This window comes from Manis pentadactyla, chromosome X (genome assembly GCF_030020395.1).
Source record: "Manis pentadactyla isolate mManPen7 chromosome X, mManPen7.hap1, whole genome shotgun sequence".
Lineage (NCBI taxonomy): Eukaryota > Metazoa > Chordata > Mammalia > Pholidota > Manidae > Manis > Manis pentadactyla.
The window spans coordinates 40,830,916-41,119,273 of NC_080038.1; the positions used below are offsets into that span (position 1 = coordinate 40,830,916).

The window sequence follows — 288,358 nt, forward strand, 5'->3', positions numbered from 1 at the left end:
GAATGTCAACCCCTTATCAGATGAGTAATTTACAAATATATTCTCCCATCTGTAGGATGCCTTTTTGTTCTGCTGATGGTGTCCTTTGCTGTACAGAAGCTTTTGAGTTTAATGTAGTCCCACTTGTTCATTGTTGATTTTGTTTCCTTTGCCAGAGATGTGTTCAGGAAAAACTTGCTCATGTTTATATTCGAGAGATTTTTGCCTATGTTTTCTTCTAAGTTTTATGGTTTCATGACTTACATTCAGGTCTTTGTTCTATTTTGGGTTTACTTTTCTGTATGGAGTTAGACAATAATCCAGTTTAATTCTTTTACATGTAGCTGTCCAATTTTCCCAACACCAGTTGTTGAAGAGGCTGTCATTTCCCCATTGTATGTCCATGGCTCCTTTATCATTTTTAATTGACTATATATGCATGGGAAAACCCTTACTCTCTTTTTATGAAACAAGTATAGCCTTGATACCTGAACCTTATAAAGACAGCACAAAAAAATTACAAACTAAATCACTTATGCATATTTGTGCAAAAATACTAAATAAAAAAATAAGGAAACAGAATCCAACAAGACATTAAGTAAATAATACTCCATGTCTAATTGGGATTTACTCCTGAAATGGAAGGTTGGTTCAATATTATGAAACTCATGAATATAATACACCATATTAATAAATCTGAGGAGAAAATTCATATGATTAGCTCCACTGATGCTAAAAAATGTCTTTGACAAAATGTAACTTTCTTTCATAATTTTAAAAACACCCAGAAAAATAGAAATTGGTGGATGCTTCCTTTGCATGATAACATGGGTGTGGGTGCAGGTGTGGATGTGAGTGTATACACCTTAGTCCTAAACCCAGCATCTTACTTAATGGGAAACATTAAGACTTTTCTGCAAAGATCAGGAACAAGGTAAGAATACCCATCATCTCCATAACTATTTAACAGTAAACTGAAGGTATTAGTCAATAGAATTAGAGAGAAATGAATTTGATGCATAAGAGTTTGAAACCAGAAGTAAAATAATTTCTACTTGTAGTTCACATGATAGTAAGTCTGGAGACCCCTACAGAGTCAATAACAACAACTACTCAAGTCTGAAAAAATTCAGTAAGTTAGCAGAATAAACAATCAGGACATAGGAATCAACTGAAAGACTAGAGAAGAAAGAATCATAAAATCTTAAGGGTTAAAACTACTTTTCCTTGTTGCTATTCATTTGGCATGAGATGGCAAGGCCTATGAAAGGCCTGAATATATGGCTCTTAATCTGCTGCTTAGTAGATGTAATCCCAGAGAAAAATCCATTTACAATAACAACAAAGCAGTTAAAATACTTAGGAAAAAACTGAACAAAAAATATGCTAATCTTCACAATGAAAAAATTTTTAACTCTCTGAAAAGACACAAAAGTAGTCTTGCACAAATGGAAAGCCATTCTTTTGTCTTGGATAGGACAAGTCAATATAAAGATATTTCTCCTTCCTAAGACATCTGTTTAATTTACCATACTCTCAATAAAACACCAATAAGCTTTTATTCTGGACCTAGACAAGTTGATACTAGAATTTATATGGAAAAAGAAATTTTCAAGAATAGCTAAATGGTCTAAGTTTTTTTAACTGGCCATGTTCTCTTCCACTACTCCATTCCTACCTTCTTTAATCAGATCCTTCTCTACATCCTGATCTTAGTCAGAGATGCCCTTCTGGGGAGCCTTTAACACACAAACACATACACACACACACACACACGCATGCACGCACGCACCCCTTTTTGTTATGCACTCTCACAGAACTGTTCCTCTCCTTCATGGCACTTGGAAGGGATCAGGGTTATTCACACCAGGATATTTCTTTGGTTAAAGCTGGTCTCCTCTCTTTGGCTGGAAAGGACATGAAAGCAGAGACAGGGCCTATTTTTCTCACCATGTATCTCCTCAGCCTAGCACAACCCCAGGCACATGATTGCATTTGATTGATATTTTTGAATAAATATCAAGATATGAAAAAAATACAAAAGTAATTTCCAGCCATTTTTTAGGAAGTTTGGTCTCTGGGTTCAGGGTTTCTGAAGTATTAAATGTGTGATTTTAGCACCCTTGTGTATAATGTTTGAAACCTCATGAAAAATAGAAAAGATGCCAGGATAATTGAATCTAAAGGAATAATTTATTTTCCCAGCCCAAACTCTCGGTCTCATTTTTTCCTCAGCCAGACCTATTGAAAGGAAAGGAGCGACACACAGCAGCAATTCACTGGAGAATTCCACTTTATTAGGGAAAGGTGCTAGGTTGTATAGGAAGGGGCATGGGGTGATTGTGGTGTTACTTCTATGGGGCTGGTGGCTATTGGCTAGGTGCTGGGATTGGGAGGGGGGCGAGGGGTGATTAGGCTTCAGGTGGTGCCGGCGGGAACCGAGGACCCGGAAGAGAAGCAGAAGGTTCACCATCTTATGGGTGGGGGCCCTTCATTCCCCCCTTTCTCCTCTATGGGGTTGTGGACGTTGCTTTCTCTCTGACTGCTTCCTGCTGAACGGGGGCGGAGAAGGGAGTGAGGGCTTGAGGACTGGGAAGAAAGTGTTGATAGGACTCCCCACAGTAAGGACGAGTAGATGTGGACTTCTTCAGGTTGGAAATCAATGAAGGTTCCCTGTAACCAAGGTCGAGGACTTGTTGATTCCAACGGTGCCAAGAGGATACGGGTGCCAGAAGCCAGGCGTCTGTGGCCATTGTTTCCAGGAACAGTTTCCAGCGGAGAGAGGGGTCCATCTCAGCGTGTGGTGAGGAGGTCACGTGAGGGTGAGGAATCTCCTGTGGCTAAAAGCTGGTAGTTCCTGAGTAAAAGCTGGTTGAAAGTTTGATTAGAGATTTTACCGACTTGGGATTTGATAAACTTTATTATGCAAGGCAAGAAGAGACAGGCAAGGAGAATGATTATTATGGGGCCTGCAATGGGCCACAGCCAGGTGAGGAAGGGGTTTGTTAGTATTGAAGAGAATGGGTTGGAATTGGAAGCAGAGTGGAGGCTGGAGGCAAGGTCGGTGAGTTTGGTAATGTCAGTTTCTACAATGCCGGATTCGTTGATGTAATAGCAGCACTCTTCCCGAAGGAAGATGCAGGTGCCGCCCTTCTCGGCTGTATGCAGATCTAAGGCCCGCCGGTTTTGAAGGGTGACCTTAGCTAGCGAAGTGACCTGTCTTTGGAGAGAGGCCAGGGAATCGGCAGTGGATGTCAGGGCTCCCTCAAGTTTGGCGTTGAGATCTTTAATTGCCCATAGAGAGTGACCCAAGGCTCCTCCCGAAAACCCTGCCTCAATGGCTAAGGTGGTCAAAGGGATACCGACTATGATGGGAAGGAAAGCAGCCCTTTTTGTGCACGAGGGCAAGGGAGGTTGGAGCTCAAGAAATTCTGCCATGCTGTAAAGTGTAAGCTGTGGGATTAGGGTGACAAGAATGCAGGGTATATTGGAGTTGGGAGGCAGTGAGTTAAAAAGACTGCCATTGCACCAAAAGAAGTGACCTGGTTGCATAAAAGTCTTAGAGCCGGAGGTAGGGGTGTAGATAGAGAGACAGTGAAGTGCGCTGGAGGGGGAGGGGTTGGGCCTACACAGTAGTGGATGGTGAGATTATCTGCGTATTCTGGTTCCCATAGGGGTATGTCTGCCAGGGGACGGAAGGGTTGTCCTTCTGCATGGAAGGAGTAGTTGGAAATATTAAGGGGAACGGCGGCCAGCAGTGGGTGCTGTAGTGATGCGCACAAGAAACAATTGGCGGTGTTGAGGGTGTGGTTGAGAAAGATGGTGGTGTCTTGGATGAGCTGTAATCAAGAGTAGGAGCGGGGGTAAGAAGATGAAGAGGCGCTGTCAAGAGTTTGGACAATAACTGTTTTGGAATGTCCGATGTCGGATGCAACTTGAGAGATCTGGGAATGAGAGGGAACGTACTCTCGAGAGATATGAAGGGTACCGTGGGGGGTCGAGGACCCCCCATAGTAAACTGAGGCTGTGACTCCGGTGGCCCATCGAGAGTTCCAGGGATCTGGGATTAATAAGGAGAATGAGCTGTTGGGATATTTTATGAAACGGTTGGAGGAGTAATACTGTGGGTACCAGGAGTTACCCATGTAGTGAATGATGCAAGACCTGTAGGGACATCCCCCGTAGGTGTCTGGCCATCACCTGCAATAGGCTTGTTTTTGGTCATAGAGGAAGCAGAGGTAGGGAGAATAAAGGTAGCTGCTAGTGAACACTTCGGTGGAGGGAGGAAAGTGGAGGTATAAAGGCTCGGAGCAGCCTTTCAGAGGGCAGTCTGATGTGGCAATGAGGGTAGTAACTTTTGTTTGATGCTGTGTGTAAGTCTGTCTGACTTTGAGTCGCCATACAAAGGAGGCTGGGGTGGCAGGGAAGACAATAGGAATGAGGAAAAAAAGCGAGAGAGCAGTAAAGGAGGAAAAAGTCATGATTCGGGTATGGATGGCAAAGGGGGTGAACGGGAGATGTGGAGTTTCAAGGGATCAGAGGGATGAGGCGTGGTAGAGTAGACAGCATCTTGGGCTGTATCCGAAGGGCTCTGGATTGTGACTGATGGGTCTTGAGTGTCCAGAGAAGGTGGGTCCTGGGTGTTTGGTTTCAACCTGGAGATATGAATCCAAGGGGTGACAGAGTTATCAGGCAGTAAGAGCTTGGCGGCCGAAGGGGTGCAGAGAATAACTGGGTGTGGACCTTCCCATTTTGGGGTGAGAGAGGGCCGATCCTCTGGCGGCTTATAAAACACTAGTTGGCCGGGCTGTAAGACAGGAGGATTTTGGGAGGCGGATGGATCAGGAAGGAGCCAATCTTGATATTTCCACAATTCTGTGCGGAGGAGAGAGAGTAGCAGAAGGGCCATATTGGGAGGAATCGGTCCTTTGTGGGAAGGGAGCCCTGGGGGTAGAATTGGGCGGCTGTACATGATCTCAAAGGGTGACAAGAAGGAAGGTTTCTTTGGGAGGGCCCGAATGCGGAGTAGAGCTAAGGGAAGTAGGCGAACCCAGTCAAGGTGTAGTTCTAGAGATAGTTTGGTCAGGATATCTTTTAGAGTCCTATTGGCTCTTTCTACTTTTCCTGAAGCCTGTGGTCGATAAGGACAGTGTAGATGCCAGGGGAGTGAGAGCAACTTGGAGAGGTTCTGAATAATGTGGGCAGTGAACTCAGAGCCATTATGTGATTGGAGGGAGGTGGGCATCCCGAACCTAGGAAAGATCTGGGTGAGGAGGATAGAGGCAACTGCGGATGCTCGTTTGTTAGTGGTGGGGAAAGCCTTGACCCATCCTGAAAATGTATCTACTAACACGAGTAGGTATCTGGTGCGCCGTACGGGGGGCATGTTAGTGAAGTCTATTTGCCAATCTGCGGTGGGGACATTACCCCGTGCTTGATGAGCCGGGAAGGGTCGGGCCTTGAGGGGGGTATTAGGGTTAGTGCGTTGGCAAATGGTGCACCTGCGGGTGATTTGGTCAAGTAGGGTTTTATTTTCAGGAGAGAGAGAAAAAAGGATTGTAAAAAATGGATTAAGGATTGGGGGCTAGGATGGAACAGCTCGTGTAAGAGGCGGAAGAGAGACTCTCTGTCCTGGGAACAGAGGGTGTCTTGTAATAAGGCTAAAACCGCAGGGGTAGATGGATCGCTGCCTGGTGCTTCTTCTCATAAGGCAATCGACCGGGCTACTCTGTCAGCTTTATTGTTACCTCTTGTAATGGGGGAGGGTCATCCTTTTGATGTGATTTGCAGTGGACTATGCCCAGTCGGTGTGGGAGTTGTGAAGCCTCTAGAAGTTTAGTAATCAAGGCTGAATTAGTGATGGAATTCCCTTTTGTGGTGAGGAGGCCTCGTTCTTTCCATACTGCCGCATGAGACAAGAGAATGTGGAATACGTATTTGGAGTCAGTGTACAGTGTGAGAGACGTGTCCCGGGCCAGAGTACAAGCTCTGGTGGCTGCAATGAGTTTGGCCTGTTGATTGGTTGTACTGGGGGGGTAGGGCTCGTGCCTCGATGATGTCTTCGAGGGAGACTACTGCGTATCCTGCGTAATGGGTGCCCTCATGTTTAAAGGAGGACCCATCAGTAAACCAGATGAGGTCGGAGTGTGAGAGGGCTCCTTCGGAGATCGTGGAGTGGCACGGAAGGAAGTTGTGAAGGGCTTCCAGACAATCATGCGAGGGAGTATGAGGAGAGTAGGGTAGAGGAAGAAGAGTGGCCGGATTCAGGGGTGGGCAGGGGAGGAAAGAAATGTCTGGATTTTGGAGGAAAGAGGACAGTAAGGTCAGGAGTCTGGAGGGAGGGAGAGTCTGTAAACTTTTGTAGGTTAAGAGATCCTTTAGGTGATATGGGGACAGAATGGTAAGGGGTGCCCCGAATGTCAGTTTATGAGCTTCCTTCTGTAAGAGCTGTCCAGCGGCTAATGCCCGTAGGCAGGGGGCCCATCCCCGAACTGTGGGGTCTAACTGCTTGGAAAGATAAGCTACTGGGGCAAAGGATTGGCCATAATATTGGCCTAGGACTCCTAGAGCTTGACTGGACCTTTCATGAATGTATAATGAGAAGGGCTTCGACAAATCAGGAAGATGGAGAGCTGGGGCTTCCACAAGGGCTTGACGGAGCTTAATGAAGGAGTGTCGGGGTGAGGAGGATAATGGTTCTTCAGGGGGTCCCTTGCTGAGGTCGTATAGGGGTCTTGCCAACAGGGAGAAGTTAGGGATCCACGCTCTAAAATACCCAGCCAGGCCTAGGAAGGAAAGGATTTCTGTCTTGATTTTGGGAACGGGCAGGTCAGAGAGGAGCCGTTTTCTGTCTAAGGTAATGGACTTTCTTTGTTGAGATAGAAGAAATCCGAGGTAAGTGACAGAAGGGGAAGAGATTTGAGCTTTGACAGGGGATACTCGGTAACCTCTGTAAGCTAGAAGGTTAAGTAGGGAGGCAGTGTCAAGTTGAGACTGTTCCCACGAGGGACTGCAGAGTAGAAGATCGTCCACATATTGTAATAAGGTGGACTCAGAGTGAGCATGATGAAACTGTTTGAGGTCTTGAGCTAGGACCTGTCAAAAAATATGGGGACTATCTCGGAAGCCTTGTGGCAAAACTGTCCAAGTGAGTTGTCCAGAATGTCTTGTGTATGGGTCCATCCAGGTAAAGGCGAAGAAATCTTGGGAGGAGGGGTCCAGAGGGATAGAAAAAAATGTGTCCTTGAGATCTAGGACTGAGAAGTGGGAGGCTGAGGCAGGGATCTGCGATAAAAGGGTGTATGGATTTGGGACTAAGGGATGGATAGGGACGATGGCCATGTTAATGAGGGGAAGGTCTTGGACAAGGCGGAAAGATCCATTGGTTTTTTTAACAGCTAATATGGGGGTATTAAACGGGGAGTGAGTGGGTCTGAGGTACTTTTTGTTTAAAAGATCTTGAATGATGGGTTGGAGGCCTATGAGGGCCGAAGTGGTTAGGGGCTATTGGGCCTGACAGATATACTGAGAGGGGTCACGTAATTTGATAGAGGCAGGAGCACATAGAGCCACGGAGGGGCTTGTAATGTCCCAAACTTTGGGATTTACAGAGTGTATGGGGGCGGAACTGGAACTTTCATTGAGTAGAGGGGGGTCGTCAGCTATAAGGGCCATTAGAAAGGGAGTACTGGGGGCTGTGGCAGTGGATATAGTTATGGAAACATGGAGGAGAGAAAGGATGTCTCATCCTAGTAAGGGGATGGCACACTGGGGCATAACCAGGAAGGAGTGGGAGAAAGGTATGGGATTGGCTTGGATTGTGCATAAAAGGGGGGGGTTTAATGGGAAAATCTGTTTACCTCCTACCCCGACTATAGGAGTAATGGCAGGTGTGGTAGGGCCCCGGTATTCCCGCAAGACTGAGAAGGTGGCTCCTGTGTCTAGGAGAAAGGAGATGGGGTGACCGTCTACTATTAAAGTAACCCTGGGCTCCTGTTTGGTGATGGAAATGGTTGGGCGAGAAGACCCCGGGCCCCGTCAATCTTCTTCTGTCAGCCCCACTACGGAGGGCTTAGGATGGGGGTTGTTCATCCAACCTCCCCTTCAGGTGGCTGGGCAATCAGACCCCCAGTGGCCCTTTTTGTGGCATCTGGGGCATGGGGCAGTAGGAGTTATGGGGGAGGGGCACGCCCTTGACCAATGTCCTTCTTGTCTGCACTTGAAACAAGCTCCTGGGGGGGGCTTGTTTGTAGAAGAGCGCCCAGGTTGTGGTTTTATCAGCTGGGCCAACATTTGGAAATTGGCCTGATCAGCCTTTTGTTTATGGCATTCTTTCTCCTCCTCCCGGTTATGGAAGACTTTAAAGGCCACTGTTAGGATCTCAGTCTGTGGGGTAGCAGGGCCCTGTTCTAACTTTTTGAGTTTAGCTTTAATGTTGGGGTAGCTTTGAGCCAGGAAGTATGTCATAAGGACATGTCTCCCATCAGGCGTTTCTGGGTCTAGGCTGGTATACTGTAATAGGGCTTGAGTGAGTCTAAGAACTCAGAGGGTGTCTCCTCCCTCCTTTGAATTATGTCTTGGAGCTTTTGAAAATTGACTACTTTACGAGCTGCCTTTTTCAGACCTGTTATTAAGCAGGAGGCAAAAATATCTCAAGAGCAGAGACCCACGGCGGTGTTATAATCCCAGTGTGGGTCTTGTTTGGGGACGGCAGTGGGGCCAGGGGGATAGGTGGGGTCAGTCCTGTGGGTTTCGGTGGCATGCATTTGGGCGAAGTCCCAAACTTATCTGCGCTCTTCAGGAAGGAGGGTATTGGCCAGGAGCATGAAAATGTCATGATGTGTGAGTCTGTATGACTGGAGGGTCCATTGAAACTCCTTAATATATGTCGTGGGATCAGTGGAAAAGGAACCTAGGCGTTTCTCCAGTTGGGCTAAATCTCGTAAGGAGAAAGGGACATGAACGCGCACGATGCCTTTGGATCCTGCTACTTCTTGGAGGGGGGCAATAATTTTGGGAGGCCCTCGGGCCAAGTCTGAGGAGGACTGAAGGGTTCTGGCTCAGTCTGTGGGGGAGAAATAGGTGATGGGGGCAAAGACGTGATAATTTTGGGAGGCTTTCGGGACCGAGTCTGAGGGGGACTGAAGGGTTCAGGCTCAGTCTGTGGGGGAGAAACAGGTGATGGGGGCAAAGACAGAGGAGGCTCCTGGAAATTAGTTGGAGGGGGGCTGAAAGGCTCAGGCTTGAACTGCAAGGGGGGTGAGGTGGGGGAGGAGATGGTGGTGGAGGAAGGGGGAGGGGTTGTTGTAGGAGAGGAGGGGGAAGGGAGTGAACGGGAGGCTTCTGTGGGGGTGGAGGCAGCGGCTACAGCAGCGGTGGTGGAGGAAGGGGGAGGGGCTGTTGTGGGAGAGGAGGGGGAGGCGGCGGTGACGGCGGAAGAGGGCAGAGGGGTTGTAGGAGGGGAAGGGGCTGAAGGGGGAAGCCTGTATGGTGGAGGTTCGTCGGCTGGGTCAAAGGTAATCAAGGAGGGACTGGGAGTGTGTGGAGGGGAGGGAGATGGCCGGCACGCTAGGAGAACTTGGGGTGGGGAACAGGTGGTGCAGAGGCTGGGATTTTGACCTAGGAGGCGAAAAGCTTCGATATAGGGAATCTCCTTCCATTTTTTCAGGCGCTGGCAGTAGTTAAAGAGATCGCGAGTGATGTTAGGATCAAGAGTTCCCCCTGCGGGCCATTGGTTGTTATTGTCTAAGGGGTATGTTGGCCAATCTTGGGAGCGGTATTTACGGAGAAGTTTTGGTTTTATATCAGGCGTCAGGGAGAGGGTAGTTAGATGCTTGAGCAGGCATTCAAGAGGTGAACTTTCAGGGAGGGATGAGGAGGCTCCCACGGCTAAAGGACAGAGAAGGAGACAAACAGGGGAAGACGAACGGAGATCCTCGGACTGGGAGCAGACCGTAAGGAGACAAAGGGCGTCCCCGATGATCCTTAGTGGTCTGCGGAAACTCGTATATGAGTCGGTTTCTTAGGAAGTGTGGGTCGTCACCCAGACTCCTCTAAGAAGGCAGAGTGCCGGAGTCCGAGGTACCTAGTACTAGGAGTTTTTGGCAGAAGGAATTTTCGGCGGAAGGAATGGAAGGAGGAGGTGGGTAGAAAGGAAGTGTTCTCATCCGCAAAGGAGTCACCTCGTTTATGGCTGTTGGAGGAGGGGCCTGAGGGTCCGCCGCAGCCGTGAAGGCCTAAGGCAGGGAGAGTTCCTTCCTCGTCCTCAAGCGTCAGGGCCTTGCCGGACGATCACGGTCAATGGGGCTGCGATAGCTCGGGGAAGAGTGGCCCACCTCGGGGGAAAACTTACCCAAATGCCAGAGAGGAGTGGTGAGTGTGACGAGCCAGCGCCAGAAAAAGAGGATGAGGGCAAGCTTCTGCTGGTGTCGGGGGGAAGGGGGAAGACGGGGCCCAGTTGGGGTGTCCCGTCTCCCGGGTTTTGGCACCAATGAAAGGAAAGGAGCGACACACGGCAGCAATTCACCGGAGAATTCCGCTTTATTAGGGAAAGGTGCTGGGTTATATAGGAAGGGGCATGGGGTGATTGTGGTGTTACTTCTATGGGGCTGGTGGCTATTGGCTAGGTGCTGGGAGTGGGAGGGGGGCGAGGGGTGATTGGGCTTCAGGTGGCGCTGGCGGGAACCGAGGACCCAGAAGAGAAGCAGGAGGTTTGCCATCTTATGGGTGGGGGCCCTTCACCTATAGATTATGCCTTTACAGCCTCTATCCATCCCTTCCTTCCCTACTGCCATCTACTTCACATTCTCCTCACCTTCTGTCCATTAGGTCTTCTATCCTCATTCTCAATCCACTGGACCCTGGTAAAACTACTTTTGGAAAATTATGTCTGCTAATCTTACTTTAAAAAAATAGTGGTTTGCTTTCAAAGACCAAATGTAAAAGTGCTTCCTCTCTGTGGGCAAAATTACAATTATTTCCAGAATCTCCTGCCTGGCCTTAGTGTTTCCAAGGGGTGAAGAGATATAGTCCATCTCCATATCAATAGATGATTACAAGGGGAAGCAAGGGCATATCTCCACCAGAGAGGTTGGGTGAGGTCCCTTTTTGCAGCTAGTTTGCAAGAGACACAGGCGAGCAGAAACGGACAACTGCTTGTAAGCAATAAATGAGTTTTTCCCAGTTTATTTCTGCCTTTGACTAATTTCAGTTTCAAAGGTTATTTGCCCCAGGCTGGGAATATATTTTCCCCCTGAAGTTACACTCCCACCAGTCAATCAGACAACAGGTACTTACTGAGTATCAGCTATGTGCCAGACACCATGATACGCTCTGATGGCCAAAGCTCTTGACAACACAATTTACAACTCTTAATGATTTGAGTCTTTATCCAAAGACTGATTGGAAGCCATGATGAGTTCCAAGCAGACGAATGACATGACTGGAATAAATTGCTAATTTAAAATCAGAGGAGGGCAGAATGGAAACAAATACCAGATAAGCAATTTTGACAGTGCTCCTGGGGACAGAGGGTGATCATCTGGCCTAGGGTGGTAGTAGGGCAATGAAGAGAAGTGAATGGATTGAAGGGCTATGATGAGATAAAACTAACCTGACTTGCCAATGGACTGGATTGACAGATGGGAGCTGAGGGAGAGGGAGGTGCCAAGACCAACTCCCAGATTCCTGATTACATAATAGAAGAGATGGTTTTCCCATTCACGTATTAAAATTAAGATAACCTTGAAGCAAACAAGAGGGACTGTCAAGTAGACAGCTGGATTTCCAGGTCTGGAGCTTCAAGGAGCAGTCTGGGCAGGAAATGTTAATCTGGGTTTATTGAAGAGTCCAGAGAGTGAGAAGAAAAAGGGGCTAGGGCTGAGCCTGAAGGAATTCTAACATTCTAACATTGAAGGACAAAAGGGAGGAGGATGAGATTCCCACAATAGCAACAATGACAGTAACTCGTAATACTTGAAGCTTACCCCTTGTCATGCAGTGTTATCATATCTACTTATGTATCATCATCATCATCATCATCTAAATACCTATCCATCTATCTGTGATCTATCATCTATCTGGATGATAAAATTTAATTCTTACAATAATCCTGCAGGGTACGTACTATTAGGATCACTGTTTTACAGAGCCTGGTCTCCAAATGCTGTGCTCTGAAGGTGCAGCTATGAAATGGGAGGAGAACCAGACAAGTGTGATATCATGGAAGTTGAAAGAAGAGAGAGTTTGAAGGTGGGAGTTGTCAATACTGTTAAATGCTATGGGAAGGTCAAATATGGTAAGACATGAAAATATGCTGTGGGTTCAATAAAACCGAAGCCATTGATAAGCTTAGAGAGCTGTTTATATAGCAACATGGGGCTAGAATCCAATCTCAAGTGTGCTGAGGAACGAGTAGGCAATGCGAACAGGGAGAACAAGTATATGTAACTCCACCAAGAAGCTGGACTGTGAGGGACAGGCAGAGAAAGCAGTGGTAGCCAGCAAGGGTGTGGTGATGCCCAATACCCAGCAGAAGGATGCAGGGGCACTCAGGCTTAAACTTTGGCTTGGGGTTGAGGCTTCAAGGAAGGAGTACTTTTTTCAATGTGATCTGCCCCCTTTTTACAATTCATCTTTCTGGAGGGGGCACCTTCTGATTGCCATAAAGGTGTATATCAGCAGTAGCTGCTTTAGAGGAGGATATGAATCACTGGGACTTTAAAAGAGAAAGAGTGAAAAAGAGAGGGAGAGGGACATTTAACAATGAATTCTCACATTGGTGAGGATAATCTGGTTGAGAGGGTGTGGTTGAATTAACAGGAGGGAGAAGTGGTGATGGACAGGGGAGATGGGGGCCTACCCTATTTTACTAGAAAAAAAGGGGGTAGCAGGTCCATAACCTAGGTGTGCTAGAAATCACTTTATTGAAAATAACTTTATTTCTGATTGAACTCTCTGCTGAAGTAACAGATAATTCACCTTGGTGATACCTAGGGTTTCTCTATTCCCAGGAGTGTACTGTTGATCTGGGGTCTTAGGATCATTGGGTTTGGGTCCACATAGTTGTCCCAAAGATGTTGCCATTCTGTTTCTGTGACCCTCTTGCAGCCTCCAAGCTGTGCCTGGGGTCCAGGAAGGTTTAGGACAGTACCACTGATAATCTGTTTCAGGCTGGACCAACCACACAGCCACTCCGCCTTGAGTCCTGCTCTTCCCTGACTCATTAGAGCTCAGGTGCCTTCTGCTGCAGGGCCATAGACTTCTCCCTTCACCTGCCCACAGCCCAGGGAAGGGACCAGTGGAGGTCTGCTCCGTCCCCTGCTTCTCCAGGAAATTGCATCTGAGCCTTCACACCCTCTCTATGTGAACTAGCTTTTGCTGCATAACAAACCCCCAAAACTTAGTATCTTGCAACACACATCCATTACTTCCCACAATTCTGTGGGTCAGCAAGGTGGCACTGGACTGGGTCAACTCTATTGCAGCTGGATGGTGTAATATCTTCCTATTCAAAGTGTGGCCCTCAGACCAGCAGCACCTAGGAGCTTATTAACAATGTAGACTCTCTGACCCCACCCAGACCTAATGAATCAGTTTCTGCATTTTGACAAGACCCCCAGGTAGTTTATGTATACATTAAAGTTTGAGAAGCACTGGTCTAGGATATCCTCTCTCATCTGTCTGGCTGTTGGCATGCTGGTTGGTCTGAGGTGGGGTGGGCCTCAGCTGGGACAGCTTAGTCTCTGATCCATGTGGCTAGCCCAAGCTTTTCACCTGGCTATCTCAGGATTCCCAAGAGCAGCAAAAGGGCAATCTGTACAGTGGAAGCATTTTTGAAGCCTCTGCTTGTGTCCTGTTTGCTACTGTCCCACTGACCAATTCATGCCACAAGTCCATCCCAGGGTGAGTGTGGGTAGGCATCGCCAAAGGACATGGAGAAAAGAGGGGAAAACTTTGTGGTTATTTTAAAAACTTAGCACACTCTTAACTACTGGAGTTTAGAAACACCAATGACCTTTTGCATTCTGCCTGGCTGCATCTCTCCCTAGGTGAATGCAGAGCCATCTAATTGCTTAAAAGAGGATAGGAGGGAAAAGTAAAAACATAGAGAAGGAAAAAGTTATAGCTGAATATTGGAAAAGAATATCCCTGCCATAAAGGAAAAGATGGCTACAGAGGTAACTAGATAGGTGGCTCTGGTAGTAGAAAAGCGAGAGATTGTCTAACACAGTTTCATTTTCTCTATAAAGTAGGAGGTAAGGTCATGTGTGGAAAAGGAGCAGGGAAAGAGTGGTATCAGGGTCTATACAAAAAATTGAGAATAAAGTCAAGGTTGTGGTCAATGAGGCTGGAGAATAGAGAGGATTGGAACAAGTGGCTGAAAGAAGAGAGGTCTGTGATGGATGCTGGAGCTAGTGACTTCCGAGGTGAAGTAGTTTCTTTGATGAAAGAGTCCAGAGAAGATCTCAGGAGATGTTCACATTTTTCCGATTTGAACACCATTAACCTCACATGGCCTTCGGGTGTTCATATCCTTGTTCAATATACTGCTGCAGCAGAGCACAAATTTTCCTTTGAAAGTTCTCTTTTGGATGTCATGATCTCTAAGCTTAATCTGCCTCTTGCACTTCCTTTCACTTTTCATTCATCCTTAACTACACGTCCCTTCTAATGGGTCCTTTCAAGCACTGAGCTCCTGAGGAACTCACCTTCGACATACACCTTAACAATGAAATGCACTGCGTGAATGCAGTAGTGCCTCATTCCTTTGGACTGCCCTGCAGTATGCAATCGTGTCTTTATCTTGGGGAAGTTCTCCCATCCAGAACTCAGTAACACTCATCCCAGGGTTGATGGGGGGCGCTAGCTGTCGATAGTGACCAGGGGCCCCGCTCTAAATACTGCACAGGCCAGTCTGCCTACGACAGATATGGCCAGGCAGGGGACATAAAACAGGAGCTGCACGGGTGTTCTCAGGGTGGGGGTCCACGTCCCGTCACTGGATACATTGCGTACATACCAGCCCCTCCCTTGCCTGAAAATTCACGAAGCCTTGACTTCATTAAGGAGGGGTTGGGGAAAGGTGGGGTCTGGCTCAGGGCTCCCCAGCCGGCGTCCCCAGCCCGCGACAACCCCGCCCGGATCTGGCAGCGCCTTGCGCGAACCCGGCAGGATAGAGAGGCGGGGAGAAGCTGTGGGGTTGAAGGCGGGGCGCGCGGCTGCCAAACCGGCCAATAGGCGGCTCTCCGGCGGCGCAGAGAAGAGTCTGCAAGGGCGCTGCCGCTAGAACCGCCGCCTCCCGTTTCCACTTGCTGATGCACAGCCCGGGTGGCTCCGCTCCTCCCGGCGCAGAGGGGCCCGAGGAGGCCGGAGGCGCGGACTCGGAACAGATTTTGGAGGAAGGGGAGAGGACAGGCGCCCCACCTGCTCTGGGAGGGTTGGTGAACGATGAAGGGCCGGTGGCGGCGGCGCCGGGAGTACTGCAAATTGGCGATGTTGCTGGTGCTGTACACGCTGGTGCTGCTGCTCGTCCCCTCCGTACTGGACGGCGGCCGTGACGGGGACAAGGGCACCGGGCACTGCCCGGGCCTGCGGCGCAGCCTGGGAATGTGGAGCCTGGAGGCGGCGGCGGCAGGCGAACGCGAGCAGGACGCAGAGGCGCTGCCGGCCGCAGAGTGGGGCGGGGGCTTGTCCCTGAGGTCCCCGGGCAACCTTAGCGGCGCCATTAGGGAGGCGGTGTCTCGCAAGAAGCAGCACATCTACGTGCATGCCACCTGGCGCACCGGTTCGTCGTTCCTGGGAGAGCTGTTCAACCAGCACCCGGACGTTTTCTACTTGTATGAACCCATGTGGCATCTGTGGCAGGCGCTGTATCCGGGCGACGCCGAGAGCCTGCAGGGCGCGCTGCGCGACATGCTGCGCTCGCTCTTCCGCTGCGACTTCTCGGTGCTGAGGATGTACGCGCCTCCTGGGGACACTGCCGCGCGGTTCCCAGACGCCACCAATCTTACCACAGCCGCCCTCTTCCGCTGGCGAACCAACAAGGTCATCTGCTCGCCGCCGCTGTGCCCGGGCGCACCCCGTGCCCGCGCCGAAGTCGGCCTCGTCGAAGATGCCGCCTGCGAGCGCAGCTGCCCACCCGTGGCTCTGCGCGCCCTGGAGGCCGAGTGCCGCAAATATCCTGTCGTGGTCATCAAGGACGTGCGCCTTCTCGACCTGGGCGTGCTGGTGCCTCTGCTGCGGGACCCCGGCCTCAACCTGAAGGTGGTGCAGCTTTTCCGCGACCCGCGGGCCGTGCACAACTCGCGCCTCAAATCCAGGCAGGGGCTGCTGCGCGAGAGCATCCAGGTGCTGCGCACCCGCCAGAGGGGCGACCGCTTCCACCGCGTGCTGCTGGCTCACGGCGTGGGCGCTCGGCCAGGGGACTCAGCCCGAGCGCTGCCTGCCGCGCCGCGCGCTGACTTCTTCCTCACCGGCGCGCTCGAGGTGATCTGCGAAGCCTGGCTGCGCGACCTGCTCTTCGCGCGCGGTGCGCCCGCCTGGCTGCGGCGCCGCTACCTGAGGCTGCGCTATGAGGACCTGGTGCGGCAGCCGCGCGACCAGCTGCGCCGCCTGCTGCGCTTTGCTGGGTTGCGCGCGCTTGCTGCGCTCGACGCCTTTGCGCTCAACATGACGCGCGGCGCAGCCTATGGCGCCGACCGGCCCTTCCACCTGTCGGCCCGCGACGCCCGCGAGGCGGTGCATGCCTGGCGTGAGCGCCTGAGCCGAGAACAGGTGCGTCAGGTGGAGGCCGCCTGCGCTCCAGCCATGCGTCTGCTGGCCTACCCTCGCAGCGGAGAGGAGGGCGATGCTGAGCCGCCCGGGAACCAGGAAACACTGCTGCTGGCAGAGGCCGACGGCGCCACATAGCCCCCCACCCGCCTCCCCGGGGCGGATCCGGGTAAGGCGGCTCTGGGTAGGGTCTTCCCGGGGAGCTTGGACCAGCTTGCAGCGGGAGGGGGATGCCGACCCGAATCTCACCTGTCTGAATAGATCCAAGCAGGTGGGAAAGTGCTGCTGGTAGCATTTGGCAGAGTCGTTGTGATCTCTAGCTTGGCCACCTGCCTCCTCAGAGGAGGACCCTGAGATGGGAGAGGTGAGGTATGGTTGGGGCGGACTCCAGGTCTCCGCACTCCCAGTTTCTCCCATGAAGTAGGAGGTAGGGTTGTTAGGAGTGGGGCGGAGAGGGAAGAGGGGCATCAGAGGTCTCAGGAGAGAGAGAAGGTTTGAAATAGTAACGGAACTTGAGACTGGAAAATGACATGAAAAGTATAGGATTTGGGAGACCATCTGAGGTTGATGATTATGACTTGATCTTGACGCCAGTCGTTCCCACGGGGAAAATTTTTGCAACAGTGTTTGCAGACATAGAGAAAGCCCCAAGCAGGGTTTGGTGGGAAATTATGGCTCTTAGCTGACCTACCTCTACCTACTTCATTTCATCTTTCTACTCTGCCTCTGTTTCTCTGAGTGCAGACCCCGGGCTTGCCTTTCTGAGTTACCAAGCATTCAGGCCCTCTCTTGCAACAGGTGCTGCACATGTGGTATAGGGACTTTGCTTTCCCCTGGCTTATGTGGCAACTCCCTGACCGCCCCCAGTGGCTGGCGTTGGCCGGATATTTGACCATATCCCGTTCACATCATGTCCCAATGCTGCCTCAGGTGCCTACAAGACCTCAGGGCTGGACTTCACCCCCACTCCTGCTCATCCGTTTCAGAGATTAGACCTGAGACTGTCAGTAAGAGCTTTGGCTAGGACTTCAGAAGGAACTTTCTAAAACAAAGACTCCCCTCCCCCATTTTTGTATTCTTTCTCTGTAAAGCACATATCCTAAGATGCCGCAGTGGGGTTTATATGGTCTCAGAATTCGTTCAGTGTCTGGGTCAGTGTACGGCCTGTACGTTTGACTGAGGGAAGAGTATGTTCCGCATGATGATGACCTTAGGAGCCTAGTTAGTGACCTGGGAATGGGTTTTCCTAAATTCTGTGTGAGTGGGAAGGGGTGAAGCCTTCGGCAACGTCTGGTCCAGAGGAGGAGGAAAAGCAGGGCTGGGTGGGTGGAAGTGACTTAAGTTTCCATCCATTATTTTGTAGTGTAATTCAGTATTCCCCTGGGGTAAAGCTCTAAGGACAAAGCTGAAGATGTTAATGAAGATAGATTTTGTTGTTGTTAACTGAGCCAGGGTTGCAGAGTGATTTCGGAAGCTGACTCTTTTTGCTTCCAGTCATTAAGTGGTTTTCTTGGTCAGTTTCTGTCACTGCTAGGAAGTCTGTGTGCTTTCCTGATTTCCAGAATGAAGGCAGGCAAGGCACAGAGTGATTTGTCACATCGTAACAAAAACATCCTTTCATCTGCTAGTCCTGGATTTTACAGACGTAAGTAACATAATGGTCCCTAACCCTCTTCCACAGGGCTGGGGGACCACCTCTCCAGAGCAAATGCTGCAGCGTTTTGTGGCTTTAAGAACTGATTATCCCCCATAAGTTTTTTTTTTCACTTTTTCACTTTATGGACGACTGACGGGGGTGAGGTAGGAAAGCAAATAGAGAGTCAGTTAGAAGACACAGTCTTTCTCTCCTAGGAAGTTAGAGTGTGTGTAGGGACAGTAACTATGCTGCTGTTTGGAAGGCCAGTGGGGCTTCCTGTTCAGGGCTGCAAGTACATCTGAGAGCAAGCTTTAGATTCGTTCACACTTTGGTGACTGAGCCCCTCTTCCCACATTTCTGCTGGCATTAGTGGGCACTTATCATGTCACCATTAACCAGTGGATTTATTAAAATGCTCGTATTCCAGGTTCCTAGAAAGATAATATTACTGGCCCACTGATTAGTTTCCAAAAGTCTGTGACACTACTAGGGAAGGCAAGGGAAGAGGACAGATCATCGTGTGCTGTGCATTGAATTAAGCCTTGTACCTGTATCATTATTTTGACACATTAACAATTTCACAGGTGAGGAATCTGAGGCTCAGAGAAGTCACGTAACTTGCTCAAAGTCACACCTGGGCTGAGGAGGGTGGAGCAGTGTTGGTGTTAGGGCCCAGAGCTCAAAGAATCTCTGCATAATAACACCGCCTTTCCTGGCCCCCTAAAGCACCCCCTGGCAGCACCTTACTGGGGGTGGGGAACACACTTAGCTTTATTACTAATGGGTTCCAACCAGCAACCAAATCAATCACACATCCCTGAGCTCCTGTGGCACCTACATAGGAAAGCTGGTGACTCTACAGCCATCCTGCTCACGGCTGTCCTTCCCATGTGGCATTTGAGCATGCCCTGGGCTCAGTGGTGAAGAGAGGTGTCTTGCCAGTGGGTTTCAGTCCCAGGAAAGTTCACTGTGGATTCAGTGTGACCAAAGAAATGACAGTATAACATTCTTGGGTGAAAGGGTTATACCCAACATTATTTCCACGGTGGGTCAATCACTAAAATCTTGTCCCACTCAGAATGAGTCTGCATGCAGCAAGCTGGTCTCTGCCTCTGGGCCCCTCTGCCCCCACAGCCATCCTCTGGGCCTCTATCCTCGGTGCTGCTACCACTCCAGCCTCTGTTCTGCTCTCATGCAGCCGTGCCACCATGTCGCCCAGAACACTGGGTGGAGCTCTTTATATAGTCAATAACGACACATTGCCCACACATGTGTAGTGAGCTAGCCGACTGGGGCCAGGTGAGAATCCTGACCATAGGAACCTTCACTTTATCCACAAGGGGCTACACATGAATTAACCTGGGTAACTCCTAGCTGGGGTGTACCTGACAGCCAGCCAGGGTGTGGCAGGGAGGGAGTAGTGTGCTTCTCCTCAGAGCTGGGTAGGAACCACAGTATCCAGAGCCAAGTCACCAAGAACCCAGGTCCTTTCCATCTTTTCTGTCCTCTCAGCTTTCCTTGCCCAGCTTATCTTCCCAAGGTCACAAGATAGGAGCCTCAGGTACAAGCATCATAACTCCACAGGGCTGTTCACAGGCAGAAAGGAAGGAAGCTGGTTAGCAAGTAAGGGCGAGGGAAGCTTGTCCTCACACATCTCCCATGCCTTCAGCCTGGTTATAAAGCCTTTCCAGAACCCCCTCACCCAGCCAACTTCCTCTTATGTCTCATTGGCCAGAACTGGGTCACATCCCCTGCCCTGGTAAAAGGATGGGATCATCATCATTGGCTTAGACCAGTGGTTCTCAGCCTGGCGGGACAGTACATTCACCTGAGGAGTTGTTTTTTTTTTTAACATTAATACCTGAGCTCCATGCCCCAGAAATTCTGATTTAATTGCTCTGGGGTGAGGTTCAGACACAGGGACATTTTAAGAAATCCCAGGTGATTGTACTTTGCAGCCAAAATTGAAAAGCACTGACTTGGACCAGTCATGATTCATCTCCAGGGCCATGCCGTGGCCAGTGGAACAGGCCAGGATGAGTACTAAGGGTCATTGATGAGCAGTGAACTGTCTGCCACAGTAATCTACATGAAAGAACTTGGAGCTCTGAAGTTCCAAGCAGAGGTAGGGTGTTAATATGGAAAGGGGAAAACGTCTTCAATTATTCATGGACCCACTTATCTCCCTCTCACATTCCTTCAAATGCTGTCTGTAGCTCCTTAAAGAACAATCCATCATCACAGACTGTCCATTTCTGTTCCAGGTGGACCCATGTGCTCTCCGGTCCTTTTCAGCATGTCTCCCTTTGACCTCTGCCCTTGGTAGGGCCCTTGATTGCATCTCTGTAGGCATTTAAGACACCTTGGTCTTTGTTCTTGACACAGAGGGGGCCCTTAGAATGAAATTAGGAAAGGAGGTAAGTGCACTTCAACCTAAGCCATGTCAGAAAGCTTGCTTGCTGAGAAATTCTTCCAAACACACAGAAAAAGAAATGACCAGCCACCACCACATCTCTAACAAAGCATTTTGAAAGCTATTCTATTTTAATCAGGTCACCATGTCCCAGATGGCTTATGTGTAAATAATCACTGAAAAGAGAACCTCTTTGTGGATAAAATGAGAGGTCCTGTGGCCAGGATTCTCACCAGGCCCTGTTTGACTAGCTCACTGCACACCTGTGGGCAGTACATGGCTGTTGACTCTATATAAAGAGCTCCGCCCAGTGCTCTGGGCGCGACACGGTGGCAGGGCTGCAAGGCTACAGGAGAGCAGAGCAGAGGCTGGAGTGGTGGCAGCACCGAGGACAGAAGCCAAGAGGATGGCTGTGCGGACAGAGGGGCCCAGAGGCAGAGACTGGCTTGCTGCATGCAGACTCACTCTCAGTGAATGGGATTCTAGTGACTGACCTGCCACTTGGAAATAAAGTTGGGTATAACCCTTTCACCCCCAAGAACATTTTGCTGTCATTTTCTTTAGTCACACTGAATCCATAGCGAACTTGCTTGGGGCTGAAACCCACTGGCAAGACAATTGATGTAGTAGGCAGGACTCATTGTAGACCAAGGAAAAAGACAGGCTGTGCTTATGGGAGGGGTGCTTCAGTGGGCTGCCCCTGTGAATGGGGAGACAGTGGATCATCCCCCAATGGGTATGTGGTCTGAGGTGGCTTGCCTCCTCGAGGACTGGGCCCCACCCCAGGACTGGAGACAAGTGGAGGTGACACCTAAGGCAGTAGGGGTAGCCCTTGGTATAGTAAGCAGATGATTTGAGAAGCAGAGTGCCTGTGAGGCAGTGGGGACTGTGGGTTGGCTGCTTCTCACAGTCTTAAAAAGGTCTACAGAGGAGACCCAAGAAATGGTGGCACAAGAACATGAGCTGCAGACTTCTGTGGATTCCCTGAGGAAGGAGATGGCATTGTGTGGGAGGAGGCAGCACGAGAGCACCTGCAGCAAGGTGCCATTAGAGACAAGATGGCAGTGCTGCCAGGTGTTCTGAAGGAGGTAGAGGCCATCAAGGAAAAAGACGAACTCCTGAGAGAAGCACAGGTGGAGGTGGCGCGAGAACGTCAGCTGCAAAGCATTGAGCTGAAGGTAAGAGAGCTTCTGAAGACTGATCTGGCACTGTTGTTAGGCACTGTAGCAGAGGAGGCACTCAGGGGAGTGGAGAGAAAGGTGCCATCAGCCCCAGAAATGGAGGAGCTGGGGAAGGATGAAGGGGTGGTGCTGGAGGCACTGGCCCCTCCTGTATTGAAAGCATGCCCAGTAGTTGTAAAGAAAATAAAGACCCAGCAGCTGAAAGTTCCCCAAGGAGAGGAGCAGACCCTCCCCAGTTCATGGAGCACTCTATGGTCTACCCCTATACTCAGGCTGAGCCGGTGGCTGTGGGACTTAGGGGTGGATGGAATTGTTCTGTCGGGATCAGAGATGGGAAAGCTGTCTTCCCTGACAGTGCAGCCTGCCTTGAGGCAGCGATTCCAAAATGCAAGGTGGCATGTACAGTAGCTGAAGCAACGAGAACCTGGAAAGAAATAAGACCTGTTACTCATAGGAGGAATTTGAGGGGCCTCGTGAGGGTTATGAGGATCCAGATGTGGGTTGATTTGATATGGGAAGGAGCAGATGGAAGGAAATTAGACAGGAAGCCAAATAGGATCTTACTGGAGCTATGGCAACAACTGAAACCAGAGCAGCAGTTCCAGCCATTAAAACCAAAGAGGCAGAGGTCAGAGGCAGAGCCATGAGTCTGGCCTGTGTGTCTGCAAGACTTTTTGTTGTAGAGGCTGGAGAACAATGTTTGAACTTCCTTGCACAGGGACCATTGCAGAGGACTAAGGGCACATAGATTGAGAGGAGAGAATCCTGGAGAGGTGGAGTGCGGATAAACTGAGAGTTCCTATGGCCAGGATTCTCACCTGGCCCTGGTTGACTAGCTCACTGCACACCTGTGGGCAATACATGGCTGTTGACTCTATATTAAGAGCTTCACCCAGTGCTCTGGGTGCGACATGGTGGCAGGGCTGCAAGGCTGCAGGAGAGCAGAGCAGAGGCTGGAGTGGTGGCAACACCGAGGACAGAGGCCCAGAGGATGGCTGTGCAGAACGGCTGTGCAGAGAGGCCCAGAGGATGGCTGTGTGGACAGAGGGGCCCAGAGGTAGAGACTGGCTTGCTGCATGCAGACTTGCTCTGAGTGAATGGGATTCTAGTGACTGACTGTCTTGCCAATGGGTTTCAGCCCTGGGCAGGTTCGCTATGGATTCAGTGTGACCAAAGGAATCGACAGCAAAATGTTCTTGGGGTGAAAGGGTTATACCCAGGTTTATTTCCAGGTGGCAAGTCAGTCACTAGAATCCCATTCACTTAGAGCAAGTCTGCAGGCAGCAAGCCAGTGTCTGCTTCTGGGCCCTTCTGTCCACGCAGCCATCCTCTGGGCCTCTCTGCACAGTTGTCCCGCACAGCCATCCTCTGGGCCTCTGTCCTCGGTGCTGCCACCACTCCAGCCTCTGCTCTGCTCTCCTGCAGCCTTGCAGCCCTGCCACCATGTCGTACCCAGAGCACTGGGCGGAAGTCTTTTTATAGAGTCAAATTGCCCACAGGTGTGCAGTGGGCTAGTCAACCAGGGCCTGGTGAGAATCCTGGCCACAGAAACTCTCATTTTATCCACACTGACCTACCACCTGGACATAAAGTTGGGTATAACCCTTGCACCCCCAAGAACATTTTGCTGTCATTTTCTTTAGTCATACTGAATCCATAGCGAACTTGCCTGGGGCTGAAACCCATTTGGCAAGACACTCTTGCTTAGACACAGGTTGCTGAAGAGCGGGCATTTGTTAAACATTGTCACTACACAGACTTTCTCATTCAATGAAATATGTTTAAATTCTTGATCCTAAATCAGTGCAGGTGCTGTGTTCAAGCCAGAGGGCTGGAAGTTAGGATGGTATGAGTGTGTGTGCATAGACAGGTACCTGAGTGGCAAGGCTGCAGTAAGGTGCAAACACTTTTTAAAAACACATCCTCACCCAAATCCTTATTGCCCCCTTGTCAGGTTAGTGTTGCCTTTGATCAAGACATTATTGGAGCTGTACCTTGGGAGCTCCTCCCCCAGGCAGGGTCCCCTCAGATGATGGTGGATTTGGTGTTCAGGAAAAATCAAGACGAAGGTGACATTTACCAAGTGCCTATTTTGTGTTACCTGCTTAATGCATGTTGTCTGAGTTATTCCTCATCTCAGCTTGATGAGGTAGATGGTGTCCCCATTTTATGGATGGGGTAATAAGCTCAGAAAGATTAATTGTCAAGGGTAACACAGCCAGAGGATTAAAATCAGGTGCTCACTCTCCGTTTTGAAACAAGTGTTTAAGAAATTTTTAGAAGGAACTAGAGCATGTGGTGAAAAATGAGTTCAACTGTTATGGAAGGATACAAAATACCTGCCAGGCTCACTTCCTAGAAGCATCCTCTACAGTTCTTGTGATAAATGTCTACCAATGTTTTATGCAAATTGAAACCAATATGTAGCCATTTTTGTAGCTAAATATTTCTAATTCCTTAAAATTTTTTTCTTGTAATGAGGACTTTCAAGGTCAACTCTCTTAGCAACTTTGACTTATACAATACAGTATTATTAACTACAGTCACCATGTTGTACATTCCAAATGATGAGGTAATCGCTACCTTGGACAAGTCCTTGAAGTCGGGGATGGAGAAAGCACACCCACGGAATGTGTTTGCTGCTTTTAGTTACCTATCCACCAGTTCCTGGCCAGCAGCTGAGGACACATATGTCACTGGTTTTGGAAAGTCCCAGTACTGACTACATTTAATATCTACAAGGGCATGCTTTTCTTTCCATAAAGCATTTAGCGAGATTTTTTAGGGAATACTTTTCAGTATCTCTGTGCTTGTTTAAAGAGGGAGAGGGTTCATTTCAATCTAAATGCTTAACATTTAAAAACTGACATTTTTTCTGGACTAAAATTGTGTATACTTCTGGTAATTGGAAGTCTGAAAATATTGGCTGCTGATAGTTGCCATCATGTTCTTAAAAAATTATTTTCTGTTTTTCTGTGGCATGTTCCAACAGCTATATCATAGAGTGCTGCTGAGTTCATCAATTTATCCTTTAGCAAAGGCTCAGTAATGTTTAGGGGAAGGTTTATGGACTTAAGAAACTTAGTCCCAGCTAATTGAAATAAAATTTTTTACCAATTAGAATTAAACTTAATAATTATTTACCTTTTGTTTAGGGATTTTTCTGATGGCCTTTCATGAATAAGTAATTGTTCCCTTCCCTACTTTGTGTCAGTGTTTCAGAAAATAGTGGATTTGACTCCTGTGCTTCTATTAAATCCAGTTGTGACAAAATCTGATTTGTGAGGTGTGATTTAAAGGTTACAGAAATAAAACTAATGAAACCTTTAAAAAAATTCCCATAACTTCTTCTTTTTAATGTATATTAGTATTTCATTATAAGTGTATTGTAATATGTGTAACTAGTTCCTATTCCCAATAGTTCAGTGCTACATTTTCAATAATATCCTTTGCAAACATGTTAAGCATATGAAAAATTTCTATCGTAGGGTGACCATATGTAGCAAAGGGCATGTGCTTTTTATATTTCAAGAGGTAAAGTTCTTCAAAGTTGTACCAAATTTCACCTCCACCAGCTGTTGCTTGGAGAGTCTTTTTCCAAGACTTTCAACAATGTGGATTTCATCTAATCTTTTCATTTTGGCTAGTCCGATGGGTGGACAATCCTTTCTTGTGGCCCTCTGGCTCTCTCTGACCCCACAATTCCTCTCAATGATGAAGACTGCGTCACACCTTGGTAACCAGACTGAGGAGATGAAATCAATTTCTTAACCCTTCTGCTGTCCACATGTACTTGGCAAGTAATTTCTGTAATTCCTTTGAAGGACTGGATACGTTTGGAAATAAAAACTCTCATTCCTTTATAACACCACACTTATAATGTCAGATTTTACCGAGCTTGTTAAGATGGCCTTCTTCTCAGACTGCTGCAGTGGGGTGTACCTATGAACTTGAACTTCAGCTGTTTTGGGACACTATCAGTGGGGAGATCAGGCTGATATTAAATGAGGTTCAACACTTCATACATTTTCTCTATGGCCCTGAGAGGCCTCTTGTAGTCACAGGGGCAGGGGAGGGCAAAAGGGCCCCTTTGCAGTTGGCGAGGCAGGATTCAGAGGGTGTTCAAAGAGATGTTTAGACTGGACAGAAATTTCCTTCCGGTGAATACAAATGTAATATAAATCATCAGGAGTGATGCTTTTAAAAAACATTTGTAAGTTGGCTTAAAATTCCTCAGTGTGCCTTTTTCTCAGCCTGTTCTCCGCATGAGCAGCACAGACCATAGTGAAACTAAAGCAGCTCAGCTGGCCTTACTTTTCCATGTCCAACGTTCCCCTCTAGCAGACTGACTCATAAGTGGGCCTCTCTCTCTGTGAGGTCACCTGGCCCCTCATCCCCTTGCTTTGTCGTGGAACCCAAGGAATGTGCTGGGTTGAAAGAAACCATGCTGCTTAGGTGCAGTATAGAATACGAACAGCAGGGACTAACAAACAGCTCTGGCCCAGGTTCAAGAACACAGGGAAGTGGAGAACTGTTTGGGAGCCGAACAGGAAGCAGTTTCAACTGGAGAAAAGCTGCTGAGCTCAGTGATGTGCTCCTGAGAACTGGAATTCATCAGCTTTGCTCCCTGCCCCCTCAGCCCACAGGCCTCAGGCCAGCGGGCCTGACATTTTTGCAACTGGCCTGGTTAGCATTCAGATCCGTTGTGCTGGATGCTGAGGAGAAGCGGGGAGCACCAGCTGCTACTGAACAGTTTTAAATTAGGGGGTTAAGAGGCTGGAAGGATGACCACCACGTTTGACCACAGTGATGACCCACGTTGGGAGTGAGCAGATTCTCCTCCCCTGAAACGGACACGGGCAGCAAGGAGCTGTGCTGTGGAATCACATTCTGAAAACAGCCAGTGACATAGATGTGTCGTTACTCACTGAGTGGAAGCCCCTTCTGTTAAGTCTTACCTTCAGGCAGGAGTGTCCAAAATAACCTCAGGAGGCACAGGGAGAGTTGTGAGGACACAGGGCAGTCTCTAGGCCCTGCCAGCAAGAAGCCTTGAATCTGGCCCGAGATCCAATTGCCTAGAGGGTCAGCTTGGAAATATTAATGTTGTGTGATTTAATATTGTTGGGTCATGATCACCAGCAGCCTGGAAGCAGAGAAACCAGCCCAACTGAAGGTCTGAAATAGCACATTGTGGAAACATTTGTAAGGTATAGAGAGCAGGCAGGGGTTCGAGACTGAGTTCTTTTGTAAAGATGATGAACTGAGGAAAGTTATGAGCAGACCCCAAGCGTGGACTGGGAGGCTCACCGAAGTGATCCTTACATGCAGATAGCTAAGGTGAGTTTTAGGGTAAAATATTGCAGAACTTTGAGGTCACTTTTCCCATGAGACCAGACTTACCGACAAGGACTCATTACTGCCTCAGAGAGATCGTGGGAACAGTAAGCCAAAAATACTAAAGCCAAGATGATGTTTTAAAAATAGGACTTCCTTTCAAGAAGCCTAGAGCTGGCATATGTTGAATATACAGATTTTATAAGCAATAAAAGTAGATGCTGTGTCTTGTTATAATAAAGGGTATCACCAATAGGGATGTAACAAAGGAGAACAATACATTTTTCAGGTTCTGCAAGCAAAGAAGTTACACTTTGTTGCCTTTCTGTGCACTCCCCACCCCTCCAGCTAGAGATCTCAAAGAGAACTGCTTTGCAAAAAGGAGCTGGTTGGCTAAAAGCAAATACACATACACCCACTCCCCAAGAACAACAAAACTCCTAGAATTTATTCAATGTTTTCTACATTTGTTGTATTTATTTTTATGTCTTAAAAGTTAAAGGAGGAAAGATAAATAGTTTCAAGCTCAGGAAAAATTCATGTCCTGCTCTGAAGTAGGGCCATCTTTGGCCCTGCTGTGGGCTGGACGCAGGACTGTTTTACATGCTCCAGTGTCCTGTGCCCATATCAGCCTGCCCGGGAACAGTGGGCCATTTTATCCCCGGCGGACTGTGGGCTAGGAGAGGGTGGAAGAGACACAATGCCTCGCTCTGTAGGGAGAGATACCTGAAGTGACAGGCCCAGATCCTGTACACTGAGTAGCCCTCTTGACTTGTGAGTCTTAAAGCTGATGAGAGGCAGTCCCAGTGCCCCCACCCCATCTTCACCACTCCATTGACTGATAGCCCCTATAGGGGTTGAAGGGCTGCCTGAATGGCAGGTCCAAGCTCTAGTCACAGCCCCGTGCCCTCTGTACCCCTGCCAACCACACTTGGTAGATGACAAACATCTGCAGGTGGGCAGTCAAATATACATTATAAAATGCTGACTCAGTTCCTCTATTTGAGCTGGGAACAACTTTACTCACAAAAGCAATTACGAATGTCATTTAAAATTATGCTCCGGAGCAGCTCAATGAAAGGAAAAAACAAAAGTCAACTAGGCAAACTCAGCTGTTTCCAAGTATTATTAATACTGGTTTGGAGTGCATTCATTTTGTTCTCAAGGGAGCTCAAACACTTGGGAAATTTTTAGCTGCGGGTGGGTATGATAAAATTGGAAATGTTATTATATTTTAGTCTACTGGGGAAAATAATGGCCATTTCATTGTTACACTGGCAGACTCTGGGGTTTCACTGAAGACTCGCATGGATTGAGGTTCTACTCTGACTTCTGGAGCAAAGTGGGTCGTCTTCTCCCACTGTGTACAGGGAGGGGTGGGAGAACAGCTCAGCTTGACGTGATCCAGGCAAGTGCTTGTCCCTAGTTCCTGCCCTTACTCCCCAGGCAAAAAGTCTGTGGGTTTTTTGGATTTTTTTTTTTTACTCAGTCCCTATTTGTTTCAGGTACTAAGTACAACTGAAAGTATTATTGACTAGGGCAAGTACACTGCCACCCTGTGCCACTGCTGCTTAATTTTTCAGATTGAAAGTCTGGAAATGATTTATAATGTTTGTGCTGCTTCAAGTACATTTCTAGGCTATTTGTGGGGTGCGGTTATTTTAGCAAACTAAATGTTTTCTATTACATTTTGCTGTGGAGTCGGAGTGAGAGAATGCTTGCACTTTGACATTTCTGTTATTTCAAGTCTTACTGTAACATTATCCCTAAGCAGCTCCCTTAAAAAAAAAACCTTAATGGCTCTATTGTCACAAACATTGTCATTCAATTCTGTTTTCCTTGGCACTGCATTTCATTGATTTGAGGTGAAAACAGGAAGGTTAAGAAAGCTTCACCCAGGTTAACAAATAAGCATTGATGGTAACAGCATCCACAAAGGGTGGTTCTAGGGTAGGATGTTGGGAGAAGACTCCACGTTGCCATTGGAAAGGAGGCTAATGGCTGGCCACAGCCCTTTTGGGCTGGAAAGGGTCCAGGAGGAAGGCTGTTACAATAGGCTGGAAAGTCATTCACCTGTGATAACAGGACTGCTGAATACCCGGAAATCTCAGTGCCCTCACCCCAAGTGCCAAACCCTGCCAACAACTTTGAGCATCTGTGATGTAGCTTTGGATGGTAAACCCAAGGCGCCTCAGCTGGCACAAGTGTGTGGGTAGGGACAGGCATGTACTTCCCGAGGTGAAACCCAGAAAAAATTGAAGGAAAGAAGGAAGGGGTGGTAAACATCTACCAGTGCAGTTCAAGGAGGGAAGTGAGGGGTCCATGCAAGTTCCCAGATCCATTCGGGGGCCCAGGGTTGGTACATGACTTGAAAAGGGCCAGGAACACCACTGACAGCAGCAGAGTTGCAAGTTCATTTGGTTGAACCTTCTGTTCTCAAACTTTTAAGCCAGCAGGAAGTTGATGCTTCCGCCTCCCCCATCCCAGCTTCCAAGGTTGAAACAAATACAATTAAAATGCTAAGACCGTGTCTTCCTGAGTTATTCCGCAGTAGCCTGGGGAGCCTCAGCCAGGCTAACAACATGCAATCACCATGCAGGCTGGCAGCCAGAAGGATGTTTCCCTTTGATGGCAATGAGGCTATCAGGTCGAGTTGCATGTAAGGGCCAAGCTGGTCATTTAAATACTCTGTAGCAAAGGAGATAAGGTCACCCTCCTCTTTGAAATATGAATTTGAATCTTTAAGTAAACAATCTATTTTTTAAAAGTGCAAGTGAATTTTGTGAATTATTTGAGTATTAAGGAATGACTTCACACTTAATGCCCCATATTAAAAAACTTATCCATGAGTAGGGGAGGAGCCAAGATGGCGGCGTGAGTAGGGCAGCGGAAATCTCCTCCCAAAACCATATATATTTTTGAAAATACAACAAATACAACTATACTTAAAAGAGAGACCGGAAGATACAGTACAACAGCCAGGCTACATCTACCAAGAACCCAGTGCCTCATTAAGGGGGTAAGATACAAGCCACGACCCGGCTGAACCCGAGTGCGCCCCCAACCCCAGCTCACCAGAGGGAGGAGAGGAGTTCAAGTGGGGAGGGAGTGGGAGCCCAGGACTGCTAAATACTCAGCCCTAGTCATCCGCACTGGGAGAGCAGACACACAGTGCGTGGTGTGCTGGATACTAGGGAAACGGAATAGTAAAACCTGTGAACAGGTTCCCACAGTTGGTGCCCTGTGACAAAAGAAAAGTGAGTGGTTTTGGAAAGTATTAAAGGGACAGGAGCCTCACAGCTGGACGGAAGCATCACAGCATACTCAGCCCAGCAGCTGGAAAGCCCGGGGAACTCCAGGCGCCCTAACCCTTGGGCAGCAGTGCAGCTCTGAGGCCCCTCACGGCAATAAACAGCCTCCTGCCAGTTCCCGCTCTGGTGCGGCCCTGCCATAGCGGAGCACCAGCCAGAGAACGGCTGAGCCCAGAGCAGCCATGCAGAATCTCTCCCTGCAGAAGCCTGGGACAGACCCAGAGACCCCATCAGCATGCAGCTGCCCAGCACAAGCCACTAGGGGTCGCTGTTCTTGCAGGATAGGAAGGTGACAAGCAAACAGGAAGGGACTTTGTTCTCCCAGCTAACACACATGCCAACTGTCCACGACTACCTCTATCACCAGGAAAAGGCAGAAGAATTTGATTCAGACCAGAATCACATAGAAATCCCTTGAGAGGGAAACTGGGGAGATAGATTTAACCAATCTTCCTGAAAAAGATTTCAAAATAAAGGTCATAACCATGCGGATGGATGGAGCTGCAGAGAAAAATGCAAGAGCTAACAGATAAAGTTGGGAGGAAGAATACAGAAATAAAACAATCTCTGCAAGGACTTAAAAGCAGAATGGATGAGGTGCAAGAGACTGTTAATGGAATAGAAATCAGAGAACAGGAATGCAGAGAACCTGACATAGAGACAAAAGGATCTCCAGGAATGAAAGAATATTAAGAGAACTGTGTGACCAATCCAAACAAGAACAATATCCGCATTACAGGGGTACCAGAAGAAGAAGAGAGAGGAAAAGGGATAGAAAGTGCATTTGAAGAAATAATTCCTGAAAACTTCCCCACACTGGGGGAGGAAATAGTCGCTCAGACCACAGAAGCACACAGACCTCCCAACAGAAGGGACCCAAGGAGGAAAACACCAAGACACATAATAATTAAAATGGCAAAGATCAAGGACAAGGACAGAGCATTAAAGGCAACTAAAGAGAGAAAAAAGGTCACCTACATACGAAAACCCATCAGGCTATCATTAGATTTCTCAACAGAAACCTTACAGGCCAGAAGAGAATGGCATGATATATTTAATGCAATGAAACAGAAGGGCCTTGAACCAAGAATACTGTATCCAGCACGATTATCATTTAGATATTAAGGAGGGATTAAAGAGTTCCCAGACAAGCAAAAGTTGAGGGAATTTTCCTGCCACAAACCACATCTACAGGGTATTTTAAAGGAACTGCTCTAGATGGAAGCACTCTGAAGGCTAAATAGATGTCAAAAGAGAAAATAAAATCACAGAAAAGAAAACAGACCAAACAAATACTAACTAAAGACAAAAAATGAAATCAAATACCCACAAAAGCAGTCAAAGGAAACACAAAAGAGCACACAATAAAACACCTAACATATAAAGAATGGAGGACGAGGAATAAGAAGGGAGAGAAATAAAGAATCATCAGAATGTGTTTACAATAGCTCAATAAGCAAGTTAAATTAGACAGTAAGATAGTAAAGAGGCTAACCTTGAACCTTTGGTAACCAAGAATCTAAAGCCTGCAATGGCAATAACTACATATCTTTAAATAATCACCCTAAATGTAAATGGACTGAATGTACCAATCAAAAGACACAGAGTAATAGAATGGATAAAAAAGGAAGACTCATCTATATTCTGCTTACAAGAGACTCACCTCAAACACAAAGACATGCACAGACTAAAAGTCAACAGATGGAAAAATATATTTCATGCAAACAACAAGGAGAAAAAACCAGGTGTTGCAGTACTAGTGTCACACAAAATAGACTTCCAAACAAAGAAAGTAACAAGAGATAAATAAGGACATTACATAATGATAAAGGGCTCAGTCCAACAAGAGGATATAACCATTATAAATATATATGCACCCAATACAGGAGCACCAAAATATGTGAAACTAATATTAACAGAATTAAAGGAGGAAATAGAGTGCAATGCATTCATTTTGGGAGACTTCAATACACCACTCACTCCAAAGGACAAATCCACCCGACAGAAAATAAGTAAGGACACAGAGGCACTGAACAACACACGAGAACAGATGGACCTAATAGACATCTATAGAACTCTACACCCAAAAGCAGCAGGATACACATTCCTCTCAAGTGCACATGGAACATTTTCCAGAATAGACCACATACTAGGCCACAAAAAGAGCCTCAGTAAATTCCAAAAGATTGAAATTCTACCAACCAACTTTTCAGACCACAAAGGTATAAAACTAGAAGCAAATTGTACAAAGAAAGCAAAAAGGCTCACAAACACATGGAGGCTTAACAGCATGCTCCTAAATAATCAATGGATCAATGGCCAAATTAAAATAGAGATCAAGCAATATATGGAAACAAATGACAACAACAACACGAAGTCCCAACTTCTGTGGGATGCAGCAAAAGGAAAGTGTATAGCAATCCAGGCATATTTAAAGAAGGAAAAAAAATCCCAAATGAATAGTCTAAAGTCAGAAGTATCTAAATTGGAAAAAGAAGAACAAATGAGGCCTAAGGTCAGCAGAAGGAGGGATATAATAAAGATCAAAGAAGAAATAAATAAAATTGAGAAGAATAAAACAATAGAAAAAAATCAATGAAACCAAGAGCTGGTTCTTTGAGAAAATAAACAAAGTAGATAAGCCTCTAGCCAGACTTATTAAGAGAAAAAGAGAATCAACACACATCAACAGAATCAGAAATGAGAAAGGAAAAATCACGACGGACCCCACAGAAACACAAATAATTATTAGAGAATACTATGAAAACCTATATGCTAACAACCTGGAAAATGTAGAAGAAATGGAGAACTTCCTAGAAAAATACAACCTTCCAAGACTGGCCAAGGAAGAAAAAGAAAATCTAAACAGACCAATTACGAGCAACGAAATTGAAGTGGTAATCAAAAAACTACCCAAGAGCAAAACGCCCTGGCCAGATGGATTTACCACGGAATTTTTTCAGACATACAGAGAAGACATAATACCCATTCTCCTTAAAGTCTTCCAAAAAATACAAGAGGAGGGTATACTCCCAAACTCATTCTATGAAGCCAACATCACCCTAATACCAAAACCAGGCAAAGACTCCACCAAAAAAGAAAATTACAGACCAATATCCCTGATGAACATAGATGCAAAAATACTCAACAAAATATTAGCAAACTGAATTCAAAAATACATCAAGAGGATCATACACCATGAACAAGTGGGATTCATCTCAGGGATGCAAGGATGGTACAACATTCGAAAATCCATCAACATCATTCACCACATCAACAGAAAGAAGGACAAAAACCACATGATCATCTCCATAGATGCTGAAAAAGCATTTGACAAAATTCAACATCCATTCATGATAAAAACTCTCAATAAAATGGATATAGAGGGCAAGTACCTCAACATAATACAGGCCATATATGATAAACCCACAGCCAACATCATACTGAACAGCGAGAAGCTGAAAGCTTTTCCTCTAGGATTGGGAACAAAACAGGGATGCCCACTATCCCCACTGTTATTCAACACAGTACTGGAGGTCCTACCCATGGCAATCAGACAAAACAGAGAAATACAAGGAATCCAGATTGGTAAAGAAAAAGTCAAACTGTCACTATTTGCAGATGACATGATATTGTACATAAAAAACCCTAAAGACTCCACTCCAAAACTACTAGAACTAATATCTGAATTCAGCAAAGTTGCAGGATACAAAATTAATACACAGAAATCTGTGGCTTTCCTATACACTAACAATGAACTAATAGAAAGAGAAATCAGGAAAACAATTCCATTCACAATTGCACCAAAAAGAATAAAATACCTAGGAATAAACCTAAACAAGGAAGTGAAAGACCTATACCCTGAAAACTACAAGACACTCTTAAGAGAAATTAAAGAGGACACTAACAAGTGGAAACTCATCACATGCTCTTAGCTAGGAAGAATTAATATTGTCAAAATGGCCATCCTGCCTAAAGCAATGTACAGATTCAATGCAATCCCTATCAAATTACCAACAGCATTCTTCAATGAACTGGAACAAATAGTTCAAAAATTCATATGGAACCACCAAAGACCCCAAATTGCCAAAGCAACACTGAGGAGTTAGAATAAAGTGGAGGGGATTTCACTCCCCAACTGCAAACTCTACTACAAAGCCACAGTAATCAAGACAGTTTGGTACTGGCACAAGAACAGACCCACAGACCAGTGGAACAGAATATAGACTCCAGACATTAACCCAAACATATATGGTCAATTAATATACGATAAAGGAGCCATAGACATACAATGGGGAAATAGCCTCTTTAACAGTTGGTGTTGCCAATACTGGACAGCTACATATAAGAGAATGAAACTGGATCACTGTCTAACCCCATACATGAAAGTAAATTCGAAGTGGATCAAAGACCTGAATGTAAGTCACGAAACCATAAAACTCTTAGAAAAAAACATAGGCAAAAATCTCTTGGACATAAACATGAGCAACTGCTTCATGAACATATCTCCCCAGGCAAGGGAAACAAAAACAAAAATGAACAAGTGAGACTATATCAAGCTGAAAAGCTTCTGTACAGCAAAGGACACCATCAATAGAACAAAATGGTATCCTACAGTATGGGAGAATGTATTCATAAATGACAGATCCGATAAAGGGTTGACATCCAAAATATATCAAGAGCTCACACACCTCAATGAACAAAAAGCAAATAATCCAATTAAAAAATGGTCAGAGGAGCTGAACAGACAGTTCTCCAAAGAAGAAATTCAGATGGCCAACAGACACATGAAAAGATGCTCCACATCGCTTGTCATCAGAGAAATGCAAATTAAAACCACAATGAGATATAACTTCACACCAGTAAGGATCGCCACCATCCAAAATGCAAACAACAACAAATGTTGGCGAGATTGTGGAGAAAGGGGAACCCTCCTCCACTGCTGGTGGGAATGTAAATTAGTTCAACCACTGTGGAAAGCAATATGGAGGTTCCTCAAATAGCTCAAAATAGAAATACCATTTGACCCAGGAATTCCACATCTAGGAATCTACCCTAAGAATGTAGCAGCCCAGTTTGGAAAAGACATATGCACCCCTATGTTTATCGCAGCACTATTTACAATAGCCAAGACATGGAAGCAACCTAAGCGTACATCAGTAGATGACTGGATAAAGAAGATGTGGTACATATACACAATGGAATATTATTCAGCCATAAGAAGAAAATAAATCCTACCTTTTGCAACAACATGGATGGAGCTAGAGGGTATTATGCTCAGTGAAATAAGCCAGGTGGAGAAAGACAAGTACCAAATGATTTCACTCATATGTGGAGTATTAGAACAAAGGAAAAGTGAAGGAACAAAACAGCAGCAGAATCACAGAACCCAAAAATGGACTAATAGTTACTAAAGGGAAACGGACTGGGAGGATGGGTGGGAAGGGAGGGATAGGGGGAGGGGAAAGAAAGGGGGCATTATGATTAGCATGTATAATGTTGGGGGGCACATGGAGGGTGGTGCAACACAGAGAAGACAAGTAGTGACTCTACAGCATCTTACTACACTTATGGACAGTGACTGTAATGGGGTTTGTTGGGGGGGACTTGGTGAATCGGGGAGCCTAGTAAACATAATGTTCCTCATGTAATTGTAGATTGATACCCCCAAAAAAAACTTATCCATGCTTCACAAAAACAAGGATTTGCAGAAATCTCTATAATTCTGGAAATTACTTGCACTAGGTTTTTAAAATCAATTTTCTATTATCATGTAGGTAGATCTTTAAATAGTTTTGTCTTTGGAACCACCAGAAGAGTCTTACACTCGTTTCAGTGGTGCTGGCAGCAGCAAACATTTTCATTCTCCCCAGACCCTGGGTAAACAAATAGTTTTAACCAAGCAGTTTATCAGCTTAAAACTTAATTATTATGGAAACAACCTAAATGTCCATTGATAAATGAATGGATAAAGAGGTGGTGCATTTGTACAATGGAATATTACTCAGCCATAAAAGGAACGGACTCTTACATTTGCGACAACATGGATAGACATAGAGCGTATTATGCTAAGTGAAATGAGATGGAGAGAGACAAATACTGTGTGATCTCACTTATATGTGGAATCTAAAAAAAACAAAAACAAATGAACAACAAACAAAACTGAAATAGGCTCATAAACACAGATAACCAGACTGGTGGTTGCAAATATGGGAAGGGAGAGGAGGGAAGGTGAAATAGGTGAAGGGGGAAAAAATTAGTGAAAATGTTTGATATCTTGATCTGGGTGATGGTTACATGAGTGTATACACATGTCAAAATTCATCAAGCTGTATACTAGGATTTGTGCATTTTAGTGTATGTTCCTCAATATAAAAAACTTTTTTAAGTAAATAGAATTTTATTCTTCATTGTCAAACACGAGGGCAAAGCTAGCTATTTGGTCACTGGAGATGGCGGAGAAACTGAGTGTTTGGTTATTGAATATGCATTTGAAGTTGAATAGTTCATATCTCCAAATGAATAGGGTTCTATAGTATTAAAAGAGTGGAGTCTGTAGTGAACTAAATTCCTAATCCTATCTCTAGGATATGGGGGCTTAAGTTTTGGGGAACATCACACTAAGACTTCATGGACATGTTTATGTTTTAAACACAACCAGGAATAATGAAAAATGGAAATTAATGACAGTTTTTTAGGGTCTACTTGGGGGCTGTAGGCTCCATGGAGGTATAAATCAGAACTGGAAGGTATGTGAACATCCCTATCCTGGTTCAGTGATATTCAGGAACCAGAGACCAAAATCAGAGGATGGGAGCCCATTTTTAATGCAAAGAAAAAGTCTTGTGAGGTCGCTGCCTGTCCACTGCGGGCTACCCCACCTAGATTAGCTGGACTTCCAAACAGTTCTTCACGTACCCTGGAGGCAATATAATAGATCCTGTCCTTCCTTTCCTCCCTCCTGTTCTGCCAGCGATTCGATTTTAAAAAATTCAAACTCAAATGAAAAGCAGCTTTTCAGGTGGATTTAAAAATTTTTAAAGATTTTTAATAAAAGGATTTAAAGAGTGATTATGGGTCCAGGGGTTGTGCTGGCAGTATCTTCATAAACATTTGTTGGAACATGGGATGTGACCAGCAACATCTAGCACGTGTTTAGTCATTGACAGAAAATCTCCCTGAGTTACTGCCAAGTTGTTTCCAGGTCTCTAAGACAACCCAAATGGAGAGCTGATCACATTGCACAAAGAAACAGTAACAGAGGAAATCTTTTCATTTTGAAATAATTATAGATTCATAGGAAGTTGCAAAAACAGTACAGGGAGGTCCAGTGAACCCTCCACCCAACTTTTCCCAAAGGTAGTGTCTCTTTTGTAGACCAGTATCAACACCAGGAAATTGACACTGGTACAATCTACAGACCTTATTCAGTTTTCAACAGTTTTTACATACACTCATTTTGTGTGTATGCATAGATCTGTATAATTTTATCCCATATGGATATGTGTAAACACCACTACCATCAAGATATGGAACTGTTCCAACAGCACCAAGAAGCTCTCTTGTGCTACCCCTTTATAGTCACATACCCCATCCCATCCAACCCCTTTCCTGGCAAATACTCATCTGTTCTCCATCTCTATAACTGTGTTATTTCAAGATTGTTATATAAACGGATTCATATGTTATGTAACCTTTTGAGATTGTCTATTTTCATTCAGCATAATTCTCTGGAGATTGATCAGGTTGTTGCAAATATCAATAGTTCATTCCTTTTCATTGCAGAGTGGTTTTCCATGATATGGATCTACTGCAATTTGTTTAACCATTAACCCATTGAAGGACATTTGGATTGTTGCCAGTTTTTGACTATTACATATAAAGCTACTCTGACTATTTCTGTGCAGATTTTTGTGTACACATTAAATTTCATTTCTCTGGGATGAATGCCCAGAAGTGCAACTGCTGGATCATGTGGTAAGTGTGTTTAGTTTTATAAGAAACTACAAATTCTTTTTCAGAGTGGCTATACCATTTTTACATTCCCACCAGCAATGTGTGAAAGATACCTGTGCAGCCTCACCAGCATTTGGTTTTGTTATTGTTTTGTATTTTAGCTGTTCTAATAGGTATGTAGTGGTATGTCATTGTAGTTTTCATTTGCATTTTCCTAATGGCTAGTAATGTTGAATATCTTTTCATGTGCTTATTTGCCATCCACATCACTTCTTTGGTGAAATGTAGGTTCATGTGTTTTGCCCATTTCCTAATTAGATTGTTTTTTACTATTGAATTTTGAGTTTTTTATATATTCTAGATAAATACATGGTTGCGAACATTTTCTTGCAGTCTGTATCTTGTCTTTTCATCCTCTTAACAAGATCTTTTGCAAAGCAAAAGTTTAAAAATTTTGATGAAGTCCAATTTACAAATGTTTTCTTTGGTAGATTTTACATTTGGTGTCATGTCTAAGCACTCTTTGTCTAGCCCTTGTCTTGAAGATTTTCTTCTATGCTTTCTTGTAAAAGTTTTATATAATTTTTATTTTGCCTTTCCTTATAAATTTTAGGACAAGCTTATCTATATCTACATTTAATACTATGATTCATTTTGAGTTGATTTTCTTAAAAAGCGTGAGGCTTAGGTCAAGGTTTATTTTTTGCCTTTGACTGTCTAAATGCTCTATCCTTTCTCCAATAAATTGCTTTTGCACTTTTTGTCAAAAATAAGTTAGCCACACACATATGTAGGGTCTATTTCTGGGCTTTGTTGCTCCATTGATCTATGAGTGTCCCTCTACCAGTATCACACTGTTTTGATTAATGTAGTTATATGTATCTTAACATTGAGTAGAATAATTATTTCTACTTTATTCTTTTCCAAATAGTTTTAGCTCTTTTAGTTTGTTTGGCTTGCCATGTAAATTTTAGAATAAGCTTGTCTGTATCTACAAGAAGCATTGATGGGATTTAATAGGAATTTTTTTCAACCTGTAGATTAATTTGGGGGAAATCGACATCTTTTCTATCATGTATTGAGCCATCCAATACATGAACATAGTTATGTCTTGCTATTGATTTAGGTCTTGTTTGATTTCTTTTATTGTTTTGTAGTTTTTAGCATACAAGTCCTTGTTTTATTAGATTTATACTTACTTATTTTGAGTGATTGTAAATAGTATAGTTTTAAAATTTAGTTTCAAGATGTTCATTTCTAGTATATATAAATAAAATTTGATTTTTTAATTTTGATCTTGTATACTGCAAACTTCCTGAATTCACTTTTCAGGAAATTTAATGCCTGTGGGGTCTTTAGTGAGATCCCCTATTTCATTGCTGATATTAATAATGCATCTTCTCTTTTTTATTGTTAGTCTTGTTATAGGTTTATCACATTTTTAATCTTTTCAGCTTTTTGTTTAATTGATTTTCTCTGTTTTTCTGTTTTCAGTTTTACTGATTTGTACTCTTATTTACTTCTGCTTGATTTGTGTTTACTTTTATCAACTAGTTTCTTCTAAGTAGGTGCTTAGATTATTGAGACCTTTTCCTCTTTTCTAATGTAAGCATCTAATAGTGTAAGTTTCCCTATCAGGACTGCTTTGGCTGTTTCTCACAAATTTGATGTTACATTTTCATTTTCTTTTAATATATTATATATAATAGTTGTTATTGTTTAATTTCCCATGGGTTATTTAGAAGTGTGTTAATTTCCAAGAATATGGACAATTTCCTGCTATCTTTCTGTTATAGATTCCTAGTTTGATTCCATAATGCAGTCTATACTATTGTTTCAATTATTTTAAATTTGGTCAAGTTTGTTTCATGAACTGAGATATGGTCTATGTTGCGAATGTTCTGTGTAAGCTTAAAAATAATGTGTTTCTATTGTTATTAGGTGAAGTGTTCAATAAGTGTCGTTAGTTCAGTCTTCTTGTTTGGATGCTAGTACTGTCTAGTTCATCTAGATCATTTTTTTATTTTCTATCTAGTAATTCTATCAATTGTTGAGAGGCTTTAAGTTTCCAGTTGTAGATGTGGACATGTCTATTTCTCCTTTCTGTTCTTTCACTTTTTGCTTCAAGAAATTTAAAGTTCTGTTGTTTGCTGCAGACATATACATTTAGGATTGCTGTTTTAATGGCCTTTTATCATTATATACTGTCCTTCATTGTCCTCGGTACTTTTCTTTGCTCCAAAGTCTATTGTATCTGATGTTAATATAACCACTCTTCCTTTCTTTTTTTCTGATTTTTTTTTTATTGAGGTACAATTCACACACCACAGAGTTAACCCTCTAAAGTGTTCAATTCCATGGCTTCTAGTACATTAATAAAGTTGTGCATCGATCACCACTAATTCCTGTTTGTTTTTTTTGTTACTAAACCAATGGAAAAATAAAAGCCTAATTTTCATCCAATAAATATCATTTGACCGTATGCAGTTTTGTTGCAGAATGTGAAGTCCATGATTTTAAAATGATAGCAGTTTATCAACCAAAGAATTAGTTCTGAAACAGTCTAAGTAATTGTAGCAATTTCAACCTGTCTATAGAAATTCTGAAATTGTAGAAATTTCTGAAACTGTCATTTTTAAAGGACTTTCTCTTTACTTGGCCTGAATGATCTGCCACTTTTAGCATCTCTGTAACATAAGGGTCTTAAGTGATCTGCAGCTCTTCAAGCACACAGCCATACCCATTTTCTACTGAGATCTATAAGCTGATTGATGATTTCTTAGTATCTAGCAGTGGCTCGCTAGACATGGCAAGTGTCGAAGGCTTGTACCACCAATTCCTCTTCTGATTAATGTTTACATGGTGAATCCTTTTCATCCTTTCCATGTTCACCTACCTATATCATATTTGAAATGAATTTCTTGTAGACAGCATATGTTGGGTCATGTTTTTAAAACCATTCTGCCAGTCTCTTTTTACATATTTAGATCATTTACATTTAATATAATTACTGATATTATAGGGCTTAAGTTTGCTATTTTTAAAACTTGACTTCTGTTTGTTGTTTGTTTTTGGTTCCCATTTTCTTTTCATGCCTTCTTGTGGGCTACTTGAACATTTTCTAGAATTTCATTTTTACTTATCTGCCATATTTTTAAGTATCTTTGTATGCTTATTTTAGTGGTTTTTTTAGATTATGCATATGTAACTAATCACAACCTACAGGTCTCAACATTTTACTACTTTAAGTGAAATGTAGAAATTTTATGTCTGCTTAGGTTCCTTTATTCTGCCCACTTTATAATTCTCTTAAAGTATTTTCTATGTATATATATATATACTGAGAACCACATCGTACAATGTTATCATTTTTGCCTCAACTATCACACATAATTTTTAAAACTCAAGAAAATAGTCTATTAAATTTACTCCTATTTTATTGTTTCTGTTGTTCTTTCTTCATTCATAATGTTCCAAGTTTCCCTCTTCTATCATTTCTTTTCTAGTAGAAGAACTTCCTTTTGCAGTTCTTTTACAGCTGTTCTTTTGGCAGCATATTTATTTATTTTCCTTCATCTGAGAATGTCCTTATTTCACCCTCATTCTTAAAGGAAATTATAATGGAATATAGAAGTCTGAGTTGACAGTTATTTTCTTTCAACACTTGAAAAATGTTGTGCTTCTCCCTTCTGGCCTCCATGATTTCAGGTATTAAAACCACTAACATTCAAATAATTGTTTCCATAAGTAATGCATCATTTCTCTCCAGTTGCTTTCCAGATGTTTTGTCTTTACTTTCCTGAAGTTGGACTACACTGTATCTTGGTTTAGATTTCTTTGATGTTTTGTGTAGGGTTCACCCAGTTTCTTGAATCTCTAGGTTTATGTCTTTTGCCAAGTTTGAGGAATTTTTAGCCACATTTATTCAAGTACTTTTTCAGCCTCAATCTCTCTTACCTCTCTTTCTGGAACTCTGATGAACAATGAATAGTAGATCACTTATTGTAGTACCACAAGTTCCTGAGGCTCTGTTCAACTTTTTTCAGTCTATTTTCTGTTGTTCAGATTGGGTAATTTCTATTTTTCTAGTTTCAGATTCACTAATTCTTTACTCTGTCATCTCTATTCTGCTGTTGAGCCCATCCAGGGAGCTTTTTAAATTTTGGTTATGTTTTACAGTTCTGAAATTTCCATTTGGTTCTTTTTTTATATTGTTTCTTTGCCAAGAATTTCTGTTGTTTGTTTTCAAGTGTGTTTCCAATTGCTAATTGAAACATTTTTATGACAGTGACTTGAAATTCTTTTCAGATGATTTCAGTATGTCATTTCAGTGTTGGCATCTGTCAGTTGTCTTTTCACATTCAGGCTGAAATTTCCCTGTTTCATGTTGTAACTAGCGATTTTTTAATTGTATTCTGACCATTTGGAATACATTTGAATATGTTAATCTCTGCATTTCATTTAAATCTTCTATTTTAGCAGGCCTTCACTGATACTGCCCAGGTGGAGGAAGGGGTGCGCCACCTGGTTACTGATAGGAGTGGTGGTAGTCCTGGTTTCCCATGAGGCTTCTGCTGATAGTGGGGGGACTTTTTCTGTGGTGGTTGGTTTCTGTCTTTCTAGGCTGACCCTTGCCCTGTCCTTTGGCTAGAGATAACAGGCTTTTCATGGGATTTTTAGGTGTGTGACCACTGGCATTTCTAGCTTGTCAGCTTCTTCAGTGCCCATTCCAGGTTATAGAGGAGGCAAAAAGAAAACCCAGGGAACTCACAGCTATGTTGTTCCTCATTTCCCAGAGTCTCTAGTCTGTCTTCTTTTCCCTACCCTTCAGAATCTTATCTTTGTTTTAGATATCGTGTTTGGGGATTTGAGTTATACTTTGTGAAAGGAGTAAGGAGAAATGCGCTTACTCTACCTTATCTGGAACTAGAGTCAGCCCATCTGGAAACTGGTTTTTATTAAACTAAATTACACTGAATTTTGATATAGTGGCTGTTTCTTTATGTAACCTGTCCTAACAGAATACTAAAGGCTCATAGAGAAGCCTTCAGGGCATTTATGAAATTAGCTTCTTAATGCTTCTTGTGCTTCATTGCATGTGCTTAATCATCTTGTAAGCATTTATTTCCCAAACTCTGCATCAGTAGTTTATTAAGCTGATGGACAGTTTCAGCACATTAGAAAATAATGGCAAATTTGGCACACATCCAGGATCAGAGGAAGGACCACAAGAAAGCAAGAAACTGGTGGCAAAACTAGTACGAACATACCCAGAGTGCCCCCCTCACTTCTCCCATACAGTGACACAAGCAATGTGTTTTAATGAAAGAAGAAAAAAGCTCAGATGCCACAAAGGTAGGAAGCTGGACACATTTTATACACAGCCTCAGTTTTACAGAACAGCTAGTGCCTAGAGGTACAGCTTCAATCCCAGCTCTTCCCCCCACTGTACCCAGCAGGTATCAGAAAGTTGTTTTCCTCAACAGGTGCCCTACATGGCAGCAGCTGCAGAAAGCACAGTCATACTGACAGAGGTGCCCCATCTTTATCCTGTCTTTATCCTCACCAAATGCCTCCCTCTTGGGTCACATTTTCTCCTGGCTTGTCTTCATAAAGTAGAAATGACAGATACTGATTCATTGTGGATTTCCAGCTTTGAGTACTGCACCTTAGATAAGGAAGATCATAGGTTTCAAATTTAAGAGGCCTTACATCATCAGGGTTCTTCTACAGGCTTTTTGTCCGTGTATTTCTGTGTTCTAAAGCTCAAACATCCTTTGTTCCTTCTTTTTCAGGTCAGTCACCATGAACCAGGGCACTCAGCATGTTGCCCCAGCTCTGGAGAAGCCACATTGTGGAGGCAATCTGTCACATTGTCAGAGACTGGGATTTGACTGGGTACCAACTGCTGTGCAATTCTGCAGAGCAGGAAAATCAGGAGCTGTTAAATAATGATTGACACATTGGTCGAAATGAAGTTTCCAGTAAAGAATTGACAGTGCAATGTGAATAATTATGGCCATAACTTACTTAGGAAGAGCGTTGGTTCCCAGCCTGAACTTGCCTCTGCTGGAGCCATTTCAATAAGGCATTCTCAGAACAAAGAAGAGATGTGATTTGGTACCATTTCCCATCAGCAGGTGTCTGGACAAAACATCAATGTGAATAAGGGCCAAGTGCAGCCCTGTGTATCTTGATTAAATTACTTAGCAGTAAATAAAAGATTTGAGGGTATTGTTTTAGACCTGACTTATCCAGTTTTTCTTCCAATAGCTCCCCCTGCCCCAACCCTGATTTTTTAAAAGTACATTTCTCTCCCTGGGGTGGGAGAACCCTAATGAACTAAAATAAGTTTTTGCTTTTAAATTGTTCTATCTGGTGTTTTTGTAATTAATTATTAAAAGACTCTGGAGTCATTGGTAATGACAAGATTTGTTTTGTTTTGTTAGAAAGACTTTATGAAGTAGTTTGATTGCATGGTTTAGGGAAAATCTAGCCTACATACAAAGGAATATGAAGACTATGAAGGAAACTATATTGAGTTCAAGAATCTCGGCAACTATCCAACACACAAAGCCTTTTAATGACTCTTGCAGGCTAGGAGAAGTCACAGGCAGAGACCAGGTTTGAAGTGTTTCTTTTAACCCTGAGGCACATTTAAAAACTCTCAAAAGTCTGTTGCCATGATTTTTAGAAGAGTTTAAAACTAAATTTTTTCAAGCATCTAAATCAAGAGTCTGTGAAAGCTTTCTCTGTAGAAAGCCAGATACCAGATAGTTCAGGCTTTATAAGCAAATTGCTGCTTGTTTATGTTGCAACTACTCTGCAGGACATCCAAACAGTAACAATGTGCAAGTGAATGAGTAGATTGTATGCCAACAAAACTTTACTTACAAAAATAGGCATGGAGGCCAGACTTGGTACAGAGGCCACGTGTAGTCTGTCAATCCCTAGTCTAAATAAACTGGAGAGGAATAGTTCCCAACCAGAAAAGAACCTCTCAGTGAGGGAAAGAAACAGACTAAGAACAGGATCCTACTGTGTTCTTCTATTAACAGACGATACTTATAAAATAGAGGACAAGATTAGCTCAGCCAGTTAATCTTTTATTCTAAGTTTTGTTTAAAAAAAAAGCTTTGAGAAAAATGTGTTAAATATCAGCAAAGTGCAGGAAAACGTGGTTAGCCTTACAATATCAATCTAAACATATACACAAAGGCAAACATTAAGTAAAATGGTAGGGAAAGGTAGCACTTTGGGGTCCTAACTGCAGTTTTCCTTATTGCACATAAAAGTTGTTGATAACTCCAAGTCTTCACTTTTTCACAGTTAAACACACTTGAATATTATTTTATATAACATTTATATAATGTACTGTGTTAGTTTTATAAAACCACCAGTTTTCTACTGTTAAATGGAAATAGAAGACAAAATTCTACCCAAATACAGTATGTAAGCTTTCTATAAAAAGATCCCCAGGAGGTTATAGCATCCCATGTTAAATTCATCCTATTTTTAAAAATTGCTTTTCAGCTATTAAATGAATATTGGTAGCCTTCCCATTTAATCATTTTAATAGACATAGTAAAACTTCTTAAGTATGAAGTAACAGATGTATTTTATGTAAAAAATGGAAAGACAACCTAGGAGGAAGTGACCTATGAATCCATACTTTGAATGAATGGTTTCAGTGATAAATTCCCAACCCATAGACTTAACATCCAAACAATTGAAAATCATTTCTCTGTTTCTCCAAACCCCACAACTGGAATAATCACAACACAAGTCAACCTTCAAAGTCCATGTAGTAGTCACCCAGTAACACTGGCATCTTAACTTTTCTTAAGTGATTTAAGCAAAAGATGCAGCATTCTTCATGCTGCTTACAAGCCCTTTCCTAAGTTCCTCCTACACAGGCCCAGAAAATTTTCCACTGGCCAAGAGTTAAGCTGACTGTGACATTTGGCAATTCTGTTAACCCTTTTTAAAAGGTAGCCATCAGAATGAGAAGGTGACCTCTCCCAAGTGCTCCTATACCTGTACCAGACCTTTTCAAAAGGCAGCAGACCAGGCTGACCTCCCTTTTCCTCTTCACCAAGGCTTGTGTAGCAGAATACTAGCTGCCTGTGTGTCCCAAGAGGGCTTACAAGTGGTTAAAATATACCCTGCTTACAAAAGCTAAAACTAACATTAGAAACTTTGGTTTCGCTCTTCACAATTTCTGCTAACACTGGGTGGTGACAAGATGTGTTTGTTAATTTTATACTTATTAAAAATGAAACTGAAAAAAATGTTTTTTTCTAGGTCTTATTTTGAAAGGATTGTCAAAGAGCCTACTTGCTTTTCCTAGTTGCATACTAGCATTGGCTTCAAGAGTATTTCACTGTATATTCTGAGGTTTTAGAAAAGGGGAAGGTATTTTCAGTATCAAAGCAAAAGCAGCATTCAGATGGTTGTTTTCTAACTCTTGCCCACTAGATTCCTTCAACTTACCATAGCAGAATGCAGCAACTGACACTGGCAAGCCAGATTCTCACTTAAAAAACAAAATAAGAGATCAGAACTCAATGAGACCTGTCTAATGTATTTGACAAGACTAGCTCCTACACTAACTCATCTACAGAATCAACATCAAAAGACAGGCATAAAACTTGCCAAGTTCCCCATTTCTGAAGTGGAATAAGAAGCTGACTTTCCAGCAGCCCTCATTTCCCGATCACATTTTACAGCAGATGGTAAAACTTGGTTTTCTGACCCACCTCTACAACTCACCATGGGTACCATGGTAGGCTTTCCAGTGGATAACTTTGCCCTCTGAGGATTTGCTCAGTTACCCTGCCACCAATGTCCCCCAGTGCATTAGTGGTGATCTTACATTTAGAAATCATTTTGCTCACATTAAATATTGACATGATTACATTAACTCCCACCACAGACAGAGAAAAGGAGAGAGATGATGGTACAGGTTGGGGGCTGTGAAATAGACCTCTATTTTGGAAGGCTGTATTATTCTTTGCCCTAGCCTGAAATGTTCATGGATAGCTGAGACAACCCTTTTCATGTTTCCTAAAGAGATTTCACTTGTCAGTCAAATCACAGAGGACATTTTCAGGTCTAGAGGACACAGCCTAAAAAGCTCCTTGTTGTTTGCTTGATGAAACATTTGATGTCACAGTGTGATGTTTGGCTACAGGGCACCAGTGCTTACTTGCTGGTCATTCCAGTAAGTACTCTGCATGGTCAGAGTCCTTTTAGTTACATATGCCCTTTCTATACTTGCTTCCTAGGAAGAAGTGCAGCTTTATGTAAGCTCCAAATTTCCTTCTCCAAGAGAGAAATGTCAGGCCTCCTGTAGTCCCCAAAAAAAGATAATTAAAAGGAATGGCATAAGCTTTTATATTCCCTCTGTCAGTGCTATACAGAAGTCTGCATATCCTTAATTACCTGCTAGCGACACCACCACCATGTGACAGCAGAGTGACAACCTTCCACTGAACTCTGGGCCCCTACTCTGGCAGTAAACGGACCCACCTTTATTCTGAGGAGCCCAGCCATGGCTTCAGGCATGGGGACAGGCAAAGTGTGAAGAGGAAGAAAGTTCACTTGACTCCAAAGGGGACTCCTGATTTAATCCCAGGTTAAAGTGAAAAGTGAGCCTCTTACAAACCTTCACATTCGGTTAGTCAGCAGCTCAGTTAAGACAAAACTTACCTTCCGCAAATCAAGGCAAAGATGACAGGTTTTTAATCTCCCCCATGAATACATTCAAGTCACCCTTCTTTCCCTTTTATGCTTTAAGGTTTTCAAACGTGACCTTTTCATCTGTACTCTGGGGAGTATGTTCTTGAGTTGTGCAAAAATTACTAGCATGAAACTTTTACGGCTGCCCAGTCTGTATTACTCTTAAACACTCAGTTTCTTCCACATAACTGACAATTAAAACACACTTAATTTGCTAGGGCATTCTTCAAGGTTTCCAAAAGGGTCCACTGCAACTTCTAGACTAAAGGCTCTCAACCCCAGCTGCACATTAGAATCCCTGAGGATCCGAAACAGAGCATGGAAGCAGGCCCCACTCCAAACTTACTGATGCTGCATCTCTGATTGGAGGGAGGGCCCTTGCATCTATTAAGAAAAAAAAAAACTGGCCAGCCAATGCTAATGTAGAGCTAGGGTTGAGAACCTCTGCTCTAGAACATCTGCCTCTGTGGAACTGTCAGCCCTGTAACCCAGAACCAATGTGTTTATAAGATGATTTGGGATTACTGTCTCCGAGGAACTTTTTAGCTGGATGTACCATTGCTCAGCAGTTTCCATCTGATTTCTGTCAGATGGGCAGCAGACAGTTGGCCTTAAGTTAGATGGTTTCAGGGGTACATGGCACCCAATTTTTCTCCACTCAGCATAGGCATAATGCTTCTAGAGGTGGAAGCATTTGATGAATGGACTCACTTCCCAGGGCCCCTGGTAAGGTCAGGATTATTCAGCTTCTGGCAGCTGCTCTCTGCAGCCTGGCCCCATGACATAATGGCCTCCCATGCAGGGTCTCCCTATGAAACCTATGACCTGGCTGTAGGTCATAGGTTTTAAGTCCTTCACTATCTTAGGTAATCCTCATGGGGTTAGGTATATTGGTTAGCTTTTGTTTCAAACTTACAAAACCCATGGATGACCATAAAATCAAAACAGATGTTAGTGTAGAAAGGAAGGAAAGAGGTGAATAAAAATCATTTGGTTATATTATACTGAATCATATGAAATTGCCATTTCTGTTTTTTAAAATCATTCAATATCAGCAACTTCATATGGTTCAACCTAGTAATAATTTTGTCCTGGTTTGTACAAACTATCCATTCAAAAACAAAATGTGAAGCAATGTCTTATTTAAAAATTAACCATTAAAAATGTGAGTTAAGATTACATGGCTGGTTTCATTACGGGTGTACTAGACTGGGCCACTATTTCATCTTCCATAATAAGAAAAAATGCCCACATCTTATGAAAGCATTTATTAAGAAATTGGGTTTTCAAATATACTAGCACTGAAGCATAGAGACATAGGGAGAATTGGCAAACTTGGTTTCCAGGACTTCTCTCAGTATTTGACCTAAGTGTGAGCAGGTAGAACAGCTCACCCACAAAGAACCCAAACCAAAAACCTAAATTTCAAACCACACTCACACATTAAGCTGGTATAAGCCTCCCCGATACCAAGAAAATGACCCTTCTCTAAGTGAAACTCAGTGTCAATTCATCTGGATTCTTAATTTCATAGTAGCTAGAATCTTCCACTGGGTTAGATAATGCTTGACTTTCCATTGATTTGCCTGATTCCTCATGTAGCCATGGAAATCTCATGCACTTGTTAGCTCAAAGTCTGGAATTCTATTCAGTCTTTAGAATTCACTCTTGTATTTTCTTTGTGGTTAATTTTTTTACAGTGAGTCCCTCTGAATACTAGCCTATTGTCTCTTAGGCTTCTTGTTGCCTTCCCTTCCCCAGTAAAAGCATCCCACAATTTTTGGTGTTATTTCTAAATGCACAGTACATAGCTCAGCCCTATTAATCACTCCCAGGCATCAGCTCATATGGTGGCCTCCAAGAACTGATTTTCGCAGTGATCTCATCCTCAGTTTCTAAAGTTTTTCCTGTCCTTAGATTAATAAACAACAGTGTAACACTATTTTGCCTTTGGTTTTAAACATTTCAGTAACTTCTTCATGGAAACTTCCAGAGATGGTTATTATCATTCTTTCCCCCATGTTGAAATGTTCATGGATATATTTTCCATTCTTTAGTCTAGAGGAAATACAGGTAGCAAAAAAGATCAGGAATCCTGATACAAGGCTGCCGTGACGCGGCCCTCATTGACAGAGCCTCCGCTCTCACGGCTTTTTCATGTTTGCTGTCCATTGAACACCAGCTTCCCATAATCCTTGGCAGTCTGATCGCAGTGGCCTTCCTTCACGGGAGGGCCCAGAAGCCTCTCCTGGGAGGAATCCCCAGTACCTGCCACACCTTGTTAAGACACTGCAGGTGAGTGAATTAAGAGACCATTAAAGCATGCTATTTTTTTGTTAACTCTGGACAGCCACTACTATACTACATGAAAAAGTGGGAATGGGTCTGCATTTGTCTTGATTTAGAGACACTTCAGCCCCACCATCTGCATCCTGGGTGAAATTTTAAATATTAAGATACCCTCAGACCTCCATAAACAGAAATGTTCATTCCACTCAGTGCCCCATGGCAAGTATAGGGGCTTGTGGCCACCCCTACTGCCCCCTGGGCCTGCCCCATCACTTCAGGTCGGGGGGCAAAGTCACATATTGTCTTCCAGGGGGAGCTCAAGGCGGGTGCCCCATCTTGAAACCTGGTCTCCCATTCCCAGGTCTCGGTCCAGCACCTCCTCAGAGCTGCTCTTTGTTCTGCGACCACCCTCGAGGCTCGTGGAGGCCGTGTGGGAGCCTGAGGAGCCGTTTGCAGTCACTGTGCCGTCCCCATAGGTCAAGGTGAGGTCACCCTCAGTCAGGATGAAATCTGAGTCTTCCTCTCTCAGCGGCTCTTGGTTCTGAAAAGTGCAACGAACAAAATGGGAGACTGGTATCTTCCAGGGCTGGAGCCAACCCCAATCTGAAAACTGGGGGGTTAGGAAACTTGCCTGCCTAGAGCCTCTAGTGTGAATACTGGATGTAAACTGTAGAGTGCTATTCAGTGTAAGGCACCATTGCCTGAACTAAGACTTCTGACACCAGAAAGCAGTTCTGATTTTAAATGCCTAATAGCTCAGGGTTAGTGACAAAAGAGAAGAAAGGGCAACCAGCCTGGACCTTTAGCTTCAACCCCACAGAGAAAGGAAGGGATAAGGTCTCCGGGAGACCTGCACACAGGTTTTGGTTCTTCTCTCCTCTGGATAGGACTAGGTTTCCACCCACTCCCCCACCAAGCCCCCAGTTTACATTTGAACTACTCTTTGTCCTCATCTGCAATTGAGGGAAAAGGACAAACCATAATTAGGATTTCCTTCCTGTCCCCACAGGAAAACCATGATGGGAAGCCCTCAGGTAGATGAAGTGAGAGATCAGAGGGAGGATACATTTTCTTGAGCATCTATTCTATGCCTGCCAGGACCTCACAGCAGCTCTCCTTTGATCCTTGTCCCTGCCCTGTGAAGGGCACAAACACTCATGTCACAGAGAAGAAAAGCAGAGCTAAGAAAATGTAATTTGCCTAGGGTGGTCCAGATGGTAGAAAGCTGGGTTGGGATGCATGCTGCCTCCAGACGGGATGTGCCACGAAGGATGTGGAAAGCATCTGTCAGGAAGAGAACTAGAATGGTATCTCATGCTAAGCTGCAGTTAGAGCAAAACAGACAAGGCTGAGCAAGGCAGGTGTTAACCAAGTGGCAGCCACTTTAAACTATAAGACAGTGGGAGTGTCAGGAAACAGCATGTGGTCAGACACAACCTTTCCCCCTCCAGTGGGTTTAACAGGCAAAACAAGATGTTTGTTCGCTGCCGTGCTGCACTCCCGTCAAACACTGTGAACTTCTTTCTTGAATGGCAACCACACTATTTCAAAATGCTCTGGGGAAACTGCTCTTTTCTATTTCCCACCTACCCTCCAAACTCTGTCTTAAAGTCCTGTATCCACTACCCAACAACAGGGTCTCCTTGGTGCAGGACACGGTGCTCAGGCACGCTGCCCAAGGCCATTGGCAGATTCTCCCGCGTCCTGCCTGGAGCCCCCAGCTTGATGGGAAAGCACCAAAGGGCAGTGCCTGCCTCCTCTTCTTGGCCTCCTTCCTTGAGGTGCTTCACTCATGGGTAGTGCTAGATAAGCGACTGTTAAATGCATCCACCCAGAGGACTCATGGGTTCTGCCTACCTCACTTCTGTCCCAGCCCATCTCTGTGTACTTAGTGGTAATAAGCACATGCTTGCTTCCCGCATTGCTTCTCAGTGATGTGAACTTATCCACACCCCAGTGTGACTCCATTTAACCAATGCCCAGCTTTTCTAAAGGGCAAGTATGCAACTCCTCTTGCTTGCTGCCTCAAATCCTTACTGGTGGCAGGGTGTGACTGTGCAAATAAGAATCCTCTGTACAGGCAGACTGTAATTTCTAAAACTCGCTCCACTCCACACTTACCAACTTCCTCTCCTCCATTCCTGTTTAACAAGTCTTGAACTCAATCTGCCCTATGATAGTTTTCTTAACAACAAATTACATCATGTTCCCTGTTTTAGCATGTTCCTATGTTTTTGTTCATCTGTGTCAAAATGCCTCTCCCAGGGCCCTGGGCTCACAATTTTCAAGGGGAGACCATCCTGGCACGTATTTTACTCTTTCAAGGTTTGGTGCCTTGGAGGGACAGAGAGGAATCCAAAACAACTGAATGTGAGTGTCATTCTGCAAATGGAGCTACCCCCACCCCGAGCCCAGGAGCACAGAGGAACAGGAGCCCCAGTGACAGGGCCACTCTGATCCCCTCACTGTGGGAAGCAGGGCCAAAATTCACCAGCAGGAAAAAGCAAGACTGGATGTTGACTTATTCCATTATGAAACTCATAAGCCCAGACAAATAGTCCCCAAGGGAAGGTCCCTGAGAAACAAGGACAAAGTAAAACCCACTGGAGAGGGATTTCCAAATCAGAGCTTAACGGATGTTATATGCAGATGATGAAAACAATCCTCTCCCTTGAATTCTAGATGACAGGGTCAACAGAAGTTTTGCGCAGCTAAAGGCTTGTATAACTAGATAACTAGCTGTCCACTGAAGGCTGCCAGGGAAATAACCCTGCAAACCCCTTCAAACAAGTGTGTTGTGGGAATGTGTGCATTTTAAATAACCAGGGGTCATTTTCAAAGAAAAGAGAACACAGTTTACTAGGTGGATATCAAACCAAAGTGGTTTAAAGTAGTGGAAATCATGAATAATGAACATTGTAGATATCTTGCAAATCAACCTGCTGAGGTCCAAAACACCCTCTAGGTGATGGGTGAGAACCACACAACAGTGTGTCATTCAGCGAAGAGTGCATTCCAGGCCCAGACCCCAGTCCAGCACTATACTCACTGCCCCCACTCTCAGCAGCAGGCCTCACCATGGCTGGAGCTGAGACCCTAAGCAGGACTGCAGCCCAGGCAGCAGCAGCACAGAGGGGGATTCTTGTAGCCCAAGTCTCCCCATCCCTGATGTGATTGCCCTTTAGCCCTCTGAACCACCTTCTTACCCACCCCAGAGCCCCCAGCCCAGCCATGCAGTCCGGGTGTCCACACCTGTTTGCCCTCTATACCACCCACAATCAAGTCTGAGCCTGCTGCCAGCCCTAGCAGAACTTACCTGGTTAGGGCCCTGCTCTCTCAGATCTGGGCTTTGTGTTCTGCTCTCTCATTGCTGATCAAGTAAGGGGCAGGTTATTTACTAGTTATCTGAAATCTGCATTAGGGTCTCTGTAAAGCTCTAAACAAATTTAAGAAGTTCTTTTCTCCTAGAGTAGAATGGGTGTTACTAACAATATGAATAGGATGGTGGAGGAAGAACCCCCAGTCCTTCTACATGGGTAGCCGCTGCTCTTGCCATCTCTCTGCCTGCAACCTAGATGAGAAGCTCAAGAGTCAGCCAGAAATCTAAGACATCCACAAGTGTGGATATTCTTTTCATACTGTACTGAGTCTATTTCTAGAATCTGCAAATAGAAAGGAAGGACCTGACCACATCAACATAAAGAAACTTTACAAAAATAATCCTTACATCTGCTAAACACTAGTTCACAGTGCATCTTTCCATACCTTATCCTTTAATTCTCTCAGCCAGCCCATTTTACAGATAAGAAAACTGAAGTAGAGTACAGTTAAATGGCCCAGGGCTTGGATTTGAATCCAGCTGGTCTGATTCCTTATCTAGTGTTTTCTGCCACACCACAGCTGCTGATGTTGGGGAGCCTTATAGCCCTGGTAAAAGATTTCTCTGTCACTGCAAAATATATAAACATACATAAGTTGGCCATTTCTAATCATCTTATAGAGAAGCAAAATCTATGCATTTGGAGACTTGAGTACAATAGGTTTCTTCTTTTTAGGCAAGAGACTACCCTGGCGTGGTGAGCAGGAATGCAACCCAGACATGCCACACTTACATCGTACACCTGAGGACTGGTCAGACAGCGAGCGAGCAAGCCACACCAGGCTGGGAGAGTGGAAGTTAAGGGGGGACCACTGTGCGTGAGGATGGGCTTCAAGTAACTTTAAAAAGAGAATTAAGGAAAAATGACTGCAAAGAAAACACACACCCAAAAAAATGTGTTTAAAATCCCAAACACTAAATCATCCAGCATTCTACCCGTGAAAGTGTCTTTCCCCCATTTTACCAGCATAATACAGAAAATACCTGTACTCTGCAAGTCTGGACCAAAGAGTAAACCATGTCCCATTAGTCTGAAGTGTTAACTGTTAACTCTCGAGTTGGTGACTCTCAATTTTCAGGCCAAGGGAATATTTGACTAATTAGAACACCCTTCTCCCTTTGTTGACTGAGAATTTTGGTTTCAATCAGCATTCAAGCTTTTGACACACACCCAGCTCACATCTTGGAAACAGGATAGTGTGCCTGGAGTGGAGATGTCACAGCCCTTGGGTCTGTGTAAGTATTCTTGTTAAAGCGCTCTATCCAGAGGTCACATGTTGGGTGGAAAGGCCAGAGGTGCGTGGGACCTGAGAGGTAACCTGGGGCTGCTACAAGGGAGGAGACTGAGGCTTGGTGAGGTGAAATGCTTTCACTAAGGTCACTCAGGCTTAAATCTCCCACCTTCCCATACAGGACTATTCTTCATTCTGCCTGCACCTCTCTCTCGACTCTCCAGCATTCCCTTTGGGGCCAGATCATTCTTTGGTGTGTGGCTCTCTTGAGCACTGCAGGACATGTAGCAGCCTCCTTGGCCTCTACCCACTAGATGCCAGTAGTGTCCCCTCCCACTTCCCCCTGGTGTGATGGCAAATATGCCTCCTGACATTGCCAAATGTCCCCTGAGAAGCAGACTTGCCCTCAGTTGAGATCCCTGTTGCTAACTTGGAGGCCAGCATGTGGAGAGTTCAGAGCTAGTCAGGTGGGTATCTGTGCTGCCAAATGCAGAGTCCTGGGTTCAGAGCACCATGAAGCTCGAATCACATTATGACAGAGTGGGACCACTTCTGACCCCCACAGCCTAAGCAGTATGGAAGAGGTGGAGATCATGGTTACCTCAAGTGTAGAAATGGCCAGGAGACTTTAAGGAAGGCGAGAATTTGTCACAGCCGTCTATACCCAAGAGGATGCCTGCTCTGGGCACCAAGACTTCCTGGCTTCATTTAGAGCAACATGAGAGAAAAAGCTTCTCTATAGGAGCTGAAAGGGAGATCCCGGATATACCTCTAGGAGGGAATTACTCCACAAAAGAACCTTTATAAACAGAACAATTTCAGAAGTCCCCCTTTGACCACTGTCCTCTAACTGTATTCCTGGGAACACCCCACAGGCCTATCAGTTAACTTGTGCCCTTGCTCAGAAGTTGGCAGCGGCTGGATTTGTAGAATGACTAATGCAAGAGTCATGGGGAAACCCAGAGGCTGCTTTTCAGTTCCCAGCTGGGGACAGTCCAAAGATGAGGTCCTTCTTCCCCAAATACAGAAGGCTCTCTGACAACTGCTTTAAAAGAGGGGAAAAAATGTTTACATACAGGTTTTTAAATATTCAAATTGCTAGAAGGAAAAAATGAAATATCAAGTCTTTCTCCTACCCAGTTGTTCTGGTAATTACAACTTTACAGAATGCTGCTTTTTTAATTGAAGTATAGTTGACATACAATATTATATTAGTTTCAGGTATACAACATAGTGATTCGACTTTTGTAAACATTGTGAACTAGTTGCCTCAATAAGCCTAGTTACCATCTACCACCATACAAAATTAATACAGTATTATTGTCTAGATTCCTGTGCTGTACATTACAGCCTCATGACTTACAACTACAAGTTTGTACTTTTAGATCACCTTCACCCATTTTTGTCTTCCCCCAACCCCCCTCCCCTTTGGCAACTACCAATCTGGTCTCTGTATCTATGAATCTAGATTTTGATTTGTTTCCTTTTTTTCAGATTCCACATATAAGTGAGATCAGGCAGTGTTTGTCTTTGTCTGACTCATTTCACTTAGCATGATTCCCTCTAGGTCCATCCACATTGTCGTAAATAGCAATATTTCATTCTTTTTATGGTTGAGTAGTACTCCATTGTACATATACACCACTAGAATACATTTTTTCCTTCTATTTCTTGATTTGTAAACTTTAGTCAGAGGCTTTTAATGCCCTCCTATGAAGGATGGTAAATTTAATATTTATACTCCTGCCTCTTCAAGTTTTCTCCTAATTTTTATTATAATTAATTTTATACTGTAGATACATTAAATTTGCATTCTATTTTATAATTCACAAGTAAATCTATGCTTCATCCATATATGGATTGAGTCTAAATGTTAAAAACCCTTAAGCAGCATTTGTAAAAATTATTATATATTATTCACTGTAACCAAGCAGTGGTTGGAACACTATTAAAGTAGATGTAATACAGTATCATTTAAACTTTCTCAGTTACAAGAAAACAATTGTCTTGCTAAATAATCAGCTTTTCATTTTTTCATCTTCTTCACTTCTTTTGGGTTGTACCAAATTGCTGCTTCTTCAGCATTGTCCCCTTAGTTGAATTTTGTTTTCTTTGATCTTTATGTTATTGTGTTTTTTCCCCTTTTTATACAGTCTACATAGTGCTAAACTTTCTGAATTCTTGAATGTCTGAAAGCTACCCTCCTTTTTTTCTTTTCATTTTTGATAAGCAGTTTGGATACAGAATTCTAGGCACAGACTTTTTCTTTTCATCCTACAGCTCTGGTAATGCTCGACAGTATTCTAACATTTCAATTTGTTGATGCAATGTCTGATCCTTCCCCTCTGGAGGCTGCTAGTTTTGCAATGAACCTGTAGATCACTTTGGGTAGTATGGACGTTTTACAATATTAACTCTTCCAATCCATGACCACAGTTACCTTTCCATTTACTTGTGTCTTTTTCAATCTTTTATTTTTTGATGTATGGGTTGTTGTTTTTTTTGGTGATTCTTTTTTAGGTATTAGCATACAGATCTTTACTTCCTTGGTTAAATTTATTCCTAAGAGACAGGGGATTAAAGATGGCAATGTGAGAGGTGAGACAGAGAACTCCTCCGAAAACCACATATAATACGAAAATATAGTTAATACAACTAATCCAAAAAGAACAACAGGAAAGAAGTCGGCACCAGAATGCATACACCTGGAGAAAAGAGAAGACCTCAGCAAACAGGGTAAAGCCTTGATCCGGCAGGACACAAGCCCTTCCCCGACCCCAGCTCACAGGCGGAGGAAGAGAAACTGAGCAGGGACGGGGGGAAGCCTAAGGCTGCTGAACACCCAGCCATGGAGATCTGCTTTGGGAGCACGAACCTACATTACATGGTGCTCTGGAGATTAGTGGGGTTGGAAAGCTAAGACAGGTGAAATACTTGGAGAGACTTGGATTCCAGCTGTTTGTGGAAAACAGGGATCCATATCTGGCTGCTCTGGGACAAAAGAAAGGCGGGCAGTCTGAGAGACTTCCAAACAGCTAGAGGGCTGCTAAAGAGGCAAGAATTGCACAGAGCATGCTGTTCAGGAGAAAGGATAGGTGGACAAAATAATCTGGGGGCACTCTGCCCAGCAGGTTGGGAACTTTCAGGAGCTTCAGGTGCTCCATCCCCCTGGCTGGCTACTTGGCTCTGAGGCCTGCCACCGTGATACACAGCCTGCTGGGCCTTTCTCCCATCCTGCCAGCACAGGCTCGCAAACCAGCAGACCCAGCCCTGGAGTTGGGCCAGCAAGAGGGAGGCCTAGCCTATGGTAGTTACAAACGCAAACCAAATCTCAGAGGCTGACACCTCTGTGCTCAGCCTACAGGTTCTGACAGTGGAGACAGGCACAGCAGCTGGGAAGCAGGAAACAGCTCTTTCCTCCCCCTCAGGTACCAGTGCCACATCCCTGCAACCCACGACATCACTCCAGGGGCTGAGCAGCTCCAGAGAGTAGACCTTCTGGGCACTAGATGGTGCCACATAGAAATATGAAATGTCAAAGGAACCTGTTTCAAACAGAAATCCCACAAACACTAGAAAAAGGGCAAAGTGAAACTGAACTCATGAATCTTCCTGAAAGAGAGTTCAAAATAAAAATCACAAACATGCTCATGGAGGTAAAGAAAAATATTCAAGAACTAAAGGACGAATTTAGGATGGAGACTCAATCTTTGAGAAATTCTACATCTGAAATGAAATATACAATGGAGGGATTTAAAAGCAAATTAGATGTAGTAGAAGAGACAGTAAATGGAATAGAAATTAGAAAAGAGGAATACAAAGAAGCGGAGGCAAAGAGAGAATAAAGGATCTCTAGGAATGAAAGAATATTGAGAAAACTGTGTGACCCATCCAAACGGAACAATATTCGCATTATAGAGATACCAGAAGAAGAAGAGAGAGAAAAAGGGATACAAAGTGTCTTTGAGGAGGTAATTGCCGAAAACTTCTAAAATCTGGGGAAGGAGACAGACTCTCAGGCCATGGAGGTGCACAGACCTCCCAACACAAGTGACCCAAAGAAGACAACACCAAGACATATAGTAATTAAAGTGGCAAAGATCAAGGATAAGGACAGACTTCTAAAAGCAGCTAGAGAGAGAGAAAAGATCACATACAAAGGAAAACCCATCAAGCTATCATGAGACACCACAACAAAAACCTTACAGACCAGAAGGGAGTGGCATGTTATATATTTAAGGCAATGAAACAGAAGGGCCTCGAACCAAGAATACTCTACATGGCAAAATTATCATTTCAATTTGCAGGAGGGATTAAACAATTTCCAGATAAGCAAAAGCTGAGAGAATTTACCTCCCACAAATGACATCTACAGTGTATTTTGGAGGGACTGCTCTAAATGGAAGTGTCCCTAACACTAAAGATCTGTCACCAGAGGAAATAAACTACAGCAAAGAAAGTAGAACAATTAATTACTAAGCAGATGTAAAATCAAATCAACTACCCCCAAAGTCAGTCAAGGGATAGACAAAGAGTACAGAATATGATACCTAATATATAAAGAATGGAGGAGAAAGAAAAAGGAGGGGAAAAAAAGAACCTTTAGGTTGTGTTTGTAAATAGCATACTAAGTGAATTAAATTAGATTATTAGATAGTAAGGGAATTACCCTTGAACCTTTGGAAACCAGGACTCTAAAGCATGCAATGGCAATAAGTACATACCTATCAATAATCACCCTAAATGTAAATGGTCTGAATGCACCAATCAAAAGACACAGAGTCACTGAATGGATATAAAATAAGGCCCATCTATATGCTGCCTACAAGAGACTAACTTCAAACCCAAAGACATACACAGACTAAAAGTGAAGGGATTGAAAAAGATATTTCATGCAACTAATAGGGAGAGAAAAGCAGGAGTTGCAGCACTTCTATCAGAGAAAATAGACTTCAAAACAAAGAAAGTCACAAGAGACAAAGAAAAGACATTACATAATGATACAGGGGTCAGTCCAACAAGAGGATATAACCATTATAAATACTTATACACCCAACACAGGAGCACCTACATGTGTGAAACAAATACTAACAGAATTGAAGGGGGAAATAGAATGCAATGCATTCATTTTAGGAGACATCAACACACCACTTACTCCAAGGACAGAACAACCAAACAGAATATAAGTAAGGAGACAGAGGCACTGAACAACACATTAGAACAGATGGACCTAATGGACATCTAAAGAACACTCCATCCAAAAGCACCAAGATACACATTCTTCTCAAGTGCACATGGAACATTTTCAATAGATCCTATACAAGGCCACAAAAAGAGTCTCAGTAAATTCAAAAATATTGAAATTGTACCAACCAGCTTCTCAGACCACAAAGGTATGAAACTAGAAATAAATTACACAAAGAAAATGAAAAATCCCACAAACACATGGAGGCTTAACAACATGCTTCTAAATAATGGATCAATGACCAAATAAAAACAGAGATCAAGCAGTCTATGCAGACAAATGACAACAATAATTCAACACCGCAAAATCTGTGGGAGGCAGGAAAGGCTGTGCTAAGAGGGAAGTATATTGCAATACAGGCCTACCTCAGGAAAGAAGAACAATCCCATATGAACAGTCTAAATTCACAATTAACAAAACAAGAACAAATGAGGCTCAAAATAAGTAGAAGGGGCAACATAATAAAGATTAGAGAATAAATAAATAAAATTGAGAAGAATAAAACAACAGAAAGAATCAATGAAAGCAGGAGCTAGTTCTTTGAGAAAATAAAGAAAATAGATAAAGCCTTACCCAGACTTATCAAGAAAAAAACAGTCTACACACATAAACAGAATCACAAATGAAAAAGGAAAAATGACTACAGACACCACAGAAATACAAAGAATTATTAGAGAATACTAAGAAAAACTGTAAGCTAACAAACTGGATAACCTAGAAGAAATGGACAATATTCTAGAAAAATACAACCTTCCAAGGCTGACCCAGAAAGATACAGAAAATCTGAACAGACCAATTAACCAGCAACAAAATTGAATTGGTAATCAAAAAACTACCTAAGAATAAAACTGCTGGACCACATGGTCTCACTGCTGAATTATCAAACATTTAGTGAAGACCTAATACACAACCTCCTTAAAGTTTTCCAAGAAATAGAAGAGGAGGGAATACTTCCAAACTCATTCTATGAAGCCAGCATCACTCTAATACTAAAACCAAGCAAAAACACGACAAAAAAAGAAAATTACAGACCAATATCACTGATGAACATAGATGCAAAAGTACTCAACAAAATATTAGCAAACCTTATTCAAAAATATGTCAAAAAGATCATCTATCATGATCAAGTATGATTTATTCCAGGGATGCAAGGATGGTAGAATATAAGAAAATTCATTAACATCAACCACCACATCAACAAAAAGGACAAAAACCACATGATCATCTCCATAGATGCTGAAAAAGCATTCGACAAAATTCAACATCCATTCATGATGAAAACTCTCAACAAAATGGGTATAGAGGGCAAGTACCTCAACATAATAAAGGCCATATATGACAAACCCACAGCCAACATTATACTTAACAGTGAGAAGCTGAAAGCCTTTCCTTTAAGATCGGAAACAAGACAAGGATGCCCACTCTCTACACTTTTATTCAACATAGGTTTGGAGGTCCTTGCCACGGCAATCAGACAACACAAAGAAATAAAAGGCATCAAGATTGGTAAGGAAGAAGTTAAACTATCACTGTTTGCAGATGACATGACATCATACATTAAAAACCCTAAAGAATCCACTCCAAAACTACTAGAACTAATACCTGAATTCAGCAAAGTTGCAGGATACAAAATACACAGAAGTCTGTTGCATTCCTATACACTAACAATGAACTAGCAGAAAAAGAAATCAGGAAAACAATTCCATTCACAATTGCATCAAAAAGAATAAAATACCTAGGAATAAACCTAACAAAGAAAGTGAAAGACCTATATTGTGGAAACTATAAGACAGTCATGAGAGAAATTAAAGAAGACACCAATAAATGAAAACACATCCTATGCTCATGGATAGGAAGAATTAATATTGTCAAAATGGCCATCCTGCCTAAAGCAATCTACAGATTCAATGTAATCTCTGAAAATACCAATGGCATTCTTCTATGAACTAGAACAAATAGTTCTAAAATTCATATGGAACCACAAAAGACCCCAAATAATGAAAGCAATCCTGAAAAGAAAGAATTAAGCTGGGAGGGTTATGCTCCCCGACATCAAGCTCTATTACAAAGCCATAGTAATCAAGACAATTTGGTATTGGCACAAGAACAGACCCATAGACCAATGGAACAGACTAGAGAGCCCTGATATAAACCCAACCATATATGGTCAATTAATATAAGATAAAGGAGCCATGGACATACAATGGAGAAATGACAGCATCTTCAACAACTCACGTTGGCAAAACTGGACAGCTACATGCAAGAGAATGAAACTGGATTATTGTATAACCCCATATACAAAAGTAAACCCAGAATGGATTAAAGACCTGAATGTAAGTCATGAAACCATAAAACTCTTAGAAGACAACATAGGCAAAAATCTCCTGAATGTAAACATGAGTAACTTTTTCCTGAACGCATCTCCTTGGGCAAGGGAAACAAAAGCAAAAATGAACACATTGGGCTACATCAAACTAAAAAGCTTCTGTACAGCAAAGGACACCTTCAACAGAACAAAAAGGCAACCTACAGTATGGGAGAATGTATTTGTAAATGACATATCTGACAAGGGGTTAATATCCAAAATATATAAAGAATTCACATGCATCAACACCCAAAAAGCAAATAACCCGATTAAAAAGTGGGCAGAGGATATGAACAGACAACTCTCCAAAGAAGAAATTCAGATGGCCAACAGGCACATGAAAAGATGCTCCACATCACTAATTATCAGGGAAATGCGAATAAAAACCACAATGAGATATCACCTCACACCAGTTAGGATGGCCAGTATCGAAAAGACTAAGAACAACAAGTGTTGGTGAGGATGCAGAGAAAGGGGAACCCTCCTACACTGCTGGTAGGGATGTAAGCTAGCTCAACCACTGTGGAAAGCAATATGGAGGTTCCTCAAAAAACTAAGTAGAAATACCATTTGACCCAGGAATTCCATTCCTAGGAATATACCCAAAGAATACAAGTTATCAGATTTAAAAAAGACATTTGCACCCCTATGTTTATCACAGCACTATTTACAATAGCCAAGATATGGAAGCAACCTAAGTGTCCATCAGTAGATGAATGGATAAAGATGTGGTATATACACACAATGGAATACTATTCAGTCATAAGAAAGAAACAAATCCTACCATTTGCAACAACATGGATGGAGCTGGAGGATATTATGCTCAGTGAAAATAAGCCAGATGGAGAAAGACAAGTACCAATTGATTTCCTTCATTTGTGGAGTATAACAGTGAAGCAGAACTGAACGAACAAAACAGCAGCAGACTCACAGACTCCAAGAAGGAACTAGCGGTTACCAAAGGGGAGCGGTTGGGGAAGGCAGATGGCGAGGGAGGGAGAAGGGGATTGAGGGGTATTATGATTGGCACACATGGTGTGGGGGGATCATGGGGAAGACAGTGTAGCACAGAGAAGACAATTAGTGACTTTGTGGCATCGTACTACACTGATGGATGGTGAGTGCCATGAGGTATGGAGAGAGCTCGATATTATGGGTGAATGCAGTAACCACATTGTTTTTCATGTGAAACCTTTATAAGAGTGTATATCAATAATACTTTAATAAAAAATTTAAAAAATAAACTCAAATCATTGCCCCTTGCTTCAAGACTATGAATAACTTGTCCTTTTTGTTTTTCCATAAATTGTCTAGATGCTCAAAACCATTCTTAATGTTGTTATAGTGACTATATTTTTTTAAAAATTAAATTATATTAAAAAAATTTATTCCTAAGTATCTTACTGTGTTTGAGCTATTGTAATGGGATTGTTTTCTTACTCTTTTTGGTACTTCATTATTAATATATGGATTCTACTTTCTCGTTTCTGATTTGGACACCTTTCTTCTTTTCTTGCCTAACTGCTCTTGCTAGAACTTCCAGTACCAAGTTTAATAGAAGTGGTAAGAGTGTATATCCTTGCCTTCTTCCAGTTTTCAGTACTAAATATGATGTTAGCTGTGAGCTTGTCATATGCAACCTTCATTCCATCTATACCTAATTTCTTGAGAGTTTTTATCATGAAAGAATGTTGGACTTTTATCAAATACTTTTTCTGTATCTACAGGGATGATCATTTTAGTTTTAATTTTCATTTTGTTACTGTTGTGTATCACATTTCTTGATTTGCATATGTTGCACCATCCTTGCATCCCAGGGATAAATCCCACTTCATCATGGTATATGATCCTTTTAATGTGTTGTGGAATTCAGTTAGTTAGTTGTGTTAAGGATTTTTTAAATCTCTGTTCCTCATAGATATTGACTTATTTTGTAGTGCAATTTTCTTTTCTTTTAGTGTCCTTATTGGGCTTTGATATCAGGGCAATACTGGCCTCATAAAATGAGTTTGGGAATATTCCATACTCTTCAATATTTTGGAAGAGTTTGAGAAGGGATTAATTCTTCTTTAAATGTTGGTAGAATTCACTGGTGAAGCCATCTCATTCTAGATTTCTATGTTCAGAGGTTTTTGATTACTGATTCAATCTCCTTACTTGTTATTGGTCTGTTCAGATTTTCTATTTACGTTTCAATCTTGATAAGTTATATGTTTCTAGGAATTTATCCATTTTTGCTAGGTTATCCAATTTTTGATGTGTAATTGTTCATAGCAGTCTATGACCCCTTGTATTTCTGTGGTATGAGTTGTAATATCTCCTCTTTCATTTCTGATTTTGAGTTAGTTTTCTCTCTTTTATTCTTAGTCTAACCAAAGGTTTGTCAATTTTGTATTTTCAAAAAACTAACTCATTTCATTTACCTTCCCTAATGTTTTTCTAGTCTCTATTTACCTATGTCTGCTTTGACTTTTGTTATTTCCTTCCTTATGCTAACTTTAGGCTTAGTTTGCTCCTCTTTGTCTAGTTCCTTGAGGTATAAACATATTGCTTATTTGAGATAATTCTTTTTTCTTAATTTAGGCATTATCACTATAAACTTCCCTCTTAAAACTGCTTTTCCTACATCCCACAAATTTTGGTATGTTGTGTTTCCATCTTCATTTGTTTCAAGATATTTTCTTTGATTTTCCTTCTGATTCCTTCATTGACCCATTGCTTGTTTAGGAGTATTGTTTAATGTTCACATGTTTGTGAATTTTCTAGTTTTACTCCTGTTACTGATTTCTAGTTGCAAACCACTGTGGTCAGAAAAGATACTTGATTATAATTTCAATCTTCTTAAATTTACTAGGACTTATTTTGTGACCTAACATATGATCTATCCTGGAGAATGTTCCATGTGCACTTGAGAAGAATGTGTATCTGCAGCTGTTAAATGGAATGCTCTATATATGTCTGTTAGGTCCACTGATCCAAAATGTTGTTGAAGCCCAATGTTTCCTTACTGATTTTCGGTCTGGATGATCTATCCATTGTTGAAAGTGGAGTACTGAATGCCAATAACAATCAATTTCTTATCAGTTTAGCATTTTATCACTCTCCTGTGAACTCGCTCCAATTTTCTCTCAGGGGAGGAGAAAGGAGTAGTACATACGTTATGTCATGAGGCAACTGTTAATTTTGTGTTTGTGTTTTTCAACCTGTTTGGTGTTAAATGAGTGTGTTTATTTTACTATATTTCACTGCATACTTATGATTTGTATACTTTTCTATATGTATCTTATACTTCAATTACATTTTTTTAACATTTTCTTAAGACCATATATAAATAAGCTACCTGCCCATTTGATCACTACGTCAGTATAAGACACCATGGATGTTTAATTCTGGGTTTTTAATTTTAACCTGAGACCAAGTGAATCTACTAGAACACAGGCTGCCCTTCACTTGCATCAGTTAGGGCCTGGATCAGACTTGGGTCAGCCAATAGAAATTATCCTCCTCACATACTCCACTTCCCTTCCTGACCACAGCATGGTTCATTGTGTACCATTAACTAATTTACCTACCCGTCATATTTTCCTTGGACACGAAACTCTGAAGAACCACATGAGTCTAGCAGGCTGTGAGTTAGCTACCCTAATGATGGGCAAACATTTCTGCTGGCCAGAGAAATGCTCACCAGGATTACCTGTGGTTGAATGATCATTGCATGTGTCCCAAGAGAAGACTGACTATGCTGTAGCAAGCACATATCTTTCCTTACTCATCAGAAGTCATTCATTGACAACTCAGCAAAAGGATTTCATCATTAATGTTTCACAAATATAGGGAAGCCACTTAAAAGGATACTTGTGGTCAAAGCTGTACCACAGCCTGAATAGCCACGCACTCTCCTGCTTTGTCCGGTTTCCTCTGGCAGAATCTGGACCGTCCTAGGAACAAACAAGAGAACAGATGCTTAGCTGCAGAAAAGGAATTAAAATAAGGGGGAAAAGGCTTCTTTTTATAACTTTTAAAGATTTTGAGCTCAGAATCAAACATTGTGCATCACCAAAGTTTCAAAGATAAATCTGGAGTTGATATTCTAAAAAAAATTGAATAAATCCAAAAGGCAGACAATCCCCAAAGTAAAAAGACTTGGTTATATCTGTGGGTAGATCAACTCAATAGCACTAATTTTCCTTTAGCACTCTTAATGCAATTTTCCTCAAACTTTCAGCAGATTAATTACCCTCAGGTCGTCTAGATCCTAACAGGCCAATATTCATTTATAGAGACTATTAAAGAAAGTCTGTAAAACCAACTTTCCAGGCCCCCAAAGCCCCTGGAGAAATCATGTTTGGTTGAGTTTCTGGGTCCTACCAGCTATGGGAAGATGGGGGTGATGGGCAGGGGAAATGGCACAAGAATAGCATTTCTGTTATTTTTTTTCTACCCTCAAGTAGCAAGTTCCTTTACTCCTCCTCTCATGCCTTTCCAACTTAAACATCCCCATCATTTAATTTGCAAGATAACCTGTGAATTCAAGTACTCGTTCAAGGTTGAGGAAATCTGTTTTGTGCAAGGATTGCAAGCAGCGTAACTAATATGGAGAAGTGAACTGACAGCCGCAATTTGAGGGTGCTGCTGGGATTCTATGTTGCTGGATGACAAGCTCTGAAGGCACAGATGCTTGTAAAGCACATCCATTTTTATCATCATCCTCTTGAACGTTATAGGGAGAGGCAACTCTACAAGTGACATACAATGACAATAACCAAAGAAAAAGTTGAGCCACGATTACAAGTAGTTCTAAATTGCAGTAGGTCTAAGTTCCACTGCAACAGAGATGCCAGGATTAGTCAGAGATCACTGAGAAAGTCAGAATCTAACCAAGGAGTAGAAGGGAAATTAGCAAGCATTATTTAAATTCCTAATATTTCCAGCACCAAAGATTACTTTTAAAAACAGAGTCTCCATGGTATTTGAGGAATGTGTAGTGACAGATATGGAAATAGCTTAGTTAAATGGGCCCTTCTGTGGATGAGGAAATAAAACGAAGAGATTCCAGAGACCAACTTTATTTCACATTTTTAGAAATCAAGTTGAAGAAATAGGGCACAGAAATGTCTCCATTTGCAGATACTAATCATTCCTTCAGGTAATTAATTGCTAGCCCAACAACAACTCTAAGGAGATTGCAAGATGCCACATAACTGAGTGAAGGGGTAGATGACCATCCTGAGAAGCAAATATCTTTACGGAAATATCAAATGGTTCTCTATAAAGTCACAGGCTCTAAGCAATCTGTTCTAAGTACCTGTAGAATCTTCCTAAAGAAAAAACAAGATGATAAATGTCATTAGGAAGGAAACTATATGCCATCCAGCACAAGTCCTCCTAAGTCAGTTTCACCTGCTTCTCCCCTAAAAACAATAAAGATGACAAACCCCTACTCTGTCACCCTAACCTCTGCAAAACCACAATGCATTGTCATCACTTAAGCCATCTTACCTCAAAGAAGCTACAGGACACTTCTATATGCCCCAAGAGGATCAAATGATGTGAGTAAAGCAAGGGAAATGCTTCTTTTTTAAGGCAAACTAACAAGAGGTCTTCTCAGGCTACAATGAAATACGCCTGCAGTCCACAAATAAGATAAAGTGATTGTAGAAATGTAAGAAACTAGAGACAACCCTGAGCAGTTACAAGGGATAAATTCAGGGTAAACAAAAAGTACAACTTTGAAACAGAGGTGTTAACTTCTTATTCCAAGAGAGGGTGCCAGAAGCATGATTAAATAAGGGTAGAATTTAACTAAATCCACATGTAGTAGCGTTGGGGCAATTAGAGAGGGTCTTCAGAACAGGATTAATTTCTTGAGCTTACTGGGAAGACAACCAACAACTGCTTCACACCATGATTGGGGCTGCTATCACAGACAAGCTAGTGGAGTCCTTCCTGTGGGCTCCAAGCAGTACAGGGCTGAACAGTGGTCAGTGTGGGCACAGGCTGATCCTACAATAGGCAGGTTGTCTTGCCTGAGGGTTTCAGCCCTAGGGAAGCTCACTATGGATTTGGAGAGACAAAGAAGTGACAACAGGATGTTCTTGGGGTAAAAGATTTATACCCAGCTTTACTCTCCAGGTGATAGGTCAAGCACTGGAATCAAGTCTGCATCCAGCAGTCTGCAGGTCTGTAATCCACCTCCATCTCTGTTTCCACCCAGAGCACTGGGCAAAGCTCTTTATATAGTGACTCAGTCAGTAATAGCTCATTGCCTACAGGTGTGGAAGCATTAGCCCAGCAGTAGGCCAATTATATCATCAAGTAGTTTAAAGTCAGGTGAGGATCCTGGCCAGAGGAACTTTTGTTTTCCACACACAGGCCCCCTTCCTGGGCTGTATAATCAGACCATTGGATTGCCATTCAAGTGCCACCCACAGAAAAAGTGGGGTCTTGATCTCTCAGAGTGTCCCTCCCCTAGGAGGGTTCACGAGCCCCTTCAGGCTGCTTCTAGAACCTGGAATACCATTTCATACTGCCACCTTCTCCCACCCACACACCTACCTGGTCAATACCTATTCATCTTTCAAGGCTGTGTACAAGATCAGCTTTTCTAAGAAATGTTTCAAAGGCAACAGAGCACTCTAAAAGCTGTAGGTGTAAACATTACAGGCTTTCTCAACAGAGTATGTGGGTGGAAATCCAAGCTCTATTCCTGACTGGCCCATTGCCTTGCTGTGTGACTCTGGGTAAGTTTAAATTGAGATATAATTGACATGTAACATTCAAGGTACAGTATGTGTTGGTTTGATACATTTACATATTACAATATGATTACCACCTTACCATTAGCTAACAACTAGTCTCTTAGCAACTGTGGAAAAAATGAGAGTTCCTGTGGCCAGGATTCTCACCTGGCGTTGGTTGACTAGCTCACTGCACACCTGTGGGCAATACATGGCTGTTGACTCTATATAAAGAGCTCCACCCAGTACTCCAGGCAGGACATGATGGCAGGGCTGCACAGCTGCAGGAGAGCAGAGCAGAGGCTGGAGTGGTGGCACCGCCAAGGACAGAGGCCCAGAGGACAGCTGTGAGGGATGACTGTGCAGAGAGACCCAGAGGACAGCTAGCAGGACAGCTGTGCAGAGAAGCCCAGAGGATGGCTGTGCAGACAGAGGGGCCCAGAGGCAGAGACTGGCTTGCTGCATGCAGACTTGTTCTGAGTGAACAGGATTCTAGTGACTGACCTGCCACCTGGAAATAAAGTTGGGTATAACCATTTCTCCCCCAAGAACATTTTGCTGTCGATTCCTTTGGTCACACTGAATCCATAGCGAACTTTCCCAGGACTGAAACCCAATGGCAAGACAATTGGCGTAGTCGGCAGGATTCATTGTTGATCAAGGAAAAAGACAGGCTTTCCTTATGGGACGGGTGCTTCAGCAGGCTGCCTCTGTGAATGGAGAGACAGTGGATCATCCCCAATGGGTGTGTGGTCTGAGGTGGCTTGCCTCCCAGAGGACTGGGCCCCACCCCAAGACTGGAGGCAAGTGGAGGTGACACCTGAGGCAGTAGGGGTGGCCCTTGGTATAGTAAGCACATGCTTTGAGAAGCAGAGTGCCCAGGAAGCAACAGGAACTATGGGTTGGCTGCTTCTCACAGCATTAAAACAGTGTACAGAGGAGACCCAAGAAATGGCAGCATGAGAACATGAGCTGCAAACTTCTGTGGATTCCCTGAGGAAGGAGATGGCATTGACGCAGAAGGAGGCAGTATGAGAGTGCCGGCAGCAAGGTGCCATTAGAGATGAGATGGCAGCGTGGCCATGTGTTCTGAAGGAGTAAGAGGCCAACAAGGAAAAAGATGAACTCTTGAGGGAAGCACAGGCGGAGGTGGCACGAGAACATCAGCTGTGAAGCATTGAGCTGAATGTAAGAGACAATCTGAAGACTGAGCTGGCACTGTTGCAAGGCACTGTAGCAGAGGAGGCACTTGGGGGAGGTGAGAGAAAGGTGCCATCAACCCCAGATAATGGAGGAGCTGGAGAAGGATGAAGGGGTGGTGCCAGAGGCACTGGCGCCTCCTGTATTGAAAGCACGCCCAGTGGTTGTAAAGAAAATAAAGACCTAGCAGCTGAAAGTTCCCCAAGGAGAGGAGCAGCCCCCTCCCCAGGTCATGGAGCATGCTACGGTCCGCCTCTATACTCAGGCTGAGCTGGTGGATTTGGGCTCCCAGTTTAGGCAGAAGCCCTCAGAGTCAATATCAGCTTAGCTCCTGTGTCTGTGGGACTTAGGGGTGGATGGAATTGTTCTGTCGGGATCAGAAATGGGAAAGCTGTATTCCCTGACAGTGCAGCCTGCCTTGAGGCAGCGATTACAAAATGCACATCAGACCCCAGGGGGCACTCCCTCCTTGATTGGCTTACGGCTGCACTTGGTGCTGTGTGGCCCAATCCAGGTGATCTGTCACCCTCTCCTGTTAGATGGTAGACATATGCTGAACTCCAACAGGTGCTACAAGAGCTAGGCATAAGACATGCCATCTATAGTTCAGAGAATTATAACCCAGATGAAAAGATTTCCACTACTGGGAAGAGAAATACTGTAGTTCAAACTGCTCCTACATCCCTCTTTGGGTCTCTAGTGGCCATTCTTTCCCCTCCCTTAGGGCCACCCATAAACAAGGTGACACATACAGAAGCAGACTTAAGAGAGGCAGAAGCAATGAGAATCCAGAAAGAAATAAGACCTGTTACAAGAAGAATTTACAGGGCCCTATGAAGGTTACAAGGACACAGATGTGGGTTGATTTGATATGGGCAGGAGTAGATGGAAGGAAATTAGGCAGGAAGCCAAATAGGATATTACTGGAGCTACGACAACAGCTGAAACCAGAGCAGCAGTTCCAGCCATTAAGACCAAAGAGGCAGGTGTCAGAGACAGAGCCACAAGTCCGGCCTGTGTCTCTACAAGACATTTTGCTGGAGAAGCTGGAGAACAATATTCCAACTTCCTTGCATAGGGATGATTGCAGAGGACTATGGGCACATAGATTGAGAGGAGAGAATCCTGGAGGGGCGGAGTGTGCTTCAAATGAGAGTTCCTGTGGCTAGGATTCTCACCTGGCCCTGGCTGACTAGCTCACTCACTGCACACCTGTGGGCAATACATGGATGTTGACTCTATATATAAAGAGCTCCACCCAGTGCTCTGGGGGTGACACGGTGGCAGGGCTGCAAGGCTGCAGGAGAGCAGAGCAGAGGCTGGAGTGGTGGCAGTGCTGAGGACAGAGGCCCAGAGGACAGCTGTGCAGAATGACTGTGAGAGACCCAGAGGATGGCTATGTGGGTCGACTGTGTGGGATGGCTGTGCAGGCAGAGAGGCCCAGAGGACGACTGTGCAGGACGGCTGCGCAGACAGAGGGGCCCAGAGGCAGACACTGGCTTGTTGCACGCAGACTCGCTCTGAGTGAATGGGATTCTAGTGACTGACCTGCCACCAACTGGAAATAAAGTTGGGTATAACCCTTTCACCCCCAAGAACGTTTTGCTGTCATTTCCTTTGGTCACACTGAATCCATAGCAAACTTGCCCGGGGCTGAAACCCTTTGGCAAGACAACTGGCAAAAGTCAGCAAGGTTCATTGTTGACCACGGAAAAAGACAGACTGCCCTTATTGGAGGGGTGCATCAGCGGGCTTCCCCTGTGAATGGGGAAACAGTGCATTGTCCTCCAATGGGTATGTGGTCTGAGATGGCTTGCCTCCCAGCGGACTGGTGCCCACTCCAGGACTGGAGGCAAGTGGAGGTGACACCTGAGGCAGTAGGGGTGGCCCTTGGTAGAGTAAGTAAATCCTTTGAGAAAAAGAGTGCCCATGAGGCAGCGGGGACTGTGGGTTGGCTGCTTCTCACAGTCTTAAAAAGGTCTACAGAGGAGACCCAAGAAATGGTGGCACAAGAACATGAGCTGCAGACTTCTGTGGATTCCCTGAGGAAGGAGATGGCATTGTGTGGGAGGAGGCAGCACGAGAGCACCTGCAGCAAGGTGCCATTAGAGACAAGATGGCAGTGCTGCCAGGTGTTCTGAAGGAGGTAGAGGCCATCAAGGAAAAAGACGAACTCCTGAGAGAAGCACAGGCGGAGGTGGCACGAGAACGTCAGCTGTGAAGCATTGAGATGAAGCTAAGAGAGCTTCTGAAGACTGAGCTAGAATTGTTGCGAGGCACTTGGGGGAGTGGAGAGAAAGGTGCCATCAGCTCCAGAAATGGAGGAGCTGGGGAAGGATGAACGGGTGGTGCTGGAGGCACTGGCACCTCCTGTATTGGAAGCACGCCCAGTGGTTGTAAAGAAAATAAAGACCTAGCAGCTGAAAGTTCCCCAAGGAGAGGAGCACTCTATGGTCCACCCCTATACTCAGGCTGAGCTGGTGGATTTGGGCTCCCAGTTTAGGCAGAAGCCCTCCCAGTCAATATCAGCTTGGCTCCTGCATCTGTGGACTTAGGGGTGGATGGAATTGTTCTGTCGAGATCAGAGATGGGAAAGCTGTATTCCCTGACAGTGCAGCCTGCCTTGAGGCAGCAATTACAAAATGCGAGGTGACTCACAAGAAGAATTTAAGGGGCCCCATGAAGGTTACAAGGACTCAGATGTGGGTTGATTTAGTCTGGGCAGGAGTAGATGGAAGGAAATTAGATGGGAAGCCAAATAGGATCTTACTGGAGCTATGGCAACAACTGAAACCAGTATAGCAGTTTAAGCCATTAAGACTAAAGAGGCAGAGGTCAGAGACAGAGCCACAGTCCAGCCTGTGTGTCTGCAAGACATTTTGCTGGAGAGGCTGGAGAACAATGTTTGAGCTTCCTTGCACAGGGACCATTGCAGAGCACTAAGGGTACATAGATTGAGAGGAGAGAATCCTGGAGGGGTGGAGTGTGGATAAATTGAGTGTTCCTGTGGACAGGATTCTCACCTGGCCCTGGTTGACTAGCTCACTGCACACCTGTGGGCAATACATGGCTGTTGACTCTATATAAAGAGCTCCACCCAGTGCTCTGGGCATGACACAGTGGCACAGCTGCAAGGCTGCAGGAGAGCAGAGCAGAGGCTGGAGTGGTGGCAGTGCCGAGGACAGAGGCCCAGAGGATGGCTGTGTGGGATGGCTGTGCAGGCAGAGGCCCAGAGGATGGTGTGTGGGATGACTGTGAGGACAGAGAGGCCCAGAGGATGGCTGTGCGGGTAGAGGGGCCCAGAGGATGGCTGTGCAGGCAGAAGGGCCCAGAGGCAGAGACTGGCTTGCTGCATGCAGACTCGCTCTGAGTGAACAGGATTTTAGTGACTGACCTGCCACCTGGGAATAAAGTTGGGTATAACCCTTTCACCCAAAAATGTTTGCTGTCAATTTCTTTGGTCACATTGCATCCATAGCAAACTTGCCCAGGGCTGAAACCCATTGGCAAGATAGCAACTTTGTAGTTTATAATACAGTACTGTTGACTATAATCACTAGGCTGAGCATTACATCTCCAGGGCTTATTTATCTACTAGTTGCAAGTTTGTATCCTTAAAACATCTTCCTAATTCCCCTACCTCTCAGCCCCCATAACCACCATTCTGCTCTCTGTTAGTATGAGTTATACCAGGGAGTTTTAAACTTTTTACTATACTTTCTTAAATATTGTGGTACTGTGGATAAAATGAAAGTTCCTATGGCCAGGATTCTCACTAGCTCACTACACACGTGTGGGCAATATGTCATTACTGACTCTATATAAAGAGCTCTGCCCAGTGCTCTGGGTGACACAGTGGCATGGCTGCAAGGCTACAGGAGAGCAGCACAGAGGCTGGAGTGGTGGCAGCACCGAGGACAGAGGCCCAGAGGATGGCTGTGTGGGCTGAGACACCCAGAGGCAGAGACCGACTTGCTGCATGCAGATTCGCTATGAGTGGATGCGATTTTAGTGATTGACCTGCCACCATGGAAGTAAAGTTGGGTATAACCCTTTCACCCCAGGAACGTACTACTGTCATTTCTTTGGTCACACTGAATCCATAGTGAACTTGCCTGGGGCTGAAACCAATTGGCAGGACAATTGGCATAGTTGGCAGGATTCATTGGTGAACAAGGAAAAAGAACAGGTTGCTCTCATGGAAGGAGTGTTTCAGCAGGCTGCACCTATGGATGGGGAGACATTTGAGTGTGCCCTGTGGACATGTGGTACTGTGAAGGAGTGGAGGACTGGGGTCCACCACAAGAGAAAGATGACTGAAACGGCATTACTATGAAGTGCTGTGGCCTGAGTGGAAGCAGCATGAGAAGGAGCAGCGGCCCAAGAAGCAGCAGTATGGGAGTACAGGCTGCCAGGTGCCGTGGGGCAAGAGAAGAATGTAGTGGAGCCATCAGCCCCAGAAATGGAGGAGTGGAGGTTTGATGAACAGGTGGGGAATGGAGACCCTGCTGGTGCCAGAGGCATTGGCCCCTCCTTGGTTGAGACCTCACCTGGTTGAAAGCTGGTGTAAAGCCAGAAGGATCTGGCAACTGTGGGTTCTTTCAGGAGAGGTGCAGCCCCCTCCTCAGGTTGTGGAGCATTCCATGCTTTGCTTCTATCCTCAGGCTCAAGCACAAAAGGAAATATGGTCTGCTTCTCGAAGGAAGAATTTAAAGGGCCCCGTGAAGGTCACGAGGACCCAGATGTTGGTTGGTTCAAAAAGGCAGGGGCAGACAGGAAGAAATTGGACTGGAGCTGTGGTGATTGAGACCAGAGCAGTGGTTCTGCCTGCTGAGGAAGACGCAGAAGACAGAGATAAAGCAACAAGATTGGCCTGTGTGTCTGCAAGACTTTTTGCTGGAGAGGCTGGAGAAGATGGGTATTGTAAAGCCCACCCATGGTCCTTTTGGTTAACTTGTTTGAGTAGCAATGGATCTCCTCAGGCTTGAGGGTTATTATAATTTGTTGTAATTTTTGTTATTTTTATAGTGTTGTAGATTATGGAATTTGGTTACAATGTTCCAGCTTCCTTGCACAGGGACCATTACAGAGTATTGAGGGCACATAGACTGAGAGGCGAGAATCTTGGAGGGGTGAAATGTGGGTAAAATAAAGGTTTCTGAGGCCAGGGTTCTCACCTGGCTCTGGTTGGCTAGCTCACTACACACATGTGGGCAATATGTCATTACTGACTCTATATAAGGATCCCTGCCCAGTGCTCCTGGCAACATGGTGGCACAGCTGCAAGGCTGCAGGAGAGCAGAGCAGAGGCTACAGTGGTAGCAGCACCAAGGACAGAGGTCCAGAGGACACCTGTGAGGGTAAAGTGACCCAGAGGATGGCTGTGCAGGCCGAGAGGCCCAGAGGACAGCTGTGCAGGCCAAGAGGCTCAGAGGCAGAGACCATCTTGCTGTGTGCAGATTCACTCTGAGTGAATGAGATTTTAGTGATTGACCTGCCACTGTGGAAATAAAGTTGGGTATAAAACTTTCACCCCAAGAACATTTTACTATCATTTATTTGGTCACACTGAATCCATAGTGAACTTGCATGGGCTGAAACCCATTGGCAAGACAGGTGCATACAGTAAGATGCACAAATATTAGTGTACAGTTTGATAAATTTTGACTTCTGTATATACTCATGTAACCATCTCCCAGATCAAGATAGCAAACATTATTTGTATTATGTATTAACAACATTATTAATAGAGATACCCCTTCAAGAAAATAATTATCAATAACTCTGTTTATCATCATTTTTTGAGCATATAACAATCAATATCTACTTCTTCTGTATTCATTAAGCACCTACTATGTGCTACACACCATACTGGGTGCTGGAAACACAAAGAGGAATGAGACCCAGCACCTGTCCCTCAATAAGCACATTTCCAGAGTGGGTAACAGACAAGATACATATATGGTACACAGGTGATGAAGAAAAAGCAAACTAAAGAACTGAGAGTGGCTATTTGAATTAACTTTTCTAGAATTAATGAATAATGATTTTGGGGGAGAGTTATATTTCATCCTGTTCTTATTACTGAAAGATATATTTTTTAAAGTTAAGGCCATTACAATAATGAGAACAGCTTGTTTTTTTTTTCAGAGATAGAACAGACTACTGCTCCCCCTTCCCCCTAAAAAATCTACATCCAAATCCCTGGAGCCTGTGAGTATATTATGGTTATATGGCAAAAGGGGCTTTGCAGATGGACTTCAGGTTTTCCAGGTGGGCCCAATGTAATCACATGGGCCCCTAAAAGTGGACGAGCAGGGCACAAAAGTCAGAGAGATGCAGTGTAAGAGACAGGGACTAGCCCCACTGCTGCTGGCTTTGAAGACGGGAGGGGGCCAAGGGCCAGGAAATGTGGATGCTCCTAGTTGTTGAGCTTGATCCTGGGACAATAGCCAGCAAGGAAATGGGGCCTCAGTCCTACAACCACATGGCACTGAATTCTACCAACAACCTGAATGAGCATGGAAGGCTTCTTCCCTAGAGCCCCATCTCACAGACACTTTGATTTTAGCCTTGAGAGATCTGAAACAGAAACCAGCAGAGCCCACTACACTTTCCACCTACAGAACTCTAAGACTGTGTTGTTCTAAACCACTACGTTTGCTGTAATTCCTTATAGCAACCATAGAAAACTAATGTGGAGAAAAGAGTAAGTAAGAGATGCCACCCAATTTGGGCCTTTTTCATGTCCCTGGGATGATGGGGCTAAAATTCTCAGAAGCGGGTAATAACAGGGTTTAAAAACAGGGAATCAAGGGCTCTACATTGCCTACCCAGGGCTTCTCAAATTATAAGGTGCACACAACCCTCCCAGGAACCCTGTTAAAAGGAAATTCTGATTCAGTGGGTCTAGGTGAGGCTTGAGAGTCTACATTTCTACAGAGCTCTTTGGTGATGTCCAGATTGCTGGTCCACGGGACACACAGAACAGCAAGGAGAGCCCCTTCCCTTGTGGAAAGGCAGACAAGGCCCTCCACGATCTTGCCTCTCTCACTCTCTACCTCACTCTTCATCACATTGTCACCCAGCCCTTAAGGATGAAGCTCCATCTGTCTTATTTGCAGATGTATTCCCAGAGCCTGAAAGAATGTCTGAAATATAGCAGGTGCTCAATTAATACTTGCTAAATGAATGGATAAATTAATGTTAATTTTGAACTGTTAAGAGGAATAAAAGAATAGCAGAAAGAGAAATCAGGAGCCAAGGGAAGTCATCAGAAGAACAAAAAGAAAACCATGGTGGGGAGAGGGTCAGAGAGCAGTAATTCCAGGACAGGCACTTCAACTGTTGAAAGTAAAGATTACTTGAACCTTTCACCTTTACCTGGGTATCAGCCTGGAGGAAAACTAGAGGAGGAGCGAGAAATGAACAAATCCAACTTGTACAGAAAGTTACATGTCAGTGCAACTGTAAACACCCGATTCTCTGCAGTCTTCACATATGTGTGCATGCACATACACACACACACACAAGCAGGCACTGCAAGCACAGTGGTTTCCTTTCCTCCACATTCCACTAATATCCTGCTTGTGACTTTGTCCTGCGGAGATAAGACAGCCAGGATAACCTCAGACTCGTGCTCCTAGCTCCTCCAGAGCACTCTCATTAATGAGCGCTCCTCTGTAGACTCAGGGAAGGAAGGGAATGATGTGTCTGCATGTCTGGCCAACATAAATCTCAGCTGTGTCTGGCATCAGAAGTCCTCCCTTGAATGGGGTAGGAGGCCAACCCCAGGCTCAGGTGGCTTGTCTCCAGCTGGGCTTGTTTTTGTTGCAAAGTCACCAAGACCTCTGGAGAAACAAAGCAACTGAGTTTTTTTGTTTTGTTTTGTTCTAATGAGTCAGACCTGCCAGGGACATGAAGCTGAAGTCTGCCCACAATATTCTTATGCTTCCCTCACTTAAAGCCAAAAGTTCGGCCAACAGCTCCTTCCCTTCTCCCACATGAACTAATATTCTATGGCTCTGTAGCCATGACTCTTGGACTTCTAGAAACAGTGAGGAAAATTGTGCTCATTATAAGAAATGCTTTCCTGTCAAATATCACTTTTTTGTTTGTTTTTAGGAAGATCATCTAGAAAACGAGGTAAAGAAAACTGCCTTTTTTTTTCTAATGGGGAACAAACATCTGGACTTTCCCAACCTAGGATTTCAGTTTCATGACATCACCGAGCATGTGACCTGGATCCATTTCAGGGGAAACAGCAAGAACCCAGAGTTTCACCCAAAACAAGCAGCCCATTTATTTCTCCATTTTACTGTTTCTCATGACCACTGAGTATTCCCAGACCTGCTGATAGTGGCTCACTGGATCAAGAAGGTCAGGTCAGGAGGACTTAGAGAAATAAGGCCCTTTATGCACAAGGGCATGAGTCATTCTGAAGCTGTCCTGGAGAACCACACTTAAAATTTGCCCTTTTTTCCCAGTCTGACAGCAGTCATGAAAGACTTTCAAAATGCCAGTGGAACCGACTTTGAGGGCCTTCTGCATGACAGTGTAAGGTTGCCACCTGCCCGGTCACAACTGGCCCAAAGGGCCTTCTTGGGTTGGCCCCGCAGGACCCATCTATCCAGGGTGGTTTCTGAGGCTCACCCCACCTGGGGCAGAGGGCGCATATTAGCTGTCACTGCATGGACTAAATGCACTGCCGGAGCCCTTAGCACTCAGGACCCACTGCTTCCTCAAACATTTCCATGGAAAAGTGATGGCAAGTTTGCGAAGTCCAGTTACAAGCCTGTGTGTCCACAGACAGTCCTTACGAGCTGTGTAGTGAGGTCAGCTATGTGAAACCAACCAAACAGTTCCGTGCATTTCCTTCTACAGGTGCTTCAGGCCTGAGGCAGAGGCAGGAACAGTAGAAAACAGCAAAAGGGCTGGAATTAGCCAGTTTTTCTTACATCATCTTGGTGGCAGTCCTGTGGAGGATGCTTTGGGATAGGGTGCTCATAACCTACCAGAATCATTATTTTCCTTTAAGTGAAACAAAGGTATCTGTTACACTTTTCACCCAGGTTTTCTCAGGGTGTATTCAAGATCTCCCCAACTGTTATATGCTAAGTTAGCTTCCAGGTGTACAATTCCTGAACCCTTGTTTTCTAAAGTCCTTAATCAAAGCTAGAGCCAAATGGCAACTTTTCTAAGAGAACTTCTCATTGAAACCACATGTTCCCAACTGGCACAATGACCAATTCTGACACAACCTCAAAAGTCTTCTGGAGCACTGTTAAAGTGAGCACCATTATCATCTCCAACAAAGCTCATGGAAAACTTCTGAAAATGTCCAGAACTTTCAGAGGTCATGGCTTTGTGTCCCTTATGGGAAAGCAACACCAAGAATGCCTTACCAGGCTCTGACCCTCCAAGAAAAATCATAAAAGCTGTACTGGCCCACCTTGGGCACTTCCCAGCACCACAGTTTGTGAGACTAGTAAAATCTGATTTGGTAGATGGAATCATTTAGAAGAGCCCACAGAATTTGAAATAAGTAGACTGCATTTAGGATTAAGTGCACTGATGAGTGCAATAAAGCTGACTGGAGGAAAAAGAAGCACCTGACACTGTTTCACAGACAACACATGCATGTGGTCAGCAAAACTTCCACTGCACTGTTGAGTCTCTTGCTCCACCATCTACTCATCAAAGCCCTGTTGAGTGCCAGGCACTGGGCTCAGCATTGGGTAGTCAGTGCTAACAAAATAGCTCTTGACTCCCAAGGCCAAATAACAACACTTTGCTAACACATTTCTGCTCCATCCTAACTCAGCTTGCCTGCCCAGGCAATGCCAGTCTGGGGAAGGGGCAGAGCCTAGAGACAGAATCATTCCACCAGCCCCACAACAAGGGTGATATGGCAACTTTAAAAAGCATCTGCCGCTTCGCTGACACTCTACCCATCCAGAGGTGATGGTCTCTATCCCCTGCCATTGAATCTGAGCTGACCTGAGCAACTCACTGTAACCAAACAAAGTCACAGAAGTGACACTGTGAGAACACCAACGAGAGGTCAGAAAAGGCAAGGTAGCTTCCACCTCGCTTGCAGGGATGCTGCCTTTAGGAACTTTGAGTCATCATCTAAGCAGTGCAATACCCTGAGGCCCAGAGGGAAGCCATGTGTGGGCCCTGAGTTGGCTGTCCTAGTCTTGGAGAATCCCAACCCAGGTGCCAGACACATGAGTGCATGAGCCTTTGGATGACTCCAGCCCCTCTGCTGTCGGGTTACCTGCAGCTTTCTACATGTAGCAAAGGCAGGCTTTCCCTGATATGCCCTTTCAATTCCTGACCCAGAGGATCCATTGGTATGAAAAACTGTTGTTCACCTTCCTATGTTTAGGGCAAGCTGTTATACAGCAACAGTACCTGGGGCAGATGGCAAAAGCACAGGCCAGCCCGTGCCTCCCCCATAAGTTCCTCCTATCACACTAGACACTGCCAGAGGGCTCTTCACTCATGGTCTCTACAGCTCCCCTCCCTAGCACTCTGTAGCAGGCTGTCTGTCATCGCTGCCACCACCCTGCCCAAGCCCTGACTGTCAGCCTTGTGGTGACCTTCAGCTCCTATGGGGGTGAGGGCTGCTGCTCTGCCACAGCTGGGCTGGAGGGTAACTCCCAGAGTTGTAGTGTCCCAGGCCCTGCGAGCCCCCAGTAACCCTCCTCTCTTCCTCAAATTCCCTGGGCTGGAGAGTTGGATTACATCCTTCTCCTTCCCCTGTACCACTGAGAGACTCCAAACCATTTCCAGTGACCCAATCATCATTGTATCCAATTTAGCCATTCTTGGAAAGTAGGGAGTCGGGGACTTAGTTTAAACACTCTTTCTGGCTGACCCACCCACTTAATATGTTGTTCAAGAACTTAGACTCTACGGTCAAATCATAGCTCCACCACTTTCTAATCCTCCAACCTTAGATGGCTCACTTAAGCTCTCAAATTTTAGCTTCTAATCTGTAAAATGGAGATAACTGTACCTACCTCATAAGGCTGTTGTCATGATCACAATGAGGCAATTCATATTAAGGGCTTGGCATATAGTAAATGCTTGATAAATTTTAGCTATTTTTAATAATGTCTTCCCTGGAAAGAAGCATCTCTTGTGACTTACCCCTTGTAAGACTTGAAAGCTGTCATTGTTGGGTGGTGGGTCTTGATCTGGATCAACACCAACTCTGTAAATTACCAGGGAGAAAGACAAGGAGAAACACAGAGGATTAGCTTAGACCATGGCAGCCATGCTGACTGGAAGTAGCCAAGAGGCTGATCATCTTCCCAAAGCTGAAGGAGTAGTTAACTAAAAGAAGAGGAAGACTGTCATGCAAAAGACATGAGAAAGAGCTTGTATACCACGCCAGGTCCCTGGGAGTAGGAGGGACAATAAATCCTGTGTGCTTATATCCTAAGCAAGGCCTCTAGGCAACAGCATGAGCTGGCAACTGTCCATCTTCCTCCCGCACCAGATGGTCCCAGTTATCAAGAGGTGGGTCCCACTGCACCAGGCCTTTTCCTCTCTGTTGCTTCCTCACTTTTGCCCTGACCTGATTTTATTTCCCTAAATTTTTGTTATGAAATTTTGTCATCTATCCAGAGAAGTGTTGAAAGAATTTATAGTGAACCCCTGTATACCCACCAACTAGATTCTACCACTAACATTTTGGTGTATCTTCTTTATTACATATCTCTCCATCTCTCTATCATACATCTTACTTTTTAGATGAGTTCAAATAAAATTGCAGACAGCAGTACACTTCCCCTAAATATTTCAGCATACATAGCATTAACTTTTTATGCTCGTGCTCCCACATCCTCCCACGGCAGAGATGACCTGAAAACTGACACATCTGAGATCAACTGAACACCAAAAGAAAAAGCAAGGCGGCAAAACCCACTTATAACAAATTCCATGAAAGCCCTAGGTAGTTGTCTTGGCTTAGTAACGTGCCAAGTCAGACACCTCCTCTCCCTCCCTTGTCCCCACCTATGATGCCCAGGCTATTCCTTGAGAAGAGACCAGTGGAAAAGGGGAATAGAAGACAACACAGATGTACCCACCCTCTCAAAGCCAACCTCTACCCTGTCTCCACACAGAAGAGGCCTGATGTTGGATTCCGACCTGGCTTGTCAAGCACTAACCCAATGTGTCCATAGAAAGAGGGGCTTATAGAAGGAAAGGAAACAGTTACCCCCACCATTTTGCCAAAGGCAAAGTTTAAAACCATAAGGTGAATTCATGCATTCAGCAAATTTTGCTGAGTGCCTACTATGCCACACACTGTTCTGAGCACTTAGTTAAAACCTGTGGTGTACCTAATACCAGATTTCCTCCCAACAGGCCTGCGGTTTTATGGGATCTTTGTAGAGAATGAGACAGACTTTGCTATGTGTCTAGAGGCTGCTTCCAGGCAGGAGTTTCTGAGGGCTGGAGTCTTGTCCTCATAACTGGACATTATCTGGGGCCCTCCAAGCAACAAATCTCAGAGATCTTTGGACATGAAATCCATCAAATTCAGGGGTCCCAGGGCTGACAAAAGGTTACACCAGAGCCTCAGTGCACCCGGTGTTCCCAAACATACCTGTGTTAGAAGAGTAGTCACATATTGAATTCCTAGCTGTTGATCTTGACCCCCCCACCTGTTTCAGAGTCTCCTAATGTACATCACATAGAGAAAAGTCCTCTATATGGAGACTTTGTCAGCCAGGTCGGAATCCAACATCAGGCCTTGCTCTGTGGATTCTACAGCAGCACAAAGCCACTTCATGGCAGACAGATTTGCTTTGATGAGATCCCTAGTGCAGACTCAGAAAGGCAGAATGACAGTCACCCCAGTATCTCTCAGACAGCCTACCAGAATGCCAGGTGACATGACAGCCCTTAGCCAAACCAGAGAGGGCTACTGTGGGGACAGGAGCAACGACCTTATGTGATCTGAAGGGCATGGACTGCAGTATGGCCAAGAATGTGACAGTTCCAGTCTGCCACTACTGCTCTCTCCTTTCTGTTCCACCATTTTTGAACTAGGTGTATGAATCTTTGTAAATGGCTTCCATATCAATAAAGACAAAACAAATTTACTTTATCAGCCTAGATAAAATAGGAAGCCTACAGGTAGGAGAAAAGGCTTAAGTATGTCCCCTTTTATGATGAAGAAAATAGTTATAAATGGTAAAAGCTGCCAAATGAAATTTAGTTTCTTCTCCCTCTGTTTTCTTAACTAATCTCTACCAGGAGGAAAAAAAATACTGTTTATAAAGAATAAAATTAATCCTGTGTAACCAGAACTGCTTATAAAGACTATGTGTTGACTATTTTCATCCAAGTTCTGACATCATCAGTGGAGCTAATCTATTTACCCTGAGCCCCTGTGGCCAGAATTCAAAACACTGAAATGCAAAATGTTGGACTAACTTGATAAAATCATGAAATTAGGGCCACCCAACCTCATCCCAAACTCATGATGCTCACCATTTTGTTTGGGAAAACTTGAGAGTGATTCTAGATTCACACTGTCAAACAGAACTTTCTACAGTGATGGCAGTGTTCTATATCAGCCCTGTCCAATGTGGTAGCCACTAGCCACATGTGGCCCCTGAGCACCTGAAATGGGGCTAGTGTGACTGAGGAGCTGCATTTCAAATTTTATTTAGTTTAAATCAATTAATTTAAATGGCCACATGTGGCTAGCAGCTACCAAATTGGACAGATTCTAAAAAGTACTAATTCTACCCAAGTCTCTCTAACATCATCTTTTCCTCTACTAAAAAATGACAATTTTCTGCTACCTTTTGCCTTTGCAATGATAACACCCAAGATTCCAGGGGGATCCTATGGACACACAACCCAAGTACCATAAATATTAAGTAAAACTTTGCTTGAACTGCTTGCTTAAAACAATGGAGAGAGAGGTGGACCCAAGATGGCAGCATGAGTAGAGCAGAAGAAATCTCCTCCCAAAACCACATATATTTTTGAAAATACAACAAATACAACTCTCCCTAAAAGAGAGACCAGAAGACACAGGACAACAGCCAGACTACATCCACACCTGCGAGAACCCAGTGCCTCACAAAGGGGGTAAGATACAAGCCGCGGCCTGGCAGGACCCAGGAGCCCCTCACCCCAGCTCCAGGCAGGAGGAAAGGAGTTGGAGCAGGGAGGGAGAGGGAGCCCAGGACTGCTAAACACCCAGCCCTAGCCATCCGCACCAGAGCGCAGACACACAGTGCGTGCGTGGGGTGCTAGAAACTAGGGAAACAGGACAGTAAGACCTATGAGTGGGTCCCCGCAGCCGGTGCCCAGCAGACAAAGAAAAGCGAGAGATTTTTGAAAGTCTTAAAGGGACAGGGACCCCACAGCTGGACTGAAGCATACCGGGACACTAAGCCCAGCAGCTGGGAATCCTGGGGAAATCTAGGCACCCTAACCCCCTGTGCAGCAGGACGGCTCAGAAGTCCCTCACGGAGATAAACAGCCTCCCGGCCATTTCCCCTCCGACACAGCTCCACCATATTGGAGCAGCAGCCCAAGGCAGGCCACGCCCAAAGCAACTGCGGAGCTAAACTCCATAGCGGCCAGGCAGGAATCAGAGGCCCTGTCTGCGTGCAGCTACCCAGCACAAGCCATTAGAGGTCACTGTTCTCCCAGGAGAAGGCCACAAATGAGCAAGAAGGGACGTTCTCCCAGCCGTCACTCACCCCAGCTCCGCAAACTATCTCTATCGCCATGAAAAGGCAGAATCTAAGACAGACAAAAATTACAGAGACAACACCTGAGGAGATAGACCTAACCAGTCTTCCTGAAAAAGAATTCAAAATAAAAATCATAAACATGCTGACGGAGATGCAGATAAATATACAAGAGCGAAGGGATGACTTCTGGAGGGAGATTACATAAGTGAAGCAATCTCTGGAGGCATTTATAAGCAGAATGGATAACATGCAAGAGGCCAATGATGGAACAGAAACCAGAGAACAGGAATGCATAGAAGCTGATGCAGAGAGAGATAAAAGGATCTCCAGGAATGAAACAATATTAAGAGAACTGTGTGACCAATCCAAAAGGAACAATATCTGCATTATAGGGGTACCAGAAGAAGAAGAAGAGAGAAAAAGAGATAGAAACTGCCTTTGAAGAAATAATTGCTGAGAACATCTCCAAACTGGGGGAGGAAATAGTTGCTCAGACTACGGAAGTACACAGAACTCCCAACAGAAAGGACCCAAAGAGGACAACACCAAGACACATAATAATTAAAACGGCAAAGATCAAGGACAAGGACAGAGTATTAAAGGCAGCCAGAGAGAGAAAAAACGTCACCTACAAAGGAAAACCCATCAGGCTATCACCAGACTTCTCAACAGAAACCTTACAGGCCAGAAGAGAATGGCATGATATATTTAATGCAATGAAACAGAAGGGCCTTGAACAAAGGACACTGTACCCAGCACAATTATAATTTAAATATGAAGGAAGGATTAAACAATTCCCAGACAAGCAAAAGTTGAGGGAATTTGCCTCCCACAAACCACCTCTACAGGGTATTTTAGAGGGACTGCTCTAGTTGGGAGCACTCCTAAAAAGAGCACCAAACAAAACACCTAACATATGAAGAATGGAGGAGAAGGAATAAAAAGGGAGAGAAATAATTACCAGGTTGCGTTTATAATAGCTCAATAAGTGAGTTAAGTTAGACAGTAAGGTAGTAAAGAAGGTAACCCTGAACCTTTGGTAACCACGAATCTAAAGCCTGCAATGGCAATAAGTACATATCTTTCAATAATTACCCTAAATGAAAATGGACTGAATGCACCAATCAAAAGACACAGAGTAAGATAATGGATAAAAAAGGAAGACCCACCTATATGCTGCTTACAAGACACTCACCTCAAACACAAAGACATGCACAGACTAAAAGTCAAGGGATGAAAAAAAAGATACTTCATGCAAACAACAAGGAGAAAAAAGCAGGTGTTGCAGTACTAGTATCAGACAAAATAGACTTCAAAACAAAGAAAGTAACAAGAGATAAAGAAAGACATTACATAACGATAAAGGGGTCAGTCCAACAAAAGGATATAACCATTATAAATACATATGCACCCAATGTAGGACCACTAGCATATGTGAAACAAACACAGAATTAAAGGAGGAAATAGAATACAATGCATTCATTTTAGGATACTTCAACACACCACTCACTCAAAGAATAGATCCACCACACAGAAAATGAGTAAGGACACAGAGGCACTGAACAACACACAAGAACAGATGGACCTAACAGACACCTATACAACTCTACATCCAAAAGCAAGAGGATACACATTCTTCTCAAGTGCACGTGGAACATTCTCCAGAATATACCACATACTAGGCCACAAAAAGAGCCTCAGTAAATTCCAAATGACTGAAATTCTACCAACCAACTTTTCCGACCACAAAGGTACAAAACTAGTAATAAATTGTACAAAGAAAGCAAAAAGGCTCACAAACACATGGAGGCTTAACAACATGCTCCTAAATAATCAGAGGATCAATGACCAAATTAAAATAGAGATCAAGAAATATACGGAAACAAATGACAACAACACAAAGCCCCAACGTCTGTGGGACGCAGTGAAAGCAGTCTTAAGAGGAAAGTATACAACAATCCAGGCATATTTAAAGAAGGAGGAACAATCCCAAATGAATAGTATAAAGTCACAATTATCTAAATTGGAAAAAGAAGAACAAATGAGGCCTACAGTCAGCAGAAGGAAGGACATAATAAAGATAAGACAAGAAATAAATAAAATTCAGAAGAATAAAACAACAGAAAAAATCAGTAAAACCAAGAGCTGGTTCTTTGAGAAAATAAACAAAATAGATAAGCCTCTAGCCAGACTTATTAAGAGAAAAAGAGAATCAACACACATAAACAGAATCAGAAACGAGAAAGGAAAAATCACGACGGACTCCATAGAAATACCAAGAATTATTAGAGACTTCTATGAAAACCTATATGCTAACAAGCTGGAAAACTTAGAAGAAATGGACAACTTCCTAGAAAAATACAACCTTCCGAGACTGACCAAGGAAGAAACAGAAAATCTAAACAGACCAATTACCAGCAACAAAATTGAAGCGGTAATCAAAAAACTACCCAAGAACAAAACTCTGGGCTAGATGGATTTACCTCAGAATTTTATCAGACATACAGAGAAGACATAATACCCATACTCCTTAAAGTTTTCCAAAAAATAGAAGAGGAGGGAATACTCCCAAACTCACTCTATGAAGACAACATCACCCTAATACCAAAACCAGGCAAAGACCCAACCAAAAAAGAAAACTACAGACCAATATCCCTGATGAACATAGATGCAAAAATACTCAACAAAATATTAGCAAATCGAATTCAAAAATACATCAAGAGGATCATACACCACAACCAAGTGGGATTCACCCCAGGAATGCAAGGATGGTACAACATTCGAAAATCCATCAACATCATCCACCACATCAACAAACAGAAGGACAAAAGCCACATGATCATCTCCATAGATGCGGAAAAAGCAGTCGACAAAATTCAAAATCCATTCATGATAAAAACTCTCAATAAAATGGGTATAGAGGGCAAGTACCTCAACATAATAAAGGCCATATATGATAAACCCATAGCCAACATCATACTAAACAGCAAGAAGCTGATAGCTTTTCCTCTAAGATTGGGAAAAAGACAGGGATGCCCACTCTCCCCACTTTTATTCAACATAGTACTGGACGTCCTAGCCACAGTAATTAGACAAGACAAAGAAATAAATGGAATCTAGATTGGTAAAGAAGAAGTCAAACTGTCACTATTTGCAGATGACATGATATTATACATAAAAAACCCTAAAGACTCCACTCCAAAACTACTAGAACTTATACTGGAATACAGCAAAGTTGCAGGATACAAAATTAACACCCAGAAATCTGTGGCTTTCCTGTACACTAACAATGAACTAATAGAAAGAAATATCAGGAAAACAATTCCATTTACAATTGCAGCAAAAAGAATAAAATACCTAGGAAAAAACCTAACCACGGAACTGAAAGACCTATACCCTGAGAACTATAAGACACCCTTAAGAGAAATTAAAGAGGACACTAACAAATGGAAACTCATCCCATGCTCTTGGCTAGGAAGAATTAATATCGTCAAAATGGCCATCCTGCCCAAAGCAATATACAGATTGGATGCAATCCCTATCAAATTACCAACAGCATTCTTCAACAAACTGGAACAAATAGTTCAAAAATTCATGTGGAAACACCAAAGACCCCGAATAGCTAAAGCAACCCTGAGAAGGAAGAATAAAGTGGGAGGGGATCTCACTCCCCAACTTCAAGCTCTACTACAATGCCACAGTAATCAAGACAATTTGGTACTGGCACAAGAACAGAGCCACAGACCAGTGGAACAGAATAGAGACTCCAGACATTAACCCAGACATATATGGTCAATTAATATATGATAAAGGAGCCATGGACATACAATGGGGAAATGACAGCCTCTTCAACAGTTGGTGCTGGCAAAACTGGACAGCTACATGTAAGAGAATGAAACTGGACCACTGTCTCTCCCCATACACAAAAATAAATTCAAAATGGATCAAAGACCTGAATGTAAGTCATGAAACTATAAAACTCTTAGAAAAAAACATAGGCAAAAATATCTTGGACATAAACATGAGCGACTTCTTCATGAACATATCTCCCCGGGCAAGGGAAACAAAAGCATAAATGAACAAGTGGGACTATATCAAGCTGAAAAGCTTCTGTACAGCAAAAGACAACATCAATAGAACAAAAAGGCATCCTACAGTATGGGAGAATATATTCATGAATGACAGATCTGATAAAGGGTTGCCATCCAAAATATATAAAGAGCTCATGCACCTCAACAAACAAAAAGCAAAAATTCCAATTAAAAAATGGTCAGAGGAGCTGAACAGACAGTTCTCTAAAGAAGAAATTCAGATGGCCAACAGACACATGAAAAGATACTCCACATCGCTTGTCATCAGAGAAATGCAAATTAAAACCACAATGAGATATCACCTCACACCAGTAAGGATCCACACCATCCAAAAGACAAACAACAACAAATGTTGGCGAGGTTGTGGAGAAAGGGGAACGCTCCTACACTGCTGGTGGGAATGTAAATTAGTTCAACCCTTGTGGAAAGCAATATGGAGGTTCCTCAAATAGCTCAAAATAGAAATACTATTTGACCCAGGAATTCCACTTCTAGGAATTTACCCTAAGAATGCAGCAGCCCAGTTTGAAAAAGACAGATGCACCCCTATGTTTATCACAGCACTGTTTACAATAGCCAAGATATGGAAGCAACCTAAGTGTCCATCAGTAGATGAATGGATAAAGAAGATGTGGTACATATACACAATGGAATATTATTCAGCCATCAGAAGAAAACAAATCCTACCTTTTGCAACAACATGGATGGAGCTAGAGGGTATTATGCTCAGTGAAATAAGGCAGGCAGAGAAAGACAAGTACCAAATGATTTCACTCATATGTGGAGTATAAGAACAAAGAAAAACTGAAGGAACAAAACAGCAGCAGAATCACAGAACCCATGAATGGACTAACAGTTACCAAAGGGAAAGGGACTGGGGAGGATGCGTGGGAAGGGAGGGATAAGGGTGGGGAAAAAGAAAGGGGGGCATTACGATTAGCATGTATAATGTGGGGGGGTACAGGGAGGGCTGTGCAACACAGAGAAGACAAGTAGTGATTCTACAGCATCTTACTACGCTGATGGACAGTGACTGTAATGGGGTTTGTGGGGGGGGTACTTGGTAATGGTGGAAGTCTAGTAAACATAATGTTCCTCAAAAAAAAAAGAAGGCATCAATTACCTGGAATACTGAGAAGCATATAAAATTGTAATTAATTCAATTAAAACAAAAGAAAAGAACGACCAGGTACAGTATTTTAAGTATAATGCCTCAGAAGACTCGGGGTCCCCTTAATTTCTGAAATTCCTAGTTTCAGGCAACTGTCCACAATATGTATTTCTCTTCTGATCTGCTATAATGCTTTTGATCTAGTATAAAGCTGCAAGTTTTTACACAGTTTTGATACATCACATTTTAGCATTCCCCTGATGCCTTAGGGTTCTGCTCATCAGAGCACATAGAACAGTCTTTTCTTCCAGAATGAACTAAATTATCCTTATTTTCATTAGGAATGAGATAAATGTGGAAATACCACACTAAATGAGAAAATATAGTGATCAGATTGATGTGCCCATTCTGGAATGAATAAATACAGAAGGAAAATGACTGATTTCCCTTTTGGTATATGTACGTTTTGATTAACCACCATATAAAGTGCCAGGAAATCTCACAAATTTTGGAACTGTTCTACTATAATCATCAAGTTTTTAAAAATTTGAGTACCTGAGTCCTAAATAATTTGAGGAATATGAGACACACACCTGCATATAAAACCTTGAACACTAGTTCAGAATCTGAATTTTCTCATGTCCCAAGTGTGATAATTTACACTTTGCCTGAAGGACCTTCCTTCCTGAAGGGAGGATACTTCAAAGGAAAGGGTATCCTCTGCAACTTCACTTGTACTTAAATTTGGGTCTCCAAAAATGAACTAATGTAATAAGCCTGTGTGTGTTTTAAACAGTAGAAGAAAAAAGTGTGAACCTGACAACTCAAATGCTTCAATTAATCACATGCATGGCATTACAGTATATATCCAGAGCCTGGTGATATCTCAAGATCCATGCCTCATGACAGGTTGCACTGTTTTTACCACTGTCCTCAGAGAGTGAATATGTTCACAATGCCAAGAAGAGAGTCAAGCCTATTTTGCATTTGATTTATCTCCCAGCACTGAGAATCAGATCAGGAAGAAAGTTTGCCAATTAGAAATACAGAAAGGAAAGAAGAAACATTAAAGTCTTTACTCTGATTGCCCAACATTGCCACTCAGAGGCATAATCAAATCATAAACTTGGATGGATACTGAGAAACAAATTGCATTAGAAAAGTCTTTAATACCTTCTAGTTTTAAAAGAATCTGATTTTTATATCTTCTGATACACCACGATAAGGTACACATATACAAATACGTACAAAAAAACTAAAACAGCATGGATGCTTAATTAATGGTGTGAGCTATACCCCATCATGGCTGAAATGTAAAATTGTAGTTCTTTTTATGAGTTAAAAGCTTTGTTTACTAGATCATAAGCACAATTTTGTGGAAAAAATATCTGTGGCTCTGGAAATGGGTTGCTTTTAACACTAAGCTTAGCTGTACAAGAAGGGAGACACTTGCCAACTCCGGCTTTGGTGCTGACACAGTGTCCAAGATGCGAGGAATTGGGACAGAAATTCAGGAACACTGACATGTCCATCAGCCCAGAAAGTGGCTGGAAAATGCTTAGACTTGACCCTGACCTCTCGCTCCTTTGCCAGAAGGGGTAGAGGATTGGTGCACATAGGAAGGCAGAAAGAGACAAACAGCACAAAGAGAAACATCTCAGGTTAGAAAGAGGAGAAAAGCCAGGCCTGGTTAATTGGTTTCTGAGGATGGCCTCGTGTCACCTGAAGTACAGCCAGCGGTGTTCGTTCAGGTCCTCTTCAGAGGGCTCCCCGACTCCAACTCTGAGCAGTAGAAGAAGGGAACGTGAGTGTGACGGGGACAACAGGAGAGCCAGGAGCTCTGGACCACGTCCATCAAAGAATAGGCCATCTCACTTCGAATCTAAGTCTGTACCATCTCTTAAACTGTCCCCATTCGCTAATACCCAGAGAGGCAGAGAGGCTGCTAACTCTCAATTTAAAGCAACAATGTTAGGAGCCAGGTCAAATGAGGATCAATTAGGAATGAAAATAAGCCTCCCAAAATATAATGTAATGAAATCAGAGGAATAAATGCAACTCACAGAAAATGAATTTTTACAGTTTTTCAGGAATTTATCTGTTTCATAAAAGCAAGATATATCCAGCCAAAAAAAACAGAAAACAGAAAGTTGTCACTAGACACATATTTGAAGTGTTTACACATTTGACAGAGCAAGAAGCACTACATTATTGAAAACAGCAACAATAGTTATGAAGATAAATATGGCCTTTTTTTCTAGACAAGAAAAACATTGTCCATAGGTTCAACCTGAAGGTCAGTAACCCAACTTGTGCTATTTTTTTTACCTTGTGGCCTTAGAGTTGACACGGTCCATTTTTGCCTTCCTTAATAGTTGCTGGGTTTTTCAGAGTGCATTTGAACTTCACCATCATACCAAGAACAGGGTTTCACAACCTTGGCACTATTGGTATCTGGGGCTTTGGCCTCTACCTACAAGATACCAGTAGCACTCCCTGACCCAGTTGAGGCAACCAAAAATGTCTCCAGACATTGCCAAATGTCCCCTGGGGGGGCGGAACTGCCCTAGGTTGAGAACCACAGCACTAGATCATGTATTCTCACTGGGGTATGATATTGCCCCCATGGGTGTGAAAATTGGTTCTTGTGGGTCAGAAAAAGTTTAGATATGACAATGGTTTGTGGCCCTCTAAAGCACCATAGTACATAAACATATAGTAGATCTGTGGTATTAAAATTTCACTGGGAGAGATAATTGGGGAAAAAAACATTTTTAAAGGCTCCTTAGTGGGGTAAAAATGAAAAACAGGTTGACAAATACTATGCTAGATAATGCCTAAATTCTGATGCTAATAATATCCCCCAAAATGAGTGAGAATATGATGTTTCTTAATATGGCACTTTTAATTAGTCACACATTCAGAATATGACTTAAACCAGACTCTATATGTTACTATAGTATTGAAAAATTATAACAAATTCCAGGAAAGCAAGCAGGATACCATTAATGTAAGATTCACTAGTAATAATAATAATTCTGTAGTAGTAGCAGTAGTAATGCTATGATTAGTAATGATAATACAATAGCTAAAATACACTAAATGCTTACCATATGCCAGATGGCACATTTAACGAGATAATCCTTTCTCATGTTTATTTATTGCCACATTTTTGCCTCCCACTACTCTTGTTCCCATCTAACCGGTGAGGAAACCGGGAGTTAGAGAAGCTAAATAAGTTGCCCACGGTCACAAAGGAAGAAGAATGGTAGAACCAAGGTTGTAACTGAGGCTATTAGACCCCAGAGCCCCAGCTCTTCACCTTACAGGATGCTGCCTTTGATTACACAGGGGCATCCTTAAACTCTTTTAAAATATCCAGTAACAAATGCTATTATATAAAGGACTCAGGACTTCTCCATGCCTTTATTCCTTAAGTAATCTTATAAAAAGCTTTATCATGAAGTCTCAGTCTAACAGGATTATACCAACTGTCCTTATTTGTCCTTGAGTGATTATATTACCAGGCTCTGGGGTGTGGACATTTCCCACTCAGCTGGCTACCTGGTGTGTGCCATTCCACCCCCTACCATCACCACCAACCATGTCCTGTGTGGGTCACTTGAAGCTGGGGCCTCCAAAAGGACAACCACCTTGCTGCCAAAATGTGCTCAGGTCACGTACAAGGCTCATCTGCTGAAATAATCCTGTGATCATTTTTTTTAAGTTGCCAAAACTCTATTCTGTGAATAACATTTGCTTGAGAGACTAAGAAAAATATTATGTACTTTGTGCATTAACAGAAAACAATTTGAGCATTTTGCCACTATGTTTTAAATATCAATCATAAAATACCAACTTAAAAAGATAAGTTGGATTTCTGGAAAGCAGTGACCTGGCTTTGGAGTTCGGGTTATATTCAGTTTTATTTTATACACAATTATAAATTAGCTATGGTTAAACATCAGTTAACTCCTAATTATTTATGGTGGAAATCCAAGTCCTACTCCGAGCTTCTGACTTCTGAGCAGCCACGGTCAGCAGTCTGCAGAAGTAAGGAACAAGTAGGTATTGGTGTTACTGAGGTCACAGAGATCAAAACACCACACTGAATTTCAGGGGGTTTCTGAATCAATTTAGAATAAGAACCTGGTTCAAATGAATGATTTGTGGCCATTAAATAACAACACAAGCCACAGACCAGAAAAACTAATCAGTCTCTTGTTGCTGAGGGAATTTCTTTTGATGTAATCTCTGTAAATGTCAGTTTGTATGCTTACCTAATCACTATTTATACACATTGGGAAAATGCAAAGAACTGACACCATATGTATTTTTCACCAGTGGCACACTTGGCTTCATTATGCTGTCTGGGTAGACTTGGACGGAAAGAAAGGAATAGTAAAGGTAGGAACAGAAATCAGTGAAACCAAAAACAGAAAAACAGTACAGAAAATCAATGAAATAGAAAAGCTAGTTCTTCGAAAAGATCAATAAAATTGATGTAAACCTCCTGCAAGACTGAAAGCAAAAAAAGAAGATGCTAATTACCAGTATCAGGAATTAAACAGGGGATATCACTATACCTCTCACAGACATCAAAAGGGTAACAAGGTTATGCTATGATCAACACAAATATGAAAACTCAGATGAAATGAACCAAATACACAAACTACCACAACTCACCCAATACAAAATACATCATCTTAATAGCCCTGTAATTTATTAAAGCAATTAGCTTCATAATTTAAAAACCTCTGAAAAAGAAGTCTCCAGGACCAGATGGCTTTACTGAAGAATTCCACAAGACTTTTAAGAAGAACTAACACCAATTATAAACAGTCTCTTCCAGAAAACAGAAGAGTAGGGAATATGTCCCAATTCATTTTATAAGGCCAGATTATGCTGATTTCAAAAAAAAGGCTATACTAAAAAAGAAAACTAAATGCCACTATCCTTTATGAATATAGACACAAAAGCCTTTAACAAAATATTAGATAATAGAATTCAGGAATATGTAAAAAATTTACACACCATAACCAAATGGGATTTATTTTAGAGAGCCAAAGCTGGTTCAATATTTGAAAATTAATCAGTGTAACCCATCATGTTAACAGACTAAATCAGAAAAATTATATGTTCCAATCAATTGATAACATAAAAAGTATTTGATAAAATTCAACATTTGTTAATGACAAAAATTTTCAGAAAACTAGCAATAGAAGTTTTCTCAACTTGATGATGAACATCTATAAAACCCTACAGAAAACATCATACTTATTGGTAAAAGACTGAATGCCTTCTCCTGAAGATGGGGAACAAGACAAAGATGTCCACTCATACCACTCTTATTCAACATGGTACTGAAAGTTCTAGTCAGAGCAATAAGTTGATAAAAGGAAATAAAAGGCACACTGGTTGGAAGGGAAGAAATAAAACTGTCTCTATCTGCAAAGGACATCATGGTCTCTATAGAAAATCCCAAAGAATCTAAAAAAAACCCAAGAAACAAAAACAAATCCTCCTAGAACTAATAAGTGAGTTGGGTAATGTTGCAGGATACTGATCAACACACAAAAACCAGTTGTATTTCTATATCCTAGCAATGAACACATAGAAACTGAAATTAAAGATAGAATAACACTTACAATTGCTCAAAACAGAATAAGAAATACTTAGATATAAATCTAACAGTAAATGTATAGGCACTGTATGCTGCAAACTATAAAATACTGATGAAAGAAATTAAAGAAGATCTAAATAAATAGAGAACCATTCTATGTCCATGGATTAGGAAGATTCATCAGAGCAAATGTCAACTCTTCCCAAATTGATATACAGGTTTAAGACAATCCCATTGAAAATCCCAGAGATTTTATTTTATTTTTTAGATATGCATAAGCTTATTCTAAAGTGTATATAGAAAGGAACTAGAAAGCTATGAAAATGTTAAAGAAGAAGAAGAAAGTGGGCAGGCTTGCTCTCCCTGATGCTCAAGCCATATGTAACTATAGTTACCAGGACAGTGTGGCATTGGTAGAAGAACAGAAATCAATGGTTGAGGAAACGTAAATCAATGGAACAGAATAGAAACAGACCCACATGCATACAGCCAACTCATTCTTAGTAAAAGAACAAAAGTAATTCAATGGAGTAAAGAATAGTCTTTTTAACAAATCGTGCTGGAATAAACGGATGGCCACAGGCAAATGTAATAAAATAAAACCTTGACCTAAACCTCACATCTTTTTTAAAAATTAACTCAAAATAAATAACCAACTTAAATATCAAGCATAAAACTAAAAACTAAAAAACTTTCAGAAAATAAAACAGCAGTAAATCTTCGGGATTTCGGGCTTATTGAAGAGCCTTTAGACATGGTACCAAAAGCACAACCCATAAAAGAAAAAAATGATCAATTTCACTTCATCAAAATCAACACATCTGCTCTATAGCAGACTCTATTAAAAGGAGAAAAAGATAAGCTACAGACTGGGAGAAAATATTTGTAAGCCATGTATTGACAAAAGGCTAGTATCTAGAATAAATAAAGAACTCTCAAAACTGAATTAAACAACCAAACAATCCAATTAGAAAATGTACAAAAGACTTGAACAGACATTTCACCAAGGAAGATATACGTATGGCAAATAAACACATGAAGAGATGTTCAACATCATTAGCTGTGAGGGAAGTGCAAATTAAGACCACTATGAGGTAACCCACACATCTATTCAGAACAGCTTAAATGAACAACTGTGACAACACCCAATGATGGCAAGGATGCGGAGAGACTAGATCACTCAACATCAAGTTACACATGGTCATTTCCTGACCCCTCACTCTGTGCCAGCTGCATATTACATTAGTATTTTCACAACCATGCAAATATATTATATTTGTACATATATAGTTTGTGTGCTTCAGGGCAAGTTGTCAGCTCCTGGTAAGACTATTTTAATGGCTCACTTTTTGAAAAGGGTACAAGAAGTGCAAAATACCACAAGGTAACTCTCTACTCTTGGTGGGAAATTGCTTGTTTCTGTGTATGTTGGGCTGAGGGGAAGAAAACAGAAAAGGACTTAAAAAGTAGCATGAAAAATAAACATAACTTAATCAGGCTCTGACCATCCGGACACCTACTGATAGTAGGTGACCAGGCAAATAGGAGCAAGAAGTAATTTTAGTGGTTAAGATTAAGCAGGTTCTCAACTGTCTTCAGGGTTAAGCCTCCTCTCTTGTCCTCAATCTGCTCCACAGACCAAAATCTCATGTCTCAGGTTTAAAACCAAAAATCCATAAGTTTTCTTCTTCAGGTTTATATTTCCCCAGAAAATTGTTTTCCTTAATACAACTGTTGAGCTTCATGCACAAAAACTGAAATTCTATTAATCCTAAATTTCATAACATTACAATGGTCGCTAACACGGCGAACCTTCTTACAGGTGGTACAGCACAGCAGCTGAGTGCAACTCTGTGGCGATACTGTCTGGGCTCAAATCCCAGTCCTCCACATAAAGTTTTGTGACCGTGGGCAAGTTATTGCTCTGTGCTTCAATTCTGCCAACTCTAAAATGGAGATAATAGTAGTAACTCTTTCATAGGAATATTATGAGGATTATCTTAATGTACTCATGGTATCTTGAACAATGTTGGCAGCATGAGCATAGCTATTATGTAACTGTCACTGATAAGCCCCACATAGGTTCTGCAGATCCACCTGGATCTGAGGCTGAGACATGCTTGTCCAGAAATGGTGCAGCTGACAGTGGCCAAGCCCAGGAATCCCTGCCTGCCATCAACACTAACATCTCTGGTGGGGCAGACTATTTTCTCAAATTCCAGTTTTCTCCCTGACCCCAAGGATGACTACAAGATCATTACAAGTTATCTCTCCTCCAAGCTCAGTATGCTCTGTGGCTGTCAGTCCCGTGCACCCTATATTCTAGAGAATGGAATATAACTAAAAGCCAGCAAAGAAAGAAAAAAACATTGCCACCTGGGGGCTTTTCAGAGAATTCTTCACACCTCAGCACCAGCCAAGTGTCTTCTTCCTATCACATTCACCCTCTGCAGATCCAAAACTGAGCCACCTCCAAAGATGTAGGGTGCCACTTAGAGCAGAAGGGCCCTGGAGGACATTTTCCAGCATGCTTTCATTTAACATTAAGGAAAACTGAGGCCCAAAGATGTGAGAGGCTTGCCTTAAACCAGAGCCAGTTAGGCAGTGAGTCTCTTGACCACTGTTCCAAGGTCCTCTTTACCGAAATGAGCTGGAGGTCACAAGCACAGTTTGGAATTTAAATGCTCTTAAAAAAATCAAACTCAGGTCAGCGACCCCCCCACCATCCTGACACAGCTGCAAAACCACAGGCAGGGGACGTCCAGGAGGCTGCCACAAACGATGGTTATACAGGAAATGTCACCTCTTTTGTGCACTCAAGAAAGAAGAAACACAGTTTTGATTTCTTCCTAAAACAAAACTCAAATTGCCTCTTTTTACTTCTGGCTGATGAGCTGATTTTTAAGGTCACATGTTTGGTTTCAAAGGAATGTGAAATGCCAAGGGTTGCCAGCCACTGTCTATTCTCCTTCCTGCAGGTTTAAGATTTTTTTTTTTTGAATTCTTGCCCTAATGCCACTGTTCCAGCCAGGGCCAGGTGTTTCTAATTCCTCACATTTTGGGGCCGACAAAAATTTTAAGCCCATTTTTTTCTGGCAGAAAATTAATGCTATGAATTCAACTATTTTTTTTAGTCCCTCCCCCAAAAGAAAACCCAACCCTGTAAGGCCCTCACATGTACTAAGCTGCAGCACACACTGCACAGGCACAGCAACAGAGTCAGGCATGAAACTGGTCCTAGCTTCCAACCGACCTTATATTAAGCCATGACAGCATAGGCGTTGTGCCTCCACCAATGATCCAGACAGTGAAGAAGACAATGAGGAGGGTGGTTGTGAACATCATCTGGCGAGCGTAGGATGCCGTGTCTCGGATGGCCAGTGCAAATGCCATTGCTCCCCTGAGGCCTGTGGGGACCAAAGAGGAAAATCTCCTGATTATAAGGACAAATGAAAACGTGCCCTCAAATGCACTGCTCCCACTCAGAGCTAATAAACAAAAATGCTTTGGTAGGCAAAAGTCTCTTGAATATAAACATGAGCAAATTTTCCTGAATGCATCTCTTCAGGCAAGGGAAACAAAATAAAAAATGAACAAACGGGACTATATCAAGCTAAAAAGCTTGTACAGCAAAGGAAACCAATAGCAGAACGAAAAGGCATTCTACAGTATGGGAGAATATATTTGTAAATGACATATCCAACAAGGGGTTAACACCCAAAATATATAAAGAACTCACACACCTCAACACCCAAAAAGCAAATAACCCTATTAAAAAATGGGTGGAGGATATGAACAGACACTTCTCCAAAGAAGAAATTCAGATGGCCAACAGGCACATGAAAAGATGCTCCACATCGCTAATTATCAGGGAAATGCAAATTAAAACCAGAGTGAGATATCACCATACCAGTTAGGATGGCCAACATCAAAAAGACAAGGAACAACAAATGCTAGTAAGGATGCGGAGAAAGAGGAACCCTCCTATACTGCTGGTGGGAATGTAAATTAGTTCACCTATTGTGGAAAGCAATATGGAGGTTCCTCAAAAAACTAAAAATAGAAATACAATTAGACCCGGGAATTCCACTCCTAGGAATTTACCCAAAGAATGCAGCAGTCCAGTTTGAAAAAGACATATGCACCCCTATGCTTATCGCAGCACTATTTACAATAGCCAAGACATGGAAGCAACTAAGTGTCCATCGGTAGATGAATGGATAAAGGAGATGTGGTACATATATACAATGGAATACTATTCAGCCATAAGAAAGAAACAAATCCTACCATTTGCAACAACATAGATGGAGCTCGAGGGTATTATGCTCAGTGAACTAAGTCAGTCAGAGAAAGACAAATACCAAATGATTTCCCTCATTTGTGGAGTATATGACGAAGCAAAACTGAACAAACAAAATAGCAGCAGACTCATAGACTCCAACAAGGGACTAGTGGTTACCAAAGGGGAGGGGTGAGGGAGGGAGAAGGGGATTTTGGGGTATCATGATTGGTGCACATGGTGTATGTGGGGTCATGGCGAAGACAGTGTAGCTTAGAGAAGACAAATAGGGACTCTGCGGCATCTTACTACACTGATGGACAGTGACTGCAATAGGGTATGGGGGAGGACTCTATAATAAGGGTGAATGCAATAACCACATTGTTTTTCTGGTGAAAGCTTCATAAGAGTGTATATCAATGATACCTTAATAAAAACAAATACAAAAAAAATGCTTTGAGAGTCAAGTTGTTTTGTTCTAAAAGAAGAACCTTAAAAGGAATATTTGCTCTCTACATGAAGCCTGCTTTTGTTAAATGTCTAAATGCAGTGAGAAAAACACTGCACTACTTTGTACAGCACATTTTGGAATAATCATCTTTATTACTGAAATAATTCTCCTGCTAGTAACAGGAAATAAAAGGAAATACACATCACAAATAATAATATAAATTCTCTAAGTCTCTGCCCCAAACACTGTACAGTCATTATAAACTCAATAAAAGGCAAGATACAAATATGTCAAATGCGTTTTGTGGCTCATGAACCATGAACCACAAAACAGTTCAGCATTTCCTTAGCAAAGCCACACAAAGTAGTAACAATATAACCTGGTCCACATCAGGGGTTGGCAACTTTTTCCATAAAGGTGAGCTATGAAATATTTTAGGCTTTGTGGGCCAAGAGGAAAACTAAGGATATTATGTAGACACTTACATAAAAGAAAGAAAACAAATTTTCACAACATTTAATAGACAAAACCCAAGAACATAATAACAACGAGTGAGTAGAGTTTGTTCTAATACAGTTCTGATGATGAAAAGAATGGAATTCTTCTGGGGAGTATATTTTGCTTAATTAAGTTTCAAAGTTAGTAACTGCTATCATCAGATAGATTATAAATATTCATCTATACAAGCCATTCTTAGACCATGGAGTATATGAAAATAGGCAGAAGCCAGATTTGGCCCCGGAGCTGTAGTCTGCTGACTCTGATCTACATTAACAGGTGTTAATAATAAGCACCCATATTTTAATGATTTAGAGTTTAATCTTTCTCAGTTCTTTTACTCCTTCCCCATACCATGCTCGTAATTTGTTCTATAGTAAAGACTGAATCCACAGTGTTTAGTAGATACGTAGGATGAATTCCTATTCACCACGGGCAAGATAGTGTGTATATTAGAGAATGAAAACTTAGACCCACTATATCTGTTCGTATATTTTCCCACCTTACCTAATAATTTTGCAAGTTCACTAATCTGAGAGCTTTGCTACCATTCAGTAGAGAAGAACGTCTCAATAAAAGTTACATAAAAAAGCAGAGCAAATTTAATGTTTTCTATTAATCTGCCCTAGTGAAATATTTTTACATTTCTAGATCACCCTACAACCAGCTATGTCAGCAATCAATACTGAAGCATCTAAAGGGATGCTGTCTCAAAGAAGAAATCATGGGGGTCAGAGAGAGACAATGTGTGTCACATTGTTCCTTATAATTATAAAGGTAAACACTGTAAGCAATATGAAAGCAAAGTCTCACGTATTTCACAGCCATGAAGAATGAGTCCCATTCCACAGCCAGATTTCTTCCAGCAGGAAATAACTTTTGTAGATGTCTTTAAACAGCACTGTGTACTTCTCAGTGTTTTGGTAAAGAAGATGGTGAATATATTTTATCTAGGTGACCAAGTTATCTCCAGTCCTCTTTCTGCTTTGCAGCAGTATTTCCCTAGCACATAAGGGGGATCTTGTCATTGCCCTCTGCAGAAACCTCTCCTGTTTCCCAAATGCTCTTAAGTAGAGCCCAAACTCTTTGGCACAGCGTTGGAGTTTTGTGCTCTAGATTTCAGCAGTGGTTCTCAAAGTGTGCTCCTCAAACCACCACCACCACAAGCAGCAGCAGCATCAGAGAACACTTTAGAAATGCAAATTCTTGGGGCCCACTCCACACCGCAGAATTGCATTTGGCAGTGGGGCCAGCAATCAGCTCTAAGCAGCTGATTCTGATGCAACCTAAAGGTGCGAGACAGTTTAGATGCAATCGTCCTGTCCAACCTCACCCTCTTTCTGCATTACCCCACATGTCTTATGTTTAAACCAGAATGCTCCCTTCCCTGAAGAAGCCATGTATGGCAATACTTCCCTGCCTTTCCAACCTGACACCTCCTGAAACCCATTTCTACCACAATTGGAAAGCTACCCCCGTTGGTAAAAATGGCCCTGGGCCCTACTCTTCTCAGCACTTATTCCATACCTCCTTTGTAATTCACCACCCTCTTTGCAGAAAGTGGGCTCTTTGTACTCCACTCCCTCCTCCCCCACCGTGGACTGTGAGCTCCTTGAAGGAGGCTGGCCTGTCCTCCACAACCTAGAAACGAGGCTTATAAAAAGAGGATGCTCAACAAATGTTTGTCAGGGTGGAAGGAAATCAGTATGGCAGGCTGGATAGTTAAGTGCAGATGCAAGTGAGTGCTTGACACAGGGACTGCTTTGCTGAGCACTGCCCACTGGTGTGATTTCAGTATAACTCTGAGGTCCCCAAGAGCTACCACTGGTGTGATTTCACTTTAACTCTGAGGTCCCCAAGAGCTACTATGTGGATGAAAAGGGCTACTAGTCACTCTGCCTCTTACACAGCCCCCCACCCCCCCCACAGGACAGAGGTATCTTTAAGGGTCACAGTGGCCTTCTGTCCTACCATCTCTTCCCTCTGCTCTGCAGAGATGCTCTAACTTGATTCTCATCTAGAAAGTCTGATGCTTACCACACTCACTGCATCATCTACTCATGCAAACTGCTCTTTCCTTTCTTTACCTCCACTTACTTCTTTACTGTCCCTTGTCCCCTCAGTGCCTTCTCCACATTACTCAGCTTTACAGTTAAGAGGGAAGCATCTGGGAGACAGTGTGAATCAAATATTAAGCAAGCAGACCCATCACAGCTGTTATCTTCTAGTTTGGGGTTATATGACTGTATTTTATTTCTTTTGCTTCATAGAAAGTTGAAGCTAGGAGAAACCTCAACTAATTATTTTACAAGAGAAGATACCACAGCTGGGAGGTGTTGAGTGACTTGGCCCAGTTCTTTCTCATTAAAGACCTATTTTCCTTCTCATTTTAGGTCTGGGGCCCTTCTGAAAGATTAAGGGTTATGATCATCTATTATAAAACAAACAAGCACTATTATGATTAGCACACATAATGTAGCAGGGGGGACACGGGAAGGGTGGTATATACAGAGAGGACAAGTAATGATTCTATAGCATCTTACTATGCTGATGGACAGTGACTGTAATGGGGTATATGGGGGAAACTTGATAGTAGGGGGAGTCTAGTAACTATAATGTTGTTTAAGTAACTGTACATTAATGATACCAAAATTTTAAAAATAAATAAATAAAAATTAAAAAAACAAGCACTTTAAATACTTATATATCTCCAGGGCCCTTAGACGGTAAAGATAAAATGATGATGCAAATATTTTAGGGGAGAATGTTCACATTTGGTAATATGGTTCGCAAAAGCAATTATTAACCCCATTTAACATGTACATCTGTCTACTCAGCACTGTAGGTGAGACCAAGGAACCAAAGACTTGAAGTTTCTGTCTTTTTATTGAACCTAATCAATTATATTTAATCATACGAGCACTGCCTGCTGAATAAAACTCATTTTCTTTACATTTATATTTTTTTACCTGAAAACATCATCATGTGTTGAAAATTCCAGCCAATCTTATGTCTTCTGCCCAAGTTGAGGAAGAAGGAGAGTGGGTAGATATGTGCAGCTCTGCCCAGGAAGATGGCAACCTGAGCACCAGGTGGAGGTTAAGGCCCAACAGGTTTCCAGAATGGCACTTTCACACAACCTTAGGTTGAACAAAGAACGTTAGGAGCACCTCATTATAATCAGGGGAGTTGCCCAAAGCAGCCAGACTGTCTAGTTTCCTTCTAAAGAAGTCTCAGCAACAAGAGGGATTCAATTGGCCAACTTACTCAAACTCCTGGTTCGTAGAGATCATTTCTAGCCTGTTAAATGCGATGTTGTGAGACAGGAACCATGGGTGTAGTCAGAGTAGGGTGAGGGCCTCCAGGAAAAGCAGGGTGGAATATTTACAGTGAGAGCAATGTAACAATGGGCAAAGAAGTCCCCATTGAAACTCTGTTAAGCATTACGCAAAGTCAAGGTCACACTAATTCTCTGGGGTAAAGATATAGACATCTTCAGTGAGATCAGTTAAAGGTCAAAAAGCCAGGAGCAACTGAGCCTGGAATGTTTGAGTGTTCTGCAAGGGTATCAGCATAACCCCTGACTCTGCTGTCAGCCCTAGCAATCAGACTACAACCCAGCCCACCTTGAGGACAGGGCAGGTGATGCAAGTCCACACCCCTAAGTTCTTTTCATGTTCTCAAAAAATCCTCAACTGCCTATAAAACCTCCTAGACAACACACCACTACGGGCTCTCTTGTCCCCTCCTGGCGTGAGCCAGGAGCTCTATTCTCTCACTTTATTTCTAAATAAAAGCCTGTACCTTGCTCATTCTTCAGCTTTGTGAACAAGTACCCCGGCATCAGTTGTAACCTCTTGATTTAATTAAACCTGTATGGACCAAGTCTCCAATCCATCTAAAAATGAGTCCAGAAATAAGCTAAGGGACCATGGTAGGGATGAAGAATTGAGAGAAGCAAACAGCGTGTTAGACTCTATTGGAAGAAAAATCACAAGATCATAAAAATTACTAACCCCTGAGTCAAACTATAAAGAGAAAGTGTGCTGATAAGAGCTCATCAGCTTCAGTTGGAAGTAAACATCTGGGGCTTGAATGACCAGAAAGACCCTACAAATAAGAGGTGGGGAAACTTAAAGTATTCATGACACTAATACACATTCACATCCCTCAAAAGAATCGGTCTGGGGAGATTTCCATACCTAAGCAGCTTAAATGTCTTTTGGATATGAAAGAAATGGAAAAGGACTGTGGAAAAGGAACTCAACTGTGGAGACTGAAGAATTCAGGGAAACAGGTCATTCATCACTTGCTGAGTTTAGAAAAGAGCCCAACAGAGATGCACACTGCCCTAGTCACAGAAGGAAGCCGCCTTGGGAGCCAGAGAACAGGGAGCTTCCATTTAGGCAAAGCAGTAGCTGCCAGCTGCAGCTGTTTCAGACAGAAGTGAGGGCCGAACTACTTTCTGCCTGTTCCAGGGTAAAACACTAATGATTTTTCTTCTTTTATCCTTCTTTTTCTTTGTTTTGTCTTTTAACAGAAGTTAACAAGCCGTACTTATAAAGCACATTATATCCCAGAGGCCATATGCAAAATTCCTCAAGTGGTTAAGCAGCCTTCAGGATTCACAGAGGACCTGGCTGGCCCTCCCACAAGGCGCTCGTCTGTAAACAAGGGCTGTGCTCTTGCACGCTCTCTCACAGGACACCAGGCTAGGAATACAAAGCAAAAGGACATGCAAGGTCTCTTAAGTCAGGAGTGAAAACACTGATCCCCCAGATTTTTAGCTGCGAGTCTGTTGAGTGTGCACATCTAAGAAATGAGCCCAAGTTGAAGCAGATACCACTGTAACTGGATGGACTCTGGCCCAGAAGAGAAAAACACTCCTTTTTTTGTCAGCATCCCGCCTAAGGATACCCATGAGGCCTCAGAAAAGGCAAAAGGGAATGTCCAGCAATAGGGGATGCCTGCTCAGTATTTTGAAATCCAGGTTGAGCTGGAGTCCTACACTTCCAAGCCCCAGAAAAGTTCACTTTAATGAAAACAATATGATTTGAGGCCAAGAAAGCAAGCCCTCAGCTGTTGATCCACTGCTGGCATGCACATCCCTCCTTACTTGAGAGAAGCCAACCCCCAAAACAGTGCTTCTTGTCCCCAAACTGTGCTCACAATGGAACTAAATCAAGGAACCAAGTGTTTTTCCATTTTTTTCTCTTCTTCCTCTCCTTTCACTTTTTGGGGAAAAAAAAGGAGTGTTTCCCACTGTGATCTGTAGCAGCAGGGAAGCTCGGGGGAAAGCTTACTCACTGTCTGCGGCCTTCCCCAGGTGGTGTGAGGAGGGGTTGCCCACACCAGTCAGACAGCAAAAGTGGTAGAACCTTCAGGTCTTCCAAATAGGGTGAGTAGTGGATTGGAATTCATGCAGCAATGAAATAATTCTAGGGCTGACATGGTGGCCAACTAACTTACAGATCTGCTGAGAGGGGTGCTTTACAAAACAAACTACCACCTGACCAGCATCCGCATCACACAAAGGCCACCTTACACAGAAAACATAGGAAGAACAGCCTGGGATCAGCACCAATCCTAAAATCAAATACATTAAGCTTTATAACCACATCAGCCTTCTTTTTTCTCATCATGAAAACACCATAAACTACTGCTGGCTCAGTCACTTGCCACCCTCAAAACAGAAGTTATTATTTTTATTATAGCTTCCCCAGCAGTGGTTGCCTTTGTGTAGAAAATGGTAGAACCCAAAAAGGATACAAAAGCTCCAATAATGAAAATGGGGCTGAAAACGTGCTTCTGGAAGGTAAACAGCGCCAGGCCCATGTAGGAGAAGATGAAGTTCTCTGCCAGGAAGTGTAACACCTCAAAGAGCTGCATGGAAAGGGAAAGGAAAGCCATAAACCCTGTGGGTGCCCCCCCTTGTAGTCACAGATAAGTTGCGAGGACCCGGGGCTCTCTCTCACCTGCTTCGTTTGACTTCTCGATTCCACTGACAGATTGTTGTAGGTGTAATGAGCCTGTGTGATTCCACAGAAAAGGACAGCCACAACACCTGGTGAGAGATTAAAAGGAAAAAAATCAATGGGAAAAATAAAGAAGCAGGGAACAATCCCTGCAGAAACAAAAAGTTAAGGTAGGCAAGCCCAGCATATCTAAATAATTTCCTGAATAGTTTGAAAGTTACCCCTGAAATCTCCCCCTTCCCCAATCACTCATACAACCTTCCCTCTCCCAACTCTGCCCTTCTTTGAAGCCAAGGTCCCTGACTTCCCCCCTTGCTCCAGTTTTAAGGGCATTCTTTCCCTTCCTCCCAACTCCTACTTGAGTTTGGCATTTAGCATTCATTCCCTCAAAGAGACTGTGAGGACCTGTCTTTTGTGTTTGTCATATTCCTCTTTGTTCTTAAAAATTTTTATTTCAAAAATTTAATTTCAAACCAATGCTTTATATTTTTGCATGGTCTAGTGCTTCAGACAAAATGGATCCAGAGTAACATTCCATTTATCCAAGACCTGATGATCTAGGTTTCTGGTTAATGGTAAAGATTTTGTTGTGTAAAACAACTAACATACCTGAGACTTTGCCTACACATGTACAGATAACTGTCAAGTTTCAAGGAAGTGGGGCATTCTATAATGCTATATATAAAGATATGTTGCAGTATTTTGAAAAGATGATTCGTAACTAAATGGATTATGTATAGTTAATTGTACTTTTCCGGTGGAAAATTCAGTGATTACTTATTTTTAATGAGAGAATGTGAGAAACAAACCAGATGATTACTCACACTAATAATATATATAATAATATGCTATATATATAAAGATATGTTGCAGTATTTAGAAAAGATGATTCGTAACTAAATGGGTTATGTATAGTTAATTGTACTTTTCCAGTGGAAAAAGTCAGTGATTACTTATTTTTAATGAGAGAATGTGAGAAACATAAACCAGATGATTACTCACACTAATAATACATGAAACTGGCACCATAAAACATGATATTGAAAAACAATGACCAGAGACAAAACAAGGAAAAACTGTGTTCATTCACACTCATCTGAGTAGATACAAAAGGGCCTTTAAAAGGATATATTGTGCTTGTTATTGCTACTGTTTGAAAAATAAAGAAGAAATCTAGGGGAGGACGCAAGTAAGACATTAATATGTTCAGTATCCTTTGCAGCTAAACTTCTACTTACCGTTAGAATAAGTGCTCAAAGACATAACTGAGTTTGAAACAGTAAATGTTATCCTTTAAAAACATGTAGCTTGGGAAGTTAAATTATTCCTAAGGCAAAACAACGGCCTTGCTCAGCAAACCTCCATATGGACACTGTGAACAGTATCACCTCCACATAACTGCTGTTTAAGAATTCTTCCCTTGAGCTCCCACAGCCCCATCTACAGCCTAAAACCCACCTGTAAACCCACAGGCTTCTGCCAAGAGGAATGTGCTCCAGGACATCAGGAAGAAGAGTGCCGTCTCCAGCAGGGGGAAGCAGTGTAGCTTAGTGAACTTGGTCACGTCAGCCCCCGTCAAGGAACTTGCCTCCAGGAACAAGCATCTGGGTCACCAAGAACCACACTCCAGTAGCCCAGAACCCTCTCCGTAGGGCTATCCTTTCCCTTCAACTCTTCTTTTGGGTCCACAGAGCTGCTGCTTGGTTTTTAAAGTAATAAAAAATTAAACTTTCCAATAGAAATAGAATATTGTTTACCAAGAGCTGGGAAAGGTTAGGAAGAGGAGACCATTTCTGTTTAAGAAGATGAAAAAGGTCTAGAGATCAATAGTGGGGATGGTTATAAACACGGTGGATGTACTTAATGCCACTGAACTGTATACTTAGAAATGGTCAAATGGCAAATTTTATGTTATATATTTTTTGTCACATTAAATAAATTATAACATACGAAAAACCATTGAATTATACACCTCAAGTAGGTAAATTGCATGGTATGTGAATTTATCTCAATAAAGCTGTTTTTTAAAAAGTAAACTTTCCAAAGTAACTGGGAATAGTTTTCTGTGTCCCTTGCAATACCCACGGCTCTGAGAGGCGCAGTCTTGGCCTGAGGTGTGACTGACAGGTTAGCTCTGGCAGTGCTGAGAGTATCTCAGGCAGGCCTGGGAAGACAGGTGAGACTCTGACCTCTGTGGGCCACTATGACCTGAGTCCACAGCAGGTGTGTAATGAGTGTATGAGAAAGAAGGAAAGCGAGGAAGGAAGGAAGGAAGGCAGACAGACAGACACAACTCCAGGGGCAACTACAAGGTGTTTCACCTTTTGGGACCAAGAGTCCCCTCCTAACACTGCCATTCCATGGCAGGTCAGCCTGGAACCATCTCATGAGTGTTTCACTGAAAAATATAAGTTCCCAGGGCATCAAAGGGGCCTTTTTGAAGAAAGTAATCTAAATCTGCACTGTCCAAAATGGTAGCTGCTAGGCACATGCAGCTACTGAACACTTAAAATGTGGCTAGTCCAAACTGAGATGTGCTGACAGAGCAAAACACATACCATAGTTCAAAGCTTTAGTACAAAAACAGAACATATAAAATGTCATTAATAATTTGTAGAGTGGTTGCAGGCTGAAATGACGGGGCTCACATCTGCAGCTCCTATTACATTTGCACAGGGTGTACCCTGGGTGTACAGTGGTGATCTAAATGCCATCAAAAGATGTGCTGAAGGACTCAGCACTCATGTGGAGGGGTGGCCTACTTGTTCTACACTTTGCTTTTATGTTTGTTGGTTGGCTGGTTGGTTGGTTAGTTGGTTGCTAAGTAAATACTGTCCAGTCCTTTGCTTAAGGAAGGCCACCTTACAGTAATTTGCACTGATGGTCCCCAAGTAGCTGTGGCCACGTTAGCCCTGTAGGGTCTAGAACAAACAAGAGCAGCAAGCCTGGGGCTAAAGTACTTCTAGTCTGCTTCCTCCTGGCTTCCTGTGTGGTGGCCCCTGATTTCCAGGCTCCACCTGGCTCTGCAGCTCTTTGCATGCACTGCCCCCAAAACTTATGCTTCCCCCAAGCTCTCATCTCTAACCAATTCTTAAGAGGGAGAGAAAATGCAAAGGACTGAGCTAAGCCTTGAGTTACACTTCCAAACATTTTCTCAGACTCTTAGCTAGCCAGGCACTCAACTGTCATGTTTTCCCAAAGGGATACATTTTAGGAGCCCTTAAACTGCAGTGGAACAATTGATTTGACATTCATTTCTGAAAGGAAGAACTGAGAACTTTATTTTGGCAAGTGTAATGTCACATAGTCATACCCAGACAGGGACAGAAACTGCAAAAAGGATATTAGAGCAGTCACCACACCAGTCACAGCTCCCATGGTGAAAGAGCCACTAAATATACCTAGGAAAATGCCAACTGACTTAAAAAAGGCAGCAGCATCAAAGGCATGAGTGTTCAGCACTGCTGGCTGGTAGGCAACAATAGACCTGGAGTTAAAAAAAGAAGAGAGAGTTACAAGACTGTGAGGGTTTTACACCACAGTACTAAAAATACAGACAACTGTAGCTGTCTACACTCTGCTGAGCATGCCCCATAGTGTATGCATTTAATTTAATCTGCAGGCACCATGTTATGCTGTTTACCAACATTTAGATCACTACCAACTGGACAAAGCAACATAACTTTATCAACAAGTGGACAAACCTCATTTAGAAAAACACCCAATTCAATATTTAATACTTTAAGATGGGCTTCTGAATTTAGCCCAGAGCATTCAGGAAGCCAGAGTTTCTCTTCTCAAGCAGAAATACTGTTACTTACGAGGACAGTACAATGGCAACAGCATCATTTAGGACACTTTCTCCAAACAGAAGTGCATAAAGGTCCACATCTGCATGCAGTTCATTAAATATCGCCAGTACAGTCACTAAAAAGTGGACCAAAAGCATATAAATTAGTTTCAGTTTCTGACTTTAGGCTGTTGATAATAAATTTGTAAAGACAATTCCTATCCTTGGTAGGACATGGTGGTTTGGGAGACAGTAAGGGAGTCAAAGACAAGAGCTGTCTGTCTATGACAGAAAGGAAAATGGCAATCTCCTAATCTGAATGAGGTATGATATAATGCTTGATTCTAATAACACTGCACTGAAACACTGCTTCCCACTGCAACCCCATCACACTCTGAAAATACCTGTACTACAGAACCTAAAAAAATAATCACAACTAATGTGATTTGGCTCCACTTGTGGGTTGAAATCTCTTTGAAGGCAGAAACTGTTTTTTATTGACCATTTTGCTCCCAGAACCCAGCATAGGGTCAGGGCACAGAGAAGACTCTAGTAAAGGTTTGTGGAATAATGAAAGTCTTCATTTATAACACACTATACACAATTACACTTCTCATAGTCTTCACATTTCTTAGGCATCCAGTAATCAGCTACCCTCCAGATCTGTGGTACTCAAATGTTTGATCTCAGGACTCCTTTATACTCCTAAAAATTATTGAGGCCCCCAGTAAGCTTTAGTTTTGTGGGCTACAGCTATCAATATTTACTATATTAAACAAGAAAATTATATATTTATTCATTTAAAATTACTAATAGGACCTAGAGGATATCATGCTCAGTGAAATGAGTCAGAGAAAGACAAATACCATATGATTACACTTATATGTAGAATCTAAAAAACAAAACAAACAAACAGATTAATAAATACAGAGAACAAACTGGTGGCCCCCAGAGGGGAGGGAGTAGGGGAATGAGCAAAACAGGTGAAGGGGATAAAGAGGTACAAACTTCCAGTTATGAAATAAATAAGTTGGAAGGAGGAGCCAAAATGGCGGCGTGAGTAGAGCGGCGGAAATCTCCTCCCAAAACCATATATATTTTTGAAAATATAACAAATACAACTATTCCTAAAGGAGAGACCAGAAGACAAAGTACAATAGCCAGACTACATCTACATCTGCAAGAGCCCAGCACCTCACAAAGGGGGTAAGATACAAGCCATGGCCTGGCGGGACCCAAGTGCCCCTCACCCCAGCTCCCGGCGGGAGGAGAGGAGTCGGAGCAGGGAGGGAGAGGGAGCCCAGGACTGCTAAGTATCCAGCCGTAGCCATCTGCACTGGGAGTGCAGACAAACAGTGCATGGGGTGCTGGATACTAGGGAAATGAGACAGTAAAACCTGCGAGTGGGTCCCCGCAGCCAGCGCCCCTGGGACAAAAGAAAAGCAAGTGGTTTCTGCAAGTCTTAAAGGGACAGGGGCCTCACACCTGGAAGGAAGCATCCCGGCACACTCAGCCTAGCAGCTGGGAATCCCAGGAAACTCCAGGCACCCTAACCCTCAGGGCAGGAGCGCAGCTCTGAGGCCCCTCAGGGTGATAAACACCCTCCCGCCTGTTCCCCCCACCCGACGCGGCCCTGCCATAGAAGGGCAGCAGCCCGAGGCAGGCCACAACAACAGCAACCATGCAGAGCTTACTCCACAGCAACCGGGCAAGAATCAGAGACCCCGTCTGTGCACAGCTGCCCAGCACAAGCCGCTAGGAGCCACCATTCTCATAGGAGAGGAAGGCCACAAACTAGCAAGAAGGGATGTTCTCCCAGCTGACACACGTGCCAACTCACCATAACTACCTCTATTGCCATGAAAAGGCAGAAGAATTTGATCCAGACCAGAATCACACAGACATCCTCCCCTGAGAGGGAAACTGCAGAAATAGATCTAACCAATCTTCCTGAAAAAGAATTCAAAATAAAGGTCACAACCATGCTGATGGAGCTGCAGAGAAAAATGCAAGACCTAACTGACAAAGTACGGAGGGAGACAACAGAAATAAAACAATCTCTGGAAGGACTTAAAAGCAGAACAGACGAGATGCAAGAGGACATTAATGGAATAGAAACCAGAAAACAGGAACACATAGAAACTGATGCAGAGAGAGATAAAAGGATCTCCAGGAATGAAACAATATTAAGAGAACTGTGTGACCAATCCAAAAGGAACAATATCCGCATTATAGGGGTACCAGAGAAGAAGAGAGAGAAAAAGGGATAGAAAGAGTATTTGAAGAAATAATTGCTGAAAACTTCCCCAAACTGGGGGAGGAAATAGTCGCTCAGACCACAGAAGCACACAGAACTCCCAAAAACAGGGACCCAAGGAGAACAACACCAAGACACATAATAATTAAAATGGCAAAGATCAAGGGCAAGAACAGAGTTTTAAAGACAGCTAGAGAGAGGAAAAAGGTCACCTACAAAGGAAAACCCATCAGGCTATCATCAGACTTCTCAACAGAAACCTTACAGGCCAGAAGAGAATGGCTTGATATATTCAATGCAATGAAACAGAAGGGCCCTGAACCAAGGATACTGTATCCAGCTCGATTACCATTTAAATATGAAGGAAAGATTAAATAATTCCCAAACAAGCAAAAGTTGAGGGAATTTGCCTCCCACAAACCACGTCTACAGGGTATCTTAGAGGGACTACTCTAAATGGGAGCACTCCTAAGGCTAAATAGATGTCACCAGAGAAAACAAAATCACAGCAAAGAAAGCAGACCAATCAAATACTAACTAAAGGCAAAAAATAACATCGACTACTCACAAAAGCAGTCAAAGGAAACATAAAAGAGCACAGAATAAAACACCCAACATATAAAGAATGGAGGAGGAGGAATAACAATGGAGAGAAATAAAAAACATCAGTGTTTATAATAGCTCAATAAGCGAGTTAAGTTAGACAGTAAGATAGTAAAGAAGCTAACCTTGAACTTTTGCTAACCACGAATCTAAAGCTTGCAATGGCAATAAGTACATATCTTTCAATAAATGTAAATGGACTGAATGCACCAATCAAAAGACACAGAGTAATAGAATGGATAAAAAAGCAAGACCCATATATATGCTTCTTACAAGAGATACACCTCAAAACAAAAGACATGCACAGACTAAAAGTCAAGGAATGGAAAAAGATATTTCATGCAAACAACAGGAAGAAAAAAGCAAGTGTTGCAGTACTAGTATCAGACAAAATAGACTTCAAAACAAAGAAAGTAACAAGAGATAAAGAAGGACATTACATAACAATAAAGGGCTCAGTCCAACAAGAGGATATAACCATTATAAATATATACCCACCCAATATAGGAGCACCAGCATATGTGAAACAAATACTAAGAGAATTAAAGGAGGAAACAGAATGCAACATATCCACTTTAGGAGACTTCAACACACCACTCACTCCAAAGGATAGATCGACCAGACAGAAAATAAGTAAGGATGCGGAGGCACAGAACAACACACTATAACATACAGACCTAATAGACATCTAAAGAACTCTACATCCAAAAGCAACAGGATATACATTTTTCTCAAGTGCACATGGAACATTCTCCAGAATAGATCACATACTAGGCCACAAAAAGAGCCTCAGTAAATTCCAAAAGATTGAAATTCTACCATCCAACTTTTCAGACCACAAAGGTATAAAACTAGAAATAAATTGTACAAAGAAAACAAAAAGGCTCACAAACACATGGAAGCTTAACAACATGCAACTAAATAATCAGTGGATCAACGACCAAATTAAAATAGAGATCAAGCAATATATGAAAACAAATGACAACAACAACACAAAGCCCCAACTTCTGTGGGACACAGCAAAAGCAGTCTTAAGAGGAAAGTATATAGCAATCCAGGCATATTTAAAGAAGGAAGAACAATCTCAAATGAATAGTCTAAAGTCAAAATTTTCGAAATTGGTAAAAGAAGAACAAATGAGGCCTATAGTCAGCAGAAGGAGAGACATAATAAAGATCAGAGAAGAAATAAATAAAGCTGAGAAGAATAAAACAATAGGAAAAAATCAATGAAACCAAGAGCTGGTTCTTTGAGAAAATAAACAAAATACATAAGCCTCTAGCCAGACTTATTAAAAGAAAAAGAGAATCCACATACATAAACAGAATCAGAAACGAGAAAGGAAAAATCATGATGGACCCCACAGAAATACAAAGAATTATTAGAGAATACTATGAAAACCTATGTGCTAACAAGAAGAAATGGACAATGTCCTAGAAAAATACAACCTTCCAAGACTGACCAAGGAAGAAACAGAAAATCTAAACAGACCAATTACCAGCAACAAAATTGAATCAGTAATCAAAAAACTACCGAAGAACAAAAGTTCTGGGCCAGAATGGATTCACCGCTGAATTTTATCAGACATATAGAGAAGACATAATACCCATTCTCCTTAAAGTTTTCCAAAAAATAGAAGATGAAGGAATACTCCCAAACTCATTCTATGAAGCCAATATCACCCTAATACCAAAACCAGGCAAAGACCCAACTAAAAAAGAAAATTACAGAACAATATCCCTGATGAACACAGATGCAAAAATACTCAACAAAATATTATCAAACCAAATTCAAAAATACATCAAAAGGATCATACACCATGACCAAGCGGGATTCATCTCAGGGATGTAAGGATGGTACAACATTCAAAAATCCATCAACATCATCCACCACATCAACAAAAAGAAAGACAAAATCCACATGATCATCTCCATATACGCTGAAAAAGCATTCGACAAAACTCAACATCCATTCATGATAAAAACTCTCAACAAAATGGGTATAGAGGGCAAGTATTTCAACATAATAAAGGCCGTATATGAAAAACCCACAGCCAACATCATACTGAACAGCGAGAAGCTGAAAGCCTGAGATCGGGAACAAGACAGGGATGCCCACTCTCCCCACTATCATTCAACATAGTACTGGAGGTCCTAGCCACAGCAATCAGACAAAACAAAGAAATACAAGGCATCCAGATTGGTAAAGAAGAAGTTAAACTGTCACTATTTGCAGATGACATGATATTGTACATAAAAAACCCTAAAGACTCCACTCCAAAACTACTAGAACTAATATCGGAATTCAGCAAAGTTGCAGGATACAAAATTAATACACAGAAATCTGTGGCTTTCCTATACACTAACAATGAACTAATAGAAAGAGAAATCAGGAAAACAATTCCATTCACAATTGCATCAAAAAGAATAAAATATCTGGGAATAAACCAAACCAAGGAAGTGAAAGACCTATACCCTGAAACCTACAGGACCTGAAACCTACAGGAAACCTTTAATTTCTTAAGAGAAATTAAAGAAGACACTAACAAATGGAAACTCATCCCATGCTCTTGGTCAGGAAGAATTAATATAGTCAAATGGCCATCCTGCCCAAAGCAATCTACAGATTCAATGCAATCCCTATCAAATTACCAACAGCATTCTTCAATGAACTGGAACAAATAGTTCAAAAATTCATATGGAAACACCAAAGACCCCAAATAGCCAAAGCAATCCTGAGAAGGAAGAATAAAGTGGGAGAGGATCTCACTCCCCAACTTCAAGCTCTACTACAATGCCACAGTAATCAAGACAATTTGGTACTGGCACAAGAACAGAGCCACAGACCAGTGGAACAGAATAGAGACTCCAGACATTAACCCAAACATATATGGCCAACTAATATACGATAAAGGAGCCATGGACATACAATGGGGAAATGACAGCCTCTTCAACAGTTGGTGCTGGCAAAACTGGACAGCTACATGTAAGAGAATGAAACTGGACCACTGTCTAACCCCATACACAAAAATAAATTCAAAATGGACCAAAGACCTGAATGTAAGTCATGAAACCATAAAACTCTTAGAAAAAAACATAGGCAAAAATCTCTTGGACATAAACATGAGCGACTTGTTCATGAACATATCTCCCGGGCAAGGGAAACAAAAGCATAAATGAACAAGTGGGACTATATCAAGCTGAAAAGCTTCTGTACAGCAAAGAACAACATCAATAGAACAAAAAGGCATCCTACAGTATGGGAGAATATATTCATGAATGACAAATCCGATAAAGGGTTGACATCCAAAATATATAAAGAGCTCACACACTTCAACAAACAAAAAGCAAATAATCCAATTACAAAATGGGCAGAGGAGCTGAAAAGACAGTTCTCTAAAGAAGAAATTCAGATGGCCAACAGACACATGAAAAGATGCTCCACATCGCTTGTCATCAGAGAAATGCAAATTAAAACCACAATGAGATATCACCTCACACCAGTAAGGATCCCCATCATCCAAAAGACAAACAACAAATGTTGGCGAGGTTGTGGAGAAAGGGGAACGCTCCTACACTGCTGGTGGGAATGTAAATTAGTTCAACCATTGTGGAAAGCAATATGGAGGTTCCTCAAATAGCTCAAAATAGAAATACCATTTGGCCCAGGAGTTCCACTTCTAGGAATTTACCCTAAGAATACAGAAGCCCAGTTTGAAAAAGACAGATGCACCCCTATGTTTATCGCAGCACTATTTACAATAGCCAAGAAATGGAAGCAACCTAAGTGTCCATCATTAGATGAATGGATAAAGAAGATGTGGTATATATACACAATGGAATATTATTCAACCATAAGAAGTAAAGAAATCCTACCATTTGCAACAACATGGACGGAGCTAGAGGGTATTATGCTCAGTGAAATAAGGCAGGTAGAGAAAGACAAGTTCCAAACGATTTCACTCATATGTTGCGTATAAGAACAAAGAAAAACTGAAGGAACAAAACAGCAGCTGAATCACAGAACCCAAGAATGGACAAACAGTTACCAAAGGGAAAGGGACTGGGGAGGATGGATGGGAAGGGAGGGATAAGGGCGGGGAAAAAGAAAGGGGGCATTATGATTAGCATGTTTAATGTGGGGGGGCACGGGGATGGCTGTGCAACACAAAGAAGACAAGTAGTGATTCTACATCATCTTACTATGCTGATGGACAGTGAGTGTAATGGGGTTTGTAGGGGGTCTTGGTGAAAGGAGGAGCCTAATAAACATAATGTTCTTCATGCAGTTGTAGATTAATGATACCAAAAAAAGCAGTTAAAGTTAATGTCCTGATGTTTAATAAGTTTAAACTTGCAATTTTCTAGAACTTTAATTTACATAAAACCCTTACTATGCCAATCTTCACAAGCCAAATAACAATGGTGTATCATGGTAGTACCTTACATTATTTTCTACCATATCAATGGACATAAGTAAGTGAAGTAAACAATTACAAAGATAATCTGGAAAATAAGCCCTTCTATCTAATTAAATGAAGCAACACTAATAGCTCAGAAAACAGTATCAGTAATCTTTACATTACACTAACCTCCCTTTGCTTGTTAGGGTACCAGTAAGAAGTTAGTAATAAAGTTATACACAAGTGTAGTTAGTAATATATTTTCAGAGAAACCAAAGACCTTTCTTAGACTTTTGAAGAATCTATTTCTCAAAAGACCCACATTTGGAGACAGTCATAGACACTGTAGTATTAAAATAATAAAGCTACTTTTCACAGTGCTCTTTGGGAACATGCTTGGGTTAAGTGATGACTTGTCATTTACTTTTTTAAAAACACAGGGGAAACAAAAGCACTGCCTGAGTCAGATGTGGATAGAGACCAGCATAACTTGGTAGATGATATACTCAATGCCATACATGTGTTATTTCATGTAATTTGCACAGTAGCCTTAGGAATAGGTACCATTATACCTACTTCATAAATGAGGAAACTGACGGAGAGGAGATAAGGTGTCCCCAGGCCACCGGGTCAGTGACTGCTAGAGCTAAAACTCAAACCTCCACCTGCAACTCTACATTCTTTTCAGAACCCAGGATGCTTCAACCAGCCACTGCTTCAACATCGATTTAAGGTTGACCCTTAAACAATGCAGGGATTAGGGGCATCGACCCCTTGCACAGCCAAAATCCATTTATAACTTTTGACTCCCCAAAATGTAACTACTTACTAGCCTACTGTTGACTGGAAGCCTTACTGATAACATAAACAGTTGATTAACACACATATTGCGTGTTCTATGTATTATATACTGCATTCTTATAATAAAATAAGCTAGAGAAAAGAAAATGTTTTTTTTCAAATTGTCAACAATGTCCAAAAACTTTTTCCAATATATTTATTGGAAAAAATTCACATATAAGTGTACCTGCACAGTTCAAAATATGTTGTTGAAGGGTCAACTGTACTTAAGAGTGTTTGTAATAAAATACAGGGGTAAAAGAGGTTAATGGTTTTTGGAACACTGATTTTTCAGACCCACACAACTGTCTAGAGCTGTGCTATCCAATGGGGTAATGACTGGCTTACATTTAAGTTACTTAACATAAAATAGAATTTAAAATTCACTACCCCACATTTCAAGTGCTCAATCGTATGTGGCTACTGGCTACTATAATGGAATGGGTATATTATACAGCATTACTATCATTGCAAAAAGGTCTATGGGATAGCATTGATCTATAAGACCCCCAAGAGGCAGGGTGAAGTTGGGGGGAATCTAAGTATCTTTAAGTTCATTACTGTCCAGAATGTTAGAGAGCATAGTAGACACTGAGAAGACCTTTCCATCTCCACTATTCGAAGAGAATCAGCTCTTTCTCTGTAAATTCCTTCCCTAAGATGTACTCTCAAGAGTTGACATTAGAAGAAGGAATAGCTGTAAGTACTTTATGCAAACTGATTTAACTATAGGTTCCAACTTGGAGAGAAGAGTTTTTTGTTTGGTTGGTTCTTTTTGGTTTTGTTTTATTTTGTTTCTTGAGCTGCAGGGAATGAAGGGCATATAGCAATTCCACTTCTAAGAACTGGTACAACCAGCACTTGAAAAATACAAGGTAAGAGATTTATGAACAGAATCATGTCACGGTGTGCAGTCATGCAGAAACACTGCACAAGAGGACTTTACAAATTAAATCACATTTACTGCAGGTACTGGTATTTACACTAAGAAAAAGTATTATTTAAACCAAATGGTGTTTCTTAAAGGAAAGCAAAAGTACAACATTGAGAAAGAACAGTCTAAGTGTAAAAATTATGACCAAATTAGACATGCTAAAATGAAAGAAAAGGGAAATACAGGCAGAGCACCCAAGTGTCCATTGATGGATGGATGGATAAACAAAATGTGGTATATACATACAAACAATGGAATACATACAGTGTATATACATACATACAACTGAAATCTTATTCAGTATATACATACAAAAGGCTTAACAAGGGAGGCAATCCTGACACATGCTATTGTAAGATAAATTCTAACTGAAATAAGCAGGCGATGAGAGGCAACAAAGGGCCAGGCAGTTTATTTGAGCACAATTCCCGGGTGATGTTCCCCGGGTGATGCTCCCCAGTATGGGTATTATAGGCCGGGGAAGTTACACCCAGTCAGGGAGGTGGGGGCTTATAAGCGGTTAGGAGGGGGAGGAGTGGGCAAGCTATCCTAGGGGGTGTGGAGAGGTATGATTGGCTAAAGGTGACATAATAGACAACTAGAAACGTTTTTTCCTTTCAAGAGGGAGGAGGCTGACATCCAGGTCTTAGTTGGCACATCAGAAGGATGGAATACAGGAAGAGCTGTCCCCTTTTCATATAAGGCACAGACCTTGGGGTCTGGTCTGTTCTCCTTTTATGGTATCTCTCTGTTCTGTTTGTATGTCCTTGTTTTTCCTTCCCGCAGCCTAACATTCCAGCCTTTTGGTCATAATGGGCTACAACTCGATCTGGCTACTTCTGGCTGACAAGGGGCGTGGTGGGGGTTTGAGACTGGTATTAGGCTGAAGGAGGGGGTTCGGTGGGAAGAGGTGTGTTAACGGTGAAGTAACATCTGGTTGGTGGCGACCCGGGTCATCTGGGTTAGCCGCTGTTGGAGGAACCTGAGGGCACAAGGGGCAACTAAGAGTAAACCACAAACTGTTATTAAGGGGCCCAGTAGGGGCATTAGCCAGGCCATTATGGGGGACTGGAATTCTGGATCAAGTTTACATCTCAATGACTAGTATTGGGACTTAGTATAGATAAGACTGCATTATTGAAATAATACTTTTTCTCTAAAATCACTTTCGTTTTTATTAGAAGTAGCCTAAGTAGATTAAGAAAATAATTAACAGTTGGCTTGATTATTTGCATAAGTGCAGCAAGAAGAGCAATTGATTACATAGGCTTTTTAAAATATGCTTTGCTGGAACTTTTTATAAGGAATTTCAGATTGGACTTTTAAAGGCTTCTTGAGGCCAGAAAGCCAAGCCAGATTTGCCATCAGCTTGTGCCTGCAATACCTGTACATTTGGGTGAATTCTTCTCTTTTTGAGCTTCTCTAGACATTCCTGAGGTTCCTGCACCTGCCAGGAAGTGACCTTCCATACTCACCTGGTAAGGCTTCTGGGAACTCTGTAAGCAAGGTACCAGGCCAGTTTTTCTAAGGGGCATTGTTGGCTTTATACAGTCAATCTTAGTTCCTTAAAGCTGTCTGTTCATATCTGAGTTTACACACGTGTTTCTTAGATATGACATTCTAGTCAAAGCCTTGGTAATATAACTAGTGTTTTTAATTGGTCCTCTTACAAGGAAAGCAGATTCATATTGAACTTGTGCAAATAAACATACTGCCATGAAATATAAAAATAGTCACTGAGAGTTTTTAAATTCTGGAGGGATCAGGTAGAGAGAAAGATAAAGTTTCAATTCTGCTTATAAAGGCAGTCATTTACTAAACTGTTGTCAGATTAAGAGAAAAAGCTTAAAATACTTTATCAACAACATTTGAAACAAAAAGCTACAAAATCAACTTTCTTAGTTTACTTACTCCTATGTAATTAATACCTGTTCTGCTGAAATCTAGTTTCTTACTAGTTTAGGAGTTATAAACAGTGAGTATAGATGACAAAAGACTTACAAATGACAATGGTTAAAGATCTGATGAGAGCTTACTGTAAGACAGTTGTCATAAGGAAATTTGGATATTTCTGTAACACAAAACATTCAATAACAAAGTTTAGCATCATTCTTTTTGACAATGCTTTCTAGGTAAATATATATCAGATAAATAAACCAAATTAGCCATATATTTTCTCCAATGAGAAAAAGTTCCTCTGACATGTTCTAGGAGCCTTTTGGAAAATATCAGAGTTAACTAGAGGTAAAAGTACCTTTTTGAATTTGATTTTGGGAAGTTGTCAAAAGAAAGTTTCTTTGGCACTTACTTAAATAGGATTATAGGTTGCATGAAGCAATACTTCTCTATTTAACTAGAATGACAACGAAGTACTTCAAAGGCAAAGAAAGGTTACACAGTTGTTAGCAAAGTTTAGCTTTCAGTCTTTTTAATATTAAGATCTAATTTTCTTAAATACTCTGACAACTTACTGAGACTTTAAGCATGAGAAACTGCTTTGATTAAACAATTAGAGAACTTATTGCAATCTTTCAATATTAAGAGAAGACTAACAGTTAAGAAAATTTTGTCCTTTTTAACTGAAAACAAAATTTTAATTTTGCTGTGTACTTGATACCAGGACTCATTTGCTTTAATTTTATATAGCATGACTATATTAAATTCTTCTACAAACTTTCTATACCCTTCTTTTTTCATTTAGAATTCTCTCTGTAAAAACAGCTGTACTTTAGAACAAAGTTACTTTCTTTTATCAAAAGACACATTCTTTAGGATGCATAAATGTTTTCCTTATTACTTTAAGTAGTTTTAATTAGAACTTAAAACTATTAGGTACCTTAATTTTTAGGGAACACTGAGAAGCAGGCTATTGTAAACCGTTACACTAGCATTCCTTAGATTGACAAATTTATGAACATTTTATAATTTCTTTAACTATGAGCTTTACAGCACAATCTCTCATTAAACACGAAGTATATCTTCTTAACTTAGAAAAACTTTAAGGTTTTAGGTTACCACAAAGATTCTCAGGCTGTAGGTAGGTATACACACTGTAACACACAATTAAAAAGGTGTTCACTTGCCACACTTATTTAGTTCACTCATTCGTAACAACTATGCTAGATTACTTACAAGACCTTTACTGAATATTAGACAAAGCCAAGCCTTTAAGCATTTTATTCTTAAAAGATTTAGCAGATAACATCAACTTAAATGACCTTAGGTAAACTTAGGCAGCTGATAACCACAAGTTCATGCCCGCCTCAGCCAAACCCAAATTAGCATTAATGCTTAACATTTTTTATCAGATTTTCTGGAAGTTTTAGAATGCCTAATTTTCACAAGCGCTTGTTTTTAAATCAATTTTTATTAATACCATCCAGAGGTAGGAAAATATTTTTCATTTACACAGACACACAAACATACAAATTGAGACATAACGACTACAGTTAGCAACACTTTTCATATAAAAACATATACACAGACAAACTGATATAAATATTTGAGTTACTGATATTTAATTGGTTTCTTTCTTTTCAGCTTTTTTTCCGTGGCTTCTGGAACCAGAGGGCGGGAAGAGCATGTTCTGGTGGGGGAAGAAGGCGGTGAAGGCAGAAGGAGAGGGGGAGGGGGTGGTGCACCCACTGGAAGAGGAGAGGAGCAGGACAACAACATGGTTGAGAATGTAGGACTTTAAGATGGCAGCAACACGGGGGAGGACAAAGGACTTAAAGATGGTGGTGGAGAGGGGTGGGGGTAGCGAGCTGAGAGAGGTGGGAGACCAAGGTCCTCCGGCAGATCTGAAAAGGAAGAAGGACTGGGCTGAGTAAGAGGCTGACAATCCTTAACTGGAGATTGGGCCAGGAGAACCTGAGTCATTGAACACTTAACATAAAGGTCTGGGCAGGAGTGCAAAGTCTAAAAAGCCTGCACATATGGGATTTCACTCCACTCTCCTTTCCGGTGGCAATAATTAATCAAGTCGGTGAGGAGGCTAAAATTGAAAGTTCTCTCAGGGGGCCAGAGAGATTGGTTGTCCAAGGGATACTGAGGCCCGGCCTCAGAGCAAAGAAAGACTAGCTTCCATTTGCGAACTTCCCGGGACAAATATAGAGTAGCCAAATTAGAAATGAGACACCGCAATGGGGTCTGAGCCTCTGCTTTTGAGGGCTGGTTCCCTATGTCTGTGCAACTTCCCAACTAATCCCACTGAGAGGAGCGCCCAGCGTCCCAAGCATGCCAAGTCAGGGGAGACGTCCTGGGAGCCTGGGGTAGGGACGTCTCCCACACTGCAGAGCCAGGGGCGGGTACCCCGGATGCCTGCAGATGTCCTGGGGCCTGGGTTAGGGATGTCTCCCGCACCGCAGGGCCAGGGGCAGGCCGGATGCCCGTAGAGGGTGGGCCAGATGCCCAAGGGGCCGGATGCCCCAACCTGGACATAGCTATGATTTCTAATGGACCAGGTGAAACAGAGTTAGGGAGGGAAACAGACCGGGGGAAACTGAGGGACTCACCGTAAAATAGTCCACGCAGCAAGAGCAGGCTGAGGTCCCGGGTCAGGAAAGGAGGGGGCAGGGCCGCCGGTGGCCAGTTGGGGCCCCGCGCTCATGCTCCTTCCCGGGATTTTGGCACCAAATGTAAGATAAATTCTAGTCGAAATAAGCAGGCGACGAGAGGCAACAAAGGGCCAGGCAGTTTATTTGAGCACAATTCCCGGGTGATGTTCCCCGGTCTGGGTATTACAGGCCGGGGAAGTTACACCCTGTCAGGGAGGTGGGGGCTTATAAGGGGTTAGGCAAGGGAAGAGTGGGCAAGCTATCCTAGGGGGCGTGAATAGGTATGACTGGCTAAAGGTGACATAATAGACAACTAGAAACTTTTTTTCCTTTCAAGAGGGAGGAGGCTGACATCCGGGTCTTAGTTGGCACATCAGAATGATGGAATTCAGGAAGAGCTGTCCCCTTTCCATACAAGGCACAGACCTTGGGATCTGGTCTGTTCTCCTTTTATGGTACCTCTCTGTTCTGTTTGCATGTCCTTGTTTTTCCTTCCTCCAGCCTAACAGCTATAACATGGATAAACCTTGAGGACATTATGCTAAGTGAAATAAGCCAATCACAAAAAGACAAAGACTGTATGATTCCACTTATATGAGGTGTCTACAGTAGGCAAATTCATACAGACAGAAAGTAGAATGGTGGTTTGCCAGGGGCTGGGGTGATGGGGGAGTGGTAGGTGTTGTTTAATGGATATGGAGTTTCAGTTTTGTGAAATCAAAGGTTCTGGAGATTGCTTGCACAACAATGTGAATATACTTAGCACTACAGAACTGTGCACTTGGAAATGATTAACAGGGTAAATTTTGTTATGCATTTTCTACCACAATAAATAAATAAATAAATAATAAAGGGAAATAGACACCTTTCTTTAAAAAGCCATCTAAGCCTATTTGACTACTACCGGACTCTTTCTCTACCTTTCCATATTAATACTACAGCCTTCCTACTACAACAGAATTTAATGATTGCTCTGAACTGCTTAAGACTTAAATAATGGGATATCATATTGATAAAGCCAAGTATGCAAATACCTGGGTCAGTGGCAGAGATAATTGCTCCAAAAAAGAGACAATCTGTGTAGTAAAATTTATCCGAGAGCTGCCCCACAATCTTCATGAGCTTCACCACACCATACATGAGATTTCTGTAAGGGAAGGTAAACTATGTCAGAAGAGAAAAAAGAAAAGGAAACTCTCCTAATTAATTAACTTAGCAAATGTACAAGCAGAGCAGTACTAGAATACTGTACTTCAAGAGAGATTCATGAAAATGTCAGGCAGCTGCTGTGTTTGGACACTTACCAGGAACATGTGCAAACAAGACTTGGGCACCCAGTAATGGTCTGCAGTTAATGTCATCTTGCTGAAACATGGGAACATTCCATTTTTAAAAGCTGTGATTACTTACAACTATAAAGTATGGTCCTCAATTAGCAACAAAGTTAAGGCATCGTAAGCAACTGGGTAATAGAGAAGAAAAGGAGACAAAGAACCCTGCTTAATACTAATAAATTGCTACAAAACTCACAGGATTCTAAGATCTAAGTTAAAAGTTATGGAAATGAGTGGAGTGGATGAAGCTGAGAAAAAAAATGGGTCGGCCACAAAGATGCAAGTGATCAACTTTCTCTGCCAAAATTTATTGCAAAGAAAGAAAGACAGGCAAAACTCTCTAAACATACTATTAAAATAACCATGTACCCCTCCACATAGCTGGCCTCTCTTTGTTTGCATGGGTTAGGCAGGCCAGCAGCAGCCCTCCTTATGCTGTGCAGAATATGACATGGCCCAAGTAGGACTGCCAAGTTTAATATTTTAATGTGGCCAGAGCACATTTCCTACAGGACAGCTTAAAAATTGGGAGAAGTGAGGAGTGTTAAAATAAAATGCCTAATACATGTTACTAAGGGTGTGTGTGGGGAGGTGGAGGGTATGCGCATTTGTGTGCCTTGGCAGCTAAAGGGCTGAGGAGAATAAAGATAACCACAGAACAGACTCATTGTGCCTTCTAGCCAGCCCTCTAATAATAATATTCTTGATGGTAAGGACCATGTCATTGCTCACCTTTGTATCCTGAGCACCTAGAACAGTAGATTGACAAAGCTAGGGGCTAAGGCACTATTTATAGAATGGACTCCTTTTGAGAAAACATAGCTATAACTTAATGCTTGCCTACTGTGTGCCAGGCACTTAAGCGTTTCTATTTTAATTCAGTGACTCTGAGACAGATCTGATTTGCCTTTTGTTGTTCATCAAAGGCTTCTTTTATTTACTTTTTAAGTATTTCCTAAAACTAGACCTTCCTCTCTATTCCCTCTGCTACCAGGTCAGACCAGAGCAAAAGATTTCTCTCTGGCAGCCTTTTCCCCAGCTGGCCTCCCATCATCACCAGTGCCAGTTACCTAATCTGTCACTCTTCAATGGCTTGTCTCTCTTAAAGGACAAAGTCCAAGCCCCTTCTTTTTTGGCAGCATAAAAGGCCCCTTCTGCCTTTATCTCCAGCTTTCTAGCTATTTTAATTAGCACATGTACTTTATTCAGATTTCCTTAGTTTTTACCTAATATCCTTTCCTATTCAAGGGTCCCATCCAGGACACCACAGTACATTTAATTGTCATATCTCTTTAGTCCCCTCTTGGCTGTGACAGTTTCCCAGACTTGGCTTATTTTTGATGACCTGGCATCATCAACATTTAAGGAGTCAGGTATTTTGCAGAATGTCCCTCAACTGGGACTTGTCTGATTTTTTCTCATGATTAGACTGAGGTAATATGCTTTTGGGAGAAAGACACAGAGGTAAAGTGCCCTTCTCATTGTAAATATCACGGGTACAGCGTATCTACACGATTTATCACTGTGGGTGTTAATCTTGATCTCCTAGCTGAGCTAGTGTTTGCTAGGCTTCTCCACTGTAAAGCTTACTCTTTCTTCTTCTTTTCCATCCTGTCCTCTTTGAAAAGAAGTCTCTATGCACAGCCCACAATCAAAGGGGGAGGGGATAATTTCCATCTTCCAGAGGGGAAGTGTATTGACATAAATTATTTGGAAGACTTTTGCACACGAGGTTTGGCACTTCTCCCGCATTTATTTATACAACCACTTATATCAGTATAGACTCAGAGACATTTATTTTATACTTTGAGTGATAATCCAAAACAATGTTATTTATTTTGTTCTTTGGCCATCAGGAGGACTTTCAGGTTGGCTCTGTGTCCCTTTGACTCGTGCCACATCCTTGTGTGTGTTTATTTGTTTGTTAGCACTACAAGGTGCTCCATTCTCTTCTTGTGTGTTTACTGCCCCAGCCCTAGAATCAGCCATTTCTGCAAGGGGCCCTGGTTCTTTTCATCAGAGATTGATATTAGAAGCTAAGATTTGAGGACTAGGTATAATTTTATTGCATTTTCATCAATGTTACTTTGAATTTACATAGCCACCCATGGCTAAGAGCTACCATTTGGACAATATAGCTCTAGATCGTAACTACTAACATCATAAATATCAAAATACTGGGCTCTGGTAGTTGCCAGGGGCTCGGGGCAGGAGGGGAATGGGGAGATGTTGTTCAAGGGTACAAACTTCTAGTTGTAAGATTGACAAATTTGGGGATCTAATGTACAGCATGATGATTATAGCTAATGATACTATATCATATACTTGCAAGTTGCTAAGAGAGTAGATATTAACGTTCTCACCATAAAAAAGAAACGGTAACTATGTGACAGGATGAAGATGGCCTAAAGCTATGGTGGTAATCATTCTGCCATTTATAAATGTATCAAATCAACACTTTGTACACCTCAAACTTACACAATGTTACATGTCAATTTTATCTCAATAAAGCTGGGAAAAAATACTGGACTCTTTAGAACAATGTGGATCTAATCTCTTTGGCAAGTGTATTAATTTACTTATTTGACAAAGAGTCACTTACCCAATAATGAAGCAGGAAACAGCAGTCCCTAAGAAAGCATAAGCCAGAATAGACCCCAGATTTCTGAAAAAGTGTCTCTGAATAAAACAAAAAAGCAGGAATCACATTGTGATTTTTGACAATGAACATAAGAAACATAATTCTCTAAAAAGTGAAACTTTACTATTTCCATTACATCAAGTAATAACTGAAGTTACTCCTGAATACTATTTATCCATAAAACCATGGTTTTAAAATATCCTTTTTTCTACCAATCACTAAGCAAGCAAACAAGAGCTTAGTAAATTTCAGACAAAACTGCTCTGGCTGATTATATTAAATTACATTATGTCTGTGTGTGTGTGCGCATGCATGTGTATGTGTATGTGTGTGTAAGCAGACCAATCATTTTCAGAGATTTAACCCAAACTCTTTTACTCTATGATTCAGCTAGTCATTTCTAGTTCTGGTGGTACTATAGAAGATTATTACAGATATAAGTTTGAAACTAATAAAGTATGAAAGTACTATCTAAGGAGTTTTCTGCTTAATTATTATCAGAAAACAGTGCCCTAAGTTTCTGCTCATGGCATCTGAGATTTCTCCTGATATGCTTCTGGATTAATTTTTGGATCCTGGAAAAAAGGACAGTAGAGATAAATGAGGAGAAATGAGAAACAGGTAGTTCCATTGAAGATGGGCAAATTTATAAGTTTACATATGTATTTAAGTATATAAATTTGCATACTTATACCAATATAAGTTCTAGCAGTTATTCAGAAAAAGATGGCAAAACTGCAATGTTCTCAATGCTTCTGCACATTCACTGGTTACCTTAAAAAATACACATGTCGGCGCACGCACACACACACGGATTACTTCTCCTAAGTCATTAGGTCTGTGGGATACCCTGACAGGGAAAATCCCTGGTCTTGGGACACTGAGCCATGGTTCTTACTCCTCAAGGCATAACCTGTTTTCATTGGACAATCAGAACTATCAGAACTATCAAAGAAGACAGACAAAATATAGGGCCAGGAACACTATCTAAAAATGTAAAAAGGCAGGAGAGCCCTACATGCCCGCTGAGCAACATCAGGAAAAGAACACAGACAGAAGTCAGCCTGGATCAAGCAGCCAACATGAAGTATGACCAAAGGGCTACAGGCGTCCTCTGGCCTGCAGTCCAAAGAGCCACCAAATGAGGGTGCTGCTTGTACATATTAGGGACACATAATGTTTGCTTCTTAAATCAGTCATTGTCCCCAGTCTTTTTTTTTAAACTAATGTATTTATACACCAATGTTTTGGAAAAAATTAGTTAGATTTTTTTTTAAATCAGTAACTGTGAGCCTACCTGCCTTAAAAATGCCCCATCAAGGGCTTAAACTAGGGAGGGCTAGGAGTACATCAAGATGGAGATGTAAGACCAGTGAAACACATGTGAAACATCCAGGAACAAATTCTAATCCCAGATGCGCTTTCCCTTGCCACTCAGCTTTCTTTTGGGTAACCATCTCTGTAGTTTGGCTATATTAAGTAAATTCACATTCAAGATACTAGCCAAAACAAAAAATTAGGAATGCACATCTGCCACCTAAAATACACTCATAATATATTCTAAAATTATATCATTCATCCCCATTCATGTCTGCTGATATGAACTGGAATTTTACTACACCTTGAAAAGGTATTACATGCCACTTAGGTGTGTATTATTACACATTATATTTAACTATTTATTTCATAGTTAACAAAGTATTTTCACATATATTGACCCATCCAATTCTCACAACAACTCCATCGTGAAGGTGTTATGTGGACCATTTTATGAAAGACATCAAAAGATACACAATGGGCTGCTTAAAGTGACACATCAACCAAACTACAGCACCAGACCTGGAAAGCAGGTCTCCTGACCCAAGGGCATTGCACTCTTACTGCACAAGCTACCCTTCTTGATGCCCACCACATCCTTTTAAAGAGGAAAGTATGGGACTTCCTAGTGCTAGTACTGGATTCTGGTAGAATCCTCTATCATGCATTCTCTTCTTATTTAGTCATAATGGTTCAAAGTCATGTGTGGTTCACATGACCATGACTGGTTCAGAGTCTCCCCTACTTTTCTCTCTCCATTATAGAATGACAGAAAAAGACAAAAGGAGACGTCATGTCCTGGTAAAGCCTTCAAGAATATAAGTCTGAGACAGATCAGGATTAGAAGGTTTGCTTTCAATGAAAAACCCACCTACATTCCAATTCCTGGCTGTACCATTCTAAGCTTTAAACTCCTACTCCTTCTCCCATTCCCCACTGACAAATGTTAACATGTTTGTGAGGGCAGAAGTGGGCGTGTGCATGCATGCACGTGTTTGGTGGGGGAGTTTCACAAAACATGAAGGCTTCTACAGGTGAATTCCTTCCCTGCCAAGGCCTGGTAAGCAAACTGTAAGGGGCAGGACAAAATCAAAGCTAATCCCAATAATATTTTTTAAAGTTAGAAATAAATAGGCCCACGTCTGCATGACACAGTATATGTGCACAGGTCCAAGGATCTGAATATATCTGTTTATTTACCTGCAGTTAAACAGTGAAATATTTATGACACATTTAATTGGCAACAGGTTTAATCAGAGACAACAACCATATAAAAACAAACTGCAAGTGCCTTTATAAGTACTATTTTAAAAAGAAAGGGACTAAGTTAATAGATGATAATTTGAGACTAGCACTTCAAAAACAACTTAAATTGGTAACTGGCAAAGCCTGTTATTTTTCTTCTAAGAAAATGAGGCTGACAAAGAGAAGGTTCTGCAAAAACAAGCATTTTTCAGCCATTAGAGTAGCTTTCACAATCAATGATTTGGTTTCATTTTAAAGCAACTGCAACCTTGATTACATGAAGATTAGTTATTTAGAATAGAAAATCATTCATCACCCATTTGATCTAAAGAGGAATGTCTATGAGCAAGGGTAAAGCCATCTTGACAAATCTTCCATAATGACCCCTGACTCACCTTATCCTCTCCCCACATCCTGTATGCACTGCAAACAGGGAACATTCCAAAGATAAAATCTCACATGGGGGGACGAAGCCAAGATGGTGGCGTGAGTAGAGCAGCGGAAATCTCCTCCCAAAACCACATATATTTTTGAAAATACAACAAAGACAACTCTTCCTAAAAGAGACCAGAAGACACAGGACAACAGCCAGACTACATCCATACGTGCGAGAACCCAGCACCTCATGAAGGGGGTAAGATACAAGCGGCGGCCAGGTGGGACCCGAGCGCCCCTCACTCCAGCTCCCGGCGGGAGGAGAGGAGTTGGAGCGGGGAGGGAGAGGGAGCCCAGGACTGCTAAACACCCAGCCCTAGCCATCCGCACCAGAGCACAGACACAGTACATGGGTGCAGAAAACTAGGGAAACAGGACAGTAAGACCTATGAGCGGGTCACCACAGCCAGCGCCCTGGGGACAAAGAAAAGCGAGTGCTTTTTGAACGTCTTAAAGGGACAGGGACCCTACCATTGGACGGAAGCATCCAGGGACACGTAGCCTAGCACCTGGGAATCCCAGAGAACTCAGGAAACCCTAACCCCTTGGGCAGCAGCACACCTCGGAGGCCCCTCACGGAGATAAACAGCCTCCTGGCCGTTTCCCCTCCAACGTGGCTCTGCCATATCGGAGCAGAAGCCTGAGGCAGGCCACGCCCACAGCAACTGCAGAGCTAAAAATCCACAGAGACCAGGCAAGAATAAGAAGCCCCGTCTGTGCACAGCTGCATAGCAAAAGCCACTAGAGATCACTGTTCTCCCAGGAGAGGAAGGCCACAAACCAAAAAGAAGGTACATTCTCCGAGCCGTCACTCGGGCCAGCTCCACAAACTATCTCTATCATCATGAAAAGGCAGAATTTGAGGCAGACCAAGATCACAGAGTCAACCCCTGAGAAGGAGATAGACCTAACCAGTCTTCCTGAAAAAGAATTCAAAATAAAAATCATAAGCATGCTGACGGAGCTGCAGAGAAATATACAAGAGCTAAGGGATGACGTCCAGAGAGAGATTACAGAAGTGAAACAATCTCTGGAAGGATTTATAAGCAGAATGGATAAGACGCAAGAGGCCATTGATGGAATAGAAACCAGAGAACAGGAACACATAGAAGCTGACGCAGAGAGAGATAAAAGGATCTCCAGGAATGAAACAATATTAAGAGAACTCTGATCAATCCAAAAGGAACAATATTCACATTGTAGGGATACCAGAAGAAGAAGAGAGAGAAAAAGGGATATAAAGTGTCTTTGAAGGAATAATTGCTGAAAACTTCCCCAAACTGGGGGAGGAAATAATCAATCAGACCACAGAAGTACACAGAACTCCCAAAAGAAGGGACCCAAGGAGGACAACAGCAAGACACGTAATAATTAAAATGGCAAAGATCAAGGACAAGGACAGAGTTTTAAAGGCAGCTAGAGAGAGGAAAAAGGACACCTACAAAGGAAAACCCATCAGGCTATCATCACACTTCTCAACAGAAACCCTACAGGCCAGAAGAGAATTGCATGATATATTTAATGCAATGAAACAGAAGGGCCTTGAATCAAGAATACTGTATCCATCACGATTATCATTTAAATATGAAGGAGGGATTAAACAAGTCCCAAACAAGCAAAAGTTGAGGGAATTTGCCTCCCAAAAACCACCTCTACAGGGTATTTAAGAGGGACTGTTCTAAACAGGAGCACCCCTAAAACTAAATAACTGTCAACAGAGAAAATAAAATCACAGCAAAGAAAGCAGACAACCCAAATACTAACTAAAGGCAAAACATAAAATCAACTACTCACAAAAGTAGTCAAAGGAAACACAAAAGAGCACAGAATAAAACAACCAACATATAAAGACTGCAGGAGGAGGAATAAGAAAGGAGATAAATAAAGAAACATCAGACAGTGTTTATAATAGCTCAATAAGCGAGTTAAGTTAGACAGCAAAATAGTAAAGAAGCTAACCTTAAACCTTTGGTAACCATGAATCTAAAGCCTGCAATGGCAATAAGCACAGATCCTTCAATAGTCACCCTAAATGTAAATAGAATAAATGCACCAATCAAAAGACACAGAGGAATAGAATGGATAAAAAACCAAGACCCATCTATATGCTGCTTACAAGAGACTCACCTCAAACCCAAAGACATGCAAAGACTAAAAGTCAAGGGATGGAAAAACATATTTCATACAAACAACAGGGAGAAGAAAGCACGTGTTGCAGTACTAGTATGACACAAAATAGACTTCAAAACAAAGAAAGTAACAAGAGATAAATAAGGACATTACATAATCATAAAGGGTTCAGTCCAACAAGAAGATATACCCATTATAAATATATATGCACCCAATACAGGAGGACAAGCATATGTGAAACAAATACTAATAAAACTAAAGGAGGAAATACAATGCAATGCAATCATTTTAGTAGACTTCAACATGCCACTCACCCCAAAGGATAGATCCACCTGACAGAAAATAAGTAAGGACACGGAGGCACTGAACAACACACTAGAACACATGGACCTAACAGACATCTATAGAACTCTACATCCAAAAGCAACAGGATACACATTATGTGCAAGTGCACATGGAACATTCTCCAGAATAGGCCACATACTAGGCAACAAAAATAGCCTCAGTAAATTCTAAAAGATTGAAATTCTACCAACCAACTTTTCAGACCACAAAGGTATAAAACTAGAAATAAATTGTACAAAGAAAACAAAAAAGGCTCACAAACACATGGAGGCTTAACAACATGCTCCTAAATAATCCATGGATCAAAGAACAAATTAAAATAGAGATGAATGAATATATGGAAACAAATGACAACAACAACACAAAGCCCCAACTTCTGTGGGACACAGTGAAAGCAGTCTTAGGAGGAAAGTATATAGCAATGCAGGCATATATAAAAAAGGAAGAACAATCCCAAATGAATACTCTAACATCACAATTATTGAAACTGGAAAAAGAAGAACAAATGAGGCCTAAAGTCACCAGAAGGAGGGACATAGTAAAGATCAGAGAATAAATTAACAAAATTGAGAAAAATAATAGAAAAAATCAATGAAACCAAGAGCTGGTTCTTTGAAAAAATAAACAAAATAGATAAGCCTCTAGCCACACTTATAAAGAGAAAAAGAGAATCAACACACATCAACAGAATCAGAAACGAGAAAGGAAACATCACAACGGACCCAACAGAAATACAAAGAATTATTAGAGAATATTATGAAAACCTATATGCTAGGAAGCTGGAAAACCTAGAAGAAATGGACAACATCCTAGAAAAATACAACCTTCCAAGACTGACCAAGGAAGAAACACAAGATCTAAACAAACCAATTACCAGCAAAGAAATTGAAGTGGTAATCAAAAAACTACCTAAGGAAAAAAAAACCAGGCCAGATGAATTTACCTTGGATTTTTATCAGACATACAGAGAAGATATAATACCCATGCTCCTTAAACTTTTCCAAAAAATAGAAGAGGAGGGAATACTCCCAAACTCGTTCTATGAAGCCAACATCACCCTAATATCAAAACCAGGCAAAGACCCCACCAAAAAAGAAAATTACAGACCAATATGCCTGATGAATGCAGATGCAAAAATACTCAATGAAATATCAGCAAACCGAATTCAAAAATATATCAAAAGGGTCATACATCACGATCAACTGGGATTCATCCCAGTGATGCAAGGATGGTACAACATTCGAAAATCCATCAACATCATCCACCACATCAACAAAAAGAAAGACAAAAACCACATGATCATCTCCATAGATGCTGAAAAAGCATTCGACAAACTTCAACATCCATTCATGATAAAAACTCTCAGCACAATGGGTATAGAGGGCAAGTACCTCAACATAATAAAGGCCATATATGATAAACCCACAGCCAACATCATACAGAACAGCGAGAAGATGAAAGCTTTTCCTCTGAGATCGGGAACAACACAGGGATACCCACTCTCCCCACTGTTATTTAACATAGTACTGGAGGTCCTAGCCACGGCACTTAGACAAAACAAAGAAATACAGGGAATCCAGATTAGTAAAGAAGAAGTTAAACTGACACTATTTGCAGATGACATGATGTTGTACATAAAAAACCCTAAAGACTCCACTCCAAACTACTAGAACTGACATCGGAATACAGCAAACTTCCAGGATACAAAATTAACACACAGAAATCTGTTACTTTCCTCTACACTATCAATGAACCAATAGAAAGAGAAATCTGGAAAACAATTCCATTCACAATTGCATCAAAAAGAGTAAAATACCTAGGAATAAACCTAACCAAGAAGTGAAAGACCTATACCCTGAAAACTATAAGACACTCTTAAGAGAAATTAAAGAGGACACTAACAATGAAAACTCATCCCATGCTCTTGGCTAGGAAGAATTAATATAGTCAAATGGCCATCCTGCCCAAAGCAATCTACAGATTCAATGCAATCCCTATCAAATTACCAGCAACATTCTTCAAGGAACTGGAACAAATAGTTCAAAAATTTATATGGAAACACCAAAGACCCCGAATAGTCAAAGCAATCCTGAGAAAGAAGAATAAAGTGGGAGGGAACTCACTCCCCAACTTCAAGCTCTACTACAAGGCCATAGTAATCGAGACAATTTTGTACTGGCACAAGAACAGAGCCACAGACCAGTGGAACAGATTAGACTCCAGACATAAACCCAAACATATATGGTCAATTAATATTCGATAAAGGAGCCATAGACATACAATGGGAAATGACAGTCTCTTCAACAGATGGTGCTGGCCAAACTGGACAGCTACATGTAAGAGAATGAAACTGGATCACTGTCTAGCCCCATACACAAAAGTAAGCTTGAAATGGATCAAAGACCTGAATGTAAGTCATGAAACAATAAAACTCTTAGAAAAAAACATAGGCAAAATTCTCTTGGACCGACTTAAAAATAAGCCATCAAGATTAAAGATGGTGGCATGAGAGGAGAGACAGAGGCTTCCTCCTCAAACTGGATACAATTAGAAAATTTAATTGGCACAACTAATCCTGAGAGAGCAACAGGAAAGAGGACGGTGTCAGACTGCATACACATGGAGAAAAGAGCAGAACTCACAGAATGGGGTAACATACCAGAGCTGTGACACAAGCTCTGCATGACACAAGCACCTCCTCCACCCCAGGTCACTGGCAGGAGGAAGAGAAACGGAGCAGGAAGGGAATGGAAGGCTTAGGACTGCTGAATACCTAGGTCTGGAGATCTGCTCTGGGGGCACAAACCTACATTTCATGGTGTTTTCATGAGACTTGCATGACTACCAGGTTGGAAAGTTAATACAGGCAGAGTTCCTGGGGAGACTGGGATTCTGGCTACTTCTGGAAACCAGGGATTCATATCCAGCTGCTGTGGAACAAAAACATACCTGTGTTACCGGCCCACTGGCTGAGGCAGTGGAGACAGGCACAGAAGCCAGGAGGCGGGGAACAGCTCTTTCCTCCCCCCAGGTACCAGTACTGCTCCCCTGCGACCCTGGACATTGCTTCAGGGGCTGAGCAGTGCCAGAATAGAGCTTCTGGACACTAGCGGGCGCCATACACAAACATGAAATGCCAAAGGAACCTTGTCCAGAGTAAAATTATTAATACAACCCCCAAGAAAGATTTAAATGATATGGACTTCGTGACTCTTCCTGAAAGGGAGTGCAAAATAAAAATCATCAATACTCTAATGGAGGTATGGAAAGACATCCAAGAACTCAGGAATGAAATCAGGTTCGGAGATCCAATCGTTGAAGAGCACGATGGAGGGTATTAAAAGCAGGTTGGATACGGTGGAGGAGATAAATAAAATAGAAACTAGAGAAGAGGAACACAAAGAAGCTGAAGCACAGAGACAAAAAACAATCTCTAAAAATGAAAGAATATTTAGAGAACTGTGAGACCAATCCAAGCGGAACAATATTCGCATTATAGGGATACAAGAAGAAGAAGAGAGAGAGAAAGGGATGGAAAGTGTCTTTGAGGAGGTAGTTGCTGAAACCTCCCCAATCTGGGGGAGGAAATAGTCGCTCAGACCACAGAAGCACACAGAACTCCCAAAAACAGGGACCCAAGGAGGACAACACCAAGACACATAATAATTAAAATGGGAAAGATCAAGGATACGGACAGACTGTTAAAAGCAGCCAGAGGCAGAAATAAGGTCACATACAAAGGAAAGCCCATCAGGCTAACATCAGACTTCTCAGCAGAAACCTTACAGGCCAGAAGGGAGTGGCATGATGTATTTAATACCATGAAGCAGAAGGACCTGGAACCAAGATTACTTTATTTGGCAAGATTATCATTTAAATTTGAAGGAGGGATTAAACAATTTCCAGATAAGCAAAAGCTGAGAGAGTTTATCTCCCACAAACCATCTCTGCAGTCTATTTTGGAGGGACTGCTATAGATGGAAGTGTTCCTAGGGTTGGACAGCTGTCACCAGAGGTACACGGTAGGGAGGGTGGAGCAGCTGATTGCAAGGCAAATGCAAAATTAAATTGACTATCCCCAAAGTCAATCAAGGGATAGACAAAAAGTACAGAATTTGATACCTAATATATAAAGAATGAAGGAGGAAGCAAAACAAGGAGAAATAGAAAAGAACCTTTAGATTGTGTTTGTAACAGCATACTAAGTGAGTTAAGTTAGACTCTTAGATAGTAAGGAAAGTAACCTGGAACCTTTGGTAACCACGAATCTAAAGTCTGATTGGCAATAAGTACATACCTATCGATAATCACACTAAATGTAAATGGACTGGATGCACCAATCAAAAGATATAGAGTCACTGAATGGATAAAAAAACAAGACCCATCTATATGCTCCTTACAAGAGACTCACCTCAAACCCAAAGACATGCAAAGACGAAAAGTCAAGGGATGGAAAAAGATATTTCATGCAAACAATAGGGAGAAAAAAGCAGGTGTTGCAGTACTAGTATCAGACAAACTAGAATTCAAAACAAAGAAAGTAACAAGAGACAAAGAAGGACATTACATAATCTTAAAGGGCTCAGTCCAAGAGGATATAACCATTATAAATATATATGCACCCAACACAGGAGCACCAACATATGTGAAAAAAATACTAACAGAACTAAAGGAGGAAATACAATGCAATGCATTCATTCTGGGAGACTTCAACACACCATTCACTCTAAAGGACAGATCCACCAGACAGAAAATAAGTAAGGACACAGAGGCACTGAACAACACACTAGAACAGATGGACCTAATAGACATCTATAGAACTCTATACCCAAAATCAACAGGATACACATTCTTCTCAAGTGCACATGGAACATTCTCCAGAATAGACCACATATTAGGCCACAAAAAGAGCCTCAGAAAATTCCAAAAGACTGAAACGCTACCAACCAACTTCTCAGAACACAAAGGTATAAAACTAGAAATAAATTGTTCAAAGAAAGCAAAAAGGCTCAAAAACACATGGAAGCTTAACAACAAGCTTCTAAATAGTCAATGAATCAATGACCAAATTAAAATGGAAATCAAGCAATATATGCAAATAAATGACAACAACAACACCAACCCCAACTTCTGTGGGACGCAGCAAAAGCAGTCGTAAGAGGCAAGTATATAGCCATCCGGGCATATTTAAAGAAGGAAGAACAAACCCAAATGAATAGTCTAACATCACAATTATCAAAATTGGAAAAAGAAGAACAAATGAGGCCTACAGTCAGCAGAAGGAGGGACATAATAAAGATCAGAGAAGAAATAACAAAATTGAGAAGAATAAAACAATAGAAAAAAATCAATGAAACCAAGAGCTGCTTCTATGAGAAAATAAACAAAATAGATAAGCCTCTAGCCAGACTTATTAAGAGAAAAAGAGAATCAACACACATCAACAGAATCAGAAACGAGAAAGGAAACATCACAACGAACCCAACAGAAATACAAAGAATTATTAGAGACTACTATGAAAACCTATATGCTAAGAAGCTGGAAAACCTAGGAGAAATGGACAACTTCCTAGAAAAATACAACCTACCAAGACTTACCAAGGAAGAAACACAAGTTTTAAACAAACCAATTACCAGCAAAGAAATTGACGTGATAATCAAAAAACTACCTAAGAAAAAAAACCCCAGGCCAGATGGATATACCTTGGAATTTTATCAGACATACAGAGAAGATATAATACCCATTCTCCTTAAACTTTTCCAAAAAACAGAAGAGGAGGGAATACTCCCAAACTCATTCTATGAAGCCAACATCACCCTAACACCAAAACCACACAAAGACCCCACCAAAAAAGAAAATTACAGACCAATATGCCTGATGAATGTAGATGCAAAAATACTCAATAAAATATTAGCAAACCGAATTCAAAAATATATGAAATGGGTCATACACCACAACCAACTGGGATCCAACTCAGGGATGCAAGGATGTTACAACATTCAAAAATCCATCAACATCATCCACCACATCAACAAAAAGAAAGACAAAAACCACATGATCATCTCCATAGATGCTGAAAAAGCATTCGACAAAATTCAACATCCATTCATGATAAAAACTCTCAGCACAATGGGTATAGAGGGCAAGTACCTCAACATAATAAAGGCCATATATAATAAACCCACAGCCAACATCATACAGAACAGCGAGAAGCTGAAAGCTTTTCCTCTGAGATCGGGAACAAGACAGGGATGCCCACTATCCCCACTGTTATTTAACATAGTACTGCAGGTCCAGCCACGGCAATTAGACAAAACAAAGAAATACAAGGAATCCAGACCGGTAAAGAAGAAGTTAAACTGTCACTATTGCAGATGACATGATATTCTACATAAAAAACCCTAAAGAGTACACTCTAAAACTACTAGAACTGATATCGGAATACAGCAAAGTTGCAGGATACAAAATTAACACACAGAAATCTGTTACTTTCCTCTACACTATCAATGAACCAATAGAAAGAGAAATCTGGAAAACAATTCCATTCACAATTGCATCAAAAGAGTAAAATACCTACTAATAAACCTAACCAAGGAAGTGAAAGACCTATACCCTGAAAACTCAAAGACACTCTAAAGAGAAATTAAAGAAGACAGTAACAAACGGAAACTCATCTCATGCGCTTGGCTAGGAAGAATTAATATAGTCAAAATGTCCATCCTGCCCAAAGCAATATACAGATTTGAAGCAATCCTTATCAAATTACCAACAACATTCTTCAACGAACTGGAACAAATAGTTCAAAAATTCATGTGGACACACCAAAGACCACGAATAGCCAAAGCAATCCTGAGAAAGAAGAATAAAGTCGGGGGGATCTCCCTCCCAAACTTCAAGCTCTACTACAAGGCCATAGTAATCGAGACAATTTTGTACTGGCACAAGAACAGAGCCACAGACCAGTGGAACAGTTGAGAGACTCCAGATATTAACCCAAACATATATGGTCAATTAATATTCAATGAAGGAGCCATGGACATTCAATGGGGAAATGACTGTCTCTTCAACAGATGGTGCTGGCAAAACTGGACAGCTGTCATGATATTCTACATAAAATGTAAGAGAATGAAACTGGATCACTGTCTAACCCCATACACAAAATTAAATTCAAAATGGATCAAAGACCTGAATGTAAGTCATGAAACCATAAAAGTCTTAGAAAAAAACATAGGCAAAAATCTCTTGGACATAAACATTAGCGAGTTCTTCATGAACATACCTCCCCGGGCAAGGAAAACAAAAGCAAAAATGCACAAGTGGGACTATATTAAGCTGAAAAGCATCTGTACAGTAAAGGACACCATCAATAGAACAAAAACGTCCCCTACAGTATGGGAGATTATATTCGTAAATGACAGATCCGATAAAGGCTTGACATCCAAAATATATAAAGATCTCACCCACCTCAACAAACAAAAAGCAAATAATCCAATTAAAAAATGGGCAGAGGAACTGAACAGACAGTTCTCCAAAAAAGAAATTCACATGGCCAACAGACACATGAAAAGATGCTCCACATCGCTAGTTACCAGAGAAATGCAAATTAAAACCATAATGAGATATCACCTCACACCAGTAAGGATGGCTACCATCCAAAAGACAAGCAACAACAAATGTTGGTGACGTTGTGGAGAAAGGGGAACCCTCCTACACTGCTGGTGGGAATGTAAATTAGTTCAACCATTGTGGAAAGCAGTATGGAGGTTCCTCAAAATGCTCAAAATAGACTTACCATTTGACCCAGGAATTCCACTTCTAGGAATTTACCCCATGAATGCAGCACTCCAGTTTGAAAAAGACAGATGCACCCCTATGTTTATCACTGCACTATTTACAATAGCCAAGATATGGAAGCAACCTAAATGTCCATCAGTAGATGAATGGATAAAGAAGATGTGGTACATATACACAATGGAATATTACTCAGCTATAAGACAAAAACAGATCCTACCATTTGCAACAACATGGATGGAGCTAGAGGGTATTGTGCTCAGTGAAATAAGCCAGGCGGAGAAAGACAAGTACCAAGTGATTTCACTCATATGTGGAGTATAAGAACAAAGGAAAATTTTAGGAACAAAACAGCAGCAGAATCACAGAACCCAAGAATGGACTAACAGTTACCAAAGGGAAAGAGACTGGGGAGAATGGGTGGGTAGGGAGGGATATAGGCAGGGAAGAAGAAAGGGGGTATTATGATTAGCATGTATAATGTGGGGGGTGGGGGAAAGGGAGGGCTGTGCAACACAGAGAAGACAAGTAGTGATTCTACAACATCTTGCTATGCTGATGGACAGTGACTGAAATGGGGTTTGCGGGGGGGACTTGGTGTAGGGGAGAGCCTAGTAAACCTAATGTTCTTCATGTAATTGTAGATTAATGATGAAAAAAAGGGGGGATTACTCCCTGATAGGATAAAATTAACTGCAAATCAATGATTAATGCATGCTTTACATATACTTCATTTGATCTTTTAAAGGGTGTCGGATGATCAGCTATGGAAGTACATTTTTCTAATAATATTTCTTTCTCTTATAAAAAAAGCAGTTCCTGTGTGGTGGTCTCCAATAGGCTCTTCACAATGGTATAAAGGGCATATCAAAGTGTGGGCAAAGGGTTTTTTTGTGTTTATACAGAGGATCAAAGCCTAATTTGGCTACCCAGAAAACGAAGTAAGATACAATATGAAGAAGAACTTCCAACATCAACATCCTCTGGAAGAGTCATTCCAGAAGATGATCATCAAAAAACTTCAATAAAGATCCTGGCGCTGTTGCAGTTGTAGCTGCATTCATCCCGCCAGTTCCTGGACTTGCTGTTGGAATGCAGTAGGAGATATCTAAGCTGGCCTGTGCATACAATAAAACAACAAATTTGACTGGTTCTATATTGTCGGAACTCAACCAAGAATTCGGAGAAGTGTGAGTTGCAGTGCTTCAAAATCGTGCTACTATAGACCATCTATTGTTAAAAGAACATATGGGATGTGAACAGTTCCCAGTAATGTGTTGTTTTAATTTGTCTAATTTTTCTCAAACTATTCAAATTCAGTTAGACAATATCCATAATATTATTGATAAGTTTTCACAAATGCCTAGGGTACCTAACTGGTTTTCTTGGTTTCACTGGATATGGCCGGTAATTGTAGGCCTGCTTTTGTTATGTATCTGTATTCCTATTCTGTTAATGTGTGTACGCAATTTAGTTAGTAGTTTGTTAAAACCTATACATGCTTACGTTACTCTACAAGAAGTTATGTCAAAGAAATAATCAATATTCCCATGTTTTCTTCTGTCTGCTACTTCTATAGCTTTTCTTCTTCCTTCTTAATTACAGCCCTTTAGTAGAATTCGTGCCTCATATCGAAAATTACCGAGTATCATAATTCTTCCAAGTGGTAAAGATACCTCAAGACAAATGCTGGGCATAGAAGCCACAGGGCATAAATCTGCAAAGAAGTAAAAAGCTAACCTTTTCAAAGAATATTGTTCTCTCTCACTTACCAACTTTACATCTTCCTGTATGGCCCCGGAAGACAGCTGGTTATCCAGAGACAGGTAAGATTCCTCAAGGGAGGAACAACCTAAGACAGGCACAGTTGCAGGGGGGCCATCAGGTGAGAAATTGGGGATCAACGGAGGTGAGGCTTAGAACCTCACCCCCCGTTTTGAGAGAAATCTGCATCCGTGGATGTTTTGTTGCCCTTGTCCAACTTGAATTAATACTTAGTCTATAGACACAGACCTGATCGTCTACACTTGCCCTCTTACAGCACTAAATTATGCTTTCTATCTTTATCTTGCATCTACCTACCACTTCAGCATTTTATTTAAAAAAAATAAGGGAGAAATGTGGGATTCACATATAAATCAAGTATAAAAATCAAATAAATAATCATATCTGACTTGATTGTTTATAGCTCATGATGCGTGATCAAAACCGAAAGTTTCTGTGATATGACTGCCGTTGCACTGTTCACCATGTAAGAACTTATTCACCATGTAAGAACTTGTTCACCATGTAAGAACTTGTTCGTTATGCTTCAGAAGATTGGAGACTGTTGAGAGTTAGGCTTGGGTTTGATTAATGATTGTGCATTGAGTCCCCTATACAGAATTTTATTGTTGTTAACATCCATTTGATCAATAAATATGAGAGATGCCCTCTCAAAAAAAAATGAATTATAGATGATGATTTTGGATCTTTAGATTCGCTCACCACACCCCTCAGCATAGTTGATGAGTTTTGCCAAAAGTATTAGCTTTGGCTGGAATCTCAAATGGGATAAAGAACAGCACGTTTCAGCTGACAAAGATCAACAGGGCAACAGGACAAAACTCATGTATGACAAAAATCAGGAGATTGCTGTTTGAAACCTCACTGCAGCACAGTCTCATTTGTGCTGCATACTTGGATGGATAGTCCTATATAGGGATGAGAGTGCTGACAGTCTATTCAAAATTGGGGTCGGGGCAATGGTTTTACTTTATAAAATGGAAAAGCCACTTCTTAGGATTAGAAAAATAATCAAGATTGAAGAGTGAGGGGTGGGAAAACTAAAATTTCCCATCACCAAGGCATGGCTCAAGATGCCAGGCCCCTCCCTCTCAGGGACAACTGCTATCTTCTCTTGGGTATTACATGGAGATGATAACTCATCATCCACATGAAAATCTTCATTTCTACAGAAAGCATCACTGATTGACAAGTACATAAAAACCAAAAATTCCCTTGAGTGCTAGCATTTAAGTCACCAAATTCAAAAACATCCACTGGGATAGGAGCCCTAAAAGAATATGTATTAAGTTCTCATCATAAGAGTTTGACAGGAATACAGATATTGAATCTGTAAGACTGTTGAGTCCCATGAATTGGTAGCCATCAAATAAAAGATCCCATCTTGTCTGTATTTATATGAATTAAGAAATGTAAGGTTGTTAGCAAAGAGGACCATTCAATTTTTCACTTTAATTGACCTTATATTGTAGGAAAATGTCAAAAAAAAGTCCTGGTGTAGTACTGAATGTTGTTAGGCCTTGGCAATTGGCCTTCCATGGCTAAAAAAGTGAACTTTAGAAAGAATCAGTTGTACTGCTGAATAATTCTTATAAATATACATACTGAGTCCAATGTTGAAACTTGAAATAACTATAGTTGTGGTATTCTGAGATTTGTATCCCTGCATGCCTTTTATGAATGCAAAAAAGAAAATCCTCTCCATCTCTTATTCTTTTACTATTTTAGATGTCTCCAAAAAACTCTCTAGACTTCAGCCAGTGAGGCTGAATGCTCCTCAGGCAAACTTTTGCAAGTGTAAGCACTCAGGGGTTTCACTAAGGCATGGCTGATACAGCTTTCAGATGAATTGTATCTTACGGGTTATAGAATTATGCACCAACAGCTAAACGAAGCGATTAGAAGCTGAAATATCGTGATACACTGTGTAACGTCATACAATCACATGTAATGTTTGGTAAACATACACCTCCTTGTCATTTTGTATCTATTTATACAGAATTAAAAATAAAGTGCAGAACTAAAAGCAAATAGAAAAAAAAAAAACCTCACTTGGAACTAACAACATTGGTAGTACATCAGCCCCTGCTTTGACTAAACACACAGATGACCCCCGTGTGTTGACCCTTTCTCCTTGCCTCTATAAATTAGCCTCCCTAAACAAAAAGTGGTGCCAAGATCTTAATCATCTTGCAGCCACCCAGGGTAAGCTTCTGTAGGTAAGATCCCCTCAATAAACCACTAAGTACAAGCTGAACTTATCAGCCTCTTTCTTTGGTCTCACAGCCCCTTCAGCCTTCAGGGGTTGGTTCACTTATACCTCCCCAAAGTGCAACAAGGAGTTCCCAAATTCTTCATTTAGATAAAGAATAACATTATTTATACCTATAGAATCATCTCTCTGTTACATGTCAATAGCTGACATGTAGATTCAGATGACTTTGGCAAACCTGTAGATTAGTCAGAAAAAGGATATGTCTTTTGATACAGAAAACCTAAATATGGAGGGAGTGTAGCACAAAGGAACAACCTTGAGCCCTGGGGTTAGACAGACAGGGCATAACCTTGACTCAGTCCTTTACCACCTACATAACCTCATACATGTTGACTAATCATTCTGAGTTTTTCATCATCGGTAAAATGCAGAACACTCCCTACATGTCTGTGAGTGCACAAATAGGTGGGTTGGTGTGCAGAATCTCTAAAGGGAGAGACCAATTTGACCCTGACTTGCAGTCTTAACCCTCTTGTACCAGATGGGGTATTGCTCTTGCTCCTATAGCCTTCATGGTGTAAGCAAATGAATCAGGCTTCAGGAGGCCCAGCAATTTCTAGAGTCTCTCCATTTCAGCCTCCCTACCTGTGATTGTGACCAGCCTGGCAGCTAAAGGGCATCTGTCTTCAGTTCATGCAGTAGGTAGTAAGGGGCTTCATTACTAAGGGCTAAGCTAAAATCATCCAATATGTGACACGAGGGACTTTGGGTCATAAATGAATCATTCAATTGCCAGTTAGCTCCTTGTGTCTATTTACCAATGAGTTAGAAACCTGGGGGAAAAGGGGTATGAGCTAATCTCCAACCACCCTTACATTATTAAAGAGTTTATATGATGATTGGAAATAATGTGTATACAACCAGAAATAAAGAATATATGTGAAGCTCCTAATATATATGCTCCATAAACTATAACTGTATTTATGTTGTTTGGAAATAGTTTTAAAACCTTCTGAAAACTGCAGAGTTGCTTTGACAGGAGATCCAGCCTCATGGGCAGGCATCCTCTCATAAAATGAGCTGGGAACTGCTCCCTCCTTTATGTTTTGAAAGTTTGTGTAGGACTGGAATTTCTTCCTTAATGCTTGATAGAATTCACAAGTGAAGCCATCTGGACTTGTAGAAAGGTTTTTAATTATAAACTCAATTTCTTTAATTAACATAAGTCTGTTCAAGTTTTCTATCTCTTTCAAGTTTTGGTAATTTGTATCTTTCAAGGAATTTGTCCATTTCATTTGGATTGTCAAGTTTATTGGCACAAAGCTGTTCATAGTATTCCCTTATTGTCCTTTTATGTCTGAAGGGTCTTTAGTGATGTTCCCTCTTTCGTTCCTGATATAGGTCATTTGTTTTTTTTCCTCTATTTCTTTTCTTGATTGCTCTATGTAGAGGTTTTATCAATTTGGAAGGCATTCCCTAGTTCCTAAGAATATTGCTGAGTTTTATTGGTAGCCAAGATCTCCATTCTCTAGGCTCACTGAAAAGACTTCCTTTAGTCTCCATGCACAAAAACAGCTGAAACAAGCTCCTTGGCTGATCTGAGGGAGGCCTTTTTGGAGGCTAAATTTTCACAGAATACACCTACAATGGGAGAAGAAGGGATTCACTTACACTAATTGTAAAGGTATTTGGTATTTTAAATAACTAGAGACTTAGATCCAGCCTTACTGCTGAGCACAACAATCCTGAATAACAAAGATAGACTTTTTTTTAACTTTTTATTTTGGAGTAATTATAGATTCACAGAAATTGCAAAGACAACATACAGTATTAACCTTTTGAAATTGGATTCCTTTCACTCAGCACAATGCCTATGAGATCCATCCAGGTTGTTGTGATTGTCAATAATTTGCTCCATTTTATTGATGAGTAATATTCCACGGTATGGATGCTTGTTAACCATTCACCTATTGCAGGACATTCTGGTTGTTTCCAGTTTTTGTCTATTACAAATGAAGTTGCTATGAATAATCATATACAGGTTGCTGTGTGAACATAAGTTTTCATTTCTCTGGAATAAATCCTCAGGAATAAAATTGCTGAATCATATGGTAATTTCAGCTTTAGTTTCATAAAAAACTGTGACACTGTTTTCCAGGATGGCTGTACCATTTTACATTCCCACCAGCAACATATGAGAATTCCCGATTTTAAAACAGAAATGAATCACTGATCATGAGTCAACTATATAATCTGAGTGGGTGCATAACACAGTACTGAGCAATCTGGGAGAAGCAAAAAACTAGAAAATTATGTAGGGAGAATAACAGAGAGATTCCCATGCTTTAAGAAATACTGGCAAAAATCTCTTACCTTCTTTAAACTGTATCCAGCATGGAAAATAATTGGAGGCAGCAGAATATTGAAAAAAACCTCTGGATCAAATGTTACCTAAAAGTTTAATAGGAAAAAAAGCCAATTTTTAGTTTAATATCAATTACTGCTATAATATCCTAAGCCATTGACTAAAGCTTGAATATTTAAAGCAAATAACATAAATTTGAAATATCATGGATCCATCACAGAAGAGAAGCCACAGCTCCCCTATGGACTGGCATGCTCTTCTCCACAGAGCACTTCTGACTTCTGCTCCTGGTGTACTGTTTAATATGAATTAACACACAACAAACAGTTCAATACAATTTTGAGAATTCACAGAAAGCTTCTCATCAATGTTTTTAAACAAGAAATAAATCCTGATTTTTATCAAACCTTTATAAAGGTTCAACTGCAATAAAAGATACAGTCATGATTCTCTATTAATTTTCTAGATCCTCCCACAGAATCATTTATAGACATAATTCTGCTGAATTTAAGTTTCCTTTTGAGGGACCAGCCTTTTGTGATACTTGATGTGGCCTAGATCAAAGTCTCTTGTGATGTTATTGGCTTCTTGAACATCAATATAAATTCAGCAGCAATAAGGGACTGAAATTAACTACAGGTTGGTTCAGGGAAATCCCTCTGAAACTATTAGACAGCAAAGTCTTATCATATCCAGAAAAAAAATTAGGAATTTTATAAACCTCCTAACCTTTTTAAAGTGTTTGTTCAGGCTGGTAGATTAATTGGCTCATCTTTCAATTATTTTTAAAGCTTCATTCTAATTATTAAAAGTAAAGTTAGTATTTCTCTTTAGAAACTGGAAATGTTAATCAGCCTAATTAAAAAATTGAATGGTTCCCTCAAATTATGTTTTATTCAAACTTCTTGCTAGGATAATAGTAGTCTGAAAAGCATGAAATGTCAGAATGAGAGGGGACCCTGGACAATACCCAGTATGAGGACACTTGGGCCAAAGAGAGTAGAACTTGCAGGAAGTCATCAAACCCAGTAATGTATGAACCAGCACAAGGTTACCTGATACCCACATTGATACTCTGCATCAAGCTGCCTCAACATGCTGCTTCTCCCCTCAACTAACAGCAATAATCTCAGCCTTGTTTGTTCTCCCACCTTTGCTTTGTGTGGCAAGTTTCAACAGAGAGGACTTGAATAACATTTTTCTAAAGATAATACTGAAAGTCAGCTTCATCTTCTATTATGATCTAAAAGATGGAAATGGGTTGGGATCTCTTCCCTTTTTGCCCCTATCCTATTAGGTCTGAATTTATGTTGCCATTTCAAAATTGCCATTAGCGTGGCATTTACACTGAGAATCTTTCTCAGTTGCATTTAATTTCTCAAATGTTTACAGAAATTCTATGTATTCTTATGAAGTGTTGAGAGGAAAGAGTTCACTAGAACTGTCATTAGGGACACGGAAAATACAGGCACGCTTAATGCTGCAGTTGAGAATAATTTTCTTTAAGGACTAGGGTAGATCCAGAACACAATATAAATTAATTTTTCGAAATTATTGCACACTATACAGCCTTTGACTGCAGGCCTTCATACACATTAGCCTTGTTCTATATTAAAATGGGCTTCCCACAACCTGGATCCTCTAGACTTTATATAGAACCTTTCTGCTGCTAAGCCCAGGTCTATAAGGTGATAGAATGTATGTGGACAAATACAGCTCTCTTGCCTATCATGGAAATCACCTGAGGAGATATATAATCACTTTTCCTGTGGTGCATTTTAGCTATCCCCAACATCAAGTAAAAAACAATGTTTAGACTCAAATTCTAAGATACCAAGATACTCTTCCTCTGAAAATTCATTAAGCCTTTGGCATCAAATACCAATGTAAGTGACACTCAATAAATATTTGTAGAACATAACAAAAGAACCATGAGAGACTAAGAATTACACTTCTGTACACTGAATAAAGAAGCTAGAAGTGGATGCTATCTTGTTTTAAGAAAGGAACCATCTCATGCCTGCATCATAATAAGATATGATAAAAGAAGAGTTTGGGGCTTGAAAGGTGGGCTGAGTGGCGATGTACAAACCCACTGCAGAATAAGTGGCCCATGTCAGCTACTGATCCTAATAAAGCTGAAAGATTCAAGTTCAAATCTGGTTCTGTCTTCTCATCATAGCCCAAAGCATCCTAGCAAAACTGAAAGCCAGAAATGTTACTGATGCTCCAGAAGTTTGAAAGGATTTCTTTCCACAAGGTCAGGATGGAACTGGAAAATCAAAAACCACGTCAAGACAACACTGGGTGAGTGTCCCCAGCTCACCTTCCTCAGCATATCATTCTGCTCTACACTGTTGATCTTGCCAGGGCTGATTTCTCCTTTGAGGGTGTACTCGAAGAACTTCCCACTGACATTCACTAATAAGGTGTTGAAGACCCTGTCTTCTTGGGTGCAGCTGAGGGGCTTGTCATGACCACTGGTGGCAGGGGTGCCATACCTCAGGATCACCCCGACAATGAGTCCTGAAACAGAGCAGAAAAAATATCAGGCCTGCAGAAGGACAGAGAGAGCATGTAAACTATGGCACAGCCCATTTGCAAAAAACTAAGAAAGTCAGAAGTAATCTTAGAGACCAGGTAAGAGTATGTATTTTAGGAGGAACTGCACAATCCCTCAGAAGGTTTAATAATCCATCTACTCTGGTCTAAGTCCCTCAGTCACGAGGAGGAAAAGGTAAGACAGTACCTCTCCTGGTTATTATGGCACTGAGTACTTTCAACAACCAGGTCATGCCTCATATCTCAGGCTTCTGGTGGAGGAAGATGGATGACAAGAAGCAGTGTTTTCTGCCAAAAACAGCACAAAGTAGAGCTGCTGAGTTCTTTGATTTGTACCAGCACCAGCCTTCAAGCCAGTCTGCAGTCATCAGCCACCAAGGACCAAGCTGAGGGAATTTCTAGTTGCCATAAATGCAACTTGCTTTGCCACACATGGAGGAGAGGGCGGCAGGGAAATGCTTTTGTTTATGTCAATTCAAGTCCTAGGGACCATGGAGAAAGTAATTATGTCCCCAGGGGAGGTAAATACCACAGTACAAATTTTTGCAATCAGGATTCGGGGCTGTGGCTCTGACACAGCTAAGATAATCAGCTGCAAGTCTTCAAGTCTCATTCCATTCTTAGTAGAGTTCTCCCATTAGGAAAAACGCCCCAGCAAACTCGTGTATAAGCACTCAATTCTGTGAGGACAGAGTGCTGTTTCCCTGGCCCTGGACAGGAGTCACGTATGCCCAAGCAATGGTGAGTGAAATGTGAAGAAAGCATAAATAACTGCCATACACTTTCTATGATTCTCCCTTAGGAGGAGTGTCTTGCCAATGGGTTTCAGCCCCGGGCAAGTTCACTATGGATTCAGTGTGACCAAAGAAAATGACAGCAAAACGTTCTTGGGGTGAAAGGGTTATACCCAACTTTATTTCCAGGTGGCAGGTCAGTCACTAAAATCCAGTTCACTCAGAGCGAGTCTGCATGCAGCAAGCTGGTCTCTGCCTCTGGGCCCCTCTGCCTGCAGAGCCATCCCGCACAGCCGTCCTCCAGGCCTCTGTGCCTGCACAGCCATCCAGCACAGCCATCCTCTGGGCCTCTGTCCTCGGAGCTGCCACCACTCCAGCCTCTGTTCTGCTCTCCTGCAGCCTTGCAGCCCTGCCACCATGTCGTGCCCAGAGTACTAGGCGGAGCTCTTTATATAGAGTCAACAGCCATGTATTGCCCACAGGTGTGCAGTGAGCTAGTCAACGATGGCCAGGTGAGAATCCTGGCCACAGGAACTCTCATTTTATCCAAAAGGAGAATTTCAGATTTTCCTCTATATTCAGTTATTTGCTAGCAATATTAAAAGATCGAATGGGGAAATGCTGCTGCTCCTCATTTGCCCTTAATGGAGAAAGTTAAATGAGAAAAATGTTTACTATATTTCATGCATAATATTCCATAATGTCTCATCACCAAGACATATGAAAACTCTTGTTGAAGAACATATAATACATAAAGTCTAGAAAAGTACAGCTCTTTAAGCCAAACTCTGTGTCTGTAATTGGTATTGCTTATTATTACTATTATTGACGTGTTAACATATATTTGCAGTGTGTTGACTTTTGTGAAAAAAAATCAAATTATCAAATTTTACTCCAAGTTAAAAATGAGGTTCTTCATATTCTCAACTTGAACAGATATGAAACAATTTTAAAATCTTTAAAAATGTATGAGAAAAATGAGACTTAAATCATGTTGGTCATTAACAACAATAAAAAAGATGATGTCTTTAGGGAAAAATAATCAAAATTCCATAATTCAGAGAGTTCTAGTTATCTAGTGAATGGGCAAAAGCAGGCACTTAAGGTCTTTGGTACCAGTCTTTAGGTCTTATTGCCGGAATTTCAGATTCATTTCTGCTTGTTGGGTGACTAAGCCAGATGGTGACAGACATGGTAAGCCACCACTCAGCCTCTCCCTGCTCAGCCTTGGAGAACACCTCCCAGCTGTGGTCTCTTTGCCATCTTGTGGTTTAGGGTGTTCTGGATGTCTGTGATGATTAGTGAAGTTGTGGGGGTACCTACATTGAGGTGGCTGCTGTGACCTTGGGTCTCTTCTTGAGTTTTCTGCTCCTCTTCATTGTTGTCCAAGGCAAGGAAGGGCCCTAGAGAATCATGGTCTAAAACCCTGATGGATAATGTGTCTCCCTGTTCTACTGCACCCTGGTCATCAGCACCCTCACCACTTCTCCCTGCACAGGAGGGTGGGAATACTCTGGTCAACACCCAAAGGGTCTTTGCATGGAGTAAGGTGTGTGCTGCTGGGCATGTCCCAGGTTCAGTTGCACTCTACAAACCCTCCTTCTTTTTCCCATTCTCATTATTCTGATAATTTTGCTGGTAAGCACAAGGAGGACCCCCAGAATGTCTATAATATAAATCTGCTGCAGATTTACTGCCTGTGAAACCAAATTGAACCAGGTCTGCTTGTCCAGGGACTGGTTGGCAATGCAAAGCCAATCTCTTGAGACACGGTCATTAGCAGACAGAATTTACAGTGAGGTGGCCAAGCAAGGAGATAGGTGGCAAGGATCAAATCAGTCTATTCAGTGACAGGGAAGGAGGTTAGCATAGGGGCAGGTCAGAGCACAGTGATGTGTTACTGGTTCAAGTTTGGGAAATTCTAGTTCCCCTTCAGTTCAGATCTTCAAAAATTAGCTGCACCCTTTGCTTCAGATCATCTTTGCTGATTCCCAGAGCTAGCCTTTCAGCTCTGTTAGAGCAGGTAGACAGCCAGAGATGAGCAGGGAGGCGGAGGGGGACTTTGGTTGATGCTCACATTAGGCTAAATGCTTGCTTACATTCTATACATTCTGTGTAAGTTGTTCTCAGGGATGAGGGGAGTGAGAGTAGAGATAACAGGCCAAAACTAGCTGGTTCCAACATGTAAGAAAAGTTGACCCAAACTTCACCCCAAAGTACATTATACACTCACTAACAAAGTAAAATCCCCACCCCTCTGTCATTAACATAGTAGAAATCACACCTCCCTCTATGCCTTGACACCTCCAGGAAAACCAAATATAATCAAAAAAACTCCCCCAAGTGCAGGAAGGTGGAGCAAGCCTAGAAGACTCCACCTGTTCCCTTTGAAACCTAATCCTACTTAGTGAATGCCCATTTCCCTGTGTATAAAAAGGCTTCCTGATGTTTCCTCAGCATGACCCCCACTAGGTCTGCCAGTACCCCAACTCTCCGATGTGTACTGTTCTCTTGGTCTGAACTTCTATTCTCCAAATAAACTCTTTAATGTTCAATGGCTTTTTCTGCATCTGTTCTTGAGTTCTTTCTCACAATACCAAGGACCTGCCTCTGGTAACAGTTCCAGTGCCTGAAGAATTTTTGTTCCAGGACAGGGAAAAGGTCACTGAGTGAAAGGGCAGATCCCTTCTGTGCAGGCCTAGATGAGGAGGCCAAGGGCTCAACCAGCTTAGGATGCCCTGGCTCCAGGGGTCCTGCAAAAACTCCTGACCTCTCTGCCTTAGAAAAGACCGCAGAGGAAGTGGTAATGAGAGGTGGAGCCAAGATGGCACTGTGAGCAGTACAGTGGGAATCTCCTCCCAAAAACATATATATTTTTGAAAATACAACAAATACAACTATCCCTAAAAGAGAGACCAGAACACACAGGACAACAACCAGACTACATCCACACCTGTGAGAACCCAGCGCCTGGTGAAAGGGGTAAGATACAAGCTGCAGCCCGGCGGGACCCGAGGCCTCTCACCCCAGCTCCCGGCGGAAGGAGAGGAGTCAGAGCAGGGAGGGAGAGGGAGCCCAGGACTGCTAAACACCCAGCCCTAGCCATCCACACCAGAGCACAGATACACAGTGCATCCATGGGGTGCTGAAAACTAGGGAAGCAGGACAGTAAGACCTGTGAGCGGGTCCCACAGCCGGCGCTCCTGGGACAAAGAAAAGCGAGTGCTCTTTGAAAGTCTTAAAGGGACAGGGATCCCACAGCTGGATGGAAGAATTCCAGGTCACAGTCCAGCAGCTGGAAATTCCAGGGAACTCCGGGTGCACTAACTCCCTGAGCAGCAGCTCTGAGAACCCTCACGGAGGTAAACAGCCAAACAGCCCCTGTCCATTACCCCGCCATAGCACAGTAGCAGCCTGAGCCTGGCAACACCCACAGCACGGGAGCTTCCTCCATACTGGCCGGCAAGATACAGAGACCCAGTCTACACGCAATTACCCAACAAAACCCACTAGGGGTCGCAGTTGTCCCAGTAAAGACAGGCCAGGAGCAATTGGAGAAAGTCTAGGCTCTCCCAGCTGACAGACGCTTCAATAGCATACCACTGTGCCTATCAACATGACAAGGCAAAAACATTTGATCCAGGCAAGACTAACCCAGAGAGCTTCGACACCTTCTACATCTTCCCCTGAAAAGGAACCTGGGGAGATAGATTTAACCAGTCCTCCTGAAAAAGAATTCAAAACAAAAGTCATAACCATGCCGATGGACTTGAAGAGAAATATGCAAGAACTAAGGAGGGAGAATACAGAAATAAAAAAATCTCTGGAAGGACTTCAAAGCAGAATGGACGACATGCAAGAGACCATTAATGGACTAGAAAACAGAGAACAGGAACGCAGAGAAGCTGATGCAGACAGAGATAAAAGGATCTCCAGGAATGAAAGAATTTCAAGAGAACTGTGTGACCAAATGAAATGGAACAACATATGCATTACAGGGGTACCAGAAGAAGAACAGAGAGAAAAAGGGATAGCAAGTGTCTTTGAAGAAATAATTGCTGAAAACTTCCCCAAACTAGGGGAGGAAATGGCCTCTCAGACCACAGAGGTACACAGAACTCCCATGACAAGGGATACAAGGAGGGCAATACCAAGACACATTAAATTAAATTTACAACAATTAAACAACAATTAAAATGGCAAAGATCAAAGACAACGACAAAGTATTAAACGCAGCCAGAGAGGAAAAAAAAGGTCACCTACAAAGGAAAACCCATCAGGCTATCATCAGACTTCTCAACAGAAACCCTACAGGCCAGAACAGAATGGCATGATACACTTAATGCAATGAAACAGAAGGGCCTCGAACCAAGAATACTGTATCCAGCACGAAAATCATTTAAATATGAAAGAGGGATTAAACAATTCCCACACAAACAAAAGTTGAGGGAATTTGCCTTCAACAAACAACCTCTACAGGACATCTTACAGGGACTGCTTTAGATGGGATCACTCCTAAAAAGACCATAGAACAAAACACCCAACATATGAAGAAGGGAGGAGGATGAATAAGGGGGGAGAGAAATAAAGAATGATCAGACCGTGTTTATAATAGCTCAACAAGCGAGTTAAGTTAGACAGTAAGATAGTAAAGAAGATAAACTTGAACCTTTGGTAACCACAAACTTAAAGCCTGCAATGGCAATAAGTACATACCTTTCAACAATCACCCTAAATGTAAATGGACTGAATGGACCAATCAAAAGACACGAAGTAATAGAATGGATAAAAAAGCAAGATCCATCCATACGCTGCTTACAAGAGACTCACCTCAAACCCAAAGACATGCACAGACTTAAAGTCAAGGGACGGAAAAAGATACTTCATGCAAACAACAGCAAGAAAAAAGCAGGTGTTGCAATACTAGTATCAGACAAAATAGACTTCAAAACAAAGAAGATAACAAAAGATAAAGAAGGATATTACATAATGATAAAGGGCTTAGTCCAACAAGAGGATATAACCATTATAAATATATATGTACCCAATACAGGAGCACCAACATATGTGAAACAAATACTAACAGAATTAAAGGAGGAAGTAGAATGCAATGCATTCATTTTGGGAGACTTCAACACACCACTCACTCCAAAGGACAGATCCACCAGACAGAAAATAAGTAAGGACACAGAGGCACTGAACAACATACTAGAACAGATGGACCTAATAGACATCTATAGAACTCTATACCCAAAGGCAACAGGATACACATTCTTCTCAAGTGCACATGGAACATTGTCCAGAATAGACCACATACTAGGCCACAAAAAGAGCCTCAGTAAATTCCAAAAGATTGACATCCTACCAACCAACTTTTCAGACCCCACAGGCATAAAACTAGAAATAAATTGTACAAAGAAAGCAAAAAGGCTCACAAACACATGGAGGCTTAACAACATGCTCCTAAATAATCAATAGATCAATGACCAAATTAAAATGGAGATCCAGCAATATCTGGAAACAAATGACAACAAAAACACAAAGCCCCAACTACTGTGGGATACAGCAAAAGCAGTCTTAAGAGGAAAGTATATAGCAATCCAGGCATATTTAAAGAAAGAAGAACAATCCCAAATGAATGGTCTAATGTCACAATTATAAAAATTGGAAAAAGAAGAACAAATGAGGCCTACGGTCAGCAGAAGGAGGGACATAATAAAGATCAGAGAAGAAATAAGTAAAATTGAGAGGAATAAAACAATAGTAAAAATCAATGAAACCGAGAGCTGGTATTTCGAGAAAATAAACAAAACAGATAAGCCTCTAGCCAGACTCATTAAGAGGAAAAGAGAGTTAACACACATCAACAGAATCAAAAACGAGAAAGGAAAAATCACGACGGACCCCACAGAAATACAAAGAATTATTAGAGAGTACTATGAAAACCTATATGCCAACAAGCTGGGAAACCTAGGAGAAATGGACAACTTCCGAGAAAAATACAACCTTCCAAGACTGAACCAGAAAGAAACAGAAAATCTAAACAGACGAATTACCAGCAACGAAATTGAAGCAGTAATCAAAAAACTACCAAAGAAAAAAAAAACCCGGTCCAGATGGATTTACCTCGGAATTTTATCAGACATACAGAGAAGACATAATACCCATTCTCCTTAAAGTTTTCCAAAAAATAGAGGAGGAGGGGATACTCCCAAACTCATTCTATGAAGCTAACACCACCCTAATACCAAAACCAGGCAAAGACCCCACCAAAAAAGAAAACTACAGACCAATATCCCTGATGAACGTAGATGCAAAAATACTCAACAAAATATTAGCAAACCGAATTCAAAAATACATCAAAAGGATCATACACCATGACCAAGTGGGATTCATCCCAGGGATGCAAGGATGGTACAACATTCGAAAATCTATCAACATCACCCACCACATCAACAAAAAGAAAGACAAACACCAAATGATCATCTCCATAGATGCTGAAAAACATTTGACAAAATTCAACATCCATTCATGATAAAAACTCTCAATAAAATGGGCATAGAGGGCAAGTACTTCAACTTAGTAAAGGCCATATATGAAAAACCCACAGCCAACATCATACTGAACAGCAAGAAGCTGAAAGCTTTTCCTCTGTGATCGGTAACAAGACAGGGATGCACACTCTCCCCACTGTTCTTCAACATAGTACTAGAGGTCTTAGCCACGGCAATTAAACAAAACAAAGAAATACAAGGAATCCAGATTGGTAAAGAACAACTTAAACTGTCACTATTTACAGATGCCATGATATTGTACATAAAAAACCCTAATGACTCCACTCCAAAACTACTAGAGCTAATATCGGAATTCAGCAAAGTTCCAGGATACAAATTTAACACACAAAAATCTGTGGCTTTCTATATACACTAACAATAAACTAATAGAAAGAGCAATCAGGAAGACAATTCCATTCACAATAGCATAAAAAAGACTAAAATACCTGGGAATAAACCTAACCAAGGAAGTGAAAGACCTATACCCTGAAAACTATAAGACACTCTTAAGAGAAATTAAAGAGGTCACTAACAAATGGAAACTCATCCCATGCTCCTGGCTAGGAAGAATTAATATCTTCTAAACAGCCATCCTGGAGGAGGCGGAAAAACATGGCGGCGTGAGTAGGACAGTGGGAATCTCCTCCCAAAAACATATATACTTTTGAAAATACAACAAACACAACTAGCCCTAAAAGAGAGACCAGAAGACGCAGGACAGTGGCCAGACTGCAGCTACACCAGCGAGAACCCAGCGACTGGTGAAAGGGGTAAGATACAAGCCCCGGCCCGGCGGGACCCGAGCGCCCCTCCCCCCAGCTCCCGGCGGGAGAACAATAGGCAGAGCGGGAGGGAGACGGAGCCCAGGACTGCCGAACACCCAGCCCCAGCCATCCGGGCCAGAGCGCAGACACAGTATATGCCCAGGGGGCCCTGGATACTGGGAGAACAGGGGGTAAGACCTCAGAGCGGGTGCTGAAGCTGATGCCCCTGTGACAAAGAAAAGCGGGGGCTTTTTGAAAGTCTTAAAGGGACAGGGACTTAACAGCTTGACGTAAACAACCCAGGTCACAGTACAGCAGCTGGAAATTACAGGGAAAACCGGGTGCACTAACCCCCTGGGCAACAGCTCTGAGACCCCTCACGGAGGCAAACAGTCAAGCAGCCCCCCCATCCATCACCCCACTGGGCGCTGCGAAAGCAGAGAAGCAGCCTGAGACAAATTCCGCCCACAGAAAGGGAAATTTCTCCCTCCCGGCCAGGCAAGACACAAAGACCCACTCTACATGCAATTACCCAACACAAGCCACTAGGGGTCGCAGTTGCCCCAGTAAAGAAAGGCCAGTAGTAAGTGAAAATTTTGGCCCTCCCAGCTGACAGTCAATAGCACCTGTCAACATGAAAAGGCAAAAAAATATGATCCAGACAAGACTAACCCAGACAGCTTCGGCATCTGCTACATCTTCCCCTGAGAAGGAATCTGGGGAGATAGATTTAGCCAGTCTACCTGAAAAAGAATTCAAAACAAAAGTCATAACCATGCTGATGGACTTGCAGAGAAATATGCAAGAACTAAGGAAGGAGAATTCAGAAATAAAACAAGCTCTGGAAGGACTTCAAAACAGAATGGACGAGATGCAAGAGACCATTAATGGACTAGAAAACAGAGAACAGGAACGCAGAGAAGCTGATGCAGAGAGAGATAAAAGGATCTCCAGGAATGAAAGAATTTTAAGAGAGCTGAGTGATCAATATAAAAGGAATAATATAAGAATCATAGGCATTCCAGAAGAAGTAGAGAGAGAAAAGGGGATAGAAAATGTCTTTGAAGAAATAATTGCTGAAAATTTCCCCAAACTAGGGGAAGAAATGGCCTCTCAGACCACAGAGGTACACAGAACTCCCATGACAAGGGATCCAAGGAGGGCAACACCAAGACACATAATAATTAAAATGGCAAAGATCAAAGACAAGGACAAAGTATTACAAGCAGCCAGAGAGAAAAAAAAGGTTACCTACAAAGGAAAACCCATCAGGCTATCATCAGACTTCTCAACAGAAACCCTACAGGCCAGAAGAGAATGGCATGATATACTTAATGCAATGAAACAGAAGGGCCTCGAACCAAGACTACTGTATCCAGCACGAATATCATTTAAATATGAAGGAGGGATTAAACAATTCCCAGACAAGCAAAAGTTGAGGGAATTTGCCTCCCACAAACCACCTCTACAGGGCATCCTACAGGGACTGCTCTAGATGGGAGCACTCCTAAAAAGAGCACACAACAAAACACCCAACATATGAAGAAGGGAGGAGGAGGAATAAGAAGGGAGAGAAATAAAGAATCATCAGATTGTGTTTATAATAGCTCAACAAGCGAGTTAAGTTAGACAGTAAGACAGTAAAGAAGCTAACCCTAAACCTTTGGTAACCACAAACTTAAAGCCTGCAATGGCAATAAATTCATACCTTTCAATAATCACCCTAAATGTAAATGGACTGAATGCACCAATCAAAAGACACAGAGTAATAGAATGGATAAAAAAGCAAGATCCATCCATATGCTGCTTACAAGAGACTCACCTCAAACCCAAAGACGCGCACAGACTTAAAGTCAAGGGATGGAAAAAGATATTTCAAGCAAACAACAGAGAGAAGAAAGCAGGTGTTGCAATTCTGGTATCAGACAAAACAGACTTCAAAATAAAGAAAGTAACAAAAGACAAAGAAGGACATTACATAATGATAAAGGGCTCAGTCCATCAAGAGGATATAACCATTATAAATATATATGCACCCAATACAGGAGCACCAACATACCTGAAACAAATATTAACAGAACTAAAGGAGGAAATAGAATGCAATGCATTCATTCTAGGAGACTTCAACACACCACTCACTCCAAAGGACAGATCCACCAGACAGAAAATAAGTAAGGACACAGAGGCACTGAACAACACACTAGAACAGATGGACCTAATAGACATCTACAGAACTCTACATCCAAAAGCAACAGGATACACGTTCTTCTCAAGTGCACATGGAACATTCTCCAGAATAGACCACATACTAGGACACAAAAAGAGCCTCAGTAAATTCCAAAAGATTGAAATCCTACCAACCAACTTTTCAGACCACAAAGGCATTAAACTAGAAATAAACTGTTCAAAGAAAGCAAAAAGGCTCACAAACACATGGAGGCTAAACAACACGCTCCTAAATAATCAATGGATCAATGACCAAATCAAAATGGAGATCCAGCAATATATGGAAACAAATGACAACAACAACACTAAGCCCCAACTTCTGTGGGACGCAGCAAAAGCAGTCTTAAGAGGAAAGTATATAGCACTCCAAGCATATTTAAAAAAGGAAGAGCAATCCCAAATGAACGGTCTAATGTCACAACTATCAAAATTGGAAAAAGAAGAACAAATGAGGCCTAAGGTCAGCACAAGGAGGGACATAATAAAGATCAGAGAAGAAATAAATAAAATTGAGAAGAATAAAACAATAGCAAAAATCAATGAAACCAAGAGCTGGTTCTTCGAGAAAATAAACAAAATAGATAAGCCTCTAGCCAGACTTATTAAGAGGAAAAGAGAGTCAACACAAATCAACAGTATCAGAAATGAGAAAGGAAAAATCACAACAGATCCCGCAGAAATACAAAGAATTATTAGAGACTACTATGAAAACCTATATGCTAACAAGCTGGGAAACCTAGGAGAAATGGACAACTTCCTAGAAAAATACAACCTTCCAAGACTGACCCAAAAAGAAACAGAAAATCTAAACAGACCAATTACCAGCAACGAAATTGAAGCGGTAATCAAAAAACTACCAAAGAACAAAACCCCCGGGCCAGATGGATTTACCTCGGAATTTTATCAGACATACAGGGAAGACATAATACCCATTCTCCTTAAAGTTTTCCAAGAAATAGAAGAGGAGGGGATACTCCCAAACTCATTCTATGAAGCTAACATCACCCTAATACCAAAACCAGGCAAAGACACCACCAAAAAAGAAAACTATAGACCAATATCCCTGATGAACGTAGACGCAAAAATACTCAACAAAATTTTAGCAAACTGAATTCAAAAATACATCAAAACCATCGTACACCATGACCAAGTGGGATTCATCCCAGGGATGCAAGGATGGCACAACATTCGAAAGTCCATCAATATCATCCACCACATCAACAAAAAGAAAGACAAAAACCACATGATCATCTCCATAGATGCTGAAAAAGCATTTGACAAAGTTCAACATCCATTCATGATAAAAACTCTCAGCAAAATGGGAATAGAGGGCAAGTACCTCAACATAATAAAGGCCATCTATGAAAAACCCACAGCCAACATTATATTGAATAGCGAGAAGCTGAAAGCATTTCCGCTGAGATCGGGAACTAGACAGGGATGCCCACTCTCCCCACTGTTATTTAACATTGTACTAGAGGTCCTAGCCACGGCAATCAGACAAAACAAAAAAATACAAGGAATCCAGATTGGCAAAGAAGAAGTCAAACTGTCACTATTTGCAGATGACATGATACTGTACATAAAAAACCCTAAAGACTCCACCCCAGAACTACTAGAACTGATATCAGAATACAGCAAAGTTGCAGGATACAAAATCAACACACAGAAATCTGTGGCTTTCCTATATACCAACAATGAACCAACAGAAAGAGAAATCAGGAAAACAACACCATTCACAATTGCATCAAAAAAAATAAAATACCTAGGAATAAACCTAACCAAAGAAGTGAAAGACTTATATTCTGAAAACTACAAGTCACTCTTAAAAGAAATTAAAGGGGACACTAACAGATGGAAACGCATCCCATGCTCATGGCTAGGAAGAATTAATATCGTCAAAATGGCCATCCTGCCCAAAGCAATATACAGATTTGATGCAATCCCTATGAAACTACCAGCAACATTCTTCAATGAACTGGATCAAATAATTCAAAAATTCATATAGAACCACCAAAGACCCCGAATAGCCAAAGCAATCCTGAGAAAGAAGAATAAAGTAGGGGGGATCTCACTCCCCAACTTCAAGCTCTATTATAAAGCCATAGTAATCAAGACAATTTGGTACTGGCACAAGAACAGAGCCACAGACCAATGGAACAGACTAGAGAATCCAGACATTAACTCAGACATATATGGTCAATTAATATTTGATAAAGGAGCCATGGACATACAATGGCGAAATGACAGTCTCTTCAACAGATGGTGCTGGCAAAACTGGACAGCTACATGTAGGAGAATGAAACTGGACAATCGTCTAACCCCATATACAAAAGTAAACTCAAAATGGATCAAAGACCTGAATGTAAGTCATGAAACCATTAAACTCTTGGAAGAAAACATAGGCAAAAACCTCTTAGACATAAACATGAGTGACCTCTTCTTGAACATATCTCCCCGGGCAAGGAAAACAACAGCAAAAATGAACAAGTGGGACTATATTAAGCTGAAAAGCTTCTGTACAGCAAAAGACACCATCAATAGAACAAAAAGAAACCCTACAGTATGGGAGAATATCTTTGAAAATGACACATCCGATAAAGGCTTGACGTCCAGAATATATAAAGAGCTCACACGCCTCAACAAACAAAAAACAAATAACCCAATTAAAAAATGGGCAAAGGAACTGAACAGACGGTTCTCCAAAAAAGAAATACAGATGGCCAACAGACACATGAAAAGATGCTCCACATCGCTAATTATCAGAGAAATGCAAATTAAAACTACAATGAGGTATCACCTCACACCAGTAAGGATGGCTGCCATCCAAAAGACAAACAACAACAAATGTTGGCGAGGCTGTGGAGAAAGGGGAACCCTCCTACACTGCTGGTGGGAATGTAAACTTGTTCAACCATTGTGGAAAGCAGTATGGAGGTACATCAAAATGCTCAAAACAGACTTACCATTTGACCCAGGAATTGCACTCCTAGGAATTTACCCTAAGAATGCAGCAATCAAGTATGAGAAAGATCAGTGCACCCCTATGTTTATCGCAGCACTATTTACAATAGCCAAGAATTGGAAGCAACCTAAATGTCCATCGATAGATGAATGGATAAAGAAGATGTGGTACATATACACAATGGAATACTACTCAGCCATAAGAAAAGGGCAAATCCAACCATTTGCAGCAACATGGATGGAGCTGGAGGGTATTTTGCTCAGTGAAACAAGCCAAGCAGAGAAAGAGAAATACCAAATGATTTCACTCATCTGTGGAATATAAGAACAAAGGAAAAACTGAAGGAACAAAACAGCAGCAGAATCACAGAACTCAAGAATGGACTAACAGGTACCAAAGGGAAAGGGACTGGGGAGGATGGGTGGGTAGGGAGGGATAAGGGGGGGAGAAGTAGGGGTTTATTAAGATTAGCATCCATAGCGGGGTGGGAGAAAGGGGAGGGCTGTACAACACAGAGAAGACAAGTAGTGATTCTACAACAGGTTGCTACGCTGATGGACAGTGACTGTAAAGGAGTATATAGGGGGGACCTGGTATAGGGGAGAGCCTAGTAAACAAAGTATTCGTAAGTATTCGTCATGTAAGTGTAGATTAATGATTAAAAAAAAAAAATGCAGTTCCTATGTGGTGACCTCTAATGAGTTCTACACAATGATATAAAGGACATATAAAAGTGTAGGCAAAGGGTCTGTTTGTGTTTATACAGAGGATCAAAGCCTAATTTGGCTACCCCGAAAATGAACTAAGAAACGATATGAAAGAGAACTTCCAACATCAGCACTCTCGGGAAGACTCATGCCAGAAGATGATCATCAAAAAACCCCAACAAAGATCCACGCACTGCTACAGCTGTAGATGCACTCATCCCACCAGTTCCTGGACTTGCCATGGGAATGAAGGAGATATCTAAGCTGGCCTGTGCATACAGTAAAACAACAAATTTGACTGGATCTATACTGTTGGAACTCAACCAAGAATTAGGAGAAGTGCAAATTGTAGCGCTCCAAAATCTTACAACTACAGACTATTTACTGTTAAAAGAACATATGGGATGTGAACAGTGCCCAGGAATGGGTTGTTTTAATTTGTCTGATTTTTCTCAAACTATTCAAATTCAGTTAGATAATAACCATCATATCATTGATAAGTTTTCACAAATGCCTAGGGTGCCTAACTGGTTTTCTTGGTTTCACTGGAGATGGCTGGTAATTACAGGTATGCTTTGGTTATGTAACTATACTCCTATTATGTTAATGTGTGTGCGCAATTTAAGTAGTAGCTTAAAATCTATACATGCTGAAGTTACTCTACAAGAAGATATGTCAAAGAAATAATCAATCTTCCCATGTTTTCTCCCGCCTGCTACTTCTATAGCTTTTCTTCTTCCTTCCTAATTACAACGAATTCTTAAATAGAATTCGTGCCTCATATCAAATTCACCGAGTATCATAACTCCTCCAAGTGGTAAAGATACCTCAAGACAAATGCTGGGCATAGAAGCCACAGGGCATAAATATGCAAAGAAATAAAAAGCTAACCATTTCAAACAATAAGGCTTCTCTCTCACTTACCAACTTAACATTTCCCTGTATGGCCCCGGAAGATGACTGGTTAGCCAGAGACGGGTAAGATTCCTCAAGGGAGGAACAACCTAAGACAGGCACAGTCGCAGGGGGGTCATCAGGTGAGAAATTGGGGATCAACAGAGGTGAGGCTTAGAACCTCACCCTCCCTGTTCTGAGAGAAATCTTCTGCATATGTGGATGTTTTATTGCCCTTGTCTAGCTTGGATTAACACATAGTCTACGGGCACACACCTGATCATCTACATTTGCTCTCTTACAACACTAAACTATGTTTTCTACCTTTATGTTGTATCTACCTACCACTTCAGCATTTTATTAAAAATAATAAAGAGAGAAATGTGGTATCCACATATAAATCAAGTATAAAAATCAAATGTGTATTCATATTTGAACTGACTGTTTATAGTTCATAATGCATGAGCAAAACTAAAAGTTTCTGTGATGACTGCCCTTGTACTGTTCACCATGTAACTTAGTCACTATGTAAGAATTTGTTCTCCATGTAAGAACTTGTTCGTTATGCTTCAGAAGATTGGAGACTGATGAAAATTAGGCTTGGGGTGGATTAATGATTCTGCATTGAGCATTGACTCCCCTATACAGAATTTTATTGTTGTTAACAACCATTTGATCAATAAATATGAGAGATGCCCTAACAACAACAACCAAGAAAAAGTACACACTTCCAATTGCAAAATAAATAAGCAACCGGGATGTAATGTATAGCATAAGGAATATAGTCAAAATATTGTAACAACTTGGTATGGTGATAGCTGGTACTTAGAATTATCATGTATATAAATGTTGAATCACTGTGTTGTACACCTGAAACTAATGTAATGTAATACTGTGTGTCAACTACCCTTCAATAAAAAATAATTATCTAAAAAAATAAAAATAAAAATAAACAGCCATCCTGCCCAAAGCAATATACAGATTTGATGCAATCCCTATCAAACTACCAATAGCATTCTTCAATGAACTGGAACAAATAGTTAAAAATTCATATGGAAACACCAAAGACCCCAAATAACCAAAGCAATCCTGAGAAGGAAGAATAAAGTGGGGGGGGGATCTCACTCCCCAACTTCAAGCTCTACTACAAAGCCACAGTAATCAAGACAATTTGGTACTGGCACAAGAACAGAGCCACAGACCAATGGAACAGAATAGAGACTCCAAACATTAACCCAAACATATATGGTCAACTAATATTCGATAAAGGGGCCATGGACATACAATGGGGAAATGACAGTCTATTCAACAGATGGTGCTGGCAAAACTGGACAGCTACATGTAGGAGAATGAAACTGGACCATTGTCTAACCCCATATACAAAAGTAAATTCAAAATGGATGAAATACCTGAATGTAAGTCATGAAACCATTAAACTCTTGGAAAAAAACATAGGCAAAAACCTCTTAGACATAAACATGAGTGACCTCTTCTTGAACATATCTCCCCGGGCAAGGGAAAGAAAAGCAAAAATGAACAAGTGGGACTATATTAAGCTGAAAAGCTTCTGTGCAGCAAAAGACACCATCAATAGAACAAAAAGGAACCCTACAGTATGGGAGAATATATTTGTAAATGACAGATCCGATAAAGGCTTGACATCCAAAATATATAAAGAGCTCACATGCCTCAACAAACAAAAAACAAATAATCCAATTAAAAAATGGGCAGAGGAACTGAACAGACAGTTCTCCAAAAAAGAAATACAGATAGCCAACAGACACATGAAAAGATGCTCCACATCGCTAATTTTCAGAGAAATGCAAATTAAAACTACAATGAGGTATCACCTCACACCAGTAAGGATGGCTGCCATCCAAAAGACAAACAACAACAAATGTTGGCGACGTTGTGGAGAAAGGGGAACCCTCCTACACTGCTGGTGGGAATGTAAATTAGTTCAACCATTGTGGAAAGCAGCATGGAGGTACATCAAAATGCTCAAAACAGACTTACCATTTGACCCAGGAATTCCACTCCTAGGAATTTACCCTAAGAATGCAGCAATCAAGTTTGAGAAAGACAGATGCACCCCTATGTTTATCGCAGCACTATTTACAATAGCCAAGAATTGGAAGCAACCTAAATGTCCATCGGTAGATGAATGGATAAAGAAGATGTGGTACATATACACAATGGAATACTACTCAGCCATAAGAAAAGGGCAAATCCTACCATTTGCAGCAACATGGATGGAGCTGGAGGGTATTATGCTCAGTGAAATAAGCCAAGCGGAGAAAGAGAAATACCAAATGATTTCACTCATCTGTGGAGTATAAGAACAAAGGAAAAACTGAAGGAACAAAACAGCAGTGGAATCACAGAACCCAAGAATGGACTAACACGTACCAAAGGGAAAGGGACTGGGGAGGATGGGTGGGTGGGGAGGATGGGTGGGTAGGGAGGGATAAGGGGGGGAAGAATAAGGGGGGTATTAAGATTTGCATGCATAATGGGGGGGAGAAAGGGGAGGGCTGTACAACACAGAGAAGACAGTAGTGATTCTACAACATTTTGCTATGCTGATGGACAGAGACTGTAAAGGCGTTTATAGGGGGGAACTGGCATAGGGGAGAGCCTAGTAAACATAATAATCTTCATGTAAGTGTAGATTAATGATAACAAAAAAAAAGGAAAGAAAGAAAAGGGGGATTACTCCCTGATAGGATAAAACTAACTGGAAATCAATGATTAATGCATGCTTTAAATATCCTTAATTTTGATCACTTAAAGGGTGTCAGATGATCGACTATGGAGGTACATTTTTCTGATAATATTCCTTTCTCTTAAAAAAAAAAAAAGCAGTTCCTGTGTGGTGACCCCCAATGAGTTCTACACAATGGTATAAAGGGCATATCAAAGCGTGGGCAAAGGGTCTGTTTGTGTTTATACAGAGGATCAAAGCCTAATTGGGCTACGCAGAAAATGAACTAAGATATGATATGAAGAAGAACTTCCAACATCAGCACTCTCTGGAAGTGTCATACCAGAAGATGATCATCAAAAAACCCCAACAAAGATCCACGCTCTGCTACAGCTGTAGATGCACTCATCCCACCGGTTCCTGGACTTGCCATGGGAATGAAGAAGGAGATATCTAAGCTGGCCTGTGCATACAGTAAAACAACAAATTTGACTGGATCTATACTGTTGGAACTCAACCAAGAATTAGGAGAAGTGCAAACTGTAGCACTCCAAAATCTTACAACTACAGACTATCTACTGTTAAAAGAACATATGGGATGTGAACAGTTCCCAGGAATGGGTTGTTTTAATTTGTCTGATTTCTCTCAGACTGTTCAAGTTCAGTTGGACAATATCCACTATATCATAGATAAGTTTTCACAAATGCCTATGGTGCCTAACTGGTTTTCTTGGTTTCACTGGAGATGGCTGGTAATTATAGATCTGCTTTGGTTATGTAACTGTATTCCTATTATGTTAATGTGTGTGTGCAATTTAATTAGTAGTTTAAAACCTATACATGCTTAAGTTACTCTACAAGAAGATATGTCAAAGAAATAATCAATCTTCCCATGTTTTCTTCCATCTGCTACTTCTATAGCTTTTCTCCTTCCTTCCTAATTACAACCCTTAAATATAATTCGTGCCTCATATCGAATTTACCGAGTATCATAATTCCTCCAAGTGGTAAAGATACCTCAAGACAAATGCTGGGCACAGAAGCCACAGGGCATAAATCTGCAAAGAAGTAAAAAGCTAACCTTTTCAAACAATATGGCTTCTCTCTCACTTACCAACTTTACATTTCCCTGTATGGCCCCGGAAGACGACTGGTTAGCCAGAGACAGGTAAGATTCCTCAAGGGAGGAACAACCTAAGGCAGGCACAGTCGCAGGGGGGCCATCAGGTGAGAAATTGGGGATCAACAGAGGTGAGGCTTAGAACCTCACCCCCCCATTTTGAGAGAAATCTTCTGCATCCGTGGATGTTTTATTGCCCTTGTCTAGCTTGTATTAACACATAATCTACAGGCACACACCTAATCATCTACATTTGCTCTCTTACAACACTAAACTATGTTTTCTCTACCTTTATCTTGCATCTACCTACCACTTCAGCATTTTATTAAAATAATAATAATAATAATAATAATAATAATAAAGGGAGGAATGTGGGATCCACATATAAATCAAGTATAAAAATCAAACAAATATTCATATTTGACCTGATTGTTTATAGTTCATAATGCGTGATCAAAACCAAAAGTTTCTGTGATGACTGCCCTTGTACTGTTCACCATGTAAGAACTTATTCACTATGTAAGAATTTGTTCACCATGTAAGAACTTGTTCGTTATGCTTCAGAAGATTGGAGACTGACAAGAATTAGGCTTGGGGTGGATTAATGATTGTGCATTGAGCATTGACTCCCCTATACAGAATTTTATTGTTGTTAACAACCATTTGATCAATAAATATGAGAGATGTCCTCTCAAAAAAAAAAATTTGGACAGCTACATGTAAGAGAATGAAACTGGATCACTGTCTAATCCCATACACAAAAGTAAATTCGAAATGGATCAAAGACTTGAATGGAAGTCATGAAACCATAAAACTCTTAGAAAAAAACATAGGCAAAAATCTCTTAGACATAAACATGAGTGACCTCTTCTTGAACATATCTCCCCGGGCAAGGGAAACAAAAGCAAAAATGAACAAGTGGGACTATATCAAGCCGAAAAGCTTCTGTACAGCAAAGGACACCATCAATAGAACAAAAAGGCATCCTACAGTATGGGAGAATATATTCATGAATGACAAATCCGATAAAGGGTTGACATCCAAAATATATAAAGAGCTCACACACCTCAACAAACAAAAAGCAAATAATCCAATTACAAAATGGGCAGAGGAGCTGAATAGACAGTTCTCTGTAGAAGAAATTCAGATGGCCAACAGACACATGAAAAGATGCTCCACATCGCTAGTCATCAGAGAAATGCAAATTAAAACCACAATGAGATATCATCTCACACCAGTAAGGATGGCTACCATCCAAAAGTCAAACAACAACAAATGTTGGCGATGTTGTGGAGAAAGGGGAACCCTCCTACACTGCTGGTGGGAATGTAAATTAATTCAACCATTGTGGAAAGCAGTATGGAGGTTCCTCAAAATGCTCAAAATAGACTTATCATTTGACCCAGGAATTCCACTTCTAGGAATTTACCCCATGAATGCAGCACTCCAGTTTGAAAAAGACAGATGCACCCCTATGTTTATCGCTGCACTATTTACAGTAGCCAAGATATGGAAGCAACCTAAATGTCCATCAGTAGATGAATGGATAAAGAAGATGTGGTACATATACACAATGGAATATTACTCAGCTATAAGACAAAAACAGATCCTACCATTTGCAACAACATGGATGGAGCTAGAGGGTATTGTGCTCAGTGAAATAAGCCAGGCGGAGAAAGACAAGTACCAAGTGATTTCACTCATATGTGGAGTATAAGAACAAAAGAAAACTGAAGGAACAAAACAGCAGCAGAAGCACAGAACCCAAGAATGGACTAACAGTTACCAAAGGGAAAGGGACTGGGGAGGACAGGTGGGAAGGGAGGGATAAGGGCAGGAAAAAAGAAAGGGGGCATTACAATTAACATGTATAGTGTGGGGGGGCATGGGGAGGGCTGTGCAACACAGAGAAGACAAGTAGTGATTTTACAGCATCTTACTATGTTGACGGACAGAGACTGTGAACGGGTATGTGGGGGGGACTTGATGAAGGGGGGAACCTAGTAAACATAATGTCCTTCATGTAATTGTAGATTAATGATACCAAAATAAAATTAATTTAAAAAAAGAAAGTGGTAATGAATTTTAACAACACACTGACTAACAGGGGCAGGAAATAACTTTTGGCTTTTTAATTAAGAGGTCAGGGTTTCACCTGGGACTGGAACTCCAGAAGAGCCTGGGACTCTTTCTACTTCCACACCCTTTTCTCCTACAACAACATCAAACTCAACAGTTTCTCTGCACTGTGAAGGTGCCTCCTGGGGGTTCACTTCATGGCAGTCTAGTGTACAAATATGCATTGGTTGGTGTCATGCCTGTGACTGAAACCATATATCTCTCTTACATTGAGTCATTTTACTATTCCCCAAACATTCACTACAGTGATTTTCTGGTCCCCGCTGGTGGGCAACCACTCACTCCACCTCTGCCCCTGGAGCCACGATGAGTGGTGGCAGCACTGAGAAGGGGTGGCGGGAAACTGCCGGCTCTGTCCCACTGCCCACAGCCACACTGATGGGGATGGGACCAGGGCCGGCTGTGGTAGCTGCACCTCATCCCTGGCTGTGATGGTAACAAGGCGGCCAGAGGCAGGGGTCTCTTCAGGGTTCTCTGGGATTGCTCTCCACTCCAATGCCCTGGGCCCAATGCACCCCATAGTAAAGATGAAAGGGAGACAGTGGAGGTGATGATGCTGCCCCCTTGTAATAGAATATAGCAACATAAAACAACAGCAAGATAGGTCAACAACATCCTGACAGTTTTGACCAAAAGTATACCAAGCAACAGAATACACTGATAACTCAAAGTAAGTCTGAGTAACTCCCCAAATATTTAAGAGTCATACGTGCTACCACTGTAGTCCATGGCACAAAAGGACAGAGCCATTGCTATGATACTAAATTCACATTTAATCATCTTCCACTTAAGAAAGAATAAGATATTAGGACTATAGAGGGAAATTTTGGTGAGAAAATGGCAAAGACTTGGAAAAAACATGAATGGCAAATCTTCATCTGCTATATCTGGAAGACACCCTCTGGCACAGAACTGTAAGGAGGCTATAATTACAAGGAATTAAAACACATTAGATTTCTTTTTTAACTCATAAAGTTCAGTACTCACAAAAAACAATGGAAAGCAACAGAGGCATGGATGACTTTACTGGATCAACAGTACAATGTTCCAGATTACACAAAGAAATAACCTACTATGTATGTGGGCCAGAAAAATAGCACATAAGATGTCAGCTGATGAAGACAGACATACTGATTTCACAGGTATATGACTAATATCAGGAAAGAATTTAATTTTGAGCTTTCACAAAAAGGAAATATGGATGAAATTCCTCTGACATTTGATAGGGCTTAAAACAAGATGGTGCAAAAATTCAAGACTTTTGCAAGAAAGTAAGTTCAAGACTGTTTCAACTTGGGGGTATTAAAATCAAGTGTATTGCCATACCATGCTGATTTTATACAACTGCCAACTTCCCTAATTTTTAAAAGACACAACAAAAACAATTTTAAAACCCTATATACAGTTTATATATGTGCCCATCCAAAAACTGGTGGTATGAGGAAGCAATTTAATTATGGATGAAATGTGATTCAAAAATCACATGAAGCCATTAAAGACACCAGCCCCCATTAGTGCCAGTTCCAGCTTCTGTGACTGAGATTCTTGGAAGGACAGTTGAACAAGTCAACACTCAGTTAGCTGTAATTCTAGACAGCCATCCATCTGCTGCAATATGTAGACGTCTCTATTAATAAGCTTTTGTTAAGGAGTTGGGCAACAGGTGTGTTGATGCACTGTCCTCTTCTAATGAGAGCTCACTTCCCTTCTATGAGTTATTGGGAGTAGAAGACCACCAGCTCAGTGTAGCCACCACTGTGGGGGGTTTTATAGCACTTTAAGGGTTGTTCTCAGTTCTAAAGCTTCATCTGAAATTCTGAGAAAAGCAAGCACCCCATTCCACACCCAGTTACACCGTGACACTGTGTTTGAGGACAGTGATAACTATTTCTAATTCAGTGAATAAAGAGAATGCCGGCATTAACAATGACTTCTCGAGTCTGGGGGTCATTTAAGTGACTCTGGTTTTGAGATGAATGTTACAGCCTTTTCAATATATTTTCCCCCTTGCTCTACTATTTATTATGCAATTATGCTACTAAGTGATATATTATCTTCAAGGAGATTTCACCCAAAATATTTTTGTTGCTTGTTGTGAATATGCAGTGGAACACCATTTAAAAGCCATTTTATTGATGTACAATTTATAGACCATAAAATTCACCCATTTAAGTGTACAATTCAATGATTTTTAGTATATTCACAGAGCTCAATTCATAGCTATCATCACAATATAATTTTGGAAGACTTCCATTTGCAGTTACTATTCCCTACCCCCAGCCCCAGGCAACTACTGATCTGCTTTCTCTCTCTATGTATTTGCCTTCACTGGACACTTCATATAAATGGAATCATACAATATGTAGTCTTTTGTGTCTGGCTTCTTTCACTGAGTATGTTTTCAAGGTTCACCTACGTGGAAGGAAGGTATCAGCACTTCATTACTTTTTTTGCTGAATAATACTCTATTGTGTGGAGAGACAATATTTTGTTCACCTATTCACCAGCTGATGAGCATTTTTGGTTGTTCCTACTTTTTTCTATTATGAAAAATGCTGATATGAACATTCACATATAAGTCTGTGTGGATATATATTTTCATTTCTCTAGACACCCAGGAGTAGAGCTGCTATGTCATATGGTAAGTCTGTGTTTACTGTTTTAAGAAGCTGCCAAACTTTGTTTTCCATTTAGGAACCTGTACTGTTTTATATCCCCACAAGCAACATATGAGAGTTATAGTTTGTTTTCATGCTCAACAACACTTTTTATTTTCTTTTGATTAAACCTATTTTCGAGTATTAAGTGGTATCTCACTGTGGTTTTAATTTGTACCTCCCTAATGCCTAATGATGTCAAGCATCTTTTTATATGTTTATGAACCATTCTTATTTCTTCTTTGGTAAAATGTCCATTCAATCTTTTGCCATGTTTTAATCAGGCTGTCTTATTGAATTGTAAGAGATCTTTATGAATTCTGGATACAACTGGATACAATACCTTATTGAATATATGATGTACAAGTATTTTCTCCCAGTCTGTAGCTTAGTCTTATTTTCCCCATTCTTTTCAAAATTTCTTGATGCCATCTTTTGAGATTTTTTTTTTACTTTTTAAATTGTCTTACAATAAAATTTATTTTTTCTTTTGGTGTACAGCTCTATTAATTTTAACTACATATAGACTCATATAAGCACTGCCATAGATACTGAACAGTTCTAGCATGCTAGGAAAAGTCCCTTGTACTATCACTTGACAGTTATACCTTCACCCTTTCTATAACCCCAGCAACCACTGATTCGCTTCCCATTACTAGAATGTTGTCTTTTCAAGGTTACATAAATGCAACCATACAGTATGTGACCTTTTGAGACTGTCTTTTCTCACTTAACATAACACCTTTGAGATTCACCCAAGTAGTGTGTGAATTAATACTTGTTTCCTTTTTTATTGTTGAGTAGTACTCAATGGTATGACTATACTAGAAGTTGTTTATCCATTCACCTCTTGAGGAAGATCTGGGTTGATTCCAGCTTTTGGCTATCACAAATAAAGCTTCTATGAACATCCATAAACAGGGTTCTATGGGACCATGTTTTTATTTCTCTAGGGTAAATACCCAGAGTAGAATTGCTCAGTCACAGAGCAAGTGTATGTTTATAAGAATCTGCCAAACCATTTCCCAGAGTTACTATAACATTTTGTGACAACTCTTCCCTACCCCCCAACAATGTATGAGAGTTCTAGTTGCTCCAAATCTGATAATTCTTGAAAATATAACAGAAAACCTATGACTCACCAAACACCCAGCCTGGCAGTAATGCTACCCTGATGGAGGTTGACTTTAATTTAAAAAATGAACTGAGTCCATAGCTCTGCAAGACAAAAGTTCTTTCTTGCCCCCATTGTATATGAGACACTAAAATATTGAACATCAAGCCTATCAGTCAAGAGTTCAATCATCAATCCAATGCCCCTCTTCAATAGCTAAAATTCCAAAGATTTTATTAAAACCAAAATGGAACAAGTTTATGTGATTCAGAAACACCAACTTCTAAGTAGTTTCCCCAAATATGGAATGTCACAGTTAGTAAAAAGAGGAAGAAAGTGATTTTAGGTCTTAGATATCTACACTAGAAAACTAGACATGGAAAAATCATTATACTATGCCATGAAACTCTTGGGTGAGACAACAGGGAAAATTTCCCATCACTGATGGGCTTCTTAGCATTTCTCTATGGGTGACCACATACCACATACCTTCTGACAGTCTTTACAAAATGAAAATCCCCATTCTAGTGTAGAATGGAAGAGTGGAAGGTCTTTTATTGAAAACTAGGACCAAGAAGGCAGACTTGGGCTCAATGACTGATCTTTTAACTAGAGGAGTCCAATATGGTACCCAAGTATAGGTTGATTACGCTTGCCTCATTCATTCTAGGTGGGTCCTATGTTGGCTCAACACCTCTGAGGTCTGGAAGGATTATTTCTGCCTAATCTAGGGCTATGGTATCTGGAAGTCCATTGTTGCCATACACCTAAACCACCCTCTCCAAGCTATGTCTCTAATAAATGAGATACTTGAATCTGTATCCACTTGGCTTATTTATCTCCAACTGGTTTAACATTTTGAACAGACTATCACTAACGAAGTCCCTCAAATCCCAACAACATGGATGACTGCCCATATTCTTAAACATATTTTCTTTAAAAATCTTTTAAAATAAAACTCGTGGATATATTCGAGCAGAAGATAATGGGGATCCCATAGACACTGAGAGGTGACTGGTGGTTACCATGGGGCAGGGGTTGGGGTGGGTGAGTGGGGATGTTAAGGGGGATAAAGGGGCACAAAAATTCTCAATCATAACATAGGATGGTCATGGGGATGGTAGTGCAGCATGGAGAACATAGTCAATACATCTTCCTATGTTGACAGATAGTAACTGCACGAGTGGGGGTGAGGATTTAATAATATGGGTAACTATTAAACCACTATGTTGTATACTTGAAATTAATATGAGATTGTATATCAATGATACTTCAATTTAAAAAAAAAGAAGACAATGTGAGGCCAGCAGATTTCTGGATTGTCTAAGGACCTTTCAAATTGCAGCATCCATTTTGTTTTAGATCAGCTATGTAATTTACTTGTTTCTGCCTTATACTCTGACATTTTCCAAAATCAAGGACAGTGTACCTGTTGCTGAGTCATCATTCAACACAATTTAATTACTGTTTTATGTATTTCCCCTGCAATTAAACACATTAATCAAATTTAAGTCAATTGCCAAAGGACTAAACTACAAAGGTTACTACAGCAGACCACATTCCTGACCTGTTTGCCCTTCCTTAAAGGCCCAGGCCAAGACTTTCAGCTGAACACCAGCTACCATTTGGAATACATTAATCAGTCTTTCCTCTGAGCCTCTGCCTAGAACTCTCTTCCCACTCTCACCTCCCTAACCATCTGTACTGGGTTAACTCCTACTCACCCTTCAAGTCACAGTATAGCTCTCACTTCTCCCAGGCATGGAAGCTCCTCCTGATGCTGCAGGACCGGATTCCATTCTCCACAATTAATTAGGACTGCCCTCATAGAATTCAACATGAAAGATGCTCCCTGGAATTGTTCAGAGCACAACCTACGCAAGCAGATGTGGCGGCCCTGCTAATCACGCATCTCTGGAATACAAGTTCTGATAATGACCAAGTTATCATCAGAACAGCGATTGCCCTGTGCTATGAATGCCTTTTAACTGCCTTTCCCTCACCCTCAGGACTAATTTTCCTGAGGGCAATGCTCAACTAGTATTTGCCAGCCATCCCTGCATTTGACCCACCACAGCCACTCAAAAAAATGACAGTAGACTATGGGGATGTTAGTCAGTAGTCATCTGTTAACAAAGAATTACCTTATGTGCATTACAGGAGAAGAGCCTTAGTTCTGACCCCTAAGAAAGCAACTATATATTTTTAACATCTTACCTGCCATAAAATCCAAGGATACCCAAATTTAGGAGCTTTTAGAATTTGGCCCAAGTTAACAAAAACAATTCAAATATTATCACAGGTTAAAACCCTTCGAGTGGTTTTATGAGGATTATTACAGAAACCACCTTCCTATAAAGCTCTGAAGTAAAGCAACATTGCAAATAAGCAAATGCACTAACCCCAGTTACCTTAGAGAGCCACAGAAGTGGAACACACAACAGCCACTACAGCTGCTGCTCTAGTTACTTTAATTACTAAGGGCTGACTGAGTCTTAAACTGAAATATAAAGAAAATACATAAATACACACAAGTGAGCAGGGAGAGTTTTGAGAACACATGGTAAAATAAAGGAACAAAACACTCTGTACTTACACACTTTTAATTTCTGATGGTGTATTTTAAAAAATTAAAGAAAACAAAACCTACTTAAGAATTTACCTGAATTCGATAGGATTAAAGATGGCGGTGTGAGAGGTGAGAGAGAAAGCTCCTCCCAAAACCATATATAATTTGAAAATATAGTTAATACAACTAATCCTGAAAGAGCAACAGGAAAGAAGGCTGCACCAGACTGCCTACACCTGGAGAAAAGAACAAACCTCACAGGACTGGGTAACATACCAAAGCCGTGATCTGCTGGGACCCAAGCCCTTCCCCCACCCAAGCTCACCAGAGGGAGGAAGAGAAATGGAGTGGGAGGTGGTGGAGGCCTAGGACTGCTGAACGTACAGCCCTGGAGATCTGCTCTTGGAGCATGAACCTACATTACATGATGCTCTGGAGATAAGTGGGGGTGGAAAGCTAAGACAGGAAGAATACTTGGAGAGACTGACATTCCAGCCGCTTGTGGAAAACAGGGATCCACATCTGGCTGCTCTGGGACAAAAGAAAGGTAGGTAGTCTAAGAGACGTCCTAACAGCGAGAGGAATGCTACAGGGGCAAGGATTGCAGAGCTTGCTGCTCAGGACAAATGACAGGTAGACAAAACTGTCAAGGCAAACTTTGCCCAGCAGGTTGGGAACATTCAGGAGCTTCAGGCGTTCCATTACCCTGGCAGCCTATGCAGCTCAGAGGCCACCCACCATGATACATACCATGCTGCACCTTTCTCCCAGCCAACACCAGCTCAAAAAAAAGCTGCACCCACCATTGAGCAAGACCAGCCTAAGGGAGCCCCTATGGCAGCTGCAAGAGCAAAGCTTAGAAGCTTCTCCCTGTGCACTTGGCCCACTGGCCCTGGCAGTGGAGAAGGACACTGCAGCTGGGAAGAAGCAAACAGCTAGTTGTCTCCTCCTCATAGACACCACTGCCGCTCGCCTGCAACCCCCACCATCCATCCCAGGGCTGAGCAGTTCCAGAGAGTAGAAATTCTGGGCACTAGAGGACGCCAAATACAAATGTGAAATGATACAGGAACCTGGTTCAAACCAAACTCCCACAAACACCAGAAAGAGGGCCAAGTGAAACTGAATTCATCAATCTTCCTGAAAGAGATTTCAAAATAAAAATCATAAACATGCTCATGGAGCTACAGAAAAATATTAAAGAACTCAGGGAAGAATTCAGGAACAAGACCCAATCATTAAAGAATAGATTATCTGAAATGAAACATATAATGGAGGGATTTAAAAGCAGATTAGATGAAGTAGAGACGGTAAATGAAATAGAAATTAGAGAACAGGAATACAAAGAAGCTGAGGCACAGAGAGAAAAAAGGAACTCTAGGAATGAAAGAATATTGAAAGAAGTGTGTGACCAATCCAAATGGAACACTATTCACATTACAAGAGTACTGGAAGAAGAAGAGAAAAAGGGATAGAAAGTGTCTTTCAGGAGGTAATTGCTAAGAATGTCCCCAGACTGGGGAAGGAGATAGTCTCTCAAGGCCATGGAAGTATACAGATCACCCAACATGAAGGACCCAAGGAAGACAACACCAAGACATATAATAATTAAAATGGCAAAGATTAGGGTTAAGGACAGACTATTAAAAGCAGCCAGAGAAAGAAAAAAGATGACATACAAAGGAAAACCCATTAGGCTATCATCAGACTTCTCAGTAGAAACCTTACAGGACAGAAGGGAGTGGCATGGTATATTTAATGCAATGAAGCAGAAGGGCCTCAAACCAAGAACACCCAGCAAAGTTATCATTTAAATTTGAGGAAGGATTGAACAATTTCCAGATGAGCAAAAGCTGAGAGAATTTACCTCCCACAAACCATCTCTACAGTGTATTTTGGAAGGACTTCTCTAGATGGAAGTGCTCCTAAGGCTAAATAGCTGTCACAAGAGGAAATAAAAAAAACAGTAAAGAAAGTAGACCAATTAATTACTAAGCAGTAGAAAAATTAAATCAACTACCCCCAAAGTCACTTAAGGGATAGACAAAGAGTACAGAATATGATACCTAATATATAAAGAATGGAGGAGGAAGAAAAAGAAGAAAAAGAAAAAAAAACGAACCTGTAGATTGTGTTTGTAATAGCACACTCAGTGAGTTAAATTAGACAGTTAATAGTAAGGAAGTTACCTTGAACCTTCGGTAACCACGAATCTAAAGCCTGTAATGGTAATAAGTACATACCTATTGATAATCACCCTAAATGTAAACCGTCTGAATGCAGCAATCAAAAGACATAGAGTCACTGAAGGATAAGAAAACAAGACCTGTCTATATGCTACCTACAAGAGACTCACTGTAAACCCAAAGACATACACAGACTAAAAGTGAAGGGATGGAAAAAGATACTTCATTCAACAAATAGGGAGAAAAAAGCAGGAGTTGCAGTACTTGTATCAGACAAAACAGAATTCAAAACAAAGGAAGTAAAAAGAGACAAAGAAGGACATTACATAATGATAAAGGGGTCAGTCCAAGAAGAGGATATAACCATTATAAATATCCATGCACCCAACATAAGAGCACCTACATATGTGAAACAAATACTAACAAAATTAAAGGGGGAAATAGAACGCAATGCATTCATTTTAGGAGACTTCAACACATCGCTCACTCCAAAGGACAGATCAAACAAACAGAAAATAAGTAAGGAGATGTAGGCACTGAACAAAACATTAGAATACATGGACCTAACAGACATCTACAGAACTCTACAATGAAAAGCAGCTGGATACAAATTCTTCTCAAGTGCCCATGGAACATTTTCAAGAATAGATCATATACTAGGCCACAAAAAGAGCCTCCCTAATTTAAAAAGATTGAAATTGTACCAACCAGCTTCTCAGATCACAAAGGTATGAAACAAGAAATAAATTATGCAAAGAAAATGAAAAAGCCCACAAACACAAGGAGGCTTAACAACATGCTACTAAATAATGGATCAATGACCAAGTAAAAACAGATCAAGCAATATATGGAGACAAATGACAACAATAATTCAATGTCACAAAATCTGTGGGACACAGCAAAGTCCATGCTAAGAGGGAAGTATATTGCAATACAGGCCTACCTCAGGAAAGAAGAACAGTCCCATATGAACAGTCTAAACTCACAGTTAATGAAACTAGAAAAAGAAGAACAAATGCTCAAATTCAGTAGAAAGACGGACATAATAAAGATTAGAGAAGAAATGAATAAAATCAAGAGAATAAAATAGAAAGAACCAATGAAAGCAGGGGCTGGTTCTTCAAGAAAATTAACAAAATAGATAAACCTCTAGCCAGACTTAGCAAGAAAAAAAAGAGAGTCTACACACATAAACAGAATCAGAAATGAGAAAGGAAAAATCACTATGGACACCACAGAAATACAAAGAATTATTAGAGAATACTATGAAAAATTATATGTGAACAAACTGGGTAAACTAGAAGAAATGGACAACTTTCTAGAAAAACACAACCTTCCAAGACTGACCCAGGAAGAAACAGAAAATCTGAATAGACCAATTAATCAACAATGAAATTGAATTGGTAATCAAAACAAAAATCCTGGACCAGACGGCTTCACTGCTGAATTTTATCAAACATTTAGTAAAGACCTAATACCCATCCTCCTTAAAGTTTTCCAAAAAGTAGAAGAGGAGGGAAGAGTTCAAAACTCATCCTAGGAGGCCAGCATCACTCTAATACCAAAACCCGACAAAGACACAACAAAATAAGAAAATTACAGACCAATATCCCTGGTGAACATACATGCAAAAATACTCAACAAAATATTAGCAAACTGAATTCAAAAATACATCAAAAAGGTCATCCATCATGATCAAGTAGGATTTATGCCAGGGATGCAAGGATGGTACAATATTCGAAAATCCATCAACATCATCCACCACATCAACAAAAAGAAGGACAAAAACCACATAATCATCTCCATAGATGCTGAAAAATCATTTGACAAAATTCAACATCCATTCATGATAAAAACTCTTAACAAAATGGATACAGAGGGCAAGTACCTCAACATGATAAAGGCCATATATGAAAAACCCACAGCCAACATCATACTGAACAGCGAGAAGCTGAAAGCCTTTCCTTTAAGACAGGGAACAAGACAAGGATGCTCACTCTCCCACTTTTATTCAACATAGTTCTGGAGGTCCTAGCCATGGCAATCAGACAACACAAAGAAATAAAAGGCATCCAGATTGGTAAGGAAGAAGTTAAAATGTCATTGCTTGCAGATGACATGACATTGTACATAAAAAAACCCTAAAGAATCCACTCCAAAACTACTAGATCTAATATCTGATTTCAGCAAAGTTGCAGGGCACAAAATTAATACACAGAATCTGTTGCATTCCTATACTAGCAGAAAGAGAAATCAGGAAAACAATTCCATTCACAATTGCATCAAAAACAAAATACCTAGGAGTAAACCTAACCAAGGAAGTGAAAGACCTAAACTCTGAAAACTATAAGACACTCTTGAGAAAAATTAAAGAGGACACTAATAAATGGAAATACATCCCATGCTCTTGGGTAGGAAGAATTAATATTGTCAAAATGACTATCCTGCCCAAAACAATCTACAGATTCAATGCAATCCCTATCAAAATACCAACATTCTTCAACAAACTAGAGCAAATAGTTCTAAAATTCATATGGAACCACAAAAGACCCCAAATAGCCAAAGCAATCCTGAGAAGGAAGAATAAAGCACAGGGGATTGCACGCCCCGACTTCAAGCTCTACTACAAAGCCACAGTAATCAAGACAATTTGGTACTGGCACAAGAACAGATCCATGGACCAATGGAACAGACTAGAGAACCCAGATATAAACCCAAGCATATATGGCCAATTAATATATGATAAAGGAGCCATGGACATACAATGAGGAACTGACAGCCTCTTCAACAACTGGTGTTGGCAAAACTGGACAGCTACATGTAAGAGAATGAAACTGGATTACTGTCTAACCCCATACACAAAAGTAAAATTAAATGGATCAAAGACCAGAATATAAGTCATGAAACTATAAAACTCTTAGAGGAAAACAGGCAAAAATCTCTTGAATATAAACATGAGCAACATTTTCCTGAACCCATCTCCTCAGGCAAGGGAAACAAAAGCAAAAATGAACACATGGGACTACATCAAGCTAAAAAGCTTCTGTACAGCAAAGGACACCATCAACAGAACAAAAAGGCATCCTACAGTATGGGAGAATGTATTTGTAAATGACATATCTGACAAGGGGTTAACATCCAAAATATATAAAGAACTCACATGCCTCAACACCCAAAAAGCAAATAACCCTATGAAAAAATGGGCGGTGGATATGAACAGACACTTCTCCAAAAAAGAAATTCAGATGGCCAACAGGCACATGAAAAGATCCTCCACATCATTAATTATCAGGGAAATGCAAATTAAAACCACAATGAGATATCACCTCACACCAGTTAGGAGTGCCAACAAAGTAAAGACTAGGAACAACAAATGCCAGCAAGGATATGGAGAAAAGGGAACCCTTCTACACTGCTGGTGGGAATGTAAACTAGTTCAACCATTGTGGAAAGCAATATGGAGGTTCCTCAAAAAGACTAAAAATAGAAATACTATTTGACCTGGCATTCCACTCCTAGGAATTTACCCAAAGAAAATAAGTTCTCAGATTCAAAAAGACATATGCACCCCTATGTTTATCGCAGCACTATTTACAATAGCCAAGATATGGAAGCAACCTAAGTGTCCATCAGTAGATGAATGGATGAAGAAGAGGTGGTACGTATACACAATGGAATATTATTCAGCCATAAGAAACAAATCCTACCATTTGCAACAACATGGATGGAGCTAAGAGGGTACTATGCTCAGTGAAATAAGCCAGGCGGAGAAAGACAAGTACCAAATGATTTTCCTCATTTGTGGAGCATAACAACGAAGCAAAACTGAAGGAACAAAACAGCAGCAGGCACAGACTCCAAGAAGGTAGTAGCAATTACCAAAGGGGAGGGGTGTGGGAGGGTGGGTGGGGAGGGACAGAGAAGGGGATTGAGGGGTATTATGATTAGTACACATGGTGTGGAGGAGGTCATGGGGAAGACAGTATAACACAGAGAAGACAAGTACTGACTTTGTGGCATCTTACTACATTGATGGACAGTGACTCCAATTTGGTATGTGGGCGGATTTGATAATATGGGTGAATGTAGTAACCACATTGTTTTTCTTGTGAAACCTTCATTAAGAGTGTATATCAATGATACCTTAATAAAAAAAATTATTTTAATAAAAAAGTAGTAGTGAGTTTTAGGACTGTATTGTAGGAATTGAGTATAAAGGACTGAACATAAAGACCTGTAAGCCAGCTATGAAAAAAAATGATATCTGAAGGCACAGATCAGAGACTGAAAATAAGTTACCAGAGCAAAGACTGGCCCTTGGCCACCTTCACGTTGAGGCAAACAGAGTGACAACTGGACAGACAGAAGAACCTCCTATGTGACAGGAAGAACCTCATTCAAAAGTACTACTAAAGCATCATGGAATGCACTAGAATAGAAGAGCAGAATCAGAGTTTTAAAGGTGAGAGAATGAACTTTTCCTCCAGCCCGCAAAACTACTATATGTTGGATGGAACTGGCCAACTGTGGAAGTAAACCAGGAAATTAGCTTCTCGTGTACCCTGAAGAGCTGTGAATCACCAAACTGCAAGGTGACCCACCTGGACTTCACCTGAGATTCATTTGGGGAAAATCCAGTCCATGTCTGGTATCCAGTTTGGAAAAAAACTGTGAAAAAGAGGAAGAAAAACACACCTCCAAAAGTCAGATGATGAGACCATTCTGCAGCCACTGGCTGACAGAAAGGATATAGAGCCTGACCTGGACTAGAAGCAGGGAGGGCAAGGCAATCCCTACCAAAGAGATGGACCCATCAGCCTTCCCAGCCTGTAGATGAGCATCTGTGGGGAAGTTGGGGTTCCTATGGCCAGGATCCTCACTGAACTTAAACCACCTGATGATGTAACTGGCCTGTTTCTGGGCTGCCACTTCCACACCTGTAGGCAATAAGCTATTATTGTGCTATATAGAGAGCTCGGCCCAGTGCTCTGGGAGGAGGTAGAGACGCTAGTGCTTGACCTACCACCAGACAACAAGCCGGGTAATAAACCCTTTCACCCCAAGAACGTTTTGCTGTCGATTCCTTTAGTCACACTGAATCCATAGCGAACTCGCCTGGGGCTGAAACCCATTGGCAAGACAATTGGCAAAAGTCAGCAGGGTTCACTGTTGACCAAGGGAAAAGACAGGCTGCCCTTATGGGAAGAGTACTTCAGCGGGCTGCCCCTGTGAATGGGGAGACAGTGGATCATCACCCAATGGGTATGTGGTCTGAGGTGGCTTGCCTCCTAGAGGACTGGGCCCCACCCCAGGACTGGAGGCAAGTGGAGGTGACACCTGAGGCAGTAGGGGTGGCTCTTGATATAGTAAGCAGATCCTTTGAGAAGCAGAGTGCCCGTGAGGCAGCAGGGGCTGTGGGTTGGCTGCTTCTCACAGTCATAAAAAGGTCTACAGAGGAGACCCAAGGAATGGCGGCGCAAGAACGCAAGCTGCAAACTTCAGTAGATTCCCTGAAGAGGGAAGTGGCATTGTTGCAAGAGGCAGCATGAGAATGCGAGCTGCAGACTTCTGTGGATGCCCTGAGGAGGGAAATGGTATTGATGCGGGAGGAGGCAGCATGAGAATGCGAGCTGCAAACCTCTGTGGATTCCCTGAGGAAGGAGATGGCCTTAATGCGGGAGGATGTAGCATGAAAGCGCTGGCAGCAAGGTGCCATTGGAGACAAGATGGCAGTGCTGCCAGGTGTTCTGAAGGAGGAAGAGGCCATCAAGGAAAAGTACAAACTCCTGAGGGAAGCACAGGCGGAGGTGGCATGAGAACATCAGCTGCAAACCATTGAGCTGAAGGTAAGAGACCTTCTGAAGCTGAGGTTTGGCCACCAGAATAACATCTTACTGCCAGCACCAACTGCACTGAACCCTGGAGACTCCGCTGAGTGGACATGGCCTTGGACCTTTCAACACATGGACCAATGATGGCTGGCTCTCCTGGCACCTTGGGGACAAGGCCTGGAAGCTGGCCTCCTGTGTATTCCTGGAATAACAGCAGAGTAGCCGCCAAAGGTCACAGTAGTATATCCTGAATGGCCAGAAGGTAAGAGCATCTTACCGGGGAGTTTTGTTTTATCATTGTGGCCAGTGCATGCACCTCCAGTAGCACTATATACAGACCCTTCAGTAATCCCCACGGGGAAAGGCGTAAAAGTATGGTATACTAGACCTGGAAGGGACCCCCTTCCTGCTACAGTCCTATCACAGGAACACTCTCTTGCATGTATCCTACCTGATGGACAAGATTTGCCTATGTTGGTGGCATTAAAACGTGTCTTATCGCCCCTAAAGTTTTCGTGGATTGGGAACTTCCTCTGGCTTGAGGATTATTATAATTTTTGTTATTAGGAACCTCCTCTGGCTTGAGGATTATTATAATTTTTGTATCAAAATCTTGCTGTATCTTAATTTTTATTATCTCTAAATTGTTGTTATCCCCTGTTGCTATTGTGGAATCTGGTTACAGTGTTCCAGCTTTCTCGCCCAGGGACCATTGCGGAAGATTGAAAGCATGTAGATTGTAAGGCGAGAATCCTGGAGGGGTGGAGTATGGGGAAGTTGGGGTTCCTATGGCCAGGATCCTCACTGAACTTAAACCACCTGATGATGTAACTGGCCTGTTGCTGGGCTGCCGCTTCCACACCTGTGGGCAACAAGCTATTGTTGCACTATATAGAGAGCTTGGCCCAGTGCTCTGGGCAGAGGCAGAGACGCTAGTGATCGACCTACCACCGGAGAACAAGCCGGGTAATAAACCCTTTCACCCCAAGAACGTTTGGCTGTCGATTCCTTTGGTCACACTGAATCCACAGCGAACTTGCCCGGAGCTGAAACCCATTGGCAAGACAGCAGGCAACGCCATTGTCCAGAGTCTGGACCAAGGTAGCTGCTACCTGTGTGGCCTCTTGCAGCCTGCCAGCCTTCCACCGGCAACATCTGTGCCACAGGCCTTAACCTCAAACGGCAAAAGCATCTGTTTTCTCAGTTCTATTTTACAGCTCACTCCTGTAATGACAACCATGGCTGTGTTCTCGATGTCTATTTTCAAAGTGACCCAACGATGCCAATATTTTCTGCTAATCCAGTCACCTCTTACAGGGGTAAAAGCCACTGTTAAAAGCCATCAGGACACAGTTTGTCATTAAGCAATCACAAACATCTGAAACATACAGACTCTTCATCATTCAGTACTGGATTAACTGTCTTACGCAGACGTGGTTGACTGAGCACCACACACAGAACAGAGAGAGCCCCTTATGGCCAAGTGTGTAGAGAGAAAGCAGGCTGTATTCTTCTGCTACCTAATCCCATTCCATCCTCTGCTTCCCAGGCAACCATCACTCATTTTAGTCTATATCCCGGCCAAGGCTTACTAAACAGACATATCCATAAATATATCATATTCTTTTGCTTCTTTTAACTTACATAAATAGTATCATGTAGAATTTAGAAACAGGTTCAGCTGCTGGAACAAAGACCAAAATAATAGTGACTTAAATGAGACAGGAATTGGTTTTTCTCTTACTGAATGGTCAGAGCATAAATATTCATGGAATGAAATGGTGGTTCCCCTGTCTTACCACTCTATAATCCATGGGGCCTTGTTCTCACCATCAGGCCCACACTTCAGGGAGAGAGAACTGAGAACAGGACAGGGAAAGGTTCTCCCCTTCCCTGTGTGGGACAGCCTCTAAACTGCACACACTCAATATCCCATTGGCCAGGACCTGGTCACATGGTCACATCTGGCTGCAAGAGAGGCTAGAAAAGAAAGTCTTCTTTCTGGGAAGCCATTTCTCCTTCTAAAATCCCATTATTATGGAATTCCATTACCACAGGAAGCCAGTACTATGGGACAAGTAGCATTCTCCACCATATTTATTGAATGGATTCTGCCACATCGCCCTTTTATTCCACTCAGTATTGTTTTCGAGAGTTATCCATGTTCTAAACACAGTGTGAGTTCATGGATATTCATTGCTAGTTGTATGCTGTACATCTTATAAGGGCTCATATGACAAATTTGCTTTAGAATTTGGGGTTTAAATTCTAAATGTAGTGTATAAATACATTCCCCTATTGCTACACACCTGGGGCTTTTAAACATAGTATATTTACTTCAGGGGAAATGTTAAATAAGTTAAATGCTAACTTATATGGATCAGTCTCAGGAGCAGTCTGGTTATTTTGTAAACCCTTTAAAGTGCCCTACATCAAATCAATTAAAATATAAACTGGTAATATTAAACTATATAGACAGAGTAATTAAGTTTATGGTCCTCCTTGACTTTCTGTTACTGTAATAAAGCATTACATGGTGTTCTGGGTTTCTTGACAACTGAAATAAAAGGAAACGTTGTACACCATTTGATCTGCATCATCTGATAAGAGGAAGTACACCAGTTAAGAGAAATAAATGTTTGCTTATTCCTAATTTTAAAACAAATGTGTCATATAAGCTGTTATATAAGGCCCAGTTAGCCAGAATGGATAACGTCTTTAACAACAAGTTACATAGAAAATGCACAAGCCTTCTCCAGGAAAATGTTTTCCTTGCTTGACCCTTAACAAGCAGAGGACTTAACATTAAAACATTCTCTTCAAAGGGTCAGGTTAGTGCTTCAGGTTCATACTAATGTGGGATTCCAGCCAGGAAGGGGACATCCATGAGGATCTGACTACTCAGGAGAGGCGGATTCACCCCCACAGCTAGGCGGGTGGCTTCCCAGTGGTTTGGTACTTATGGAGGTTATACTAGTAGTTACTCTGGTATTATAAGGAGATTTTCACTTCTCCTGTAATTAGCTCAAGGTTTCAAACCATTTTGGAGAAGTGAAAAGATACTTTTTATTTCTGTGGGTTTTTCCATGACTATAAAATACCCAAATATAGCATCTTCCTTTTCATTTTTACTCATACTTACTAGTTATTTTTTTCTAAACTAGTTACAATACACTACCCCAATGTTGTTGGGTTCTTCCTATTACTGTAAGTAATTTGGCCCAAACAGAAAAAGTACATTTTAATATGTTAAGAGATAATAATTTCAAATCAATCAGTGAAAGGTAAGAAATACTTTGTACTAATGGTTTTAACTTACAACATTATCTCTTAATTTTCACCATAACTTTTTGAGGTCAGGATTATTAATACTACATTGCAGTTAAGAAGACTAGATCTTCAAGAGTAAGTAACTTGTCTAATATCACATAGCTGGTCTGGTCACAAAAACTAGAACTAGGATTCAAACTCATATACTTCAGTTCCAAAGCCACAATTCTTTCTGCTATTTCCTGATGCCTCCCAGATGACAAGGGAATTATAGGTAAAACTCTGTTCAGCTCTATAAATACTGTATGTGCCTACTGTATTGAACCCCTAGGCCTTCCCTCATCACAGGCTACTCTCTATACTCTGGTCATAATGAATGTGACCCCCATCTTATTTCCTGCTGTGTTCTATAAGGACATACCCCCTCAATCTCTCCTGAAAGGTTTCATCATTGCCTCTACACTTATGGACCACACACTCATTCAACAAGTATTTTTGAGCTCCTATTGTGTCCCAGGCACTGTTCTAGTCTTTGGGTATATATATATATATATAAAATTGAACAAAACAAATATAAATTCCTGCTCTCGTGGAACTTTACATTCTAGCAGGGGTAGAAACACAAAAAACAGTAAATTATATAAAGAAGATGGTAAGTGCTGTGGCAAAAAATACAGCAGAAAAAGGATTAAGGAGAATAGTGTGGGGTGGAAGGTTGAGATTATAGGAAAAAAAACAATAGAAACTCTAGAACAGGAAAACATGGTCTTGGAATTTTACTTCATTTTCAAGTTCCAAAGCAAACTAGATGCAGTGGAAGAGAAAACTGGAAGATAAATTTTCTGAAAGAGATTCATTCACCAAGTAAATTAATATTTATTGATTATCTACTATATACCAGACATTATGCTAGATAAAATTACTCTACCTTTGTGCCTTCACAAGATTTAATTCACTATGATTACATTTCCAGGTAAACCTCAACTCTCTAAAGCCTTCCCAAGTTCCTTGTTCATGTTGATATCTCCTTTCTCTAAACAACTACTCTACATACCATTTTAAAACAATAAATATTATTTGTATCACAGATAAGTACAGTTCTTAAATTATTCCATATACCTAACTAGACTGTAACCTCGTTGAGAACTAGGTCTACAGATAAGATTTCTTTTTTATCTCTCATATAGAACAGCATAGTACCAGGTATACAGTAGGCATTCAATAAACACATGACTATCCTAATCACTGATAATGAGTTAGTTAACCTTGGGCAAATTGCTTGAGCCCTCCTGGATCTCAATTTTCCCTCCTGGCAGTCAGGGTTAAGTGAGTTCTATTTGCAAAGCCAGAACTAACAATCTGCTGTGCTTGACAGAGATTACATAGGTGAAGTCTTCTCAGAGTTCAAATCTCTGCTTCTCACTTACTAGTTGGATGGCTGTAGGTGAATTACTTAATTTTCATGCCTCAGTTTCTGCACTTGTAAAGCAGGTATGTTAATAAGAGTACCTGCCTCATAATGATGAGTTAATATTTGTAACCAAGGACACTGTCTGTCACTGAAAAATGTAAAAGTCATGCTCTGAATCCACTCACATCAAGGAAACAAACACCATAAGCTCTGAAGTAAGTGTGGACAATAAAGAATCAATAGGATCAAATGTCTAAACATTTTGAGTACATAAAAAAGGTGCTATCAGATAACTACTGAGAATAGATATCTATGTAAATATCTATCAGAATAGATAACTGTAAATGTCTCCTGCTATTTTCTTTTCAGCATCTAACCAAACCTGTCATCAAACAGTCAATTAAGACTGAGTAATATTCCATTGTATACATGTATCACATCTTTATCCATTCATCTGTTGACGGACCCTTTGGCTGCTTCCAAATCAGTATCTTGGTTATTGTAAATAATGTGGCAATAAACATAGGGGTGCATATATCTTTTTGAATCAGAGATTAAAAAAAATTTCTCAACATTCTCAGCATTAAATTACTGTCATTACAACAGTCTAATTTTCTTAAGTTTAATTGTCTGTTATACCAGGTACATCATGGACTAAATTTCTTTGGAGGATGGTCAGGGTGTAACTACAGTATATATTATTCCTAGGTTCTCATTTTTGTCAAAGTATAAACTTCAAAGAGTTAAAAACAAGATTCTCATAAAAATAAATAGTGAGAAAATATCAAAGATATTTAACTGCTTAACTAGGGAACAGGCAGGATGGTAAAGCTGGTTTCAAGAAAGAAAGACGAGACCAGTGTATATATAGTCAATGGAAGAAAGAATGCCAAGAAAGATTGCTAAGTTAGATTTTAAAATACTGATTTCTATGATGTGAATGTTTGTGTGCTCCCCCACCCCCACACACAAATTCACATGTTGAAATCCTAATTCCCAAAGGTAATGGTACAGGAGATGGAGCCTTTGGAAGGCACTTAAGTCAGGAGGGTAGAACCCTTGTGAACTGGATTAGTGCTTTACAAAAAGATTCCAGAGAGATCTCTAGCTCCTTCTGCCATGTGAGGATTTAACAACAAAAAACCAATTTGAATGGTTTTGTATATTTATAACTGAACAGCTTTCTCTATAATGGCTCAAGTGCAATTAGCTCCTGGAAATGGTCACAATATCATTAATAAGCATGTTAGGATTTGTTGACCTCAAAAGTAAATTATGCATCCAGTGATATAAGGTTAAATTCTGGATCTAATGAAATTTTTGTGAAGTTGCCATCATCCTTGGTTAGTTAAGAATGACAAATGTCCCATATAATGTATTATTAAGTTTTGAGAAGTCTTCACACATAACTAAGAGTCTTATTTTATAAATCAAGATGCTGAAATCTAGAGATGTAAGTGGTCTGCTCAAGCACAGATGAGTACTGACGAGTAAAGCAGTGACTCAGACCAGAGACTTCTGACTCCCAAGCCGGTGCTCATATGCATAGAACTGATGTACAATATATCTTCACATGGCTAACTGGTAAACTAAACATTTGCCTAGCCTAAGAGGGCTCTACTTTTCTGTAACATCTGGTAAAGATATGTATATGCTCAGAGTATCTAAGCTTATAACAAATGAAATAAACCAAGAAATGGTTCCCTGTTGCCTGCATCACTCAACCTCTAGATGCTGAGAGCCCTGAGATGACCACGGCAGCATTCATCGAGCAGATAAGCTCTGGCACAGAGCTACAGTGCTGCACCAGACACAAGTGTTAAGGAAGCACAGGGGAGGGGAAGGAGTCAGCCTGCCGAAATCTGTGCCCAAACTCCGCACTGACTCACCCTGAAAAACACCCGCAATATAGAACTGTGAGAAATCTAAACCTATCATGAAGGCACTAACTTCTGGTTCAAAATATACAGCAGCAGCTGCAAATTGGCAATCTAACTGATTCACACCCAGACAGGAAGGGATGACTCTGATATCCACAGCCATATAACTCCCAAGTGACTTTAAAATCCTATTTCAGGCTATTCTGATCATAATGTAGTTTTTCTTAATTTCTTTTTCTTTTTTTTTTTTTCGGTTTCTGATTCCAGTTCCTTGTTATTTTAGGAAGGAGAAACCATCCTGTCCTGAAGTCAGCTGGCTTCCAGATAAGCCAGAAGTCTGAGCAAAGGGATAAGGGCTGCCCAGGACACAAACAAAATAAAAACCCTAGGCCTGGTTCTCCATCCTGGACACCTGGTCCCATGAATTAGGCCAAATGGCATTCACCGGAATAATCAACTGCATTTTCCCAAAGAAATAATGGAATAATTGGGAAGGGGGTGTGACATCCTTGAGCACTGCAGACAGGAGCTATGTCATAAAAAGCAAAGTTGCAACTGCAGTCTATATTCCTGGAAAATACACAAGCGGGGCTCCAAGTCCTATATAATGGATGCACATATTATAGTCATTAATTATACAAGGGGTCAAGTAACTAGAAATCCCACATAGTACTCAATTTTCTCAGGGGTAAACTGTAAACAGTATTGAGGCATTATAAGGAATTAAAATGAGTTAATATTTATGAAGTGCCCGGAATAGTAGTTGGCACAAAGCAAGCACTGTTTGTTAAATTTAAAAAAAAATAAAATACAAATGTTTTCACCACTAGGAAGAGCCCCTGGCCCTGTTCAGACCTAACCCAGAACTGTAGTTGGAGCTCTGTTCTCCCTTCTGCCCAAACTGCCAATAGGAGCCTCAGTGCTTGACAAGCACATGTTCACTATGCTCACCTTGTCATTGCTAAAACCCAATTTAGGTCCTCTTCATCCCCAACACAACAGCTTTAAAGGCATCTCCCAGCTCATACACCTAACCTTTCACTGCCAGGTGTCAGTGCGGCAGTACAGTGGCAGCCATGGCTTCAAGCTGGCAACCAGACTCCCAAACCCAAAAAGCTTTCAGCTAAATCAGTGGTGACTTAGCTTCAGGGAAGGATACAGGACTGGAAATACATCAGGGACAGCAGCTCCATCTTCACAGGAGGCTCAGCAGCACCCCCCCCCCAAGTATGTGGCCTCATCTGTCCCCTCACCCACACAAGCGGGCTATGGATGCCATACTAAGGGTCAAGATGTCTGTGAGTCTTGTTGGAACAGAGAATCCACAGTCCCCTTTCCCACCAATCTTTTATACCACCTTCATGAAAACCAAAGGTCCACATGCCAATTCACAGCTCCCCAAGCCAGGTGCAGCTCTAAACAACCGAGGCAGACACCACATCCTCCACTTATCATAAGTCTCCTGTTTCCAAAGACATAGAGTATGGGAGACCAAGGTCATTATCAGGCAGGCCTAAATCTAACCCCAGCCTTCACTCACAAATGCCAAACCATTTTTTATTAAAACATCGTTAATATACAATCGTATGTTGGTTTCATATGTACATCACAGTGTTCGCAGTCTTCAACAGTCGCCCAATCAACTTATATTGTGAGTGGAAATTATTGTACCCCTTTGTCCCCTTCTCCCTCTCCTTGGTAACTACTAGTCACTTAGTGTCATTGAGTCTACTGCTGTTTTATTCCTTCCATTTGCTTTGTTTTTATACTCTGCAAATAAGTGATATCATATGGTATTGTCTTTCTCCACCTGGCTTATTTCACTGAACATAATACCCTTTAGATCCATTCATGTTGTTGCAATGGCAGGATTTCTTTTCTCTCTATGGCTGAAAAATATTCCACTGTGTATATGTACAACATCATCTTTATCCATTCATCTATTGATGGACACTTAGGTTGCTTCCATACCTTCGCTACTGCAAATGGTACGGCAATAAACGTAGGGGTGCATATATCTTTTTGAATCATGAATTTTGTTTTCTTCAGGTAAATTTTCCTAGGAGTGGAATTACTAGGTCAAATAGTGTTTCTATTTTTAGTTTTTTGAGGAACCTCCATATTGCTTTCCACAGCGGTTATACCAATTTGCATTCCCACGAACAGTGTAAGAGGGTTCCCCTTTCTCCACATCCTCGCCAACATTTGTTGTTTCTTGTCTTTTGCATAGTGGCCATTCTGACTGGTGTGAGGTGATATCTCATTGTGGTTTTAATTTTCATTTCTCTGATGATTAGCAATGTGGAACATCTTTTCATATGCCTGTTGGCCATTTGTATTTCTCCTTTGGAGAAATGTCTGTTCAGGACTTCAGCCCATTTTTGAATTGGGTCATTTGTTTTTTGGGTGTTGAAGCATATGAGTTCTTTATATATTTTGGATGTTAACCCCTTATCAGATGATTCGTTTATGAATATAATCTCCCATACTATGCCAACCCACTTTTTTCAGAACGGTGCCTCAGAGCTCCAAAAGGCCAACTGAGGCCCACAAAACAGGCCTTTATTATATATTTAGGACATTGTATTATGTCCTACAATTGCTCCCCATATGCCCAAACCTCAGCCAGTCACCCTGACCTGGCTTTCAGTGCATTGGACACAGCTGTGCTCAACTCACAGGGGCAGAAACCTTTTCTTTATTTCCTCTTCCTACAATGTGGCACTCCAGCATTGTCTCTAAAACACTAAAAACTCAGCACAATATTTACTGCATTTAAACAACTAATAAAGCTCAGCCACAATTATTCTGCTAGGAAAGTTTTGTAACTTTCAAAGTCTCAATGTCCAGATGACAGTGAGCACACACATGAAATGTTAAAGACCACAAGGCTCATGTAAGCCACTCTCTTGATTTCCAGGGGAGCAAGCAGCAGCCCCAGAGGAATCATAAAGCTAATTTCTTCAAAACCCCTACCACATAGCACCCCCAAAACAATCCTTGAGAGTAAGGTCTGTGTCCCTGTACAATAAATAGTCACACATGCTTGGGTATTGATCATATGACTTAATTTTGTGAAAATCGTGATTGGGTTTACTTGGGTCTCTCTACAGAAAGAGTGAAATCTGTAATTAATAGATAATACTAAGATAAACAAGGAACCAATCAATATAAATGTCACAAAGTTTGACTTAAACAAAAATCAGCTTTCATCTTCAGAAGTAATTGAACATCTCCCACAATGTCATTTTCGGTATTCCTTAACTGTTAGTCACCAATGAACATGTGATGGGAAAGGCTTTCATCACACATGACCAGCATAACAGCATGAGTAATATAAACAAGTATGCCATTTGTACTTATTATTAAGTTTATTTGTAACTTAGAGTGCAGACTGCCATATATGTTTTACAGGTAGAAATTCCAGCCATCTCTCGAGCGATATATTGATCTTCATTACTGTAAGAATAAAATGCTGGTCAATGACTGTGAAAAATAGCAACTTTATATACAAAACAGCTTACTAAGAATTATTAAGATCGACAGAAAAAGTACAAAAAAAGTATAAAGGAAAAAATTGATAAATCTGGAGTTTATCAAAACCTAAAACTTCTACTCTTCAAAAGATACCATTAAGGAAATGAAAAGACAAGACACAGTAAGGGAGAAAATATTTCAAACCACTTACTTGATAAAGGATTTGTACCCAGAAAATATAAAAAAACACCAATAAGACCAAAAAAAATGATTAATATGGGCCAAAAAATATGAAGGGAGCACCAAAGAAGTTATATGGGTACAAATAGGCATAAGAAGGATGTTCCACATCAATGGCATTAGGGAAATGCAAATTTAAAAAACAATAAGATACTACTTCATATTAGAATGTCTAAAATTAAAAATTGCTAAATAACAAAAGTTGGTAAGGATGTAAAGCAATTGGAAATCTTATGCACTACTGCCAGGAATGCAAAGTGTTCAGTCCCTTCAAGAAAGGTTGCCAAGTTTTTATAAAGTTAAACATACACTTACCATGCAACCCAGAAATCTCACTCTTGGGTATTTATCCAACAGGAATGAAAACACATGTCCACACAAAGACATGTAGGAAAATGTTCACAGCAGCCTTATTTACAATATCCAAAACTGAAAACAACCCAAATGTTCAACAAATGGGTAATGTGTAAGTAAACTGTGATACATTCATACAATGGAATAGCTGCTCAGCAATAAAAAAGAACACACTATTGATACTCAGAACAACAGTGAATGGCAAAAGTACTATGCTAAGTGCAAGAAGCTGGACATGAAAGGTTACCTAGTAGATTATTTCGTTTACATGAAGTTCTTGACAAGGCAAATGTGTAGGGACAGAAATCAGATTAGTAGTTGACAAGGGCTGGGGTTAGGAGGAGGGCATGATCTGCAAAGGTGCGTGAGGACTTTTCGGAGACAAAGAAATGTTCCATATCTTGATTTTTGGTGGTGGTCACAGAAGTGTATACATATGTTAAAACTCATCGAACTGTATACTTAAAAGGAATGAATTATATCACATTGCAAAGTATACCTCACTAAACCTGGCTTTTGAAAAGGAATATGTTAAAAAATAAGTATGTAAACAGATTGTGAGTATTTGTTGAATGAATTAATGAATGAACAATGCAATAACTCAAGGAAAAACAATATATCTGGCTAAGTCAACAAATATCTAAAACTTTAACAACGTGACAGAATAACAGATATTAGATTATAACATAATTCTAATCTTTGAGAATTGTTTGGCATATTAGCATTAATAACATTACTAAAACAAACTTTTAGAGTTACAGTTAATATCTAGTTATTGCTGGTATCACGCACATACAGCCTAGTGAACTCCCATGCCATCTAGCAGCTGACAGTGCTGATCAATTACACTCTGTAATGTCAAACTTTAAAAATATGACTACTGACATTTTTTAATAAAATTGCAATGATGACGCATCCCTGAATAAAGTTTAAGATTTATTTAACTTAGAGGTTCATTCTAAGTTGCTGATATCTTGGTTTGGTCTTGGCCAAATACTGACTTTTAATACTTGCCATTTAACAATTAGTAAAAAGTTATTTAATGTATCCCTAATACAAGTGATCTCTCTGGTAGTTTTCAGGGTTTCAGTGTTAGCTGTCAGCTTTCTGGTTCATGAGCCAGACTCCACAAAACCAGTGTCAAAATACACTCTGGGTTCAATCTTCTTTGCCTTAAAGCATTTATAGTATATCCACCATTACTAACATTTACACTAGAAACCATGAGTCATTTTCAGTACTTTGATTTTTTACATTAAGTTTCAAGATATTTCATTATAAGGCAGAAATATAGTAAAAGCATTTGATAATTTTCAAGAACTACCCTGGGCTATTAAAATGAGAGTAAGGAAAATGAAAATAATGTGGGTAAACAAATTTTTAAAGATAAGAAATCCACAACACAGTTTAAAGATACAATGGACAAGAAAATCTCACTTATAACAAAAATATAAAATATCTAGGTTTAAGGTTAACAAGAAATGTGCAAAACTTAAGAGGAAAACTCAAAAACACTCCCGAAGAACACAAAAGTCTTGAAAAATGGGAAGACACAGGAAATCCTTGAACAGGAAGAATCAACATCATAGAAATGATTCTTCCCTAAATTTAATAAATATTGAATGAATTATCCCAATAAAAATACCAATAGGCTTTTGGACAGGAACTTGATAAGCTGTTTCTAGAGTCATATGCAGAAGTAAACAGGCAAGAAGAACCAGGAAATCTCAGAGGAAAAAATGAGCCATGAGGGGCATGAGCCCAAACAGATTTTACATACTCTAGGGCTTCAACTACTGGAACTAATTAATATTGGTACAGTACTAATGTTGGTGTTATTAATTCATGAATAGAGACTATCAGTGCACGAGAATAGAAAATTCAGAAATACATTTAGTACATGAGAGAGAAGTGTCAGCAGGATCAATATGGGTTTTTTAGTAATCGATGTTGGGGCAACTGGGTAAACATTTGGGGAATACCTCTTAATGATGAAGTCCAGACATCTCAAAAGAAAAAACTGAAAACTTTGACTACTTGCTAGCAACAACAACAAACTTTTAAGAGGGGAAAAGCACAGCATCAAAGTTGTTTAAAAAAAACGAAGTAAAAGAAATATTTGAAACTTATCATAGACAAAGGGCTAATCTCCCTAATGTATAAAATGCTCCTAGAACCAAGAAAAAGATAAGTTCATGGGAAAAAAATGGCAAAGACTATAAATAGGCAATTCACAGGAAAAAAATACAAATGGCCCTCAGCTTTTGAAGATAATTGTCATTATTTGCAACAGAAATGCAAATTAAAACAATACTGAGGTCATTCTTAACTCTCAAATTGACCAAAATCTGAAAGTTTGACAACATACCCTGTTGCCAAGAATGTGGGAAGACAGGCACTTTCCTACATCGCTGGTAAGACTGAAAAATGGTACAGTTCCCAATGTGAAGAATCTGGCAACAACATCTAAAATTACAAATGTTCTTACCTTTTAATCCACCAATCCTACTTCTAAGAATCTATCCCACAGATACAACCACACATGTATAAGTTCAAGGTTATCCAGGAGAGTATTACTGATTAGAATAAGATTAGAAACAACCCTAGTGCCCATCAACAAAGGACTAAATTATGGTATATCCTCACATTAGAATACCTTGCAGCTATAAAAGAAAAGATTGAAGAAGACTCCTTTGTTCTAATATGGCAACATCTGTATGATAACTTAAATGAAAAATATGAGGTGTACTACAGGACACATGATATTCTACCTTTTGTAGAGAAAAGGGTAGAAATTATCACATATATTCATATGTGCTGGTACACTTGACCCTCAAACAACACAGGTTAGGGTCACCAACCCCTGCGCTTGCAGTTGAAAATCCATGTACAACATTTGACTCCAAAAACCTTAAACTATTAATAGCCTACTGTTGACTACAAACCTTACCAATAACATAAACAATTGACATATTTTACATATGTATTATGTACTGTATTCTTACATTAAAGTAAGCTAAAGAAAAAAATGTTAAGACAATCATAAGGAAGATAACATTTACAGAACTGTATTTATCAAAGAAATCCACATATGAATAGACCCAAGCAGTTCAAACCAGTGTTGTTTAAGGGCCAATTATATTCATGTAAAGGAATACAGGAAGGACAAACAATTAACTAACAAAAGTGATTACTACACTGTCAAGGAGAAATGGATAGAGGGGGATGGGGTGTACCTTTTCAATATGTCTCTTTTAAATTTGCTTTTATTTTGGCCCATGTAAATGTATTGCCCATTCAAAAAAAATGTTTAATTGCAAAAGAGAAGAAGGGCAAAAAATAGGCAACACTAAACAATATATTAGTACAGGCTACATACACATGTTATAAAATTATAAAGACTATTTGGACACTTACCAAATTTCTTTTATTGCTTTTTTTGAATCCAACTTTAGTTCCTTTTTTGGTCAGAGAACATTCTTTGTATGATTTCAATCTTTTAAAATTTAGTAAGACATGTTTTATGGCCAGGCTTATGATATATTCTGTAAAATGTCCAAATAGTACTTAAAAAGGATATGTATTTTGTTGCTATTGGGTAAAATCATCTATAAATGGCAGTTAGGTTGAGCAGGTTGATGGTGTTTTTTGAATTTTCTATAGCCTTGCTGACATTTTATCTAGCTGATCTTTCAGTTATTGACAGAAGGGTATAGAAGCATCTCTCTCTCTTCATGTCCGTCAGTTTTTGCAGAGGCCTGTCCAGGCGCCACCTGCAGAAACCAGCTCCACAAACCAGCTGAACCTGAGAGGAGTGTGTGGGAGATTAAGAAAAACACAGAGACAGCAAGAAAGACACAGAAATCAAGGTTGGGATCAGGAGGTTCACTGACCACTGGTGGCCGACAAGTGACGCAGTTTTACTTCTGAGCATAGCTCATATACACAGGCTCACAGTGATGTCATGTCCGGGCTGATCTCATATCCCGTAATCTCAGTTCCGGTGACATCACTTCCAGATCCAGCGATCTTACTTCCTGGGTGATATTACTTATGGCCTGTCACAGGTTTTTGCTTCATATGTTTTGGGACTCTCTTTTTAGGTGTGTATACATTCATTATTTTTATATGTTTCTGATGGCATTATGAAGTATCCCTCTTTGTCTATAATATTTCTTGTCTTAAAGTCTATCTTGTCTGACATTAATATAATTAATTCAGTGCTTTTATGATTAGTGTTAGCTGGCATGTATTTTTCTATCCTTTTATTTTCAACCTATGTGTGTAAGTGGTTGTGTGTGTGTGTGCATTTTAATCTAAAGCAGTGGCTCTCAGCTGGAGCAATTTTGCACCAACCCCCCACATGACATTTCACAATAGCTGGATAAATTTTTGGTTATCACTACTTACATGTAATGGAAGAAGACCAGGGCTACTACAGAACACTGCACAATGCACAGGCTAGCCCCCATAACAAACAACTACCCAGTCCAAAATTCCAGTGATGTCAAGGTTGAGAAACATTTATCGAAAGTATGTCTCTTTTAGAAAGTATATTGTTGAATCTCAGGATTTTTTTCTAGTACAACATTGTCTCTCTTTTGATTGCAGCATTTAGCCACATTTAATGGTTGGATTTATATCTGCCATATTTGGTATTTACTTTCTATATGTTTCATGTTATTTTGGTTTCTTTGTTACTTTTTCACTGCCTCCTTATGTACATGTGCACACATGTCCTTGCTCACTCACTAAATAAATATATATTTGTGTGCATAATTTTAATTCCTTTTTTATTACATTTTTCCGTTCTTTTTATTTTCAGTGGTTGCTCTAAAGATTATAAAATTCATCTTAATCATAATCTACTTCAGTGTGTTGCTAATTTAATTCCAGTAAAATATTGAAACTCTCTTTGATTCTAGCTCCATTTCCACACACACCTCCTTCATGATAGTACCTTAAAATGTCATCTGTATATTCTATATACCCCAAAATAGAGCATTATAACTGTTTGATTCAGTTGACTTTTTAAACATTTAAAGAGAAGAGAAAAAATATATATATATTTATGCAGTTTTTTGTAGTTACTCCTGTCTTTACATTTCCAGTAGTCTTTAGCTCCTTGTGCAGATTTGAGTTATTCTCCAGTGTCATTTCTTTTTAGCCTAAAAGACCTCTTTTAGTATTTTTTGTAAGGCAGCTCTGCTAGAAACAAATTCTTTCAGTCTTTGTTTATCTGACATATAGCTGATGTGAGGTTTTTAATGCATATACTTAACATTTCAAATGTGAACAACTGTTTATCGTAATTACCTCATTCCATCCTTTAGGCATATATTACCATAACAAATCCATTTTATGTCCCAAAACCTAGTTTCCTTTCCCCCAGAGTCTACCGACAGGGATACTAGTTCTTTCAATCCTGACTACATGGCTTTTCTCCTCCCTTCTAGACTGTATGTACATGTGGGATATGCTGCACACCAGAACAGGCATCCAATTTGAAGAAGGGCCTTCCTAAGCTTATGTGCCCTCAGATCCATTTTCTGCCATTTCTTGGTCTGCTGCAAGTTGCGGGGGGGGAGGGTAGGTAAGGAAGAAGATTGGGGAGAGCCCCATAAACTACATTTCCAGGCCCCCTTCCAAGTGGCTTCCAGTTAGAGTCATCCAATGGGTGGCACTGGTAAAAGACTAGAGGGTGAGAGCAAAGAAGCCAGAGTATCGCTGTCTCTCAGCTGTATGTGCATACACACTCACACTCTCCCCATCTCTCCTTTCGTCCCTCTGTGTCTGTCTGTCTCTCTCCCTCTCTCTCTCAGGTAGTGGCTATGCTATCTCCATGGCTGAAGGTCCCACCAGACAACCCTCCATCCAGGTCCCATGTCTCACTAGACAGCCCCCACAGTGGTTCCAGTTCCTACCAGGTGACCTCATTCCTGAGCCCTGGTACTACTACCTTCTCCCTACATCAGCTCTAGGTGTGACAGTGGCTTCCTGATGTTGCTTATCTCTAGGTTGCTTCAATGCACTCCTTTTGGCTTTTCAACCCTTCCAATGCCTTGGTTCACAGTTGTCTCCTACTGAACTACTTGCTCATTTTTCCTGAGGGGACTGAGAGGACTTCATCTGGCACATCAGAGTTCCACCCTTTACCAGATTTCCCCACAATGGATAAAAACCACTACAGTATTACCATCTTTTTCTGTGTCTCTCTTCTGTGCCATCATAAACATCCCGCACAACACTGCCACTGAAAGTAGACAATTCTCTCATTCACACCACTGAAGAGAATCACTCTAGCTCATTTACAGCCTACTCTGTTAATGAATGGAATTGTTTCTTTCCCCAGTTCTCTCAGCACCAAAAATGTATAGCAGCCAACAGATTCCTAGACTAGAATAAGACAGTCCATGGTAGGCTTGTTTTAAATGAGTGTCTTTGTGGGTATAAAGATATGTAACTGCATAAACACAGAGACACACATAAAGTTTACAGTCAAGGAAAAGAAACACCAAAAGCCAGAATGTGTGTGTATTGGGCTTACAATGACAATAAAAGGAACCAAAACCCTTTTATGGAATTAAGGCTTGCACTTCCAGACAAGACAGGAAAGCAGGGACTGTATTATCCTCATGCTTGAAACAAAAACAAATATATGACATAATGTTTTTCAAGACAACAGACATTAGGCAGTGAAGAATAGTGATCCCTGAGAGATGGGGAGAAATGAGGTGAGGCATAAACTTGCTCCAGTAACCTTTCTAAGTAAGTTTCCTAGCCATAAAACAGGGAGGGAAACAGACACTTTGTCTAGCAGACTTCCTAAATTGACAAAGCTGAGCATCTGGATACAAAGGCAGCTAAAGTTCATAGGACAGAGTGCCAGAGAGGGGACCTGACCAGAGAGAATCCTGGAACCCCATAGAGGATATTTCCCTCAGGTATTCGGGAGAGATAGCAAATCCATACGAGGGAAAAGAATAGCCTGAAAGGATTATGGAGGACAATACCTGACTACTGGGATAGTACCTGTCCCCACCAACCAGACGGGAAAAATTCACAATTCACACAGCACTGGATAGCATAGTCAGGATGGTCTTGCCTCAGTAGTGGGAATAGAGCTAGAATAGACACTGCTCCAAACCTACCTAACAAATCATAAAAGACCCCAAAGGATCAAACTATTTTCAAGTAAATTAACTGCATCTAGGAACAAAGCTCAAGACAATCTATAGGAATACAAAAACGTCTCGCCCCTAACAAGGTAAAATTAACAACGTCTGGCATCCAACTAAATATTAGCAGGCATACAAAGAAACAGGAAAATGCAACACATAATAAGGAAGATAGTCAATCAATCAAGTGAAACTGATCCGAAGTAGCAGAGAAGGGCATTAAAACAAATACTATGTTCCATATGTTCATAAGTTAAACAGAGACACAGAAAATTAAAAATTAAATAATGGGACTTCTGAGCATAAAAACTACAATACCTGAGATGAAAAATACACCAGATGAGATTAATGGCAGAATCTCATCTGGGTTAACTTAAAAGCACAGCAAAAGAACCACCCAAAATGAAACACATGGGGAAAAAATCATCTAAATATATGAAAAGGCACCAGTGAGCTGTGAAACAGCTTGAAGTAGTCTAATATACAGGTAACTAGAGACCCTGAAGGAGCAAAAGGAAGTATAGAAAAAAATATTTGAAGAAATAATGGCCAAAACTTTTCCAAACTTAATGAAAACTATAAATCCACAAACGCAAGAAACCAAATGAATCCCAAACACAATAAACATGAAGAAAACTACAACAGGGTAAATTATAATAAAATTGCTCAAAACTAGCAATAAACAGAAAATCTTAAAAGAAGCCAGAGGAGAAAGACAAGGATAGTATCAGATTTCTTGTCGGACACAACATAAACAAAAAGATGATGGAGCAAGAAATGGAGAAGAGGAAAAGAAAATCAACCTGGAATTCTATAGCTAGAAAAAATATTCACATATTCAAAAGATGAAAGAATTTATCAGCAGCAGCCCATACTGTAAGAAATGTTAAAGCATATCCTCCTAGCAGAAGGCAAATGATACCATATGTAAACAAGCACTGGAATGAAGAGCAGTAGAAATGATATGTGTGCATGTATATGTGTGTGTGTGTTATATATATATATGTATATATAATATACACATTTGACCCTTGAACAATATGAATTTGAACTGCATGGGTCCACTTATATGTAGATTTTTTCAATAAATACAGCACAATGCTATAAATGTATTTTCTCTTCCTTACGACTTCCTTAACATTTTCTTTTTTCTAAATTGTTTTAAGAATATGGTACGTAATACATATAACATACAAAATCTGTGTTAGTTAAATGTTTATATTATCAGTAAGGCTTCCAGTCACACAGCAGGCTATTAGCAGCTAAGTTTTGGGGGAGTCAAAAGTTGTATGTAGATTTTTAACTACATGGGGGTTGGTACCCCTAACTCCCAAGTTGTTCAAGGATCCAACTGTATTACTATTACATATGTAAATATGTGTTTTCCCTTATTATTTAAATGCCTTTAAAAGATAACTGTTTAAACAAAAAGTAATAGCAATGGATTGCAGAGTTTATAATATGTGAAAGTAAAATGCATAGAAAAAATAACATAAATGCTTAGAGAGAAGAAATGAAAATATCCTATTATAAGTCCTTATGCTAAATGTGAAGTGGTATAATGTCACTTCAAGGTAGACTGTGATAAGTTAAAGATACATACTATAAATTTTGAAGCAATGACTAAAATAACAAGACAATGAGCTATGGTTAATAAGCTATAAAGAAATAAAATGGATTTAAAAATACTTGAGTAATCAAAAAGAAGACAGAAAACAGGAAAACAGAAAAGAGAACACATGGGAAAAGATAAAAACAACTAGCAAGACCACAAATTCAAACTAACCAGTTCGATAATAAAATGTAAATGGACAAAACACCCTAATAAAAGGCCGAGATTATCAAATCAGATTTTTTTGTAAAAAAGCAAGACCCAGTTACATGTTGCCTACAAGAAAATAACTTTAAATATAAAGATATAAACAGGACAAAAGTAAAAGAATGCCCAGCAATTCCAAGAGAAATTAAAATAAATGTTCAAAGAAAAAGAAAAACATGTCCACACAAAAACTCTTACACAAATGTCTGTAAAAGCATTATTCATAATAACCTAAAGGTGAAAATAACCCAAATTTCCATCAATTGAGGGGACAAATAAAATACAGTATATTCATACAGTGTAATAGTATTCAGCTATAAAGTAAAATGAAGTATTGATATATGCTACAATAAGAAATAACCTTGAAAACTTTATCCTAAGTGGAAGAAGCCAGTCATAAAGGACCAAATATTATACAATTCCATTTATAAGAAATGTCTAAAATAGGCAAATCTATAGAGACAGAAAGTAGCCTTGCAGTTGTCTAGGGCTAGAATGGTTGGGGGGAAATGGGACAAGATTGTTAATGGATACAGGGTTTCCTTTTGGCATGCTGAAAATGTTTTAAAATTGATTATGGTGAATAATTGATAGAACTACATAGAAAATCATTAGTAACACAAAAGATTTGAACAAAACAGCTAAAACAATTTTGAAAAAGAAGAATAAAGTTGGAGGACTCACACTACCCAATTTTAAGAACCACTATAAAGCTGCAGTAAGCAAGATGGTGTGGTATTGGCAAAAACTATGTACCGGTATCAGTGGGACATAATAGAGAGTCCAGAAATATATCCACACAAATATGGGCAATTAATTTTGAAAAAGTTGCAAAGGTAATTCAATGAATAAAAGATAATCTCTTCAACAAAAATGTTGGCACAATTAAACATCCATATGTAAAAAAAATGAACCTCAACTTAAGGTTTCTCATACCTTTTATAAAACTAACTCAAAATAAATCACAAATCTAAATGTAAAATTCAAAACCATAAAACCTTTGGGAGAAAACCTTCACCTGGAGTTAAGCAAAGAGATTTCAGACACAAGAGCAAAAACACAATCATTAAAATAGGTGATAAATTAGTTTGCACCAAACTTAAATTTTTTGCTTTGCAAAAGACACTGTTAAGAAACAAAAATAAGACAGGCACAGTCGCAGGGGGGTCATCAGGTGAGAAATTGGGGATCAACAGAGGTGAGGCTTAGAACCTCAACCCCCGTTCTGAGAGAAATCTTCTGCATACGTGGATGTTTTATTGCCCTTGTCTAGCTTGGATTAACACATAGTCTACAGGCACACACCTGATCATCTACATTTGCTCTCTTACAACACTAAACTATGTTTTCTACCTTTATCTTGTATCTACCTACCACTTCAGCATTTTATTAAAAATAATAATAATAAAGAGAGAAATGTGGTATCCACATATAAATCAAGTATAAAAACCAAATGAGTATTCATATTTGAACTGACTGTTTATAGTTCATAATGCATGAGCAAAACTGAAAGTTTCTGTGATGACTGCCCTTGTACTGTTCACTATGTAACTTATTCATTATGTAAGAATTTGTTCTCCATGTAAGAACTTGTTTGTTATGCCTCAGAAGATTGGAGACTGACGAAAATTAGGCTTGGGATGGATTAATGATTGTGCATTGAGCATTGACTCCCCTATACAGAATTTTATTGTTGTTAACAACCATTTGATCAATAAATATGAGAGATGCCCTCACAAAAAAAAAAAAAGACAGACTTCCAATGGTAAAATAAATAAGTAACCGGGATGTAATGTATAGCATAAGGAATATAGTCAAGATATTGTAACAGCTTGGTAGGGTGATAGCTGGAACCTAGAATTATGTATATAAATGTTTTATCACTGTGTTGTACACCTGAAACTAATGTAATGTAATACTGTGCATCAACTACCCTTCAATAAAAAATGATTATCTACAAAAAAAAAAAGTAACAAAAATAAGCTACAAATTGGAAGAGAACATGTGCAAATAAAACATCTAACAAAGGACTTGCATCCAGAATATAAAAAGAACTCTCAAAACTCAAAGAAAACAAGTAATACAATTAGAAAATGGACAGAATTCAGCCATAAGGAGAAAACAAATCCTACCATTTGCAACAACATGGATGGAGGTGGAGGGTATTATGCTCAGCGAAATAAGCCAGGAGGAAAAAGACAAGTACCAAGTGATTTCACTCATCTGTGGAATATAAAAACAAAGAAAAAACTGAAGGAACAAAACAGCAGCAGACTCACAGAACCCAAGAATGGACTAACAGTTGCCAAAGGAAAAGGGACTGGGGAGGATGGGTGGGAAGGGAGGGATAAGGGGGGAAAACGGGCATTACAATTAGCACACATAATGTAGGGTGGGGGGCATGGGGAAGACAGTATAACACAGAGAAGACAAGCAGTGATTCTATAGCATCTTACTACATTGATGACAGTGACTGTAATGGGGTATGTGGTGGGGACTTGATAATGGGGGGAGTCTAGTAACCATAATGTTGCTCATGTAATTGTACATTAATGATACCAAAAAAAAAGAAATAAAGAAAGAAAAAAGAAAATGGACAGAAGACTTGAACAGCCACTTCACCAACAAGGATATGTGAATGGCAAATAAGCATATGAAAAGATGTTCAACATTAGGGAAATACAAGTTAAAAGCACAATGACCCTGTTTGCAGATGACATGATATTGTACATAAAAAACCCTAAAGAATCCACTCCAAAACTACTAGATCTAATATCTGAATTCAGCAAAGTTGTGGGATACAAAATTAATACACAGAAATCTGTTTCATTCCTATACAGTAATGATGAACTGGCAGAGAGAGAAATCAGGAAAACAATTCCATTCACAGATGCATCAAAAAGAATAAAATACCTAGGAAAAAACCTAACCAAGGAAGTGAAAGACCTATACTCTGAAAACTACAAGACACTCATGAGAAAAATTAAAGAAGATACCAATAAATGGAAACACATCCCGTGCTCATGGATAAGAAGAATTAATATTGTCAAATGGCCATCCTGCCTAAAGCAATCTACAGATTCAATGCAATTCCTATCAAAATACCAAGTATTCTTCAACAAACTAGAGAAAATTGTTCTAAAATTCATATGGAACCACAAAAGATCCTGAATAGCCAAAGCAATCCTGAGAAGGAAGAATAAAGCTGGGGGGATTATGCTCCCCAACTTCAAGCTCTACTACAAAGCCACAGTAATCAAGGCGATTTGGTACTGGCACAAGAACAGACCCATAGACCAATGGAACAGACCAGAGGGCCCTGATATAAACCCAACCATATATGGTCAATTAATATATGATAAAGGAGCCATGGACATAAAATGACAGCAACTTCAACAGCTGGTGTTGGCAAAACTGGACAGCTACATGCAAGAGAATGAAACTGTATTATTGTATAACTCCATACACAAAAGTAAACTCAAAATGGATCAAAGATCTGAAGGTAAGTCATGAAACCATAAAACTCTTTGAAAAAAACATAGGCAAAAATCTCCTGAATATAAGCATGAGCAACTTCTTCCTGAACGCATCTCCTTGAGCAAGGGAAACAAAAGCAAAAATGAACACATGGGACTACATCAAACTAAAAAGTTTCTGTACAGCAAAGGATATCATCAACAGAACAAAAAGTAATCCTACAGTATGGGAGAATGTATTTGTAAATGACATATCTGACAAGGGGTTAACATTCAAAATATATAAAGAACTCACATGCCTCAACAAACAAAAAGCAAATAACCCGATTAAAAAATGGGCAGAGGATACAAAGAGACAGTTCTCCAAAGAAGAAATTCAGATGGCCAACAGACACATGAAAAGATGCTCCACATCACTAATCATCAGAAAAATGCAAATTAAAACCACAATGAGATATCACCTCACACCAGTTAGGTTGGCCAGCTTCGAAAAGACTAAGAACAACAAATGCTGGTGAGGATGTAGAGAAAGGGGAACCCTCCTACTCTGCTGGTGGGATGTAAGCTAATTCAACCATTGTGGAAAGCAGTATGGAGGTTCCTCATAAAACTAATAATAGAAATACCATTTGACCCGAGAATCCCACTCCTTGGAATTTACCCAAAGAATACAACTTCTCAGATTCAAAAAGACATATGCACCCCTATGTTTATCACAGCACTATTTACAATAGCCAAGATATGGAAGCAACCTAAGTGTCCATCAGTATATGAATGGATACAGATGGTGTAGTACATACACACAATAGAATACTATTCAGCCATAAGAAAGAAACAAATCCTACCATTTGAAACATGGATGGAGCTGGAGGATACTATGCTCAGTGAAATAAGCCAGGCAGAGAAAGACAAGTGCCAAATGATTTCCCTCATTTGTGGAGCATAACAACAAAGCAAAACTGAAGGAACAAAATAGCAGCAGACTCAGAGACTCCAAGAAGGGACTAGTAGTTATCAAAAGGGAGGGATGTGGGAGGGCAGGTGGGAAAGGAGGGAGAAGAGGATTGAGGGGTATTATGTTTAGTACACATGGTGTGGGGGATCACGAGGAAAACAGTGTAGGACAAAGAAGGCAAATAGTGAATCTGTGGCACCTTACTGCACTGATGGACAGTGACTGCATTGGGGTATGGGTGGGGACTTGATAATATGGGTAAATGTAGTAACCACATTGTTTTTTCATGTGAAACCTTCATAAGAGTGCATATCAATACCTTAATTAAAAATTAAAAAATTAAAAGCACAATGAGATACCACTACACATCTATTAGAATGGCTAAAATAAAAAATACTAACAATACTAAGTGCTGAAGAGCATGTGGAGCAACTGGATCTCTTACAGGTTGCTAGTTGGAATGTATAACCACTCTAAAACAGTTTGGCATTTTCCTTATAAAGTTAAACATATGCCTACCTATGATTCTGCAATCCCATTCCTGGGTATTTACCACAGAAAAATTAAAACTTAAACATTCACACAAACACTTGTAAGTTAATATTTATAGCAGCTCTACTCAGTCACAAAAATAACCCAAATGAATAAGCAAATTAAGCTGCATCCATAGAACTGAATCTGACTCAGCAATAAAAATGAGCTAACTATAGGTATACGCAACAGCATGGGTAAATCTCAAAGGCATTAGCTGAGTGTAAAAGCTAATTCCAAAAGATTACACATTGAAAAATTCCATTTCTATAACGTTTTTGAACAGACAAAACTATAGTGATGAAGAACAGATCAGTGGCTGGCAGAGTGGGGTGGTAGATTGAGATTTTTAGGGTGATGGAACTAGTATTCATCTCAACTGTGGTAGTGGTTACACATTCTTATATATACATTGAAATTCATAAAACTACATAAAAATTCAATTTTACTTGTGAAAATTTTAAAACTAAAATTAATCAAAAAAAGTAATAATTAAAAAAATAAAAGTGTGTGGATAAACCTGAAGAAATCATAGGAACAACAAAAACTAAGTCAGTTGACACCACAAGGTATTGTGCAAGAAAACATTAACATAATAGGCCTGATGCTGCTCTCACTAAGAGGGCCTGCTTGCATGATTGATCTCTGCAATAGATCCTGCGAACTTGACCTGCAAAATATTCCCTGTGCTACTAATTAATAAGGTTGTTTTGTTCCTGGAACACCAAATTCTGCCATACCAGCCTGGCTAGATTGTTTTTGCAAATGTGATTTTGGTGAACACCTACATTCCTTTTGGGAATAAGAAATTTCAGTAAGAGTGCCTGATCAGGGCCCTAATAAAAAAGTCTGAGTCTTAAGCAAGCTTTCTTAGTCAGAAATACTATGCATGTATTGCTGTATTTAATTGCTGGATTAAGAAGCTTGTTCTGTGAAACCTCACCCCCAATACCCTAAGGAAGAACTTTGGAAGCCCACATCTAGACTCTTCCAGACTTCACCCATTATGTCTTTTCCCTTTGCTGATCCTGCTGTGTATCCTTTCACTGTAATAAACCAGCTGTGACTGCAAATGTCTCTGCATCCCATAAGTCTTTCTAGCAAATCACCTGAGGTGTAGGTGGTCATCAGATGCCCAAAACAGTTACCAAATATAAGTGATACTTACATCTTAACCTTTACTTCAAACCTTTTCTCTATACATGTACTGCCTACTCTTTTATTCCCTGAGAAATTCAAGCAGTGCCATATCCACTTTAGTCATGAACATCTGCATCAGGTCCTCAAAGCAGCCACATATGTCACACCCAAGTTCTAAGTGGAACTGAAAGTTACCACTAGGTATACAAGTTACAATTAGGTTCAGCAACAAATGACAGACCATTTCTCTCTCTCTCTCTCTCTCTCTCTCTCTCTCTCTCTCTCTCTCTCTCTCTCTCTCTCTCTCTCTCTCTCTCTCTCTCTCTCTCTCTCTCTCATTTATAAGGAGTCCAGAAATATGCAGTCCAAGCCTGCATGGCAGTTCTATGTTATAGGAGACCCTAGCTCCACCTATCTTATTGTATTGCCAGAAGTGTCTTCCTTTCCCAAGGTCACCTCTTGATCCAATATGGCTGTTGGGGCTCTAACCATAATATCCACATTCAAGAAGACAGAAAGCATGGCAGAAGAAGAGCATACTCCCTTCCTTTTAAGAATACTTTGCAAAAATCCCACATACTATTTCTTCTAATCCATAACCAGAATTTGGTCATATGACCACAACTAACTGCAAGAGAGGCCAGGAAATGCAGTGTTTTCGTTGCACAGAAATATACTAAGCTAAAAATTAGGGTTCTATTAGGAGGATGAAAGGGAGAATGGATACTGGGAGGTAACCACAGTCTCTGCTACATCTAGTTAGTTATACACTCAACACAAAGTAATCTGTGAATCAACTTATTTAATAACCCAAGACAATTTGAGTAAATTTGTCTATCTAAAATGTACTTGAGGTAGACAGGGGAGATGAGTAAGACGAGATTTGTTGAGTATAAACCTAAACACTAAGTATGATCACTTACAACCTAATTAGAATTTTCTCACTTTTCAGCTTCTCAGCTAAAACATATGATAGGAGCCCACAATAAAATTTAAAAGATTAGCCCCCAGGACTTTTACTATCTTAGTAACAGTAAACAAGTTTAAGAAAACAAGGTTTAACACAGTTTTCCCCCATAGATTATAGTGTCTATGAAAATATACAGAATCTTAATTCTTTAGAAAAATGACATGGTGAGGAAAAAATGATACAGTAGGTGGCTCTGAACTCCCATTCCTCCAAAGAACATCAAAAAATAAGTAGAAACTATCAGAACCAACTTTGTCATAACTGTGGGAAAAAAAGTCAAAGGTTCACAGCACCAAGCAAACACTCCTCTCTCTGGAGGCTGGTTTACAGTACATATTAGACAAAAACCTTAAATCAACTATCTTAAATATTCTTAAAGAGCTACAGAAAACCATGAACAAAGAGATAAAGGAAACCAGGAAAATTATGTATGAACAAAATGAGAACATCAATAAATAAACATAAATTATAAAAAGGAAGGATTAGAATTCTGAAGCTGAAAAGTATAATAACTGAAATTTTAAAAACTAACCAGAGAGACTCAACAGCATATCTGAGCAGGTAGAAGAACTGGCAAAAGATAGGATACTTGAAATTATCAAGTTTGAGGAGGAGAAAGAAAAAATAATGAAGAAAAGTGAACAGAGTCTAAGTGACTTGTGGGATACCATCAAGAGGACCAACATACACATTATGGAAGTCCCGGAAGAAGAGAGAAAGGGGTAGGAAGAATATCTGAAAAATGCCTAAAAACTTTCCAAATATGATAAAATACATGCTATACATCTAAAAAGCTCAACAATCTCCAAGCAGGATAAACTCAAAAGAGATCCACATTGAGACACATTATAATAAAACTGTTAAAAGACAAAAACAAAGAGGGAATCTTGAAAGCAGCAAAGAGAAGCAACTTGTCACATACAAGGGGTCCTCAATAAGATTAAATCTGATTTCTCAGTAGAAACCTTGGAGACCAGAAGGCAAGTGGGATTACGTATTTAAAGTTCTGAAAGAAAGAAACTGTTAACCAAGAATTCCATATCTGGTAAAAATACCCTTCAAGAATGAAGGAGAAATTAAGATATTCCCAGATAAATAAAAGCTAAATGAATTTCTTATGAATAGACCTGACCTATAAGATACTTAAGGAGTCCCTCCGGCTGAAATGAAAGGATACTAGACAGTAACTTAAAGTCATATGAAAAAGTAAAGAACACCGGTAAAAGAGAGAACCAAGATGGCAGCGTGAGTACAGCAGCGGAAATCTCCTCCCAAAACCATATATATTTTTGAAAATACAACAAATACAACTATTCCTAAAAGAGAGACCAGAAGACACAGGACAACAGCCAGACTACATCTACACCTGCAAGAATCCAGCGCCTCGCGAAGGGGGTAAGACACAAGCCGCAGCCCGGCAGGACCTGAGCGCCCCTCACCCCAGCTCCCGGCGGGAGGAGAGGAGTCAGAGCGGGGCGGGAGAGGGAGCCCAGGACTGCTAAATACCCAGCCCTAGCCATCTGCACCAGAGCGCAGACACAGTGCGTAGGGTGCTGGATACTAGGGAAACAGGACAGTAAGACCTGTAAGCAGGTCCCTGCAGTCGGCACCCCTGGGACAAAGAAAAGTGAGTGCTTTTTGAAAGTCTTAAAGGGACAGGGACACCACAGCTGGACAGAAGCGCCCAGGGACACTTAGCCCAGCAGCTGGGAATCCCAGGGAACTCCGGGCGCCCTAACCCTGTGGGTGGCAGCGCAGCTCGGAGGCCCCTCATGGTGATAAACAGCCTCCCGCCTGTTCCCCCTCTAACGTGGCTCCGCCATATTGGAGAAGAAGCCTGAGGCTGGCCACACCCACAGCAACCGCGGAGCTCCACAGCGGCCGGGTAAGAATTAGAAACCCCGCCTGCATGCAGCTACCCAGCACAAGCTGCTAGGGGTCGCTGTTCTCCCAGGAGACAAAGGCCACAAACCAGCAAGAAGGGACTTTCTTTTAGCCAACACACACACCAGACACCAGCTTCCCACAAATACCTCTATTGCCATGAAAAGGCAGAAGAATTTGATACAGACCAAGATCACAGAGGCAAACCCTGAGAAGGAGATAGACCTAACCAGTCTCCCTGAAAAAGAATTAAAAATAAAGCTCATAACCATGCTGATGGAGCTGCAGAGAAATATGCAAGAGCTAAGGGATGATGTCCGGGAGGAGATTACAGAAATGAAACAATCTCTGGAAGGATTTATAAGCAAAAAGAATAAGATGCAAGAGGCCATTGATGGAATAGAAATCAGAGAACATGAACGCATAGAAGCTGATGCAGAGAGAGATAAAAGGATCTCCAGGAATGAAACAATATTAAGAGAACTGTGTGACCAATCCAAAAGGAACAATATCCACATTATAGGGGTACCAGAAGAATAAGAGAGAGAAAAAGGGATATAAAGTGTCTTTGAAGAAATAATTGCTGAAAACTTCCCCAAACTGGGGAAGGAAATAATCAATCAGACCACAGAAGTACACAGAACCCCCAACAGAAGGGACCCAAGAAGGACAACACCAAGACACATAATTATTAAAATGACAAAGATCAAGGACAAGGGCAGAGTTTTAAAGGCAGCTAGAGAGAGGAAAAAGGTCACCTACAATGGAAAACCCATCAGGCTATCATCAGACTTCTCAACAGAAACCTTACAGGCCAGAAGAGAATGGCATGATATATTTAATGCAATGAAAGAGAAGTGCCTTGAACCAAGAATACTGTATCCAGCATGATTATCATTTAAATATGAAGGACAGATTAAACAATTCCCAGACAAGCAAAAGTTGAGGGAATCTGACTCCCACAAACCACCTCTACAGGGTATTTTAGAGGGACTGCTCTAGATGGGAGCACTCCTAAGACTAAATAGATGTCACCAGAGAAAATAAAACCATAGCAAAGAAAGCAGACCAACCAAATACTAACTAAAGGCAAAAATAAAATCAACCACCCACAAAAGCAGTTAAAGGAAACACAAAAGAGCACAGAATAAAACAACCAACATATAAAGAACGGAGGAGGAGGAATAACAATGGAGAAAAATAAAGAATCACCAGACAGTGTTTAAAATAGCTCAATAAGCGAGTTAAGTTTGACAGTAAGATACTAAAGAAGATAACCTTGAACCTTTGGTAACCATGAATCTAAAGCTTGCAATGCCAATAAGTACATATCTTTTGATAATCATCCTAAATGTAAATGGACTGAATGCACCAATCAAAATGCACAGAGTAATAATATGGATAAAAAAGCATCTCTGCTGCTTACAAGAGACTCACCTGAAACCCAAAGACATGCACAGACTAAAAGTCAAGGGATGGAAAAAGGTATTTCATGCAAACAACAGGGAGAAAAAACCAGGTGTTGCAGTAGTATCAGACAAAATAGACCTCAAAACAAAGAAAGTAATAAAAGATATAGAAGGACATTACATAATGATAAAGGGCTCAGTCCAACAAGAGGATATAACCATTATAAACATGTATGCACCCAACACAGGAGCACCAACATATGTGAAAAAAATACTAACAGAACTAAAGGAGGAAAGAGAATGCAATGCATTCATTTTAGGAGACTTCAACACACCACTCACTCCAAAGGATAGGTCCACCGGACAGAAAATAAGTAAGGACACAGAGGCATTGAACAACACACTAGAACAGATGGACCTAATAGATATCTATAGAACTCTACATCCAAAAGCCACTATTTACAATAGCCAAGAAATGGAAGCAACCTAAGTGTCCATCAGCAGATGAATGGATAAAGAAGATGTGGTACATATACACAATGGAATATTAGTCAGCCATAAGAAGAAAACAAATCCTACCATTTGCAATAACATGGATGGAGCTAGAGGGTATAAATAAGCCAGGCGGAGAAAGACAAACACCAAATGTTTTCACTCATATCTCAAGTGTAAGAACAATGAAAGACTGAAGGAACAAAACAGCAGCAGAATCACAGAACCTAAGAATGGACTAACGTTACCAAAGGGAAAGGGACTGGGGAGAATGGGAGGGAATGGAGGGATAATGGTGGGGAAAAAGAAAGGCGGTATTACGATTAGCATGTATAATGTGGGGGGGCACATGGGGAGGGCTGTGCAACACAGAGAAGACAAGTAGTGATTCTACAGCATCTTACTACGCTGATGGACAGTAATGTAATGGGGTTTGTGGGAGGGACTTGGTGAAGGGGGGACCCTAGTAAACATAATGTTCTTCATGTAATTGTAGATTAATGACAACAAAATAAAATAAAATAAAAAATAAAAAAAGAACACTGGTAAAGAACAGGTAAATGTAAAAACTTTTAGTTTGTAACTCTTCTTTTTTTCTATATGATTAGAAAGGCAGTTTAAAAAAATAATTATAAATCTAAGTTAATGGGTACACATGTATAAAAACATAATCTCTGACAATACCAATGTAAAGGGGGGAGAACAGAGATAAATAGGAATAGAGTATATATACTATTGAACCTAAGATGGTATTATTCAAAATATACTGTTAGAGTGAAATCTCCAAAATAACCACTAAAAGAATAACTAAAAATATGCAGAAAAGGAATAAAGGGGATAAAAATTATACACTATAAAATGTCAACTAAATATAAAAAAAGGCAGCAATGGAGGAATTGAGGAACAAACACCATGTAAGATGCACAGAAAAGAAACAGCAACATGGCAGAAGTCCCACCTGATCAGTAATTACTTTAAATGTAAATGAATTAAACTTTCTCCAATTAAAAATCAGATTGGCAGAATGGGTAAAAACATATGCTCCACCTATTTTCTGTCTACAAGAGACTCACTTTAGATACAAAGACACAAAGAAGCTGAAAGTAAGTGGATGATAAAAGATACTTCATACAAATAGTAACCACAAGAGAGCTGGGATGGCTGTATTATTATCTAATGAAATAAATTTTAAATTTAAAAAAGTTACAATAGACAAAGAAGGATATTATATATTGATAAAATGTTTGATCCATCAAAAAGGTATAATAATAATTAAAAACATATACATACCTTAAAATGTATTCCCCAAATATATGAAGCAGATCTGACAGAACTGAATGAAGAACTAGAGAATTCTACAATAACAGTTGGAGACTTCAATAACCTATCAATAGTGTATAGAACAACCAGACAGAGAGTAATAAAAACTTAAAGGACTTGAACAATACTATAAACCAACAGGACCTAACAGACACATACAGAACACTCCACCCAACAACAGCAGAATATACATTTTTCTCAAGTACTTATGGAACATTCTCCAAGACAGGTCATAAGTTAATTTACAGAAGAAGTCAACAAATTTTAAAAGATTGAAATTATACAAAGTATCTTTTGCAACTACAATGGAATGAACTAGAAATCAATAACAAGGAAAACTGAAAAACTCACAAATGTGTGGAAATTAAACAACACATTCTTAAACAGCCAATGGGGCAAAGAAGAAATCACAAGGAAAATTAGAAAATACCTTGGAACAAATGAAAACCAAAACCTACCAAAATTTATGAGATACAGCTAAAGCAGTGCTCAGAGAGAAATCCATATGTATAAATGCCTACATTTAAAAAGAAGATGTCAAATCAGTACTGTAACAGTACACCTTAAGAAACTAGGAAAACAATAATAAGCCAAACTCAAAGCTAGCAATGGAAGGAAAATAAAGGTTAGACAGGAGATAAATGAAACAAATAAAAGGAAAAAAACAATGAAACCAAATATCCATTCTTTGAAAAGATTTTGTCAACAAAACTGACAAACTGTAGCTAGGGTAACTAAGAAAAAAAAGAGGGAAGACTCAAATCACTAAAATCAGAAATTAAAAAGGGGACATGACTACCAACTTTACAGAAGCAAAAAGGATTATAACAGAATACTATGAAAAACTGTATGCCAACAAACTGGGTAACCTAGATGAAATGAACATATTCCTGGAAATACCCAAACTATCAAAACAGACTCAAGAAGAAATAGAAAATCTGAAGAGACCTATAACAAGGAAGGAAATTGAATCAGGAAGAAAAAAATCTCCCAACAAACAAAATTCCAGGACCAAATGGTTTCACTCGTGAATTCTACCAAACATTTAAAGAAAAACTAACACCAATCCTCCTCAAACTCATCCAAAATCACTGAAGAAGAATGAACACATCCTGAGTCTATGAGGTGAGCATTACCCTGATACCAAAGCCAAACAAACATGTTACAAGAATGCAAAACTGAAGGCCAATACTCCTTATGAATATAGATGCAAAAATCACCAATAAAATACTAGCAAACTGGATTCAGCAGCATATTAAAGGAGTATATACCATGACCAAATGTAATTTATTCCAGGAATGCAAGGGTGGCTCAATATATAAAAGTCAATCAATGCAACATGCCACATTAATAGAATAAAGGAAAAAATTGACATAGTTACTATAATTGATGTAGAAAAAGCATTTAACAAAATCTAAAACCTTTTTGTGATTAAAAGAACCAATAGACTAGAAATAGAAAGGAACTTCCTCAACATGATAAAGGCCATATGTGAAAAACTCACATCTAACATCACACTCAGTGGTGAAAGGCTGAAACCTTTTCCCCTAAGATTAGGAACTATAAGGATGCCTACTTTCACCACTTCTATTCAACATAGTACTGGAAGTTCTAACCAGAGAAATGAGGCAAGAAAGGGAAATGCATCCAAACTGGAAAGGAAGAAGTAAAACTATCCCCATTTGCAGATGACATGATCTTATACATTAAAAAAACTCTGAAGAATCCACAAAACACTGTTAGAGATAATAAATTCAACAAATTTTCAGAATGCACCATCAACACCGAAAAAATCAGTAATATTTCTATACATTACCAATGAATGATCTAAAAAGGAAATTAAGAAAGCAATTCCATTTGCAATAGCATCAAAAAGAATAACATAGTTAGGAATAAATTTAACCAAGAAGGTGCAACAGTAGTACACTGAGAACTACAAAACACTGCCAAAAGAAATTAAAGACCTAATTAATGAAAATATATCATGCTCATGGATTTAAAGACTTAAAGGCATTAACATGACAATACTACCCAAAGCAATACATAGACTATCAAAATCTCAATGGCAGAAATGGAAAAATCCATCCTAAAACTTATATTGAATATCAAGGCACTTCAATAGCTAAAACAATCCTGAAAAAAGAACAGTTAGATTTACACTTCCCAATTTCAAAACTTACTACAAAGCTACAGTAATCAAAATACTGTGTTACTGGCTTAAGGCTAGACATAGACCAATGGAACAGAATTGAGCACCTACAAATATGCATTCACATATTGACTTTTTGACAAGGGTGCCAAGACCATTCAATGAGGAAAGGAAAGCTTCTTCAACACATGGTGCTTGGGGTAACTGGATGTTAACATACAAAAGAATGAGTTTGGATATTTCCCTTGTACCATATACAAAAAATTGACTCAAAACAGGTAAAAGATCTAAATTTAAGAGCTAAAAGTAGAAAACTCTTCAAAGAAAATATAAGGGGAAAATTTCATTGCATTGGATTTGGCAATAATTCCTTAGATATGATACCAAAAGCACAGGCAAGAAAGGAAAAATAGATAAGCTGAACTTCATCAAAACACCTTTTGTATATCAAAGGACATTGTCATAGAGTAAAAAAGGCATACCATGGAATAGTATAAAATATTTGCAAATCATATATCTGATAAGAATATCATATATCAAGAATATATAAAGAACTCCTACTACTTAGTAACAATAAAAAAGTACAGTTTAAAATGGGGAAAGGATTTTAATTTGCATTTCTCTGATGATTAGTGAGGTGGAACATCTTTTCATGTGTCTGTTGGCCACCTGAATTTCTTCTTTAGAGAACTGTCTATTCAGATCCTCTACCCACTTTTTAATATTGGATTATTTGCTTTTTGTTTGTTGAGGTGCGTGAGCTCTTTATGTATTTTGGATGTCAGCCCTTTATCGGATCTGTCATTTATGAATATATTCTCCCATACTGTAGGATACCTTTATTATTCAGCCATAAGAAGAAAACAAATCCTACCATTTGCAACAACATGGATGGAGCTAGAGGGTATTATGCTCAGTGAAATAAGTTAGGCAGAGAGAGACACGTACCAAATGATTTCACTCATACGTGGAGTATAAGAACAAAGAAAAACTGAAGGAACAAAACAGCAGCACAATCACAGAACCCAAGAATGGACTAACAGTTACCAAAGGGAAAGGGACTAAGGAGGATGAGTGGGAAGGGAGGGATAAGGGCAGGGAAAAAGAAAGGGGGCATTACGATTAGCATGTGTAATGTGGGGGGGCACAGGGAGGGCTGTACAACACAGAGAAGACTAGTAGGGATTCTGCAGCATCTTACTATGCTGATGGACAGTGACTGTAATGGGGTTTGTGGGGGGGACTTGGTGAAGGGGGGAGCCTAGTAAACATAATGTTCTTCATGTAATTGTAGATTAATGATACCAAAATAAAAAATAAAATAAAATAAAATAATAAACACCAAAAAAAATGGGGAAAGGACTTGAATGAACATTTCTCCAAAGAAAATGTACAAATGGCCAATAAGCACATGAAAAGATGTTCCACATCACTAGTCATTAGAGAAATGCAAATCAAACCCATAATGAGCTACCACTTCAAAACTACTAAGGTGGCTATTTGAAAAACAAACAGAAAACAAGTATTGGAAAGGATGTGGAGAAACTGGAATCCTTGTGCATTGTGGTAATAATGTAAAACATTGAAGACACTGTAGAAAGAAGGTTAGTGGTTCCTCAAAAGTGAAACGTAGAACTACCATGTGATCCAGCAATTCCACTCCTAGGTATATACTCAAAAGAACTGAAAACAGGGGCTCAAACGGATATTTGTATGTGAGTGTTCATAGCAGCATTACTCACAATAGGCAAAAGGTGGAAACAACCCATGTCCATGAACTGATAAACAAAATGTGTTGTATATATACAACAGAATACTTTACTATTCAGCCATTGAAAGGAATAAAGTTCATGTACATGCTACAAGATGGATGAACCTTGAAGACACTATGCTAAGTGAAGTAAGTGAGATACAAATAAGTCAAGACAAATATATTGTGTGAATACACTTACATGAAATATCTAGAATAGGCAAATTTTGAACAAACAGAAAGTAGATTAGAGGTTATTAGGGGCTTGAGGAGGGAGAAATGAGGCATTTTAGATAAATGGGTACAGTTTCTGTTTGGGGTGATGGATTTTGTAATTAATGGTGATGGTCACCATTGAATGTTGTTCATGTTAGTGAACTGTACCATCAAAAATAATTACAATGGCAAATTTTATGTTATATGTATTGAACCACAATAAAAACAAGATAAAAAAAAACATGTGATTTGTCAGCTAAACACACAATCATCAGTAAACATATACTCACCTATCCATTATCCTTTCTTAAATAGCTCACTGTGATTCAGGCAGATGTTTTCACACACAAAGGTTTCCTTCCCAGAAACTGCACAGTCAGTGTGAATCTGAGTCATGAAAACCTGAAGGAAAACCTTCAATGCTAAGCAGTGTTATAGCATCTTATTTTTGTTAGATAAAATAGAATCCATTAAAGAAATACTTCCACGGCACCTACTCTGTGTCAGGCACCATCCTAGAGGCAGAGGAAAGAGCAGCAAACAAAAGAAAATATTCCTACCTGCACAGGGCTTACATTCTAATGTAATACATTCTAATATATTTTGTAGAAACTCTTCAGGAGACTGTGATATGCCTGTGACAACTATCATAGTAAGAGTGGAAAGCCCCGAGAGCTCAACAGACCCCGCTCTACCCAGCTCCCCACCCCTGTGATAGTGATGTCTAGAGATGAGAAAGCTTTCAAGCAACTGCTCCCACCTGAGAAGGCTTGGTGCAGCGTCTCTAAACGTCCATTGATGGCTTTTGCCCTGTAACAACTACTATCACATTGTCTTAGTCAGTTTGAGCTACTATAACAAAGGGCCATAGACTGGTTGGCTTATAAACCCCAGAAATTTATTTTTCTCACAGTTCTGGAGTCTGGAAGTCCAAGATCAGGGTACTAGCATGGTCTGGTTCTGGTAAGACTCCTCCTCTGGGTTGCAGACTGCTGACGTCTTTTTTTTTTTTTTGGGCGGGGTGAAAGGGTTTATACACAGCTTTATTCTCATGGTGGCAGGTTGAGCACTAGAAACCCACCCACTCAGAGCAGCAGGCAGGTCTCTGCCTCCAGGCCTCCCCGCCCCCACAACCAGCTCAGTCTCTGTCCTAGGTGCTGCCGCCATTCCAGTCTCTGCTCTCCTGCAGCTGTTCAGCCGTGCAGCCGGATCACCCAGAGCCCTGGGAAGAGCCCTTCACATAGAGTCAGCAACAACACATTTGCTGACGTCTTATTTTATCCTCACATGGTGGAGACAGCTCTCTCGGGTCTTTTCTATAAGGACACTAATCCAGTTCATGAGAGCTCCATTTTCATGACCTAATTACCTCCCAAAGGCCATACCTCCTAATACCATCACATAGGGGGTTAGAATTTCAACATGAATTTTGGAGTTGGGGGGAGGAAACAAACATTCAGTCCCTAATATATGTCAATGGAGTAACACCTGGAATGTGGCCTTTGGGGTAAAAATGAGCAGGCATTTCGGCTTCTCTTATATTCAAGGGCCCTAGGCTGATCTAGCACAGGACAATCAAGTCTTCCAAATTGGCCAGCCTCACTCCTTGCAGTGGGACACTGGAGTTTGGGGCCAAAGCCCCAGCTAATATAAAAGGGTTTCTTGGTTTTGTTTTATACTCTGGGCATAGATTTCCCTTGGAGATCTCCAGGAACCAGGTGATGGGGCAGGATTCAGGTTCTACTCTATCCTGGCCAAATACATCCTGAACCATAATGATCTCATCCTTCAGTAGATCCCCACTTACCAATTTCAAACATATGACCCTAAACAAATGAGGTCCTAGGCCTAACTTTCAATTTCTTCATTTGGCAAAATGAGACCAAGTAACACAGTCTTCATACATTTGATGTGAAGGTTAAATGGCTTAAAGTATGCAAGATACTTAACACAGTGCCTGCTACAGCTATTAAAGCAGGTGCTCAGTAAACAGTTGCTATTTTTTCTACACTTAATTACAAACTACACCGTGAATGTATTTAAAAGGTGAAAACTTAAATATTCTATAGCAGTGAGTTTCAAACTTGCCCTTAAAAAAAAACCTGATAATGTACTGAAACACAGATTTCTGGGCCCCACTCTGAGACATTCCAAATAAGTCTGGGGCCAGACCTACTATTTCTAACAAGTTCCAGGTAATGCTGATAGGTCTGTTGAAATAACTTCATAAATTCAAGATAAATGCTCTCTTCAAACTGGATTATGCAAAAAATTCAGTTTATCAACAACCAACAACAACAAAACCCACAAGCAAATCCTACTACATCAAATACTGCATCAGAGGATTGTCCAGATGCCTTCCAAACCTGTTCTTCCCCCAGCTAGACTACATTTCCCTGCCTCCCTTCCAGTAAGATGTGGCCTCGGGATCACATTCTGTCCAACTGAAACCTGAAAAGCAATGTGCAACATTTCCAGGCTCAGCATATAAATCTTCCCCATATGACCCTCTTTTTTCTTCCCCATTCATTGGCTGAAGAGGGAGGACTCCAAAACCCTAAGGGATGGGAAGCCACCTGGTCCCTGAATCACCACACAGAAAGTCACCTGCCAGACCACTGCACTGGCCCATTACATGAGTAAAAAAACTGAATTTTCTTATATTACGCCACAAATGTGGGGTTAGTCTGTTTGAACATCTAGCATTACTCTAATACATTTATTCACATTGATTAAAAGCTAGACAACATGCTTTAACCAAAAGAGAAAAGTTGCCTAACATACATATTGTCTTGTAAATGGAACACAGGCAATTTTTCAAGACATGTGAACTTAAAAATAAAACTAAAAAAAATTAAAGTTACTGGTTCTCATGTAAGCCTAACATCATCTCATGTAAACTAATGTCAAACAGCATTACTCAGTGTCAAAAAGAGTTTAATAAGAGTAACAGACAGGTTGTATATAGTATCACCTGTGTAACCTTTCAGGCAGGAAGGTTAACAGGTTACCAGCTAACAGGTTAACAAGGAAGTTAATGTCTTCTCCAATCTTCTATTTTAATGAAAATTTCAAAACATACAAAGAAGCTGAAAGAAGAATATAAAACATACCCTTTCACCCATGACCCAGATTTAACAATTGCTAGTATTTTGCTATATTTTTTTTATATATGTGGTGTTTTTTGACTGAACTTTTTGAAAATAAGTTGCATACATTAAGACTCGTACACTTCACCCCTAAATACTGAAGCCTGCATCTCCAAAGAATATTATCCTGTATAACCTCAATGATCACATCTAAGAAAAAATAACAGTAATTTCTAATATCATCTAATACCAAGTCCACATTCAAACATCACTCATTGTCCCCAAAAGATTTTTTAGAGCTCATTTTCATGACCAGGAGGCAATCAAGCATCCTGTGCCACATTCAGCTATGTCTCTTTGGTGTCCATTAACAGAACACTGTCTACTTAGGCTGCTAGAACAAAATACCACAGACTGGGTGGCTTAAACAACAGACATTTATGTGTCACAGTTCTGGAGGCTGCGAAGTTCAAGTTCAAGGTGCTGGCATATTCAGTGTCTGTTTAGGGTCCTTTTCCTGTCTTGTAAATGGCTGCCTTCTTGCTGTGTCCTCACATGGTAGAGAGTGGGGAGAGCTCTGGTCTCTTCCTCTTCTTATGAGGGTACTATTCCTTCAGGGAGGCTCCACCCTCGTGAACTCATCTAAACCTAATTACCTCCCAAAAGACCCACCCCCAAATACCATCACATTGGAGATTAGGGCTTCAACATAGGAATCTGGGGGAGGGAAAGGTGACAGGGATGCAATTCAGTCCATCATGAACACTTAACCTGCCTTTTTGTTTCCCTTGACATAGATTTTCTGAAGAAAGCAGGACAAACGTCTTACAGATTTTCCCATATTTTGGCTACATCTAATTTGTTTCACATGGTATTTTAGAACTTGTTTCTCTATCCCCTATGTTTCCTGCAAACTGGAAGAGATGTGTCTAGAATCTCAATTTGATTCAGATGAACATTTGGAGAATGAATACTACATAGGTAAAATGATATACTTCTTACTGCATCATGTCAGGAGGCACATAATATCAGAGAGTTCAACAAGGAACAAGGAAAATTTGATGACTTGGCTATAAGATCATGATTACCAGACCCTTTCCCTGTAGAGGTACCTTCTTTCCTTAGTGATAGGCAAGTAATCTGTGGGATGATACTCAGCACCACGCAAGTACCATGTTCCCAGACAATCTCTCACCTATGGCTCTGGAGCTCACTGAAAATCCTTGTCTGAATCGATTATCATTGGGAGCTGTGAAATGGTGACTTTCTAATTATATCATTCCAAAATGGTTAATTTGTGAAAAGTTCTAAGAAAAGCTTTCAGGAAATGTCATTTTTCTCATTTTAAGATACATTTCACTTCCATTTGTAACTTTTCAATAACTATAAGTATTCTTTAGGCCCAGAGATTTTTTAAAAGAGCATCTTAACATCCAAGGGAAATGCTACCTAAACATATAACTACAATTAACTACAGCCTCCTATTTCTAATGCGTATTTTGCTACAGAAAAGTTTTTTGCATTATTTTTAAATAGAGTTTCAACTGTGAAGGTAATGTGTCAATGTTACAGAAATTTCAGGCCATTCTGAAGAGTATAAAAGGAAAAGTAACATCTCTCCTCCCTCTCGCCCAACAACTGGTCCCACTCCCAAAGGATAACCATTGGTAAGTTTATGTATCCTTCCAGAGGAGCACACATGCCATACAGAAGTATATACACACCATGTTTCTACATATACATTACATAATTTAATATGTACATTTGATGTGAAAGTTAAAATGGCTTAAATTATGCAAGATACTTAACAGAGTGCCTGTTATATATATACATTATATATATAATGTATATATTACATTATGTATATATACATATACAAAGAATAAATGAGATAATGTTATACGTATGTTCTATGCCTTGTTTTTTCCACAACAGTATGTGTGGACAACTCCCCTAAAAAGACATCTCAAAACACCTCTTTTTACTGGCTGCATATTGTTCCTTAGTGGGAATGTGCTGTAATTTAACCAGTCCCTTCTTTATGAGTACTGCAACTTGTTTCTGCTGCAACAAATATTGTGTAACATAATGTGCTAGTGAGAGTATTTCTGAAGGATAAGTCCAAGAATTGAGAGTGCTGGATAAAACAGTAGGTTAGGCATGATATAAATTTCTTCTAGGTATTAACAAATAGACCACCAAAAAAATTACAATTCTCTTCAGTCCTACTAACTGTATCTTAATCATTGCAAAATTACAGCAGGCCTTTACTGAACCAACCTCAAGTAGCAAAGCTGGCCAAAATAATCACAGAATCTGAAGGGAGAATGAGAACTAATATTTTACCAAGTGTTCAAGTACCAGGCACTGCTCTTGACTGACTTACAGTATCTTGATAATACAATAATCCTGTGAGGTCAGTGACACTGTCTCCATTTTTGAAAAGTAGAAACTAAGGTTCAGAGAGCTTACCCAATATTATACAGCTTTCAAAGTAACAGGGTCAGCATTTGAACCCAGAGGATCTGGTCCCCAAGTGAGACCATATGGAGCTGCCCCAAACTGGGGCCAAAGTGAGGGGCTCTTAAAAAAACAAGGGATCCCAATTGACCGGGATGACAGTGGTTCCAAAATGTTAATTTCATGTTACTGCACAGAGTCATATTTTCCCCCTGCAGACTTTGCCTATGAGCTCACTCTCAGGCTGTGCTTAGCAGAGCTCCAACAAAACAACGAGCCCCTCGCCACAGAACCTGGATGCGCACTTGGAAAGTTGACAGGTGTGGAGGCAGGGGGAGCAAGAAACAGGTGGGTAGGCTAGCATAGCCTAGTTAGGTGTTTTGGACCCGTATCAGTTGTCACAAAAACATTATGGGAGAAGTGGAACTACTGTACACAGGAGAGAGAACCACAATTAGGTGACACAGTCTGTTTACATCACCTTTCCCGGCCTCGAACACTTGCTATTTCTGCTGCCCAGACATGCTGGGCCTGGTAACTTTAGGATTCACTTAATCATGAACAGAGCCAGACAGCTGGGAGCTCCCAGCCCTGACCAAACAGGTGCCACTGGTGCCAAGTAGGTGTCTTGCCCACTGCCGTGAAGCTCCCAACGCAGGGGCCAGGGGGGCTGCATGGCTGCTTTCAGCTTCCTGGAGGAGTCTGGTCTGGGGCTACCTGCCCTTTTACGTGCCTGGGCCTGTTGTCAGAGAGGAGCGCTTATAACTGTCCCTTGATGGGACGGGAAGTCCTTCTCCACTCAAACGCTCAGCATTCACAGTGTGTCTCTTACTGCCCTTTGGTCCTTTGCAGCCAAACAAGCCTTATTATGGGATCTATTTGTGTGTACCACTCCTAATTCAACACCAACTCTTCTTGGGGATAATGGGATAAAAAGGAGAAAGGGGAAGAAAGGAAAATCTCTTTTCTTTCCCCGTTTTTGTCTCCATTCCAGGCACAGGGCTCCAGAAGTTCCATGGGTACATTCAACCAACTGAAAGGTTACATAAATTGATACCATAATGTGATTTAAATAAGTAGAAGTGGGCATTGAAGTGGATAATTTGAGGAGCATCTTAAAATGGCATTGTGAATGCCACAGAATGGAGACATGGACTCACTGTTAGGAGATTCCACTTTCAAAGAGCAAAAATCGAAAAGCATGAAAGGGTATAAAGTGGTCTACCTCCCACCCCTACATCACAGGCACCCAGTTCTTCCCCCACAAGGGAACCAAAGGTACTAATCTATTGCATGTCCTTCCAGAGATATTTATGTTTATACCAGCAAATATATATATATATATATGTGTGTGTGTGTGTGTGTGTATGCAAATATATATGTATCACAATTTGTTTTAATATATTACTATATATATATCAATAATACATATCACTATTTTAAATATTTTAATATTAAATATCCCATTCAGATCAAAGTGCTACTTAAATATTTTTAAAGGGGTAGAGATTATATTTTCTTTTAATTTCAAAGTAGAGAGTTTTGAAATTCACAGTTGAACTGTCACTCATAAAAATTTACCAGCACTTAAAAGTTAAAACATTTACCCCCAGAAATCATGTTAGGTACTCAGCACACAGCAGATGCTTAACAAATGTTTCCTTAGGTCTTTTTTTTCTTAATTACTCAGAGGCAACAGGATAATTACTCACTTCCTCTACTGATATCAAGAAATGAAATCTGATTTCTTACTGTTAACAAAGAGAAGTCCTGAAAATCTGTACTGCACTCACCGAAGGGTTCAAAGATTTTCATACTGATTTTTTAAAATCAGAATCCCCATCCCAATAGTCTTCAGGATATAATGAATAATTAACTAATCAAATGACTAATATTAGACTTCAGATTTGGTGAGGGGCTTGAAAAAGAAGACTAAATATCCCCAAGAGAAAGACAGAAGTGGTTTTTCACAATTACACGCCATCCACACTGAAATATCAAAATTTGGCATAACCTAGAACATCACATATTGACAAACTAATTGGTATATTTCAAAGTACACTAAAACCCAAAGGCAAAGAACAAAATCACACACGACAGTATAAGATGATGTTGCCTTTTCTGAACAATCATCAATTAAACCACATTTTGGGAACACAAAATGAAACAGCACACTGTAGTACGGCCCCAGTGACTACTAGATTAAGATGAGTTTAAAAAGTACATCTCAGCAAAGGAAAATTCCACTGTTGTTTTTAAGCCTTAAGAAAAAGGTGACTAAGCTCCTAAGAACATGGAGTACTCCTCAGAAAATACTTTTTTAAATCTCCATTTATTTTCCATGCACTTGAGCATGTACTTATGAGCCTGTCAAATCTACCTTCTAAAAGTATTTCACATGGTACTTCAATGAATTGGATCTAGGGGCTATAAAATAAAAATATTTTCATGGCTATCTATATACATATAAAGGCAATCTTCATTTGCATTATGGCTTGGAGACAATTGCCAGAAATGACAACATGCTTCATTCCCCGCTCTATGTGCTCAAGAAACCTCCTATCTTACCTGCAGCCCTAGTCTTAGTCATTTGTCACCGACTGACACAAACCACAGAGCTCAAGAATGGCTAGGTATTAAGGCCAAAGTTTGTGTTCACATCTGTAATTTGCAATAACCAAACTCAGTTTTAGACCTGGTCCTGTTTCAATTTAAGATCTGTTTTGACCACTACTGCTTTAAAACTAGAGGGCTCCCAAAGGTACTTCATTACCTCAGTGGCCATGAGCCCAGAGCTGTCAACGACCAATCAGGAACCCTGAGCAGCAAGGCACAGGGGCAAGGGTAATTTCCACATTAAAAATTAAGGTGTCTGCTTTCCATTCTCTATCAGGGAACCCTGAATGGAAATTGAGTGAAGAGATCCCTCCAGCATAAGTGACGAAGTAAAATGTTCCCTATTGGGAATAGCCATGAAGTAGGCTCATGTATTTCACATGAGGATGCCAACCTGGACTTAACTCCACCGAATTAAATTCAAAACAAGAATACTTGGTTCCATTTTGGAGTCATGGTGGGCAGAGGAATCAGGAGTGTGGGGGGAAGAAGGATGATCAGGTTATGACTAACTGACATCCATGTAATATAACCTTAAGATTTGTGCTGACCGCTGCGCAGGTAACACAGCCTATGCCATTAAATCCAGAAAAAGATGATGGCATCAGCCCACCCTTCACAACAAAAGGCAGCTCACTTCAAATTAAAACCACCACTTTACCTCTTCATACACTCATAAACGTGTCTTCAAAGTCGCATCCCTGTCACAATCTGAGGAATACAAACACTCCTCTTCACTTGGAGAAGACACAGAACTGAGTATACCTTACCACCCGGCCATAAGGGTGGGAAGCGGGAGCACCTCCCCAACTAGGCCTGACAGGCTGGTGTAACACTCTGGGCCCTGGACCACCTCACCTTTTCACAGCGCTTTATGCTCCCACATTATTGACAAGAGACCCCGGAACCCAATTGTCAGAAGTGGGCGACCACCCGTGTTGGACATGGATGTGGCATCCACGAGGCGCGGTCAGCCCGTACCCCAGCCAAGAAACCCTCACTGTGGCCTGCCTCTTGGGGTGGCGCTGTCCCCTGAGAGAGCACCACGTCCCGCCATGGCACACACACCCTGTTGAGCTAAAATAGGGTGGGGGCCGGGACGCGATGCGGGACGAAACCGAGACAGAACCGGGAGACACAACCGGCCACTTCCGTGCCTTTCATTTTCTTCGGTCCCCCGGTGAAGAAAAATGGAAATGGGGTGGAATTATTTTTAACGATAATAGGCAGAAAATGTAGACAGTTGACCTTGGGAACCAACACCGTCGCAGCGGGAAACGGAAAGGAAACGAAACTTGTTGGCAAGTGAAAGGGAAGCCCGGCGCGGCGTCGGGGGTTTCGGGGGTGGTGGGCGCGGTAGGGGTGCTCACCGTAGATCATGGCCAGCCCGGTCTCATGCAGGAAGCGCACCCGGCGGTGCTTGAAGAGCCAGATGGTGAGGATGGTGAGCGTGAGCAGCAGGATGAAAGTGAGCAGGCTCACGCTGTCTTGACGGTGGCTCTCCTCAGCCTCCTTCTCAGTGGCGAGCTCCTCCATGGCGCTGCTGTCCTCGGCCACCGCCCCTGAGGAGGAGGCCGCGGCCGCGACACGCAGCCCCCGACTCAACAGCAGCGGCAGCAACTGCAACAGCAGCAGCCGCTGTGGCAGCGCCCGGGCCGCCCACTGTGGGGCAACCCTCGCCGCGCCACCAGGCTCCATGGCCCCGCGGCTGCCCGCGCCTCCTGCCTGAGGGGACCAACAGCCCGCGCGGTCCGCAGGTTCTCGCGGCGTCGCCCACCAGCCTGAGGGGCTGCGGCCGCCGCAGCTCTCGGTCACGCTCGCGCTGGGCCGGGGCCGCGCGTGGGGGAGGGGCGCGCGCAGTGCGCAGGATCCCCAAGCACCGCCCCCCGCCCGCACACCTGTCCAGCCCCCGCCGCGTTGGGCTCGGCGCCGAAGCTGGTATCCGCTCGCCCCTCGACCCCTGCGCGCAGCCGTTGGACCCTCCCCTCCCTGCGCTCCTCACAGCGACCTGGCGCACCTGGCCAGGCCATCTGGGGTCGCGTGACCAGTTTCTGGGCAGTCGTCGCCGCGCTTCCCAGATGCGCCACCAGAGGTCGCCTGTCCCCGGCGGGAACATCGGCCTGGATTCATGTAGTGCGGTCTCCAGCCCTGTCTCTGGGGCTACCGCGAAGTGTTTGATCTCAGGCCGATGTTACGCCGCCCTGGGCCCAGTAAGGCGGGAGGCCACGAAGCCACGTTAACCCCTACACCTCTCTTTCCACATCTCTCACAGCGCCTTCCAGCTCTCGAGGCTCCCCCAGAATCTGCCAAATCTCTGCTGTAGTCTATACCAAAGTAAGGACTGGTAAGGGGATGGACTTGGGGAATACACTAACTTCTTATTTTGGACCGTGTGACCCTCTTGGGAAAGAAGGTTGAACCACAGGAACTGAACACTTGCCATTCCAGGTAGGTGAGCAGCAGATGATCCTGGGAGTGGGGGGAGATTACCCTAGTGGCGCTTTTATGTTGACCTGGTAGCTCAGGGAGTCTTTGGATGATTCATAGAACCAGGCTCAGCTCTGGGAAAAATTTTTAAGTAGACTCTGGAGGATAAAGCCTCTTGGAGCAAATCTTCAGCAACTAGAATTTTCAATCCACCTTGTTCCTCTGATCAAGAAAGAAAAGAGATCGAATGATTAATCACTGAACTCTCTGTGCCTAGTACTGTGCTCAGTAGTGTTTATTGAACCACTCTGAAATCCGTATCAACTGCCCAGTTTTCTCTCCCAGAGGAGTTTGCACTTTTAAGAGGATTTTTTGAAGAAAGCAATACATAACTAAAAGGAGTAATAATCATAAAGCAGAGATGGCATTAGGTAGGAAAAGATATCTGGAGCACTGCAGCCTTCCTTTTGGTTTCCATTTAGGTGAACACTCTGCCAAGCTGCTTAGTAGCTTCTTTACAGCAGGGGAATCTCTTCATTTAGATTTTAGCTAGCATCTCTCCCTATTCCTCCAGACCATCATCCAGCTCCTGCAAAAATCCACATACCTTGAAGTTCCATTCAGGTTCGCAATGAAACTGCAAACACTAAGAACCTGGCTGGTCACAGAGAAGTTATACAACAACAGGAAATTGATCTAATTTCTGGAGACTCACTAAAATCCATGTTTGCTGAAAACTGGCCATATTGACCATAATATTTAATATTACACCCTCTTGGGTTCCTAAAAGTCCAGGATAGAACTTGTCTCCATAGCCCACATGTAAGACAACTCAGGAGCTACCTTAAAATTACAGATTTCTTAATACTAGTGGCAAATTGCATTTTCAAAAAATGCCTGCAATCATATTCCCAATCCCACTCTTCCAGAACCTTGCCACTCCCCCATAAAAAGGTGACAGGTATGTTCCCTCTCCCTTGATCATAGGTAAACCCTTGCTACTGCCTCACAGAATAGGATGTGGCAATAGAGACTGCACAACTTGTGAAACTAAGTCATAAGAGGCATTCTAGTCCCTAAACTAAATCATAAGAGGTATTCTAGTCCCTACCTGGCCCACTTTCATGCTCTTGCTCCCCATTCACTTTGAATCCCTGAGTCTCCACGTGAGAAATCTACACCACAATGAGAGATTACATCACACCTGTTAGGCTGTCATCAAAAAGACAAGAGATAACAAATGCTGACGAGTGTCTGAAGAAAAGGGAAACCTTGGTGGGAATGTAAATTCATGAAGCCACTATGGAGAACAGTATGGAGCTTCCTCAAAAAAATTTAAAATGTAACTACCATATGACCCAGCAATCCCACTGTTTCTATATATATCCAAATGAAATGAAAACAGGACCTTAAAATCAATCTACATTTCCATGTTTGTAGTAGCATTGTTCACAATGTCCAATATACTGAAATAGCCTGAGTATTCATCAACAGATGAATGGATAAATTTTTTTTCTGGATATATATATGGATATGTTTAATGGATTCGTGTGTGTATATATGTATTTACATACATACATACATACATACATACATACAATAGAATATTAAGCTATGAGAAAGAGGAAAATCCTGCCATTTGTGACAGCAGAGATGGGCCTTAAGGTCATTATGCTAACTGAATAAGTCAGACAGAGAAAAACAAATACTGCATGACCTCATTTATATGTGAAATCTAAAAAAGTCAAACTCATAGAAACAGAGAATAGAATGGTGGCTATCAGGGCCTGGGGGGTGGGGGAAATGAGATACTGATCAAAGAGCACAAACTTCCAGTCATAGGATGAGTAAGTTCTGGGGATCTAATGCACAGCATTGTGATTATAGATAACAATATTGTATTAGATACTTGAAAGTTGTGATAACTGAAGTAAGAAACAGATCACCACCCAGATCCTAGACTAGCCACTGGATAAAACACATGTGGGACAGATCTAAATAACACTGCAAAAGTTTTGAAAACTGAATTGACCTTTGGAGCACATCAGAACTTGTGATCTGGACCAAACCATGTCAACTACAAGCTAAAACAAAAATATGAATATCCCTCCATAAAATTAAAACAAGATGTGATACAAGGCCCCATTACATTATAAAGTGCCCAGGATACAACCCAAAATTATTCAGCACACGAAGAACCATGAAAATCTTAAATATTGATTGCCTATAAAAAAGGCAATCAATAGACACCAATGCTGAAATGACACATGACACAGATGTTGGAATTATCTAAAATTCCAAAGTTAAAAACAGCTATATATAAATGCTTCAACAAGAGCAAATATATTGAAATGAATGGAAATATAGAAAGTCTCAGCAAAAAACTAAAAGGTAAAAGAACCAAATTGAAATGTTGTAACCAAAATATGTAATAACTGAAATTTTAAAGATAACTAAATGGGCTCCATAACAGAATGAAGATGAAAGTATCAGTAAATTTGAAAATATATCAATAGAAATTATCCCATTTTAACAACAGAGAGGAAAAGTTGGGAAATAAACAAACATAGCCACAAGGACCTGTAGGATAATAACAAAAGCTCTAACATTCATGACTTTGGAGTTCCAGGACAGGATAAATAGTGGGATACAGAAAAAAATACATGATGGTGTAATAACTGAAAATATTCCAAATTTTGCAATACATAAACCTGCAGATCCAAGAACCCTCAGCAAACTATAAATCAATGCTCAGACACATTATATTCAAACTGTTGTAAATAAAGACAAAAAATGTTTAAGGCAGAAAGAGAAAAAAATGACACATTCAGGGTGATAGCCATTCAGATGACTATGGATCTCTCATCAGAAACCAAGGAGGTCATAAAGGAGTGTGCAATAGATCTAGCTGTGACATATGTCACCCCATTGATCACCAGGATTGATTTTGGCTGATTGGGCTGTCTAGGCAGGTGTCCCCTTCCCCCTTTACTGCTCCATGTGCATCCCTCTGGGAGCTGTGTACTAGTGAAGAGGATGGCTTTCTCCAATAGAGGAGGACCATTCTTCAGTCAAGGGCACACAAGTAGCTGTACTCCCCTGCTAGAACCTCTAAACAAGCTCTCAAGAAGTGCACATTTTTAAAGTGCTGAAACAAACATCATGCAAAATAGTATATCCAGCAAAAATAGCCTTCAAGAATGACAGTGAAATAAAGACATTCTGCAAAGAAGGAAAACAGAGAATTCATTGCCAGCAGACTTGCTATAAAAAGATGGCTAATATTTCACTCATCTGTGGAGTAAAACAACAAAGCAAAAACTGAAGGAACAAAACAGCAGCAGAATCACAGAACCCAAGAATGGAGTAGCAGTCACCAAAGGGAAAGGGGTTGGGGAGGGTGGGAGGAATAAGGGTATGAAGAGGTATTATGATTAGCACACATAATATAGGTGGGGCACAGGGAAGGAAGTATAGCACAGAGAAGACAAGTAGTGACTCTATAGCATCTTACTAGGCTGATGGACAGTGACTGTAATGGGGTGTGTGGTGGGGAATTGATAATGGGGGGAGTGTAGTAACCACAATGTTGCTGATGTGAAACCTGAGCATAAGATTGTGTATCAATGATACCTTAATTTTAAAAAAAGCTATGCTGGAGTCACACAGTCTGCGTTCAAATTCTGAGTTTGCCCCTTACTAACTAGGTGACCTTGGGTAAGTTACATAACTTCTCTGTGCCTCAGTTTCTTCATCTGTAAAATAAAGATAATAGCAATTTCTTAAAGGAAAAAAAAGGATGGCTAACAGAAGTTCTTCTTTTCACCAGTTCTTTAAAATATGCTCTTTAAAAACAAAATTAAAACATGGTCTAATGGGATTTTCAATGTATTTAAATATAATACACAAACAGTCACAGCATAAAGGGAAGAGGATAAAGGGACCTATATGTTAGTATGGTTTCCATATTGCCCTTGAATTGGTAAAATATTGACTCTAGGTAGACTGTAAAAACCAAAGTACGTATACTGTATTCCCTAAAACATACAAAATGATTAAAGAAAAAACACAATACATGAATGGAATACTAAAAAATGTTCAAAGAAACCCAAAAAGAGGAAGGAAAGGGAAAATGGAGGGACAATAAACATGGAACAAACAGAAAACAAATAATAAAATGGTAGACCTAAATCCAAACATATCAATAACTACAGTAATGTAAATGGTCTAAGCAAATCAAGTAAAAGAGAAATTGTAATAATAAATAAAAAATAAGCCCCCAAAATGAGTGACTGCAAGAAGCTTACTTCAAATATCCTGACATAATTTGACTTAAAGTAAGGAAATGTAAACATTAATAACAGACAGCTGGAAGCTTTATTAATATCAGACAGGTTAAACTTCTCAGCAAAGAAAATTACCAGGAATGAAGAGGGACATTACACAATAGTAACCAAGGAGGCATTACAATCTGTGTTAGTTTTTTATTGCTGTGTAACAAATTACCACCAACTGAGTGACTTAAAACAATGCACATTTATTATCTCACAGTTTCTGTGGTCAGAATTCAGGGCACAACCTTCATCATAAGCTTGACTGGGCAAAGATCTACTTCCAAACTAATTCAGGTTTTTGGCAGAATTCATTTCCTTGCAGCAGTATGACTAAGGGGCCTGGATTTTTGCTGACTGTCCATTGGAGGCCACCTTCGGGTATGAGAGGCCATCTGCAGTTCTAGAAGCTAGCTGAAGTTCCCTGCCCTGTGAGTTTCCTCAGCATGGCTTCTTATTTCATCAGTCCAATGAAGACAATCTCTCACTCATCTGCTAAAATGGAGTCTTATACAATGTGACATAATTATGGGAGTAACATTTAATCTTTGCTGTATAACATAACTTTATCAAGAGAGGGACATCCCATAATCTTTGCCATATTCTACTGGTTAGAAGTAAGTCTCAGATCCTGCCCCCACTCAGTAGGAGGGGATTACACAAAGGCATGAACAGCAAAAGATGAGTTCCTTGGTACTTGCCCTCTTAGAGACTGCCCAGTACACAAGCCTAGATATGTACGCATCAAATACTAGCGCTTTAAAATATGTGAAGCAAAAGCTGACAGAACTGAAAGGAGAAATAAACATGTCAACAATAAGAGTTCAGTAAGAGAACTAGCAGACAGGACATCAATACAGATGTAGAGGATCCAAACACCATCAACCAACTGGATTTAATGACATTTATAGAACACTCCATCCAACAACAGCAAAATACACGTTGTCTTTAAGTGCATATAAAGCAAAAGTCCAGAATCGGTTTCTCTAGGCTAAAGTCAAGGTGTCAACAGAGTTGGTTCCTTTTGGAAGCTCTAGAGGAGAATCTGTTTCTTTCCTTTACCAGCTTATGGAGCTGCATTACTTGCTTCATGGCCCCTTCCTCCATCTTCAAAGCCAGCATGTAGCATCTTTCTTCTATTGTCACATCTTCTACTTCCTCCTTTGACCTTCCTGCCTCCCTTTTATAAGAACTCTTGGGATTATCCGTAGAGCTCACTCAGACATTCCAGGTAATCTCCCCATCTCAAAAATCCTTACCTTAATCACATTTGCAAGGACCCTTTTGCTAGTAAGGTAATATGTTTCTAGGTTTTGGAAATTAGGACATAGATATCATTTAGGAGGCCATAATTCAACATACCACATATAGTTACTGAAGAAATTCAACCTATAGTAAAAACATTCCAGGAAAGAATTCTATAGGCCCAGGACGTTTCACTGGTGAATTCCACCAAACATTTTAAGATGAAATAGAACCAGTACTATAGAAAATATAAGAGGAATGAATACTTCTCATCTTATTTTATGAGGCCAATACCAAAAACAGGCTGACAGCTCAAGAAAAGAAAGCTACAGGCCAGTATCTCTCATGAACTTAGACATAAAAATCCTCAATAAAATATTAACAAATTGAATCTAACACTATATAAAAGGAGGTATACACCATAACCAAGGGGTGTTTATCCTGAGATTGCAAAGCTGGTCAACATGAGACAACCAATCAATCAATCCACCAGATTAACTGTCTAAATAAAAAACCCACATGATCACACTGATGCATAGAAAACATTTGACAAAATTCAACATCCATCCATTATAATAACTTTCAGTGGAATGAGAATAAAAGAGAACTTCTTCAACTTGATAAAAAGCATGTACCAAAAATAAAAACAACTACAGCTAATATTCTTAAAGACTGAATTCTTTCCCTCTAAGATGAGGAAAAAGACAGGAAGGTCCGCTAACACCAGTCCTATTCAGCATTGTATTGGAACTCCCAGTCAGTCAGTAAGGCAGAAAAAAGAAATAAAAGGCATACAGATTCAGCAGAAATCACAATATGTAAGTTTAAATGGAATATTGGGGAAGCGGGGAAACAAACTAACCAGAAGGAACAAAAAGAAAAGGAAAGATAAAAAGAGTTCTCAATGATAATAAAAAATTCATCCTGTTCACAAATGACATGATTGTCTACTTAGAAAATTCCAAGGAGTCTATAAAATCCTAAAGTTAAATAAGTTAGGCCAGGTCTCAGGATACAAGGTTGGCACCCAAAAATCAATCATTTCTATGTACTAGCAATGTGCAATTTGAAATGAAAAAAATTTTTAATATATCATTTACAAGAGCAGAAAAGAAAATTAAATACTTAGGTGCAAATTTAACAAAACATATTCAGGATCTACATGATGAAAACTACAAAATGATGATGAAAGAAATCAAAGAAATGGAAATAAGACATACTGTGTTCATGGATTGGAAGACTAAACCCAGCAAAGATGTTAATTTTCTACAAATTGATGTGTGGATTTAATGCAATTCCTGTCAAAATCCCAGCAGAAGTTTTTGTCAATCTAGACAAGGGAAATCTAAAATTAATACAGTATAAAACAATCAAGGCAGGCTGGTGAAGGAATAGATATGTAGATCAATGTAACAGAACAGAGTCCAGAAATAGCCCTACACACAAATATGGTCAATTGATTATTGACAAAAGTACAAAAGTAATTCAAATGGGAAAGTATATTCTTTTCAACAAATGATCTGGAATAATTGGACATGCATATGCAGAAGGGTTCAAGAGTAGGTGCCTGATTCTCTGTGCTCCCTGACTCTGAAGCCACAGGTTGAGAAGGGGGAATTTTAAGATGGAAAAGCCCATGTATGGCATGCAGTCCGGAGTGGATTTTGTTTTTGCACTTTGGGATTGTTATCTCAGTAAAATCTATCTTATCCTAATACACCTGTGATTTGCCCCCTGTGATCTGCCTACCTCTCTAGCGTCATCTCCAGCCACAGCCCCCACTCTCTCATTCTTTCCTAAGAGCATCAAGAAATCTTACACTTCTGGATGATGTATATGCTCTGCTTTTTGCTTTACCGATCATTTTGACCTGGCACGTGCTACTAGTTGTTGAAAGCCCAGTTCAGGTACTACCTACTCCAGAAAGCCTCCTTAATCTGGGTTAGGGCTCTCTTCTATATTTTCCCCCAAATATCCAGTGTTTACTTGTAATATGACCTTTCCCACATTGTATCATATTATCTGATTATTTGTTGATATCCCCCACATTACATTGAGCTCTTTGGAGGCAGGGATTGAGTCTTGTTGTTGTGTTATTTGTTGTTGCTTTTTGCATTTATTTAATTCTAACTAAACAATGTATTGAGCACAATGTTGTTGCTTTTTGCATTTATTTAATTCTAACTAAACAATGTATTGAGCACAATGCTTGATAAATAGTATATGCTCAAAAACATTTGTTGAATAAATGAATAAACATACATAAATAAAGCAGAGGATATGTTTCAAAAAATGTTTAGCTCCATACATATAATGCAATTTAATTGGAACTCATTTTCTGAATTCTATATTTTTCCAAGTACATCATGTGGATTCTTGATCATCTATTTTATTTAGAATTCATATCTTCCTAGTTATCATATGCTTTTGAGTAATATATTTTCTGCTCCTTTCTTACTTTTCTTGCTCTGTTTCTATGGCATGTCAGCTGGAAGTCTACTTACTTGATCTGTGTTGTTAAACATAGATAGCTAAAATTCAGTACAATCCTGGATTACTGAAAGTCTTTAAATATATTTTATATATTTAATGCTGCAATACCCTGTAAAATGTTCCAAATTAAATAAAAGGTACTTTTAAATATAAGAGAAAAAGTCTGGGGTAGGGGTGGATTTCAGCTATTTTATTAGCCCTAAATCAGAGTGCTTCATTCTTTATTACATTTCCATAAACCAGTAATCACTCCCAATTCAATTTCAAAATATTTTCTTGGTTCAGATTCTCTAGAACAAAAGCAGTCATTTCTAGGCACTCAGATTTGTTTTATGTTTCTCATTACACATGCTGAGATTCCTCTGAATGTGAGTCATTTAAGCAAAGCCTTGGGAAACTTCCAGATTCCTTTTTAATTATCTGAAAGTAATCTCAAAATATTTAAGCTAACGCTGGAGGGAATGCCTTTATTAGCAAGATGTTTTAAAATAAACAGACCCTATTATGGGCTCAAGATATTCCTTAAATCTTTTATTAACAGTTCAGGTTTGTCTCTTCTATCAGCCTGCTCCTGTCTCCCTACATGAAACACATGTAGATACTGCATTTTTTAGCTCCTTGTAGTATCCTCCAAATGTGGGCTTCCATCCAGGGCTCGTACAGCAGTGCTCCACTTTGTGAGCTGATAACAGCTGAGGTCGAACAGCCCCTGGGGAACCTTCGTGAATGTGTTGACTACTATAGGTATAACTAGATGATCCTTTGCTTTAAGCAACAGGGGCAGGAAGACATGGGGAAGACCCAGGCGCTGTTGCCTTCATGTCTGTACAAACCCATACAGACTATATGTTTATGATTCAGTAGCCATGTTAGAAAAATGCTGCCTTAGACTAGTCAGAGGTTAGCCTCAAAATACCTTTAGAGTTCCCTCCACAGATATTATCCTTCTTCCCATGGCAGCTGTGACTTTTGCCTCTGATATGTATGGAAAAACTGATCACTTAAAAGGAAATTGGCAGGTTTGTCAGAAATATTTTTGCTCTAAGTAGAAGAAAACCTGTCCCTCAATGGCTGAAGCAAATATAAGGTTATCTTTCTCATGTAATAGTAGTTCTCTTGTAGGAAACTTCTAGAGCAAGTTCAGTGCCTCCACATTGCTGAACCTTTATGAGTGAGAGACAAGTACTGCAGCTCCAAGCATCAGATGCAGGATCAGAGCAGGAAGAGGGGCAAGGGCCCTTGCAGCCTCTCTTCTTTTATAAAGATAGTAAAAGCTGCTCCAGACTAGCTCCCTGGGGCCCAGCAGGTTTCTACTTGGGTCTCGTTGTCCAGAGGTTAGGTGATCACCTGTGGCTGCAAGAGAGACTGGAAAACAAGGCACAGGTTTGTCACAGCTGGCTTAGTGCAGTTATGAGCCTGGGCAGGGCACATTGCTGCTCCAGAAAAAATCAGGGATCCATTAGCTATGAAAAGAGGTCTTATACTAAAGTCTGCCTTGGCTGGACTGTTCAGGAACATTATACCCGATTATAAGGCAACTGATTTTTGCTGGGGCCTTTGTTTAGAAGGTGGAATGGAGAGCTGGTACTGCACCCACTAAGAGGATGCTCCTCCTGTATTCAGCCATAAAAAAGGAGGGAAGTACTGACACATGCTACAGTATGGATGAACTTTGAAAACATTATACTAAGTGAAAGAAGCCAGGCACAAAAAGTCACATATTTTATGATTCCATTCATATGAGTTGTGCAGAACAGGTGAATGTATATAGAAAAAATGCAGATTAGTGGTTACCAGGGACTGGGGGGAGGGGAAAGGAATAGGGAACAACTGCTCAACAAAGTTGGGGTTTCCTTTTGGGATGAGGAAAATGCTTTTAAACTAGGTAGAGATGATGGTTGCATAACATTGTGAATGCACTAAATGCCACTGAATTGTTCACTTCAAAATTTGTTAATGGTTAATGTTATGTTATGTCTCTTCCCTTCCTCTGAAAAAATTAAGACCAGCTTTATACAAATTGTCTTTGCCCAGCATTTATTTTCAACTTCTACAAACCCATCTTGGCAGTAGTGGTGTCAGGAACAGCCATTTATGTGCAACTCAGGAAGAGATAACTAGTCAGCTTTCAATATTCCCTTCTTCTATCCTTTTCTTCCTTAGTACCTGAAATCTAGTTAATGTGCCCAGCTAAAAAGCAAAAACAAAAAACTACATTTCCCAGCCTCCCTTGCAGTAAGGTATGGCCATGGGACTAAATTTTCTGTTCAGTGAAATATGAGTGGAAAAACTGAGTGTGTCTACCAGGTAGGATCCTCAACAATGTAGGACCTTTTCTCCCTCTTCCCTTTTTCTTTCTGCCAGCCTGGAAAACAAATTTGGTGGCCAGAGTACAACCTGCCAACTTGGACCAGGAGGAGACCTTAAAGATGGAAGCCATGAGCTGAGTATGGAAGGGCAAAAATAGAAAAGACTGCATTCCCAATGATAATCTGAAGATACTATAACATTTATGGACAGCCTACCTCATTACCTCAGAGAAATGAGAGAGAAAATTCTATCTTGTTATTTGTTAGGGAGAGGGGTTGTTGTTTGCAGCCAAAATTAATTGTAATGGATACAGCAACATAACCTCCTTCAGATGATTCTTTAACTTAAGATAGTATAGCCCAGAGTGCAACATATTCCACTCCAATGTAAGCATGGACATACCTACAGGCTATAATCTGTTCCATAACAGGTGCTGCTGACACTTACTTGATCTGTCTAATGGGTGCATGAAGTGTACATTTCTAACAAGAGACCCCAGAAGTCACAGACTGGCCAAATCCATTCCATAAGTTTTTTTTTCTGACCAGCACATTTGCTTATTTTATTATTAATAGTGTGATCATTTCTTATTGTTATTTTTTACACTTGAATATGGTTAGGGGCCATGTACTCTCCACTTTACCGTGACCCACCTCTTCCCCTCCTTTCCCCCATATTTTCTCACACTGAGTGCTTCATATATGTACTAATCTACTGGGCTTCTGAAGGCATTAATGAGAAATACCCCTTGAAATGATTCTTTCAACTTGGAACTTTACAAATAGTAGGTGGAGAGAATTAGTCAACAGTGTCTCAGCTTGCACTATGAAATGATTTACTATCAATGAATGGAAGTGTGAATGTATGGATAACAGACCATATATAATGCACCCTGTGGCTCAAATGTTAATTTCTAATTTCCCTCCACTAAGAAAATGTTTTAAGATGTGATTAGGGAAGTGCTTCTGTCTTAGTCCTGTTCGACTTCAGTTCCAACAGTGTTTTCTTGTATCCAGACTTCAAGGATATTCAGTCTGTTTTTATCAGCTGTAGACAGTTCACCTATCAACTATGTGTCCACATTTCTAACTACAGTTGAACAACACAGGTTTGAATAGTACAGGTCCACTTGCATGCAGATTTTTTTCAATAAATATATTGGAAAATTTTTTGAAGATTGCAACAATTTGAAAAAACGTTTTAATTTGTCTAGCTTTAAGAATGCAGTATATAATAATGCATACATTGAGGGGCGGAAGATGGCGGCGTGAGTAGAGCAGCGGAAATCTCCTCCCAAAACAACATATATCTATGAAAATATAACAAAGACAACCCTTCCTAGAATAAAGACCAGAGGACACAGGACAATATACAGACCACATCCGCACCTGAGAGAACCCAGCAACTCGCAAAGGGGGTAAGATACAAGCCCCGGCCCCGCGGGAGCCGAGCGCCCCTCCCCCCAGCTCCCGGCGGGAGAAGAGCAGGCAGAGCGGGAGGGAGACGGAGCCCAGGGCTGCCGAGCACCCAGCCCGGGCCATCCGGGCCAGAGTGCAGGGCCCTCGATACTGGGAAAACAGGGCAGCAAGAACAGTGAGCGGGCACTGGAGGCTGGGCGACAGAGGACATAAGAAAAGCGCGCGACCATTTTTTTTTTTTTGCTTTTTTGCTGCTTTGTTTTGGCGAGCGCTTTTTGGAAGTCTTAAAGGGACAGGGACCCCAATACTAGGGAAACAGGGCAGAAAGACCGGTGAGCAGAGGCCTGAGGCTGGCACTGGAGAATAAAGAAAAACGAACGACCACCTTTTTTTTTTAATTAAAAAAAATTTTTTTTTTTTCTTTTTCTTGTTTTTTTTGTGGTCGTTGCTTTGTTTTGGCGGGTGCTTTTTGGAAGTCTTAAAGGGGCAGGGCGGGTCACTTAATCCAGAGGTAGGGAATCCGGGATCTCTGGGCACCCTAACCCCTGGGCTGCAGGGAGCAGGGAGGCCCCTTACGGAGATAAATAGCCTCCCAGCAGCTCCTGCTCCAACGCGACTCCACCATTATGGAGCAGCTGCCCGAGCCAGGCCACGCCCACAGCAATAGCGGAGATTAACTCCATAGCTGCCGGGCAGGAAGCAGAAACCCTGTCTGCGCGCAGTTGCGCAGCACAAGCCACTAGAGGCCGCTGTTCTCCCAGGAGAGGAGGGCCACAAACCAACAAGAAAGGAAGTCCTTCCAGCCGTCACTCGTCCCAGTTCTGCAGACTATTCCTATCACCATGAAAAGGCAAAGCTACAGGCAGACAAAGATTACAGAGACAACACCAGAGAAGGAGACAGACCTAACCAGTCTTCCTGACAAAGAATTCAAAATAAGAATCATAAACATGCTGACAGAGATGCAGAGAAACACGCAAGAAAAATGGGATGAAGTCCGGAAAGAGATCACAGATGCCAGAAAGGAGATCGCAGAAATGAAACAAACTCTGGAAGGGTTTATAAGCAGAATGGATAGAATGCAAGAGGCCATTGATGGAATTGAAATCAGAGAACAGGAACGCATAGAAGCTGACATAGAGAGAGACAAAAGGATCTCCAGGAATGAAACAATATTAAGAGAACTGTGTGACCAATCTAAAAGGAACAATATCCGTATTATAGGGGTCCCAGAAGAAGAAGAGAGAGGAAAAGAGATGGAAAGTATCTTAGAAGAAATAATTGCTGAAAACTTCCCCACACTGGGGGAGGAAGTAATCAAACAGACCACAGAAATACACAGAACCCCCAACAGAAAGGATCCAAGAAGGGCAACACCAAGACACATAATAATTAAAATGGCAAAGATCAAGGACAAGGAAAGAGTGTTAAAGGCAGCTAGAGAGAAAAAGGTCACCTATAAAGGGAAACCCATCAGGCTAACGTCAGATTTCTCAACAGAAACCCTACAGGCCAGAAGAGAATGGCATGATATATTTAATACAATGAAACAGAAGGGCCTTGAACCAAGGATACTGTATCCAGCACGACTATCATTCAAATATGACGGTGGGATTAAACAATTCCCAGACAAACAAAAGCTGAGGGAATTTGCTTTCCACAAACCACCTCTACAGAACATCTTACAGGGACTGCTCTAGATGGGAGCACTCCTAGAAGGAGCACAGCACAAAACACCCAACATATGAAGAATCGAGGAGGAGGAACAAGAAGGGAGAGAAGAAAAGAATCTCCAGACAGTGTATATAACAGCTCAATAAGCGAGCTAAGTTAGGCAGTAAGATACTAAAGAGGCTAACCTTGAACCTTTGGTAACCACGAATTTAAAGCCTGCAATGGCAATAAGTACATATCTTTCAATAGTCACCCTAAATGTTAATGGGTTGAATGCACCAATCAAAAGACACAGAGTAACAGAATGGATAAAAAAGCAAGACCCATCTATATGCTGCTTACAAGAAACTCACCTCAAACCCAAAGACATGTACAGACTAAAAGTCAAGGGATGGAAAAACATATTTCAAGCAAACAACAGTGAGAAGAAAGCAGGGGTTGCAGTACTAATATCAGACAAAATAGACTTCAAAACAAAGAAAGTAACAAGAGATAAAGAAGGACACTACATAATGATAAAGGGCTCAGTCAAACAAGAGGATATAACCATTCTAAATATATATGCACCCAACACAGGAGCACCAGCATATGTGAAACAAATACTAACAGAACTAAAGGGGGATATAGACTGCAATGCATTCATTCTAGGAGACTTCAACACACCACTCACCCCAAAGGATAGATCCACTGGGCAGAAAATAAGTAAGGACACGGAAGCACTGAACAACACAGTAGAGCAGATGGACCTAATAGACATCTATAGAACTCTACATCCAAAAGCAACAGGATATACATTCTTCTCAAGTGCACATGGAACATTCTCCAGAATAGACCACATACTAGGCCACAAAAAGAGCCTCAGAAAATTCCAAAAGATTGAAATCCTACCAACCAACTTTTCAGACCACAAAGGCATAAAACTAGAAATAAACTGTACAAAGAAAGCAAAGAGGCTCACAAACACATGGAGGCTTAACAACACGCTCCTAAATAATCAATGGATCAATGACCAAATCAAAATGGAGATCCAGCAATATATGGAAACAAATGACAACAACAACACTAAGCCCCAGCTTCTGTGGGACACAGCAAAAGCAGTCTTAAGAGGAAAGTATATAGCAATCCAAGCATATTTAAAAAAGGAAGAGCAATCCCAAATGAATGGTCTAATGTCACAATTATCGAAATTGGAAAAAGAAGAACAGATGAGGCCTAAGGTCAGCAGAAGGAGGGACATAATAAAGATCAGAGAAGAAATAAATAAAATTGAGAAGAATAAAACAATAGCAAAAATCAATGAAAACAAGAGCTGGTTCTTCGAGAAAATAAACAAAATAGATAAGCCTCTAGCCAGACTTATTAAGAAGAAAAGAGAGTCAACACAAATCAACAGTATCAGAAACGAGAAAGGAAAAATCACGACGGACCCCACGGAAATGCAAAGAATTATTGGAGAATACTATGAAAACCTATATGCTAACAAGCTGGGAAACCTAGGAGAAATGGACAACTTCCTAGAAAAATATAACCTTCCAAGATTGACCCAGGAAGAAACAGAAAATCTAAACAGACCAATTACCAGCAACCAAATTGAAGAGGTAATCAAAAAACTACCAAAGAACAAAACCCCCGGGCCAGATGGATTTACCTCAGAATTTTAACAGACATACAGGGAAGACATAATACCCATTCTCTTTAAAGTTTTCCAAAAAATAGAGGAGGAGGGGATACTCCCAAACTCATTCTATGAAGCTAACATCACCCTAATACCAAAACCAGGCAAAGACCCCACCAAAAAAGAAAACTACAGACCAATATCCCTGATGAACGTAGATGCAAAAATACTCAACAAAATATTAGCAAACCGAATTCAAAAATACATCAAAAGGATCATACACCATGACCAAGTGGGATTCATTCCAGGGATGCAAGGATGGTACAACATTCGAAAGTCCAACAACATCATCCACCACATCAACAAAAAGAAAGACAAAAACCACAAGATCATCTCCATAGATGCTGAAAAAGCATTTGACAAAGTTCAACATCCATTCATGTTAAAAACTCTCAGCAAAATGGGAATAGAGGGCAAGTACCTCAACATAATAAAGGCCATATATGATAAACCCACAGCCAACATTATATTGAACAGCGAGAAGCTGAAAGCATTTCCTCTGAGATCGGGAACTAGACAGGGATGCCCACTCTCTCCACTGTTATTTAACATAGTACTGGAGGTCCTAGCCACGGCAATCAGACAAAATAAAGAAATACAAGGAATCCAGATTGGTAAAGAAGAAGTTAAACTGTCACTATTTGCAGATGACATGATACTGTACATAAAAAACCCTAAAGACTCCACCCCAAAACTACTAGAACTGATATCGGAATACAGCAAAGTTGCAGGATACAAAATCAACACACAGAAATCTGTGGCTTTCCTATATACTAACAATGAACCAACAGAAAGAGAAATCAGGAAAACAACTCCATTCACAATTGCATCAAAAAAAATAAAATACCTAGGAATAAACCTAACCAAAGAAGTGAAAGACTTATACACTGAAAACTACAAGTCACTCTTAAGAGAAATTAAAGGGGACACTAACAGATGGAAACTCATCCCATGCTCGTGGCTAGGAAGAATTAATATCGTCAAAATGGCCATCCTGCCCAAAGCAATATACAGATTTGATGCAATCCCTATGAAACTACCAGCAACATTCTTCAATGAACTGGAACAAATAATTCAAAAATTCATATGGAAACACCAAAGACCCCGAATAGCCAAAGCAATCCTGAGAAAGAAGAATAAAGTAGGGGGGATCTCACTCCCCAACTTCAAGCTCTACTATAAAGCCATAGTAATCAAGACAATTTGGTACTGGCACAGGAGCAGAGCCACAGACCAATGGAACAGACTAGAGAATCCAGACATTAACCCAGACATATATGGTCAATTAATATTTGATAAAGGAGCCATGGACATACAATGGCGAAATGACAGTCTCTTCAACAGGTGGTGCTGGCAAAACTGGACAGCTACATGTAGGAGAATGAAACTGGACCATTGTCTAACCCCATATACAAAAGTAAACTCAAAATGGATCAAAGACTTGAATGTAAGTCATGAAACCATTAAACTCTTGGAAGAAAACATAGGCAAAAACCTCTTAGACATAAACATGAGTGACCTCTTCTTGAACATATCTCCCCGGGCAAGGAAAACAACAGCAAAAATGAGTAAGTGGGACTATATTAAGCTGAAAAGCTTCTGTACAGCAAAAGACACCATCAATAGAACAAGAAGGATCCCTACAGTATGGGAGAATATATTTGAAAATGACACATCCGATAAAGGCTTGACGTCCAGAATATATAAGGAGCTCTCACGCCTCAACAAACAAAAAACAAATAACCCAATTAAAAAATGGGCAGAGGAACTGAACAGACAGTTCTCCAAAAAAGAAATACAGATGGCCAACAGACACATGAAAAGATGCTCCACATCGCTAATTATCAGAGAAATGCAAATTAAAACTACAATGAGGTATCACCTCACACCAGTAAGGATGGCTGCCATCCAAAAGACAAACAACAACAAATGTTGGCGAGGCTGTGGAGAAAGGGGAACCCTCCTACACTGCTGGTGGGAATGTAAGTTAGTTCAACCATTGTGGAAAGCAGTATGGAGGTACATCAAAATGCTCAAAACAGACTTACCATTTGACCCAGGAATTCCACTCCTAGGAATCTACCCTAAGAACGCAGCAATCAAGTTTGAGAAAGACAGATGCACCCCTATGTTTATTGCAGCACTATTTACAATAGCCAAGAATTGGAAGCAACCTAAATGTCCATCAATAGATGAATGGATAAAGAAGATGTGGTACATATACACAATGGAATACTACTCAGCCATAAGAAAAGGGGAAATCCAATCATTTGCAGCAACATGGATGGAGCTGGAGGGTATTATGCTCAGTGAAACAAGCCAAGCGGAGAAAGAGAAATACCAAATGATTTCACTTATCTGTGGAATATAAGAACAAAGGAAAAACTGAAGGAACAAAACAGCAGCAGAATCACAGAACTCAAGAATGGACTAACAGGTACCAAAGGGAAAGGGACTGGGGAGGATGGGTGGGTAGGGAGGGATAAGGGGGGGAGAAGTAGGGGGGTATTAAGATTAACATGCATGGGGGGGGTAGGAGAAAAGGGAGGGCTGTACAACACAGAGAAGGCAAGTAGTGATTCTACAACATTTTGCTATGCTGATGGACAGTGACTGTAAAGGGGTTTATAGGGGAGACCTGGTATAGGGGAGAGCCTAGTAAGCATAATATTCGTCATGTAAGTGTAGATTAGTGATAGCAAAAAAAAAAAAAAAAAAAAAAAAAAAGGGCAGTTCCTGTGTGGTAACCTCCAACGAGTTCTACACAAGGGTATAAAGGGCATATAAAAGTGTAGGCAAAGGGTCTGTTTGTGTTTATACAGAGGATCAAAGCCTAATTGGGCTACCCCGAAAATGAACTAAGATACGATATGAAAAAGAACTTCCAACATCAGCACTCTGGGGAAGACTCATGGCAGAAGATGATCATCAAAAAACCCCAACAAAGATCCACGCACTGCTACAGCTGTAGATGCACTCATCCCACCAGTTCCTGGACTTGCCATGGGAATGAGGAAGGAGATATCTAAGCTGACCTGTACATACAGTAAAACAACAAAATTGGACTGGATCTATACTGTTGGAACTCAACCAAGAATTTGGTGAAGTGCAAATTGTAGCGCTCCAAAGTCTTACAACTACAAACTATTTACTGTTAAAAGAACATATGGCATGTGAACAGTCCCCAGGAATGGGTTGTTTTAATTTGTCTGATTTCTCTCAGACTGTTCAAGTTCAGTTGGACAATATCCACCACATCATAGATAAGTTTTCACAAATGCCTAAGGTGCCTAACTGGTTTTCTTGGTTTCACTGCAGATGGCTGGTAATTACAGATATGCTTTGGTTATGTAACTATACTCCTATTATGTTAATGTGTGTGTGCAATTTAAGTAGTAGCTTAAAACCTATACATGCTGAAGTTACTCTAAAAGAAGATATGTCAAAGAAATAATCAATCTTCCCATGTTTTCTTCCGCCTGCTACTTCTATAGCTTTTCTTCTTCCTTCCTAATTACAACCCTTAAATAGAATTCGTGCCTCATATCAAATTTACCGAGTATCATAATTCTTCCAAGTGGTAAAGATACCTCAAGACAAATGCTGGGCATAGAAGCCACAGGGCATAAATATGCAAAGAAGTAAAAAGCTAACTTTTTCAAACAATAAGGCTTCTCTCTCACTTACCAACTTCACATTTCCCTGTATGGCCCCGGAAGATGACTGGTTAGCCAGAGACGGGTAAGATTCCTCAAGGGAGGAACAACCTAAGACAGGCACAGTCGCAGGGGGGCCATCAGGTGAGAAATTGGGGATCAACAGAGGTGAGGCTTAGAACCTCACCCCCCCGTTCTGAGAGAAATCTTCTGCATACGTGGATGTTTTATTGCCCTGGTCTAGCTTGGATTAACACATAGTCTACAGGCACACACCTGATCATCTACATGTGCTCTCTTACAAAACTAAACTATGTTTTCTACCTTTATCTTGTATCTACCTACCACTTCAGCATTTTATTAAAAATAATAATAATAAAGAGAGAAATGTGGTATCCACATATAAATCAAGTATAAAAACCAAATCAGTATTCATATTTGAACTGACTGTTTATAGTTCATAATGTATGAGCAAAACCGAAAGTTTCTGTGATGACTGCCCTTGTACTGTTCACTATGTAACTTATTCATTATGTAAGAATTTGTTCTCCATGTAAAAACTTGTTTGTTATGCCTCAGAAGATTGGAGACTGACAAAAATTAGGCTTGGGGTGGAATAATGATTGTGCATTGAGCATTGACTCCCCTATACAGAATTTTATTGTCGTTAACAACCATTTGATCAACAAATATGAGAGATGCCCTCACAAAAAAAAAAAAAAAAAAAAAAATGGACAGACTTCCAATGGTAAAATAAAAACCGGGATGTAATGTATAGCATAAGGAATATAGTCAAGATATTGTAACAGCCTGGTAGGGTGATAGCTGGAACCTAGAATTATGTATATAAATGTTCTACCACTGTGTTGTACACTTGAAACTCATGTAATGTAATACTGTGTGTCAACTACCCTTCAATAAAAAATAATAATTAAAAAAAAATAATAATAATAATGCATACATTATATACAACATAGGTTGTATATAACATACAAAATAGGTTTAGTCAATTGTTCATGTTATCGATAACTCTTCTGGTCAACAGTAGGCTATTAGTAGTTAGTTTGGTGACAGGAAGGTGCGTCAAAGGTTATACACAAATTTTCGGCTACATGGGGGGTCAGCACCCCTAAACCCCATGTTGTTCAAGGGTCATCTGTATTGTTATTTCCCAGTTGCTGCTGAATAGATCATTCTCTTTGGAATATAAATTGGTCCCATTTGAATGGAAGCTCTTTGAGTCCAGAAATCATGTCTGTTTTCTCACTGCTGTCTCACCTGCATGCCTAAGTACTTAAAAGGAAATGTACTGATTGTGCAAGTATTGTTGAAATGCATCAAAAATAAGATTGATTGATGGACAGATAAATAATGTGATAAAGCAAATGCAGCAAAATATTAACTATGAATCTAGGTGGTGAGTAAATGGGTGATCACTCTAAAATTCTTTCACATATTCCATGTTCGAAATGTTTCATAATAAAACATTGGAATGAAAAAAGCTATGCCCCATAGTAGCACATTGGATTTTTGTCCCCAGTCTTTACTCTCTCCCCTCATTAAAATTATGTCTCCACACCATTTGCTATGTGACTTTGCAGGGTCTCCCAGTAAAGTAGGACTTCCCTGACCCATGGGCTTCAGCCTTGGTCATGTCATTTGCTTTGGTCAATGGGACAATTTGGGTCTGTTTAGGGACAATGACTCAATGGGACAATGGGTCAATTTGGACATGGGCAGAGGCTCTAAATGTGCTTTCTAGGTTTAGCTTGATATCTTGTGCCTCTGCCATTGCCATGAAGAAAATGTGACCCTTGTAGCTGCAATTACAGAACTAAAGAACAGATTTGAACTTGACCTGCAGCCTGAGGCACAACAGTCTAAAAAGGCCTGTGAGTGTGAAATAAATGCTTGCATAAGCCACTGAAACTTGGAATTGTTACACAGCATTGTCAGAGCAGAAACCTAATTACCTTTTACATTAATTCTGTCACAGGGATTAAATATTTTGATTGAAGGAACGGTTGCCCTTATCACAATTCAGTGCCCTAATTCTGTATCTGAGAGACCTGTGGCTGTGTTATCATGTTGAGAGGCTGTGGTTGGGGAAGGAGTAAGGCTGACTTTGAAGAGTCCTGGCCAGGATGGAGGCTGGGGCCGGTGCTTCTAACTGAGGCAATGTGCAGACCTGGAAAAGGAGGACAAGCCAAGCCAAACACACTCAGAATATGCAATACTGTGTCTTTATCTACATTTTTTAGACAAACTTAACACTTTCAGTGAAACAAGTATAAATTACTCTAAAACTGTGGATCATGGAGCTAGTTGGAGCTACAAGAAATCTTCAAGAAGATCTTTATTTACCAAATTTTACAGGAAACTGAAGGACAAAGGTAATTCACCTCTGCTTACACAGGTAATTGGTGGCAAAGCCAGATATATCTTACTGTGTGATCCAGGTCCCAGTATCTCCACCCTAAGAAAATGACAGGCTCTTGCTGAAAATTCAATTGCTATTCCCTTGCTCATTGCTTGAGTCTGACTTAATATTTTGATCTTTTGATTGGAGGTAACAAGAGTGTCCTTTTTAAAAATCCGTATTACTTATTACACACACACTCACAAAGGCAGCAAGAACTGGATTCTGAGTGACTATGCTTGGTATGGAGCATTCAGAAAGATCCAGCTGACCACCTTGAGGATTGAATCTTCTTCCATCACTGCTACTCAAAGTGTGGTCTGAGGACCAGCAGCATGGGCATCCCCCTATGGAATTGTGAATTCTACCCCAGACCTCAGTCAGAATGTACATTTCAAAAGGAACCCCAGGGGATTCAAATGCACACTGAAGTTTGAGAACCACTGCTTTGTAACAGTCTGTGGTGGTTTTACAACATGGTCACAAATTATATGACTTTCCTCCTATTGAGATTTGAGAGTGCAAGGATCTGACTGTGTACCTCCCAACACCCATATGTTGAAACCCTAATTCCCAAAAATTATGGTATTAGGAAATGGGATCTTTGGAAGGTACTTAGAGTCATGAGAGTGGAGCCCTGATGAATGGGATTAGTGCTTTTATAAAAAGAGACCCCAGAGAGCTCTCTCATCCCTTCCAGTATGTGAGGATACAATGAAAAGGAGGCAGCTATGAACCAGGAAGTGGGAACTTACCAGAATGTGACTAAGATGGCATCTTGATCTTGGATGTCCCAGCCTGCAGAACTGTGATGTTTTAGTTTTTTAATTTTTTATTAAGGTATGATTGATATAAACTCTTATGAAGGTTTCACATGAGAAAACAATGTGGTTACTACATTTACCATATTAAGTCCCCACCTATACCCCAATGCAGTCACTGTCCATCAGTGCAGCAAGTTGCCAGAGATCAACTATGTCCATTCTCTGTGCTGCACTGTTCTCCCCGTGATCTCCCACACCATGTGTACTAAACATAATACCCCTCAGTCCCCTTCTCCCTCCCTCCCCACCCACCCTCCCACATCCCTCCCCTTTGGTAACCACTAGTTCATTCTTGGAGTCTCTGAGTCTGCTGCCATTTTGTTCCTTCAGTTTTACTTCATTGTTATACTCCAAAAATGAGGGAAATGATTTGGCATTTGTCTTTCTCTGCCTGGCTTATTTCACTGAGCATAATGTCCTCCAGCTCCATCCACGTTGTTGCAAATGGTAGGATTTGTTTGTTTCTTATGGCTGAATACTATTCTGTTGTGTATATGTACCACCTCTTCTTTATCCATTCAACTACTGATGGACACTTAGGTTGCTTCCATATCTTAGCTATTGTAAATAGTGTTGTGATAAACATAGGGGTGCATATGTCTTTTTGAATCTGAGAACTTGTTTTCTTTGGGTAAATTCCTATGAATGGAATTCCTGGGTCAAATGGTATTTCTATTTTTAGTTTTTTGAGAAACCTTCATACTGCTTTCCACAGCAGTTGAACCAACTCTCTTGGAGACAGGGTGTCGTGCCGCCATCACCACCACCCCCACACAGGTTCCTCTCTGTTGGTAATCCTTTACCTCTCCAGCCTTCAATACAAGTCCCAGGAGAATGTGTTTCATCCTAGGTCATGTGCCAGCCCCCAGCTGCAAGGAAGGCAAGAAAGCAAGCACCGGCTTCTCAGACATTGCAGTGGAAAGTGGGATCTGTCAATAATTCATAGGATGAGCAACAGAGGCAGGGGGTTCAGAAAGTGGTCACTATGACAACCAAAAGTCCATTAAGTGGGCTACATATAAACTAAAACGGGCATTCAAAGGAAGGCAAGATGACTTCTAGGTGCTGCAATCAGAGAATTTGTTCTCCAGAAGACGATTTTGAAGGTGAATCTTATGGGACAGTATGATTTGGACTTAGGGAGATGTGGATAAGAACACTACAAGTGAGAGGGCAGCATGAGCAAACAATACACAGAGTTTGGGTACTGTGGAAGCTGGAAATAACAGGATTTTATTCCAACAAGCATTTATTAAACATAAAACATATGCTGAGTGCCAAGCACTCTGTTCAACACTGGGACTAAGGTATGAAAAGCACACTCTTTGCCCTTAGGTGTTCACAGCCTAAAGGGCAGAGACCACATCAAACTAAAAAGCTTCTGCACAGCAAAAGAAACAATTAACAGGCAACCTATGGAATAGGAGAAAATATTCTCAAACTATCTATCTGATAAGGGGTTAATAACCAAAATATATAAGGAAGTTCTTCACCTCAGTAGTAAAACCCCCATGGAATCTGATTAAAAAATGGATGGAGGGCTTGAATAGACATTTCTCCAAAGAAGACATACAAGTGGCCAACAGTTATATGAGAAAAATCTCAATGTCGCTAATCATCAGGGAAATGCAAATCAAAACCACAGTGAGACACCACCTCACACCTGTTACGATGACTATTAACAACATCAACAAAAACAATAGCATGTTAGGGAGGATGTGAGAGAAATGGGAGCCCTGGTACCCTGTTAGTAGGAATGTAAATTGGTGCAGCTGCTATGGAAAACAGTAGGAAGATTCCTCAAAAAATTAAAAGTAGAACTACTATATGATCCAGCAATCCTACTTCTGAGTATTTATCCAAACAAATTGAAATCAGGATGAGGAAAACATATTTGCACTCTCATGTCCATTGCAGCATTATTTACAATAGCCAAGATATGGAAACAACCTAAAAGTCCATCAATGGATGAATGGATATTGAAAATGTCATATAAACATACAACAAAGTGTTCTTCAGCCTTGAAAAAGAATTAAATCCTGCAATATATGACAACATGGATGAACCTGGAGAACATTATGCTAAGTGAAAAAAGCCAGTCACAGAAGGACAGTACTGCATAATGCCATCCATTTATTTGAGATATCTAAAATAGTCAAACACATAGAAGCAGAGGGGCTGAGAGGAGGGGGAAATGGGGAATTGTTGTTCAATGACTATGAGTTTTAGTTATGCAAGATAACCAAGTTCTAAATATCTGCTATATAACATAATGCCTAGAGTTTAAAATTACTGTATTATATACTTAAAATTTTAAGAGGGTAGATCTCATGTTAAGTGTTCTTGCCAAGAAAAGAAAAAGTTTTAATACACCAGGTAAGTGATCCATAAAGGGGAGAACTCATAGACCAGGGTCACTTAACCAGCTGAATGGAATTAGACACAGCTTCCCCAAGGTGGCAGGCTCAGTGTGAAAGAGAAGTCAGAATTAGACAGGTGAAGAAGTACCAGGTGTGGGTGTACAGAGGTTTGGAGGAACTTGCTGGGAGAAGGAATAGCATTGTATTAGTATATTAGTTGTTAGGGCTGCCATAACAGAATACCACAGACTGGATGGCTTAGACAACAGACATCTATTATCTCACAGTTTGGGGGGCTCAAAGTTCCAAGATCAAGGTGTCAGTAGTTGATGTCTGCTGAAGCCTCTCTCCTTGGCTTGCAGATGGTGGCCTTCTTGCTGTGTCCTCACATGGTCATCCTTCTGTACCTGTCTGTTCCAACCTCCTCTTTCTACAAGGACACCAGTCATATTGGATTGGAGCCCACCTATATGACCTCATTTTACCTTAATTACTTCTTTAAAGGCCCTGTCTCCAATGCAGTCACATTCTGAGGTACAGGGGGTTAGGACTTGAACATGTGAATTTGTGGAGGGGACAGCATCTGGCCCATAACATTCATGAAGTCTTGGAGATGAAAGGGTACATTGTATGCTTGGGCAATTGCAGAAAACTGGTATAGCCTGTGGCTGAGTGGTGAAAGATGAGACACAGCTAAGAAGTGTAGGTTTTCCACAACAGTGTTGGAAAAATGTTGGGGAGCATCATGATTGGGTCCTATTTTAGAAAGATGCTGATTGTGGTGTGAGGCTTAAACCAGCATCCAGGAAATCACTTTTATCAGTTTTTTGCTGGGGAATGAACTACCCCAAAACATAAGGACTGAAAAAAAACATAAGGACTTTAAGTAAAACATTTATTTATCTCACGATATTATGGTTTGGAAAAGTGGGTGGGGCTCAGATTGGCAATTCTGCTGATCTGGGCCAAGCTGGCATCAACGTGGCTGGGCTCATGCACTTGCTGTCAGTAGCTGGGTCAGCTGGGGTCTGGCTGGTCTAGGATAGCTCAGAGGGATAGCTTATCTCTTTTCTACATGGCCTCCATCCCCCTGCAGGCTAGTCCGGGTTTGCCCACATGGTTGTGGTGGTAGGGGTTCCCAGAGTAAGAGCAGAAGCACACTAGGTCTCTTGAGGCTCACAGTTGAAATTCACACAATGTTCTTTCAACTGCCAAGCAAGTGTCAAGGCCAGCCCAGAGTCAAAGACTGGAGAAAGAGAGTCCATCTCCTGATGGCAGGAGCTGCAATTATTTGTGGCCATTTCTGCAATCCACCACACCAACAAGGAGGTAAGTTTTTATAATTCAGAAGGAAATAAATGATACGTACCAAACCAAATTAATGACACTGGGATGCATGACAGGCAGACTTGGGGAAGTGATCAGACTTGGTGATTGAATGGCTCTGACTTGGGCAATGAAGAGATTTCTGGCATCCTTGGGAAGATGAGTGTGAGTACAAGTGCTGATGGTCAGTTTGACCAGATCATATCATTAACTGTGTTCAGATAAACCTGTTACAGTTCTAAGCTCTTGTTCTTATATGCAGTCTTTACAGTTTGCTATAATCATGAAATACTATTATCTTCTCATGAGGAAATACAAAAAGCATAAATAGTGGAGAAAAGTGCTACTCTAGTAAGAGGTAACTTTTACTGTGTTTCTAAGCAGCAGAGAAATATACAAGAGGCAATGTTTCCCGAATCAGTCAAAGCAGTGTTCTTGAAATATGCTCTATTAGATATGATACCTAAAGCATAAGCAAAAAAGATAAAAAATAAACAAGTGGGACTATATCACACTAAAAAGCTTCTGCACAGCAAAAATCCTGTTCCCTTTCGCTGAAGTGCCTTGCCACCCATTTCTTTGCCTGCCCCTTGTGTCTGGCTCCTTCTCATCCTCCAAGTTTCAGTTTACATCATCCTTGCAAAGAGACCTTTCCTGATGACCCTATTTAAATGTATCCTGGTCCTGCCCATTACTTTCTACTACAGTGCCCTGTTTAATTCTTTCTCAGCAATTTTCACAATTCATTGCTATCTTGGTCTGGCTTATTTATGTATTTTGCCTCTTCCATTACACTAAAATGCAAGCTTTGAGATCAGGAATATTGTGTTTTGTTCACCCCACACATAGCCTGGCACATTCTATGTGCTCAATACATATTTGTTGAATGCAAACAGACTAATCTCTCCAGAGGTAAACTACGAATGATCCTCTTCCTTAGGTACTCTTAATAGGAGTTTAGAACTCTTAATATGAATTTAGAAAGACATATTGTAAAGTATAGGAGGCTTTTGACATCAAAGATGTGATTAAACACTGGAGTGATTTACTAATTTAGGAAATATTTACTGAGTGTTTACTATGTCTCTAGGTTAACTCATTTAATTGTCATTACAAGACTATGAGAGAGTGAGGTAGGTGCTGTCACTATCCCCATTATACAGAGAAGGCCAGTGAGGCACAAAGAAAATAATTTGTCTAGGGTCACACAGATAGTTCATGGTAGAACCCAGACTTAAACCCAGGCAGGTTGGCTTTAAAGCCTCTGCTCTTAACCACTGCGCCATTGCTTCTCTAAAATAAGTCTAGCAGTTACATTAAAAGATCTACTATCTGTTTGTCTAGCATAAGTCTGTTTGGAGACAGTCACTGAATAAATGTTCTGTCAAGTTCCCTCCCAGCCCAATGAATTAGTAAATGTATGGCTATCTGAAAGGAACTTTAACTTTAGTTCGTAGTTCTTTGTATGGATAGCCTACCTCAACCAAGCAGTGAAAATCAAAGCTCCAAGAATTTGACTATGCTATCAAACCAAATGTCTGAATCAGTCAAAGCAGTGTTCTTGAAATATGCTCTATTAGATATGATACCTAAAGCATAAGCAAAAAAGATAAAAAATAAACAAGTGGGACTATATCACACTAAAAAGCTTCTGCACAGCAAAAGAAGCCATCAACTAAATGAAAAGGCAACCCACAGAATGGGAGAAAATGCTTTTGTGAATCATACATCTAATAACAGGTTAATATCTAAAATGAGTAAGGAAATCCTACAACTCAATAACAAAAAAACAGTCTGATTTTAAAATGCACAGAGGACCTGAATAGACATTTTTCCAAAAGAAGACATACATATGGCCAAGAGGTACATGAAAAGATGCTCAGCATTACTAATCATCAGGGAAATGAAAATCAAAGCCACAGTAAGATATCACCTTACACCCACTAGAATGGCTAGTATCCAAAAGACAAAGGATAAAAAGTGTTTGCAGGGATGCAGAGAAAAGAGAACATTTGTGCATGTTGGTGGGAATGTAAATTGGAAAACAGTATGGAGGTTCCTAAAAATTAAAAATAGAACTTCCATATGATCCAGCAATTCCACTTATGGGTATATATTCAAAGATCATGAAATCAGGATCTCAAAGAGATATCTGCAGTCCCATGTTCACTGTAGCATTATTCACAATAGCCAAGGTATGGAAACAACTTAAATGTCCATTGGTGGATGAATGGATAAAGAAGATTATATATAAAATATTCAGCCATGAGAAAGAAGTAAATCATTCCATTTACAACAACATGAATGGATCTCGGGGACATTATGCTAAAAGAAGTAAGTCAGACAGAGAAAGACAAATACTGTATAATCTTACTTAAATGTAGAATCTTAAAAATTCAACTCATAGAAACAGAGTAGAATGATAGTTGCCAGGGATGGGGGTGGGGGAAATGGGGAGATACTGGTCAAAAGGTATAACACTTGCAGTTATAAGATTAACAAATTCTGGGGATCTAATGTACAGCATGGTGATTATAGTTAATACTACTTTATTTCTACTTGAATGTCTCTAAGAGAGTGGATTTTAAATGTTCTCACCACACACACACACAAAAATGATAATTATGTGAGGTGATGGAGGTGTTTACTAGCCTTATTGTGGTAATCATTTTGCAATATATATGTATATCAACTCATCATATTGTATGCCTTAAACTTACACAATGTTATGTGCTAATTATATCTCAATAAAGCTAGGGCAAAATAGAATAATTCCTAATCAAGGCAATACCATGAAATCCAATTACTAAAATAATAAAAGAAATATGCTATAACATATATAACATATTTGCTGTTTATATAACAGCAAAATAAGCCAATTTTCTTAATTCTCCTGTACATTCAATCCCTTCAATGAATAAATAAAAGTGTTTATTTCTTTTGAAAAACAGACCTTATCAGATGGGCTTGTATCAATTATCTATTGTGATGTAAAAAACCATCCAAAACTCAGTGGCTTAAAAGAGTTATTTAACTCTGATAAAACTTACAGACATTATGCTAAGTGAAATAAGCCAATCACAAAAATATAAATACTGTATGATTCCACTTATATGACATAACTAAAGTAGTCAAATTCAGAAAAACAGAAAATAGAATGGTGGTTGCAAGGGTCTGGGAGGAGGGGAGAACAGGGAGTTGTCTAATGGGTTCAGAGTTTAAGTTTTGCAAAATAAAAAAGATCTGGACATCTGTTGCATAACAATGTGATTATACTTAACACTACTGAACTGTATTCTTTAAGATAGTAAATTATATGTTTGTATTTTTTACCACAATTAAAAACAAAAAGATCATAATTATTATTATTTATTATTTCTCACAATTCTGTGGGACAGCTGAAATTCAGCTGGGTAGCTCTTCTACTGTCTTGCTTGGGATTGCTTATGCAGCTGTGTTCAGCTGGGATCTTTTAACTTCTAAGGGTGGGTGGGATGGAACCTCTAAGATAGCCTCTCTCTTCTCAGCCCCAGGGCCTGTCCCCACATGGCCTCAAATCATTCAGTAGTCTAGCCTGAACTTCTTCATGTCATGACAACAGGGCTTTAAGAAGAAACTATCAGAAGCTGCCAATCTTCTTTTAAGTCCTGGGTTCAGAAATCCCAAAATACCACTTTTGCCTTATTTCATTGGTCAAAGCAAGTCACAAAACTAGTCCAGATTCAAGGGTGGGAAGATAGACTCCAGCATTTGATGGGAAGATTGACAGAGAATATATGACCATCTTCAATATACCATGGGGCCCAACCATCAGATTGTCTGAGTCCTTGAAAAAAATGATTGTCCCATTGTAGGAGAACATCCTTATTTTATGGAGAACATAGCCTCCATTCCAAATAATCAAGAATTATTGATAGAGGGCTTTGGTTCCTACATTCTGAAGCAGGTGTGAACACAGAAGACTAAGGGGAGGATGCACTGGACCATTTCAGCAAGAGCAACTTCATCATTTCCTGAATCCTAATGCCAGGACGAGTTTCAGGGCTGATGTCTGACCGATATCTCAAACTGAGATACTTAAATCCAAGTACTACTTGGGTCTGAGGGAATTACCTCTGTCAAACCACAGTGGGGCTTTAACTATCAAAATCATCACTGTATTAATTTACCTCTTTTGGCTGCAAGTGGCAGAAAATTCAACTCAAACTAGTTTAGCGTAATAATAACAACAATGATAATGCTTATGTAACTGTTCTAGACACAGAGATGTGCCCCCCCAACCCGTGTCCCACTTAAAGGACTTGATGCACTGCTGCAAGGAGTGAGATCACCAGACAGCCTCCAGTTAACAGCTCCTTCCTGGGCTACCTTGGGTACAAAGAGCACCTCTCTCAAGGTCACATCCTTCCAAGCCCACATCCAATGACAGAATGCAACCAAGATATAAAAGCCCACTTTGAGACTTGAAATCTGACAGCAAATACTTGTTCCAGTGATCCCTGCTAGATTGGCTGAGGCCTTGTCAGACCTGCTCAGCTCTCACTCTGTCCAGTCCTGCCTCCTCCTTAAACAGGTGTTGGCCCTTTATGAACATCTTGTACCCTAAACTGCCTCTCAATGTCTACTTCTTCAGAACTTGACCCATAACAGTAACTTAACTGAAGAGTGATAGATTTGACTTCAGGCATGGCCACGTATGGGAATACAGAGGCTCAGAGATGTAATCAAGCCCTGTTTTCTAGCTCTTAATACAGCTCTGCTCATGGCCATACATTGACTCATTCAGAAAAGGCAACCTCATGGCTGGAAGGTGGATGCCAGGAACTCCTGGGCTGATAGCCTTCCAATTTCATAGCCAGCAAAAAGAAGCAAGCATCTTTACCCCCAGTTCTCAGAAGTCCTGAAGTTCACACTTACTAGGTCTAGCTGCAGGGTCATGTGTTCATCCCTGAAGCAATCACTATGGCTAGAAGAAGGTAATGCTGATTGGTTTAAGCAGGTCACATGCTTCACATTGAAGGAGTTAGGGTGGGAGAGGAAAAATTTGCCTTATGAAAGCCAGGGTATGTGACCAGAGATTGGGTGAAAGGATACTCAGAGATGTCCCCCACAATCACTCTTTGAGTCACTCTTAACCTTATTCAGACAAAAACTTGGTAAAATCTATGGCTGAGTAATATTTCATTATGTATGTGTACCACGTCTTCCTTATCCATTCCTCTATTGATGGACACGTAGGTTGCTTCCATATCTTGGCTATTGTAAATAATGCTTCAGTAAACATAGGAGTGCATATATCTTTTCAAATTAATGTTTGCATTTTCTTCAGGTAAATATCCAGAAGTGGAATTATTGGGTTATATGGTATTTCTGTTTTTAAGTTTTTAAGGACCCGCCATACTATTTTCCATAGTGGCTGCACCAGTCAGCTATAAAAAAAGAATGAAATCTTGCCATTTGTGACAACATGGATGGATCTAGAGGTTATTATGTTATGTGAAATAAGTCAGACATAAAAAAGCAAATACCATATGATTTCACTTATAGGTGGAATCTAGAAGACAAAACAAATGCACAAACAACCCAGAAACAGACTTATAAATACAGAGAAGAGACTGGTGGTTGACAGACAGGAGGTGGGTGAGGAGATAGGCAAAATAGGTGAAGGGGATCAAGAGGTACAAATTTCCAATAATAACATAAATTAGTCATGGGGATGGAAAGTACAGCATGGGGAATATAGTCAACAATATGGTAATGACTTTGTATGGTAACTGCACATCATGGTGAGCATTTTGTAAAGTACATAAATGTCGACTCACTATGCTGTATGCCAGAAACTAATATAATAGCATGTCAACTATACCTCAATAAAAAAATAAAATAGTCAAATTCATAAAGAAAATACTGGGTAGGGTCTAAACTTTGGTAAAGATAAAGGCTATTGGTAAAATTGATTCTAGATTGAGACTGGAAATATCTCGATTGAATGCTATCCACTAAAAGCATTTCTGGACTGCTTATTATGTGAGGAGCATAATACAAAATATTGTTAGAAGATAAACAGTCCCTCAAGACACTTAAAATCTAATCGAATCTGTACTCATTCAATGAGAAGAGGTACTTGTAGAATAACATCAACATCTTTAAGGTAAGAGTAGACTTTCTGGAAATCTTACACAAGGAATGATGGAACAGGAAAACCAAGAAATTGGCTCACTGGCTGGAACGGCCATCAAAGCCCACATACCTAACTCTGGTAATGTGAGCTGCAGGCCTTCCTGGAGAGCCCATCCATTGTTCCTTTTACCTACAACTCTAATAACAATGATAAACTCGCTCCTGAGCTCACAATTTAGAAGTCACAGATTATGGAAGCAAGGAGGATATGGGCAACGTGACTCTAGAGGTAGTGAGAGGGGAAGACTAACAGGCTAAGAGAGAGAAAGAGAGGAGACAGAACTATTTGTGGAAACTCTAAGAGATTACAACTAAGTTGAATAAATTATTTATACACAGAAAAATACCTCAGATAACTTTAGAAAAAAGACTGAAGGAAATACACCTAAATGTCTGTAGGTCCTGAAGAGTGCTTTTCTTTCTACTTTTTTCTATTTTTCAAATTTTCTATAATAGAGGTAATACTTTTATACAAGGGGGACAAGAAAACGTGACTTTAAAGCCCCAGCTGGGAGAACCATAAAAGCACACTAAGGTGGGCCATAGGGCAAACAGTCCTCTATAAGTTGGTAGCCATGAAACCATGGAACACCAAGGAAAGGTTAAAGTATATTTAATATGCACTTTGAAAGAAGGCAGAAAATTCTACAATCTATTTTAAGAAGTTGTCTATTAAAAATGCTAAACTGTAAAGAAAAAAACTACAGTGCTAAAAAGAGTAAGTTGACTTATATGGGAAATTCCCTTCTGTGAAGCAGTTCTTTACCCACACATTACGTGGGTAAAGGAGACATTGCTGGAGCACATGTGAAGACTGTGGAGAAGCAATTTTATATGTCTTCCATCCTAGGCCTTAAGAGTGGGCATCAGCATAGAGATGGAGTTAACAAAGGTGACAACATACAGAGAGGACTCTAGGAGAGACTAGGACACCGGGGGATGGTGCCAGATGAGGGCTGGAGAAGTCTGCGTGCCAAGCCCACAACAATCAGACCTACATTTCTGAGCCATCACCCTGCACCCACAAAAGAAGGGCACAGGTCTGGGTGAGTCCAGGCCTAGCCCACAACTGATGAATAAAGGGTATAAATGAATAGACTTATCAGTGATCAAAACTAGGTGGTTGAGATCATGCTTAGCAAGTTTGCTGATCACACTAAAATGTTTGCATGGTTAACACCTTAGAAGAGATGGGGACTAGGAGCATATGCAAAGAGAAGTACTTTTTTTTTTAATTTTGGTATCATTAATCTACACTTACATGAAAGACATTATGTTTACTAGGCTCCCCCCTTCAATAAGTCCCCCCAACATACCCCTTCACAGTCACTGTCCATCAGCGTAGTAAGATGCTGTAAAATCACTACTTCTCTTCTCTGTGTTGCACAGCCCTCACCGTGCCCCCCCACACTATACATGCTAATCATAATGCCCCCTTTCTTTTTCCCCGCCCTTATACCTCCCTTCCCACCCATCCTCCCCAGTCCCTTTCCCTTTGGTAACTGTTAGTCCATTCGTGGGTTCTGTGATTCAGCTGCTGTTTTGTTCCTTCAGTTTTCCTTTGTTATTACACTCCACATATGAGTGAAATCAATTGGTACTTGTCTTTCTCCACCTGGCTTATTTCACTGAGCATAATACCCTCTAGCTCCATCCATGTTGTTGCAAATGGTAGGATCTGTTTTTTTCTTATACCTGAGAAATATTCCATTGTGTATATGTACCACATCTTCTTTATACATTCATCTACTGATGGACACTTAGGTTTCTTCCATATCTTGGCTATTGTAAATAGTGCAGCAATAAACATAGGGGTGCATCTGTCTTTTTCAAACTGGAGAGCCGCATTCTTAGGGTAAATTCCTAGAAGTGGAATTCCTGGGTCAAATGGTATTTCTATTTTGAGCATTTTGAGGAACCTCTATACTGCTTTCCACAATGGTTGAACTAATGTACATTCCCACCAGCAGTGTAGGAGGGTTCCCCTTTCTCTACAACCTCGCCAACATTTGTTGTTGATTGTCTTTTCGATGGTAGCCATCCTTACTGGTGTGAGGTGATATCCCATTGTGGTTTTAATGTGCGTTTCTCTGATGACAAGCGATGTGGAGCATCTTTTCATGTGTCTGTTGGCCATCTGAATTTCTTCTTTAGAGAACTGTCTATTCAGCTCCTCTGCCCATTTTTTAATTGGATTATTTGCTTTTTCTTTGTTGAGGTGCATGAGCTCTTTATATATTTTGGATGTCAATCCTTTATCGGATATGTCACTTATGAATATATTCTCCCATACCGTAGGATACCTTGTTTTCTAATCATGGTGTCCTTTGCTGTACAGAAGCTTTTCAGCTTGATATAGTCCCACTGGTTCATTTTTGCTTTTCTTTCCCTAGCTCCGGGGAGATATGGTCAAGAAGAGGTCACTCATGTTTATGTCTAAGAGATTTTTGCCTATGTTTTTTCTAAGAGTTTTATGGTTTCATGACTTACGTTTAAGTCTTTGATCCATTTTGAATTTACTTTTGTGTATGGGGTTAGACAGTGATCCAGTTTCATTCTCTTACATGTAGCTGTCCAGTTTTGCCAGCACCATCTCTTGAAGAGACTGTCATTTCCCCATTGTATGTCCATGGTTCCTTTATCTAATATTAGTTGACCATATATGTTTGGGTTAATGTTTGGAGTCTCTATTCTGTTCCATTGGTCTGTGGCTCTGTTCTTGTGCCAGTACCAAATTGTCTTGATTACTGTGGCTTTGTAGATGAGCTTGAAGTTGGGGAGCAAGATCCCTGCCCCACTTTATTCTTCCTTCTCAGGATTGCTTTGGTTATTCGGGTTCTTTGGTGTTTCCATATGAATTTCTGAACTATTTGTTCGAGTTCATTGAAGAATGCTGTTGGTAATTTGATAGGGATTGCATCAAATCTGTATATTGCTTTGGGCAGGATGGCCATTTTGACAATATTAATTCTTCCTAGCCAGGGGCATGGAATGAGTTTCCATTTGTTAGTGACCTATTTAATTTCTCTTAAGAGTGTCTTATAGATTCCAGGGTATAGGTCTTTCAGTTCCGTGGTTAGGTTTATCCCTAGGTATTTTATTCTTTTTGATGCTATTGTGAACGGAAATGTTTTCCTGATTTCTCTTTCTATTAGTTCATTGTTAGTGTACAGGAAAGCCACAGATTTCTGGGTGTTAATTTTGTATCCTGCAACTTTGCTGTATTCCGATAGCAGTTCTAGTAGTTTTGGAGTGGAGTCTTTAGGGTTTTTTAAGTACAATATCATGTCATCTGCAAATAGTGACAATTTAAATTCTTCTTTACCAATCTGGGTTCCTTGTATTTCTTTGTTTTGTCTAATTGCTGTGGCTAGGACCTCCAGTACTATGTTGAATAACAGTGGGGATAGTGGGCATCCCTGTCTTGTTCCCGATCGCGGAGGAAAAGCTTTCAGCTTCTCGCTGTTCAGTATGATGTTGGCTGTGGTTTATCATATATGGCCTTTATTATGTTGAGGTACTTGCCCTCTATACCCATTTTGTTGAGAGTTTTTATCATGAATGGATGTTGAATTTTGTCAAATGCTTTTTCAGCATCTATGGAGATGATCTTGTGGTTTTTGTCTTTCTTTTTGTTGATGTGGTGGATGATGTTGATGGATTTTCGAATGTTGTACCATCCTTGCATCCCTGGGATGAATCCCACTTGGTCATGGTGTACGATCCTTTTGATGTATTTTTCAATTCAGTTTGCTAATATTTTGTTGAGTATTTTTGCATCTACGTTCCTCAGGGATATTGGTCTGTAGTTCTCTTTTTTGGTGGGGTCTTTGCCTGGTTTTGGTATTAGGGTGATGTTGGCTTCATAGAATGAGTTTGGGAGTATTCCCTCCTCTTCTATTTTTTGGAAAACTTTAAGGAGAATAGGTATTATGTCTTCTCTGTATGTCTGATAAAATTCCGAGGTAAATCCATCTGGGCCGGGGTTTTTTTTGTTGGGTAGTTTCTTGATTACCGCTTTGATTTCATTGCTGGTAATCGGTCTGTTTAGATTTTCTGTTCCTTTCTGGGTCAGTCTTGGAAGGTTGTATTTTTCTAGGAAGTTGTCCATTTCTCCTAGATTTTCCAGCTTGTTAGCATATAGGTTTTCATAGTATTCTCTAATAATTCTTTGTATTTCTGTGGGGTCCGTCGTGATTTTTCCTTTCTCGTTTTTGATTCTGTTGATGTGTGTTGATTCTCTTCTTGTCTTAATAAGTCTGGCTAGAAGCTTATCTATTTTGTTTATTCCCTCAAAGAACCAGCTCTTGGTTTCATTGATTTTTGCTATTGTTTTATTCTTCTCAATTATATTTATTTCTTCTCTGACCTTTATTATGTCCCACCATCTGCTGACCTTAGGCCTCATTTGTTCTTCTTTTTTCCAATTTCTATAATTGTGACATTAGACTATTCATTTGGGATTGTTCTTCCTTCTTTAAATATGCCTGGATTGCTATATACTTTCCTCTTAAGACTGATTTCGCTGTGTCCCACAATAGTTGGGGCTTTGTGTTGTTGTTGTCATTTGTTTTCATATATTGCTGGATCTCCATTTTAATTTGGTCGTTGATCCATTGATTATGTAGGAGCCTGTTATTAAGCCTCCATGTGTTTGTGAGCCTTTTTGCTTTCTTTGTAGAATTTATTTCTAGTTTTATACCTTTGTGGTCTGAAAAGTTGTTGGTAGGATTTCAATCTTTTGGAATTTACCGAGGCTCTTTTTGTGGCCTAGTATGTGGTCTATTCTGGAGAATGTTCCATGTGCACTTGAGAAGAATGTGTATCCTGTTGCTTTTGGATGTAGAGTTCTGTAGATGTCTATTAGGTCCACCTGTTCTAGTATGTTGTTCAGTGCCTCTGTGTCCTTACTTATTTTCTGTCTGGTGGATCTGTCCTTTGGAGTGAGTGGTGTGTTGAAGTCTCCCAAAATGAATGCATTGCATTCTACTTCCTCCTTTAATTCTGTTAGTATTTGTTTCACATATGTTGGTGCTCCTGTATTGGGTGCATATATATTTATAATGGTTATATCCTCTTGTTGGACTGACCCCTTTATCATTATATAATGTCCTTCTTTATCTCTTCTTACTTTCTTTGTTTTGAAGTCTATATTGTCTGATACTAGTATTGCAACACCTGCTTTTTTCTCGCTGTTGTTTGCATGAAATACTTTTTTCCATCCGTTGAATTTTAATCTGTGCATGTCTTTGGGTTTGAGGTGAGTCTCTTGTAAGCAGCATATAGATGGGTCTTGCTTTTTTATCCATTCTATTACTCTGTGTCTTTTGATTGGTGCATTCATTCCATTTACATTTAGGGTGATTATTGAAAGATACATGCTTATTGCCATTGCAGGCTTTAAGTTGGTGGTTACCAAAGGTTCAAGGTTAGCTTCTTTACTATCTTACTGTCTAATTAACTCGCTTATTGGGCTATTATAAACACGGTCTGATGATTCTTTATTTCTCTCCCTTCTTATTCATCCTCCTCCATTCTTCATATGTTTGGTGTTTTGTTCTGTGGTCTTTTTAGGAGTGCTCCCATCTAGAGCAGTCCCTCTAAGATACCCTGCAGAGGTGGTTTGTGGGCGGCAAATTCCCTCAACTTTTGCTTGTCTGGGAATTGTTTAACCTCTCCTTCATATTTAAATGATAATCGTGCTGGATACAGTATTCTTGGTTTAAGGCCCTTCTGTTTCATTGCATTAAATATATCATGCCATTCTTTTCTGGCCTGTAAGGTTTCTGTTGAGAAGTCTGATGATAGCCTGATGGGTTTTCCTTTGTAGGTGACCTTTTTTTTCTCTCTGACTGCCTTTTATACTCTGTCCTTTTCTTTGAACTTTGCCATTTTAATTATTATGTGTCTTGGTGTTGCCCTCCTTGGGTCCCTTGTCATGGGAGTTCTGTGTGTTTCTGTGGTCTGAGAGGCCATTTCATCTCCCCGTTTGGGGAAGTTCTCAGCAATTATTTCTTCAAAGACACTTTCTATCCCTTTTTCTCTCTCTTCGTCTCCTGGGATTCCTATGATGTGAATATTGTTCCTTTTGGATTGGTCACACAGTGCTCTTAATATTCTTTCATTCCTGGAGATCCTTTTATCTCTCTCTGCATCAGCTTCTCTGCGTTCCTGTTCTCTGTTTTCTAGTCCATTAATGGTCCCTTGCATCTCGTCCATTCTGCTTTGAAGTCCTTCCAGTGATTGTTTTATTTCTGTATTCTCCCTCCTTAGTTCTTGGATATTTCTCTGCAAGTCCATTAGCATGGTTATGACTTTTTTTTATTAGTTTTATTTTGGTATCATTAATCTACAATTACATGAAGGACATGTTTACTAGGCTCCCCCCTTCACCAAGTGCCCCCCACATACCATTCACAGTCACTGTCCATCAGCATAGTAAGATGCTGTAAAATCACTACTTCTCTTCTCTGTGTTGCACAGCCCTCCCCATGCCCCCAACACTATACATGTTAATCGTAATGCCCCCTTTCTTTTTTCCCGCCCTTATCCCTCCTTTCCCACCCATCCTCCCCAGTCCCTTTCCCTTTGGTAATTGTTAGTCCATTCTTGGGTTCTGTGCTTCTGCTGCTGTTTTGTTCCTTCAGTTCTCTTTTGTTCTTATACTCCACATATGAGTGAAATCATTTGGTACTTGTCTTTCTCCGACTGGCTTACTTCACTGAGCATAATACCCTCTAGCTCCATCCACGTTGTTGCAAGTGGTAGGATCTGTTTTTTTCTTATGACTGTGTAATATTCCATTCTGTATATGTACCACGTCTTCTTTATACATTCATCTACTGATGGACATTTAGGTTGCTTCCATATCTTGGCTATTGTAAATAGTGTAGCGTTAAACATAGGGGTGCATCTGTCTTTTTCAAACTGGAGTGCTGCATTCTTGGGGTAAATTCCTAGAAGTGGAATTCCTGGGTCAAATGGTATTTCTATTTTGAGCATTTTGAGGAACCTCTATACTGCTTTCCACAATGATTGAACTAATGTACATTCCCACCAGCAGTGTAGAAGGATTCCCCTTTCTCCACAACCTCGCCAACTTTTGTTGTTGTTTGTCTTTTGAATGGTAGCCATCCTTACTGGTGTGAGATGATATCTCATTGTGGTTTTAATTTGCATTTCTCTGATGACAAGCGATGTGGAGCATCTTTTCTTGTGTCTGTTGCCCATCTGAATTTTTTCTTTGAGAATGGTCTGTTCAGGTCCTCTGCCCTTTTTTAATTGGATAATTTGCTTTTTGTTTGTTGAGGTGTGTGAGCTCTTTGTATATTTTGGATGTCAACCCTTTATCGGATTTGTCATTCATGAATATATTCTCCCATACTGTAGGATGCCTTTTTGTTCTATTGATGGTGTCCTTTGCTGTACAGAAGCTTTTCAGCTTGATATAGTCCTATTTGTTCATTTTTGCTTTTGTTTCCCTTGCCCAGGGAGATATGTTCAAGAAGAGGTCTCTCATGTTTATGTCTAAGAGATTTTTGCCTATGTTTTTTTCTAAGAGTTTTATGGTTTCATGACTTCCATTAAAGTCTTTGATCCATTTTGAATTTACTTTTGTGTATGGGGTTAGACAGTGATCCAGTTTCATTCTCTTACATGTAGCTGTCCAGTTTTGCCAGCACCATCTCTTGAAGAGACTATCATTTCCCCATTGTACGTCCATGGCCCCTTTATCAAATATTAGTTGACCATATACGTTTGGGTTAATGTTTGGAGTCTCTATTCTTTTCCATTGGTCTGTGGCTCTGTTCTTGTGCCAGTACCAAATTGTCTTGATTACTGTGGCTTTGTAGTAGAGCTTGAAGTTGGGGAGTGAGATCTGCCCACCCCCCACTTTATTCTTCCTTCTCAGGATTGCTTTAGCTATTCAGGATCTTTGGTGTTTCCATATGAATTTTTGAACTATTTGTTCCAGTTCATTGAAGAATGCTGTTGGTAGTTTGATAGGGATTGCATCGAATCTGTATATTGCTTTGGGCAAGATGGCCATTTTGACGACATTAATTCTTCCTAGCCAGGAGCATGGGATGAGTTTCCATTTGTTAGTGACCTCTTTAATTTCTCTTAAGAGTGTCTTATAGTTTTCAGAGTACAGGTCTTTCACTTCCTTGGTTAGGTTTATTCCCAGGTATTTTAGTCTTTTTTATGCTATTGTGAATGGAATTGTCTTCCTGATTTCTCTTTCTATAAGTTTATTGTTAGTGTATAGGAAAGTCACAGATTTCTGTGTGTTAATTTTGTATCCTGCAGCTTTGCTGAATTCCGATATTAGTTATAGTAGTTTCGGAGTGGAGTCTTTAGGGTTTCATATGTACAATATCATGTCATCTGCAAGTAGTGACAGTTTAACCTCTTCTTTACCAATCTGGATTCCTTGTATTTCTTTGTTTAGTCTAATTTCCATGGCTAGGACCTCCAGTACTATGTTGAATAACAGTGGGGATAGTGGGCATCCCTGTCTTGTTCCCAATCGCAGAGGAAAAGCTTTCAGCTTCTCGCTGTTCAGTATGATGTTGGCTGTGGTTTATCATATATGGCCTTTATTATGTTGAGGTACTTGCCCTCTATACCCATTTTGTTGAGAGTTTTTATCATGAATGGATGTTGAATTTTGTCAAATGCTTTTTCAGCATCTATGGAGATGATCTTGTGGTTTTTGTCTTTCTTTTTGTTGATGTGGTGGATGATGTTGATGGATTTTCGAATGTTGTACCATCCTTGCATCCCTGGGATGAATCCCACTTGGTCATGGTGTACGATCCTTTTGATGTATTTTTCAATTCAGTTTGCTAATATTTTGTTGAGTATTTTTGCATCTACGTTCCTCAGGGATATTGGTCTGTAGTTCTCTTTTTTGGTGGGGTCTTTGCCTGGTTTTGGTATTAGGGTGATGTTGGCTTCATAGAATGAGTTTGGGAGTATTCCCTCCTCTTCTATTTTTTGGAAAACTTTAAGGAGAATGGGTATTATGTCTTCTCTGTATGTCTGATAAAATTCTGAGGTAAATCCATCTGGCCCGCGGGTTTTTTTCTTGGGTAGTTTCTTGATTACCACTTTGATTTCATTGCTGGTAATTGGCCTGTTTAGATTTTCTGTTCCTTTCTGGGTCAATCTTGGAAGGTTGTATTTTTCTAGGAAGTTGTCCATTTCTCCTAGATTTTCCAGCTTGTTAGCATATAGGTTTTCATAGTATTCTCTAATAATTCTTTGTATTTCTGTGGGGTCCGTCATGATTTTTCCTTTCTCGTTTTTGATTCTGTTGATGTGTGTTGATTCTCTTTTTCTCTTAATAAGTCTGGCTAGAGGCCTATCTATTTTGTTTATTCTCTTGAAGAACCAGCTCTTGGTTTCATTGATTTTTGCTATTGTTTTATTCTTCTCAATTATATTTATTTCTTCTCTGATCATTTTTATGTCCCTGCATCTGATGACCTTAGACCTCATTTGTTCTTCTTTTTCCAATTTCTATAATTGTGACATTAGACTGTTCATTTGGGTTTGTTCTTCCTTCTTTAAATATGCCTGGATTGCTATATACTTTCCTCTTAAGACTGCTTTCACTGTGTCCCACAGTAGTTGGGGCTTTGTGTTGTTGTTGTCATTTGTTTCCATATATTGCTGGATCTCCATTTTAATTTGGTCATTGATCCATTGATTATTTAGGAGCATGTTGTTAAGCCTCCATGTGTTTGTGACCCTTTTTGCTTTCTTTGTACAATTTATTTCTAGTTTTATACCTTTGTGGTCTATAAAGTTATTGGCAGGATTTCAATCTTTTGGAATTTACTGAGGCTCTTTTTGTGGCCTAGTATGTGGTCTATTCTGGAGAATGTTCCATGTGCACTTGAGAAGAATGTGTATCCTGTTGCTTTTGGATGTAGAGTTCTGTAGATGTCTATTAGGTCCATCTGTTCTAGTACGTTGTTCAGTGCCTCTGTGTCCTTACTTATTTTCTGTCTGGTAGATCTGTCCTTTGGAGTGAGTGGTGTGTTGAAGACTCCGAAAATGCATGCATTGCATTCTATTTCCTCCTTTAATTCTGTTAGTATTTGTTTCAGATATATTGGTGTTCCTGTATTGGGTGCATATATATTTATAATGATTATATCCTCTTGTTGGACTGACCCCTTTATCATTATGTAATGTCCTTCTTTATCTCTTCTTATTTTCTTTGTTTTGAAGTCTATTTTGTCTGATACTAGTATTGCAACACCTGCTTTTTTCTTGCTGTTGTTTGCATGAAATATCTTTTTCCATCCCTTGACTTTAAGTCTGTACATGTCTTTGGGTTTGCGGTGAGTCTCTTGTAAGCAGCGTATGGATGGGTCTTGCTTTTTTATCCATTATATTACTCTGTGTCTTTTGATTGGTGCATTCAGTCCATTTACATTTAGGTTGATTATTGAAAGTTATGTACTTAGTGCCATTGCAGGCTTTAAGTTGGTGGTTACCAAAGGTTCAAGGTTAGCTTCTTTACTATCATACTGTCTAACTTAACTCCCTTATTGAGCTATTATAAACACTGTCTGATGCTTCTTTATTTCTCTACCTTCTTATTCCTCCTCCTCCCTTCTTCATATGTTCAGTGTTTTGTTCTGTGGTCTTTTTAGGAGTGCTCCCATCTAGAGCAGTCCCTGTAAGATGCCCTGTAGAGGTGGTTTGTGGGCGGCAAATTCCCTCAACTTTTGCTTGTCTCGGCATTGTTTAATCCCTCCTTCATATTTAAATGATAATCGTGCTGGATACAGGATTCTTGTTTCGAGGCCCTTCTGTTTCATTGCATTAAGTATGTCATGCCATCCTCTTGTGGCCTGTAGTGTTTCTGTTGAGAAGTCTGATGATAGCCTGATGAGTTTTCCTTTGTAGGTGACCTTTTTTTTCTCTCTGGCTGCTTGTAATACTTTGTACTTGTCTTTGATCTATGCCATTTTAATTATTATGTGTCTTGGTGTTGCCCTCCTTGGATCCCTTGTCATGGTAGTTCTGTGTACCTCTGTGGTCTGAGAGGCCATTTCCTCCCCTAGTTTGGGGAAGTTTTGAGCAATTATTTCTTCAAAGACACTTTCTATCCCTTTTTCTCTCTTCTTCTTCTTCTGGTACCCCTATAATGCGGATATTGTTCCATTTCGATTGGTCACACAGTTCTCTTAATATTCTTTCATTCCTGGAGATCCTTTTATCTCTCTCTGTATCAGCTTCTCTGCGTTCCTGTTCTCTGTTTTCTAGTCCACTGATGGTCTCTTCCATCTCATCCGTTCTGTTTTGAAGTCCTTCCCGATATTGTTTTATTTCTGTATTCTCCCTCCTTAGTTCTTGCATATTTCTCTGCAAGTCCATCAGCATGGTTATGACTTGTTTTGAATTCTTTTTCAGGAAGATTGGTTAAATCTATCTCCCCAGGTTTCTTCTCAGGGGAGATGTAGAAGACGTCGTAGCTGTCTGGGTTAGTCTTGTCTGGATCAAATTTTTTTGCCTTTTCATGTTGATAGGTGCAGTGGTGTGCTACTGACTGTCTGTCAGCTGGGAGAGTCAAGACTCCACTTGGCTCCTGGCCTTTCTTTCCTGGGACAACTGCCACCCCTTGTGGCTTGTGTTGGGCAATTTCGTGTAATTTGGGTCTCTGTATCTTGCCCGGCAGGTATGCAGGGAAGCTCCCTTGCTGTGGGCATGGCCAGCCTCAGGCTGCTGCTCTGCTATGGAGAAGCCCCAGAGGGGTAATTGATGGGGGGCTGTTTGGCTGTTTACCTCCGTGAGGGGTTTCAGATCTGTTGCCCAGGGAGTTAGTGCGCCTAGAGTTCTCCAGAATTTCCAGCTGCTGGACTGTCACCCGGGATGCTTCCATCCAGCTGTGGGGTCCCTCTCCCTTTAAGACTTTCAAAAAGCACTCGCTTTTATTTGTCACAGTGGCGCCGGCTTTGGGACCCGCTCACAGGTCTTACTGTCCTGCTTCCCTAGTTTCTAGCACCCCACGCATGCACTGTGTGTCTGTGCTCTGGTGCGGATGGCTAGGGCTGGGTGTTTAGCAGTCCTGGGCTCCCTCTTCCTCCCTGCTCTGACTCCTCTCCTCCCGCTGGGAGCTGGGGTGAGGGGCCTTGTTTCCCGCCAGGCTGCGGCTTGTATCTTACCCCTTTCACCAGGCACTGGGTTCTCGCAGGTGTGGGTGTGGTCTGGCTGTTGTCCTGTGTCTTCTGGTCTCTCTTTTAGGGATAGTTGTATTTGTTGTATTTTCAAAAATATATATGTTTTTGGGAGGAGATTCCCACTGTCCTACTCACGCCGCCATCTTGACTTCACCCCTCACATGGTTATGACTTTTGTTTTGAGTTATTTTTCAGGAAGATTGTTTAAATCTACTTCCCCAGATTCTTTCTCAGGAGAGGATGTTGAAGTTGTCTGGGTTAGCCTGGTCTGGATCAAATTTTTTTGCCTTTTATGTTGATAGATGCAGTGGCATGCTATTAACTCGTCTGTAAACTGGGAGAGCCAAGACCTTTTCCACTTGCTCCTTGCCTTTCTTTACTGGGACAACGGTGATCCCCTAGCAGCTTGTGTTGGGCAATTGCACGTAGACTGGGTCTGTTTCTTGCCCAGCCGCTATGGAGGAAGCTCCCTTGCTGTGGGCATGGTCAGCCTCAGGCTTCTTCTCTGCTATGGCGGGACACCAGTGTGTGAACAGATGCGGGGGCTGTTTATTGCCATGAGGGGTCTCAGATCTGCTTCCCAGGGTGTTAGGGTGCCCAGAGTTCCTCAGGATTTCCAGCTGCTGGGCTAAGTGTCCCAGGACGCTTCCATCCAGCCCTGGGGTCCCTGTTCCTTTAAGACTTTCAAAAAGCACTTGCTTTTCTTTGTCCCAGGGGCGCCGACTGCGGGGACCCACTCACAGACCTCACTGTCCTGTTTCCCTAGTATCCAGCACCCCATGCCTGGGTGCGAATGGCTAGGGCTGGCTATTTAGCAGTCCTAGGCTCCCTCTCCCTCCCTGTTCCGAATCCTCTTCTCCCGCCAGGAGCTGGGGTGAGGGGCGCTTGGGTCCCGCTGGGCCGGGGCTTGTATCTTACCCCTTTCTCAAGGTGCTGGATTCTCGTGGGTGTGGATGTGGTCTGGCTGTCGTCCTGTATCTTCTGGTCTCTCTTTTAAGGATAGTTGTATTTGTTGTATTTTCAAAAATATATATGTTTTTGGGAGGAGATTCCCACTCATGCCACCATCTTGGCTCTGCCTTCCAAAGAAAAGTACATTTAAGGAAATATTTGATGACGCACAGTAATGCCTGTGTGCCAAAATGGAATCCTATCCTTATAACAAGCAGAAATATTGCTGTTAACAGAAATGTTGCATGAAAAAGCCTATATATGCTCTTTGGGCTTTGGTCAAGCCCTTTGATTAAAATGATCAAAATTTCTTTTTCCAAGGGAGGTGAATGTAAATAGTTTAATCATAACAGGTAGCATTATTAAGCATTATGTGCCAAGCACGGTGCTTTACATGTATTACCTCATTTGAAAATATGTTTCACTGTGAAATACACAGAAAAAACCTCCCAAGTTATAGGCACATTTTACTATATGGTTAAAACGTAAACTTCTGTCATACAAAAATCTGCACACAGATGTTTATAAAAGCTTTACACATAATTGTTAAAACTTGGAAGCTTACAAGATGTCCTTTAGTAGGTGAATGAATAAACCATGATACATCCAGACAATGGAATATTATTCACTGCTAAAAAGAAATGAGCCATCAAGCCATGCAAAAGATGGATGGACTTTAAATGCCTATTGCTAAGTGAAAGAACCCAGTCTGAAAAGGCTACATACTGTATGATTCCAATTATGGCATTCTGAAAAAGACAACAGTATGGAGACAGTAAAAAAAAAATATCAGTGGTTGCCAAGCGTTAGAGGGAATGGACTGAGGGATAGATGAGGTATAAAGGTTTTTCTAGGGCAGTATAACTATTTTGTATGATACTATAATGATGAATACATGTCATTATACGTTTGTCTAAACCCATAGAATGTATAAGACCAAAAGTGACTCTAAAGTAAACTATAGTGATGGGGTATGTGGTAGGGACTTGATAATAGGGGGAATGTAGTAACTACAATGTTGCTCATGTGAAACCTGAGCATAAGATTGTATATCAATGATACTTTAGTAAGTAAATAAATAAATAGAGTAAACTGTGGACTTTGGGTGATAATGATGTGTCAATGCAGGTTCAACAATTTTAACAAATGTGCCAGTCTGGTGGGAGATGTTGATACTGGGGGATGCTGTGTGTGTATGTATGGTTAGGCGCATATGGGAACTCTCTGTATTTCTGCTCAATTTTGCTATGAACCTAAAGCTGTTCTGAAAAACAAAGTCTATTAAATTTTTTAAAAAGCTACCCCTGCCCCCCATGTATCCATACTCTCTTCCCCCAGTGATAAGCACTACCCTGACTTTTATAATGCTCACATCTCCATGTTTTTACCTTCTAAAAATATATCCCTAAAAATATAGTGCATTTTTTCTGTTTTTATAAAAGTGTTTGTATAAATGGAATCATATTGTATGTATTATTCTGTGACTTGCTTTTTCAATGCTCAACAATATGTGACATTCATCCATGGTGTTATGTATAGAAATAGTTTGTTCATTTTTATTGCTGTATAGTATCCTATCATGTGATTATGCCACAGTTTTTACATATTTTATTGTTGGCAAGCATTAATGTTGCTATCAACATTTTTGCACATATACTGTTGGTGCACATACATGCACATGCTTTTCTGTTGGAAATATACTTGGAATGGAACTGCTGTATTAGCATGCATGTGTTGCTTCAATCTTATTAAATAATGCCAGACTCCAGTTCTAGATAAAATGGAATAAACTTACTCTACCACATCTCCCACTATAAATTCAACTATAAAATATGGAATTCAACCACAAAACCTGGACAGAATGCATGGAGCAGTTACTTCAGGACTCTAAAAAGTAAATAAGAATAGGCACTTTAGAGGAAAAGCTAGCACTCAAAATATCACTAAATCAGTAGTGAGCTTACCCTTTTTTTCCTCCTTCTGTATGCTGTGGTCTAGAATCTCAGTGCAACCCAAAATCTGTAAGTGACTTTAGCACTCTTGTGTGACAGAGAACTCCAAAACAGCTCCTCTAATTCAGCCTTGAAGAGTAGGAATGGGCTCTTCTAAAACTCAAAGTATGGAAATTCTGTTATGTTTTTCTTTTCTCTTCTCTTCTCTTCTCTTCTCTTTTCTCATCTCTTCTCTTCTCTTTTCGATCCTGCACTAAGCCTGAAAACAATCCCATGGTGGCAGTGGTAAGGCTCCTGCATTCCACTTGGAAGAAAAAAATGTGTTGATTCTGAGTAGTGTGGGGAGAATGGGAATTCTGATCTTGTTCCCAATCTTAGGAGAAAGAATTCAGACTTTCACCATTAGGTGTGATGTTAGCTATAGCATTTTGTGTGCATGTGACCTTTATCAGGTTGATAGTTTCTTGTATTCCTGGTTTTCTTAGAGGTTTTTTTTTCGTGAATGAATGTTGAATTCTGTCAAATGCTCTTCTGCATGAATTGATATTATCATGTGGTTTTTCTTATTCACTGATTGATTTTGAAGCTTGAATCAGCCCTACATTCCCAAGATAAACCTATGTGCTCCTGGTGTGATATTCATCATGTTATACATTTACAAATAGGGACAGTACTGGAAGTCCTGCCAATGAAAGGATACAGATTGGAAAGAAAGAAATAAAACAACTTCCTATTTATAGACAACACTATAGTTGTCTGCATAGAAAATCCCAAAGAATCCATAAAAGGACATAACTAATAAGTAACTATCAAGATCACTGAATACAAGGGGAACACACAAAGATCAATTCTCTATTTATATACTAGAAATACAGACAATTGCAAACAGAAGTTTAAAAACAGTACCATTCATCATTCACCATGATCAAGTGGGATTTCTCTTTAGGATGCAAAGATGGTTCAACATACAAAAAAGAATAAATATGATACACCACTTTAACAGAATAAAATATTAAAAATCATATGATCAACTCAATAGATGCAGACAAAATATTTAACAAAGTACAACATCCTTTCATGATAAAAATGCTCAATAAATTGGGTATACCAGGAACATACCTCAACACAATAAAGGCCACATGACAAACCCACAGCCAATATCACACTTAATGATGAAAGTTTGAAAGGTTTTCCTCTAAGAACAAGACAAGGGTGCCCACTCTCACCACTCTTTTTCAACATAATACTAGAAGTCCTAGCCAAAGCAGTTAGGCAAGAAAAAGGAATAAAATGTATCCAAACAGGAAAGGAAGAAGTAAAATTGTCTTTGTTTGCAGATAATATGATCTTATATATAGAAAATCCTAAAGAGTTCACCAAAAAACTGCTGGAAATAATCAACAAATTAAGTAAAGTTGCATGACACAAAATCAACATACAGAAAACAGTTGTGTTTCTATACACTAACAACAAAACACTTGAAAAAGAAATAAAACAATCCCTTTCACACCAGCATTGAAAACAATAAAATACTTAGGAATAAATTTAAGCAAGGAAGTGAAAGATCTATATACTGAAAAATGCAAGACTTTGATGAAAGAAATTGAAGAAGATACAAACAAATGGAAAGATATCCTGTGTTCATAGATTAGAAGAATTAATATAATTGAAATGTCCATATTACCCAAAGTCATGTACAGATTTGATGCAATTCCAATTAAAATTCCGATGGCATTTTTCACAGAAATAGAAAAAAATTCTATAATTTGTATGACATCACAAAAGACCCCAAATAGCCACAACAGTACTGATAAAAAAGAATGAAGTAAATGGTATCACACTTCCTGTTTTTAAACTATACTTCAAAGCTATAGGAAACAAAATAATATGGTATTGGCATGAAAATAGATACATAGACCAATGGAACCAAATTGAGAGCACAGAAACAAACCCACACATATACAGTCAACTAATATTTGATAAGAGAGCCAAAACTACTCAATGAGGAAAGGATAGTCTACTGTTTATATTATTTGCAAGGCTTCCAGTCAACAGTAGACTATTGGTAGTTAAGTTTGGGGGGAGTCAAAAATTATACATGGATTTTCAACCGTGTGGGGGTCATTTCCCCTTGCTCCTGTATTGATCAAGTGTCAACTGTATTGTATGATATCACTTCTATGTGGAATCTGAAAAAGTCCGAGAAACAGAGAGTAGAGGAGTGGTTACCAGAGGTTGGGGGAGAGGGAAGTGTGGAGGTATTGGTCAAAGGATACAAAATTCCAGTTTCAAGATGAAGTTCTGGGGATCTAAAGTACATCATGGTAATTATAGCCAATAATACTGTATCATACACTTGAATGTTGCTGAAAGAGTAAATCTTAAATTTCCTCACCACAACAAAGAAACGGTAAACATGTGACAGCATGGGGGTGGTAGCTGATACTATGGTGATAATCATTTCAGAATTTTTAAATGTATCCAATCAACACATTGTGTGCATGAACTTATACAATGTTATATGTCAACTATTTCTCAATAAAGCTGGGGTGGAGGGAAGTACCATTCACAATATCTCCAAAAATAAAATACTTAGGTATAAATCTGAAAAAACAGATACAGAGAATGTGTATCCTAGATGACTCTTTTGAAAAGCAGGTGAGGAGAAGACAGCAATGGAGATGGAGTGTGAGCACAGAGCAGCCTCTGTCAAAGCATCTGCTCCACTCAAGGGAAGCACCCTATACCTTGTATACCTCATGGACATTATTCTGACACTTAATTTCTGCTTCTGCTTACCTCATCTTCATTTCTGTACACACCCTCAGAACATCTCAGTTTGGCCTTGACTACTGTCTAAGTTATCTATTTCCACAGCATTGCTGCATAACAAATTACCCCCAAAACTCAACAGCCTAAAAACAATAAACATGTATTTAGCTCACAGATATGTGACTCAGCAATTTAGACTGGACTCAGATGGGGCTGGGTTTCCTCTGGTCTTTGCTGGGATCACTCTACTATCTGGGAATAGTCTGGCTGTAGCTTATCTCAGATAGCCTTGACTGGTCCTGGGATGACTTGACTTTGCTTCACATTTTTTTTAATCCTCTAGCAGAGTAGCCTGGGGATGTTTCTCATGGTGAAGGCAGAGGAACAAGAGCAGAAGTGGATAAACGTGTGTGTTTTAATGCCTCTGCATGCATCTTATCTGCTAATACACCATTAGCCAAAGAAACTCACATGGCTAAACTCAGAATCAAGGGGCACAGCAAGGCATGTCTCTTCAATGAGAGTGGCCTCACAGTTACATGTCAAGGGGTATGGATAAAGTAAACAGTTGGGGCTACTAATGTAATCAATCTACTAAAACCATGGTATCAGATTCTCATCTTTGTCACCCACCCTAGCCTCAGTCCATTTGTGACCTCTCTCATTCCTGGACATAATTTTGATATTATCACTGCTCTCCCTAATGCATTCCTTCATAATTGGCTCCAGAGTTGGTCTAAGAAGCCCAGAGATGTCTGGGCCACTGACTTTCATTCCATTCTCACAGCTCTAAGCTCTAAAAAGCACTTGGTTCAGACTGGATTGGTCTAGTTGAGATAACAGTGAGAAATAAGGGCTGTGTGCATGCCTGAGTGTTCTGATCTGAACTTTATCATTATATTTCTGAAATTCCAGAAGCTTGGATGTGAGATTGCTTCTTTCAGACTTACTATTTACAGCTGTGCATCCACTGGTAAGGTCCTTTGGATGATCTGGAAACAAACATTTCCCTCTGTCACTGAAAAGTACTAGTAATATCTAGCTGTATATCTGGCCATGCTAACTCTTTATTAGGTGCTTTAGATCAGTCAACAAATGTTTGTTCTCTTTCCATCTCAACCAAATTATTGACTTTCCTCAATGCTATGGCTATGTGATTCTTAAAGTGCTCCAAAACACTATGATTCTCTTCTTCCCATACCAATTTACCCTAAGCTATTTACCCTGTCTTTGCTGAGTACTTAATGTTGGGGAGCACTTAATGTTGGGGTATTCCAAGCCAAGCCAAAGCTGTGTTAGGAGTTGGATGGTGGGGCAGGACTCCAAGCTCAATCCATGAAATAAAAACTGAGTGTTTAATAATTCTTTGTACTTCTGTGGAGTCTGTCGTGATTTTTCCGTTCTCATTTCTGATTCTGTTGATTTGTGTTGATTCTTTTTCTATTAATAAGTTTGGCTAGAGGCTTATCTATTTTGTTTATTTTCTCAAAGAACCAGCTCTTGGTTTCATTGATTTTTGCTATTGTTTTATTCTTCTCAATTTTGTTTATTTCTTCTCTGATCTTTATTATGTCCCTCCTTCTGCTGACTTTAGGCCTCATTTGTTCTTCTTTTTCCAGTTTTGATAATTGTGATGTTAGACTATTCATTTGGTATTATTCTTCCTTTTTCAAGTGTGCCTGGATCGCTATATACTTTCCTCTTAAGACTACTTTCGCTGCGTCCCACAGAAGTTGGGGCTTTGTGTTGTTGTTGTCATTTGTTTCCATATATTCCTTGATCTCTATTTTAATTTGGTCATTGATCCATTGATTATTTAGGAGCATGTTGTTAAGCCTCCATGTGTTTGTGAGCCTTTTTGTTTTCTTTGTAGAATTTATTTCTAATTTTATACCTTTGTGGTCTGAAAAATTGGTTGGTAGAATTTCAATATTTTGGAATTAGCTGAGGCTCTTTTTGTGGGCTAGTATGTGGTCTATTCTGGAGAATGTTCCATGTGCACTTGAGAAGAATGTATATCCCGCTGCTTTTGGATGTAGAGTTCTATAGATGTCTATTAGGTCCATCTGCTCTACTGTGTTGTTCAGTGCTTCCGTGTCCTTACTTATTTTCTGCCCAGTGGATCTATCCTTTGGGGTGAGTGGTGTGTTGAAGTCTCCTAAAATGAATGCATTGCAGTCTATTTCCCCCTTTAGTTCTGTTAGTATTTGTTTCACATATGCTGGGCTCCTGTGTTGGGTGCATATATATTTAGAATGGTTATATCCTCTTGTTGGACTGACCCCTTTATCATTATGTAGTGTCCTTCTTTATCTCTTGTTACTTTCTTTGTTTTGAAGTTTATTTTGTCTGATATTAGTACTGCAACCCCTGCTTTCTTCTCGCTGTTGTTTGCCTGAAATATGATTTTCCATCCCTTGACTTTTAGCCTGTACATGTCTTTGGGTTTGAGGTGAGTCTCTTGTAAACAGCATATAGATGGGTCTTGCTTTTTTATCCAATCTGTTACTCTGTGTCTTTTGATTGGTGCATTCAGTCCATTTACATTTAGGGTGACTATTGAATGTACTTATCGCCATTGCAGGCTTTAAATTCGTGGTTACCAAAGGTTCAAGGTTAGCCTCTTTAGTATATTACCGCCTAATTTAGCTCGCTTATTGAGCTGTTATATACACTGTCTGGAGATTCTTTTCTTCTCTCCCTTCTTATTCCTCCTCCTCCATTCTTCACATGTTGGACATTTTGTTCTGTGCTCTTTCTAGGAGAGCTCCCATCTAGAGCAGTCCCTGTAAGATGCCCTGTAGAGGTGGTTTGTGGGAAGCAAATTCCCTCAGCTTTTGCTTGTCTGGGAATTGTTTAATCCCACCATCATATTTAAATGATAGTCATGCTGGGTACAGTATCCTTGGTTCAAGGCCCTTCTGTTTCATTGCATTAAATATATCATGCCATTCTCTTCTGGCCTGTAGGGTTTCTGTCGAGAAGTCTGATGTTAGCCTGATGGGTTTTCCTTTATAGGTGACCTTTTTCTCTCTAGCTGCCTTTAAAACTCTTTCCTTGTCCTTGATCTTTGCCATTTTAATTATTATGTGTCTTGGTGTTGTCCTCCTTGGATCCTTTCTGTTGGGGGTTCTGTGTATTTCCGTGGTCTGTTTGATTATTTCCTCCCCCAGTTTGGGGAAGTTTTCAGCAATTATTTCTTCTAAGATACTTTCCATCTCTTTTCCTCTCTCTTCTTCTTCTGGAACCCCTATAATACGGATATTGTTCCTTTTGGATTGGTCACACAGCTCTCTTAACATTGTTTCATTCCTGGAGATCTTTTTATCTCTCTCTATGTCAGCTTCTATGCGTTCCTGTTCTCTGGTTTCAATTCCATCAATGGCCTATTGCATCCTATCCATTCTGCTTATAAACCCTTCCAGAGTTTGTTTCATTTCTGCGATCTCCTTTCTGGCATCTGTGATCTCCCTCCGGACTTCATCCCTTTTCTCTTGCATATTTCTCTGCATCTCTGTCAGCATGTTTTTTATTTTTATTTTGAATTCTTTGTCAGGAAGACTGGTTAGGTCTGTCTCCTTCTCTGGTGTCTCTGTGATCTTGGTTTGCCTATAATTTTGTCTTTTCATGGTGATAGGAATAGTTTGCAGAGCTGGGAATAGTGACGGCTGGAAGAACTTCCCTTCTTGTTGGTTTGTGGCCTTCCTCTCCTGGGAGAATAGCGACCTCTAGTGACTTGTGCTGGGTAGCTGCGTGCAGACAGGGCTTCTGCTTCCCGCCCGGGTGCTATGGAGTTTATCTCCGCTGTTGCTGTGGGCGTGGCCTGGCTCAGGCTGCTGCTCCAAAGTGGTGGAGTTGCATTGGAGGGGGAGCGGCCGGGAGGCTATTTATCTCCTTAAGGGGCCTCCGTGCATCCTGCAGCCCAGGGGATTAGAGTGCCCAGAGATCCCTTGATTCCCTACCTCTGGACTAAGTGTCCCACCCTGCCCCTTTAAGACTACCAAAAAGCACCCACCAAAACAAAACAACAACAACAACAACAAAAAGCCCACTCGTTTTTCTTTATTTTCCGGTGCCAGCCTCAGTCACCCGCTCACCGGTCTTGCTGCCCTGTTTCCCTAGTATTGGGGTCCCTATCCCTTTAAGACTTCCAAAAAGCACTCGCCAAAACAAAACAACAAAAAAAAAAAAAGAAAGAAAGAAAGAAAGAAAGAAAGTGAAGGGGGATTACTCCCTGATAGGATAAAACTAACTGTAAATCAACAATTAATGCATGCTGTAAATATCTTTAATTTTGATCACTTAAAGGGTGTCAGATGATCGGCTATGGAGGTACACTTTTCTGATAATATTCCTTTCTCTTAAAAAAAAAAAAGGCAGTTCCTGTGTGGTGACCTCCAATGAGATCTACACAATGGTATAAAGGGCATATCAAAGTGTGGGCAAAGGGTCTGTTTGTTTTTATACAGAGGATCAAAGCCTAATTTGGCTACCCAGAAAATGAACTAAGATATGATATGAAGAAGAACTTCCAACATCAGCACTCTCTGGAAGAGTCACACCAGAAGATGATCATCAAAAAACCTCAACAAAGATCCAGGCGATGCTGCAGTTGTAGCTGCATTCATCCCACCAGTTCCTGGACTTGCCATGGGAATGAAGAAGGAGATATCTAAGCTGGCCTGTGCATACAGTAAAACAACAAATTTGACTGGATCTGTACTGTTGGAACTCAACCAAGAATTAGGAGAAGTGCAAGTTGTAGCGCTCCAAAATCTAACAACTACAGACTATCTACTGTTAAAAGAACATATGGGATGTGAACAGTTCCCAGGAATGGGTTGTTTTAATTTGTCTGATTTCTCTCAGACTGTTCAAGTTCAGTTGGACAATATCCATCATATCATAGATAAGTTTTCACAAATGCCTAGGATGCCTAACTGGTTTTCTTGGTTTCACAGGAGATGGCTGGTAATTATAGGTCTGCTTTGGTTATGTAACTGTATTCCTATTATGTTAATATGTGTACGCAATTTAATTAGTAGTTTAAAACCTATACATGCTTAAGTTACTCTACAAGAAGATATGTCAAAGAAATAATCAATCTTCCCATGTTTTCTTCCGTCTGCTACTCCTATAGCTTTTCTTCTTCCCTCCTAATTACAACCCTTAAACAAAATTTGTGCCTCAAATCGAATTTACTGAATATCATAATTCTTCCAAGTGGTAAAGATACCTCAAGACAAATACTAGGCATAAAAGCCACAGGGCATAAATCTGCAACGAAGTAAAAAGCTAACCATTTCAAACAATATTGCCTCTCTCTCACTTACCAACTTTACATTTCCCTGTATGGCCCCGGAAGATGACTGGTTAGCCGGAGACGGGTAAGATTCCTCAAGGGAGGAACAACCTAAGACAGGCACATTCACAGGGGGGCCATCAGGTGAGAAATTGGGGATCAACAGAGGTGAGACTTAGAACCTCACCCCCCCCCCCTGTTTTGAGAGAAATCTTCTGCATCCGTGGTTGTTTTATTGCCCTTGTCTAGCTTGGATTAACACTTAGTCTACAGGCACAGACCTGATCATCTACATTTGCTCTCTTACAGCACTAAACTATGTTTTCTACCTTTATCTTGCATCTACCTACCACTTCAGCATCTTATTAAAAAATAATAATAATAATAATAAAGGGAGAAATGTGGGATTCACATATAAATCAAGTATAAAAATCAAACAAATATTCGTATTTGACCTGATTGTCTATAGTTCATAATAACTGATCAAAACCAAAAGTTTCTGTGATGACTGCCCT

At 40.7% G+C, this 288,358-nt stretch overlaps 2 protein-coding genes across 4 annotated transcripts; one reads left to right on the plus strand and one right to left on the minus strand.

Annotated features, from left to right (window-relative positions):
• The first annotated feature begins 15,164 nt into the window (after nucleotides 1–15,164).
• On the plus strand, nucleotides 15,165–45,009 carry CHST7 (carbohydrate sulfotransferase 7). Its single transcript, XM_036907466.2, has 2 exons — nucleotides 15,165–16,918; nucleotides 44,376–45,009. Exon 1 carries the CDS (start codon nucleotides 15,427–15,429, stop codon nucleotides 16,885–16,887), a length of 1,461 nt encoding a protein of 486 aa, XP_036763361.2. The 5' UTR covers nucleotides 15,165–15,426; the 3' UTR covers nucleotides 16,888–16,918; nucleotides 44,376–45,009.
• Nucleotides 45,010–49,574: 4,565 nt separating this feature from the next.
• Nucleotides 49,575–232,331, minus strand: SLC9A7 (solute carrier family 9 member A7). 3 transcript variants are annotated; one of them, XM_036907464.2, is made up of 17 exons: nucleotides 231,699–232,331; nucleotides 150,843–151,042; nucleotides 148,525–148,602; nucleotides 128,850–128,926; nucleotides 125,948–126,060; nucleotides 111,353–111,458; nucleotides 110,877–111,018; nucleotides 108,990–109,095; nucleotides 107,532–107,620; nucleotides 107,326–107,439; nucleotides 104,526–104,637; nucleotides 99,582–99,735; nucleotides 92,428–92,487; nucleotides 81,926–81,989; nucleotides 66,687–66,769; nucleotides 54,732–54,828; nucleotides 49,575–51,151 (listed from the first exon to the last, which is right to left on the minus strand). In XM_036907464.2, exons 1-17 carry the CDS (start codon nucleotides 232,024–232,026, stop codon nucleotides 50,903–50,905), a joined length of 2,172 nt encoding a protein of 723 aa, XP_036763359.2. In that variant the 5' UTR covers nucleotides 232,027–232,331; the 3' UTR covers nucleotides 49,575–50,902. The 3 variants fall into 3 exon arrangements, with proteins under 3 accessions (XP_036763359.2, XP_036763358.2, XP_036763360.2); XM_036907463.2 differs by having other exon boundaries at nucleotides 54,723–54,828; nucleotides 231,699–232,330; XM_036907465.2 differs by lacking the exon at nucleotides 92,428–92,487 and having other exon boundaries at nucleotides 54,723–54,828; nucleotides 231,699–232,328.
• Nucleotides 232,332–288,358: the final 56,027 nt, after the last annotated feature.

Coding starts and splice junctions, on each gene's coding strand:
- CHST7 (XM_036907466.2), top strand. CDS start 15,427: ATGAAGGGCCGGTGGCGGCGGCGCCGGGAGTACTGCAAATTGGCGATG.
- SLC9A7 (XM_036907463.2), bottom strand. CDS start 232,026: ATGGAGCCTGGTGGCGCGGCGAGGGTTGCCCCACAGTGGGCGGCCCGG. Junction 128,927..148,524: donor CTGGATACAGTTTAAAGAAG/GTAAGAGATTTT, acceptor TGTTTTATTCAG/AGACACTTTTTCAGAAATCT. Junction 66,770..81,925: donor GCTTTCAAGTCTTACAAGGG/GTAAGTCACAAG, acceptor GTTTGTTCCTAG/GACGGTCCAGATTCTGCCAG.